We start from the raw sequence: 288,358 nt of genomic DNA on the forward strand, positions 1-288,358 counted from the left end.
CATTTTTCTGGAAAAGATACAGATTTACTTGTCATGCAGAGCAGCCATTTTAGTAATAATGTCTGAGGTGCTGGATGCAAAAATTCACACACCTTTGTGCAGGAAACACTTGTCTGCAAGCAAGGGTTAACCGCTGTTTACCAAAGGCACATGGGTCACTGGTGAACAGAATTTAAACAAGAGGTGGAGAATAGATTGCTATACAATGCGCGCACACACACACACACACACACACACACTCATAGATAAACACATTTGCAGCACAGGCATAGACATGCACTGACCCACACATGGTAATGGAGTTGAATGACAAGGTGACTGAATTTCTGTCTGAGCAGAAGTTTAGAGTTTAAACTGCGCTTCAGTCTTTCTCTGGATCACACGCACACTCTCTCTCTCTCTCTTATTCATACTCGTTCGCTCACTCGGACGTATAATAGAAGGAGTATGTCAGTGGGAGGCATGTTTTAGCAACACCAAAGCCTGCGGTCTGAAAAGCTAACCCAATCTTAGTTTTTGCGCGGCTTTCCCAGGACACACCCTGCACACATTAACACACAGATGCACACACATATAGGCCATAATGACACAGCTGAACTCACCACTGACCATCCAGTAAAAAAAAAAAACTCACGTTGTGCACCGAGATCTCGTGGGAAAAAAAAAAAATCCCTCTCAAACTGATAATGTTTGAGATGACAATCATACAATCGCTAGTTGCTTTTTTTACATCGTGTGCCGATATATTTGCAGCCCGTTGGACATTTATGACAAAAGATTAAATGAGGACGAGCTTAAATACTGACACGTGATTGCTTTTCTCACAAATCTCAGATAAATGTTCTCCTTTCTTCTTTCTTTAGTTTTAAGGTAACTGTCACAACCCTGCAATTACCAGTCGACAGGTAAATCATGGATCTCAGCTCAGGACAGGGACACATGACACACACGCAGGCGCACTTACACACCATCAAGCTGTCACTCAGATGTTTTCCAACATCTCTGGAGGTTTGGAGGTATTAAGTTCTTTTTCCATGACTGATCGGTGTGTGTGTGTGTGTGTGTGTGTGTGTGTGTGTGTGTGTGTGTGTGTGTGTGTGTGTGTGTGTGTGTGTGTGTGTGTGTGTGTGTGTGTGTGTGTGTGTGTGTGTGTGTGTGTGGCAGAGAGAGAGTAACTGTCACCCCACTCATTCCTTGTGTCCCTCCAGTCGTACGACCTCTGTAACCTGTCTCTCTCACCCCTCTCGCTCCGTGTCCTGCGTCTTTCCACTGAAACTGAACCCACCCTGGTCCCCTGGAAGCTGTCAAGTGGTGAGAGCAGTCACATGGTAATATCATTCGTCTGAGCTCTCAGTCACGGTTTGCGAAAATGTGTTATTTCAAGCGCTAGAGAACAGGTAGATGCACTTGTCTGTGAGTAATCTAACTGAGCTGTTGGGTGGCATTTTTCTACTGTTACAATCATTTTTTTTTTAATCCAAAACATGTTATGCTTTCGAATATGAATGAACACAGCATTTCTTACTCTATTTTTTTTTTTCCAGTGGTCATAATGACCAATTTTCATATTTTTCAATCCACAGATAGACTGTTAGTCCTTCAATTGAAGTTAAATACTGGAAATAGAGTGAAATTGTGGTTAATGTTTTTGTCTCTTGGTAGCAGAACATGCTGCATGCAGAAAGTGTTTAAAATCTTAGTATTTACAAGTTGGCAGGACGAATTTTGGACTGGAAAAGTAAGAAACGGCCTCTGAAAATCACTCTGAATCCACACCACCGCACCACATGGACCCAAACCTTCTGGGCTTTCCCTTCACACATTCTTCTGTATTACTTACAACAGTGTTGTAAAACTAAGCTATGCTAATCCATGACACCTTTTCTGCTTGCCAAGCAGTGGGCTAGGTTTCCCTGAAGTTACTACCGACATCACCAAGAATCCATACTATGGCAATGGACAGAAATGTTGCTCGTTGCTCGCAGCACAAACTGAAAATTAGCTGCATATAAAATAGATTGTCACTATTGTTAAAAAAAAAAAAACATAACCAAGAATCCTGAGGAAAATGACATCTATGACGTACAGAAAGTATCCACAATTAATTTAAAGCATTTTCCAGTTCAGAGTAAAACTTACCCTGCAGCCAGTTAAGACTTCACAGATTTTCTTGTAGGTGTAGGTAGTAAATATTTTCTCACACTTGTTTGGATTCTATTTTGGCCACCTTCTAAAAGCAGTAAAAAAACAAACAAATAATGCAATCATTCCTTTTTTTTTATAAGCATTGCAACTTTTATGGAGCTTTCATTGGTTGATTCCTAAAAGAGCAAATACAAATTCAGTTGGGAATCTTAACATTAATAGGTATAGAGGATGCTTTGTTTACTGTAGCATAATATTAAGTTTTAGTATAAAGTTACCATGTTTGGTTGTTGCACTGGTTTAACAGCTGCTTTGCTGTTGCTACTGCTCTTGCAGCAGTGAAACAAGGATCACATGAGGTAATATTTGTTATCTCTCGATTGAGAGTCATACTGCCTCAAGTAACTACAAGGAGATTTTTCTCGCACGCACACCACATAAACCGAACTCCATTTAACATTCAAGCGTTTGTTTGTTTTTTTGTTGATTCTAAAAAGTCAGTGATGTTGAGTTTATGACTGTCCTCTTCAGTAAGATGGGCCCACAGGTCTTTGTGTGCAAGCAGCTTATTAAAAGACTCTCAGTTACACTTTAAATGTAAGCAACCTCTAGTGTTCGTAAAAATAATGTGAATCTGGTGTCTCAGGTGTTTAGTTATCAAATGACCTTTGACCTTAATGCATTACATGGCAGTGGGACATAATGTGTTAAATTATGCAACGGTACAACCGAAAAAAAATATCAATGGAAATTTAACGAGGATCTTTTGTCGTGGTGGCCAATCAAATGTGTGCTGCAGATGTGATGCAGTTTAGATGATAATGTGAAGAGGTGTGTTGGTTGGATGGTTCAATACAACACAAACTGCTCCTTACTCCCTGTGTCTAACCACAAGTGGGTGTAGTTTTTAAAATCACATTTACTGTTGCCATGACAATAAAAGTTGCACAACTTTAAGGAAGTAGTAACTTTAACAAAAAAACAAGTTTTTTAGGAATCAATTTCAACCAAACCATCATCTTTCTCCAACCCTACTTAAGCAGTTTTTGGACCTAAACCTAACTAGGGGTGCTAATTTTGGAAACAATTCTGTGGGTCGTATTTGAGGGAATGAATGAAAGACCTACATGGTCAATTTGGTGGACATCAGAGTTTCACCCAAAGAGTCATCTTAACAGTACAGCCAATAATTAAACATCTTTATCCTTCACTGTTACTCACTACTAACAATTACATTAATGGCAAGTTGCGTGATCTTATTTATCTGACCTACTGTGTTCAGTCATGAAATGGAGAGAAGTAAAACGGTATCGCATTTATTTGAAATAATTTTGTGTGTGTTTCAACAGAGCTATGAAAGCAGTAGAGAGTAAGGTGATCCTCGCTCTGCGTCAAGGGAAGAACTTGTTGGCTGGCTTGTCGACAAGTAATACTGGCCCTGTCCACACCTTGCCAACACACTGCACCTCAGCCATTTTTTCTTGCTCTGTTGAGTCGATGAATGATTTTATGAATTCATTTCTTTCATTTCATTGCTTTCTCAATTTGTCTCAAATTTTTGCCACCTATTAATTATTTTGCCTGGGTGTTAAACGATGTCGACCAGTTGCCTTGGGAACCCCACATGTAAACTTTTTTTTTTTAAGCAGCAATATGAGTGGTTTTCAAAAGGTCCCCCAAAGAAAACCTCCACTAGAATTAGACCCTTGGAATTGAGGTCAGCTCTGGCTACTGCAAACAAATGACACACTAACAAAAGTATTTTTTTTTATCCAGATTTTAAAGAGCATCTTAACATTTAATTGAAAACCAACTTTACAACATTGTTGGTAAAAAAATACTTGAAATACAGGACCAACTTCGATATCATGAGGGAAGCGATCTCAAATAAAATCTTGGTAAACAAAAATGTTGCTATAAATCCTTACAGTAAGTCACTGTTCACCTCCATCAGGTCTATTGCAATATCAGTTTCTTTTGTAATGAGATGTGGAACAACGGCTTATCAACTACATAGTGATCAACTGAAAATGAATGAAAATCTTTTGTGGAAATGTGATATAACTGTGTATTTGTAACCTGTACTACCCCCTTCATACTTAGTTCACTATTTTTAACACCCGAAGACTCGGGCTGAATTTCATCTGAACTACTTTAGAGACATCAGGTCAGGTAAGGACTGTGCCACTTTGGAAAAACAGCCCATCAATTCTCTTCCTGCAGAGTGCACGCCTTTGTGTTCAACCTGTTCCCATCTCAAGTCAGCAAATGCTACCGTTTTATCAAAGCCTGCTGGCGCTTCAGAGATACTCACAAGGTGCCCTTCAGTTTCAGCACCAAAAGGTTGTAATTAGGTTAGTTTACGGTACCAAAACTACTTGGTTGGGTTTCGGAGAAAATCACGATTTGGGTTAAAATAATGTTATGTTTGGGAGTAAAATTCCAAATGTGACGCACGTTACTTTACGCACATAGTTAAGTTAAAAATGTTAAGAAAATGTACTTTTGTTACTTAAAATAAGTCCACACTGCCTTTTGCTTTTTCACAAACTCAAACATTGGCACCCAGTGGCTTTGACACTCTGGGAATGAGAACAGGCGGGTGTGCCTTTGTGCACACATGCTGTGGCTTCAGTCTCGGTAATGTTTGTACATCAAAAGTAATCACCCCAAAAATGTTACCGGTCACTGAGATTTCTTTCGATACCCCTGATTACCACTCAGTCACTGCTTCTCTCCCTCCATCCGTCTCTGAGGTTAATGATACAGGAAGATTGTGGTCTTCTCAGAGGGACCAGCAGCTCCGTGTCAGTCAACCTCTCCTCATTTGTGCATACGTATGTGCCTCTGAATAAATGTTTATGCATGTGCCGCATTGTCAAAGAGTTAAAAGATGTCTGAGTGCATAGTTGGAAGCAGTTAGTGTACTACATATTTTTCATCTGGGTGTGAGTGTGTATAGTGTCAACGTGTTGACACCTTTGGGCTCCAGAGACTTAGTGGGGCTGTGTTTTGTCCCAGGCTGTCCAAAATGAAATTTCCTGTTTGAGATCTCTCCCACATTGGGTCATGTTACCTCTCTTCTCTTCTTTTCTTTTCTCCAAAAAACGGCGTAAAAAGTCCAGAAGCAGCAACAGAAAATCGAATCACTGGGAAAATGCCCTCTATATAATCCCATACATCCTGTAAGATTTAAAAAAAAAAAAAAAAAAATCCCTTAGCTCACTCTTCATCTGACACACGGTTGATAATGTGTTTTACAAACAGACACGTTCATATACAAAGACGAAGCATTTATTTGTGCATTTGTTTTTGTTTTTTTACCTCCCTTAAGGACACGTGAGCACTGAAAACACTAAGAAATGCAAAAAAACACACACACACACACACACACACACACACACACACACACACACACACACACACACACACACACACACACACACACACACACACACACACACACACACATCCCACGCGACCTCATCAATAAGCCATATTACTGAGCAGATCTTACGGGAAGCTGCTGTAAATTAGTGTGTCAACAGTTAACATGGGCCACGCTGACATACTCATTTGGCACCACAGCCATGTCCCATGCAATCGAGTGTGTTTCTATGTGGGTCCGCAACAAAGTAGCGATAATCACAGTACAGCCTGTGGAGACTGCAGGGAGTCCACTCAGCTATTAGCAAGGACACAGAGGTGCTAGAGAGAGGCGGGCGTAAACACAACCCCACACACACATTCATGGATACACACTGTGGATTCATACGCACGATCACAGTTAGAACTGTGCAGAGTTTGTGAAAAATGTCTTGTCTCTTTCTAATAACTTCAGTGTCTTCATAAGCTTCCCACATCTTCTGTCTTTCTATCACTGAACTAACTAGCTTTCACCCTCGTTATTTCCCACTCTTTTACACTTTCCCTTCCAGATCGCTATCTCCCCGCATGCCTCTTTCATCCTATACAAGTTTCTTGCCTCTCCTATGTCTGACTTTCTTATGTACTACTCTCCCATACGAAAGAAATGTTTCCCTTCCCGCTGCACCCCCGTGTTTCTTTTCTTGCTCTCTCTGTGTAGTTGCTAAGGATGTCCTCCCTGAATGTTTGACTCAGCTGGTAGCACAGCAGCGGTTAGCAGCTTAGTGTTCCTCAGTGGGGAAATGACAGGTGCTGCAAAGATGTCAAACTGACTTTGTTTAGTTGTGAGTCTTGTAATTAAAATGTTACAGCGCACGTGGAGTATCAAATTGATGTGCAGGTCTTTTTTTGTTTTTCAAATGGACCGCAATTAAATGTCACATGAATGGATTGCAAGAATTCTGGGTTTGTAACGTGAAAGTTAATTACTATATCTTTAAAATAGAGGTTGAACTAATGTATGCTCTCACACCTGTCATTTGATACACCTAGAAGTACAATGTGCCCTTTATACACTGTATGAACAGTGATTATAAGTGTACAAGATGATGCATGTTCAAAGGGATATAAGGTTTATTTTAATGCAAAGTTCAGTTTATGTGTCAGCTATGTTGGGTCTTTTTCTATTGAATTTTTGATGATAACATATATATATATATATATATATATATATACTGAATAAAGGCACTGAACTGCGCAGAAAACAACAAGCAAGCAAAAGCTTTCATGAACTGGGTACAGATTAATTATTAATTCAGGTTTTTAGGATCCTAGTAGAACAAGAATCTGTGTCCACTTTGAAAACGTGCATGCACTCAGCCAGGACACGAGTCTGATTTGTTTTCCCCAATTCCTCTTTAAGTTGAAGTTTTACAGTTACGTGGTTTTGGTGTGACAGCTGAGGTATTGTGTTCAGCACCATCAGTCACCACCTGACAAGACAGCTTATAGTGAGGACAAAAAAAAAACCTTACAATCTACTCCTCACTTCTCAGTCATCCAGCTCTCTCCCCTCTTCCATCGCCCTCTATTGTTTTCCGACGTCTTTTATTATTCTAACTTCAAATCAGTTCATTGGTCACCCCATTCTTCTCCGTTTTAGCCACATCCAAGAGAATTTCAGTAATTGGAACTAACTGTACTTTAAGTATGGGAAACGCACACACACAGTTTTTACAATCCACTACCTTTCAATTGCAGACAGTACAGTCATATGTATGGTGGTATTGTTAAAGACAAACAAAAGACAGACCTATTTGTGGGCAAGTCGCTCAACTGTAACACTAGAATTACAGAGAAGCACGGGTCACTGCTCACCAGTATGTTGAACACACATACTTTCAATGACAGGATGCAGAACATCTTCACAGCTCTCCCTGTCTAATGACGTTATCAATAACAAAAGCCTCGGGTCGAAGTCTGAGTACTTGCGTCTGTTTTGGAGGAGTGGATCCGTTTGGCTGCGGAAAGCACAATAACAGAGGTTTTTCTTGGCAGGGAGAAACCCTTGTTTGTCTTAGATGACACAAACTGATAGAATTATCACTAATGGCTTAATCATGAACATCCACAACACCGGGAGGCACGCACGCGCACACACACACACACACACACACACACACACACACACACACACACACACACACACACACACACACACACACACACACACAAATGCAGAAACAGAAAGGCCTGTGATCATGATAAAATGATGGGTCAGGAAACCTAACACTGATTAAGTGGTCTCTAACCCCTCAGAGACCTGATTACGCAAACTGTATCAGTGTGTTTGTGTGTCATGTTACAGTATTTGTGGTTTCTGTCTAACTCTCTCATGCTTTACTTCCTCCACTCCATTCACATCCCGCCATCATCCTTTTAAACCCATCCTGAGTTTAAATACTTCAGAAACGTCTTATTTTCGCTCCTTACTTTCTTCACCTTTCTTTTGCTTCTTCCTTCTTTCCTTCCTTTATTTATATTTACATAATGATAGTGACATCCTTCCTCAATACCCTCTGTATGCTAATCTGGACTGTAAACACCTTGATGTGATCTGGCTGTTGTCTTATCTTGTAATTAAGGTCGAAAACTATTCAATAACACACAAGCAAACACACACAGAATCAGTTTTACTGGGCTAAAAACTGATGATTCAGTACATTTTTAAGCTTGTTTTTATTTACCCGGAGAGTACTAGTTGCAAAGATCATACTTGGATTTGGGCTGACAACAACCTATGAAAAGGAAACACACACTGCGGACTCCCGTAGTGCCCGCACTGTTCACACAGCTCGATTAACCAAAGCTCATATGCAGCACAGGTGACATTTCCATCTCCTATAGGTGACTGAAATGAAAAAAAGATTTTGACCTTTATGCAACCATAAAGAATTGAGGGGAAATGGAGCAACGGCAGGAGGAGTGAGACAGGGGGCAGGGTGGCCATTGTATCGCAACAGAAATGTATGATGCCAAAAGTAGGCAGAGCAGGGTGAAGGAGATTGAGAGGGATATTGGATAAGTCAGTGTTAGGACTGGAAATAACACTGCAAAAAAAAAAAGCAAAGCGCTGAGTTGGTGTTGGGATGTTGCAACACAAGAAGTCTAGTTTAGTTGTACATACTTAAGCTTTTATCAAGTGCAAAAAAAAAAAAAAACGCACAGCAGTTAAAATACTATGACTTATATCTCAGGCAAGTTATTTAATCCTTCAGCTCATTTTTTTGCCAGGTAAACAGGAACATTATTCACTTTACTTTTTTTCTAACTCGAAATATGTACTTGCACTCCATATTAAGATTTAAATTTGTTTTCACCAGAGTCTCTCTGTGCTAAATTCAATGTTTGCAGAGTGCTTATATGCATTTAAGTAAGCAGGTTATTCAGGACAAACACGATTATGAAGTTTGATATTCTCTAGTGATTTACCCAAAATCCAGAAACCAGGTTTCTCATTTACATAACATTTAAGAAATCAGCTTAATAGAGAAAGTCAATTGTGACGTGCATATAAAAGCACTTAAGTAACTGCGATAAAAGGTTTTAATACAGTGGTACTGTTGGTCTGAGCCTAAACGGAGCAAAAGAATGATAATTATTAAAAGGGAATAGCCTGGGTGAAGGAGGAATTGTTGGATGTAGTCCAATGTTCCCCTAACCAGTGAAACACCTAGAAGTGAAGAATGGAAGTCCATATTTCTTTATGCATTGTGGTATAATACAGGGATGATTCACCCTGTGGCAGATAGGAAGTCATGTGTTTATTTGGAATGAATACAAGTAGATGTGGGAAGTTAGCAAGTGCCGCATTTGCAGACACCAAAAATAACTTCACCTACAGAAACACAAAATTTCAAAATGACAAACTTGAGGATTAGCTCTTTGATGATGTGAATTAAGAAGGGAGTTACCCGTGAACAAATGTACAGTTGTAGTTAAGAGTCTATTTATAGGATAGAGGGAAGGAGAGGGAGCGAGGACCAGAAGGGGGGTGGTGATATAATAATTGGAGTTACTTCCAGGGAAAATCCTATTTTCGCAGTCTGGCAGAGATAGAGGGACATGTGAATGGAGGGAGGATTGGGGGAAATGGAGGAATACACAGTTGCTTTCTGGAGAAAATCCTATTTTTTTCAGTCTGGTTTAGAGGAAGAGATAGATAGCCAGCTATCTGGCTGGCTGGATGGATAGATGTATAGATGGATGGATGGATGGATGGATGGATGGATGGATGGATGGATGGATGGATGGATGGATGGATGGATGGATGGATGGATGGATGGATGGATGGATGGAGTGAAATGCTTCCAGTAAAATCCTATTTTCTGTAGCTGCTAGACTTGGCGCACATGGAGTCGTCAGATTACTATAATAATCTACCATGAAGAAATCACCAGATTTGGATTTAGCTTGTGTGTGTGTGTGTGTGTGTGTGTGTGTGTGTGTGTGTGTGTGTGTGTGTGTGTGTGTGTGTGTGTGTGTGTGTGTGTGTGTGTGTGTGTGTGTGTGTGTGTGTGTGTGTGTGTTGCATGTATGTCACATTAACGTAGGTTGAGGTTTAGGTAATGGTTAGGTTTGGGCAAGTATTGCATATGGTCTTGGATGAGGTAAACCTCCAGGAAATGAATGTAAGTCAATGTAAGGTCATGTGAAGTGGTAAAAACATGTGTGTGTGTGTGTGTGCGTGTGCGTGTGTGCGTGCGTGCGTGCGTGCGTGCGTGCGTGCGTGCGTGCGTGCGTGCGTGCGTGCGTGTGTGAGAGAGTGTGTGTGTGTGTGTGACGAGCTGAGCTGAGATGAGGAGGGGAAATGAAGGCCTGCAAATTTGATTTGGAGCTGCCGCTTCAATGAGATGGTTGAGTGCATTCCCCACCACCTCCTCCCCAGCACAGCAAAGCAAAATACAACACACACACACACACACACACACACACACACACACACACACACACACACACACACACACACACACACACACACACACACACACACACACACACACACACACACACACAAATATTAGTGGACATTAATTGATTGAGGAGCGTTGGCTGATGGGCAGCGTCTGAGGTGGGGTGGACGAGATGGGGCGGGGTGGGGGTCAACAGCTGTTTCATTTCCCAGACCTACACAAGTGTGTTAACAGACACACACACACACACACACACACACACACACACACACACACACACACACACACACACACACACACAAATACAAAAGTGTGTAATGTTGTCATGTCACAGAAAGAAGACAGATACAAGCGCCACGTGCACTCGCACACACGCGCACACACACACACACACACACACACACACACACACACACACTCGACCATGGGAGTGTAAAATGCTGGTGTCAGGTCATCTTTAGATCATTACGAGACAACATGAGTGATCATGTGCGATCATTAAACCATCAAGCTGAAATCTGGGTCACAGACTCAAAGATCATCAAATTCTGCTGATGGGCTGCGGGGCCTGTGGCATAACAATAGAAACATGTATGAACAATAACTCTTTTGTTGTCTCCAAGTCATATTTGCTTTGAAGATTTACGAGCAGTCTGAGGTTGAATAATCTCACTGTAAATACCTGTCTGTCTGAATAACTGATTGTCTTTCATTAAGCGTGACACAATAAAACTATAAAATATTTGTTCGAGATTTTGCCCCCAAAAGTGGGAAAAAACAAAACAGGATCGCTGTTTATTGAACTGCAAGGTTGTTTATTTGTCGCTGATGGCTGTAAGAGATGTGATAATTGAGTTTCAGATGAAGCAGATATTGTTTTGTTCATGTTGTGGAAATGAAGAATATACAGGCTACTTTAAGGCATTTTGCTAAATGGTCGATAAGCCCTATTTACACATGAACCTCTATCTCTTTTTCATCATCGCTGTCACACACACAAACCTGTACACACACCTGAATACATACTGTACACACACTCTACCACAGTGACTCCCTTGGTCCAACTCGTCATTCTTATTTTACTTTTACCTATTCACCAGTCTCCCCTCTAACAGCACCTCCGGTTCACCATGTATTTCCATATGTTGCCTCTTACCACTAATATCTGTCTCCCCCCCTTCACCCTCTGTCCCTCTCAAAGTTTTAAAGACATGGTCCTAAGCATAAAACATCCTTTATCCGCTTGTACTCAATTTTTTTCTGTTATGAAAAGCTCATGAGAGTTGTTGATCAGGAAAGTCTTAAGTGTGTATGAGACCACTGATTCTTGTTTCTATATGATCAAATTATGTGTATATATGTGTACTTTGAAAGGTTTTGAAAACTTGGCATACTGAAAACTTAATAAATGTGAGTCATATGTTGCATTTTAACTAATAATATGAATTATCCTCTAGTCGTGTTTGGGACGGTCCTGTCCTGTCCACTCTGTGAGGCATTCCTAAAGGCATCTTTAGAGATGTGGCCACATGCTGTTTATTACTGGAGGAAGGGAAGTTAACCAAATGTAAATTTCTGAACCGAATGAGCCCTGTTTTTTTCTCTCTTTCTTCAGATATGTTTTTTTTTGGTTGTTTTTTATTAGTGAGTTCTTAATTCTCTCCCTCACCCTAAATCTTTTGAAGCAACGCTGTTTTTCCTGAGATAAGGTTCAATTTTGCAGATTTATCGATAAGAGAAAGGAGTATAGATGGCGAGGCAAAGATGCCTCCCTTTCTTCTTTATAGCTCTTGCTGGCCTTAGAACAAGGCACAGGATGAAATACAAAGGATTTAATGAAGCATCTCTCACCGGCACACACACACACACACACACACACACACACACACACACACACACACACACACACACACACACACACACACACACACACACACACACACACACACACACACACACACACACACACACACACACAAAGCTTCTCTATTTACAGCCCCATCTTTTTAGGGTTCTTCTCTCACTCTACAGTTTTATGGTGGCGTAATAAAACAGGAAAAAGACAAATGGTCGGTGAAGAATTGCCTCTGCAAGGGATGTTCAGTAGTCATTTAGTCATTCAGCTGGTCCGTCAGCCAGTCAATAAGTCCACCTTAAAGTCAAACAGACAGTGGCCAAACCAGGTGGCCAGGTAGTCACTTTCTGTCCAGTGAAGGTGTCATTAAAATAACAGGTCCAGTTTGTTAGTCAGCAGCCAGACAGTCAGTCAGAAACAGATAAAAAATTAAATAAAAAAAAAGACCAAATTAAAACAACAGATCACTGTGTATTTTTTTTTATTTATTAATTTTTTCATTGAAAATTAAAACACGCTGCTTAACACACTGAAAATGTTATCTTTTTGTAACCTTTAAAACCTTGATGAAAAATACCACAAGCACACACAAGCATAAAGCATCTCCTGCTAAAACAAAAGATAACTCCTAATAACAGTTGGCCTCTTGGTGCGACTCCCCACTGCTGCCCCACTCTATCAACACTAATTGGTAGTGACTCTTAAAACACACACACAAACAAGCAGGCCATTGCAGTAAGAAAGCAACACAAGGCCCATATATCTGTCTCAACAATCTCTGTGACCCCCATTACCTTCATATTACGGTGGGTAAACACTTGCAGAGTCAAAGCGATGGAACCCACAGCCAGGACATTAATTTATCCAACTATTTTTCCATTTGTCCAAGTCAGGTTTCCAGTGGTAAAAGAAGAAGCAAAACATCCTCACAACTTCCTCACAAACACAATGTGGATCCTACTGAACCCTAAAGGCATATTGGGAGATTTAGTACCTTTGTTGGGCCATTGGTTTATTCCCTATCTGTGCTACTTAGCACCCACCTCTGAGTTCTTCTTTCTCCAGTGAACAACCTTTATTCTCGTTCGTGTGTAACTACAATCCCATTTTAATGCACACTTGGTGCAGATGTGTTTTAGTGATTAGAAAAACACTTATCCTCCTTTTCATCATTTTGTAACTATTTCACAGATAGGACCCATAGCAGGAGATCAAATTTCCTTTCCCACTTGAAAGACAGCAGGGATACAGTAGATGCTGATTTAGTGCTGTGATATAGGATCTGGAGTTGGCACAGGGTGTTTCAATTCGAATATTTACAGGATGCTCTGTGCTTTCGTCAGTGTGACTTCCTGCCCAGTTGATCTCTGTTCAGATCGACGCAATCTCCGTCACCCTTCCGTCAAAATATACACAACACATGTCTTTAGCACAGTGGAGTGCCTAGCCACCTCTTGGATGCTGCTCACGAGTATTCAATTGTATTGCAACGATCAGCTGCGGTGGGTGTATCAAAGCCGCAACGTGACCTGGAAGGAACCGCTGTAACATAGCCTTAACATCGGGGAGAGGGCTGCTGGAGTCTGTGAGAAAGCAAAATCAAAGATGTAACGTAAGTAAACTTAAGTAACATATTAAACTTACATAACATACGTAACGCAACTCAACTTACATATGTAACATTACCTATGTAATTAACAAACTTATTTGAATCCAAACTATGATCTTTTCCGATGAAACACTAGCGGGTTACAAACAAGCCTGATTGGATTGTTGAGATTTTGCTGGGGCGTGAAAGGGTCTGCCACTGTAGGGCCTCCATTTGTAGTAAAGGCGAGCCTCTTCTACATGCTGACAACCTGCCAAACACAGCTACCCAGGTCCCAAGACCATTCAAGAATATTTCCCGGCAACTCTAATCTTCCGCTAGCAGCCCTGTAATGTACACCAAGGGTCTCAAGTAGGTTCAGGCCCTCAGCGCTGCTCCTTTCAACACTTTCCCAAAGAAAAGTCTTTCTGTTACAGTAGGTTTTGGAAATTAGTCAGCAGTTGTGTGAAGTGTATGTGATGAAATGCATGATTCAAATTAAAAAAAAAAAAAAAAAATCATACTTTGACCTCAACCTTAGTTTAACAACTTGCCTACTAGTGTGTTCATCAGATGAGATGTGTGAGCCTGTTAAGTGTGTGTTTTTAACAACAGTGGACTCTACAGCCAATTTCAAAGAACACGTAAGAAGAGAGGAGTTTATAGCCCCTTTCAGCCGTGCACCCATTTCCATTAATCTGTCTAACTCATGTCTGAATAAGTACCCTGATCACTTTTACAAATAAATCACTTTTACTTTCAACTTTCAGTCCTAATGACTGCGGTCACATTAACGAATAGGCATCTACAAGATTACATCGTGTTCACTTACGACATTGTTACACACAATGTTCCTGCCAAACACAACAACCTCAGTGATGCCTATAAAGCTGCTCCCTAATTCGGGAACAGACCGAAGTTGAGGGGGAATTGTTTTGGTGTTGTTTCACTGATGATGAAATAACCATGCAGCTTCACGGGACCATTAGAGTCTCATATGTACTTTTCTGTGGTGTCTGGCCTTGTGTGTTTGATGCTAAATATTGTGTGTTTGCTGTGGGTTTTTTTGTGTAACAGTCTTGGCATGTCTGAATAAAGCCATATATAACAGAACACGAATGCCTGAATGACACAAAGCAGACACTTCAAGAGCTTAATTAAACAGTGACAATTTCCATCACTGAAAAAAGCTTTAGTCTGATGAGACAGACTATTGTTGCTTTAAGTTTAGGTTACAATCCTGTAGCGAAAACCCCAAACACACACTGATTAACTAAATCTAAAATGTAATTTTTTTTTTTTTTTTTTTTTACCTTGATGTTTTATCAACATTATCTACTGACTCAGTAGAATTTACCACAAGCGCAGCACACTTAACGGAGGTGAAATGAAAAGTATTTAACGTAATTGAACTGATTTGAAAGGAAGTGAATTTAAATTAATTTGAATGAAATGACTGAATTGGGAGTAGGAGGGAAACAAGTCCTCCACAGGTGATGAAGAGCGTGTGACTGTATGTGTGTGTGTCAGTTAATGTATTGTTAGGCTAATTTCCCAGCAGCCTCCTGCAGAGACACATTGTTTCATTTCAATATCAAACGGCTGTGTAGGGACGCTTTTAAAGGCCACACTAATTGTTGTAATGGTCTGTTCTTTTGCACCTCTGCTGCACTCTCTCTCTGCTCTCCGTTTACAACCTCTCTGCTTCTTCCACACTGTTATAATGGCCCGCTCCCATCTTTCTTCCTCTCTCTTGTTCCACGTACACACGAACACAAATTTGTGAGTGACAGTTTAATGAGAAGTGCTTTTCCATTAAACAGACAAAAGGAGAGAATGCATCAATTAACACCCACTTACAAACAACACGCACTTCGAGATGCGCAAGATTTTATGTTTTGATTCATACAAACACACACACACACACACACACACACACACACACACACACACACACACACACACACACACACACACACACACACACACACACACACACACACACACACACACACACACACACACACACACACACACACACACACACACACTAAAGACTGATGTAAATACATCAATTAATTCAGTCACAAGTAACTAATGCATTCATCTCACTTATACTTTATGGGGATGAATGAATCTTGAACTCTTTTTCAGACACGTTCAGTTGGTATAGAAATAAATGCCAGCAATTATTTTGTGTTTTTGTCTTGTCGCTTCACAAACAAAACACACACAAGTACGCACACTACGCATGGACTTTGTAAGGATATTAAAAGCTGAAAGTAAGTCACATGCGCACATATAAGGCAATCAAAAGGGGGCAGAGAAAAAAGTCAAGAAAGCTTTGCAAATATTAAAAGGAAAAAAGTATTTCTCTCTTAATATCTGGTTGACTTAATTTCCCATGTTCACCTTTAATTTATGAACCATATTTCTCTTCCTCTAAAGATATATCAAGAAAACCATAAATAGATATGTATCTATATTATATTCTGTGATGTCTGTGTTTATTTCTGGAACATTTAGCTCTGTACATTGCCAGGCAACTACAGGCAATCAAAAAGTTCAGAAACTCTTCCTTTTGCACACGAATGGAAAATCGGCAACCGAGACCCTTGAAATGCGTCCATAAGAATATGGCAATGAAGCAGCGAGCTGGAAGAGGTGTTCTGAGTGACATTCAAGAGTGGCAGAATGTCAATGTACAACACCAGAGAAGGCATGTCAGGTCAGGAGCGCAACCGGGTGGGTTGTTTTTGACATTCGCAGGTTGTGCACCATGAATTCGTCCCCCAGTATCAGACTACCAACACTGACTTTAACTGTGGTGTTCTGAGACGTCTGAAGGAAAATATTCGGCGTAAACAACCTGAACTGGGGCCTGATGGCACTTCACACTCCAACATGACAACGCGCTCGAAAACACATGGGTTCCCCTCCCCCCCCATAAAAGTTTGCCATTTTGACAGAGAAGGAGTTCCAAAAAAAAAAAAAAAAAAAAAAAAAAAAAAAAAAAAAAAAAAAAAAAAAAAAAAAAAAAAAAAAAAAAAAAAAAAAAAAAAAAAAAAAAAAAAAAAAAAAAAAAAAAAAAAAAAAAAAAAAAAAAAAAAAAAAAAAAAAAAAAAAAAAAAAAAAAAAAAAAAAAAAAAAAAAAAAAAAAAAAAAAAAAAAAAAAAAAAAAAAAAAAAAAAAAAAAAAAAAAAAAAAAAAAAAAAAAAAAAAAAAAAAAAAAAAAAAAAAAAAAAAAGTGTAAATCGCAGATGGTGGTTGATGCGGTCTGTTACTGTGAAACGGGACTACTTTGAAAGGGGAGAGCCGCCAGGGTTATATCAGGTACAGTTTCTGTTAGGTATATCCGCATTCTTGGACCTTTTTGATTTGCATCTTATAGTCAAGATTGTAACAAAGATAATGGACAATATAACATCCAGGGGTTGAGTACAAAACTGCAAACAGTTATGCTAACTTTAATAATCTTAAAACAAGTTGATGATATACAGTACGTGCCAAACTTTTGCTTACCGTTAATGTACTGTCAATTTGACATTATGAAGGGCCCAATAGTTGAACATGTCATGTTTTCTGACACATTCCTAATTACTTTGAGGGTCACTCTGCCTTTTCAGTAGGTGTGACCTACGAGAGACATACTAAACCACTCGTGCACCAGGACACCGTAAATGCTGCAGTCACAAAAGGTTTTTGTTATAAGTTTGCATGTGCATTTGTTCATTCATAAGACAGAGTGTGTGTGCATATGTGTAAGAAAAAAAGTGTGTGTGAAGAAAGCTAAAGCAGATTGAACAAAGTTTTAAAAGAAAGCAGGAGTAATCAGAGGCAGTGTCAAAGAGCACAAGACCGAAAAAAAGGTTTTAGCTCAGTTTCAAAGTTAATTTCCTTTTTCCCCCGAGAAACTGAGCTCACACACATGCTCATGCACACACAGATAGAGGCACCAAGAGAGGGACGATTGGACTGCACCAGCAGTTTATATCTCAATAAATGAATACAAACAAACAAATAAGAAGTGGAGGTCTTTGCTCATGGACTATGTTGTGTCTGGTCTTTCTCCTAAGGAAACGTCTCAATCTGTCAAAGCTCTCACTCAAAGCCAAAATGAACATATTAGTTGCAGCTAATACAATATATCAGCTGTCTGACTGTGACAGCTAAAGCTTCCAAAGTTGTGTCTTACATTGCAGTTCAGCAGGGAACACAACTTTCCAAATACAACTTTTTCCTCTGCAACTGCATTGAGGCGATACGTCAGATTATATCCTATCTTGTAATGTGTAATTCACTAGACTGGAAAACAATAAGTGATCACAAAGAAAAGTGCGATATCTTCCAAACTGAGGGAATTGTATATAGCAAACGAGTCAGGCACACTGACCTTGTTTGGACAAAATAGATTTTTTTTACTGCTAATGACAACACAAACTGTACCAACATTTTTTTTCAAATGGCGTTGTAGTTTTTCTGCGGCTGTTTCCTTGCTACTATGGTCTTGCTAAATATTGAGATAAGCAAGCTATAATGTAAAATAAAAGCTTAACCAATCAGCATTTTTTTTTTTTTGTCCATTGACTACTGAGTTGTTACAATCTAACTTAACAATTGTCAGTTATACAAGAAAAAGCCAACCACTAATTAATGGCAGGGCAAGAATACAAAACAATTAGACCAACTGAAAGCTAGACTGGACGCAACAGTAACTCACTATCACCTCTTAATGTACAAAGTGGTATGAAGAGACACAACTTAAATTTTAAATATTGTACCTTTAACCAAAAAAAGGCTCAAAATGTACGTAATAAAAATTGTGACTGTCCTATTAATGATTTCAAACCACTAATCTGGAGAAGTCTGTCACAATATTGATGTGCTTTTTAATCTTATTCACATCTGAGTAGCACTGCTACAATCAAGCAGCAGAAAATAACCTTTTTTCTCCCTTTTTGCCTTTTTGTTTTTGCGTTTTTAAAACGTTTTCTCATATCTTCTTTCTGGTTGGGTTTTAATCTTTAATTTTTTTCCTCCCAGTCGTTATGTCTGCATCAAAAACTAATTCACCTATAATCAGCTTAATGAACAAATGCAAACACAACCAGGAGTCAGAGGAAAATCTCCATGACAACACATCAAAGTGAAGAACAAAAGGGCATGTTCCAACAATTGCCTACGTACAGCTGAATCTGTGAACAAATGTAAACACATACACAACTATTCACCTACACACAGCTCCATTAGAAGCAATGATTTTCTGAATGTTGCTTTTATTTAAACACAACTTTCATCCACATTAGTTTTCATGGAGACCGCTGCCCTCGGTAAAAATACTTGAACTACAGGAGATTAGCTGAATGTCTCATTGTCGCTCTCTGCATGTTTGCTGAGTCTTCATCCTCTTTTCAGATGGCAAAATTTAAAACTGGGCATCGAGGCAACATCTGGTAAGAAGTGAGAGACACAGCCTGGATACTGTTATCATACAGAAAAATACACAGTTTAATTGTTCTCATTTCCATTCTGTTTATGTTGTCAAAAAGAAATATAAAGCAATTCTGGTATTTGCATTGATTTAATTATATATTTTTCCAAATTCAAATTAAGTAGCAGCTCATTACATGCTGCTGCACTGTTATGATGAAATCACTGTTTTATGATTGTGTTGATTATCACAGAAAACATCAGGAGGCAGAAAGTTAAGACACGTAACTGGCATTTTTAGACAGATCCATGCTGGATAGCAATTTGGAAAACACTTCTCTCCTGTGTTAATTATGACGTAAATAATCAGAGCTGATAAAAGGCAGATCCAAACACACAGTAGGAGAAAAGGATCTTAATCAGACTCAACTTATCTGAATACGAGGTGCAATCTAAGAGTTCAGAGACTTTCCCTGTGGCCCCTGAACACAGCGCAGTGCAGCGATGCACATGAAGCAGGAGGAAGCAATACATTTTGTGAGTAAGTATTCCAAGTTGCGTTGCTTTATCAACATCAGCCCCTGTGTTGCGTGCGTTTTTGTGACCACTAGTATGCACGCATTTGTGTTTTCACTATGGGCCTGAAACTTCAGGAGATACCAAATTTTGATTCGAACTCAGAAAATGTACAACTGAGACCTTGAATATTCCTCAACGCACGCGTTTTGAGTAGCATTCATGTTTCAAGAGGGGTAGATCATCACTGTCGAAGGCCGAAGAAGGGACATCGGGTCAGGAGCGCAACCAAGAGCATGCTGGTGGTTTTCTTTGACATTCGCAGGGTCGTGCACCATGAATTCAACCCCCAGGTTCGAAATGTTAACACCCAATTTAACCATTCAGCGCAAACAACCTAAACTGTGGTGCGATGACAAATCAAGAAAAGCGGATTTGGCCCCCTGTCACTTCTTTCTGTTCCCCAAAATTGCAGTTCAAGCTGAAGGGTTGGCGTTTTGACTCGGTGGAGGAGCTCCAGTGGGAGTCGCAGATGGTGTTTGACGCACTTACAGAATGGGACACTCCAAGTTTGGCAGGGGGACCGGGAGCGGGGACCACTTCCTTTGCAATGACGATTTAAATTATGCACAGCTTTTGGTTGTTATCTGCGCCGTCTCGTAACTTTTTGATCGCACCTTTTATAATTTGGATGTGGTCCTACCACTCATGTCAGCCTCTAAGTCATTCAGTTCTTAGAAAACCTTTTTTTCTTCATTTATGAACCTAAAGTATTTTTCTTACCTCGAATTCACCTTGATACATGGACAGTGTGTGTGAACGTCCGCACATATGTTTCTGGGGATCCGACGCTACTGTGAGGGTTCTTTCATTAAGCCACTTCACACAACAGCCGGTCCATGGTGGTGGACGGAGTGTGTCTCTGACAGGGAGAGAATAAGCCTGTGAGTGTGTGTGTGTGTGTGTGTGTGTGTGTGTGTGTGTGTGTGTGTGTGTGTGTGTGTTAGGAGGGTGAATGACTCTGAAAGACGACATTCAGACTTTGAGGCAGCTCACTGTTCTTTCTTTTCTGTGTGTTGAGAGGAAGTAAGATAAGAGGCGCCACTAAAAGCTCCCTTACTCTCACACATGTTGCTTGTTTATTAAACAGGGTCAGCATTTTGTGTGTGTGTGTGTGTGTGTGTGTGTGTTTGTGAATTTTGTGGCGTCAGACTCGTGTGTCGGTCAAACAGAGCGCAGGGAGAAACAGAGAGCGAGGACAGTGATGGAGAGAGGAGAACTGTAGAAGTCATTGGGGTGTCAGTATTACAAAAGGGAGGAAGAAGAAAAGAACAGAGAGAGAGAGACAGAAAGAGCAGCAAATGGAACGAAGGTCAAGTGTTTGAAAGAAGAAGGAAGTATGTGTGACAAACAATCCCTGATCCCTCTCTTTATTTCACAACTTTTCTAAGAAACCGTTTTGTTTTCCTTCCCTGTCATGTTGACTGGTGGAACAGCCCCAGCTCGTCCGGCCCTCTGATCCAACCTTTCTATTTGACTTGGAAAGACACAGACAGCGATAGTTGCACGCAAACACAAAGGGCCAAATTACATCACTTCAGAGGACATTGTATTCACTTAAATTCATTTCCTGGAGACTTGTCCTGACCCTAACCATGCCTAAACCTAACCCGTACCCTGACCTAGTAATCTAAACCTAGCCTTACAAAAAACTTAAAACAAGACTTCCACTTACAATTTAATGATTTACATTATGACAACTTATTACGATAACAGATTTATATAACCACAACGTGAGCAGTACAGGTAAATACATACACATTAGTGCAACTAGTTTGGACAAGGTTTCGTCAAGAAATAGCTACACCCAAACACTTATCTAACACTTATTTAGCTAACAGTTCTCTACTGTTCTCTACTGTGGAGCTTTACTTTTGAGAATAAATTGCAATGGAGGGTAAGCGTTACAAGGGAAGTCAGACAAGCGTGGCACAAAAGGAAAGGGGAAAAAGTACAATCGAGCAGAATGTAAATTAACTTTATTACACTTAATTTGTATATAAAAAAAAATTCAAGTTAAGATCTAGAATCAGCCATTATAAACATTAAATAATAACAGTTTTCCACAGATCCGGCTTTAATACTATTTATTCTGGCAGCAACAAATTCTGGCTGAACTTTACAACTGCAGCTGCTGCTTTAACTTCTGAAAAAAAACGGAATATTTTAATGTTTTGGCTTCTTTCATAACGTGTTTACAGACTTTGGCAGCAAACCAAACAGATAGGCAGCGGGGTCAGTAAAAGAACATTTCTCATTCAACTACAATTTTCTTTCCAATATACACACACTCTTAAGAGCTCGGTTAAAGTAGCTATTTTCAGCAGTGTTAGACCAATTCAAACACTGTAAACAGTGTGAGTGCTGCTTCACTGGCTTTTGTCAGTACCGTCCCACCGCCTTTTATTGACTTCCATTTTATCACTGTTGAAGAAGATCATGAATTTCTGAGTCCATTTAGTTGTTTTTACGGACTAAATGATCAGTGACGTTTTGAGCCCGTATCAGTGTTTTGTATAGCGACAAAACATGTTGCAGTAAAAGGAGTGTAACTCGTGCATCGTCTTAATCAGGAAACACAATCAAAATCTGTCTAATCTCCTTTACTGTGATTTTATTGGGATTATTTTCTCTGACTTGAAAAAGCTCCCCCAGATCTGCTAAAGACACGAGGGCACTTATTTTCATAGTATTTTACCTAATAAAGTCTTCTTTTTGTGTGAAATTGGCGGGGCTACCTCAGTGGTTAGTTGAAATCTTAATTCTTAATAATACAAATACATTTGCAAGCAAAGTCAACACTGCATTTAGATAAATAATCAATAATACTTACTAGATTGATCAGTTAGAGAACAGGTGGATGGAACAAAATTAATGTATTGTCATATATTAAAGAACTAGCACTGGGGGAGAAAAAAATATATCAGACTGGGTTGTTTTTTTTTTGTTGCTTTTTGTTTTTGTGTTTTTTGTGTTGTTTTTTTTACCCCGGCCAAAATGTCGAAATCATTTAAATTCTAAATCATCATTTGGATTTCGCAAAAGTAAATGAATGCTTAGTATAAACTGGATCTCAGTAAAGAGTAGAAACAGCTGAGAGACATTAACCAGAGTAGCTGGAGAAGAATGGCTCATTACTGTGTTTGTGTGTGTGAGTGTTTATGATTATTATTCATGTGTAGTTGCTATGATACAAACCAGCCAGCTGGGGAGCAAGCGCTGCGCTCAACCTTTGTTGCCCTTCCTCATTTATTAGACACACACGGAAATGCGTGCAAGTAAGACCCTAAACACACACACACACACACACACACACACACACACACACACACACACACACACACACACACACACACACACACACACACACACACACACACACACACACACACACACACACACACACACACACACAAATCAGAGCAATCAGTAATCTAACCAGGCAATGCAAACACAAACACACAACCCCTTGTACCCTCACTCATGTTAACATTCATTTTATAGTAGCAGGCTTTGTCTCCACCTACACAGAGCTCACAAGCCTCTGAAACACAAATAAACCACATAAAGCAAAGCCAACTACAAAACAATGTGATCATTTCTTTTCCTGTAGGATCTTCTTTTACTGTATGCTAATGTAGGTGCATACAAAATCACCCATCCATCTATCCATCCATCCATCTAAAAACATCGATGTATCGCGGCACGACAAACTCAATTAGCTCGTCATCCAACTGTCGACCAAACTGAGGTATTTTTTTTTAATCTGCCATACAAACCAGGTGAACCGTTTGTAAATTGAAAATGTATCTTTAATTTAGCTAATGATAAAACAAACCGTAAAAAAAAAAAAAAAAGACAAATACATGGTTTTATTGAGCCAGTTTTATTGTTAGTTTTTATTTATGCGTCTAGTGAATTTATATACCTCATTACATCTAGGATTTAGAGGAAAGAAGTCTCCCCGTACCGAAATAGATTGTTTGTCGGTGCTGAAGGAAGTATCTCTAGAGATCACAAAATATGGGAAATCTTATAGTCTAGATATGTTGAGTGAACTATAATATACTTGGTTGAAGTTAGGGGAGCATCACCTTTATAGGCGAGGTCAAAGATGGGAAGGAACTAGAAACAGGGATATGACCGCATGCAAACAAAAAATATTTGTATTTGTGTGTATGTGTTTAAATGTTTTTCCTGTTGCAAAGTTAAAGTGGTGTGAAGCACATGGATTAATTCGATAGGTGCATGTGTGGAGAAGATAACAAGGTTATTCTGGTCGATATGGTGATCAGTGCAATATGAAGTAATCAATACTACGGCGAGTGTTTGTGTACTTGTGTGTCTTCTGTAATGTATTTATTCAGTTCAGTACAGTACATCGTATTACTCAACCTTTATGTAATTGTATGTTGTAGATGTATGCATTCGGTATGTTACTGAAGTATGTATTTGTCTTACATGCGTGTTCAGAGTCGGATGATTAAACAGCGGGCTGCACACATGAAGTAGGTCAGTGTTGTGCTGCAGTATATTTAAAAACATACAACTGAATGTCACTTTGGGTCAGTGACTTGATTGTTATTGGATTACCCATCAAACTGTTGTTTGTCCTGCTGTCTACAGATTTTAATGTGCCTGTTATTTCTGTCTCATATCAACTATTTTACACCTAAATCAGACCAAATGGGTTTTGTGAAACAGATGGACAAATAAGGTTTACATTAAAGGTCCCGTATTTTACACTTAATGATAAACATGAGGAAATCATTTTGGGATATTAGGCACCAAAAATAATCTGAATGTAGTTTTAATGTTCCTCTGTATAGCCTCTCTCTGGATATCTACCAAGAACAGGCTGTTTTGTGTCTGTGTCTTTAAGGTCTGATGGATGTTTTATTTTCTGAGTCACGCATGTCCAGGCCAACTACAGGTTTTCTGTGGTGCTTGTAGCTAGCGAGCTCGACGACAGTGACTGCTCTGTGTTTTCTGATGCACAAAACATTGGACATTGGGTTCTGCTGACGACAGATGAGACATGAGAGTGAGTATGTGACATCACAAATTTCCATAAGTAAAAACGGCTCATCCAAACAGCACAGTTGCTGAAGGCTGGCTGTATGTGCATTTCTCTGTTCTCAGTGTTTTGACACCTTCACAGTGTTGCTACAGCACCTAGACCTGCTTTATAATCCAAAAAGAAGTAAAGATCTGAAGTCATACGATAGGGAACCTTTAAAACTATAAAACACACCAAAAAAAAAATCATGAATTTGAAATCGTGAAAACTTTATTGTTACATGTGGTTTGGTTTTTTTTATTAGTCTTTGAAAGCGTACATATATTCCCTAAGTCATGAATTCAGTTTTTGACCCACATCAGCCAAAACCTGCTCTATATTTGATTCTACTTCATTACCTTTAGAAGTTACAAATACAATTAAGCATATAAATGCATGTTCAGACACGGGACCACTGAGCTGAGGGAGAGCAAAAACAACAGCAGGAGACAGACCTTCCACAGGTGATGACGACTGTCTGGGGAGCAGTGCGGGGTTCAGTAAAGAGCAACAGTCCATGATCTGTCTGGACAAACATGCACACACGTATAAAACCCTGCAGTGACACGTCAGTGCAGTCAACTAGGACTTCATTATCACCTGGCTCTGAAATGCACTGTTGGCCATCCAGTAACACACACACACACACACACACACACACACACACACACACACACACACACACACACACACACACACACACACACACACACACACACACACACACACACACACACACACACCTAGCCAGGGACTGGTATCCGTTAAGGGTTACTGGGCAGGATTTGTACCGCAGCTCCAGCGCCCAAAGGAGCGTGAGTGTGTGGGCTTGTGAGCATATTTGCAAGTGAGCCTGTGCACTGTGCGTGTGTGTGTGTGTGTGTGTGTGTGCCTGACATGGCCAGCCAAACTTGCCGCTGCCATCGATACTCTCAGTGCATCACACACACCTGACTGACCAGCTACAATGAGAGGATGAGAGAAATGAGAGGATTTAGAGTGACATTTGCGCCTGCATTTAAAAGAGTGCATGTCTCTGTGTTTCTGTGTGTGTGTGTGTGTGTGTGTGTGTGTGTGTGTGTGTGTGTGTGTGTGTGTGTGTGTGTGTGTGTGTGTGTGTGTGTGTGTGTGTGTGTGTGTGTGCGGGTGCCATATTTCCTTGTCAGTCTGCGAGGTCGCATGGGTCAATGAGCTGGTCTGTATGTAGTATGAACGAGCGATCAAGCATTCACTTTTGTTTCCTTGCTTCACTGCAACTGTTGTGTCAGACAGAGAAGGTTCAGTGTGTGTCAGAGCGGCAGCTTGTAACTGTAGCAGGTGAAATAAACCGAGTGGAAGTAGAGAGGGTGGGTTAAAGGGAGTGAAGACAAGGGACAGCATTCAGATCCAACATATCTCTTTGCTTGATTTTTGTCAGTCTGGAACAACCAACAGTGATGTCACCCATTGGTTTGTAAACCACTGTTATCAAGCCTCAAGTTCGGATACTGGCAAGCGCCATCTTGCTAGTTTGGAGCAGTTTGAAGTCAGAAGTCGTCATATTTGGATGAGCCGGGGAGGAGTGAGCGGTGGACCTGACTAAATCTGATTGGAAACCCGGCGACACTACGTCACGCCCACCGATAGCTGTCAATCAAACAGAAATGCCTCCAAAAACATGGCTTTTTGAGGCTTATTTTCTCACTAATGACAAGATTATTTTCAGATGGACCGCCAGAAAACTAATAAGAAGGAGGGATTTTAGCGAGCTGCCACTCGTTGGTATTGTACTTTAAGGCACTTTCCACATCTGCATCATGTTTCAGGCCTGGAGGCTACGTCTACTTTTATGCTTATGGTCTGGAAATATCTCTAAAACACCAACAAGTGTTGAGGAATATCTCTCTACACTTTTGAATTTTGCCTAACGACCTATATTTGTTATATATCAGCCTGAGAAGTTACAAAATGTTCTGAAAAAACAGTATGAGAGGCACAAACTGGGGCTTACGCAACAGTTTCCTGCTAAAATAAAGTGCTGAAATGATCAGAAAGAATCGATGCCAGAGTGAAGTATGAAGTCTGCTATAAGGAGTAGTGAGTGGGTGCTTTTACAGCTATTTCAAGCACTTTAGGGAAGATAATCTTTAAAATTTTGACTATGTACTACCTCTTTCCAAAAAGTTAGTCATCTACTATTTTCAGCACATTTAGTTTTTTTGTCAAGAGAAAAGCTAAAAGTCAGTTGAGCTGTGATATCCAGATTTTTGTCCTCTGTGAAAGGGCAAGGGAAAAGAAAGACATTGCAAATTGACAGTGACCAGAAAAAAAGGTGAAAATGAAAGGAAGGACTGACGGCAAAAGATGGGAATAAAGAGACAAATAAAGAAATGAAGAGAGCGAGTGAAGGGTTCTTTGATGAATTGCTTCGGAATGAGAGCAGAGTGCTGGAGAGACCAGTGAAAACAAACTGGACTGAAGCATTTATTTACACTCTGCTTCTCAATTAAGTCAAATAGGCCACTTTAACAAGGCTGACATTTCAACAGTGTAATGAGATCCGGAAAGCTGACGGTCCTTCTGCAGGATGTACCGTGAACGTGGGTAAGTGTGTGTAGTGTGTGTGTGTGTGTGTGTGTGTGTGTGTGTGTGTGTGTGTGTGTACGTGCGTGTTTGGATATACATCCACGTAAAGGTGTATGAGGATGCACTCTTTCCATGTCAGCTCGTTTGCTTACACACGTGTGTGTTCACAGTTCGCCGTGCAGCCGCCATCGTCCGTCCCTCGCCTCCTCTGTCTCCGCCGCTTCTCTGCGGCGGCGTTTGTCTAAACAGAACAATCTGGAAATCTTCAGCGGCCCGGCCCGGGAATGTTAACAGGCTGCATCGTAACATTACACCTACAGGAGTGTGTGGGTGTCTGCAAGTGTGAGTGAGGGAGTGAGAGAGGCTGAAAAAAAAAAAGTGAGGGAGGGAGCGATGGGAAGGTGGAGTGTGCATGCTGGTGTAATAAAAGAAAAGCAAGAGATTGGTTTGATGGAGACGGAGATGGAAAATGCAGGTTTGGTTTCCAGTGTATGTGTTGCCTGCTGAGAGGAATGCAGCACTTTGGAGTCTATAGGGAAAGTCCCTCTCTGGCGATGTTTTTAAGCAGCAAATAAACTCCTGGCTGAAGGGATGAAACTCTATCCACGCCAGGTGAAAACCATTTCTCACGCTTTTTTTGTGTGTTTAGATGTGAGGGAACACGGATTCTTCTGCGTGTATACGTGCCTGTTCATTCACACGCGTTTGTGTCTGTGTATAAATATATGCACGCCTGTTCTGTTTGTGTCTTCGAGTGTAAAATGCCTGTATGGAGGTGTCTGGATAAAAGTAGGATTCTCAGCAGGGGGATGTTTGTGAGTGTGTAGGTTGTACTGTATGTTTCATGTTGTGATGCAGCAGAACTTGTGTTAAGAAGATCCATTTAGTGTACATCAAGCTTCCATACATCGAATACTTGCTCTCATCCATGCACTAAACAAGTTTTGATGTGTGTAAAGGGAATTGTCTTATTGGTTTCTGATTTTAAAACACTATGTACTAAAGTTTTGTGCCTGTCTTGCTTAGAAATGGGAACATAAAAATAAAATATGATGACTTTTTCCTTCTCCTACCACAAAAATCCATTATTTTGAACATTTAAAAGACAAATTTATTTTAAAACATAATCGTCACCCACCAGCAGGATACAACGATTATAGCAAATCAATTGAAGGGGCATTTTTGTCTGCAATTTACAGTCAAAATGCCTTTTTTTTTTTTTTTTTTTTCCTTTCAAACATAAGTACTTTAGAAATCTGTTTGTTGTGTTTATTCCAGCAATTGTGAATGTTTCCACTTCCACAAGCCACAAGCTGACAACGTCTGCACGACTTTTCCAAAGAGGGGGAAACAGAATGCAGGAGCTATGGATAAAAACAAAAATCAAGTGTTAGAGGAGTGACTAGGGACACATGTAAGAGAAAAGACATTACGTTTTAACTGGAGAAGTTGGTGTTATCATACCTGTCAGAACTGTTTATGTTCGCCCTGTGGTCTCTTGCTCTCTGGACTCTATCTTTGCAGTGTGTGCGTCTAAATGCATGTCAAGTCTTTGTGATGAGAGTGTTTGAGAAGCCTTACAAACTCGCATAGCCACGAACTCGCACACTCAAGTACAAGTGAGTGCGTGTCCTACAGAAGACGGATGACTCTCCATTCAGGCCACAAACCGCTTCAGCTCGTCCCGCCTCAACACAGACATTTAGGAAAAGCCATCAGCAGCAACATTAGTCCATCACCAAACACACGTACACGCAGGACTTTCTAAATACACCCTGAAAAAAAAAACAATTAAGAACAATTTCTCTGTCAACTTTGGCATATTTTATTGTACTGCAAAGAAAAAAATGTCGTAAAGTTCAGGGCTCATCCTTCAGGCTCAACATTGTGTCTCCGTCTCTATAATTTGGCCAGTCATACGTTTATCACATTACAAAATTCAATGAAGTGAGTCATGAACAAATCACAATTGCTGCAGAGCTTAAAATGAAATGACAAGGAGAATAATGTCACACTTTGCTTGTTAGCTTATTTGCATTTCAGACTCGGCTCACAAAGCAGAGCTGCAATGGACGCCACACTCTGGAAAATTAATTAAGTCCCCCGTTGAATATAAAAAAAAATGTTCCTCAGTATAATCAGTCTCTTTAAATGCTTGTTGCAAATCCAGTGCCCTTAATTCTCTTGTGACCGTAGTGTGTAAAATGTCTCTTCATGGAAACGATATTCTGTAAGAGTGTATATATATATATGTGTGTGTGTGTGTGTGTAGGTGTGTGTGTGCGTGTGTGTGTTTGTGTGTGTGTGCGTTTGACGAACATTATTGAGAAACTTTCTGCAGCTCGGTTTCAAATGCTTTTGGGCACCATGGATTAGTGCCATATCAGTTTCCATGAGAAAAGGTTATGTTCACTGCCAGCGGTCTTTCATCGTAGCACGAACCACAACGTGGTCTGGCAGAGATTCAGAGGCTTTGTCACCGGTTTTACCCAAATTCACCAAAAACCCCCTTGTCACAAAGTCCTATCATACCAAAGAATTCACTCAGAGCTTACAGCTGATCCACACAGAGGCTGTCAACAAAAACAATATCGCAACCTCAAACAACACTCTGATCTCATCTCTGCAACTTGAGTGCTCTTCATCTTCAAATGTGTATTCCTCTCTTAATTACTGATCACTCTTCAAACAGAGAAACAGTTTCTCCTGATCTCTTTTCATACAAATGGATACAATAAACATGCCAAAATCTCTCTCATACAGTCCAACACTAAAACCAATAATTTGCCATTTCCCAGGAGGATTTGACCATTTCTGTGTTCTTTATCTTTTGCAGAGGATTTCAAAATTTTGAAATCACGTACCACTATGATCCAAACCAAATTTCCCAATTACTACATCGCACTGCAGATACCAACTATTTTTTTTCATACGGTAAAATTCACTGATGTAACAATGTGACTAGCCTTGTTTTGCCTTACAGCTTCAATCTTTGCTATGATTATAGTCTGGAAAAAGTCTATGAAGGTTTGTTCAGCCACTCGGAGGGGCGGACCAATCAGCAACCAGCAGTGCTAAGTGTGATGACGTTGAAGTCAAGTGTAGTAACGTCGTTCCAAAAATAGCATCAGTGGTTGAGCTGATTGAAGCGATAAAAACAATGCCAGCAAATATCAAGAAATTGAGGCCGGAGGAAGAACAATGCTCCTTGTTGACACCATTTCAGTTTCAGTTTCTTTTAATGCGAAAATCTAAAGTTGACAGGAGTTGACATTTTGATTTCTTAAGGCATGAGTGCACACTTCGCATGCTGCAAGCCTTAAAACAACACGATTCTTTAAGGTGTTTGGATCCATGAATTTGATGAGTAGCAACGACGCAAAGCTGCAAACACAGACGGAACTGAAGCTGCTAGGACGGCAGAGTTTGTGTTATTGTGTGTTTATGTTAACATCTGGTTAATTTGATCACAGTCTGTTAGAAATCAAAGTTCAATGTGGAACAAAATTGAAACAAATTCCACGAAAATCATCTTGTTGAAAATTTGGTACCGGACCATGAAATACTGTAACTATTAGACATACTCACATGGATCAATCATTTTATGGCTTTTGAGGAAACAACTACATCCTCTCAAACACCAACAAACGCACACAGAGTGGGATCAAATCAAATCAGCCAAAAATCTTAATCTTCATTCTGTTACACACTTTATCCTTTTTAACTCCTTTATCAATATTTAACTTTTCCTTTCATCCCTCACTCCCTCTCCAAATCACTTCCTGGACAACAGTTTGAGGCATTCATCATGTGACCTTAATTCAGGCTGGATGTCTAAACCACATCAGCAGCTCCTCATTTTCTGAGATGTACGCTTCAGAAAAAAAAATGAAATCTGAATGGGAGACAGATGGAGAGAAGACAGTGGGTGACATTTGGAGGGTCTTGACCTGATAAACCCCTCCCTCAGTCTCTTCCACTCTGCTGTTCCTGCTCCATCATAGCCTTCCAGGGGATAAAATGGGCTTTAGGAGAGAATCTGTCCAACACTTGTTCATGCCAGCACATGGCACTCATCGTCGTCGTGAGAAGATCAACTCATGGCACTACCGACAAACTAGTATCAAATGAACACAGCAAGAAGAGCTGGTCCGGCCATCTGGAGTATTACGAGCATTAGTGGAAGCCTGTTTCACCAAGCAGGTTTTACAAACTCTGAACCTAAACCTGAACTCTGAGAAGATGAACCTCAAGATGGCAACATCTGAGGTTATTTTGTTTCACAGCTGGTGAAACCAGCGATTTAGATCAACTTAAGAGTGCATGCTGAGTAGGTAAAACCATCTTCAACCGCAAAGCTGCCATTTTATTCTGGTGGAACTCAAAATATTATCGCGAATATAAGCACACAATGCACAGTTACCTTATTTTTTTTTTAAAGAAGTGCTGACTATGTTTGCAACTATGTGTATGTTTCAGCTATGTTCACATTATTTGAATATCATGAAGCTTGATGTGTTTTCATATGAGAAAACAGCTGAAGTCACCATTCATCAGCCGAATACCAAGACTTCCTGCATCCATTTCAAATTAAAAACGTTCCTTTAAAATGATAAACCCTCTAGTGTTTGATTTTGACCATGACTTGTTACTTTAATAGTTGAAATGGTTGCTCCCTTGTTTAAATTAAACTATGTTGTGAACATCAGCAATATATCCTGGTATCTTGTATTCACTGTATAAATCTGAAATGCAACACTTGATTTTCTGATACCAACCAATACACACTAGCCTGGTGCTTCAGACCCGAATTCCCTTTGTGAACCTATGGGTCTGGCTATGCTCCATAGGGAATCGCTTCCAGTTGTTGACTCCATATTACATTGACTTTGATTTAATTTTGAAACTAAAGAAACACTTGACTTCAACATGATCACACTCAATCACCTCGCTGATGGGTCCGCCCTTCAGAGTGGCTGTGCAAACAGTAATACCAACAGGGTTTCCAGACTACAACCTAAACAAGGAAAACTGAAGCTGTGAGCAAGACTCTGGCGGAGTCAGGCAAGATACGCACGCCAACATTCGATTTGACAAAAATCATTCTTTTGTCAGTTGCCAAACAAAAGCACAAAATGTGATCTGCTTTTACAGTGCCTACAACAATTATTCAGTTTCCTGAAATTTTTGATTTTAATGTTTATAACATTTACATCATATTGAGATTTATTGATTTAATGTGGCTTTTTTGACAATGACATTTTTTTTAAGAGAAAATAAATACATTTTTCATAAGTATTCACCCACTTTATCAGAAATCATGCAAGCAGTTTTAAAAGTCAGTCAGTCACTCCACATCAACAACCAACTTGACGCAAAGGTGATTGAAAAGCAAAAGTCAGGTGAAACTTACCACAAATAAAACCTTCAACATATTTATGATATTTGTTGCTTTCAGAATTGACATCAAATTAAATCCACGCTGATTTATTATTGCTTGTTGCATGAATTCTTCATAAAACTAATAAAAGCAGAAGAGATAAAAGATCGGTGCGTCCCATCTGCATGCAATATCCTTTTCTTGCCACTTCTCTTCATCTCTCATTCTGCTTTGAGCTTGCTGTCCTTGTGTGCCTCTCTTTTGGAAATTAGAAAAACTCCTCATCTCTTTCTCCTCTTCCCCTCAGTCTCCCTTTATTTCTCTTATAACTGTGTTTTGTTGTGATATGTTTGGGCAAAATCATTCCTCCTCATTACACACATTACATTTTTTTAAGTATTCCATCTCACAACAAAACATGACATGCATGTTAGTCTGAAATTAACTCGACAATCTGTATTCTGCTGTCAAAGAAACACGGAGTGTTTTGTATTGACTGCAAATCACTAGTTCAAAATTAGAATAGGCATACAGTATTTGTGCATGTATGTTTATAGCCCCTCTCTCTCCCCCTTTCCTCTCTCTGATTCCTTCCCTCAAGTGATTTGAACACAAATCCTCAACTACAGAGTCTATTAGGTCGGACAGGGATTGAATAAAGAGGGAGATGTATTTTGGGAAGATTATAATTGCTCATGTCATGCTGGTCCCATCCTTGTAACTGACTGTAAGATTTGGGTGTCTGTATATAGGCTGAAAGCTCCCCACGGCTGCAGGACAAAATGTGTGTGTGTGTGTGTGTGTGTGTGTGTGTGTGTGTGTGTGTGTGTGTGTGTGTGTGTGTGTGTGTGTGTGTGTGTGTGTGTGTGTGTGTGTGTTTTAAGAGACAGAGACAGAGTGGTGACCCTACCAGAAAAGCTTTAAAACCTGATTAATAATACTAATAATACTAATAATAATAATGTGAAGTACTTTTCCCCTTTCCACAGTTTTTTTCTAATCAGCTTTATAGTATGTATAATATAATACAGTCTTTAGGCTCTAGTGCTCAACACGCCACCTTTGGTCATGAAAAGCCAAACGCAGACATAGACTATCTTCTAACTGCAACACAGCTATTTGATCGGTGGAGGTTGTTGGGGTCAGTGCTCAGAGTGTAACTAAGAAGCTCAACACAAGGCCACCAAGTCCGCAAACCTCATGTGGTGTGACACAAAGGGCCATAAATTTACTTTTAAAAGGGCCATCACTAACTTCTCTTTTCAAACACACAGTTATGACTGATCTACCACACTTTGTTTAAGGAACAAGCCTACAGCAGCCTAACATTGTTTATTTCAGAAGTGTTTATGTAATACAAACATCACATTTAGTTCTAGACTCTCGGAAAAATACCACCCAAGGAGGCGTTTGTTTAATTTGGAGCTTTGGTCAGTGTTGCAACGTAAAAAAAAAAAAACGTAAAAGAAGGCCATAAAAAAAAAAAAAAAAAAAAAAAAGAAAGACATGAGATGGAGCACAATCATATTGTTTTACCTTGCAGACTTTGTTATAAGAAGAAAAAGATGAATAACATAACTTCTACTGACAGTTCTGCATCTAACAGTTTTTGGAGGGAGCACTTACGAGCAAGCTTGGCTGCCTTTTTAAAATATGAATCTCTTGTGTTTACATTTAAATAGGTGTCTGTTTAAATTACTATCCATTGCCAAACAAGGTAACACAATGTTGACTGAGGTGGTGGTCCACTGACGCATTTACAGTATCATAAAGTGATCAAGCTGGGCGTCAGTCACAAGTGGTGCACTCAGCAGTGGGTTGTTCCAAAAAGTCCTCCAACTCATACAAGCACATAGGTTGTTTGTTCCTAACTTCAAACACGACCTCGGGAGTGTTTCCTAAATTAAGTGCCGCTGGTTAGGTTTAGGAACAGAATCGTTGGTTAGGGAAATAATGTTTTTTTTGTTTGTTAAAAAGATCACTTGAAACGTGCATTACTACGTCTTTAAAGTTACGCACACCAACGGTAAATGCAGTTTTAAAAGACTCGTAGTTGGAGCAGGGATCCGAACACTGGTCTCCAACACCAAAATACGCTGTTGTATCGAATCATCCAGCCAATCTGGCTCCTCCTAACGAGGAAAAACTCACATTAAATAGGCGTTCTGGACTTTGCCACTTCTTTTTAGCACCAGATTGTTGTTATTCACACGACGACTTGAGGTCAAAAACGTAACTGTGGGTCTTAAAAAGCTGCTTCCACACAACCCACATTTCATTAGGGGAAGACAAGTTGTTCCTTCACATACTGAGAAGACGAAGATGCCGTCATACGGGGAACAATTGTTTGAATTTAGGGCAAGTGAAGTCCAAAAACACAGCTGCAATTAGCGTTTATCGGCATAGGTGTCACCGAAGAGAACAAAATAGAAATCTTTAAATCTGAAGCTACTATCACTAAAATAAGAAAACTGAGTTCATGCAGGTATTTCCTTGCACTTTGACTGATGATAGGGCAGGCGTTATTCGTTTTATCAGAGACAAGTTCTGGGGTCTTTCAAATTGTTCTTTCACAATATATTTTTGCGTACTTAATACTTTTATTATAAATTACACTATAGCCATGACACGAAACAAGCAGTCCTGTTCAGACTTGAGCCTGTTAACCGCGACCAGTTGCCTATAATCGGAAATTCAGAAGAGGAAACAAGAATGTGTGAAATAACAAAATAGATAATCACGGTTTCTAATGAATCAAATTTTATACTTTTTGTTTTAAACTGTCCATCAAGAGTCCAACAATATTGTAGGAGGGCAGTTATAATTGGGAGAACAATTTCCAGGGTAATTGTCTTCTCTCTGTCAAACATTGTAGTTAACTGGAATAACTTGACCAATCACTTTGGGAAGTTGGACATTTCTCAGTTATTTGTTTTCTGTCTGTCTATTTGAATAGTAATTATTTTAGAAAACTAAATATTGTTCACAAAAAATGAATTGATTATTAAAATAATGCCAATGCTGTCACAGCGGCTGAGTGACAGCTTCACAATTCCACACTTTCTTTCTCTAATTGAAAGTTCACATTGGATTGTGTGCTGAATTTGTTGTGTCCACAGAGTCAGACTTCACTGGAAGCTCGCAGTAAAACGTACGTTAAAGGCAAATTAAGCCAGTTTTGTATACTTAAAACAACAGGTAACGTAACACTACATTTTTAATTTAAACTTTTTTTACACTGTATAATCAGGACAGAAAGGATTAGAAGATCCACGAGTGACTAAAAAAAGGGGATGGAGGATGAAAATAGACAAGTATCATAGTGAAAACATGAGTAGTCCCTATTCGCCCAATTTTATGTGAAAAAAAGGAAACCGAGAGAAAAGCGGAGGAGTGAGGTGAGCAAAGCAATGCAATTTCCTTTTCAGAGAAAAACAACAAAACAACACCACCAACAACAACAACAACAACAACAACAACAGAGATCTCCTTTTCTCTCACCTTTCCTATTCTCTCTGCCTGTCTCGAAAGGGATGATGTATGTCATTTCCCCTTTTATCAACTTCTGACCAACTTAAGGCTGTTGCAGTGAAGGATTAGGTGTGTGCATGAAAATGTGCACAGGTGTTGGGAAATGTGTGACGATATTATGCATCGGTGTTGAGTACAAATTTTAGTTGTCACACTTCGTAGGAGTTGGAATTGAGAAATTTGGATAAAGCCACCATGCAGCTGTAGTATAAGTCATTTTCAGTGGAGACAGGTGTGTCAGAAAATAAAATTGCCAAAAGTATTTTTGTGTGTCCAGGATACTACAGTCTCCTATACTTTAGTAATTATCTAATTAACCTGCTACAAGTACAGATAACTGGAAAGATTGAACAGGTCTTGCACCTTTGGAGAAACCTTTCACTAATTTTCAAATTTAACTTAATTTGGATGCACTAAAAATAGTTTCTGGAATCCAAAACTGAGGTTTTGCTTATAATATAAGTGAGAAGAAATCTGTGTTTCATTTCAAACATTTGATCGCCCAAACTTACAATAATTGCTGCTGGACCATAATAAATCAAAACGGTAGAGGCCAGGCAGAAGCTGTTTGTTTTCCTTTGTTCTTGCAGTGTTGTCTCTGGGTTTGCATTAGCACTTAGACGCCATATGGAGCTGTGGCATACTGCTCCAGGTTATAGAGGTTAAATGGTGTTTTACTATTCTCTGAATGTGCACGCCTGAATTTTGTTTGTTTATAACTCCTGACTGCTCTTATCTGTCCTGCAAGTCGCAAGTTGAAATCACATCATGAGACAGTGCTAGCAGGCAACCGAGCACAGCAGCGCACGCACACGCACACGCACACGCACACACACACACACACACACACACACACACACACACACACACACACACACACACACACACACACACACACACACACACAGAGAGAGAAGGTCCACCCTGTGTGGCCTGTCAATGTGGATCGAGCCTGGAACACAAAGACAGGCCTGTCATCCTGGTTCTCTCAGCGGCCTAAAGGATCCAGCAAAAGAGACCGAGTGAATATGAGGACTAGCAAGATGCCTCAAGGTTACCACTGGTTGGGAGTGTGTGTTGGAGGAAAAGGGGGACGGGGGAAAGGGGAAACAGCTGCCAGTGAGTTTACCACAAGTCATTACAGTGCACAGGGGACAGAGGAAATGTAATTTTTACACACAGACACTTTAAAGGACACACTCAGGGTTCTTAATACACTGACCATGACCCCATCAGGATGTGATACACACACACACACACACACACACACACACACACACACACACACACACACACACACACACACACACACACACACACACACACACACACACACACACACACACACACACACAAAAACCAACACATTCCCCTGTTTTTCAGAAGTGGTCACTGACTTGTTCACACATTCCCACAGCTAAGGTGGTATTGAATCTACACTGTGAACAACAGCTCCTATCCTGGGTTCCATGATGAAAAAGCTGTGCGATGTCTAAGATATCTGCACAATGCTAAATACATAGTTTTATTTTATGTTGTCATCTTCATTGCGAATTACAAGAAAAACTGTCGAACAAAGAACAATCTGTTTTTTGTTTGAACTGGTCATGACCTGTTGACATATTGTACAAACTCACTTTAGCTTTTTTTTTCTTTTCAGTGTTGCAAGTAAAAAAGATTGTGGACACCTGCACAAGAATGTAACACGTATGCTAAAATATCCAGACAAGCCTGAATTATAACATCCATAGTTATTTGAACGTAACCAAAAAACAAAGTTGAAACAACCTTTAAAAAAAAAAAAAAAACTGCACTGACCTGTGTTTTAAAGCACTATTTTTCCAACAGACTCGATGTTCCAGTCTGTTGTTTCGATGGCAAATCATAATTTCCAAACAACTCCACCCAAACTTCAATATTTCCTGTATTTCCCTTAACTGCACCCAAAGTGCTGAATAGGATTATGAAATCTGATGATTTAATGGAAACTGACATTTGGCCTTGTGAATCACTTCTGCATATCAATGGTGATTTATACAGAATTGAATTGCACCACCTCTTTAAGTCAGTGATGATCTGCAGTAAACTTTAAATCCAATAAAGTTCAAGAGGGGACAAACATGAAGAGACTGCAGAATGGGTGTGTGTAAAAACGAAACAATCCCGATGTGATCTATGCTTGTCACATTTAACTCATGAGTCCACTGTTGTGGAGAAAACAAGATTGCATGTTGGGAATAATTAATGAGGATTTCTGGAGGTCTGGCAGTTCCATGGACGGCCGTCAAACACAGTGTGTACATAGGAACAATCAGAAGTCAAGGGAACAAAAAGCAGCTGCTGGGCCGCCAATAATAGCTATGACTGAACAATACCTTGCCAAGTAAACACACACACATTCACACGTCCACGAGCTGGCAATCACTCATAATAGGAAATCCTAATTACAATGGCTTACAATGCTTATTAAAACTACTAATAATAACTGCTAATAATTACAGCATGCCAAACCTCCCTGGGAAGGAAGTTGGAGCAATTACACACCCAGTCAGTCAATGACTATTTCATACAGTCACTCAACCAGTCATCCAGGCTGTTTGACAGTCTGTCAAACACACCATCAGTCAAAAGATTTTTTTTTACCAGTGCAAGGTCACCGCAAACTGCCTCCGTGCCTCAGTAGAAAACTAATTTCATCCGACCAGGCTACATTTTTCCAACTTCAACTGTCCAGTTTTGGTGATTCTGAGCTTCAGATTTCTGTTGTTGGCTGACAGGAGTGGAATCCAACGTGGTCTTCAGCTGTTGTAGCCCGTCCGCCTCAAGGTTCGACATGTTGTGATTTCTGAGAGGCTATTCAGCTCACCGCAAATGAAAAGAGTGGTTATTTGAGTTGTTGTAGCCACACTGTCAGCTTGAATGAGTAGGACTATTCTTCAGTGGGCGCTATCGTTAACAAAGCATTTCCATTCAGTCAATAGATGGTTGTTGTTTTTCACACTATTCTGAATAAACTCTAGATTCTAATGTTGAACGTAAACTTCCCCTGCTTGTAGCTAATTAAAAAAAAAACACATTTACCAAGCTCCCAGAAACAGTGGCCCCCAGGTAAATTTGCACTTCATACAGCCTGTGCAGCCGGCTCATCAAGAGAAGCAGAAACGTTTTATTTAAATATTTCAATACAATGCTAAAATCCAAACCTATCATGGAACAGACAATTAAGTGAGCCCATTTTCACTCTTTCAATCAGCTCAAAGTCAGAAGAGTTAAAAGTGTACGAGTTGTCGTTCAGTCCTGCCGTTCTTTTCGTTTTCTGCATTTCAGTGACATGTTTGATCCTGACGGTGAGAAGAGTCCGGAGGTACGCTGCAATTAATCCTTTTGACTGATTTAAGTTCTGGCACGCATTAACAAACACACCAGGATCTAAATACACATTACAATCAGAACACTGAATGTTGAAAAGACATATACACATTCACACGCACAAAAAAATACACACTTTGTAGAATCACATTGAGCCTTGGCAGTGACTCAGGAGAATTTAATTACTTCCTCTCCCTCTCCCCATTGGCCAAGAGGTCTGGGATATGCTAATTAAGCCTTGACTGATAAAACATTTCCTTGGCCTGTGTGTCTCATTACTGCTAACTTCTCTGATTGCTGCCCGAGTCCAGCGCTCACAGTGTCTAACAAATAAGAAAGCACCTTAAGGCACACAGTGTGACTAAATGCTTATTAATCCGAGGGATATGACCCAGCAGCACGATGGCATTTCGCTGGAGAAACTGGGAAAAGTTTGTGCTGCAATCAGAGTTCCTTATCTTCTTTTTCTAATTGATAATTAGTCTTACATTAATTTGGGGCCAACATCTATCTCTTATCACAAAGGTACAATTTATCAGCTGCTTAAATGATGGACTAAATTGGGTTGGCAATGTTAATGATTCACCTTGTAGGGTACAGGGGACATGAGGGAAATAATTTCTCCTGACTCATATTTAATTAACCTTAGCAGATGTGCTAGGCATGCAGTGTAACTTTAAGAGAAGCAATTCTTTTTTTTTTTTTAAACATTTTTTATTACATTTAAAGTAGGACATCATTGGCCAAACTTTTTTTTAAATGAATATTTTAATGCAAAAAAAGAGGTTATATACATAAATATAAAATGTTGGAAAACAGTAATAGAATTGTTACAACATTATAAAATGAGATTCGATTTGAATTTTTAGATGCAAGCAGTGTAATAAAAAATGCTATACTTCGAAGACAGTGAGGTTATTTAGTTGGTTCCTTCATACACTCTCTGTTAAAGGAGAACCAAGCAGACCGGAACCCTTCATTTACAAGGTTCTAGTGAGTACCTTCAACTTGTGCAACTCGTATTGTACTGCTGAAAACCATGAGTCATACAAGATGTTTGATTTGTTACCATGCTACACACAAGGTGTTGTTGTTTTTTTCTGTAAATTTTCTCACCAATTAAAAATAAAAGCTTGCTTCCACAGTTAATTAGTTTAATGTAAATTGCATATAGAAAACCAGGAAATGAATTGAAGTGTGATCCATAAGTATGCAGTGTACCTCACAGCAGCACGGCAACAATGACCAAACAAACACGATACAAAATAAATGCTTTTGAGACGTTAAATACAAGTTAACTGTCCATCAGAGGAGTAACAGAAATACATCTTCATGTAATGTCTCTCATATCAACACACCGTAGCTTAAAAAAAAAAAGCTGCGCCAGACACTGACCCAGCATTCACAGCTGAGGAGACGTCCGTCTTTGATTTTTGCTTATTTTGTCTTAAAGGAGTGCGATAGATTTTTTTTTTAGAATGACGATATAAAAATCATTCATGTGATCCCCGGGGATAATTTTCTCTGCTGCTCGATGCACACTCGTTAGTATGCTGTAATACATATGTAACTATGATTATCCAAAGCAATGAAAATGACCTTTTGGAGCTCAGTGGGCCTTTTTGTTACCATATTGAATACAACAGTTTGTTTTACCATTTCAAAAACTGTAACATTTCAATGCAAAGCTAACTTGAGCACCATTTACTAACCAACTTAACCACTGAGCATTTCCCCTGCAGCAAAAGCTTATTTGATAAGATTTGAAATAATTCGAGGTAACCACAAAGTCACTCACTGTTGTGTTATTGTAACGTTAAATGCTAGCAAACAAAGTGAGCCCCGAGCAAAGGAGTAAAATGATCTAAAGGGACTTGCATTATTTTGGTGTCTAAATCTGACCATTTAACCATCAGGTAAAACTGTACTTCATTATGGTACTTTCTGTAATATGGGGAAAGCTTGATTTGGAAGTTTGATTTCGATAGTGGTGCTGAAAATTGATAAAAGCATAAAAAGACAAATATTCATAAATTCACTACATTCAGTCAATACAAGCCCACTCCTGTAACCCTCCTCCTACTGCAGAAGAACTGCTGCAACAATTTGTATGAACTTTCATTCTTTCTCTTTCTTTTAATATCCCTCTTTCTTTCCACGTCCTGTCATCCTGTTCTTTTTTCCTTTCTTTCCTCATTTTCTTCATTTGTTTAAATTCTCATACCCCATCCTTATCCTTCCTTTATTTCCTGCCTTCCTGTCAACCTTCCTTCTCCCTTTCTTGTTCATATAAAAGTCCAGATTTGTACACGAAAACCAAGAAAAAAAATATTTTAGACCTACATCTATTTTACATTCTCCTGCATGTGTTTCAGTCTAATTATTCTGGACATTCACTTTAGTGGGATTTCACCCTCTGAAATGCAAACCACCTAATCCTGAAATGTCATTTGAAACATTTAATCGCCATTGAAATTAATACTGCTGAGCTTTGTGGAGTGAAACACAGAACTGTTATGCTAGACTCTAACTCTTAGTCACACTCAACTGATGGTTTAGTAAGTGGCTAAATGGATCCACACTGTGGTGCGGCTCTGACAACACTCTGAAGCTCTCTTCATGTTCGAGCAGGACGCAGTGATGCCTACACCATCAGGCCACAGAGAAGTCCTTCACATCCAGCAGAAGTAACACAGAGTGGGAAATGACCTCTATCACTGCTCAGTTAAATACTGAAAAAAACAAAAATACTTTTCTCTGGTTTACCTAACAGTATGGACATCTGTGAGGCTAGCAGCCTTCAGTCTGGAAATTAAACAAGACTAGTACAGACATTAGTACAAGATAGCACATTTTAGTGGGTTTGATATATTATGAAATAAACTCTTCCACCTTTATGTAGTGTTGCTTTAAAAAAAAAAAAACAACTGTCAAGTTCCCATGGCCAATATTTAAATTGTTATATCAGTTTTAAATTGAAGTTCTTTTGTGGTGTAAGTTACTCCCAGTAAAGGAGAAGGCAGTATTAAAAAGTTGTACTGGTGCAAAATTTAAATATTGTTATAATCTTGCTCACTTGTCTGTTTTTTTTTCATTTTTTTCAGGAGGTCTCAGCATCATTCATAAAATGGTTGTCTTGTTCTCAACGGACCTTCTTCCAGAATGTCAACGTTTGTTGGTTGACATGAACGTGAGACAAAATGGGGATCTCTCATAAACTGAAAAGTGGTCAAAAACTCTCCTTAGTTCTGATACGATTCCCTAAAACACAGGTTTGACAACACACATTAAGTAAAGATAAAAGTTCAATTCATGCAAATTTAGCATTCATTCAAGTTGAGGTAATTTCAAATAAGGTATCAATCCAAAGATAAATGTAATTCCAGTTCTGTTAATATGACCTGTCAATTTGAGGTCTAGTATTTCTACAACTGGTTTTAGATATTGTTATCACAATGTAATTTTAAAGCAGGGTCATTCATAAGTGCTACAAACCAACAGCCAGTTTCTGACTTGATTATATCAAGTCCTGGACTAAAAATGTGATTGAATTGGACTCTACCGAGAGAAATATTTTTTGGGATAAAAATGAAAGGTAGCATTATTAGTAGTATTACACAGAAAAATAATCAATACAGTGCTCTACTCTGCCACTTGAAAGTTTCCATAATTCACTGACAAAACTATATATGATACATCGGACTAGTCTTGAGGACAAAATCTGCACTTTCATAAAGATTGGTATAGTGGCGTTCTCCCTGTTTGGCAGATTGAGACATTGGGTCTCAAAATGAGCACTTTGTTTCACCTACTGTAAATATCACCCGAACTTCACTTGCCTTGTTGAGTTTTATTCATATCATAGTTATTTAATCATGGATGGTTATACCATTTCATAGCGCTAACAGTAAAGTTATGATGAGCTTAATAGTCATAGCAAAGAACAATATCTTTGCCACGACTAATTTGCTGCCATCCATACAGTTCTGGAACACATGATCATTTAGACTTTTTCCGTTTGCCTCTACATCTCAACACTTAAGAGGAGACTCAAAGCCCTACAGTCACCTTTTTGCAAATATAAACGGCTTCAATCCGGAGAATACTTTTGGTTATTTCATGTTGCATTAGTGGATATTTTACTTTTTGTCCTGTCGGAGCAGCAGAAGTGGAACCACCGGGAACAACATGAGAGTGTGCAGAGCTGCATGTATGCCTGTAGTGGCTTAATTTAAATGAATCCAATTACCTTTGCGGCTCAGCCTGATTCTTGAAAGAGGCGACTTAATCAGAGCAAAGTGAAAAGTTAAAAACCCTGCTAATTTTATACTCTGGGAAGACTCAAAGCAATTTAAATGACTTCAAACAACAGACATTATGCATCATTGCGGCGACCCTATAATTAACCTTCTATACCTTGCTTGTCTTTATATTGCCAAAGACTTCAAACGACGCAGACAGTGTCTGATAATGATGAGGAAATCAAATCGCCATTTTGAGGTTTCGACTCTATTTCACTGGTGTACTAAAAGTAGAAGAGCTGCACAATACGTAGCGGTTAATATTGGACCTGATTTGACTACACAGCTGCAGTCATGGCATTCTTCTGTCTTGGGTTGGTTTGGTGTTGCTGTTGCTGTCTTCCTCCCTCCCCCGTATAGCTATACCGGCCTGTACTGGGCTCCACCTGGTACCTGTAACCAATTAAACATGTGCTCAGATTTACTCAGAACAATACTGGCGTATTGAATTATTTTGAGTACTAATGTAGACTTTCATTATAAAAGGCTTTAATCAAAGAGAGGCATGCACTTGGAACTTGATTTTACATATGGGAAAATACATTATTCGGTCTAATTTTAATACTCTGTTTGTACATGATTTGTTTGTCGTATTTGGTAAATTTCAGATTTCAGAACACTCGTCTTGTGTTAAAATGGATAAACCGAGTGATTTGTAAAAAAAAAGAGTAGTATTTTAGAGCTAAAAATTTACCTGTAATTGTCGCCATTGGCCCCTACCTGTAACCTCCACCCCCAGTTCCACGTGTCATAGTGTCGTACCGCAGTCCACGAAGTGGAGGGGTAGGAGATGGGGGCACGTCCTGCCGCAAGGGCCCTCTCTGCTGGGAGCTATAGGAGCAGAAAACAGTGGGAAAACACTAGGAGATGAAAACAAGGAAAAGTCAAACATGATCAAATTATGAGAAGGAGGAAGTACAAACAGGTAGATATAGCATCACAAAACCAAGACGGGAGTTACTTTCCAACTGCTCTCTGAACTATAACATTATGCTTTATTATATGAAGCAACTTGCTCGCATTTATCTACCTTGGGTGGGGGTAGTAGCCAGGGTCGACGCCTCGAGGGTCTCCCGGCCGTGGGTAGGGTTGGCCAGGTAGGTAGCTGGAGTAAGACGGGCCCGACTGGGAGTTGGGGATGGGGTAGGACGGGGACTGGGGGTATCCCTGTTGGGCCTGGGGAGGTCCGGGGTAATGACCTGACCACGGCTGCATGGGGTAGTCAGCTGGATCCATCGGACCTCGTCTGGAAAAGAGATTGATACAATCTTGAACAAATGCATTTAACAATGGCGTTTTTCAGTTGTTAAACCAAAAAACAACAAAAAAACTGTTTTATTTAGTGTAACATGGAACATAAACAGTTATGTGTCAGTATTGGTAAAGTCACCCTTAACTAGTCAATAATAGGGCAGATGCAGCCAATGGTCAAAAAGCTTGTTGTGTGATGTTGTGTGAAGGTTGCCCGTGGCTGAACTCTTAAATTCAGCTCAGTTTATCGTACAAATATTCTGTGTGATGTCATCCAATAAATGACATCATGGCTAAGTGCAAATAAGTTCATGCATTAATCCAAAGTTCAATCTTCTGTACAACTTTGATTTGACAAACTTTGGCAACTTCTATACTGTTGTTAGTGGAAAAAAAGCGATTATCATTTGTCATCATTTGTATTCAATACTACCACGTTTTTGCCATCAAAATAAATATGATCCAGTAAAAATGTCAGTGTTTTGAAACATAATTGGCCTGCATGAAACCAGAACATAGTTGCAGCTTTAACCTACTGCTCCGCCTGAAATCACTCAACAAAACAAATAAGCAACCCTCTCCTGGCTCTTCGAACCCTTTGTTGTTTTTGTTTGACTTGTGATGTTCCTTTCGCGTATTTTAAAAAGAAACTACGAGCAAATTTGAATAGGACACCTGTTGCGAGCTTTTCTGGTGAAGCTCTCCGCTGAGGTTGAAATATTCATGAAATCCTGCTCAAAACTATCTGTGGTGGACCGAAGAGAAGACAGACGCAGCGAGAGGGACAAGCAAGACACACGGCCAACAGCTCATCCCAGCCAAAGATCACATAGCAACAGAATATAAGTGACATGTGACAGTTTTAAGTAGGCTAGGGCTCAGTTAACGCAAGCAAAGACACACACACAGCTGTGGTAATCCAGTCTAGTCCTGTTCATAGGTATCGATGTCTTGCCCAGTGGAAAGCAAGTACACATACATGTGTCGTCCGCATAGCAAACATTACAAGGTATTAGATTTTATCTCGCCGTCTTTCTGTCTCTTTCATTTGTCTACGTTTGTGTCTCATCCTCTCTTGATTCAACCCGCCTGTCTCACTTTTATTCTCCTTTCGTTTTAAAATCTGCGTTTTAACAGTGTGTCTGTGCTTGCTTGTATGTGTGCATAAATGTGACACTAAATGTGTTAAAAATAAAATAGTCCAGTACAATTTTGATATCCATATAATTTCTCAAATGTGGTTTAATATGCTTCAAAATTATGCAAACTGAAGCAGGCACTTGTGATCGGAGCAGAATCACGTTACTCTCAATAAGTGCCATAATGACACTTATCATTGATATGCATAGCTGAGTGGGAGGGGCTCCACAACCTCCAACCAATCACACAGTTGACCTGTTAGCTATTGCCTGGAAATAATGTTAATGTGCCTACAAGTATGGAGACAAACCGACTAAATCAAACAAAGATTTGTAGATAAATACTTGAACAGAGCACTCAGACGCACGCAGAGTGCTGGTGGTCTCCATGATGACGCCTGCGACTGTCAATTTGGGTGGTCAGCAGTGGAAAGTCTCTAACTAACTACATGCCCATCATATTTGGGATGTCTGCTTCTGCCCCTCCTGGCTCCATTTCCACTGGTAGCGTGTTCGTGTGTGTGTGTGTGTGTGTGTGTGTGTGTGTGTGTGTGTGTGTGTGTGCGCACACACATTACATTTCTTGATACTCTGTCAATTCATCTGTCAAGCTATCTGTCACCTGTCTCCTGGTTTCTGGTTTATTCTGCTACACTTATTGTAAGTCACTCTGTGGTATCAGCTAGATATCTCACGTGTCTCTGCTCTCCACAGCTACAGCTGTTTTGTCTGCTGGAAAAACCAACCAACATGTCAGTCTGCCAGCTGCCCTGTCTGTCCATGTGTCCGCCTGATTCCGTCTCTCTCTTTTTAGATGCTTTACGACTCCGGGTCTGCCTGCCAGCCAATCTGCAGGGCTCGCCTATCCACCCAGGAGCCAGTATACCTGTGCCCATATCAGTCAGTCAATCTGTCACTTAGCATTTGGCCCCTGGACACGATAATGTCACTGAGGCAGAGATAAGAGCAGTGGAGAGGTGATGGGGAGGTGAAGAGAGAGAGAGAGAGAGAGAGATAAGAGGGAGAGGAAGAAGGGACGAACAGCAAAGTGAAGGGGGAGGTATGAGGGAGATGAAAAACAGGGATAAGAAGAAAAGTAAAGAAGGTGCGGAAAATCAAAACAGCAAGAGTATGCAGCAGGAAAAATACATCATTGGTAGGATTTAAAGATAGTCTAGAGCAGTGGTTCTTAACCTGGGTTCGATCGAACCCCAGGGTTTCGATGAGTCACTCTCAGGGGTTCGGCAGACACACACTGCGGTCAAGCGAGCTGCCGCTTTAAAATTCAATTTTCCATATCCAGCATGGGTGAGACAGCCGTTCACGCTTAGTGTTGCGACAGCAGATGTCAATGATGAATGCCTCGACGAAATCATTGAACTTCAGCAGAGCCAGCTTCAACAGCAACTCTTCGGAACAACAATGCTCTCAACGTTTTGGTGTCACCAAATCGTACCATACCCTCGTATTGCCAAGAAAGCCCTTGAGATACTCACACCGTTTGTTACAACGTACCTTTGTGAGCAATCCTTTTCGAGGATGGTGGACATGAAAACTAAGAAAAGGAACAGACGTTGCTGCGAAAATGATATGAGAGTGGCACTTGCCAAGGTGAAGCCGCGCTATTCACTGAGTTATGTTTTTGTGTGAAATTCATGCTTTGTTTGTCGACAAACCGATCCTCACAGCATCCTACGAAGTTGCGTACCTGATCGCAAATCATTCACTGAGTTATGTTTTTGTGTGAAATTCATGTTTTGTTGGATTTGTTCTTTGCACACAGTGATTTTGCATGCAACTGATGCATGGTTCATTTTGTGCACTAATAAAATATATACCTATGTTTTGAAGAAATCATTTTATTTTTCCAATTACGAAGGGTTCGGTGAATGCACTGATGAAGCTCGCAGGGTTCAGTACCTCCAATAAGGTTAAGAACCACTGCTCTAGTCATAAGCAGCTATTGTGAAGTAAGGCCTTACATTACCTCTGAACTGTTTACATGACATTAACTATTAACTCTTTACTTGCACCATTATTTATTGTGATATTGTCACACACTGTTATACTGCTATCGTCAAATGAGAATACCCAGTGCCACTTTTTATCAAAATGTTTCAACAGTTATTTGCACAAAAACGGCAGACAGTAAGAAAGTTGGATTGTAGAAAGTAGAAAAGGGCCAGTCGTGATAACACAAGTTAGAAATGACAAAGAGTAGAAATGTGGAGAGAGATGGGGGGATTTTTGGATATTACGGAAATGTGGAGTAGGAAAAAAGAAAACAGATGATGAATGGTGAACAAGGAGCAGTGAAATGTTGGTTTTCTGGTCTTTTTTTGGTCTACTACTACTTAGTTTTTATTTGATCTCTGTGGTTTTTAATTGCTTGCAGTTATAAAGTTCTGTACTGGTTTGTAGAGCTGTGACCAATAAACTTGGTCTTGTTGAGTGTTTGTGGCATGCTTTAGATTTGTCTGTGATGCTTTTTCTCCAAACCTCTGTCACAGCCAGCTGGCAATTTTACATTGATTGGCTGGAAATCTGGAAAATAAGGATATTTTATTGGATCTCAGGGATGATTGGGGTTTATACGTTGGAAGACTGAAATTAAATTGTAAACAAATGTAGAATATACACACTCCTCATAATAGGAGTAATAAAGAGGGTACATTTGTCACTTGGGCAATAAAGGCTCATTTGGCCATTCTACTCTGTTTTCTGGCAGACTAAAACATAAGGTATTAATCTAAAGACTCCCTCCATTGAAAATCAAGCTTGTAACCTATTTGACATGTTTATGTGGTGTTTTTATATGCTAGAAGACATGGGTGGGTGGGGCGGAGGGGACTTTTTGCATAATTATAGATCTGTGATTACCAACCCAGAGACTGTATGTTGATGTACAGTCTCTGGGTTGGCAAACACAGATCTGAAAAGTGAAGCAATGCGGAAGTACCTTAAAGTGCAGAACTACTGAGGGGTCCAAAACATTTTCTGGCTCCAATGGACTCCAATTCAAAAACTTTTCTTAGAAATATAAAGTCAATCATTTTTTCCCCCACAAGTCATTATGGTGTCATTTGCTAAACTCCCTCGTTCTGATTAGTGTTCTGGTGGTCTTTCTGAAAATAATTCCAATCTTCTTTTGATATTAGGCTTCAAAAAGCTCTATGCTTTTTGATTCCAGTATAGGTTGGCAGGCACAGTGTGCTCAGGCAGATAAAATCAGATCCACCAATAACTCCTACTCAGCTCATCCAAATATGGTCAAAAAACAAGATGGCAACAGCCAAAATGCCAGACTGGAGGATTTAAAACAGCGGTTCACAGACCATTGGGTGACGTCACAGTGGCTCACGGCTTCATTCTGACAAAGGTGTCAAGTGACTTCTAAGAACCTTTGAGGAAGTAGGGGATTTATTTCTGGGAAAAAAAACAACAACTTCTAATATACAATTTTGATAGCCGCGGATGGGTTTTTAGGGGGTTTAATAAATAACTGAAGGGAACTTTAATAAAAGAATTGACAGCCTAATCAATATTGAAAATAATCATTGTAGCACGAGTGAATAATGAGAGTTTCCAAATCGGGAATGGTGTAGAAATCCATTGGTAATCTTTAGAGAATCCGGTGTAAATCCGGTGGCAAGTTTGGAATTCTCCCTTCATGAACCCAGTCAGCACTGCACAGCAGCTGGGGATTACAGAGTAATGTGGATGAAACCCATTACTGGCACACACACACACACACACACACACACACACACACACACACACACACACACACACACACACACACACACACACACACACACACACACACACACACACACACACACACACACACACACACACACACAAGCATACAGTACTAGAACTAAAACACTCATGTAGACATACACACAAAGAGAGGACATTTTGCATAAGCACACATGCACACACACACTGCTTAAACACAGTGCTCGCTCCTCATCACCCCCCCCCCCCCCTTTCCAAAAATCCCCCACGTACTCTGGAGGAGGCAAATTGGCACACAGCTGGAGAGGAGTTAAGACCAAATGAGGAGACTGGTGGTCTGTGTGTGTATGTGTGCACGTATGTGCCTATGTGAAAGAGACAGAGAGGAAGACAGAACGAGAGAAACAGATGTAATGAATGAGAACAGCTTGCTGGCACATGCAACAACTAGTTTAACATAATTGAGAGAGTCATCAAACCAAAACGTAAAATTGAAAACATTCCAAGCAGAACAGAAAAGCCATTCAGGGCTCAGTTTGAAGTGAAATTCAACTATGTAATACCTGTTTAGGGATGACTTCCTAATGCCGTTAGTTATGTCGATGCACTCAGAGAACATAGGTCAGATATTCAAAAGGATAATTGGAGGGATTTCTCTCCAGGTCTGACAGTAATTGAGAGTAATGTGAGCCGTTGTAATTCCCTGGTATTTAAGAGATTTCTGATGGATTTCAGCGGAAACAAGGACTTGTTATATCGCCTCTGCACCTGCCCCTTTCTCTCATAAACACACACACTCACTTACGCTTTCTAAAAGGGCTGCATACAGCTGTTAAACTAGTGGAAACACACACACACACACACACACACACACACACACACACACACACACACACACACACACACACACACACACACACACACACACACACACACACACACACACACACACACACACACACACACACAGCCATCTATCACCCGAGTCTGCCTCAAAGCAACAGGGGGAAAAAGACAAAACAAGAGACAAGACGTAACGTTGTGACACAACCGTTTAAAAAACTCCTGAGAGCCAAAGACAGCCATGTCGCCGATGGATTGACTCAATATAACCAAGCATTAAAACACAAACAGAGCGGCTTCAACATGAGCAGAGAGGAAAAGTTTTAGACAGGGAACGGGGGGGGGGGGGGGTTCGTTATGAGTTGAGGAAGAGCGAGAGAGGGGGAGGTAAAGAGGGATATTTAAAGTGAGGGAAAGGAAAGACAAGGAAATGAACTAGTGTGGCTTTAATTCAGTTATTCCTTTATGAGTCTTTATAGAGTTGAATCCTCACCTTGTGTTGATACCCACTTAAAAATGGTTTTAGATTTAAAATCGAGAAAGTCCCTCATATATTCATATTGCATTCAACAGTGTCAGATTCTTTGTCAATGAGAGTCACGATATTTTGACAGTGTGGTAATAAAACAGATTAATAACTCAAATTGTTCCACAACTGCTGTCGTAATGTCATTTTGGGAGCCACAGTGAAAATGGAGCTGCTGTGATATAACGTCCCTGGAGTTAAACTAACTTTAACTTAGTTTTATCTTCCTAATCTGATACTTCATTATGAAGCTTTAATCAGAGACGCACAGTCCAAACAATGACGCAATAAACGCTTAAGTGGAAAATAATGAAGGGTGGAGAAATATCTTTTCATCTATCTAAGGAAGAATAGGAGAAGACAGCAAAGTCTATTTGTTGGAAGACTGCACTGTAATGAAAAAAAATAACATGAAAATCCTGCATCACATTGTCAGGTTTTTGCAAATTACTATAAATGAATATTGCTTTAAACTGCTTAGGGAACTCTATTAAATTCAGTTCATTAATATACCTTAAATTATAGCATCAGGTTGGTAGCCAATGGGAAGAGAGCCAGGATTCCTGGTTTTGAGGTACGTCACCTTTGATAATCGTGTTTCTTTTTTTTAACCTGACTAAAAACATTTTTTTTGACAGGCAAAACTCCTGTTAAATAAAGTGTGAACGAAATATTCTTCTGAAGAACAACCTGGTTGATGTTGCATAGAGTGCAAGTAGATAGAAATAACCTCACATTAATTTAACCCTGCTATTGCCAACATTTGTGTTCGAGTGAATATGTACTTCTCAAACTGTATATATAAAATATATAAATAAATAAAAAATTTGCTTGAAAATTTGATTTCATTCATATATTTCTTTAACATATAGAACAGTGATACCCTCTCATTCTGATTCAAAAAGAGTAAAAGTAATCGTAGACGTAAGTTCACAACAGCTTTTATACTTTAGTGGCTAAAGTGTCTGGAGATTACTCTCAGGGTTCCTTGACGATGAGGACATGTCCAATAACCTACCAAAAGTCAGAGTGTTTGCGAGTACATTTTGGATGATAAAAAAAAGTAAAATAAATATGTATTTATGAATAGAAAATGGCACTTAACCTGCTCACTTTCCTTTCATAATAATATGACTTGTTAATTGAGGAATTGTGACATCACTATGTCACCAACATTACTAACTGTAAAGCTAGAGCTTTAAAACATTAAATTAGTTATAGGAAATCTATTATTGCTCATTAACATGCACATTTGTGCTGCCAAGTGCTTCCAAATCCAATTATTTCACTTGAGGGGGGGTCCTGAGATGCAATTATGAATTTCTGTCATGTATTGTTCATTAGTACATGGACAGAAACACAGGTGCTAACATGTAGTGCCATGTGCCAAGAAAAGTGCATTTGTGAATATGTGAAAAATACAATTACAAGCCATTTTCAGGCAAATGTATATGGAGTAGAGAAGGAAAGCTTTCAGAGTGATTGGCAGTTGTCTTTGTTTGACTAAGTAAGACCACAAGAAGCTGCTGTGGCGCACACAGTGCAGGTACAGTATACGGCATCTGGAACAGTATTACCTGAGAGTAGTGGGGGAAAAAAAAAACTTTTAACACAACAGAGCCAAGTCATTAAGAGCGACGCCTGAAGCAGCGGAGAGAGGTCTTTCTGTTTTATTAGGAGAAGCCCAATAAGACACTAAGCTGTTTTCCTACTTACGGTTAAGTGGTTACATACTGTGTGTCACGTGTGTGTGTGTGTGTGTGTGTGTGTGTGTGTGTGTGTGTGTGTGTGTGTGTGTGTGTGTGTGTGTGTGTGTGTGTGTGTGTGTGTGTGTGTGTGTGTGTGTGAGGGATGGTATTCTGTTGGTTCAGCTGTCAGTGTGGTTTGTGTTGGCGAATGTCTGTGTGTGTGTGTTTGTGTGTGTGCGACTCCTAAACCTCCCTTGACTTCTGACCTCTTGAAGTCACATGACACTCCATCAGTTCCCACCAAACACTTAGAAGATGGGGTCAGAGGCTAAGCAAGGGTATTATCAACCAGGATTGGGGAGGCATACCAAATACATAGACATAACATTCAAACGTTCAACACCATTTGCTAAAGCTAACAACCATTTGGTCGAGGACTGAGTTACTGACAATCAAGAAACTTTGGTGGAAGCTCAGTTTTACTTTCATGGATGTCACTTATATGGGTTAAACAGCACGTGCAGGTTCTTATTATAGATTTGTGAAGGAGGGCAGTAAAGTAAAATTTTTTAACCTGAAACTAGATTTGTATTACTTTTTATAAAAAAACTAAACAAAATATTGTCAAGCCCAGTTCACCTAATAATTTCCTAGATTAGAATAATAACAATTAGCAAAGCATTCAAAATTCCCCATACTTTTTGAAATGGTGGATATTTAATTTTACCAAGTAAAAAAAACAAACAATCTCTAGCTACCTAAGGTAGGCAAATGATTGGCTAATAATCATTTGAGTGTTTGCAGATTATTTATTTTTTTATAAACAAAATTGCTGTAAATTAGTCTTGCACATGATAGCTAAATACATATTTTACATTAAAAGTTAAAAGTCAAAAAGTCATCAAAATCCCTACCTAATGATCCATAGATGTTATAGGAGTGTTGTTTATGTATAGTGGGACAGTGCTACTTTGTTATCACAATAGGCCCAACGTATTATGAAGAAACATATAATTACAATGTTATTTGTTAGAACAAAATGCTTGTTACCAAAAAATAGCGCAAACAAGATTCATGTTTAAAGGTTTCCGTTTCCAAAACAAAAACTTCCCAAAACCAAATTGAATATCAGGAACGAGCTGCTTTTAATCCTAATTCGAACTGCTGTAAAAGCACCTTGGCTTCCATGCCGTTGAGTCTCCAGTAATAAATATCAAAGTATTTTTCAAGCAAAACTTGTAATCCCACATACCTCAGCATATACAAGTTAGCTAATTACATTAATGACGGTCCCTGCCTTTGGAAATAAAGCGATGTTTTTACTGTATTTTACTGAGCAATTTTTCATTTTTATTTTTAGCTGGCATGCAAATTTTAGCAGTTGCTGTCAATTGTAGACCAGTGTACTGCAGTGTGATGTGGACAAAACAACAGAGTAGAAGTTTCTACGTTTCACTTTGTCGAAATTTAAACAATCTCCTTTTGAATCATGTATTACTTAGTTAAGTCAATTCTTAATACAAAAACAACAGTCAGTATTTGTATAAAAATTATGTACAGTTTAAATGCAAAAAGATGATTTTGTTTTCATATTATTTGTTCCTATAACTATTTATACTCTAAATTGTATTCTGGTTTTATTGATTGACTTATGTTATTGCTCTTGATGCTGCTGTAGCCAAGGAATTTCCCCCTGGAAATGAATAAAGATCTACCTCCCTATGAGAAGAAATTCACTTCTCACTTTGAAAGGGTTGATGTGGTTTAGTGACCAAAGACATCAAGTGGGCAGTTAAATGTAAAAACAAACCTGAATATGGAGAAAAATTAGTTCGAGCTCTTTATGCAGGAGATGTTGACTGGAGAGTTAGAGCGTGAGAAATGATATTTACTTCACTGAGGACTGTTTCTTGACCTGTCCACTAATTGTATGTTTTGTGCAATGAGAACTTCACAGCAGGGGGAAATTTGTGTTAAGATGACCTGCCAACAAGCAATTTAGAGGCAAAGAGCAGACCACTAAAGAGTCAAATGTTCATCTCCTTTCTGTGGAAACAACCAAAGAGCAAAGGGCAGAGAGAAAGTAGATGAATGGAAAGAGGATAAGAAGTCGGGATAAACAGGAGACAAAGAGATGTAGCTACAGAGGGCTGAGTCAGACAGGAGAGGAAAACGAGAACAACGAGGAGGACGAAGACAAGGATGGGGACAAAAACTAGAGATAAAGAGACGCTGGTTATCACGCAATGAGGTATGAAGGAGAAACAGAAGGTTTTCCAAAAACCTGCTTTAGCTAGGGAAGGCAGAAAGCGTAAAAGATGTAAAAACGTAGGGAAACAAGGTGAAACACTGAAGAAAAGGCGACGATGGCTACAAGACAGAGAGACCGAGCCTCTCAGATAGATGGTCTTATGAAGCTGAGAAGAAAAACATGAAAGGACAAAGAGGAAGAAAGGGGCAGAAAATGAGAAGGGGGAAGAAGAAAAGTAACTGAAAGGAGGGGGGAGGGGCTGATTGAGAAGAAAAGAAAAAAGGAAGAGAAACAAGTGCTGCCCTCCAGAGAGGGAGCATGCTGAAGGTCAGCATCTGCTGAGAATAATGGGCACTCCTTTAGAGGAACACACACACACACACACACACACACACACACACACACACACACACACACACACACACACACACACACACACACACACACACACACACACACACACACACACACACACACACACACACACACACACACACACGGCAACGTACTTCCTTGTTCACGTTTCAATGAAACTAAACACCTTTCAGGGGCTCCTATCTGTCTTTGTCTATAAAGCTCTGTCAAGTGTGATTAACCCACCAGTATATCATGCATGCGTTACATACTAGTGTAGGAAACTAACATGATTACGTTCCCTTGTGTATGTAAGTGTTTTTCCGCGCAGATTTGGAAATCTGCCATGTGTGTGTGACTATGAACGTGTGATGGTGCATAATTCAAAGTACTCATATTAAAGAACACAGCTGAATGAGAAGAAATGACCACAGGAGGATAAAAAAGCAAAGAGGAGAGAAAATGAAAGAGTATGGTAATACAGTAAGCACTTAAAAGTGAAAGGTATGAAGAAAAAAACGAAAGCACAAAGAAAGAAAAAAAGGGAAATGGGAGAGGATCAAATTAGAGCACAAAAAAACATTAAAAAAGATGTCGGTGAGAATAAAAAAAGAAACAGTAGTGAAAGAAAAAAGAAAATGAGATGGGAAAAGGACAGAGGAGAAACCCATTAGAGGAAAATGAGAGAAACTGAGGGATGAGGGCCTTCCAGATGGTAGGAGACTGTTGCCTCGGAAACACAGAGAGGGCAGAACAATGGGGATTTGGAGTGGTGTTTCGCATCCCATCATAATATGGCCATGCCATTTGGAAATGGAGCGACAAGGCTGCAGCCAAAAATGACAGAGGCTGATGATTTACTGCAGGCAGATCCTCCAAAAAAAGTAAGTAAATTCTGATCAACAAGTCGAATGTAAGACAAGCTGATGAATCAACAAACTGAAAAACCTGCTTTGTTTTAAGGGGGTGAATTTCTTTGAGACCTTTCGTTCATGTCATTGCAACAAAATTTTAAATCGTCCTGACATGTGATCACCAATTCTATTTATTATGCAGATTGTAGGAAATAGAAACCTCTACAAACTATATACATTTACATGCTGTAAGATCAGATGAAATGATAACCTTTGTTGAGAACAATAACATCCAATTCAGCCATACTTCATGTTCAATGGTGCAAACTGAGCTTCTATCCATATCAACTTAAAGAAATCCACCTGTGTAACAGCCATAAAGACAGATTGATCCCATTGGTAGTGAGCTGGCACATTGTAAGTACCTGTAAAGGCCATGCCCGTCTATACTAGCCGCAATCGTTCAAACTAAAGATGACATTTATTTGTGGAAGTATCATGCCATAACCAGTTATAGGCAGTATGGTGGGTGACTTTCAGAAACATAATGAAATCCATTACTGATAACACCATATCCCATTTGAACAACCTTCATTATTTCACATCTTGAGCCAATAAGGTTCCCCTCAGCAAGATGTAATAGTTTCAAGCTGGGCACATTTTGCCCTGTGCAGGACCACAAGATACAAATTGCTGACAAAATTACGATCCCTCAAAAGCCACTAATTTGTTATATGAGGAGGCGTTTTGAAATAGTCGCTGTAACAGGGAGATTGGAGAGCATAGAAAGCTCAATACAGACATGAGTATGGTGTTGGATTCACAGGAAAGGACTTCTACGGGGGAACACAAGGACACGGACCGACTTAGGCCAAACCATGTTCTCAGTGTTTGTATATTAAAAGTTATGGTTTGCACCATACCTGCGCACAAGCCACTGTGCAACCTATTACTGCTCTAAAGTGTAACGGCAGCATTTAGACCGAATGTTGCACACTGAAATTGAGGGTAAATATGCACATCTATTCACCAGCTTGACCTCTTCGCTCTCACTGCTTTACTTTAATGTCAAACTCCAGCTTGTTGCGGTAATTTGAGCTGCTTCCTGTTTCAACTGATTCATAACTCACCACAACAACTTAAAGTGCCTTTCATTTTTGTTTTTTCTTGATCAAAGACATTGATACGAGCTCAAATTGTGCACAAACTCCTAACGTTGCATGTCATAGTCAATGTAATGGAGAAAAAGAACATTATATGTATGCACAAACACATTTAATTGTCACTTAACTATCCAATATAAGTTTGAAAGTGGAGAATTTCTCTCTAGCAGCACAGGGACGACAGATGGTCATTAGACTGTTGCCAGATGTTAACATTTCACAGCTGCAACTGTTGAGAAGTATGAAGCGCAGTCCATCCTCTGGTTCTTTAGATAGAAGTAGGTAACAATGTATTATAATGCCTTCATGAATTTTCCACATATTGATAATTAATAAACTGCTGTAAAGTACAAATAAACTGCTGTCTCACTTTGGGGAAAAAAAAATCACAATAAAATGGAAAATGTGATTCAATTAAATTCAAGAAGAGGTGAATTCTGACTTTGTATATTATTTTCATATTATTTCCATGACTAATTATTTGAGATAAGCCACTTTATTCAGGTGTAATTATGCTGCGATGCAAAATGTGAGTGAAAATTTAACAACTTGTCACAAACTTTGATTCCACAGGAGCACAGTATTGCTTTACATCAGTTTAACTCCAGGATACCCCAAAAACCTGTTAAACATCTACCGGACCTGAAAGACACATTTCCTCTCTCACCCTTGGGTCCATACAGAGTCAATTAAGCTTTGACCAAAAAAAAAAAAAAAAAAAAACCTCTTTAAAGCAGCAACGAGCGAACACATCAGAAACGCTACAAGTCAGGAACAAGATAGGGTCACGAGAGGAAAAAGGAGGATGGAGGAGGAGGAGGGGAAGGCAGTGTATGAGGGGCAGGGTCTTTTCTTCAGATCCCCTACGTGGCTTACAAACAAGCAGAGTCTCAATGAGTCCAGAGAAACACGGAAAAACAACTGGACAATGGGGTGGATTGTGCAGCAGTTGTAAAGTGGTCTGGGAAACTCTCAGGCCTGGTTGGGAGGTCTTCTCAAGAGAGATGGCGGCAGAGACAGACAGAGAGAGAAGTGAGAGACATTCCCGTTTCATTTCCCTCCCTCGGCAGACTGAAATGATATTCAACAATGTCCTTTTCACCCCAAGTTCAGAGAAAAGGAAAATGAGAAGCCGAGGGGCAGAAAGAGAGAAAGAAGGCAAAGCTGAATGGTAGAAAGTGGAATGAGGAAAGATGTGCGCAGAGACAGAGCACAAGACACAGTAAAACATCTGCTTTCTAATTACTAATCATCTAATTATCATTATAATGAGGAAGTGACAGCCTCCTCAGAAACCTGAGCAACAATTCTGATTGGCTCTTTTAATCTAATAAGTGCAATAACAAGGACAAATCGGGAAGGGTGTTCTGCTAATCCAATTGGGTCAAGGCTGTGTCTTGAACAACTGAACGCTGTTATCAACAGGGATCCTTGGAGACCTCAATAATGTCTTCAATCAATGTCCAGTTTTATGTGCCCTGAAAATCACCTGCGCAAGAATAAAGTCTTCAAAAGCAGTCAGGAGCAGAGATTCCAGCTAATGAAGGAAAATGATACAACAGAAACTCTACAAGGGTGTCCCTTTATGAATGTGAGTAGATAATAATACCATGTGAACTAATTCTGTGATTTGGCACAAATGTTCAATTTTTTTTTTTAATTTTCAAAAGAATCAGGATGAGCTTGGTGTGAAAACGGTCAACTTCTGACCTTGTTCTTTTTTTTGTACATGTTTTTTTTTTTTTTTTTCCATAAAGAATAATATGGGAGAAATTAGCTTGCATCTTTCTCTGTATACATCTGACACACACAGCAAAAGAATGTGTAAATGGGTCAGTAATAGTGCACACATGGTAGGGGCGCAACCTGCTAATGTTGACCATACACACTCTGATAGCCATCTACTGACCTCAGAATGACCGCAATACACACACACACACACACACACACACACACACACACACACACACACACACACACACACACACACACACACACACACACACACACACACACACACACACACACACACACACACACACACACACGCCAAATCACTGAAGTTGTTACAAGCAGATGTACATTCACTCTCAGGCATCAACTGCAAATTAGAGAGTGGTTACATATTGATGCAACTTTCTTGATCTATTCCAGCCAGGAACGGTTTCTGAATGTCGTAAACCTCTTTCTCCTTCCTTTAGGCGTACCTGCCCTCGTAATTAGAAATAAAAGTGTCCACCTTCATCCCATGTTTGACACAAAATCAAATTTTAGTCCTAAACAAGCCAGTTTAATATCTTTGAATGCTTAACATCCAATCTGGGCGTCACATGATGCGCTGAGGTGGAGAGGCTCTCTCACTCTCAAACGGCTCCTTTGTTTCAGTATAATAACAGCACTATGAGAAAGATGGAAGAGGAGAAGTACAGACAAAAAGGTGAAATGCAGGGAGAAGATGAGATGGGGGTGAAGAGGATAGAGAGGTAATTCAAAGAAAATGACAGTGAGAGGAGACCTCAGGCCCTTTCATTAGGAAAAAAGACTTTAACAGAGTAAAGGAGTTAAGGTTGCTATATTCTAAATATGGACTACAGATTATTAAGTAAGGGATGCATAAGCGAGTGAAGTGCTGCATATTTGAACAGAGAAAAATCCTGCAATACATAACATGCATTCATATATTGATATCTTTTTTGTCTATAAGATTATTTGACAAAGAAACCAATTTTGTTTCAGCAAACATAACAGCGAAAAGAGTGTTCTGTTGATGTAAAATTATTTTTAATCACTCTGGAATGACTTTTATAGTTTGTGTAACTTTTTCTTATATAGTCATTAACTGAGAAATGTTTTATGAAGTAGCAAAATATACCACATACCCCGAACAGTCTTCTCTCTATTTCAAGCAGTGACATTTGCTGACAGTTTGTTTGGTAAAGTGTTTGTGCTTTAGGCAGGGAAACATCATCCACGGCTAGGTCATGTTTTAATTTTAGAGCCATCAAAATCTTGTCTCACAGCATGCAGACACAGACACACACACACACACACACACACACACACGCACGCACGCACGCACGCACGCACGCACGCACGCACGCACGCACGCAGGCAGGCAGGCAGGCTGACAGACAAAGTCATACACTCAGTCACCGAATGTACTCCGTGCTCCAGTTAACTGATGTCGAGTCAAACATACAGTACCTGATTAAGCAGCCCAGCAGCTATTTCCGGACTTGCTTGGAAATAATGTAAACACACATTCGCAAATACACACATGCACTTTCACAAATGTGGAACCGCCCACATGCACGCATACAGGTATACCGGCAGTGCCGACACTAGATACACACAGCCTGCCAGCTATTTCTGGGCCGGTGGCAAAATAATATGTTTTCATAAGGTCAACAGCCTGGATGTGGTTTCCAAACATGATCTGTTTCGCTGCCTCTCATGATGCTGAAATATCAGTTGAGTTAATTGATAGCAGGGAACCGAGTGTGGACAGAAACGCTTAGGCAGGAAGGAAGATAAATAAAGACAGAATGAGAGAGAAATTCGGCTCTTTCTGACATAAAACCTTTTAAAAATTGAAACATTTCTGCGTTAACGTATCTATTTAGTAATGGCTTTTTTACTTTCAAACTGGCGGTTCATTGTGGAAAACTTTCCTGTTAACTCAAATACAAGAAGCTGGTTATGGATAGAAGTGTAATGCTTGGATAATATTTGGCATCTGCCATGTGAGACTTGGCTGCACGAGGCATTACGTACATGTATGTATAAGGCTATTTACTGTTATATAATCTGCAGGGGGAAAGAAGTCTTCGAATTTCAAGGTCAGACAAATTTCCAGGTTATTTTTGGTTGTTTTTTTTTACATAAACAATTTAGTTCATGTAACACAAAAAAACCTCCTCACAATCAGATCTGCAACTTAAAAGCGACAGAATTTAAATCATCAATTACTGGTCTTAATTAGTATGCTATATACAGAGGTAGCATGTGGTGTCTCAACTGTCACAGGCTGTAAGTAGGCAGAATGTCAGTGACTTCAATGGAAAAACATCTTTTCAAACATAATGTGTACATGTAGAATTGGTACATCATTTACGGATTACAGTGCAACGTCTGAAAGTGGAAACAGAGACATGGTGTACTGTATGTGAGTGTGTGTGTGAGAGTGAGTGAGTGTGTGTGTGTGTCCAATTTCCCAAGGCTTTTCAGATACCACGGCCAGACCTCAAAACTATCATCACTGTTCTCGCTCCCATCTGCCAAAATCATCACCCACACAGACACTCTCCCTCTCTTTTACTAAAACACACACACACACACACACACACACACACACACACACACACACACACACACACACACACACACACACACACACACACACACACACACACACACACACACACACACACACACACACACACACACAGAGAGGAGGTGTGAAATAGCCATCCCTCAACATTTTAACAGGGGTGGGAACCTGGCTATAAACTTCCTAACGTTCTAAACTTCTGTCTGTCATTCCACTTAACCTGCCTCCTCCCTCTATTTCCTCACCACTGACATACACACACAAACATTTGTTAGTCTGCTGAGGTGTCGGTAGTTACAGGCAAAAATAAAACGAGGTGAGAAGAAGCTAGTAACAACTACTCTGTGTTCTTACTGTTAACATTTACACTTCTATTTTCACTGGAAAAAGTTTTATTTTTAGATACGAGTTAATGCTACACTGATATTTGGCCTGTCAGGGGACTGTTTAAATACATTACTGCAGGATTGTTCAAGAAATGGAAAAATAACTGACCGTAAAAACAATAAATGTAGAGGAGAGTGAGACATCACACAGGGGTGAGAAACAAAGAGAAGAACTCAAGAGAGGGGAGTCAGCAGGGAAAAAGAAAATGTAGAGATGTAAAGATTGTAAAAACAAAGTGACGAAAGAGGGGAGAACTCAGGTTGAGGCCTTTCAGGAAGAGAAAGTGGAGAATGAAAAACGAGATGCTGAAAGAGCAGGAGTGACTGATGATGGTTGGAGAATATAGTATGTCTGCAACTGTGTTTCACGTTGAGGTTAACATGTTTAAATGGTCAGTGAACACCTGTGGCTTCACGTTCATGTTCCAAAGCCAATTTTTTTTTAACTTTTACACGACTATGGTCATTCAGGGATGCAATATTTATCTGACTCCATCAGAAAACACATAATGAGAAATAAATGGAATGATCCTTTCAAGAATTGATTAATATACTCAGGAATCTGTTATTGTTCTGGTGTTGGCTAATGTTCGCAATATTTCATGCTGTCGAGGGAGGAAAACAACATAATGCACCAGGCAGTAGGCTAAGCTTGGTGCACAGAAATAGTTGAGTGGTTATGTTTCCCTGCTTGATGATCAAATGGGACCACAGCTAATTCTTTAGTGCGCTGATTGGTGACTTTTCAATTGTCTAGGAATGCTCAGTTCTAACTACAAAGAAAATGAAAAACCACATTTGAATGGACCAAAAATGTAAATAAAATGAAAAAGTTAAACATTTTAAAAGAGGAAATTAAAAGAAAATTAAAATGATGATAAAATACCACACATGGTCACTGATAGCATACACTGGGTAATGATTACCTTAACATCAAATTCATTTTCTGACAATTTAGATCAGTGACGCTTTAAGAGAAACTCCATGAAAAGTTTAATATTCCCATAAATAAGTAAATATAAGTTTGTTAAGTTTCCAAATGTAACCGTGGTACAGCAGCTAGTTCACTTAAGACCAAAAACAAATTGGCATCTTAATGACATTGCCTCACTCAGAGTAGACACTCATGGAGACTTTGAAAAGTTCTGATGGAGCATGAGCTAAAGTTTTAGTGGGGCAGCAGGAATCAGGGATCAGTTTTCATCGTGTGTGTGTGTGTGTGTGTGTGTGTGTGTGTGTGTGTGTGTGTGTGTGTGTGTGTGTGTGTGTGTGTGTGTGTTCCCCGGGGAGAGTGTAAGGCGAGTTCCTGGCTGAGACAGAGGCCTCCAGAGACACTCAGGAAGAAAGACTAACTTTTAATTAAAGGCAGAGAAGAAAAGAGAAGAGAACAGTGATATGTGCATCAGAAGCTTTTCTTTCTTGGACTCTGTCACCCAACGGAAGGAGAAGATGCAGTACCTTGGTAAGGAGGCATACTGACGTTCCACCTCTTCGTATCGTGGAGTCATCCGATGATCTGTCCCTCTGCCTGGAATCTGTTGAATAAAAACTAACTGTTAGTTTGTGGCGGTACTTAAATCACAAAATGTTGATATCCTTCAAATAAAAACCTACATTATACAGGGTATTACTCTGCCTTGAGCAGAAGTAAACTGCGAAAATGTGAGTCTAAGCATGTGCAATGCACACCCCTAAGCCCCTCGCTCTCTGTTTGTGTGTGTGTTTGTGATACATGAGTAATTTAGCACTGACAAAGGCCAGTTATTAAGGATTTGGAGTCAGAGTTTCGGTCTTCTGAGGTTTTTTGGGGGGGAGTAGTGGGGGTCTCCATCCTAGATTAGGTTACTTCAAAACAGGATGGAGTTGTCCTGCTCAGTCAGACACACACACACACACACGCACGCACGCACGCACGCACGCACACAGCACACACACACACACACACACACAACACACACGCACAGACACACACACACGGGCACGCGCACACACACACACACACACACAGAGAGAGAGAGAGAGAGAGAGAGAGAGAGAGAGAGAGAGAGAGAGAGAGAGAGAGAGAGAGAGAGAGAGAGAGAGAGAGAGAGAGAGAGAGAGAGAGAGTCACAAATATACACAGCGTTGTCTCATCTCCATATTGGAAAAAAAAAAAAGATTAAGTCGAGCTGCTGACAGTTCAATCTCTCCTACTTCCTCGTCTCACTGCTTCTCTCTTTAACCCTCACATCTAGTGATTCCTCCTCCATTCCTCTCTCTTTGCCTCTCTCTCTCACACACACACACACACACACACACACACACACACACACACACACACACACACACACACACACACACACACACACACACACACACACACACACACACACACACACACACACACACACACAGAGATTATCCCAGTCTATTCAGTGGGGAGATTCCAGCTGCCGTGGCACTCCTAAAAGAAGCCGACTAAACCCCAAACATTAACACGCTCCATTAACACACACACACTCGTGCACACACACACACACACACACACACACACACACACACACACACACACACACACACACACACACACACACACACACACACACACACACACACACACACACACCATTTTTTTCCCTTGTAAAATGCACTGAATACTTTAAATGCGAGTCATTTTAATATAAAGTAGGGTGAGAAAGTGAGATATGATTCAGGTGACTGATTGACTCTCCATACATGCTGAAGTTTAACAATGAAAAAAAGAATGCAGCATTATACAATCCCTTCAGGGTGTGTGTAATGCTGAGTCTTTGAAAACAGCCCATTACATTTAGTCTACTGCACCTTTGCCACTGTAAAATGCTTCGTTATGGTGCTATCAGATAAAATTGCATAACACACAAGTATTTCTTCAAGTACACTGTTGTACCGACAGGACATTACTATATGTCATTTGCACAGTACAGAGCTACTGTAAAAGCAGGGCGTGCACCATGTTCCAACAAAGTGAAAGAAAGAATAAAATAGTTGTTAAATCCAGAAGAGGATAATAGAATAAGGTTGAAGTGCATGTGCATGTCCCAAGTGGTGGAGACAAAAGGCTGAAGGTTTTATAGGAAACTAGGTTTTTCTTCTCTCCTCGCTGTGCTCCGAATTAGATATTACAGACCACATCATTTTGCTTTTCTTTCCCTGCCTCTTCTCTCCTCTCTGCATTCTAGGGAATGATGCCAGAAGGCATTTAAAACAGATTTGCTGGCCCTGCTTTCTTTTGAACACCTGTCTTTATAGCTTCAATATCTCAGGTAGAGAGACAGCGGGATATTAAGAGAGAATAGAGAGGTGGGACGAAAGAATGAAAAGGCATTAGATGGAGAAGAAAGGAGGAAGGAGAGCGGGAGCGAATGAGAAGTAGATGAGTTAGAGAGAGCAGGTGAGGGAGATATAGAGCGGAGGAGAGGTATTATGAAGCCATTGAGAGGGGGCAAAGGCAGAGAAGAGAGATGAGAGGTGAATTATAAAACAAGGGAGCGAATGGGGTGAAGACCGGGGCGACAGAAAGGGGAGGTGAAAGACACATTAATGACACGATTTAAACAAGATGTTAAAGAGGAAACCAGAGATAGCGAGAGGGGTGAGAGAGTGAATGACTACATCATCCGGTGGAGACTAAGAGGTGAGAGAGACTAAGGGGGTGTAGAAAAGCCTTGAGTCACGAGAGGAGGAGTCAAGAAAAATAGATAAAAGAGAGAGGCCAGTGCCAGGGAGATGGAAGAAAAAAGGAAAGCAGCGGAAAGATACACTTTAGTAACTTTCTGAAGGGATAACACTGGTCTTATTCTGTTTATTTTAACAAATCCAACAAAAAGACCCAAACTGTGCATCCCTCAGTACCAGAGTAGATATATGCTTTGGTGCTCTTCTGCTTAAGTGTGTGTGTGTCTTAGTGTATTTCTAGAAACATGGATCAGAGACAGAATAATGCGTGATGCCACAAACTGAGTCAACACAAACTGGTGAGTGTATAATTTGTGTGCATGTGAATATGAAGTGAGGAAGCATTTACAGAGCAAGCAAACACACTTATCCACCAATAACCACAGATACGCTAAATCCCAACGATGTGACATGAGGGAGCTGAAAGCACAGTAAATATTACTTGATATATGTTGACAAAAAAATGAGCTTCTTCATGAAGAACACTTTCTCGTAATAAAGTAATATTCACTATCAGCTGTGTCTTTGCAGTTTAGAATGAATATAAGACCTGGGTAGCGTTTGATTGAATCAAAGAAAACAAATAGTACTGAATGTACCGCAGTAAACAAGTAAAAAAAAACTAGTAGATTGGTTCAAAACTTTACAAAAACTGTTTTGTTGGTGTAAAACACACAACAAAATGAGTCCCTCTGTAATTTTAATTTTACAATATTTATTGCAAATTCAACTAATCTCTGCAATACTTGCATGCAATTTCCCAAAGTTCACACAACAGTTCAGCAATACATGTTTATTAATAGGCCTTCCAATGAAGACCACACACAAAGTAAGCCTTTCTAGACAAACCTTGCTTTTAACCAACAACAATTACTCCCCATTTATGGTCAGTAAGGCTCTTCAACCTTTCCACAACCATTAACCAAATTTCCAAAGTTTTACTGCCAAAGAAGAATATCACCTTCCTTCAAGTTTTAGTCTGTCAAACTTCCATCAGAACATATTGAAAGCCAATCAGATCAAAAGCTTAAATAAAGTGAGACTTTGCATGGATCTGATTGAAGGGGTATTTGCTTTCATTGATGTTTACAGCACCTGAGCACAACATTGCAAAATATTTAACTGTGTGAGGCAGTAGTATATTCTCCTGTCAGCTGCAAAAAAGAATAACTGCAAAATCAAAAACCTGGGGGTGACTGATAGATGTATTTAGATACAGTGATAAAGAAAATCAAGTTTGTGTGTTGTTGTGAGCAAGCTTTACTTTTCTTTGCAGTGTTTATAGTCTGGAAACCCTGTTCACATTCAGGTTTGTTTAGTCACTCTTAAGGGCGGATCAATCGGCGACCAATGTTGGTGGCTAAGCGCAATGACATTGAAGTCAAGGGTTTTTTGTTTTTTTCCTAAATGTAGTTTCAGCAGTGATAAAGTTTCAGTACATATAGTGGTCAGAGCTAATTAGATTAAAGGCTGCTCCAATAGTTTCAAAATTAACTTCAGTTCTGCTTCCTGTTGGATGCAGCGACATTTGCACTCTACGGAGTGTAGCCAGACCCGTATATTCACACAGTGAATTTGGGTGTGCTAAAACCAGGCTAACTAAGACATTTTGTTAATCCCAAAAAAGATTCAGCCAGAATTAGAAGATTGAATGTCTCGCTGGCTACAACTACAACTGCCTATATTAGTCTGTCTGTAGGTCTGTGTGTCAGAGAGAAATGTTAGACGTTACTCGACAACTGTGACAGATGTACAGGGCAGGGCAGACACTGACAGCTAAGTTTTAATCGGACACACTGTACACACTCGCTCTATTTTCCCTCAAACGCACGTACGCACTCACACGCACGCGCGCGCACACACACACACACACACACACACACACACACACACACACACACACACACACTGTTGAGCTACAGTTCACATAGCCCCTCTCATGACCGCAGCCTAACACACACCCTTATTTCTCTCCAGGCGCGCACTCACCCACACACACTTGAACACCCTCCCTCTCACTCACAGAGGGCTGTGGCAGTAGTGTAGCGCACTGGTTGGGGTAATGGTCTAGTGAAAAACCATTTCACGGCATAGCGAGCAGAGGAGAGGCAGAGAGGAGAGCGCGGAAATCAAGCAGAAGAGACTGATACTGAGGGGAGAGGGAGCAGAGACACACACACACACACACACACACACACACACACACACACACACACACACACACACACACACACACACACACACACACACACACACACACACAATGGAGTCAACCAACTTCAAAACACACACACACACACACACACACACACACACACACACACACACACACACACACACACACACACACACACACACACACACACACACACACACACAATGGAGTCAACCAACTTCAAAACACACACACACACACACACACACACACACACACACACACACACACACACACACACACACACACACACACACTGTAAGAGGGGCTCATCTTTCTCCTTTTTAACAGACCCTTCAATTTAGTCATAAAACACACCACCCCATCACTTTCAGCCCTGACACACACTCAGGCTTTCTCCCTCTATCTTAGTTTTTTTTTTTTTTTTCTATCTCGGCCTATCTGACAAGCACACACACACACACACACACACACACACACACACACACACACACACACACACACACACACACACACACACACACACACACACACACACACAATAGCGCCGATGTCCCATCCTTTTCACTCGAACTGTTTCAAGGATTTCAAAGGGATTTACATCGACATGGAGTATTTGGTAGGTGCATGCGGCATAAATGAGACCACTTAGTCCAAATGTGAAGAGTCTCTTTCTTCGTTTTGGGTTATCATCTTCTGCACTCCTTCATCATCTCCCTCTTCATCCACCCATCGAACGCTCCCCCCCAACACCCATTCTCTCTTCCTAATTCTCTCCCCGTCCACACACCTTATCTTTTCCCTTCATTAGCCAACTCTCCTTAAGTGAAATGAAGGGTTCCTACGAGCGCCGTTAAATCCCCTTCCTTAACTCTTGCTTAACATCTCTTTGCTTCCTCCTGTCCTTCATCTTCCTCTCTCTCCCTTTCTTCTTTCAATCTATCACTTATTCATGAAATCTCTCCTACTCGCTTCCATTTACTTCCATCCCTCTTTTTTCTTCTTCCCTAATTGTCTTTCACGAACAGAAGACACGTGACATGTGGATTCATCTGTATTTAGAAAACCAGAAATATGGGAAAAGGCATGTGGGTTAGCACAAGACGATGGCCTTTCTTTCACTCCCAATGTCATTTTCTCCTTCTGTAAATCAATAGACAAAGATTTTGCTCCCTCTTTGTCCTCCCTCCGTCCTGTCCCCCCGCCCTGCCTCCCACCCTTGCAGAAATCGATGAATAAGGGAAGGCTGGTTCTAATCTGTATCAGTCATATAGTTCTGCTCCGGCAGCACTTTGGGCTGACTCAATTAAAACGCAGCTCTTTGCGGTTCCTCTGTGTGTGTGTGTGTGTGTGTGTGTGTGTGTGTGTGTGTGTGTGTGTGTGTGTGTGTGTGTGTGTGTGTGTGTGTGTGTGTGTGTGTGTGTGTGTGTGTGTGTGTGTGTGTGTCACATCCACTGCCCGTGATATAACTGATGCCTATATGTGCACACATACTGTATGTATGTTAGTGTGTAGTCAGTTGTAGATGTGTGTGTGTGTGTGTGTGTGTGTGTGTGTGTGTGTGTGTGTGTGTGTGTGTGTGTGTGTGTGTGTGTGTGTGTGTGTGTGTGTGTGTGTGTTTGAGTAAGAGCAACCTGGAGAAGGTTGTCTGCAAACAGCAACAGAAAATAAGTAATCATTCTAATTTTAATACTAATCATTATACACTGTCTGAACTTAAACTCCTGCTTTGGGCACTAATTTACATCTGAAGTTTGTTGTCCACCGGGACAATGTTCCATCATTAGAAACTTTCTTGCCTGAACTCTCTTACATAAGACCAGGAAACAAGCCTACAGCACGCTTCTTGGCCGTTAACCAGTAAATGTGCAAACCTGTGTCTGAACTCTGTTGATTTTAAAAACATTAGTGAGGTTTATGTCTCTTTTAATAATTCAGAAATCCCAACAGAGTGATGAGTCAGTAAATTACTGAACGTACACATCAGATTTCCACCTGATATGTTTTAGCTAGATAGCAGTTTACTATCTGCCAGCTTTAAATTATAGATGCTATACTTCCAGAGGTTGTACTTTTAAGATGATCACAGCGATATTACTTTTATCAGGCTGAATTCTTGAGGTAAAAATATGCACACACAAAAAAATGGCACAATCTCATTGCTTGATGTAATGACATCTTCTGCTATGAGATTCCCCCTCTTCAAACCTACTATATCTGCAAACCCATTATCACTCAGAGTTCAAAAACAAAACAGCACTCTTATTATTTAACACCCATTAAAAATATCAGCGACCATCTTTCTAATTGTCCCTTTTTAAAAGAAACAGTCAGGCATTCGCTCAGGTGTGTCATAGTGTAAAAATTGCCTGAGGTCCCTAGAAAATTACAAGAATTTCCTGTGTCCTATTAGTTGGATTTTGTTACTGGTTTACATTGAAAGCTCTTCTTTGTGATTACTTTACCCCAAGCATGCTCTTAATATTTCACAGGGATGGAGGACAATTTCAATACACACATACACACACAATGTAAAAAAGGAAATCTATGAAGATACAACCACGTTTAATCACACTCATGCAAAGCCACTTTCCTTGTTTGATAGATTAATGCATTTTGTTAATCTCAGAAGATATTAGTAATATGTCACCTTAGCTTCTAGTGAGAAAAACATTACATCTGCCTCCTCTAAGTGAAGTCAGTAATGCTTCTGACACACATCAGAGAGAAATCATCGAAACACAGCCTTTTAAAATTTCATTTCATTAAAAAAAAAAAAAATGTATTTCCAAACTCGCAGCACAGTGATCTTATTCCCATCATAAACTATATATATATATTCTATATATAGCACCTGTGATGCTAACCACTGTCCCTCAAGTAGTAAAGAAAAAAAAACAGGTCATTCACCCAATTCTTCCACACACACCCCGACCATCTAACCATCCAAGGATACTTCCTCCCCTTCATTCATCGCTAACCTCCTTCACAGTATCCCAGTCTTTCTTTATTCTTTATTCTCCATGTTCCTCTCCATCCATTCATTAAATACAGTATACAATCCGTCCCTCCATCCATTTAGTCATTCTAGAGAAAGCAGTAATTGCAGCCACTGGCAAAAAGGCCATCCATTTTATCAGGCTAATTACTACAGCCGCTTAGCAAAGTAGCACTAAAGGAAGGAGAGTCTACAAGCACAATCACAAGAACATGCTTTTTCACATTCACACAGAGGTTCACCTCTGCACACACAAACAGCTATTCAAATGGGGCCTTTCTGCAGTTTATCATCCTTCTAATGAGTCTATGTTACACACACAGGAAACAGTCCCTCTACCAGAGCCAACTGCAGTCAGTAAATCCTATCCTAACCCATACTATCCCATCCCATCCCATCTAGGTATGCTGTTGTGGATTTTGCGACCTTTGGTCAGAGCAAAGCCGTTTCCCTGTTTCCAGTCTTTATGTAAAGTTAAACTAACCATCTCCTACATATAGTTCCATATTTAACGGAGAAAAAGTGTGGAAGTATTCCTTTAAGTGGGGAAAAATAAAACAATATATGGGGCCGCATCTGTATAATATGAGTACGGTAGCTCAGAATTAATAAAGGAAGTTAAATGATGTAAAAATTATGTTATGATAAAAATGTTAAGTCTTTACATTGCTTCTCTTTACAACAAACCTGACTGTAGCATTATCCTCCATTCCTGAGAATATAAAATTGTATATATAAGGAATGTGTGTGTTTAGAAACCACATTAAAAGCTGTGGCTTTGAGAGTGAAGTTTCACACCCAGAATGTGCACCTGGCAAAGTCATTGCTATTGATCTCCAACCCCATGTAACCTCTTGCAGACGTACACCATTTTGGTCACTATGTGCTATGGGGCTGTAAAATCTCCCTTGGCTTCGCTCAGAGAGTGGCAGCCTCTTCTGGCTGAAGGTGATAGACAACAAAACTCAAAGCGAGGCAGAGAAAGATAGCGAAAGAATAAATAATCATGTTTACAACACCAAAGAAGCCCCAAGCATCTCTATTCTCAAACCTCTTCCTACTGAAATGTCAGCAAAGCATTAGAATAAAGGGCTAAGAATTAAGACCGGAGGGAAGTTAAATGTCACAGCGCCGTTGAGCCTCTGGTACAATTAAGACCACGGGAGGTCAATTTTCCCTAAAGCACACAGCTTAGAGTGTCTCTGACGAATACAACTATTAATACTGCTTAAAGCAAAGCATATACCAATTATTTAGTGAAAGTGTGTGAGGTAGTGGAAGAGACTGCATTATATTTGTGTGTGTGTTTGTATGCATATCAGTACGTAGAGCCATCAATCAAACTAAAATTTCTTTTTGTTAAATGGCATTTAAAAGTTATCAAGCTGGTGGCATCCTAACAACAGCTTATAAGGAGGACATTACACTGACTTATGATATTAGACTTACCTTAACCTTATGGATAAATGTAGCATGCATAACTCCAACCCTACATCCGACACTAACCAAGACTTAACCCTAATCAGCTTTTTACAATCCAGGAGGCGTAAACATGGAGTCATTTGAACTGTAATTAATGACAACTGTCATCCTGCATCATCAGCGCTACATGGTCCCGTATGGGGAAATCTAATTTCAGTGACTGACAGCAGGTCAAGATGTCTTTGACTGCACCTCATTTATCGTCTCTGGTGTCACAGTTTTCTCACAAATTTACTGATTATGAGCATTATTAGCAGAGATTGCTGCTGGACCTCATAGTTTTAAATTGTGACAATTTAAATTGCTTTGTACAGGCTATTTTCAAAGGACATAAGAATAACACACCTCTGGTTTTATAATGATGTAATGATATAACTCGGAATCACGTCAAAGAGATTCATACACGAGGGGATAATGTGTCAGTGTCACGTTTTGCCTCGGCTAGCCATGAAAGGAGGTTTACGCCACAAAACTACTTGGTTAGGAAACGGTCATGGTTTGGGTTAAATTAAGACATTTTAAGTAAGTATCATTACGTGGTCATGTAAATTACTTGATGTACATTACGGAACATGCCTACACTTTTTACGCTTGGGCGAGGCAAAGCGTGACACTGACACGGTATCCCCTACTGGACTGACGGGGTATCTTACACACCCCAGTGTGGTACCGGGCTGGATGATGCTCACCATGGTTACCACTTGATCTTGTGTCAAAGGGGGCTACCAATGCTTATAAAGATTGGGATATTTCTCTTTTTGCCATTGAATGGTAGTTTAGCTTATACATGCTAAAATCACATATGCTTCGCTTTTATACCACAAAGCAACATCACTAAAGTCCATGATTGTCTCAGGTTGTTTACTCCAACCCAGAGTTCAACAAACAGCTTTGACACAGATTTTTCCCACTTTTCCCAAACTTACAGAAATAGGAAGGGAGATACCGTGGTGTTGGTTTGAACCAAACCAAACAGGTTAGCTGGGAAAGCACTTATCCGAAGAATGGCTTTGTTTTTTTGTTTTTTGGGGGGGGGGGGAAACAAACATTTGTCCTGAAATAGGAACTGAGTGCACATTATGTGAAAGTATCAACACATTTCTGTGACCAAGATTAATAAAACACACATGCAGAGCTACCCACAAACACAACAGTGACAACAAAAAGGTCTGATCCTGAATAGTGAAATAGGAGCTAGAATTTTTTTTCAATTCAAAACGCACCTATTTTTTTTTTATTTTTTTTTTTATAAATGTGGGTATATTTTATAAATAATTATATATTTTGGGAAGAGAAGGTGAGGAAAGTGAACATGGATATGAAAGAGAGAGAAAAGGGAAATAGTGTGGCGAGAGAGAGAGAGAGATGGGGATAAATAAATGATAGTACGAGGGAAGGTAAGGCGATAGCAGAGAGGATAGGATTAGTCTCTGCTGCAAAGCCTTTGGAGAAATACACACAAGACACACACACGTACAGAATGTTCATGTGGGCACACACCATAGAGTACACATCCTTGCAATGACACATATTATACATGCAGTAAAAAAATAATGGCTAGAAAAGACACAAAATCACCCATATATTTTAAAACCAGCTCTGTCTCTCTCTCTCTCTCTCTCTCTCACACTAGCACACACACACACACACACACACACACACACACACACACACACACACACACACACACACACACACACACACACACACACACACACACACACACACACACATACAGGTTTATCCAAACCTTAGTGTTCTTAACAGTTAAGCTCGTCCTTGAAAGTGCAAGGTGGGGAGTTGATAAGAGGACAGAAAGGGAGCGGAAAAGAGAGTCAGGGGTGATGGCATATACAGAGGGACAGAGAGAAGGATGAGGAGATGGGGAGCCGAAAAAAAGTGAAGGAAGATAATTTGGCTTCCCCTAAGCCCCCCTCCTTGCCACCCAGATAGTATATCCCTCTACCTCTACCCCCCCACACACACTCCCCATCTTTGTCTCCTTCTCTCTTCCCCAAACTTCCCGACTTAAAAAAAGTTCCCCTTTGAGGATTAAGGGGGAACAAAGAAAGGTGAATTCCAAGGAAGACTGAGAGAGTGGGAGAGAGCGGAAAAAGCATGGGAGAGGAAAAAAAAGCTAAGGGTTAAAGGGGAGACAATTTACCTGACAGGAACGAGCACATGATGGAGGAGAGACGACAGAGACAGCAAAGATGAGAGCTGGGTAAATTTTTACCTGCTCTGCCATTTTTATAAAGTCATTGCCTTAGGTTGGAAAATCTCTGCTGGGCTTGTGCTTGTGGATTTTCATATTATTTATTTATTTCTCTGTGATATCTCAGGAGCAAGACTTAGCATAAGAGCATAAGCACATAAGAACAGCACAGCCACATTTCTACAGTGTGCATGATAGAACGTATGCATGTGCAAGTACAGAATACAGGACTGAAATAATAAGATGTGTGTGTGTGTGTGTGTGTGTGTGTGTGTGTGTGTGTGTGTGTGTGTGTGTGTGTGTGTGTGTGTGTGTGTGTGTGTGTGTGTGTGTGTGTGTGTGTGTGTGTGTGTGTGTGTGTGTGTGTGTGTGTGTGTGTGTTTGCATGAGTGTGTGATTATGGCTGTGTAACAGTGGGAGCAGGTGGCTACAGTGGCAGGTTAGATGGAGCCGTAATAGGATGAAAGCAGTACTTTTTCCCTTTACCTCTCGCACACACTCAGTTTCTCTCAGATGATTGCCTCCACTCAGGGGGTGGCGATGGCCACAGAGTCTTTTGGGTCTTACCTATACTTTTTCTATTTTTTTTTTTATTCCTTCAAATTTCATGAAATTCTTGACCCTTACCCCCCCTGTTGTCTCCTCTGTCACAGTGTTCAAGTCTCAACATGTTTCATATCTTGTTCTTTCCTCTTTTTTTTTTTACACTATTCTCTTTCTTTTCCATCTCCTTAGTTACCCTTTCATTTGACACACCCTCCTCCTATTCCCATCCAATCTAAAATTTCAGTGTTACCAGTGCAAGTGGATGATCGATTGTATCCTCAAATTTAAAGTTAAAGGCTTAATCTAAACTGGAACCTGGTATTACATTATTATAATCACTAAAACTACAAAACAACTAATTAGAAGATGTGTTTTGATCAAGATGTTTTTATGTTAATAATGTGAAATGAAGCCCATCTTTGGGATTAAGATTAAAAAAAACAACAACAACAACAACAACAAAAAACACAAAATGCAGAATTCCTGTCTCTAATTTACCATCTTCAAAATATCGTGGTCCAACTAAACTCATAAAATGAGAAAAGTAAAAAAAACAGCATGGACTTTAAGTACGAGACATTTTGATGTCAGTTAAAAATTAAGAACACCTGTGTATTTATCGGTTCTGGATATGCTATTGAGTTACAAGGAATACATTTTAAAGATTTTTTACAAGACATTTCTGTTGGGAAAGTGTATTTTATATACATCTTAAAAGATGTCTGTAATGTATCTTCAAATAATAATGTCTAAATACAGTGAACCCTCGCTCTAACGCGGTTCACCTTTCACGGTCTCGTTGCTTCACGGATTTGCATCGTGCATTGAAATCACATTACGACTATATGTAACGTAGATATATTTAATGTCCAGTTCTATCTATTTCAATTGTAAAATAAAGGTTACTACTTCACGGATTTCGCCTATCACGGTTTCTATTTGGAACGTAACCCCCGCGAAAAACGAGGGTTCACTGTAATACGATCTTCATAAAATGTAATAAGTGTAGCAGTCCAATACCTAATATTTGTTTATGGGCTGTATATATCTATAGTGTATTTGTGTGTATATGTGATATGTGTGACCGGGTACAGATGATACAGACAGACGCAAAAAAAAAAGAAGCAAAAAACGGACAAAGAAGTGTGGAAAATGGAGGCAATATTTCCTTTTGTGCTCGATGACATGCTCAGGAAGGAGGCGGCAATCCACTTGCTACGCTGCGCTTTTGTTCACTATGTGGACCTGAATACATGAACAGATACGTACACATCTACAGGCGTACAAACACACAGAGCCAGTAGGGAGTAGTTCTTTCTGTGGGTCTTACTTTTAAAAGACATGCACACAAATACACACAACTATGAATTCCTTAAACCTTAAGTCCTTTCTGACCTATATTATATGACCCCTGTGAAACCCTTTCTTTTCTAATACTCAACTTTTTCCACAAATTTAGCAAAAACCCAACTGAAATGACTGCTTTACCTATTTCAGAATGTATTTGGAGGAGTTGGATTATAAAATGAGATGATGATCCCATATTATCCGGGCAGAGGATTGCACATTATTCGCTCAAAATTCTTAAAATCCTGATCAAGAGATAGGAAAGAGTTTTCAATTTGTCTGAAAGCTCTGACTTGGCTGAAGGGTCAGATATTACTTTCAGTACAAGAAAAGATAGTGTCATCCATCAAATACCATGCTAGAAACGGAGATGGAGGTTTTCGTGCAGACACAAGCAATCTGCTGCAGACTTACTGGGACAAGGAGTCAGCTCAGGTCCAGGTGGGGTCGGAGGGGGAGGAACAGGGGAGGAGAACAGACTTAGAGAAAGCAGAACGGGTGGGAAAGAAAGAGAAATGTAAGAAGAGAGCAAGACAGGGATTAGAGACCCTCAGAAAGGCACTCACTTAATTTCCTGGCTAACGTGGCTATAATTATCTTCTGGGTGGGAATGGAATGTTTGATGTCCTGGGACCAGCCTAATCCTTGGTGACTAACCTCCACCTCTCATTTCCTCTGGATAAGCTTACTCTGCTACTTAATAAAAAAAAAGTTGGAGATGGATCAATATTAACCTGCAGTGAAGGAGCTCAAAGAGGCAGAAAGATTTTGTTTCTCCCTTACTCCAACTGCGGAGACTGTCCTTGCCAAAAAATTGACAGTGTTTGTCATTTGTTAAAATCACCTACTTTGTTTTCTAACAAAGACCTCTTGTGGCTTTGTGTTGTCTCTGATGAGCAGAAATGGAAGTAGTGTGTTGTTGTTGTTATAGTGCCAGAAAACCGTGGAAGCGGGAGATTGAGGCAGACAAAGGGTATTAATGACTTTAACACATGGAAACCAATGTTTGCAACGATCTGACCAACTGTTTGTCCTTTTACTCTGTCAGTAAACGAGGTTGATGTTGTCCTCTTATTCATGAAAAATGGAGGAAACTAGCAAGTCATGCTAGTAGTCATGAGGTAATGCTAAAAGGCATTTTACATTTGACATCACATATAAAAACAATCATGGATAAAGGTGAGGCTGTTTGCGACTTGTAAAATGCAACTGCAATACAGTAATGTAAACTGTCATGCCGTGAATCAGCACATTGTCCTAAACGAACAGATAACAAACTTTGAGTTAAATGTTTGGGAAAAAGAAAGAGGTCGCAGGGAGCCAAATCCAGCAAATACGCAGAGGGGCAAGTAATGATTGTAAGGTTGCGGGTAAGAAATTAAGACGTTTTCAACGCAATGTGAGAGGGTGCATTCTCATGTTGAAGAACCCAAATAACATTGTGACAGAGTTGTTTGCACCAAATTATTCCCTCGGATGCCTCAGAACGTCACAGTGGAACTCTGTATTGACAGTCTGACTCTGGGGGGTGAATTCACAAAGCTCACATACGCTCCTGACCTGACGTCCCACCTTTGGTTTTGGACAGTGACGTCCTGCCCCTCTTGAAACACTAATGCCAATCAAAACCCCTCACATGACTCATTGTTTTATTGCTGTAGACTATTTAAAGCATTTTAAGGGTCAATTTCTAAAGTTTGACACAACATTTGATGTGCTCTCTCTGCTCAAGTCCATGGTGAACTCGTAAATTCACATGTACCAGCAGCCACAAAACGCAGGTGCTGGTTTGAACAAGTGACGTAACTTGGAATACTCACTCATGAAAGGTCTTGCTTCCCCCTGCTCCATGTTCATTACTGTGCTGCACTCTGTTCGTGTGCAAAAAAATCGTGAAACTTCTTGATCCCATCTCGTAGTTTTTGTTGCATTTAAATGAATGAAACATGACCATAGAGGTGACAGATCTGAGAACACGTATAAATAATGTCTGACATGCTTTGGAGGGCACAGACAAACTTCTAAAAGGAGTGTCAGATCATAACACATTCTTAAAGCTCATTGAGGACGGAACTGAAACACCTATTTTGATGTTAGTGTTGGAAGACTTGTTGTCTTTGTTTTTAGAAGACAAATAGGTGTAAGGTTTAGAAAAGAAGATGAAAAACCATAAAGACAGAAAGTACAGAGCAAAGGACAGTGGATGGAGAAAAGCTAAGCTAATAACAGTTCTTGGATATGTATCCAATACATGCTGATTGACAACCAAAGAGAGCAAATAATGCTAACTTTACTCAGTACTTGTCTCAATTTGGCATAAGACTAACAGATAAAATATTAAAAATGACATTCAGAAGCAGCAGAACACAATTACGCTTGTCATGGTAACCAGTTGGCTGTGACTTCCGGCCAGTTTGGATTCATAAATTGGTAAAGCTGAAGGTGACACAGTACTTCCAACAATTTAGGAACTCATGATTGAGGATTATTTGTAAATTTGCACAAGAACTGGAAGGACTTGCGACTTGCACACACTCTTACGTCACAAAAGAGCTGCAAATGAACTGACACATTTTTTTTTTTAGAAAGCTGCTGCCAAATTATGATCAACAGTCTTTTGCAAAAAAAATTTTTCTTACCAGACTTTTCTCAAGAGGGAAAGCCTGAAGTATTGCCAGGTTACCAGGCAGTCTGACCAATGACATGTCACTTGACCCTTCTCTCGGCCAATGCCCTGTCTCCAACAACCGGCTGGGCCCCAGCTGGCCAATTAGCTCGCCTCTTAGGGTGGAGCTCGGCCAATGGAAAGCCCCGGGAGACTTCTGTTCATCTGAACTCGCAGATGGGAGGACAGAGAGGGAGAGTGAGTGAGTGAGTGAGTGTGTGTGTGTGTGTGTGTGTGTGTGTGTGTGTGTGTGTGTGTGTGTGTGTGTGTGTGTGTGTGTGTGTGTGTGTGTGTGTGTGTGTGCGCGCGCGCGTAAGAGGGTGTGAGGGACTTGGCCGGAATTCCCAAACACTATTGAGACATCTTCACTGAAGAGGCTGGATAGTTTTGAGTTAGCAGTTGGAAACAAATCTCTCCATTTAAAAAAGGACCAATTGGAGATGTTTATTGCAAGTAGAGGACACCAAACTGCCTGCCACATACCATATTTAAGAAGAAGACCCCATATACTTAACTTTCTTGAACACTGGAAGTTTCCTGCAAAACATTATGTGGTTTAAATGTTGACAATTTACAAAACAAATCCCATTTTAAGCTTACAAAGAGTGTTGGTCTATCAATAACTAGGTTTTAGTTAGCAGTTTCTGTGCAGCTGGTATTATGGATGTGTAACAAACAGTAGAGATTCAGCTCCAATTCATATTATTTTCTTTTCTGTCGATCTCGACTTTACTTTAAAACTAATAAGAACAAACTGTAAGGCAGTTTTACCCTTTCACTGTCGATTAATCCTAATTTAATGAAAAGCTTTTTAAAATGAAGGCAACCGTGAAAGTTTGACTATTAACTAAAAACACCTTAATGCTACTGAGTTGGAAAAAAACAACAACATTAAGAGCGCTGGTTGGAAAATGCAGCACAAAATGTGGAGCAGAGTGAGGCTTGAAAAGCTTTCTCTGCTTCACTTGTCGCACTGATTTGGAGTGAAAATGATCTCAGCATTTTAACACTATCTCTATATTTTGATCACAGAAACATTAAGTGAATCTGACTTTCTTTCAGTCAGCATTTTGGACAGCTGCATTGAAATGACCCCCACTCCCTCCCCCACTCCCCTTCAAAAAGCATGTGACTTGAATTTCCTCTGTTTATGTACAACCTTCTCTGAAGCATTCCCTGAAGTCTTTCAGTGGCAATTTCAGTTTGCTTTATTGGAATGACGGGGAATCTCCTCTGTGCTAAAAACAGAAAAGTAATAAATAAAACAAATACAAACTGCAACCAATGGGTTCACAAAATGGTTCCTACTACACACAAATGGAGCTCAGCACAGGGATGTGCATGGAGCAGGGGGAAACAATAACCTCCAAGGTACAACGCTTGATCAACATCAGCTCCTGTTTTACACCGGTAACAAGTTCAGGTCGATTGCTATGAATGTTTTCTCTCAAATGCTGCAGAACATCACAGTAGAATTCAGTGCTGAGAGTAAATGGATGAATTCATGTTGCACAACACCTCAAATGTCAAAGAAAACTCACCTGGTTGCACTTATGACATGATGGACCTTCTTCGGTCTTGGAAAGTCACTATCTGCCCCCACTGAAACACCAATGCCACTCAAAACACCTCGGCCGGCTCGTTTCTTCATTGCCGTAGACTTTCTGAAGCATGTCAAGGCTTAGCTTTGCCAATTTACAAGAGTTTGATACAAATGAGATGTGCATCTTCTTCTAAAGTCCATGGTAAAATCACATATGTGGTCACAAAACTTTACGCCACTGTGGTGGCGTCGGCCATCTCTTATGCAGCGGTCTGCTGGGACTGTGCAGGTACAGAGAGGGACAGGAGGAGAATAAACAGGCTGGTAAAAAAGGGCCAGCTCTGTCCTGGACAATCCCCTGGACTCCATAGAGGAGGTGGGTGAGAGGGGGATGTTAGTCAAGCTGACACTGATCATGTACAACACCTCTCACCCCCTCCACAAGACTGTGGGAGCTTTAAGCAGCTCCTTCAGTGGCAGACTGCTGCACCCTCAGTGCAGGAAAGAGTGCTACCGCAGGTCGTTTGTTTTCCGACCGCTGTTAAGACTTTTCAACACCACCATAAAATAATGTGGCACTATTCATATTAATTTCATTTCATTGCACTGGTCACTTTTTCCATTCATCCCAAACTGTTTTATTTGGTTTTTTTTGTGTGTGTATATAGTCTGTGTGTGTGTGTATTTATTCATTGCTCTTTTTCATATTGTGTGCACCTTTTTGTTCTTTCTATGCTGCTGTGATGACCGAATTTCCCCACTGTGGGATCAGTCAAGTAAAATAAATCTAAATCTAAATCTAAAAGCGTGTGTAATACAGGTGCCGACGCTGATAAAGCAACGTAACTTGGAAAACCAAAAAAAGTTATTGCTTCGCCCTGCTTCATTACTGCGCTTTGCTCCATTTGTGCACAACAACAATCTCTGAACTTTTTGATCGCGCCACGTACGCACAGAAATCTATAATAGCTACAAAACACACGTGAAAAGTATACAAATAAAAGTGTGTTTCATGCAAATGGTAAATGGACTGCTCTTACAGACAGCACTTACATACAGTTTACAATGTGCTTTCACAGACACTGACTCACATACTGAAAAAATACTGTTGAGTATAATCTAATTACACACACTGGTGTAAACAATCTATTATAATAACCAATGCCATGTTTTAGGTAGCTGATGTAGGTCATAAAACATGGCACAGATACTGCAGCTTAAACCTATTCAGCAGAGGGTTAAAAGGCATGTTTGTGTTCCTGATATTCCTTTACATCTTCCTCTCCCTGGGTTCCCAGCACACTCTTAAGTTTCTCAGTGTGACTTCAATTTGACACCCCTTCTCTCACTCCCCCACTCGGTCTCTTTTGACATCGCTTGAGTTTCTGAAATCTGTTCATAACCTACTCACTGACTACTATTACAGTATTCCCTTCTCTCTGTCCCTCCTCTCAGTATTTCTTATCTATCAGATGACTCACCATATTTCAGCATCAGATATTGTTCTCTCGAAGCTCAAGAGCTGCATGCTGCTTCAAGAATCGCAGACCATCTCCAAATACACACACACTTTATCTTTGCTTGCTCACACACTGACAAAACTGTGTATACAGCATGCACACAGGTACACATATGTGATGCCTGGAGGTGTGTATGTCCTCGACAACACAGCTGAGCCAACAACCTAGACAAACACACACTGGTGCACACACAAGCACGCCATTTGGCTATCTGTCCTGTCCACAGTGCAGTGGCCAGTGGTGATAACACTCTTCACTGGACCAAAACCCCATCACTCTTTACACACATACCTGGTCAAGGCTCTCTCTCTCTGTGTGTGTGTGTGTGTGTGTGTGTGTGTGTGTGTGTGTGTGTGTGTGTGTGTGTGTGTGTGTGTGTGTGTGTGTGTGTGTGTGTGTGTGTGTGTGTGTGTGCTTGAACATTTGCCTGTTGGCATCTTTCTCAAAGCCTAAATGGAAGTCATGAGAGCTAAATAGAAATCAAAATTTGATAACAGGTAACGACATCAACGGCCCATAAGCAATACCAGGAAAGGCACACAAGCACACACACACACACACACACACACACACACACACACACACACACACACACACACACACACACACACACACACAGTTAAACACACAACCAAGGCCATGACCGCAGATAGGTTTTCCAAGAATGTAACCTCTACACAGAACAGGTAAACTGTATTATTCTCACTTTAACTGCCAACAGAGAGCTGCAACAAAAGGAGCTTTCACACTAGATTAAAGGATCATTTATATTTCTGCATGTGATATTGATATGGCCAACTGCAAGAACCTGCAGGACTTAAATCTTTGGAAGAATTGAGTTAAACACAGAAACCAAAATTCATCAAAGGTGTGGAGTCATTTACTGGGTTTGTTTCTTGGGTAAAAGTCCGGTTTAATATCCTGTGTTCATGTAGGTTTATGTTTAAAAAGACAAAGCTAAAAAAAAAAAAAACAAAAAAAACCATAGTCACGTCTTTTGTTTCTGTTTGAATAAGAAACCACCAAGTCTGGACCTCCTACATACAGTATTATTAATTTTCTACAAAGCTGGATTTAAATTGAATTGGACATATTTTCTATTGCTACCAACCCACATTCATTATATACTTATTTTATGTGCGGGATCATATTTAAGCTAAAATCTTAACTAGTTCATGTTACTGTAGACACAAGCCGGGGCACACCCCAAACAGAATGGCAGTCTATCACGAGGCAAACACATAAATCTCAGGCAGCTATTCACACTTCCAGTCACACCGACTGGCAATTTATAGCTGAGATTGTACCTACTGTGCATGTCTTTGGACTGCTATAAGAAACCTTAGCACCTGACACACTTACGCTCTCATCGTATACATTTCCACTGTGCTCTCACAGCACACCACAACTTCTTATATGACTTCTTATGTGATGTCACTGAGACCATAACAGAGGGTTCTCACTCAAAGTCAAATGTCAATCTCCCTAACTTTCACTGACACAAAAGCTGAAATTCCATGACCTATAATGAACAGAATAACAGGCTGCCGGTGTGCTGAGCAGACAAGAAACCAAATACAAATTAAATACATGTCTAAATATTGGTTGCAGAGGCAAACAATTTATCAAAAAATAACAGTAATTAGCTTTTAAATATGCAAAAAAAACAAAAATTCCCTGACATTTAATGACTCAGACAAAGAAATGATCAAATTCCCTGACTTTCAATGTCTGGAAAAGTTTTTAAAAGTCCCTGATATTCCCTGAAATTCCCTGAACTGTGGGAACCTTGATGACATGATGCCTGATCCTGCAACTGAGCTGAGTCATCCTGGCGAACTGATTGCATCGAACCAATGTGGTCATCATGACCGCTTTATTTGCCTTTTTCTTAAATCAGGGGATCAGGTGGAATCATGCAAGAGTGGAATTGTCACAGAAGCATGGAAATTTGGCAGATGCTCTCGATACTTACAAGAGCTAAAAAAAAAAAAAAAAAAAAAAGAGGGCCATCACTTCCTTTTGTGGTGTAACTTTGCAACTGTACCTCTGTGTTTCCATAGCTAGCAGTGGCAGCACAGTAAACTTCACAGAGGTTAGTGAGTCCTTTACAGAGACCTAAATCATGGCATTAAGGCTTCTTTGTTTTTCTTTATGTCGATGACCTACATCATTAAATTTGTGTCTGACTCTGGGACCTGGGCACAAACAAATTAACCTAAACTTTATGAGGGCAGACTGCAGGGAATCATGGATGTTGAAAACAGATAACAAGTCATGACGTGTTGACTCATTCTGTCCTGCTGGCAGACACAGATCACACATGCCCAGTAAGGGAGTCTGTGTTTCAGAGAAAATGTGTGTATTGAGACATGCTTCCCTACTTTTCAGTTAATGTGAGAGCGTGCATTCATTCTTGCGTGTCTCTTCTACCATATGTGTCTGATGTATGGTTTCATTCTTGTGTTTCATTGTGTGTGTGTGTGTGTGTGTGTGTGTGTGTGTGTGTGTGTGTGTGTGTGTGTGTGTGTGTGTGTGTGTGTGTGTGTGTGTGTGCGTGCGTGCGTGTGTGTTTTTAACAGACGTTCAGCAGTTATCGGACCAGCCAGGCACCAGTCCCAGACAGCGAGGTCAGTCATTCACTAATCATATTAACATTCCTCCATAATGACCGAATGCGTAACTCTCCCTTTTTAGTCATTTTCTCTCTCCCTCCTTCCATCTGCCTCACTTACACTTTCCATTTCACCCTTTTCTTGCCATGTCTATATTTTTTCTTGATTTTATCTACATCGTCGTGTCACTCTTTCCGCCTCTTTTTTTTTTTTTTTTTTTAACTATTCTTGCTTCATTTGAGCCTCAACATTCCTCACATTTGATCAAGTTTACCCTCTTTATTTTCTCTATGTTCCCCCCTTCTGATTTTCTTTTTAATGAGTTCCAACTCTCTCTTTCTCTCTAATTGTTCTTCCATTTCCTCATCTTAAACCTCACACCAACTTTCATTGCAACCCCTCTTTCCTCTAAAAATGACTCTGACATCATCTGAAACACCAGAGTCAGATTCCATCTTTTTTTTTAAACTAATACTATCACATAAACAGATTGAAAAATGTGTTTATTTCATCAGTTAGAGAAACTGAAAATAACAAAACAAAATTTAAATTTGTTATTGATCTGGCACAGGAAGTAACTACAAAGACTCAAGACCATAACCCCTCTAAAAAAAAAAAAAAAACCTGCTTGGTCAATCGATAAGCTGATCAGTTGAAAACTAGTTGGTAAATATTTTTGACTGATTTATTACACAGCACAAGGGCTCCCCAAAGATGTGTACTCAGCCCTCTGCTCTTCACCCTGCTAACTCATGACTGTGCACCACTCTACAGCACCAATCACATCATTAAGTTTGCGGATGACACGACTGTGGTGGCTCTCATTCGCAACAAAGGAGATTGTTGTCGACTTCAAATAATAACTTATTTATAGACTTCAAATAATAACCTTCACCCAACACCCGCCTCTGACCAGCAACGGTTCTGCTGTGGAGTGGGCGAGCAGCACCACATTTCAGGGTGTGAACGTCACAGAGGATCTCTCCTGGACAAACAACACTGCATCGCTGGCCAAGAAAGCCCAGAAGCACCTCTACTTCCTCGGCAAATCAAAGAGATCACTCCTGCCCTGGCAGCCATCATGTGCTCCTTCTACAGAGGCCCCATGGAGAGCATCCTGACCAGCTGATCACTGCGTGGTCTGGGAACTGCATCGCCTCCAACCGCAGGACCCTGCAGCGCGTTGTGAACGCAGCTGGTAGGATCATTGGTTCTGCACTCCTCCTCCCTCCTGGACATCTACAACACCTGCCTTACCCGCAAAGCATTCAGCATGGTGGGAAACGTAACCATCCCTCACGCAGATCATGCAACTCCTACAGGCTGAGGAACATCTTCGCCCATGAGGCTGTCAGGATGCTTAACTCTCTCCCCTCTTACCCCATGACGTCTGAACTTTTGCACTATGGACCTGTGTTTGCACTACATTGTACACGTACACACACACACACACACACACACACACACACACACACACACACACACACACACACACACACACACACACACACACACACACACACACACACACACACACACACACACACACACACACACACACACACTCTTAGAACAAATCCTAAAGATTCTCAGTTCTGTTTTGGTGTAAGATAGTAAACTAAATGTATTTGGGTTTTGGACTGTTGGTCAAAACAACTAGATTTTTAAAAATGTCATATTGAGCTCTTGGAAGTTGTTTTAGATGCCTTTTCAGTTTTTTATCACATTTTGACAAAATGATAAATTCATTAATTGCACAAAAAAAAAATTGCCACCTACAGACTGCAACTGTGTTCGCTGAACTTAATTTGAACTCAACATGTTGAATTTTAAATTTGCACAGCAATTACATTTACAAAAGAATGCAAACAGGGCCATGAAAGTGCCATGCAATGAAAACTATCCCTGTTTTTTCCAGGAAATTAATTTTTATTGAGCGATTTATACAAACAAACATTTTCCTTGTTAAAGTGTAACATAAGTGTGCTTACTGTAGGTCAGTTTTAGACATTTTTACTTGCTTAGATAATGTATGTGTGTTTGTATGTGTGTGTGTGTGTGTGTGTGTGTGTGTGTGTGTGTGTGTGTGTGTGTGTGTGTGTGTGTGTGTGTGTGTGTGTGTGTGTGTGTGTGTGTGTGTGTGTGTGTGTTGTGTGTATGAGGGGATCTCTATCAACACCAGGTTAGCTCCTACTGTTTTCCTGCCAACTCAAATAGAGCCTGTGTGACTTGGCTCGGACTAGTCGGACTCAAGATGGTTTTGCATTTGGCTCGATGTACTGAAGTGGTTTTTATTATAAGTCATCAGTTAACTCCTCACTGTGCAAGCTTGCACGCACACACACACACGCACGCACGCACAGTTGTTTCCATTACTTCAGAGGACATTACATCGTCTTAAAGTAATTTCCTGAAGACTAACCAAAAGCCTAACCACTACTTACCTAACCCTAGTCATTAGCCTAACGTAAAACCAAGCCTTCTCTGTAAAATATAATGAGTCATGTTTGTTTATTTTCCCCAAAAGGGAGGTTAGTCCCCACAAGGTGACTGTTTGAACAGATTCATGTCCTCAAAATATGAGTTATATAAGCACATACACAGTATACAACTATAGTCTTCTCTTCCCCCTTTGCATGGTTCTGAGTATTCTTTAAACATCTCACAGGTTTCAGGTTTCTTTAACTTTTCACACACACACGCACACACTTATCTTATTCGGTCAGCTGGCGTGAATGACTGTTAATGGCTCCAAATGTCTGATAATAAATCAGTCGTTAATTCATCGATTCAGTCATAACCACCAAACCTTACTAGAGATTACCTCACGACATGTGTGTGTGTGTGTGTGTGTGTGTGTGTGTGTGTGTGTGTGTGTGTGTGTGTGTGTGTGTGAGAGAGAGAGAGAGAGAGAGAGAGAGAGAGAGAGAGAGAGAGAGAGAGAGAGAGAGCTTTAGCTCAACATCACAGTGGTCCATAGGGACTGAGAAGAAATAGAAAGGGAGTGTAAGAGAAACAGGGGAACAAACATTTTCTGGACATGTCTCTATTATTGACTGAGACAGTGAGAAGATGTATATATCATACCTGTCTATGTTTGTGTGTGTGTGCATGAGCATAGCTATGCTAGTTCCAACTAGTCTCCACCCAATGATGTGACACTGATCCCATCTTTGACTTGTAACCTCCTGACCTGGTATCAGGTTTGGCCATATTAATCAACATACACACACAGAGAAAGCAGCGAGATACTGGTGAGAAAGCGAGGAAGTAAATTAAAGAAAATTGGTTTGGTTTGTATATTCTTACCCGGTACACAACAAAGCCTGTAATACACCTGCCAGTCCAGTAGAGGACAGCGTGTCATATTCATATTTTTCGCCTAGGTGTGATAAACTATCAGGTTAGGTTTAGAACAAAAAAAAAAAAAAAAAAAAGTATTTAGGGTCAGACATCAAAACTAAGTGGTTAGATGAACATTTTCTTAAATAATTCCATAATTGCTTTCTTGCAGACACAAATCCTGGTCTCGTGGGTAAAAGTCCGGTGATCTACACCCACAACTCCACATCTGCTCCTCTACACGGACTTTAGCACTTTCCTACTTTGTCGCATAACTTTTGTCACATGACCTCTATCACATGACATGCAATTGCTTTTCATGTTGAAGCTAGGCTAACCGTCACACTAACACGGTGTCCTCTAGTGGACTCCCCGGTGTATTACACGCTTTACTGTGATACTGAGTTGTAAATGCCATGGATGAATGCTTAAATAGTTATAGTGAATGGGTTTGTCAACATGCCTGAGCGGCCATGGAGGCAAATGAGTAGATCAGTAGTCCAGGCGGGGTTTCAGATGAAGCTTCATTTATTTTTACATTCTAACACCACACCAAAGGTTCCCCATCACCTCCCAGTTCCCACCAGTCTCTACCATACACATTTGCTCACTCTAATTAGCCCAGACCTACCATCTACAGGTAAGTGTATGTATCAACAATCAAAATGTACAATACATATCTATATTATTTCACCAACCCAAAGATATCCATAATAATTTACAACTATTTACAGTCCTATAAATAAAGGAAATTATCAATACATAATTTATCTAAATAACCAGAGCAACACATATCTTGACTTCCCCCCCTATCTGCTTCCTGTGGTTGGTACTTCCCGGAACTATAAATGGGTGCTCAAGCCCCCGGGGAACTATTTTGCCCAAACACCCTGGGAAGAGGAAACAGGCAGAGGTGAGTTGTTGCCATGTTTAAATTAACATGTGTCCTTAGTTTGGCAATATATATAACTATTGTTCTGCCACGTAACTAATTAGACATTATCACACTCAGGTCTGTTCAATCAGTCACTCACTGCACTTGTCTATTTGTTTGTTCCCAGGGAGAACAAAAGGAACAACCCAGTGTCCCAGCCGTGCACATGGCTCCCAGCATCCATAGTCCAATAATAAATATATCCAATGAAATTATGTACGTGTTCTCCTCGGCACCTTCATCACACCGCATCTCAAATACTGTCTGCAGCATAGGTAACGGCGGTGCGTCGCTACAAGGTTCCTTCCTGACTTTTCAGGGTTAAAATGGAGAATGTCTGCTCTTTAATTTCTTTTAATTTGCCTTCCTCCTGTCCCCTCTTATTATTTCTGTCTTACTCCTTCCCTCCCTCCGTCTAACAGTTGTTCTGGACCATCAGTCTGAGCCCAGTTTCCTTTCTGTTCCATTAGATTCAGCACATTTGTACCATGCCAACGCTCTACTTGTCCTTATAAGGCCAGCATGAGTAACTGCATAGAGCTCAATCCCATGATCGCACAGGAAAAACCAATGTCTGACTGCAAAGTATGTATTTGCCTGCAGATGGGTGACTGTGTACATGTGTGCGCATGTGCGTGATCATGTGTTCACATTCGTGAGTGATGGTGTGTTTCTCGGGGAGATGCTGTCTGTGTCACTCCTGCATTTCCACATGACCTTTCTAAACCATCTTATCTTAATCATGCAGATCTCTGTTAAAAACTGTCTGACATATATGCTTTATTAGCATTCATTTCTTCATCCAGTCAGTTGTTCTCGTATCAACTGAAGCCAACAAAGCACTGCAAGCCTTACCCTGCTGTTGTTGAAATAATGCTGATGTGTCAGATGATAAATTTATACCGGTTCTCCCCAGAGACGCCAAACTCTAACCTTTATCCACTTTAGGCAATGGCTTGAATTTATAAATTGATTTAATTATTGGTTTAATTAGTCAGCGAAGTAAATAAAAGGTATTTTCTGCAAAAAATGCAGAGCACAGGGAAAGTACTCTCAGCTGAAAAAGTTATGAAAGTGAGCTGCAGTTAATTATACAGTAAATTCATTACATTGAGGGCTGCATTCAGACAGAGAGAGAAAGTGACAGAATATAATCTGGGTGATAGGTTTTAACAGTCAGTATGTATTTTTTCATGAGAAAACCACATGTGGTTTAGTCTAACCACATTGCATTGTATGCGTGTTCATGTGTTAGCATGGTGGCTGGGTGAGACTGCTTGCATGTATTAATCAGTGTCTTTTTCCATGTTCCACGTGTATTTTGTTATCCGGATTTTTGCAGTTTTGGTTTTTTTTATTGTTGGCGTCTGTGGGTTTATTCATGCAAAGGGAGGAAAAAAAAAAGCAACAGCCCTCTTTGAAATGCATCCCATTTAATTCATGAGATTAGAAAAGCTTCTGTGAGTGTGCTGTTTGTGTGCGTACGCTGCCAGCAGTGCAGTCTTTGCTGTTTGGGTGAAGTCGTACAGTGTATCCCAGTGGCTTTAAAGTAACACCAAGCTGGTATTAGCATTGGAGTATGGAGAAACATGTCCTCACTTGGTAGTCGACATGCTAAAGAACCCAACTCTTCTTCTCTCTCTTTATTTCTCACATTCTGGTTTTCTCTCTGCAATTGTTCTGACACTATATTGCATTTACATGTCCATCTTTCCACCCGCCTCTCTATCCAAGTACTTAGAGACTGGAGTACGTATAAATGAATGGACCTATCAATCATCTCAACCAACCAACAACGCCATTCTAGTCCCCAATGTCATACTTAATAGAAAATTATGTACAAATAATGATGAGCCTCCTCCTGAAGAGGGAGACAAGGTAAACAGAGAGGGTTTAGGGAGGCAAATAAAGCTGGAAGACCATGAGCCAAACTGAATATGATGGAAAACTACACTGAGAGCGAGAGAGAGAAAGAAAATGGATTGAGAGCGAGCTGAAAAACTGTTTTTTTTTTTAATAATTTTTTTTATGTACAGCACAAACAACTCTCTTAACCCTGCCTGTTATAACAAAGAGCCACATTCAGCTACAAGGTTTACTGCAGTCCCTTTCTACTAATAGCGAGTTGGGGTTTAATCCCCTGCCCTTCCACCTATAAAACACCCAAGGTAGCCTGGCTATTTCTATTTTATAATGGCTGAAATCACATGAGCAGTTTCGAGGTCGTGAAGGAAATGTGTGTGTGTGTGTGTGTGTGTGTGTGTGTGTGTGTGTGTGTGTGTGTGTGTGTGTGTGTGTGTGTGTGTGTGTAAAAAGGGAGGACAAAGAGGTTTTGTCTGCCCCTGCATGACTGTAAAATCACAAATGCAATGGTCTGCAGGTACAACTTTATAGTATGGACAAAATATCTGATTTTAAAAGTTTGAGGCAAATTTATAACGACCTAACTTTATGGCATTATTCTGACAGAAGATTTTGTATTCAAGCAGAACCTGTACATTGAATTATTGCCTATTAAAGGCAGATATATACGCACAACCAACTACAACCAGCAAGGTCAGAAAGTAGAGACACATTTTCTGTTTTGTTGCCTCAATACTCCCAACATGTGGATTTAATCCCTGAACCCTCCTCATATGTGCAACTTGAATATTTTGAGAGACTTCAATTTACTGAAATCAGCAACACAAATCTTTGGTGATGTTCTATTAGACCTGTAATTGGTGAGTGAAACATGTGCTGAGTTGGATTGAGGGTGAGTGATTAGTTTTGGCCAATGATGAATGTTTGACTGTAGAAAGATTTTTGGTTGCATTGTGTGGATGTTTAGGATTATTATCCTGCTACATTGACAGCAAATTACAGGACAATGTATAAAAAAGTTCCACTGATTCTACACTGTTTGTAGATATACTGTAAACACAAAACCCAATGATATCAGAAAAGTAGCATTTTTTCCCTCAAAATTAAGTTTGCTTTAACTAAATAAATGAAAGTGATATGTTTCAATGTGTGTTCACTGCTCTAATATCTGTACAGTGTGTGTACAGCAAATGTAAGCCTTCATACGCGTTGTTATTAATTGTACATCGAGTGAAGGCCGTGCTTTCATTCTCAAGCAAACACATCCTACATCTGCACAAATCACCAACATGTAAAGTAAAATGATCAAGTGTCCGAATTCACTTGGCATCCAGTCATAATAGTGATTTAACTTGTGATGTCTGTTTTTTTTTGGCCACATCATCATGTCTTAAGATGGCAAACATGTTTGCAAACGGTTGCCTACTTACACACAGCACATTATTATTTATTTAAAGTTGTGTCTTTGACCTCCTGATGAATCCAAGTCCACCATCAACTCTTTTAGCTCTTTTCTGGCCTTACTGAGGCAACGATAATATTACTAATAATAATAACAGCTGCTAAATATGGCACGATGTTCACCAGCTACTTTGTCTAGTGCCCAGTGGATTTTTATAAAATGTTTCTCTGAAAACAGCTGCTATAAAACACTATAAAGTTGAAGTGAGCTACAGATTGTGGCGATAATTCCCTGCGGGTTCATGACCAAGAGACAAACAATCAAAGTGGCACAATGTTTTCAAATGGTCAATGATATTTTAAAATAAAAATAAAATAGGAAAAGGTAAAAAAAAAAAAAAACCCACCTAAAAAACAAGTAAGAACCTGCAATGAAGGTCTTTATCAGTGAGACTACAACAGTGAGCATGTCATACTCACAATTGTATAACTAAAAACCTGGTTTATGAATCTTTCCTTACCTGAGAACTACTACATGCTTAAGTTACTGATACATAGAGGTGTTACGATATTTTTCAAGCCCACTTGGCAATTGATTATTCATGAAACAAGGACTTCACTGATTTGTGTACCACAAAATGTCACTACAAAAAATATTTCATCTAAACACCACCCCACAATGTGATGTGTTACAAGATACAAGATCGTGTCGGAAGGTAGTGCGAGAAATGTTGGAAGAAAGTACACCCTGGGAAACCAGAGATCTCACCCTAATTATCTGTGCACTACAAAAATAGAAAGCAATACAGTATTCCTTACGCTGCTTCTACAGGATGGAAAAACTGTGTTTACTGTTAGTCATGGGTGTTACTAATGGACCCACATACAGGCAAATCATGGCACTAAAGTGTTATCACTGTGAAAAGGTTCTCTTGTCTGTACCTAGGTCAATACTTTATGTCAGTGTCCCAGCATTTCTGACCTATTTAAAGCTTCTCCATGGATGGTTTTCTCAAAGATGGTGTCAAGATAAAGAGGAAGTTAAGAAAATTATGTTTTCTGCTTTATGGGGAATTACACACAACTTTTACAATTTCTTTGAAATGCAAGGTCGGCTAAATTACCACCAAATGCTACATATTTGCTCAATGTGTGCATAACTGTACACATACTGAAGGTATCGGACAAATGGATTAAAGTTAGAAATGCAGAGATTTTAGAGTTGTGAATCTATAATGGGCAAAAAAAAAGTACAAAAAAAATAAAACTGGTTCTGGGAACTGTGTGCTGGGAATTTCCCAAATTCTATTGTGGAACTCACAATGGTGTGCTTTTCTCTGGATGTTAACAGTGACAAGGTTAGATAGAATACTGGACACACTTCAGAGGACTGTAACCTTGAACCAAAAGACAAAGAGAAACAATCCCAGAGACACACACACACACACACACACACACACACACACACACACACACACACACACACACACACACACACACACACACACACACCAAAAACTTGTAAAAACACAGAAGCAGACACAAAAGTGCATGCATATTAGACTGTCTACATAGAGGGCAGGACCGGACATAGTTCTGACAGTACAGGGAATTCAGCCTTGATCAACAGGATATGATACAAGATCCTCTTATAACTGTGTCAGGCCAACATTTGGAGGTGGCACAGTTTTTCCATTTTTGATCTTCACTGCCATTAACAACCGAAGTAAAACAGTTTCATATGTGTTTCTGACTCCCTTTTAAAAGTTGCCCGCACCTGATTATCTTCACAGGAATGCAAAGACAAAAGGAGGCTACTCCATGCCAACGTTTTTGGGTCCTAACCATCGAGCAGCCCTCTGGCCTGTGAAAGGTGATGGTACTAAGAATCACCTTTGTATCAATAACAGGTAACAAGCAGATGATGTTCAGTGCTCAAAAGTAAAATTAAGCCAGTTTCATGCATATGTATGTTAATAAGAATGCGTCTATGCTGACAAAGCAGGCAACATTTTTTCAAAGATAAAAAAAAAAAGCTGCCTTATTTTTCACCAATCTGCTGCTCTTCCAAAAAGCAGAACTCGAACAACGTCACAGTACAAACTACCCAAACTTCAAAGCAAACTAACAACTTCGCAAGTTTGTAAGCTGAAGTCGAAATTGAAGTTCAAACGGTTAGTCTTTACCAAACTCACAAGCAAGAATGCAGCTGCAACACAGGCCAGCTACAATATCAACACATTCACCAGTGGAGAGCTTGTCAAGACGGCACCACAAACATGGCATGAAAAAGGCAAATGCAAGCAAACCACTTGGCCTAGCAACTGTGACGAAGAGGATAGAGTCATCATCAGAGAGCGGAATGAGCTCAGCGGCTGCAGAATTTGACAGGCGTTTTCAGGGAGCGGAGGAAATAGAGAACTGCATCTGTCAAGCTTCAGAAAGATTTTTTGGGTTGTTTTTTTTAGCTAAATGGTACGAACATGGAAGAAAACTGCAAAGTGAGACTGAATTGCGAACTGGGAGAAAGAAGTTTGAGGGTTTCCAGAGGAAAAATTCATCCTGGGCGCTGACGGTCAAAGACCCCTTTGGCTGCACATACCTTTGTGAGATAACATAAATCAAAGTAAAATAACCAGATCAAAGCAGGGGACTGACAAGCTGACTGACGGGCACTTTACTGAGTAGTAAGACGTGTTTGAACCATGAACCAAACTACGAACTGCTGCCTCATAGGTTACAGTCCCAGCCCACTCAGTGACATTGTGAAGTTTTTCTATTATTCAGGATGAATAAAAAAAATTCCAGCGGCTCTCTGTGAACTTTTATTCCACGTTTTTCAAGGATGTTGACCATTGGGTCTTATTTCTTTCGTTTTGTTTTTAGGGAATTCATAAATTATTCTGAATTTTTTTAAATAAAAAAATTCAAAAATTTTAGACAGTTTTAAATATGTATACTTTTTTTTTTTTTTACATTATCATTGACGGATCATGTATTTGTTAGGTGTAAGTGTGTAATACAGCAGGTGAGAAAGGCAAGAGGTCAGGCTGACATGAATGGAAGGTGAAGGGATGGAATCAGAGTAAAACAATAATCAATATATGTACTACAATATGGGTGGGATGGTAAATTGCAGGTATAATGTTTCCACCTAATAATGCGCCCTAGTATCACACGTGGTGTGTCTTGTCTCTTTAAAATACTATTGTGGCTGACTTTAACAGAATAACCCACCTTTACATTCTTCTCAGTTTAACCTCTTCATACAAGCAGTGCGACATAGTTATAGCATTGCTCAGATTGTTTTAGGAGATTGTCCCTTCTTGCTCATGATCTTAAAAACATATCAATGCACATATACCTAGAAGAGTTCAGACATGACAAATACTGTTTTGCTGAGTATGATTCTTTCAAACAACACACACTTCAATATATAGAATCAACACAGTATAAATAAAATGGTAGAAAGTGCTTGATAAGAAAAAAAAAAAATCACAATGTTCAATGTAAAGCAGCTGTGGCCTCATGCCAAACCGACAACTAAACGGCAGAATTACACACTCTCCAAAAGCTGCAGTAACTGTAACAGCTATGCAGTCATACTGTGGCCACATTGAAAAGCTTCAGGTGTGAACTTTTCTAACATAAAAAAGGTGCAAAAAAAGGGAGCGTAGGCCCAGGAAACCCCTTCAGAGGATAACCACAAGGTTTGAAGGTGTAGGGAATTAAAACAGCACAATGAGTCAGGCAGTGGAACTACCTTTGAAATGTTCCACGCTGTTTCATTTTGCATCGCACAACAAAATGGAATTAGTAATTAAATGACTAACTGTAATTGAACACACACATTTAAGCCTAAAGTACAGAAAGTAGGTGAAAGTTGTTCATTAAATCCTATAATAAGGGCTGTGTCACACCGCCCACTGGAACAATTGGCGTCCATACAGTACCCTCTGTGTAGGACTGTTTGTAACTGTGTGTATGTGACAACAGCGCAGCGTCCTGTTGATGTAGTTCCCCTCTCCTTAGGGAGAAAGTCTGCTGTTGTCTTCCAAAAGACACACACACACACACACACACACACACACACACACACACACACACACACACACACACACACACACACACACACACACACACACACACACACACACACACACACACACACACACCAGCAGACAATGCACTCACTTGGAAAGTTGTGGTGTGGCATTTGTTGCTTGATAATTGTTTTTAGGCAAACATAATTTTGCTAGCGGAGACAGCTAACCCATAACCATGAATCAATGAAATGATAATGGAGCCATAGGGGAAAAAAACACATTCAGCATACTGTGGCAACATTGCATGAGGAGTTCCCTCCTGTTTTTCTCTGGCTGCCTTTATCTCTATTTCTGTCCCACTCTCTCTCTCTGTCCCTCTACACTTAAGTTTTCATCGCTTTTACTTTTCATAGTCATTCCACAAAAATAAAAACGTCTAAAGGAGAAACAAACAAAGCCATAAATGTGAAATTGAATTAGTTCGCCATCGGCTCACTTCCACAGCCATTACTTCTCCCACTACACTTCCCACAGAAAGCCATTCAGGTAAATAATCGCTTTTGCTTTAATTAATAAATGCATCATCCTTAATGAGAGGGGCCTGTTAGGTGCGGCGCTAACTGCTACTGCTCTGTTTTTCTTTTGATCCCCCCTCCCCCTTCTTTTAACTCTAAAACTTTAAACCTAATTTCCATCTCTGAAGCATGCTAATTGCTCTCACTCCCCGCTTTATAAACAACAAAGTTTTATTATTTTGAGGCAGAGAACATTGTAATGTGAGGCTATCGACCTGAGTGGGACAGACACTTCCCCCCTGGCTGGTCACAAACCAAATGACTTTCAGGTGTGAATTAAAGATTCAATTTATTAGCTGATATTTTCTTCATCATTTATTTGGTCTAAAATAGTGAATAATAAATATCACAATATTATGGAAACCTAAGACTGGATCTTGAAATTATTATTATTTTTTTCCAAAAATGAATCCAAAACCCTTACATATTTGTATTAATCATATGTGAAATACACGAGTCACTATTTGTCCTACTGTACTTTGTATTTGTTTTCATAATCATTTTTCATTTCCTCCCGTTCTAATCCAATGACTCGGGTCGCAGTGGGGCGGTGCCGATCTCAGCAATTTGAAGCCTTCAGTTCGTATTGATGATTCAAATTATTATTTTACAGTACAGTAGTTATTTGTAAAAAAAAAACATTTATACAGTACTTTTATTTGTTAAACAAATGCTTGGGCCTGTAAAAAGGTTTTGTTCTTTGGTTTCAATGTATTATGGAGTATTTCATTGTATAATAATTGTAAAAAAAAAAAAAGGTTACTACTTCACGGATTTCATCTATATTCATATACGCAGTTCAGATTGCGTTTATAAAATGTGAGGTTTTTTTCTTGTTAGGAGGAGGCAGGTTGGGTGGAGGGTTCGCAGGTGGGTGCAGGAGGCTACAGTTCACTTCCTGTTTCCAACCACGATTCGGGGCATTTTTTTTTTAATACTGCGTTTATTGACGCTGCAGGTTCATAACTTCAAAGAGTATTAATCCTAATGCACATCACGGTTTAACTCTAACCATTACCTTTGTCTAACTCTGACCAAGCAGCATTTGTGGCTAAACCTAAGAGCACTAATTCTCCTGTGAGTCGTAGAAACAAAGGACATATATGGTCATATGGGTTGGAGGAGTAATTCAGGAAACACTTGATTCTATAGGATAGAAGTTGGTTTTGATGTCAGACTGTATCTGTAAACTGTTAAACACCGGCCTGATAATACTTGAGGTTTAAAGGACAGACAGTATTAACATATTCAGTTATATACTGTACGAACAACTGAAACAAAATTATAACTGACCGCGGGAGGGGAGTAGGAAGATATTACTAAACAATGACGTTTTCAGAATAAAATATGATACCTGGCAGCATACCGTGTTTACATGTTTTTGCAACTCATTAGCAACGTAGCAAACCAGTCACTGGATGGTGACACCTGGCACTAATGTGGGCGGTGTTTTCTTGTTAGCACATTAATAATTGAACAATCTGACAGCGTCTCCGATTTTTGTTTTTTCCGCTCCCTCCAGCATGACTCAGCCAGTCTCAGCTCAGAATTGGACCCGTGCGGATGGGATTGTGACTGTGATTTGAAAAACAGTACCTGCAGGACGACAAGTGAGTACAACCTCTACTTATCTCATCCGTGTCTCATCCGCAGTGAAAAGTGGATCATATCAGTACTATCATCTCAATGCTTACAGGAGCCGTTCACGTGAAAGAGCACCTTGCGACTGACAGCAAAAGGGCCTTGATCACTCGACAGACGCAATAAAAGCAGTGATCACTCTGATAGCTGATAAAGAATAAGAATAAACTTCACAAATACACAGCCTACACACACACACACACACACCATACAAACTGTACGGATATGACGGTGTTGGCACGCAAGCACAGCATCTGCATGTTTATGGAAAGACAACATATTGATGGAACAAACTGGTGAAAAGGTTTTAGAAATGTGAGGACAGAATATGTTTCTGACTGACAGAATATGAGGCTGTTTTCCCTGACCTGCATGTCTGTGGAAGTTTCGATTTTCATTTGGGCTTCTTCGTATGTCTGTGCTGTGTATGGGATCGTGCTCCTTACCCTGTGTGGGTCGTTTTCATGCCCTCTGCGTCGAGGGTCCAGTTCTTCATAAGGCGGCACTATTCCTTCTCTCCTCGCTTGCAGGTACTCTCTTCTTAGCAGCTGGATCCTGTCCATACTATCACACACACACACACACACACACACACACACACACACACACACACACACACACACACACACACACACACACACACACACACACACACACACACACACACACACACACACACACACACACACACACACAGAGGCAGATGTAGGTGGGCACAGACAAGCACACACACACACACACATACACACAGAGAAACCAAAGCAAAATAAAATAACTTTTAGATAATTCTGGAAAACAGATATGCAAATGTAAAAAAAACAACAACAAAAAACACACCGATGTTTGAATTTTAAACTAAAAAGCAACAATTTTGAATGACTTTGAGATTTGAGACGTTAAGAGCAAGACAGTGGCCAGTTTTAGGTTGCTATATGTTTTAACCAAAGTCTAGCTCACCACAGATTGCACGTTCAGGCAGCTCGGAATTGGGAAAGTTTCCATTTGAGAGAGACTAGCTTCTTAGTTGAGAGCATTCACAAACACTCAACATAGCAGCCCTCAAAAATGTGCTCTATAATAACTGAAAAAACAACTTTGTCATCATCCATATAAACCAGCAAAGGGACAAACTGGAGCTCAGACGGTCGATATAATTTGTACACTACTTTCTACAAGTTTTGATGTACTGCCGTTTTCAACATTTAACACAGTCAGAAAACTCGATAGGATACGCTAACCAAGTCTGGCTCTTTCACCTTATTTTCAGAGCAAGTACAGTTCTTCCTTTTCCACAAATGCTGCCACATGAAATGACACCAAATTTACTTCTTGGAGCTCCCAAAATGTTAGTTTAACTGGTGATTCTCCAACTCGTAGGTTGGAACTTACAAACTTCCCATTCGCTCATGAACGCACCAAGAATCCAATCAGTGTCAGCGTGTCATGTAAAACACTTCTGAGACATCACCAACCATCTGTTTATTCAAACAGATACTTTCATGACATCTGTCTACAGAAGTTTTACTGCAGAGATAAAGACTGGACAGATGACGCTGCATACATGCGCACACAGCATGCATGTGAGCACATGCCACACACACACACACACACACACACACACACACACACACACACACACACACACACACACACACACACACACACACACACACACACACACACACACACACACACACACACACAGAACGATCTCTTAATCATTCGGACTGCCTACATCTACAGTATGCCTGTTTCTCCATCTTTTTATTTTTCTCTTGCAACAGGAAAGAAAACAAAAACATCAATCATGTTATGAATATGTTCTTTCTGTGTGTGTCAACACTGCAAATATACAGAATATCAACGCTGAACCCTGAGCACCTCTGTGAGTCATGCACACATACATATATCCACTCACCCACACGTAATGGAAATGCAGGGAGTTATATCATACACATATGTACCCATATGCACCATTGGAACTGCACTTTGCAATTTCATGAATCGAGCTGATGCAAGGAGGAAAAACACATTGATGCAACATCAGGTGATTTATGAAAAGTCATAAGCAATGGCAACGAAGTCACATTAACTTCAAGGAATTCAACGACGAAAACTGCCATCAGAGAGATTGTGCATGCATATTGATCTGTTTTAGATTTGTGAGTATTTGTTTCTTTTATAGAGAAAATCTGCAGTCAAACTTGTTGGGCTAGAATAACTGTTTCACACACTGCTGAATCAAATCAAAGATAACTCTTCTCTAGAGTGGGATTTAGTGAACTCTGGGATATTGCTTGGGATGTTCTGTATCTATGTACATGTCCAAAATCCTAATACCTTTCAGTAATGCACAAATAATATAAGTGAACACGCCTGAAAGTATATGTGAAATACTTCATCAGTAAAAATATGTATTTGTCAGGACAAATCTACCTGATTAAGCACTACTTATAAGTGTGACCTGTCAGTGGCATTTTCTCTCAGACCGCTCATTTAATGCATCAGTGTCGTCTCACACAGCCAACTAAACACGGCTTAACTAAGGAGGACAAGAAAAAAAAAAAAGGCCTTATGCCCATATATGTCCGGCCAATGAGAGACAGAGGAATTCCACAGTGTTGATGGTGAAGTTGGGAAAAACAGAATTGCAACATCCCACATACCAGAGGCATTGAACTAAAGGCATGCCAGATCAAGCCTTATGAGATTTATTTTAGTCCAACACATAAATGTTTCTACAACTAATACCACCACTGCTACTGCATTAGATTTTAATGTATTTGTTGATGAAATACAAATTAAGGTATTTTAATATGGAATAAAGCAACAACAACAAAAAAGTGTGTCTAACAGCTTTAAAACAAATGCATTTATTTATTTGTCATTTTGAAAATATTTAACATTAAAAACTGTTTATGCGGCATGAAATGAAAAGAATGTGCATGCATGGCTTCTGTGCTCTATCCAGTATATTTTTCCATCGTAACATTTCACTGGAGGCACAGAAGTGACTCTGGAGAAACTGTATTCATGTAGAGTATACATAGAGGACGACATTATAGTGACACACAATCTGTGTGCATGTGGGACCTTGTCTGTGCACCACTGAAAGTGAAAGAGAGCTGTGTCAGCAGTAACAACTTCTGCAGTGAAGAGATTCAGAGCAGAGTGAAATCAGATGCCAATGGCACTTGATGACTGAGCAAAATTCTTCTTTTTTTTTTTTTAATCTTCTTGGCCCTTTCACCCTGTTTTGTTTTTTTTTACATTTATTTTGTATTTATTTATTTATGTAATTTTATCAAGTGAGTAAGCCAGAAAAAAAAAAAAAAAAAAAAAAAGCCCCAATTTTATTGTTTAACCACGTTATTCAGCATCCCGGGGACGAGCTCATCCCAGACTGAAAAAGGCAGTGAAACACCTCAGGCAGGCTGGCTGCTCATCACATAGACAGAAATAAACATGTATTGGCAATCGATGCTACGGTATATCTCACATCTTCTCCGTCCTCCTGCTTTCACTCCCTCACCCAACTACTCTGTTTGCACGTGCTACTGGAAAGACAGAAATAGTGTGAGTGCATATAAAGTGAGTGGAAAAGACGAAGGAAAGATTCAGGAAACATACGGACACATTTTCAGCTACGAAGTTGGCCTTATTCCAAAGTTCTAGTTCATGAATGTTCAAACAAATGTGGGAAAAGGAGAAGAGTTGAAAGGCCAAACTCTGCACATATGTTTGGTTTGGCTACCCAGCAACAGCTAATGTCAGTCAGATGAGTTCTCATATCTAAGTACGACCTCACCCTCTGGTTTATTTTATTGACAAAAGGGAGAACAGGATTATAAAACAACAAACAAAGTATTCCTTTTCTATCCACAGACACACATTAAAAAAAAACACTAAGAAATAAATACACACACACACACAAAGAATACTTTATATGATTTATTACGCCACATAAAAGCAAGAGGGTAGGCTAAAGAAGAAACATGTGTGATAAACACAAACATAACGCAACAACACTTTCATGCACACACACACACGCGCGCACACACACACGCGCGCGCGCACACACACACACACACACACACACACACACACACACACACACACACACACACACACACACACACACACACACACACACACACACACACACACACACACATATATATGAAAACATTTTCGTGACCACAGACTGAGAAAGCGACAAAGCTATTGATTAGCTTTGGAGAAACAAGTGAGCCATAAAAGCTGCATACTGGAATGACCTCACTTTTTAATTGCCATGTGGTCATTAAATAGGAATGGTTCAAGTGATATCAGCTCTATAGCATAGCATTGTTCTGTGTTTGTGCATGACGGCGTAGATGATCAAATACTTAAAACATGTTTGCAACTAAAATATATTAATTTCATTACTATCGATTTCACATCAGGAATATATTATTATTTAAAGCATACGCAACTTTATATTTAAAGCCTTAGTGTTTAAAAAATATAGCAGGCCCTTTTCTTGTTTCTCTTCTTCTACCTCTTTTTTTTTTAACACGCACGCACAAGCACAGGGAGATCAATCTTTTGCTCTGGCTCTGTCACACCAATAATAATTCCATAAATGTTTAAAATCAGAATCGGAAACTCGGCACAGCTGTTAATAATTCTGCTATTAATAATTAAGACTTCTGTTCCATTAATAACATGGTGAGATACAAGCTCAAATATATCAGTATCCACAGTAGAGGAATATGTCTTTGTCATTAATATCTATAAATATTTACAAGACTGGTAACAAAACCCGCCTTTTCTTTTTCTTCCTTTACACCTTTGACGCTGTTTTTTTTGGGGGGCTTGCGGTAAATCAGTTTTGGGATCTGACAAGAGATCATGGGTCATGTATATTTAACATTAATCTTTAATGCTATAATGCAGTGTGTCTAGGTTTAAATTCTCTGAGATGCTTTATTTATTTAATCTTTAATGGCGACAGTAAGTGTAAATACCTAGAGAAGGCATTATCGGCCTGCTTCACCTCAAGCTAGACTTAATAACATCATCAATAATTAAAAAAAAAAAAAAAAAAAAAATCGTGAGTGATGTGGTGAATCCATTACCAACACCAGCACTGTTATCGAAAGGAGTCATAGCCACCTGATGTGCTATTGGTATTTTTGCTCTGTTTGGTAATGAATATATTTAGTTCTCTTTAACAGATGAATTTGAACTGAAAAGTTTAATACATTTGACAGAAAATTACTGTGGTGTCATCTGTCAAACAAACAGCAACACATGCAGTGTATGTAAGGACACATGCACACACAGGACGTGGTCTCCTATTAGATGTGACACAGGGGAAATATGCAACCCAGTATCAAGACAAAGGGTGTAATTTACCCATTAGTCCACTAAAGAATACCTTGTCAGTGTCACATCACCTAGCCTAGGCCTGAAAAGTAAGGGCCTTAGATTTACCCACAAAAAAAACACAGTTTAGGAAAAAAAAAAAGTACTTAGTTAGGCACCAAAACGAATTGATTAGGGCTCAGAAAAGATCATAGTTTAGGTTGAAATTAGTGATTTTACACACAGTCATGTTATGTATGTCAAGTAAGTTGCACACGATGTAAGCAGAAGAAATCCTCGTCGCGTTCTCGGACTCAAACCCTGGTCTCCTGGGTGAAAGTCCCGGGTTTGATCCCACTTTGACTTTATCACTCTTTTTACTTTGTCACATGCCCTCCCTCTTCAACCCTGGTTATACGTGTGGACTTTTCAGGGTTAGGGGAGTCTAAATGTGACACTGACATGGTATGCTATCGTGGACTGAAGGGTTGGGCATGATGCCAGGCGTGAAATACATCACTCCGATTTTTGTGTTCGTCAGATTCATGCACGACTGTGTAAATGAGAGTGTTTGTGTATACTTGTGTGAAAATGAAAAGCTTAGCAATACATAAACATGGAAGGAACCAGCTAGAAACTTTTATGGATGCATAGTGGTACAAGTCTTCCAGGAGAGTGTGCGTGTGTGTGTGTGTGTGTGCCTGTGTGTGTGCGTGTGTGTGTGTGTGTGTGTGTGTGTCAGGCCAAACTTGCATTCTTGGAGGAAATCAAGACAAGAAAGGGATAACAACCCTCCTAATACACACCTGCAGTGCTGCTGACCTTCTAAGAAAGAGTGAAGTGTAATTTTCTTTCATGAAGACAAAGTCGTGATAGCCATTTGGAAAAATCAATGAAGCTTGAAAACATCAACTCTGATTGATTAAAAAACTTATGAGATGGTACATACTGTATATAAATGACTTCCCCTTTTGAAGGAAAGCGGGAAATTTGTGTCAATCAATGCAGCAACCAAATGTCACAGTTACAGATGACCATCTTACCCTTTTCAATGCAGCAGTAAATGATCATTGACTTTCTATTCAAATGAGATGGACAGTAAGAGGGTGGGAACCTTAACATCGTTTTAGCTTATGTTACAAACTGTATAACGTAATTTAATCATATCACTATGTTCAAGTTTGATTAAATTGGATTAAGTTTCCTCATGTTGTTATTTAGTATTACATTCAAACTCATTGACGAACAGTCTAAATATAACCATGCTATTATATTTATGCTGGGATCATCTTTTGGCAACAACAGGGCACGAAACCACAGTCAATAACAGTGGAGGAGAACAACTGAGGAAATATAGCTTCATTTTGAGTGATGAGGAACGATGGAGTTGTAGATTTCTTCTGTCCACACGTCCACAAATGTGTGTGAGTCTGTGCATCTTCCCCCCCACCCTCCCCCCGGTGTTTAGTTGTAGAGTAGAGGATCGTTATCAGCTGTGTCTTACAAGGATCAGCCAGACCACAACAACAAACACAGGTCAATGCATCAACTCTATCCCTGTATCTTGTATCTTGGTTTCACTCTGCTTCCTCTTCTCACTTCTAGCACACACACACACACACACACACACACACACACACACACACACACACACACACACACTTATAGGGAAACCAACTCAATCGGCGTGTCTTATCGTCCATCATCTGTTTACAACTATTGTTAGATATTTTAACATTATTTCATCTGTTCTGCCATTTTGACATTTTTGTGATGTATTCAATTTTCCTTTCCACATTTTCCTTCACTGTGACTCATTTCGTACAGTAAACATTCTGCCACTTTCTCTTCCTCCACGGTGTATTTTCAATTTCTCCCTCCTCCATCCGTCCTTCTCTCTCAGCCTCTCGCCTCGTTCTGCCCTCCCAGGTTTATGCAGGTAATCATCTCTGCCGTCGTTTCCGTCTCCACCTCGATACCATCCATCTCTCCTTCCCTCCCACTCCATCTTATTCTCTTCATCATCTGCTCATCTCCATAGCCTCTGCCCCCGCCTCCGCTCACCCTCCCGCATCTCGCCCTTCATCATCCTCTTCCTCCTAATCTCCCAAGCTTGTGCTTGGCTTTAATTAGCTGACATCTCCACTAATGAAGTTTGACAACAAAAGATCACCGACGCTGGCAGGTGGGTCACGGGGAGAAAAAAAAGAGAGGGGGCATGAATAGAGGGAGAGAGGGTGTGAAAGAAAGGCTCGGTGCGACAGTGCGGTTGTGTGTGTGGCACGGGTGCGTGTACGGGCTGTCAGGTAGCTAACTTTCTTTCTTTTTTCTCTACAGGCTAACAGGAAGTGACACCTGTTTATAAAATGCAGCTGACAGGATATGACACTGCTTCTTATACGGCGCCGTCTACGCACGGGGAGTAATTAGCGCTCCATCGACTGCCATGACATCAATCAGACTAGCTGTCTAAATGCCTGTGTGCACTCACAGTGGCAGAGGAAGCTGGCATGCTATCGCGATGACAATCGTTGTGCGTGTGTGAGTGTAGTAGAGATTGAATGTTGTCTGGCAAGACATTATTTAGACAGGCCTTCTGTATGTGCAGACGCGCGCGTGTGTGTGTGTGTGTGTGTGTGTGTGTGTGTGTGTGTGTGTGTGTGTGTGTGTGTGTGTGCGTGTGTGTGCGTGTGTGTGTGTGTGTGTGTGTGTGTGTCAGACAGACAGATAGGAAGCACTACAGGTGGTAAACTGGCTGGCATGAAATCATGTAGGCAGGCTGTCTGGCCCAACATTCCCCCTTTGACTTTAACAGGCATGTGTGTGTGTGTGTGTGTGTGTGTGTGTGTGTGTGTGTGTGTGTGTGTGTGTGTGTGTGTGTGTGTGTGTGTGTGTGTGGCAGAAGGCCTATTTGCCTAATGTCCAAGCCAATCACAATAGCTGTGGATGGCGCCTCTCTAAAGTTGGATTCATCCTTGATGAAAGGGATTACCGGTCGGCCCGTCAAAGAAACCTACAGCGTAGATTTTGATTCACAGTCCAGTGTTATATTTCACTGGTTAACAGCACTACGACAAAACCTACGACAAACCCAGATATATTCACTGTGCTGTCTATGTCCGGATTGTGTTGTGCTTAAATTATGTTTCCCATAGCAATTCTATTAAATGTGTTACTCACTTCATGATAAAGAACGCGGTCAGGAGGTTCATCTTGTCTAATCATTGCACGGAGACGGCTGAGGGGGCACTTGCCTTTTCCGTTTAGTTCATTTACTGTGAAATAGAGCGACAACTGCAGCCAACTGAAGATATGCCGTGGAGTTGACTTGGCCAGATGGTATGCATGTTAATACAAAGAAGACAATGACTCACCCTTTGTGCTTAATGTTGTCTTCACCATCAAGAATCTTAAGTGGCATTGGAAACCTGTGGTTGGGTCCTCAGTGCGAGATATGAACCATTAGACCATCTCTCTCTCTTCCTCTTACTGTCCTGCTTAGTGCGTCTTATGTTTAGTTACTCCTCTGCCTCGTTTAGGGATAATGGTCATGTAATAAATGTAATTTATTTGCCGTCATGGAGACGAGGCTCAGTGAATTGAAAACACGAATCCACACCATGGAAACCTAATCTTTGGCTGCTATGCTCATCCCGCCTAGAGTAGCGGGTGCAAGCCGAGCCAGCGCAGTTCCTACTCTTCCCTGGCAGCTCGGGACCAGCCGGAAAGCCACAGAGTGACTGTCCAAAAGGAAATATGGCCCTCGGCAGAAGTGTAACATAATTGTGATTTGACCCCGATGAAAATATTTTTCTTGGGCACCTTCCCTCACCCTGGAGTAAGGTCATTAGACAAACAAATGAACATTTCCCAGCATGCCTACTGCCTTCAAAACCTAATAATAAAACATCCAAATTAAAAAGGTCTAAGTGATGGGTTGAAATTATATCTATTTGATAAAACATGCAGTTTAGAACATTTTGATAAAGAAAAATGATGCTGCACCAATTGGCTATGATTTAAAACCAGTAGTGCACAAGGTGAGAAGGTGGTATATAGTTTAATATTGGGTAATCACACAATTATTACTAAATAGCTTTACAGAGTTGCACGTATGCAAACACCGGCTCTCCATTGAAAATATATCGATATACATAATTATATAATACCCATCACTAGCTTGACTAGAATCTCTATAATCACCCCCAGTTCGAAAACATGTGATTGATGTATTATTATGTTCAGGCCATCAAGATACAATCATGGTCAATGTGGTAAAATGCAAGCTTTGGAGTGCACATCTTGCATGATGACAGAAACATAGTTATATTTTGCAAAAAAAAAAAGCATCTGCTGGTAATGCACGTTGTTTCATGAATGTTTTGATCTAATAAAATCTGAAATGTACAATATGCACACCAAAACTGCAGGTTTCTACGACTAAAATTTTGATATAATTCACCTTATCAACTGAATGAAAAATACATAAGGTAGAATACTCCAGCAATAAGCATCTGCATAGAAAATAACAGGAGAGATGTACACAGCTATACTTGCGTCCCTTAAAATACTTTTGTGTATTGAAACTTTTAGTGCGTGTCCTTTTAAGAGGCTGTGTATGTGCCCATGTGTCCTTTCACCATGTACGTGCTCCATCGTGGGCGGATGTCCTTTGCATGGAATTTATTTTTCATTGAGAACTACTTGTGCAAATACGAGAGGCGGAAATCATAAATGAGAGGAAGAGAATGCAACAGGGGGACGAGAGACCTAGAAAGGGTCTATTGAGGGAAAGAGAGCAAAGGGGGAGGAAGGGATGGAGCACACGAGTGCCTCTTGAGAGCTTTTCCTTATTAGCCAGGCTGAATCACCCGCTTTGAGTCCGGAAAACACACACTCTGGCCCTTTTTCTTGTCTGCTCCCCATCAACCCCCCCCCCCAACCTCTTCTCATTCCTCTCTTTTAGTCCTCTCCACATTCACCACTTTATACTCCCAGCATCTCACTTCAGTTTATCCTTTTACGTTTCCCATCTACTTTTCTCAGTCTAATTTTACCCTTTTAGCCCCGGACACTCACTGACCCCCTCCTCATTCTCATTGCATATCCTCACTCCGTCCACCTCGTTCCCCATTTCATCCGTTGAAATATCCCACAACATCCACTTAGCCTCTCTTCCCCCTGAATCCCTCGCTCCCTCTTCTTTTCTCCTTTTCTCTTCAATGGTTGATCCACTTTTCTCATTCCTGCAATTATTTGGGTCCACTCATGTCCTCTCTCAGCCTACAGAATTTGGACCACCTATTCTCTCTTCTATATCACCATCCTCTTTTTTTTTTATTATTTATTTTTTAGCTCTAAACGTGCACTGACCCCCAATTATTTTTCTACAAATGTGCACTCTTCTTTCTGTTCTGTTCATTTGTCAATTTTACACTTTTATCCTCCACCTTTTTTACTCTGTATTTTTCTCTTCCTGCTTTTCTTTTGGCTAATTTGTTCCTTTAGCTCCTGGCAGTCATTCCATCTTTTCCTCTCTATACGTCCCCTTGCCCCCTTTTTTCTTTCTTTAACTTCCCCTTCTTTGTTCCTAATCCCATTTCACCTTTACCCCCTTTTAGTCCTAAAACACTCCAAACGTCTCTCTCATATCCGCCATGGTCCATCATTCTGCTTGCTTGGCTAGCTGAAAGTTCCACATTTCTTTCCAAAGAGTTTCTATAATCAATCGATAGTTTATTTTTCAAGTATAACGTCTTCACACCTAACTAACAAAAGAGTTCCTTTAAACTAAACGAATGAGCCTGCATAGAACCGCCCCCCTCGTTTGTTGAAATTTTCAGAACTGTTTTAAAGTTTAGATAAGTAAACTTGTCAGTTAAGATTTGTGAAAAAAGCTCTTTTTACATTAATAAAAGTACACCAGGTCACTTTCTGTCACCGTTTAAAGTTACATGAAGAAAAAAGCCACAGCTGTTGTTTTTTGTGGAGAGTCATTAATGGCTGAAAAATGCAAATTCCGTCCACAGAATTTTCTGAAGATGAGACAGAATTCTTTACAAATCAGAACATAAGTTTCTGCTTCTGCTGCAGATATTTTTCAGTGATCTATGTTGCCTTGGTTGTTCATTCGGTGATAAGCTTTTGAGTCACAATCATGCAATTACCCGCATAAATACAACCCTTGACACACACACACACACACACACACACACACACACACACACACACACACACACACACACACACACACACACACACACACACACACACACACACACACACCCAAAGCCCATGCCCTGCACAGGCTAATTACCTACAAGGAGAGATTGGTTTGGAAAACAGTACTCTTACTGACCAACCTGGCACCCCTTAAAAGCCCCCTCCACAGGGTGTGTGTGTGTGAGAGAGAAAAGTGTGCAAGATAATGACAGTGAGTATTACTGTAGGTAATAAAAAGAGGCGTGCGTGTGTGTGTGTGTGTGTGTGTGTGTGTGTGTGTGTGTGTGTGTGTGTGTGTGTGTGTGTGTGTGTGTGTGTGTGTGTGTGTGTGTGTGTGTGTGTGTGTGTGTGTGTGTGTGTGTGTGTGTGTGTGTGTGTGTGTGTGTGTGTGTGTGTGTGTGTGACACTCAATGAGCTCAGAGAACTTCTGATTAATTAACATTGGAGGAAAGAAAGCCTCTCCAGTGACCAGCCAAGCAATGCTAAAAGCTCATCTCTTTTTCCTGTACGAGCTCCCTCGATGTCTCTTTCGGTCTCTGTTTCACAATCCCAACATTGTATTACTCTACACGTGTCAGGAGTGTATGTTGATTCCATTTACTGTATATAATGTATAAAACTAGACTTAAACTATGTACGTAATCGTCCATGTCTGGGAAAATACTGTATATTTTCCTTTATGTAGCATGTTAGCAGTTTGTAATAAAACCTCTACACTTTATCTTCCATTGTGTCCCGTCACAGGACATCTGGAGGACTGCTTTACAAAGACTCTCACTGTACAACGTAAAGCTAAATAAGAACGACATCCAGCACAAACCAGCACAAACTAAGGAGGACCTATGCTTTCTCCTTCTACAATGGCACAGATGCACTCTGGACCTTCTTTTCCCCTCCTTTCTGTTTCTTCGGCTGTTATTGCCCTCTACTTATCTTTTACTTCTGTGCAGTACAGTACCCGTCTCTCTCTCAAGCTCACTCCACTCTGGACTCTCAAGGCTGATTGTTTTCTAATTGGTGTAGTGCCAGAGGTCGTGGTTGTTATGGTAACCTGCAAAGGGGCACTTGGAAGGGTTAGGTGGTGGTGGTGGTGGTGGTTGGTTGGGCGAGGGTGGGAGCGGGCGCCCACTCAAGAAAACTGAGGGGCAGCTCTCGTCTAAGGCTGAGGTGGTCACTTCAGAAAATGGACTGTGAGCGTGTGTGTGTGTGTGTGTGTGTGTGTGTGTGTGTGTGTGTGTGTGTGTGTGTGTGTGTGTGTGTGTGTGTGTGTGTGTGTGTGTGTGTTTGAAACCATCATCGGAAGGACATTTCTGCGACTTCACAACTACAAAGGGATGTTTGAGAGTCAGAACTAAGACTGCTGTTAGTTAGGTTTAGATAAAGGTAAAGGTTGGGATTAGGCCTTTAGTTGTAATATGGGGGGATAGGGTAAACGGCTAAGGAATACATAATGTAAATATACAAAGATAGAAATACATGCATGAGGTGCATGATAATTTAAAAAAAAATACACAATAGCTTATGAAGTGGTGGATATTTAAGCAAAATTAAAAAAAAAAAAAAAAGTCAATTGTTTTAATTCTAGAGCACATTTACAGTTTTGTGTGTACAGTCTTTACCAAATTTCTTGTGTCTATATGTCTTACTATACATGTCTGTGTCCACTGGGATAATTACATGAGTCTGCATTGTGCTGTGCCCTTTGGATTTAAAGGTGTTGGACTCGTTGAAAAGCAGACAGGGTGGTATGTCGCTGCTGTGTGGTTAATTAACTGTCCTCCCATAATGCAACCATTTAAAGCAAATCACTGACAATAAACTCATATCACACACAAAATGCACACGCGGAGCGAGGGACACGCATGTATGTATGCAAAGGAATATAACACATCCATCCACATTATAACACTGCTGCTTTTACCAGCAGTCTGAAGAAACTGATAAAAAAATAAAAAAAAAAATGGAAATGTCGAGGTATGTTACATATATGATGTTAAATCTTTATCATTGTTATTTCAGAAGTCTTACAATCTGCTGCTCCTCTGCTCCTCACAGCTTGTAAAAGATTAAAGCACAACGTCAATTATGAACAGCTACTGAGAGCCTTCTGACTGGTGATGTGTTGTTTTTTGCACATGTATCATAGAGACACCTGTAGATACGAAAGAGCAGTCATATAAGCAGACTTGTTAACTGTCTATGTGGCACAGCTTGTTTCACCACCAGTAAACAATACAGGAAATACAAGGGATATAAAATGATGCATAGTGTTATTTAATTATTGTTATTTAATTATTGTTCCCTCCATTCACATAGGTGAATGAAGTATGCAACTGAAAAATGTACAGCAACTGTTACAAAGTTTCATGTCATGTTCATCAAATGAACAGCTTCTCTTCGATTTTGAATCGAGATGAAAATTATTATAATTCCCTTCTGACTGGTTTGTTAAGTCACATCTGTGTGGGTCTTAACAAAAAAAACGGGGGAGTCAGACGGGGCGATTCAATTCCCGCAGACTTTTTGTTATCACTTTAATTATCATCATTGTGCAGAATTATCACAGACTAGGCAGTGCTTGTTTTGTAGTTTGGCTTCTTGGAGCCGTTTTTGACATCCATCCCTTTCTTTTAGCTAGCCAGCAGTCTATCTACATCTAATATTCAGTCTACATACCACACACAGCGGTAAATGCACACACAAAATTGTACATTGGAGAGCTGTACTGTAAGTCGTTGGTGTTTCTGTCACTGCACCGTTCTCTGCTTCGCTACTTTGCTGATGGAATGGCGTTCTTAGCGATTTTGTTTATCTCCGTCTCCCAAATGCATACAGCGGCTCTGGCCTCCCGTGACGCACAGTAACACGCACACGCACAGACACCGCTGACACACTGCCTTCTTTTTCTGGCACCATCGATTATCGTCAGCCAATACCTGGACTTCCTTCTGTCTGCATCATCAGGTTTCAGTAAGTCATGATAAATGAACAGCACTATCTGCCAGGACTCCTGGCCACAGATGTATGTTTCCAAAATCAAGACATTTTAGGACTCGTGGTACTTCTTTAAAGAAAAGAGAGACATGGGAAAACCTCAGTAAATACATAATACATATATAGAACTAGAGTAAAAAAAATTAAAAAAAAAAAAAGCCACAAATCATCACTGAAATCAAGTAAAATCGGATGTAAAAGCCCACTCTGGATCAATGTGACTTATTTGACCATGTAATTAATTATGTTGAATAAAAACATTTATTTAACTGTCAACGGTCATTAACTCCTTTAGCTGCAGCGCTCAAGCCCAAGTAAGTATTCATATTTAATTAATTTGAATTATACTGTGTGCAGAGAAGAACAGGAATTACAGGATATGTGTGGCAAAACCTGCATTTGAGGTGAGCTGTTTGAAGAAGTTTTAAAAACATATTTTTTTTGGTGTGGATTATGCAGCTTTTACATATACATATTCTCACAGACACTCGTGTCTAGCTATTGATCTTAGTTTGAAAAAGAATCAGGTACTGTGGTAACATCCCTGTCCTGTACGGGCTAAAAGTAAACCAAGCGTTCTGGATCTACCCCCAAAACCATGAATATATTTAACAAAAGAAATATGTGATTTTAGAGAAGCCTATACTAAAAGTCAAGGTCAAAGGAGTTTTGACTTTGCATAATTAAACACTATTATGCATGAAGGAAGCAACATAAGAAAGGCAGCCTTAAAAAAAAAAACATCCCGATGAAGCCTGGAGCTGTCCATCAAACACGTTCACTTCCTCGACAGGTACAGAAATAAGGTGGATGCACGTGTGTGTGTGTGTGTGTGTATGAGTATGTGTGTGGCTGTGTCTGTGAGGATATCTGTGCTGGCACATATATACAGAAATACTGTAAGTCAGCTGTGACTGACATTATAAAGGGTAAGGCGTCAGTATTTTGAAGCTGCGAGGAACACACTGAGCCCTGTGAAGACTTTCTTTCTTTGTTTTGTTTAAATATACACACATATACACACACACACACACAAATATGTATGTCAGTGGACACTTCAGTACACAAGCACTCATACTGAAGCTTAAAGCAAGCCAAAACAATTCAATCTTTCCTTTTTGTGTCTCCATCCCTCTATTGTTCTAAAACACACACACACACACACACACACACACACACACACACACACACACACACACACACACACACACACACACACACACACACACACACACACACACACACACACACACACACACACACACACACACACACACACAAGCCTGTTGCAGATAAATGCGATTTAAACAGGAAAGGGGCAAAGAGTGGAAAAAATATGAAGCATCAGCGAGATAGTACAGCATTGTAAAACTGGAGAGACAGAGGAGGAGAAAGAAGGTGGATTTAAAGTGCAAAACAGTCAGAGGATATTTATCCGTTTGTTGGGCATGACTCTACTTGCTTTTGACACCATTTACTTTTGTGGATTTTCTTTTCCCACTGCAGATACTAACCCCTCAAATAGGTGTTGTTACTATAGCGATACCAGAAAAAAAAAACTACCATGACGTCATCCTCAGCGTGACGCAAACACCCAACACGCAAGCACAACACACGCATGCAGTGACGCACTGATTGCGACGATTCTTTTCGGCTTAGCTCAATCAGGAACCTCAAGAGAGCCGACAGCAAAAACAGATTCAGGTACCACGATACTATTCACAACTTCTGCCTGACAGAAAACTAAGAAAACAAAGTAGGTCGAATTGAGCTGACCTGAGCTGGCACCGGCAGAGGAAACAGGGCTTCTGTGACCACAAGCCATTTCTGACACTTGAGCGACAATTACTATTCCACTATTCCTGCCTTCGTGGGGATCACTCTGTTGGTGCTGAACCTGACATCAGGATGGGACTCGGGTTTAAAAAACAAAAAAAACAAAAAAAAACCACTTGTACTTTATGAGATGTTTTATATGTTCAATCTATGTTTGAGAACAAACTGATTTATCTAAAGCTTTTTTCCATACTTTTGTAACTATATCCTGATAAGGTCTTACCTTTCATTAGCAGGAGCAGGAAGAGGAGCAGGAGAAGTTGTAGTTCCACCTCCCCTTGGTTTGTTGACTTTGGCATACAGCCTATCAAGGTGGTCATCGTCAGGGATGACTCCAGGATCATTAGCATGATTTTGATGTCCTGGATATCCAGAGGGGCCTTGTGGGGACGGTGTGCGGGCATGGGCGGGCTGAACTGTACTGTAGGGAGGTGACTGAGACAGCGGCTGTGGCACTGAGCCAACCTCTCGGTCCCTGAAGGATTGTATTCGAGCATAGTTGGGATCCGTGTCGTCATCCTCAAACTCTGGATATGCTGACCCGCCAACGCCTCCCTGCTGGTCTCTGGACCGTTGTTCATGCAGTTCAGGATGCCCTGCTTCAATTCTGAAAGAGAAATTAAGTAGCAGTTAATGCATGTAAAAGACAATGGCTACCACACAGACACTTCTTTAAACAAACCAAAACCCAAAAGCATACCATGAGCATAAAGCTCAAATATGACAGGCATGGAGCAACAATATAGAGAACAGTGAGGATAACAAGCGGTATAAGAAAGGAATGGCAGCGATACTAATTAGGGGTTTCAATGTGTTCTTTGAAAATGATAAGTGAGCAATTACCTGTGATCCACAAAGAGAGGAAAATATGTTTACAGACAGACACACACCTTCTATCAATGTACACAATATTTGAGTTTTTATGTCACAACAAAAAATCCTGAATCACATCTCTGTAGACTGTCCCCACCTCTCTCTTTCTTCTTTCATCCTCTCAAACTCATGGTCAGTCAGGATGTCTGACTTTTGTCGCTGCAGAGCCGCCTTTGCCTCCTTCTTCTCCTCTTTTTTCTTTCCGAATCTAAAAAGGGAGAAAAAGTGACATGGACAGAAAGATGGCTTAAAAACAAAATGAAAAACGAAAAAGTAATATACCAACTCTGTATGAGGATTACAACAAGTTTGACACACATGTAAACAGTTACATGAAAACAGATTCACACACTGTGTCAATCAGTCCAAGAGCTTCTGTAACTTATTATCAAGACACATTTTTGTGGTATGAATCTTCTCTCGGCTTCTCTCCGACTTCTCACTCAGTAACATACAAATAAATACAAGCGATAAAGATAAATAACACTGAAGCAACTCACAGTGGAGCCAATATTTAAAGTAATTTCACTCACAGTCGTTGAGTAAACACATACAACTTCTCATATGCTGCAGGTATAGGAGGCAAAAATAAAATTTAAATGTGTATTTGAAAATATAATGAACAAGCTACTCGACAAACAAACACATAGTGGCAATGTTCAGCTCTACATGTATAGGTTAATGGCTATTAACTGTATGTCAAAGTAGTACATGTGAATGCAAAAAAAATGCTGGAATAAATTGAGTATGGGCAATGCAATAAATTCAACAGACAGAGGATGTATGTAGAGCTATTCTTCAATAAAAATGTACTCTATTCAACCTAATCTAAATTCAAAGACAGAATAGACTCAGGCCTGTTTTAAGTGGCCACATATCAATACTCAAACCACAGTGTTCAGCGTCAACAGCGTACTCAGCACTACTGGACCCTGCACAACTCATTAACTGGATGGATTCATGGATTCACGCAAACACACACCTGGCTGAAAATCACGTACTACTACGGTACTGCTTTTGTAATGTTCATATCATTTTTTGTGTTGCGAGGTATTCAGATGGGAATTGGCTGAGTTGATATTGATGTGTGACCGTGCTGACGGAGGCCGAACGCATGTCAAAACAAAGGCTTGTCAAAACAGGCTGTAAATATGACACACGTCTAACACCTGAACAAATGACTGATGGAATCAATATTTCGCTGACGTCAGCAACTGATGTTCGCTTGTGGTGTCATATTTGAGGCAAGTCACTCTGAAGGTCCTTCAGAGAACAACCTTCAAGGGCTCTTCTCTCCGCGCTGTATGAATATTCAAATCGATCGGATACATCAGTAGTCACAAAGAATTAGAAACTGTCAGTCAAACAGGGATATTTTTGTCTCCGAGGTCATTAAGGAAATGTCCATTTATATATCAGATTAAGTGTATGGAGATACATGGTGTGTGAAAAACAATTGCAGTAAATGATGAATGGAACTGTATTGTTTTTTCCATTCTTTCCCCCCCTGAAACAAACAAAATACGAAAAGAACAAAATACTCATGGTATCATAGTAAATACTATAAGCATATACAGCCTGCTCAGATGCACATGCAAGAAAAAAAAATTAAAAGAATAACTCACAGAATCTGATTATACTCCAGCAGCTCTGCAGTGAGTAGGACATACTGTAGTTAACTGAGCCAGTCATGCTAAATAGTTAATATCTCCAACAAAGGAACTGAGACCTCATAATACACCTTATATTTTATACATCTATTCAATTTATTGACGTACTGTCTTATCTTTTTGTCTAGACTTCCGCTGAGCACTGATCACAGTACCTCCGAGTGTATTATTTAAAACAACATAAATGACTACTTTAAAGTGACTGTTTTGTTGCTTTAGCTTGTGCATATCTCTGCATGCTGTAATATAAAAAAAAAAAAATAAAAAAAAAAGTAATGTGAACGCTGGGGTTTCTTTGACATGTATAATGTGAAATAGCGGGTGAAGCCTATTTACCACCCATAGAGGGGGACTCAATGGACAATGAAGGGCTACAAGCATCTGTGCGCATTAACAGCATGCGTGTGTATTCGCCTCACAGGGGGCAAGCCTTGCTCTAATTACTGCTACCTACAGAGGATTACCCTTTCATTCAACTCTCTCTCCTACCCTGACTTACCCATATTTCACCTCTGGTCCTTTTTTTCCCCTTTTCCTCATTTCTTGCCTTCTTCTCTCTCATTACCCTCATTTCTGTTTCTGTCTATCGGTATCTTACCTCGCCTTCACCCTTTCATGTCACTGTCTCGTTTGACGTTCCCCTCGCTATCAAACACTACGCTCACTTAACTAAATCTCTATCATGCCCTCCTCTTCTTTCTGCTCCATTTCGTCCCGGTTTCCTCTCCACTGTCAGTTTATAATAAATGAAAAGACAAGTGGCTGAAAAGTGTTTGAGTTTTTTAAGTCGCTGACAGATAAACATGTAGATTGAGGGTAGACAAAAACGTGTATTTTAACCATGGACCCGTTGATCCCTAAATACATATTAGCCCCAAGATGATGAAGAAATTATTGAAAAAAATTGTGCAATTAGTGAAATCAATGCAAATTGTAACCCATATTTTTGTCCTTTCAAGATACGGTTAAAATTCCTGGTTATCCGAGCAAAACACTCAGAGATATTGGATAAAATTCAAATTGACTCCCTTGTCGAGCACTTTATCAGGAACAGCTGTACACCTGCTTGTGACCAGCATGATTATTTGTGTCAGATGAGCTGGCTTTGAATATTTTGGAGACTACTGATCCTCTGAGATTTGTATGCAGTGCAGTCTCTATAATCTACCCAGAATGGAGCGAAAAGCAAAAGAAATCAAGTGAGCGACAGCAACAGCAACAACTTCTTCATGAGAGAAGTCTGAGGACAAAGGCCGGACCAGTTTGAGATGACTGAAATAACTTATCACAACAGTGGAGAGCAGATAAACAGAATACATAGCAGTGGATGGGCTCCGACAGCAGATGACCACATCAGGTTCCACTCATGTCAGTCAGGAACATAAATATGAGTTGGCAGTGGGCACAAAACTAGGCAATTAAAGACTGGAAAAACATAGCTTGGTCAGATTGAGGATCAATATCTGCTGAGGCAGGCAGATGGCATTCACAGTTTAGTATCAATACCGTTAATCCATGGACCCAGCCTGAGTTGTGTCAACAGTCCAGGTTTCTGATGGTGGTGTAAAGGTGGTGTGGGGGGTGTTTTCTTGGCACACTTTGGGCCCATTAATACCAATCAATTGTAATTTAAATGCTATAACCAATCTGACAATTGTTGTTGACGATGTTGATCACTATATCGCCTCAGTTTACCAACCTCTAATGGCTACTTGATAATGATAATACACATAATGCAAAAGTCATGAACATGGACTCCAGTGGCCTGTCCAGTCTATTGATCTGAGTCCAATATAATACCAGTAGGATATTGAGAACCAGGATATTTCTAGCTTTAATGTTCAGTTGACAAATCTGCAGAATGTATGGGATTTTAAGTGCTAAGAGAGGCTCAACCGAGTATGGTTATACTGCTGGTGAAGCTTTGGAGCCATCTACAGCTATATACCTACAACATGCATTATATGCCTACTGAACACAATATGCTACTTCACTTTGTCACTGTCTTTCCTTCCTTTCCTTCTCTCCTTCCCAGAAGCCGCGGTGTTTACCACATTTTCTCCACGCGGTCAAAGCCAGATTGAAAACTAATTACAACAAAGAAGCAACCAGCTATGGAAGATTTACCTACACTGTGCAACAAAATTAAAGGGTAAAGAATAGTGAAATATAGAGGAGAAAGATATACACAAATAACAGACACCTGCAGCTTAATTAGAGCTACTCTCTCTCTTTCTCCAAATCCTTTTTGATAAGGCGATTATTCGACTATCCTGGGAACCAACATACATGAATTTGTATACCCACACACACACACACACACACACACACACACACACACACACACACACACACACACACACACACACACACACACACACACACACACACACACACACACACACAAAACCTGGACGTCCACAACACATTTCAAAATTTACAAGTTCGACATTATCACTTGAGCATCGTTTCACAAGGAATATCAGAGTAAGATTAGCAGCTGATTAGCAGCCAGTTAGGATGAATACATTATTTCTTGTTGTGTCATTAGTGGGAACAGAATAATGACTCGTGAATATTCATGAGCTAACACCACTGTCTGTATGGAAAGTATATGGCTACTCATTTGCATGTGCGAAGGATTTAATTAGAAATATATACACCCAGGTTTCTTAAAGCCTCCATCTGTGTAGGGAGAGGTAGGATGAAAAGGAAACAAACAACAACATTCAACCTTTCTAAATTTAATGTCTGACCAAGATATATTTGAGAATCTTTTTTTTTTTTTTTTACTGGTTACTGATTAAAACAAAAGGCAAAAATCAACATGAGAAGATGATTAAACTTTCACTGCCACTCTCTGAACATATTTTAAAAATTCAGTTTCATTAGGGAGAGCAGCCACAAGCAGGTACAGTATACCAACAGTAAAATACACTCCATATTTCAAAAACTTTGCTCCACAAATCATCAACACAGATGGTGAGAAAGACTGCTTACTTGTTTAGCTTCAGCTTAGTTTGACAAAGAGAGGTGCTGGTTATCATAATTGACATGCACGTTTATGTCAGACATGAATTTTCAACTTGTGCTTTCCCTTACATGCTCAGGACACAAACATGGTGTGGTTTCTTTATTTTTACTAAAAGTTTTATATTTTCTGCAAACAGAATGTACTAGTGAAGTCTCTCTGGACAATCACTGATGGCAGCATCATTATGCCAGTAGTCCAAACATGAATATATTTGGATGTTTTGTTGTTGACCGTATACTTCACATCTAAAATCGAACCTACACCAACAATAATCAGATTGAAATTCAAACAAACTTTATGGGCATGAATGTTATTGAATAATCATGTTTTACACGAGAAAACACAATAGATAATCATATGATAACAAACACAAAATACAGTACAGTCCAAATTATTGACCTTGCAGCAAACACCATGTAGAACAAAGAAAGTTTTACATTACTGTGTTAAACCGGTCTTAACAGTAAACTACGTTCACATGTACAACGATACAGACTACTGAGCAGAGCATTCAGAGGACTGACACTTGTGCATCTGGATAGTCCGTGTGTGGAAAACCCACTGACAAAGAATACATAAATTAGAGCAAACATCTGTGACTCACTTCACCTATTGTTTCTATTCTGCTGCTCTTCTCTCACTCCCTCTTTCTGCCGCTCTTTGGACACGCCTCCCTTTGCTATCATTGGCAAATGGATCCCTGAGGGAGCAGGTGATTGACAAGATTGCTATGGTGACAGAGCACATGCATGCACACGCAAACACACACACACACACACACACACACACACACACACACACACACACACACACACACACACACACACACACACACACACACACACACACACAAACACAAACACTGATGACTGGCAGGCATGACATCAGTCAGTGACACTCCAATGACTTCCTGTCATGATGTTTGATTGGCAGAGTCCTTCCCCTGTTTCAAGCATGTGCTCTCTAATTATGAAACAATGACAGGCGATGTCTGGTCAGAAGACCGCGTTTTTGAAGTCATCTTCCATGCACAAGTTTCGCACTTTCTTTACTAAAACCTGACCAGGTCATTTAGCGCTACGTTGCTAAAAAGACAACAGAGAGAAATATGCTTACTAATTAAATTTGCTATAAAATTCATGAGAAGCTTCACTTTTTCGATACGTAGTTAGAATCATCTCCCAAACTGTATCAGAATAAACCTCTGACTGTTCATTTTTTATCTATTTTTTTCAGTTATTTTTTGCATATTTTATATATAATAACTAATTTACTTAATTTACTCTTTTCATCACAGACAGCAGGAAGGAAGGAAGGAAGGAAACAAAAGGAAACAATTAATCATTTAAGTCAGACCAGTGTTATGGATCATCTAGTTTATCTGTTAACTGTTGACTTGTGTCTGAATGCGTAGCTCAAGTATGGTAAGTAGGAATTGGCAAATGAACATAATAATATGGACATAAAATGTAGCCGTCTTTCTGAAGGCAAAAAAAATACTGAAGGATTTGATTGTTTCATGAAATGTAGTTGGTCTAATTCTGCTGGCGAGAAGTCAGATATCATGCCCTGGTTGAATGCTAACTACATCAAAATACAGTGCATCTGGAAAGTATTCACAGCGCTTCACTTTTTCCACATTTTGTTATATTACAGCCTTATTCCAAAATGGATTAAATTAATTTTTTCCCTCAAAATTCTACACATAATATCCCATAATGACAAAGTGAAATACATTTTTTTGAAATTTTTGCAAATCTATTAAAAATCTAAAATGAAAAAAATCACATGTACATAAGTATTCACAGCCTTTGCCATGACACTCAAAATTGAGCTCAGGTGCATCCTGTTTCCACTGATCATCCTTGAGATGTTACTACAACTTAATTGGAGGTCCACCTGGTAAATTCAGTTGATTGGACATGATTTGGAAAGACACACACCGTCTATATAAGGTCCCACAGTTGACAGTGCATGTCAGAGCACAAACCAAGCCATGAAGTCCAAAGAATTGTCTGTATACCTCCGAGACAGGATTGTATCGAGGCACAGATCTGGGGAAGGGTACAGAAACATTTCTGCAGCATTGAAGGTCTTAATGAGCACAGTGGCCTCCATCATCCATAAATGGAAGAAGTTTGGAACCACCAGGACTCTTCCTACAGTTGGCCGCCCGGCCAAACTGAGTGATCGGGGGAGAAGAGCCTTAGTCAGGGAGGTGACCAAGAACCCGATGGTCACTCTGACAGAGCTCCAACGTTGCTCTGTGAAGAGAGGAGAACCTTCCAGAAGGACAACCATCTCTGCAGCACTCCACCAAGCAGGCCTGTATGGTAGAGTGGCCAGACGGAAGCCACTCCTCAGTAAAAGGCACATGACAGCCCGCCTGGAGTTTGACAAAAGGCACCTGAAGGACTCTCAGACCATGAGAAACTAAATTCTCTGCTCTGATGAAAGAAAGATTGAACTCTTTGGCCTGAATGCCAAGCTTCATGTCCGGAGGGAACCAGGCACCGCTCATCACCTGACCAATACCATCCCTACAGTGAAGCATGGTGGTGGCAGCATCATGCTGTAGGGATGTTTTTCAGCAGCAGGAACTGGGAGACTAGTCAGGATGGAGGGAAAGATGAATGCAGCAATGTACAGAGACATCCTTGATGAAAACCTGCTCCAGAGCGCTCTGGACCTCAGACTGGGGCGAAGGTTCATCTTCCAACAGGACAACGACCCTAAGAACACAGCCAAGATAACAAAAGAATGGCTTCGGGACAACTCTGTGAATGTCTTTGAGAGGCCCAGCCAGAGCCCAGACTTGAACCAGATTGAACATCTCTGCAGAGATCTGAAAATGGCTGTGCACCGACGCTCCCCATCCAACCTGATGGAGCTTGAGAGGTCCTGCAAAGAAGAATGGGAGAAACTGCCCAAGAATAGGTGCCAAGCTTATAGCATCATACTCAAAAATACTTGAGGCTGTAATTTCTGCCAAAGCTGCTTCAACAAAGTATTGAGCAATTGGGATATTGCGTGTAGAAATTTGAGGGGGAAAAAAAGGAATTTAATCCATTTTGGATAAGGCTGTAACATAAAATGTGTAAAAAGTGAAGCGCTGTGAATACTTTCCGGATGCACTGTATGTCAGTGTGCTGCCGGCTATTTAAGTGCTGCGGCTGTGACAGTACAAACTCTCACAGGCACAAGTCATAAGGCAACTTTTACAACCCCAAAGATATGCAGATTTATTTGGATTTAATGCAGAGCTCCCAACAATCAGAAAAAAACCTTCTGAAAATAATAGAGACGGCAACATCAAAGTAGGTCCATTTTCTACCATCAGCCTTTTCATCTACACACCAAACTTCCACACTCAAACACACACAAGCATACGGTATGTAGACTGGAGCTAATAGGCCTGGCATGAATCTCTGCCATTACAAGGCCCACAATGGAGCTAGTCAGTCCTAATGGGCCCCACCGTGGTGATGGACTAATGGTGCCAATGATGGAGCACTTTAAGTTTTACAGAGGTGTAGCATTATAACATGCTGGAGAGAGCACAGAGAGAGAGAGAGGAGAGTAAGAAGGGGAAAAATGGGACAAAATGGGGGAAAGTGTCATTACATGTATTAATTACAATAGAGCTTTCGCACCATTCGGTGCTCGGGCCCTAATAAGAAGTACAAATTAGAAGAAGAAAAAAAGAGCACACTCGAGGCTCAAAGACTGCATCCTTAATTATGTGGCTTTTTGAGTTGTATGATTCGCTGCGGTTGATGCCTTCTGGACAACAATTTTGGTTTGAATACAGTAGAGTAACACACAGATATGCACACACACACACACACACACACACACACACACACACACACACACACACACACACACACACACACACACACACACACACACACACACAGAGCATGAGAGCTGGATGTAAGTACAGCAGTGCATGATTACAAGCCAGCAGGCAACCAAGCATTCATTATCATAGATTCTCATAAATTCACACTGCTATCAAATTGAAAATGAACAGCGTGCGCACACACTTTGTGCAACACACATCAACAATCACGTAAACATGATGCACTGGCGGCAGCAGCAGTGCCCGTCCCCTTCTGGTAGACCTTGTCCTTTCTCAGTTACAGCTAATAGATTGCCATATTTTCATTTGCACTGACAGTCGCTCTCCCTCCCTCACTGACACGCGCGCACGCACGCACACACACGCACGCACACACACACACACGATAGAACAGATCGAGAACCATACTCTAAACCCGTGTTAAATATGTGCGTAGAGCACTAATATATGGTGGTGTGAACAGTATGTGTACATTTTACGTGATCTGAGGGGTTTTGGGAATTGTTTGAATGTGGGCCTTAACAGTCGGATCGAAAACAGAGGAACGATACACGCTTCAGAGAAAAAGAAAGGGTCACACAACTGCAGACGGTGCACACAAACACACACGCTCTCTGGCGGATTCACAGTAACCCCATGCCAACTATATGACAACCATCTGACTGTGTGACCAATCATGTTTTATCACCGCATGAATATTCATGATGGTAGGACGGTTACGGTGCACTGACACACACACACACACACACACACACACACACACACACACACACACACACACACACACACACGCACACACACACACACACACGCGCGCGCACACACACACACACACACGCACAAACAGATGACTGGCATATCTGATTGGCAGGTGGCAGCAGTTCGGATGACGGAGCCAGCTGTCCACTTTAAAGGGCTTTTTCAACAAACATTTAGAGTTACTGACGTTAATGCCTGTGTCAACAATGAAAACGGAACAGGTCAATAATTACAACAACTCTCTACATGCCATTGTAATATGACCCTTTTGGAAAATGGAAGTTTACAAGTGTGAAAACCAGCGAGGAGAGTAATTTAGTACAGGAAAAATAGAGCAGTAATAATGTGCCTTTGCAATTGGTGCATGAATGAAAAAAACAATGTAGCAGTTGGTAACTTCTGTTTCAAATGTAAAGAACCAGCCAATGATAAGAGCAGAGACCTTGGAGTAAGGCTAAGTATCCTATACTGTCTCTCCTGCAGACCATTAGGCCAATGAAAGGTGCCCTTAGATGAATATGACAAATCAGCAGTTCGGCCTGGATTGAACTGTACTGAATAGCACCAATTTGCCTTCTCAGTCTACCACCATTACATGCAATCAAATGCAGATAGAGAGCAGGAGCTGGAGGGAGCAGACGGGGAAGAAAAATTGGAATGATGCAAAGATTAGGGGGGTAGAGATGGAGGGAGACAGACAGCGAGAGAGAGGGGAGAGAGATGTTACAGGAATAGAGGAGAAAAGGTAGAGATTATCACTGGGCTCTAATCAAGACCCTCTTATGGTGATGAGCAACGAGGTGCGGAGGAAAGGTCTAAAAATATCTTTGGGTGTATTATATGGACTCTTAAAGCACTCATGGCAAGATGTGATGGGGGACCTGGTAGTTAGATGAAAGGATGAATGGAGAGACGGGTGCATAGAGGGAAGGCTTAGATTAAACTAGATAAACTGGTTCTCTGCAGTGCTCCGTAGAGGCTGTCCAACCCGTAATCAAGCAGAGTGGTGGCTGGGCGGGAGGGGAGATGGATGAACACACAAAGAAGGTATTGTCGTAACCTTCCCTGAACTCTGAAGCACTTAAAACATTGCTAAGACTGTAAGACAAAAGTAATGGAGTGGAGGAGGTGAATATAAAGAGATCTTTAGGTGTATCATGAAGTAGATATGTAACATAAAAAGAGCAGTAAAGGACTGTGAGACAGACAAGAGCATGAGTTATGGACATTTTGAGGTGTGAATATATATGTAGTCATAAGTATGTAATAGGTATTTATTGCATTGTGCCACCAATTTGTTATACAAATCACATAACAAGATTTAGACCTGATCGTATTTACCGCTCACAGAGTCTCAATCTGTATGCCATTTTGTCAAAATTGTGACAAGAACTTAATTGTTGCTATAGAGGAGGAATTTAATCAAATTAAATTCAAATTTATATTTGCAAATTAAGAGAATGAGCGGAATATTTGATTATTTTACAGAATCATGAAGAGAAAGAAAAGAAATTGGTTTCATGATCATTATGAATGAATGACGGTCACTACAGACTGGCAATTATTTTGGTAACTTCAACAGATTTGCTTACAACAGCATCAGTAAAATATCAGCTGTATCGACACCATCTCCACCACCCAAATGCTCCACTCAATGCAACAGGTAATATTGGCTTACAGAGATTGACATACTATATTTTTTTTGTTCAGCCTATTCTATCATCCCATCTCAAGGTTAGACACTCCTTTTAAATACACATAAATGGGCTTATAAATTGGCTGAATCATACTTAAAAGTATCATTGTACAAGTAATGGACTCAACTCAGGTCAAGTTAAACTGCAGCCAAAGCAAATGTTTTGAAATTGAGTTAAATCACGATCTTGGAATCCAATTCAGTTCAATTTCATCTTATTATATTCAAATAGCAACACATCACAACATAAATCTCAGGGCACTTAACACAGTGAAGTCCTGACAGCATTACGAGGATGAACCCAACAATTCAACAATCCCCACATGAGCCACAGCCTGAAGGAAAAACTCCCCTTTAACAGGAACAAAACCAGACGCAGAGGTAGGGCGTCATCTGCCTCGACTGGTTGGGGTGAGGGGAGAGCGGAGAAAGGAAATAACAGAATAGATATGCAAGAGACAACAGTGGGTATGGTGATGTGGCCAGTAACTGCAATGGTATTTTATTTGTGGAGATTGAAGCATCAATAGATTGAAATTGAAATCTCAACATCAAAGTCTCTTTTGTGAAAAGTAAAATACCGAGAATAAATCAAAGTTCTTGCTATGGAAACATTCCACTATGTTTACCACTTATGGAACACAGCTGTCAATGAAAAATATTGCTAGCAAGGTATTTGAAGGCCTTTTAAAATGCAGGTGAAGCAACCCTTGATCCAGTCTTCTGAATTAACTGTAATGCTTTTCCATGTTGCAAGGACGCTGTCATTTAAGGATTGGAGAATTGCAATAAAAAGCTAAATTTAAAAAGGAAAAGAAAAGACTTCAACGGTCAGAAAAGGTCACTGACGCTCAACTAAATTGTTTTCAAGCAACCCAAAGTTGAATTTTGAGCAGTGATGGATTGAAGTGGTTAAACACGGAGACAGGTGGGTAAACATTTACTGTAGGCAGAACTACAGCTGGCTGTAAAGAAAGAACACACTGTACGGTACACACTGCATACCTGCATTCAATAATCCTCACATCTGTTCATCTGCTTCTCTTTTTGTGAACAAAACTGATTTGAAGTAATTATGAACAGACTTTGGGTATAAAGCGCCATTTAATCAGTAAACCGCATAACGAAGACATCATTTCAACATCATAAAGGAGAATGTATCCACTCATGACTAAATACTGCAGGTATGAGAGAGTGAAAGCATTCTGTAATGAGACTGAGGAAAACAAGGTGAAAAAGAGATGAAAAAAAGGTGGTGACTTTCAAAGAAAGAGCATTAAACCAATTAAATTAGGGAAAATGAGTGCATATTAGTCTAATTGCCTAATATTTCACATTTAATAACAGGCACTTTTGAGATATAATTATTGTGATAAAAAGGGACTTCGAAATCTGGAAGTGTTTTTCTCTATTCTGGTTCACAGACTGCTTTTTGTAAGTGTATGTTTGAAAGGCAGCGGCTGTATTTTGTAGATCAAATTGCATTGCAAGTGTTTTTCTTAAGATCTCTATCTATGTAATGATCGCGTGAAATACCACTTCACATACAACCATGGTGAAAAAAAAAAAAACAAAAAAATTATATTAGGTAGCAATTAAGGTAGAAAGTACAAATTCCTCATTGAAACACTTTGCCCCATTCATGCAGGCAGCTTTTGCATTCACACCGGACAATATAGTGTTAAAGTTAATCACATGAAACAGTTCTGACAGATAATTCTAAAGGAAATTGGGGCACCGATCTTTGAGTAGTCGTCGTGTGCCTGGGAGCATGAAACGGAGTTTTAAAGGACATCAAAAAAGAGCTCAGTGTTAGTAGTATGAATGCATGAGGTGAGCAGAGATTGTGCTGAACTAGGTACCGCTACAGACAGAAAAATGCAAATTTACGTGTGGAAGACAAACTCCATAGACGTGAATTTCAGACATTAAGCAGACAGGATTGGAGTCAAATGGACTCTGTGTTGCAGTGACCCAAAGTGACCTGATGTTACGTTGTAAACAGAGTAAGGCTTTTGGACAGTGACATCTTTCCAGGCTTCCAATGACCCACATTCAAATAGCCTCAACCTTTCGCAAGTGTCTATGATTTCACTTGCTAAATTTAGTCCTTCTAATAAGTGTCCTGGTGGTCATTGCAGAAAACTGTTGATACGATTTGAAGGCTTATAAAAGGCTTGATACCCGCAATGGGATGCAATAGTTGGTGTTCTCCCCACCACTTGGACCCTGCACTCCTTATTTCTAAAGATACTGACTCCAGACTGAAAAGATGGTGCCAAGCTCAAGATGCAACACGGACTCAACCAGCTTCACTGCAAACCGGTGGTTGCAGTCCCACCACAGCTGTACGGCTCAGTACAGCTCTGCCCAGCTCTAAGGCTGGAGTGGAAATTCATCACATCCTGACTTGACTCGGTACAGTGTGACTAAAGCAAACCAAACCCCGGCAAATGGAAGAACCCCTTCACTCACCTCAGCAGGCCAAAGCCGATTTTCTTGCTCTTCTTTTCCGTCTCCTCAGGCTCCTCCGTTTTCTTTTTCTCTTTCTCTTTTCCTTTCCACTTGTTCTTTTCCTTCTTCTTTGTTTTTGGTTTCTTTTTCTTGTCTTTTTTGCCTTTCTCCTCCGTATGATCACCAACTCCTTGGCGGGATGAACTACTTGCAGGGGTGTCCCGGCCTGAACTTGGCTCAGAACCATCATCTAGAGGGAATGAAAGAAGAAGACAAATGTGGGGATTAGAGTGAGTGGGGGAGGAACAATTTTTTTTATAGCGGAGTAAAAGTAGTCAAATAAATAAACTACATTGGGTTACTTTTAAGTTCATGAGTTTGTTAGATTTAAATCAATAAAACTAGGGAATCAACATAAGATGACTGATGGAAACCCTGACGTTATGTCAAAGGAATAAACTCGTTGGAATGCTGAACCTGTTGATGAAAAATCAAACACTATTAACAAAACCTCACTGCATTACATACCAATGTACATTTTCACAATAACAGCCCAAATACAAACTGGCATACATTGTTCAGATTTCTCTACACATCCACAGCATATTTCTCAACCTTACAATGAATTAATTAACTCTAAGAAATGAAAAAACACGAAAATGTTCAAAGAGTAAACCGTCATGCCTCGTTACTTCTTTGACAGACTGGAGGCCTGGCCTTGAATAACAATGATCACACACACACACACACACACACACACACACACACACACACACACACACACACACACACACACACACACACACACACACACACACACACACACACACACACACACACACACACACAGAAGTACAGACAACCTGACAGATTTTTATAAGATAACCAAACCAAATTACTTTGATTGAAATTAATTTTCACATCAACCTTAATTATGAAGACTTTTTTATGAAGACAAGCAAGATGTGTGTGTGTGTGTGTGTGTGTGTGTGTGCGTGCGTGCGTGCGTTAGACTTTCCGCAGATCCAAGGCATCATGCTTGTACTGATCCTTGTTCGCCCTCCCATTAAAAGTAAAAACCTCAAAAAGTCAGGAAAACCCTGACATTGTCATTTCATAAAAGCACAATGGATTGAACCGACATTAATAATGCTTGCTAGAAAGCATGTCAGTTTGGTGTGCTTATTCTAGAGACGTATTACTTTTAAGACACATGACATACTGTGAAGCCAATCAATGGACTATTTCCGTTATAATACCAAACAAAAAGAAAAGAAAGAGATAAAAATGAAATAGAAGTGAAGGAAGAACTATTCGCTGTAATGCATCCCAGATGAAATAAGCCCTCGAACGCGGTGACTCAAAGCCCGTGTTGCACAGTCATCTTGACAAATGAATTCACTGGAAACTGTGAAGCACTGTGGTATTAGCTGGATTCAGCTCATGATCCCACACAAGGCGTCAGCTCCACGCGAAAAAAGGCACTTCTTGCATTTAGAGCGTCAGAATATGACCCATGTTTTTCTTTCTAACAGTCTGTAGGTTAAACTGCTAATCCACCGTAAAAAAAACGGACATGCAGCCGTTGATAAGCAGTTATATTTGACACTGGCATGATTTAAGTCCAAGCTAAAGTGTAAAACACAGACTAATAGAGGCCCAGTGAAGACGAATGAGAGACAGATATTTAGTGCACTTCAGAGAACTGTTCTCTGTCAATTAACAGCAGCTCTGAAAGTGTTGAGCATTTCGAAATATGGTGACAGATGCGGCCACTGCGTGTGTGTGTGTGGCGTTGACATGCCCTATTAGTCCTATCCTGTGTGAGTGTAGTGATCTGAAACAGCCTGACTCATTACTCTGGTGGTGACTGATAAGAGTTTGCTGCTAATAACACAGCTGGGAATTGAATATGTGTTGATATTTTGAGGCATGAGGTACTTGTTGCAAAGCCCTTGTCTCACTTTGGAGAAGAAATGGTGATTGGGGGACACCTTGCACAAGGAAGTAAGCCGAGTACGCATCAATCAGTGTGTTAAAAAAAAATCCATTTAAAGGCGACGAAGATATATGTCAGTGATTAAATATGAGATTCACTGATAGAAATCTTTGTCATTTTGGAAATAGTAACATATGGAGCTTAGATGGAAGGAAAACCGTGAGTGAGATGCATCGATATCTTGTTGGGATAGTCCTGTCATAATAAACTCTTCTCTATCAGTCATGTCAGAGCAGCTTTTTGTATTGACTGCAAAGTGAAAAACAGCTGCTGTGACATCAATTATTTGAGTGCAACTAAAGAAGAAACATACTTACAAGGTTAGGCTTGATTTGCTGCTGACTTATGGTACAATTAGCCTGATTCCACCCAAATACTGCTCACAACTCCTGTTTTTTTTTTTTTTTTTGCAGTGATTGTACTCTGAATGAAGGTTCACTTAGCCACTCTGAAGGCCGGACCAATCAGTGACCAGTGGGGGTTTCCATGGGCAAATGACACTGAAGTCGTGCATCTGTTTCAAAATCTAGTTCAACAATGGCAGCGGTGGCAGAGCAAGAACAATCTTTAAAATTGAAAACTATACATCTATATGTACATTTTATGGCGGACAAAGATGATTGGTTAAAAGCTGCTCCAATAGTTTAAAAATTAACCTGAGGTCTACGCCCACTAGGACGCTCTAATGGAGCATGCTCACACCCTATCTACTCACAACGGTAATTTAAGTCTGGTAATAACAGGATACTTTACAACCGCGGTCACAATAAATTAAACACAATACATTTTATTTTCTGGACTAAAGTTTTGTGTCTGTTCTCTGAAGCAAATACCACACATACCACAAAAACAGGACACCGAGTCCTTCTTCATCTCACTTACCATCATCATCTTCAACTGGCCCATCATAGGATTTATCGATAGCTGCTCGGAAGCTCTCGTTGCAGCCTCTTCCCCTGACCATATTTGGGCGAGGACGGTGGAATGGGAGAAGTTCGTTTTTTCTGTTCACCTCCGACATGGCCGTCTGGAGACTCTCCAACGAGCTGGACTTCTTCAGGCCGAGGGTCGGGCCGAGTTCCACAGGAGGTGATGAAACTGGGGGGGGGGAGCAGAAATGGGTCGTTATAAGGCCACTAAAGTAGATATGAATGAGTTCAAAAAAGAAATTCTGCTGCTATAAAAACAAATAACCTGAATACAGAGTGTACTGTACTAGGAAATGGTGGGTTTCATCCAGGTCTGATTTGGCAATCAAATAGGTTTATCCCTGCTCTGATTGGGTTAAAAAAAAAGCCTGCAGAGACATTGACTGGGAGCCAGAAAGACAGGACATGGCTGAACTCTGGACAGCAGAGAAAAAAACAACAACAGTGATGCGGTTAACTATGCAGTCGTTGAGTTTGTGATGGATGTGAAGTCTGCTTCACTGTTACTAGTCCTCCATCCATCATCACAAGTACACTATGAGAGATATTACAGAGGGGGAGAGGGATCTCGCAGAAAGACTGATGATGCGACAGAGCAATACCAGAAGTATTCATGGGAGGGTAAGACAAGGATCTGACATGTTGTGAGGCTTCACATTTTCCTATGTGTAGTTTACAAGTAGTGAAAAGAGCCAGCTTTGCGTGCTCTGCATTAAGCAGACTACCTAGCAATTGTTGCTATCCCGCATCACAAACCCGGCCCATTGCTTAATGGCATGCTGACTGCTGAAGTTGGATCAAATTCAAGCCCGGAGCCCCACAGTGATTTTTTTTCTTTTTTTTCCCACCACTTGGGAGGATTGCTGTTTGTAAAATAAAAGAGGGAGAGAAGGTAATGTGCTTGTCACTGTGCGCCACCTAAAACAGAGGAGACACTGATGGTGGGCAAGAAGGGGGAAAATACGGGCGGGAGGAACGACGACGGGGAGAGAGCAAATTAAGTTTCCTCCGGGGAATGTCACCAGGGAAAACCTTGGTGGCAGAGAGGAGGACGGAGAAAAATGAGGAGGAAAGGAGGAAGGCAGGGCTTCCTGCCAGCTCAAAATACTGGTAATCCTTACGCACATACACACACACACAGTTTGGATTCCTTGCTGGCTGTGGCTTGTCGATATGATGCCACTGTGATTCATGATAGCTAAACTTGCATCACTTTAGCTAATGATTCCCTGTACACACTGCCACTCTTTGCGTGTGTGTGTGTGTGTGTGCGCGCGCGCGCGTGTGTGTGTGTGTGTGTGTGTGTGTGTGTGTGTGTGTGTGTGTGTGTGTGTGTGTGCGTTTTCTCAGAGCAAAGGAGATGAGAGGGCTGATGTGACTTCCACATCTATTTAAACAACCATTAACCAAACACACACAAACACACAAAGAGCAATAAAGCAAAATGAATGTATGCACATGCATAATGGAAGTCGGCTGCTGGGAGAGGAGACAAAAGCCACAACATGCGAGACTCTCGTCTATAAACACAGTTCACATGAAATTCAGATGCATCTCTATTAAATATCAAAGTGCTGTGTGATTAATTCAAACCGAATCAACCCAGGAAGGAGACTGTAGCTTTTTGATACAGCTGCACAGATACAGACGATAACAAAAGGCTTCTTTGGAGAAGCAGGATGTACAAGAAGATGGAAGAGTTTTATTTGACGGTATGTTTTTATACACAGGATCTGGACTTCTGCAGTAAACCCATCCATGAGCAGTGAACACACACACATCCAGAGCAGTGAGCAGATACAGCGCTCAGGGAGCAGTTAGGGGTTAGGTACCTTGCTCAACGGCTCTGCAGCCACGGATGTTTTTCTTAGTCGGTCAAAGGAAAATCAGGCCAGTATGAAATAGTGGTTACCCCAGATACTGTAATACACTACTGTTCAGTGGGGGAGGGGGCCGGGGGGAGGGGGTGGGGTGCCATATTGCACTTAAATCACAAACATCAAACAGTCCAGTCCACCCCAACCTCCCACTGCAAGAAAAAAAAAAAAAAAAGATATTCAAGCAACATACTCACATTCAAGCCCGCTATCTAGCAAAGCCTCCATAGTTTTCAAACAGACTGGCAGTGTTACAGCTATACCACAGCAATGCATTGTGTACTATCACTTTTAAACCAAAAAAAAACAAAACGTTAGATTGTTTATGAATTTCAGCACGACTGACTATGTTTATAGTTCGCGTCATTGCTCGGCGTTTAAGCCATACTGAACTTTCAAATATTTTTGCAGTGAGTTACTCCGGCCCTTTTCTTCTTGCTCAGCCTTTACATGTGTCACAGGCCGCGATGTGCACAGTTGTACCATTTGAATGGAAGCGTCAAGATCTGTTATGAGCATTTATAATAAACTCCATTATTTCCAGAAGCTTTGACTGTGGACCTTTGGCTACGAGCCTGGGACAAACTAGTGAAAACATATTTTAGCTCCAAATTGAGTCTCCAATCCAAGAAAAAATACGAAACAATTTCTAAACAGACAAAACTGCAAGCAAAGGGAAGTCCGTAATTATCGGGCTGAGAGCTGGTGTGTGATGTTCAGAAAGGTCTCGTCCACCCATTTCAATAGATAATTCCCAGTTTAAAAACTCTTAAGTAGAGTGGATTAGAGCTGCCAGTAACATCTGAACCACGCCACTAATTCCATGAATAAACTGAACATGAATTGTGTAATCAGAGGCTCCTCAAGTCAATATGTTTTCAGTTGCTAACCATGTTCTTCAAACACAAGAGGCCTTCAAGTTAAACCAGCGTCGGACATTTTTACTGAAGTTACAATACATTTATAATCCAGCACACATGCACAGATTTGTACACATTGCTGTTTAGTCACATACTGCTTTAATACATTCTGTATGAAATATGCATGAGAAGCTGCTCATTTAAACTCAGTGATCAAAGTTCACTCTCCACTGACGATCTACAAAGTTTGAGGGCAAGGGCAGTCCGTTTAAGAAGTCAAAAACAGAAGAGCACACAGTACAGTGCGAGCGCTGCCTGTGACCTCCGAGTCCAAACTTGCCTGTTTGTAAAGCAGTTGGGTCGGAGTTTGAACTAAACAGCTTTATAAATAGCTTTGCGATGTTTGGGTAATCAGGGAATGCACAGCACATACACACAGTCCCATAGATAGATATATACAGCTACAAACACACACCCGGGGTGATGAGCATGATTCCGCATATTCAAACACAGGGTCTCTCCCTCACACGTTTTATTTTGCTGCGAGTAGCAGGATTTATGTCATAAATGTAATTACTGCTGTCCAACTATAACATGATAGAATTAAGCTGCTTTTAGAGAGAGAGAGAGAGAGAGAGAGAGAGAGAGAGAGAGAGAGAGAGAGAGAGAGAGAGAGAGAGAGAGAGAGAAGAGAGAGGGAGAGAGGGAGAGAGGGATGACAAGCAAGACAAGACTATCAAAATGGTTTGAGGGAGAGGAGGTGGCAGGTGGGGGGTTGGCAGAGTAAAACAGACACAGCGAGAGGATGTTGCAGAAAGAGAAGCAAAGAGGACGAGCCTGGGAATGAAAGAGAGAGGATGGGAGTGACAACAGGCAAAAGAGAATAGGAGAGAGGGGGAAAAAAATAAATTAAAAAAAATAAAAACAAAACACAAAGAGAGAGAATGCCAAGCTATCCCAAGGCTATTTTGTTGGCAGGAAGGCAATGGGCTACTTTCAAAGTCAAAATTACACCAAGGAGCAGCTTAGCGGCAGGCTGTGGCAACAAAGCCGGCAGACGTAACAACAGACCGAACTTGTGCTGAACCAAATCGCACTTTAGAAGCTCGAATAAGGAGATGCAGCTACATCTCTGTCGGCTACATTTGCATCAACATGCATCAATAAAACAGGATTTTCAGTAAAGACCATATTTAACTTCCCTCACTGTCCCATCATTGGAGCTTCCTCTGTGTTTTAACAGTTTAAGAAAATGATGACATCACAGCCCGCATACTACTCAACCAAGCATTTGCTGAAGACGTATACACCGAATTATTTTTACAATACATTATATATGATGTAAGTAATTCATCCTAATGCAATAATGTAGCTGTTAAGTTTTAAAAATTAGATATGTGTGCATACATGCCTGCATGAGAAGTAGCTGGCCGTGGCGGGAGGACCACTCATGTAATCAACAGTTTTTTATATATTATGTATGTGTGTGTGTGTGTGTGTGTGTGTGTGTGTGTGTGTGTGTGTGTGTGTGTGTGTGTGTGTGTGTGTGTGTGTGTGTGTGTGTGTGTGTGTGTGTGTGTGTGTGTAATGCGGTTTCCCTCTACTAGCAGAGGAAACGAGGCTTCGCCATCCCACAGGGCTTCATTCTAATTGAAAAGCCATCATAAAACAGTCATAAAAACATGGGATATCATTCACAGTCTCCTGTCTTAGTAGAGTATATATTTACTGGTTCCCACTGAGGTCAATACAGACGCGCCCGTACATAAAAGCAAAAGTGTAAAGAGAAACAGTGGGAAATTATAATGGAAATAATGGAAATATGCACCACGGTGGATTTTTGCAAATAACCAGACGGTCCCAGGCCTGATTGCCAACAAAAGCTAAAATGTGGTTTCTATGTTTTTGAGCAAGATAATAACTCTGAACACAACATTCAAGTTATGCGAAGAGATTTTGACAAAAGTTGAATGAAAATTCGCATGTTTCCAATTTTCAAACACCAGAACGTGAGACACATTTTCATTGTTCATGTTATATATTACAGTTTACCTGGGGTATTTAGTCTGTGTAAGATTTAGACGTGAGTGAGAAAAACATGTTCTTCAATGCACAAAAAGATGTATATCTTGAGCGACCTTTAAATGTCAGAAAATATCTGCCACTTTTCTGGTAGGCAGTGGCAGATATTTAGGTTTAGTTTCTGATAGCTATCGAACAGTAAGGACAGAGAAACAAATGCCCCCCCCCCTCCTCTCCCTCTCTCTCTTAAGCATTATACAATATACAGTAGAGCACATATCAGCGATCATTGTATAAAGCCTGATAGAGACAAATGGCTGGACCAGCAAGAAGCGACAGCACTGACCATCTCCTGATTACTGCTCACCTTTATTGGCTTACTGGGAGAGATGGAGAGGGGTCAAAGGTCACTCAATATACAGAGGAGCAGCCAAGAGTACACACAAAGACCATAAAACATCAGAGTGGGCAAAACATGCAACACAAAGGGCGGATACGTGTAAACATCCCGCCTAAGGAAAATGTATTCACGATCGGGCACAACACACACACACACACACACACACACACACACACACACACACACACACACACACACACACACACACACACACACACACACACACACACACACACACACACACACACACACACACACACACAAATTGTAAAGCGATTGTAAAAGCTTGTTTAAATTCTGTGTCTGGGAACAGTGTAAAGAGTTAATGTGTGGCCGCAATAGAGTCGCATCCGCACACTTGTACGCACACAAATTGAGCTGCACTCCCTGTGACAAATTAATCCATCAATCCACATCAGCCTAACAAGGTGGCTTTCAGGTTAAATCCAAGGCACAGTCTGCAAGAGCCAGAGAGACAGGGAAACAATGAGGAAAAAAAAGAGAGCGTGAGAGAGAGAGAGAGAGAGAGAGAGAGAGAGAGAGAGAGAGAGAGAGAGAGAGAGAGAGAGAGAGAGAGAGAGAGGAGATGAAGAGAGAAATGAGAAGACAATCACAGAGAGAAGAAGACAGACGGGGATATAGAGATGTGGCTCTCTGAAGACATAATGTTGGCAGAGTCTCGTCAGTGTGCGACTGTTGTCAAAGTCAAAGTTCCACCAGGGAGAGATTCAGACAATGGACCGCACCGGTGTCCCTCAGCATCACACGGGCCCCCTGACACACACACACACACACACACACACACACACACACACACACACACACACACACACACACACACACACACACACACACACACACACACACACACACACACACACACACACATTTTCAGAGACGTTGTCCGTTCTAAGCTCCTCTGCCTGTTTGCCAGCCTCTAAGCCTGAATGGCGTTGGCAAGAAAGAGGGTGAGTGAGTGAGTGAGTGAGAGAGAGACGGAGAGAGCTGGTGGTGGGGTGGAGGGAACAAAACTCGGCGATACAAAGACACACAACTACAAGAAAAGCAGACAAGCATTTTGGCAGTTTAATACCAGTTTATTGCACGAAAAGCTCTGCTCGGGTGCGTTTGCGCACGGGGGTGTGTCCTCATAAGTATACAAAGATGAGATGAGTTTTTACGCAGCTTCACTTCTGTGTTAGGGACCATTAAACACTCTCACATACATGTCAGAAATAACTGAGGGCGGTATACGAATACACATACACACACACGCGCACACATGCACAGATCACAAGCTTTTCATCAGTCCAGTGAGTAAGGCATTGCTTGCCATTTACTTCTACAGGGAGACATCTCTCATACACTGATTCTGAGAGGGAGGGACGGAGGGAGGGACGGACGGACACACACACACAAGCAGAGCTCCAGGCTCTCTTCATCATCCAAGGAAAACAGGACGAAAGTAACACAGCTGCAATCGTTTGTTTTATGTCCTGTCAGCAGTTTTTGCATGCTCGTGTTTGACTGTACTGTCCTATTTAAAGAGGTTCCAGGAGAGAATTAGGCTTCACCGCAGAGCGATGTGCGCTGATATTTTGTCACTTTCTTTTTGTTTTAAACCGGGACAGAGTTCATGTCTGTACAGCTACACTAGACAATTACTTGAATCATCTGTTGGGAATCTATTTTGAAGTATTGCTCTCACAATATTGCTTTCATGGCAGCCAAAAAATATATTGACAGAATATTTATAGTAAATTTAAACTAAATACTAAATAAATTATTTTCCTAACCTGAATCCCCAGCTGTGTCTCATTTTGTTGACGTTGCCTAACACTTAACATAGTGTCTCGCTCTCATCTATCACCTCCTCTGACATGTTTTCGAGCAGCAGTAGTGGCAACACAGAACACATTGTGTTCGTAGCTGCTAACTAGTTACGGAGGATGGCGACCAGCAGTAAGGAGCCGTGTTGCCACCAAGTGTGTTGGAGAGTGAAGCAGATGCTTACCGGCGCTGGACTGTTCATGATAATATCACGTGTATTATTAGCATGCTCTCAATATTTTATTGTTTGAATATCGCCGTTATCACTTAGAAGTATTTCTTCTGTCACTTTAAGTGTGCTGCATTATTTGACATGTTTCCACACAGCTGATTTGATTTATTACTGGAAAGACACAGCTCTTATTTCTCTGTGCCACCACAAAGACGTCAGGCATGTCTGACCACAAACCCAGAAACACACACAGACACGATTAGTTTGAATGCCAAATCAGTGACTTCTCTATGAAGCAGTGTTTATTTGCCTCTAGTAGTTTTAAAATCTTCAAAAGGCAGTTTCAAAACTTTACCCAGCTGCAACCTCCACACACGGGAAATGCATTGAGTCACAGAAACACACTCACATTGAGGGGAAGGTTTCCATGCATGCACACACACACGTTCTGTGATGTAGTCTCCAATTTCCATCATTTTGCATCTCAGATTCTGCTAAACTATAATATAATATTAAATCTCCCAAAGTTCACATTTTCCACAGGATGATGGGAGAGTTGCCATTACCATAACATTACCATAATGTAAAAGATTGTGCTCGCGCGTGTGTGTGTGTGTGTGTGTGTGTGTGTGTGTGTGTGTGTGTGTGTGTGTGTGTGTGTGTGTGTGTGTGTGTGTGTGTGTGTGTGTGCGCGCACTAGTAGTGTAGCTGCCCAGTGGTTTGTCGGGCTGTGGAGGGACAGACCGTTACTGGAAGCGAAAACAGCATTCCCAGAAGTCATTGTCTTTAAACTGCTCATTTCCCAGGCCCCCGCCCCAAACCCGCTTCTCACACCAAAGTCCATGCAGCTGTCTGACATCCCAGCGCAGGGATGTTGGAAGCATTTCAGTTATAAAAAATACATTAGAGCCAAGGAAAGTGGGTTGGAAAAAAACTGTCATGCTTGCCAGACGCACAGTCTCTCTTCGTTAACAGCGCTCTGGGCTATGTGGCCTCATAAAACAGGAGACACGTTAACAGGCAACAGGTACAGGGAATGTGTAAATGGGCTTTAGTTTAAAAAAAATGGTCAGGATGTAAACCAGGGAGGAAAAAAGATAGGGGCCCTTCGAGGTTTTACTGGACATTCAACAGGCATACGACCAGTAAAAACACAGCTAAAAGTGGAGATGTTGGAAACTGTGATCTGATATGACATTTCAGATATAACTGCACCCTAAAATACAAGTTTACACTCTCTCCAATCCCAAGATTTCAATCAATGGAAACCGAGTGACAGGATGGGGTAAACCTTACAGACCTTTTTTGTAATCTGGCCTTACAGACCTTCTGAATCTGAATAACTTCATGCTTTCTCTCCCCCATAGTTTTTGCTTATTGTTTGCTGCCTCTCCATATAGTTCCCCTCGCTCGGATGGTTTCTGTGCTTCCTTCTCCAGATGTTCCCGGAGCTGCATGTCTCTGGACTGCGATGGCCGGCCCCACCAACAGTTCATGTCATGGCTTTCGACGCTGTCCTATTCTCTCTCTGCTCACCCCAACCGGTCGAGGCATATGGCCGCCCACCTCTGAGCCTGGTTCTGTTGAAGGTTTCTTCCTGTTAAAAGGGAGTTTTTTTCCCCTCATAGTTTACGTGGGAACTATTGAACTATCTGTTGTAATCTGGCGCTACAAAAAATTGAACACAAAATTGAACTAAATGCAGTTGAAGTATATATTCCAGATAGGCCTTTAAAAAGACAATCTGTATTCTACGGTGCAGCAAAGTTAAACAAACCAAAGTAAATAAAATATAGGTTGTCTAGGAATGAATACGTAAATTCAGTCACGCTCCATTATTTTGTCACACTATTCAACTTGAAATCATGAGCAATAATTGAGATCTAATATATTCCCTCGGTACTGGAATATAAACAAAAGTCATAAATTGTATTTAACGATTCATAATTGTCTTAAAATCTGACAACAAAAGAAATGCTGATGAACTGACACTTAGTTGTGGAAATGTACAGGCATGTGAAAGCAGTCCATCACACCTGAGCTGTGCAGCATTTCTGTTTTATTTGTTACTTGTCCCTCCGTGTTTGACATTTCAATCCCTCCGAGGTCCACCCCTCTTCTCCCGTACAACATGTTCCCTCGTTTGCCGTTTTACATCAGTCCAGAACTCATTTTACCGCTGTCCCGAGTTCTGGCTCAAGCTGTACAGCCTGCTTTCTGGACTACAGCTACATTTAAGCTCCAAACCTAAGATGGAGAAGCTGAAAAGGAAAAAAAAAAATGTTTTCTCCAGCTGTTAGAGGAAAAATAAAGTAATTTTTTGTTTTATGACAGTTTCACCCTAATAAAATAAAAGTTAGAACTCCGCATCGCCTTATTTCCATTTCTTATATTTCAATGCCTCTTATATCACCTTACTTGCGCCAGAGCTAGTAAATGAAAGTCTGTGCCACATGTATAAAACTGTAGCACAGCTGAATGTGGAATAAAAGGCTGGACTGATTGACAAGAATAAAGTGGCCACGAAGAGTGCTCTTAACACTGAAGTAGCGACAAATGAAATGGGAGAGGACTTCAAGGAGAAGGCGAAAGAGAAAAGTTTGAGAACAAACTTTTCAAAAGACGTGTTTGTGGGCTGCTAACCTGAGAGCTTTTGAAGCATCAGCCATCTCTGTTTCCCTGCGCTTGAGCTTTCCTTTAAGATGAGTGTGTCCTCTCTTTTCTTTTTTTTTTTTATCTCTTCCTCTCTGTTACTATTAAGAACAATCTTTCCTTGTCTTTATGAAGTGGTCATAGTCTTGCCTTTCTCTTCTGTCTCACAATTTGTACAATTTTCAATTCCATCTGTACGTGGTCCCTCTGTAGAAATACCGCCTTGGTTTATCAAAAGGACGAAGGTGTATCAGGGGGATGCAAGAGCAAAAGTTAAGTGGTATGTATATGCAACGGGAGAGAGGGAATAGAAAATGAACTTACACCATATTGTAAATACTCGATTTATACTTGTCTATACTTTATTTTTTCTTTATTGTAAGTCAGTAGGGCCCCTCACCATTATGCAATTAGAAACGTGGTTAACTTGACCACATAAAACGCAAACATATAATTCAGGAACATCAAGAAATGGCGATGTGTGACAGCGGAAGATTTTCCTTCATTTTTCTTATTTGTTTACTCTGATTTCTTTGATCCTGTTTCTAAGGCTTTGGTCAGACAGCAGGGAAATCAGAATTTTTTTCCCCCCCAAAACAGATCGAGTTTCGTGTGGCCCGAGATCACCAACTTATCTACATGGGTTGCTGTGGTAACGACAGAGGCGCAGCTACAATCGTGACACAGCTTTCCAACACAGAAGTTGCAGCAGAGAGTTTATTTCTGTCCGTGGAGTGTTGTTATCGTTGTCCTCCGCAGGATATCTACACTTTGTGATAGCGCCCTGCTAGCGGTAACATAGATTGTGCTCACGCTGTCTGTCTGAAAATGACGTTGTCACCGCGTCTTGTGTTGCCAGTGATGCAAGAAATCCGATCTGAGCCAGGAGAACGTCCTGACTGAGACACATCTGTAGAGATCCGATTGGAATCGTATTTCAAAACAACCTCCAACTGCATTCCATGTGTTTTTGTTTTTTTTTGTCATTCAGACTTTAAAAAAAAAAAAAATCTATCTGGATATGACAAAAATGGGATTTGGGCTGGCAGTCTGAACATAGCCGAAATCTTTTATAAATCTCTTTCCTTCCTTTGCTCTTGTCCATTCGGTCCTCTGTTTCCTGACATATTATGGCAACACCATGATAACACAGAGGTGTGTTTCAGTAACTATGTTTCTGTGATCCTGATTGTGTGAAAGTGTGTTTGGCTCACCCGCAGTGTTTCCGTCCAGGGATCCAACGTTGCTCTCATCTGCCACTGAAACACGACAAACATATGTTAATGTACAAACATACACTGAAACATGTTTTATTGCGACATCATTTTATTCTATCTGACTTGCCACATGTACAACAATTGAACTGCTATTCCTGAAAAACTTAAAACTCTGTAACTGCATTTCTGCTTCTTCGTCTCGTCCTCTCCTGCTCTCATCATCACTCTACCCCACTATTATTCTTTCTGTCTCACTTTACAAGATGGCGACGCAGCTGCTCCTTTTTTCCTGTGATGTTTAAAAGTCGGCTTCACTGCTACTGAAGTCACTTCTCTTCCTCCCTTCTCTCTCACTTCATTTTTCATTCACACTCCCTCCTCTCCTTCAGTCTCTCATCCAGTCGCTGTCTTTTCGCCACTGCCCCTCATCTATCCCTTTCACCTCATGCCCTTTACCCTCCCGTCTCTCCTTCGGTGTTTTCATTTTTGCTTGAGTTACACTCATTCCACCGATCTCCGCTCTCCTCCCTCGCTGCCTCCTTTGATCACCATTCTCATTGTTAATTCTCCTTTCACTTTCTGCCTCTCCCCCTCACTCTTTCTTTTGCTTTTCCTCCCTCCTTTTCCAGAGTCAACGAGGAACACATTGACTGGTAGCACTGCGCCAAACACACACACACACACACACACACACACACACACACACACACACACACACACACACACACACACACACACACACACACACACACACACACACACACACACACACACACACACACATGACCACAAAACCCGAGCAGTAACATGGCTTCCCCAAGCAAATACTTTTCTAATGAAAACCAAGTGAAACTGCATGTGTGTGAATGTGACAGCTTCTGTCTGCGGTGAATTAACACGACTGCTTCAGCAGCCCAGTAGTTTGTGGATCACATGTGTGATGCACACAGGGTTTTGGATTGAGTCTCAGAAAGATACAAACATACACACACTAAGGCTGTGACTATATACGTTATTTGAAACTAACATAATTACCAACATGTACTTCATTTTGATTCAAATGAAACCTACATTGACTCATCCTGAACTTGATAGAAATAAAGTATAGACCTTAAAGACAAGGAGGAGGCATGAACACACTAGGAACCACGGGAGCGAGTTCATTATTTGGAACCAGTCTTAAATATTCTTACATTTTGAACTGTGCTGGGGTGGAAAATGAAATCAGGACAAATTAAATAAAGGATGAAATTATGCAACTGACCCATGGAAGAAAAAGCTGATTATTGTGTTTCTGTCGCTCTTACTAATTATTTTTCTTGAGACAAACACAACAGCCAGAACATAGCATGACCTCTGGCTGCCCCCTGAAAGTCGACAAGTCGAATCATGTATGGAAGAGAGCCCTCTTCCATACAGTTGTTTTTTTAATTTATTCATTTCTTTTAATTATTATGTTTCAGGGTTATTTGACACACAGAACCCCTCACCTCCAAGGGTCCCAGGGAGTCCCCCTCCAGTGACAGCGTGTCCTCGGCTGCCACTCAGAAACACGAAACTCACTTTTAATAAATTCCTCCAAGAAGTTAGAGATATCGATTTAAAGGGAATTTAGGACAGACAAACTACCAAAATAATGCCTCAGACCACAGCTATCACTGACATGGAGGTATAGAACACATCAATCAAAACTTAACCACTGAAACTATAATGATCAAAACTGTTTGCTGGCCTGTTAGAAATATGTTTGTACTGACCATGTCTCCAACAACATCATTTGTTGAACAATGATGGCCACTATGAACAGTGGCTATAATCATAGAAGTTGGAGTCTTACTGCTCTTTTTTTTTCTGTAAGTGTCCCTGATACACAGCTTTATTAATTATTGGCAGTTAATTAATACTTAAATCTAGCTCAGCCATTGTTGTTTTCCTTAGACAGTGAAGTGGCCCCAAACTATGCAAAATTGTCTGATCTGATTTTTGAATTATCACTCAATTAAAATGTGCCAACTTAAATAGGCTGCTAATAAATAAAGTGTATTAAGTCTGCCAATTATTTGTCATGTCCCATTGATCGCATGAAATGAATGATATTTTACCATTATGATGACATCTGTGTGTGTCTGTGTGAGTAATACATATTCTTTTAAACCCTGTTAGTCAAAACTACACATGACAGAAATTCATTTTTACACCACATGTCTCATTATAGAGTTGATATGATTCTGAAAGACTTAAGTGAGCTTTTACATACAGTACTAATGACCACGATCTGATTTGCATATGGTAACGCAAAGGCATGTGTGCTGACAAAGAGATATTTACTAATTGATACTAAAGTTAGCTGACTTCAATAAATTCATTTGGAAATGTGGTTATGGATAATGTATTGTGGTGGTTAAAGCAGGACTTTGGAAAGTTTGTAGGTTATTGATGTACCATATATTTGTTGCTACAAAAAACGCTCCATGTTCTGTAATGGTATCATTCACGAAAGATTTGTTTTTTTAGTGACCTTTTTTTTTTTTAATCAGGTCTGAATTAATTAATCAATCTGAATTAATTAAACCGTCTGTGATTCAGGTTTCTTGTCTTGTTTGTGATGTGTTAGTAATCTGTTCTAAACTTTACAGAGACACGGGGAATACCGGGAATACGAAAAACAATAGAGGGATCGAGCAGGATTTCAGGCCAGTCTAGCAGGATTACATTTATCCCCAAAGATGTAGGGTCCTCCGTCTTTTATTTGACATAAAAAAGTACTGTAATCCTGATATATCTTGTTCCCTAAACGACAGTAAAGAAAATAAGTCAGTGATCTTTGTTAATAAAATTTTATCATTACTGTCTGACAATTTCACAATGAAAACCAGCTTGCCATTCAAGCAATCACGTGCTAAATCCTGATTTGTTTATCACACATTTAGTGAAGATTAAGTGTGTAAAAAAAAACTACATTCCATTAGTCTTTGTTCATGTAGAAATAGAAATCTGTGCTGTTCAATTAACCTCATTCTCTTTTGTTTTATTTACTCTATCTCTCTGTCTGTCTGTCTCTCTGTCTGTCTCTCACACACACACACACACACACACACACACACACACACACACACACACACACACACACACACACACACACACACACACACACACACAAATCTGTCAGCGGAGCCGGCTCGAGGAGGAGGACTGAGGCAAGTGACATTTGAAACAATACGCTTTTGTGGTGCTGCTGCATCCAGAGCATCATATTGCACTGATGTATGCACAAGCACAACCATACATATGCACAAATACAAAATATTTCTAAAGCTGACTTTTTACCAGCTGCTGAAATGTCACTAAACTTTCGTATTAGAATATCAGTAATCACAAAGCAACAGGTGAAGGAGGTTTCAGGCAAAGCGTGACCACACTCGCCCCAAAAGTTGCCTTTCTGACATTTGTCTGCACATCTAAAAGATCATTATTTATATCCTGAATTTAAATCCTGAACCACAGAATATGAGTCATTGCTCCTTTTCCTTTCCCCGAGTTGAATGACTAAATGAGAGCCGAGAGAAAAGTCGAGAGAAGAAGCACCACAGTTCATCATTTATAGATCAAGATTAGACTGTTCTCAAGCCACTGAGAAAAGTCTGATCCATACGCTCCCCAGGTTAGACAAGAGATTTGCAAAGACGATATTAAACTTGCAGCTACACAAAATTCGCCAGACTGCAACCTTCTTAAATCTGACAGTTTACATCAGAGCAACGAACCAGGACGGTGTAACATCTTTAATGCAACAACTCTCTGTACTGCTGGATATAATTTGTAGCATCTTAAAACATGAATGAGGATAGTGATAGTGAGCTCCTTGCAACAGTTGCATTTCTAGCAATGAAAACATTAAAAAATGTCAAAAGGAAATCTACAGGTAATGAACCTAATTCAATCTTTAGCGTATTACCCATATGTACTTTCATTAAAACAGAAGCAAACACAGAAACCTGTATGTTACTGTGCTAAACACACAACACCGTGTCCGAATGACTAATCAGAAGACATTTTTTCCCATCCAAACTGTTTTCAGTCACAGAAACTATGCAACAGGCCCCACCTGCAACTGCAGCTGTGTGAACATGTGTCATTACACATTACACAGTACAAGTCGGCCCCGGTGTCAGTCTGCATGTGGCGTTAAGGAGCATGCCGGTGGTGCAGCAGCCGTGCAGCAGCAGCAGCAGAAACATTTATGCGAGGGTAAGATGCATGCAGCCACCATGCCGAGCAGATAAACAACAAAAGTCTCCCCACCACTGTGATGCTGGTTCTGAGTCGTACCCAGGTCCATGCTCTTGGAGGCCTTAACGTGCTGGAACTGCCGCTGGTTCTGGTTCTGGTTGTGGGTTGGAGTCTGAGGCTGAGCCGGGTGAGAGATGTGAAAGTTCTCCCTGAAACAAATTGATCAGACAGTCACTACTGACAAAAATGTTGGTAGAGCCTTGACAAAAACAGCACTCAGCTTTCTTGTGGAAATGACATTCTTAGCATTTGTTTTTCAGGTTGATATCTCTTCTGAAAACATGTTTTTTTTTTCTGAATGGAGTTATTTTGTGTGATCCCTATGTAGACAGCCTATCTAACATCCATCCTTGATATATTTGAAATAGGCTCTGTGCATTAAAGGAGTAGCCACAATGTTCCATTTGGTGATAAAATACACTCTTTTGGAGCGCAAGTCATGATAATAAGTTGTTTCATTCATTTTTAGTAATAAATTACAAATTAGACTAATTATATTTTCACAAATTTTCACTACAGCTGACAACATACAGTATTCATACATTATCGACCATTTAGGAATGAAGGTAGTCACTGTTTTGATGCAGCTTTAATTTCTCAAGTATTTGTATAACAACTGTGAGAAAATATATATAGTATACTTTACCACACACCTTTCCTGTAGATAGGAGTGTTGGTTGGAGCTGCTGAACTCAGTGTCATGTCCGTACAGCAACGCGTCCTCTTCCTCATCCATGTGACAATAACTCCCATTGGTCACTGAAAAAAATAAACAAATAAAACAATCTGCATTGAGAAAATACGTGGTGGTGATATGAGGCAGCCAATAAAAACAATATGTAATAACTGTGGTCAATTTTTCTGGATTGCAGCCACTGGAGTCAGGCTTGCATTCATTTTGGTTATGATAAATAGTTTATCGTAAGTAATAATGGCAAGGCACACACAGTGTCTACAGACAAAACAGACCTCAGTAGAAACACAGCTGAGTGGAAGTTTTATATCAGTTTACTGGTTCACATTTCGGTAAGATAAAGTGTCTCTGGTGTTTCATTTATAACCAAAGTAAATGTGTGATGTGACTTGATGTGAGGGGAGTCAAGGGCAAGAGTATTCAACAGGCCAGTCACTGAGTGAGGGGATAGAGCTGTTGTGCTAAAAAAAACTTAGACTAGCACTGGAGGTGAGGTTAGAGTGACTTTGTACTTTGACCATCAAACTCGAATCAGCTCATTCTTGAGGCCAAGTGAAAATTGGTGCCAATTTAAAAAATGTTTTCAAATGTCATCGTGAGATATTATGTTTACCAAAATGGGTCAAATTGTGGTCATAGTGACCTCGACCTTTGACCCCCAAAATCTAACCAGTTTATCTTTGAGACCAAGTGAACGATTGTGCCTAGTTTCAGATATTGCATTCACAAGAACGGGACGGACAATCTGGAAATCGAATGCCGCCAGCTACAAAAAAATTGGTGGAGGACCGCTTTAACTAAACACATGCTACTCTGTTCTAGATTGGCTCCGCCCAACTATTGCTCACAGCTTCAGTCTTTGCTGTGATTGTAGTCTGGAATCCCCTTTTCGCATGGAGGCTCGATCCAATAATGACGGCGGTAGAGTTTCGGTGGGTGCACAACATACATCATATGGTGGTCGATGCCAATTGATTAAAGTCTGCTCCAATAGTTTCAAAATTAGCCCCAAGATCTACGCCCAGTAGGACGCAACACATGGAAACAATCGCCAATGGGACTAGTAATACCAGGCAATCTGTGTTCTTCGGTTAAAATAAACCTATTCCATTAATATTAGGAATTCCAGCCATTAGCAGTGGCGAGAACACTGGAAGTGGGTTAAAGTCCATTTAAGATCGCCACTGACAAAAAAAAAAGAAAAGCAGATGGATGAGGAAAACTATAAAAGACAAAGAAAGAGGATGAGAAGCACACAGCAGAAGTTGATGCAGATGTATGGCAGTGATATGGCTGTGCCTGCTTGATAAACGAGTTTATGACAACGTGATACACAGACACACAATCCACTCGAGCATAATTTGCATACAGTCATCACTTCTCAGAGTGCATAGCTGCCACCGAGCGCATGCTGGAATCACTGCACAATCCTCACTGAGTGTGCTTTATGTGCTTGCATCTGCACATGTGTGACTGAAAGCAGAGACATTTGGAACTGGAGAGGAAAACGTCAGCGTCTGAAGATATCACATCCTCTCATCTCCATCCCTCCCTCTCACTCTCTTTCTACACTAATCACCTGCTTTATTTTTCTGCTGCTCCCATTCTTGCAATCTGATATTTTGGCTGTCATTTATCTCTCCTTTCAGATCTTCCATAAATCATTTTATCTCCCACTCAGTTTGCAGCCTTCTTTTCTTTTCTTTTTTTTTTCTTTTCTAAACTTCCTCCCTCGTCCTCACTGCCAGCACCTTAATCAGCTGAACTGTCAAAAACACATTCTTGTTTCACCTCACACACACAAATCTGTTCCCACCGACTCCTGCGATTTGAAGTGAAAATGGCATTTGCTGCGTGGATGATAGATCAATAGCAGTTTACACCAATAGCAGATAGATTAATTCTCTTCTTCTGCACTCAACTTTTCCTTCCTGTCATCTGTATTTGCCGACAGCTTGGCTCTCTAACCATCCCTGCCTTTTTCCCTTACTCGCCGTGGAAACCAATATGTTCATGTTATGCATGCAGTACCAGTGAAAAGTAAGGAGAAGTGTATAGAGAGAGAGAGAGACACACACACAGATTTTCTGCAGTGTAGAACAAAATTGAAGACATCAACACGAACAAACTGTATTAAGAAATTGTATTTTAGATTTCCTCAAAGTCGCCACTGTTTACCTTGATGGGAGCTTTGCATGCTGTTGGCAATATCATAACAAGCTTCACGAGGTCACCTGGAATGAACAGGTGTGCTTTGTCAGAAGTTAGTTGGTGGAATGTCGTGTCTTCTAAATGCATTCGAGACCACCTCTTGTGTTATGCCGAGGTTTTGTTGGTATGCAGCCAATAGCCACAACATTCTGCAGCGACATCTGGTTTGCACTTAGTGGGACCTTCATTGCAGTGACCCAAAACACTCCTCCAGGTTGTGGAAGTACAATCTGATCAAGAATGCTCGAGATGACCTGACCTCCACAATCACCTGACTTAAACCCATTATAGATGGTTTAGGATGATATGCAGCCAACAAGTGCTGAACATTTGTGCGAACTTGTTCAATACTGGTTGAAAAGTATTTCAGGTGACGACCTTATTTGAGGGAATACTGATTATTTTTTTTGTCTTGATTCATATATATTTAAAAAAAAAATGTACTGCCTTTTTTATATGCTGTAAAAAATAGGTTACCTGAGATTAACAATGACATTGATCTGTGATTTAAAGGTGCCACACTGTATAAAATTGTTTTCGTTTTATTATAAAGTTGGTCTAGGTGCTGTATAAATACTGTGAAAGTCTTAAGACACTCAGTCCACTGGGAAATGCACACAGCCCATATTCAGCAACTGTGCCATTTGGAGACATTTAGACTTCTGTAAGTTTGTAATGTCACAAACTCACATTCATGTCACGTCCGCCATTAGCACAGCTAACTGTCACATCCATTGATTGATAAGAGCGATGTAATTAAACTCTATTAAGATGATTTTTAGTGCTTAAAAACACAAAAATATCTTGTTATGGACATCAAGACTGCAAACACCCCCCAAAAAAAGTGTCAAATATGGGACCTTTAAAGATCATATCACTGCTGTATTCAGATTTGGTTTCAGTATTTCAGCCTTTTGATACTGAACTTCAAACGGCTTGATAAAATACAGATTTAAGTAAAGTAAAGCAATGTACCATAAGTAAAGATATTTGATATACAGAACCTTATATGGGTCAAACACTTGAACCATGTCTCATTATGCAACTCGACTGCATGAGTCCCATGTTTTTTAAACTGTTCACTTCCAGCTTGTAACACGGGTTATTAAAAGAAAGAAATATTGTCGCGTCAAAGCTCAAGGCCATATCACTCATATCACATCATCAAGATTGTTTTCTCAGACTTGACAGAGTTCCTCCAGATCCAGAAGACGTTTACAACTTTATTCACAAGCTGAATAGGACTAGCCATAACAAGTCAACAAGTCTTCATGTGTAAATCAGTGAAAACACACTAACTGTCAGATCATTACTACATTAGGACATTTCAATGTTCCATCACAAACTCAATTTAAATATGCTTTGATGAGAAAATTGGGAAAGATTTAATAATATCTGAAATTGTATATATATATTTTTTTAGCTCAAGTAGATTAACTCTCCAGAGAGACAGAATACAAAGAGACAAAGTGCATCGAAAGGGGAAAAAGTAAAGCAATGATGATTTTTGGTAGCAGGCAAAATAAGATACAGTAATGGATAAGAGATAAATAGAAATATCTATAAATGCAAAAGTAAACCATCTGCATAAATACATATGTAGGGAATCATTATCCTCAATTTATTCTTCTGCAAAAGCCCACATCAGTGCAGAAAAAAAAATATCGTAATTTTAATTTGGACCTCAGTGCCAAATGAAATGGATTCAGTGTGTGAAATAGTTCATTAGGAGTAAAACACTGGCAAGCACACACATATATACACGCTAATACACACCAACCGATAACAGAAAGCGAAACATCTCGCAGAGCCTGAGAAATGTGCCCACTGTAAGCAAACACACACTTCGACACGCAAACACACACACTAATGTGTGTATGTAAATGACACTATAACGGAGGTGAATTTGAACAGCAAAGTGTATTCAAGGTCAGAGCTGTTTGCCAGATTCAGTGTAAACACACAAAAAACAACAGTGCTTGATACTGGGCAAAAATCCCTGAACCAACACACCCACATGTGTGTATACACCCAGGCATGCGCACACACACACACACACACACACACACACACACACACACACACACACACACACACACACACACACACACACACACACACACACACACACACACACACAGCAGCTATTAACACATTTCTAAACAAGCAGAGATATCATTCAGGAATAAACAGAAATGCTTTTTAACAAACAAACGCACATACAGATAGATACCAACACTGGGGATAACACAAGCATGTATGCAGTCAGAAAAGGCAACACAACAGGACAGAGGACAAAACATTAGATTTATTTCCTGGAGACTAACCCCAACAGTACCCACTACTTGCCTAATCCTAATTTTAACCTAATCCAAACCCTACTCTAACTTCAAACCAAATCTTCACCATGAAACTGTATCATTTACACTCATGGGGAGTTTTGGTTCGTCCCCAACACTGAGATGAATCCCCATAACGTGACTGTATAAAAATATGTAGGTCCCCACAACATTAGTAGTCCAAGTACACAATTCTCACACACACACACACACACACACACACACACACACACACACACACACACACACACACACACACACACACACACACACACACACACACACACACACACACACACACACACACACACACACAAACAAACACAAACAAACACACACACAGCACATGTATAAGGGTGGTGGCAGAGTTCGGTGTGAAAGAGCAATATGAAACGCACAGAACTGAAATAACTCGCACACTGAACCCTGCAATAACAAACAAACCGATCAACCTTGAGAAACAGCAGAGAACATAACAGCAGGGAGAGAGAGCGAGGGAAAGAAATGAAAGAGAAATAGGGGCACAATACTCTTTAATTAAGTCTGTACTATAGATGGCAATATGTTTGTTTGTTTTTGTTTATGTTTGTTTTTCATTTGTTTTATCTTCGAGACGTTGTTTATTTTTTCACTATTATTAAATTTGTTCTGTGTTTTAGTGAACTTACAACAAATGATATTCCCACCTTTGATGCTGCTTAAATGAAAGAAAAGGGCATCAAGGTCAGCTAAAACGAGGGATGGGACAAGTTCAGGAGGAACTGGGAAAGTACTTTAATCAGGAAATCTTGGGACAGAAATAAATCTGTTGAATTAGGTGGAACTGCCTCTGTTCTAGGGAAATAAAGTAAATCCACATAAATCTTTATATCTATAGTAAAGACTTAGTTTACGGTTAGGGCAAGGCAAGTAATAGTTATAGTTAGTCAGCGTAGAGTCCTCTGAAGGGATGTAAAAAAGACCGGGTGTCACTGAGTGTGTGTACAGTGTGATAACGTGTCCAAAACAAACCAGTCAGTGAAGAGTGATTTCATAAACTCATGCAGGGTTTCCCCCAGTGGCCTCAAACGGAAAGAGAGCTCAAAATAGATGTAAAAGCATTTGGGGAAAATACAGCTTTATTTAGAGCAAACCGTCTAAATGGTCTTTCTCCAAAAGACAGTGAAGACAGGGTCTGCACTCACCATTAGATGCGTGGAAAGAGTCGGTCATCAGTGGAGAGTGAACGGGGTCAGAGACCTGACTGACCGATCCAGTCTGACCGTTCACTGGGCTCATCAGTCCCGAGAGGCCGGAAGAGCCGTCAAATGAGCGATTGGGTGACAACCCGTGTTGATCCTGAAACAGGGAGAAGAAAAAAAAAAACAGATGCTGAACACTTGCAAAAACACAGACAAGATAATAATTGTCACCTTTTAAAAGCAAGCAAAAAGTGGTTGATATTTTGTCAAAATTCATGTTGTTTTTTTTCATATTTACATATAAAAACAATTTTGTGTGTGTTTTTTTTTAAAGTACTCAGAGTGGTTTGCATTTAAAGTGAGTGTTAACCAGAGGAGTAAGTGAGAGCTTTTTTACTCAACTATTCAAACATGACTAGATGTCAAGGAGACTAGAATATGAAGTGGATGCACAAAAGACAGCGAAGGATCAAAGTGAAAAGAGGGGAACCCATTTCCCATGCCCCATCGGGTTATTAGCATCTTTATCACCGCTTCACTTCTCAATGTGTGTGCGACACTAGCAGCCATACTGACACCTTTCCCATCGAGGGAGAGCCCTGTAAGGCGTCCTGTAATAGTCCAAACAAAGCATTGATTGCAGCGTTGATGTGTCTACTCTGCGCTTCTATTATTTCTTCAGGAATTCAATTTGCATTTATTTGTCATTTGTGTGTGTGTGTGTGTGTGTGTGTGTGTGTGTGTGTGTGTGTGTGTGTGTGTGTGTGTGTGTGTGTGTGTGTGTGTGTGTGTGTGTGTGTGTGTGTGTGTGTGTGTGTGTGTGTGTGTGTGTGTGTGTGTGTGTGTGTGTGTGTGTGTGTGTGTGTGTGTGTAAGAAACTGTATCATTAACAGGCATGCATATGTATGCTGTTCTGGCTTTGTGTACTTTTGTGTTTCTTTGTGTATTTGCTTCTATGTATTGGATTATCCCTCCGCACATACGACAAAGAAGACATACCAGGGTTGTGTGCGTGTGTGTGTGTGTGTGTGTGTGTGTGTGTGTGTGTGTGTGTGTGTGTGTGTGTGTGTGTGTGTGTGTGTGTGTGTGTGTGTGTGTGTGTGTGTGTGTGTGTGTGTGTGTGATAAATCCTCCTTGTCATCCTACTTTTGACCGAGCACCTAGCAGCAGCCCCTCGCTCAACCTCTCCCCAATTCCAACCCAAACAGGACACGTCATTCTTCAGCGTGTTGGGGATCCTGTGGGCCCCCTCCCAGCATGCATCCCATTACCCCGTGTCATAGTGCAATTAGATTCAAACGATAAATGTTTTTCCGCACACCAAAAAGTGGTTGTTGAGGTAGAAAACATTGGTTTTAGATATTAGGAACATTTCTGAATTGCATTACCTCGAATCTGTTTTGCTCCGTTTAGTTATTGATATTTTCCTGAATTCACAAGTACAACGAGACGAGGAAGCAAACTACCTTAATAGTCTTATATACAATGCATGTGATGTGTTTTTTCTATGTAATCAAAAAATGTCCCCTTGGGGATTAATAAACTACCTACCTACCTACCTACCTACCTACCTACCTACCTACCTACCTACCTATCTACCTACCTATCTAGCTATCTAGCTATCTATCTATTATTTTTACCAAACAAACTTAATAAAAAATGATATAAAAAAAATAGAGTGACTAAGATGAGTTAAATATAAAACAGCCTGTACTGTGAAATAAAATATTGGGCAAACAAAGTACGAAAATATAAATCAGACAGGAAAAGACGATATTCTGTAGAAGTTTATGTTCAGAAATGTACACAGTGCAATGTTAATGAGAATTAGCATCCTTTGTTTTGTTTTTGTATTCTATTAATATTTTTATAGACTTTAGAAATGTTCAGCTTCAGTTCCCCCACTGATAAATGAAACCATCAGTAACCAGCTGTTCCACCTTGGTCAAGGGGACAAGAAAATCAAGAAATAACTTGCACTTATTTTGCTTTAGCAGCAACAAACATGCTTCACGCAACACACTAAGCATTTCTGTGTTACCTACAAAGGTGTTTTTTTCAGCCATTAAAACTTAAATGTTCTACTTGAGAACAGTTTGTGGTTCTTCTCAGGGTGTATGCAGGCTAAAGAACTTAAACTTTTCATTTATAAAAGGAGTAGCGCTCGTAAATACTACATTTCAGTCAAATGATTAAGTAAATGGCTAGAAAGGCCATAAGAGGGCCATACTTCAGAGCAAAACACGCTCTACCGAGTTCTAATGAGTGTGTGTTTATCTCAAATTCATGTTTTTGCGAGCTTTTCGCCAAATGATTACAGTCAAGGTTCTCCAGTTACCTCAAAACAAGCACAGTATTGAGAGTTTTATCACAATTTTCTCTCTCTCTCTCTCTCTCTCTCTCTCTCTCTCTCTCTCTCTCTCTGACAGCAGCAGTGTTTATGGTCAACAACAATAACATCCAAATATTGCCAAGGAACCTCTGCAGAGCTGTACTTAAATATCCTGGACATGGAGGGTGTTTAGACAGTTCCTGAATGAAAGGAGCAGCTGGATAAAGTGAGAGATTACAGAGAGCTGGCCCGAGTAAACACAGTGAGAAGAACTGAGAGAGGGAGAGAGAGGGAGAGAGAGGGAGCATGGGACACATACAAGAAAAGAAGAAAAAGGGATCAGAGGGTAAAACAAAAAAAAAACTAGAGTGGTCCACTTCTGTATGGCTGAAAAGCATCAATACCTGAAAAAGGCTTTTAAGGTGCAGTCTCTTATCTATCAGCCTTTATCTTCCTCTCTTTTTTCCCCTTCCTTTTCCACTCAAGACAAAGAGCGAAACATGGATGCACCTCTTTGATGTCGTTAACAGCTTTCACCATCAAGCTATTGATGGGGAATGCCCTGAGCCCTGCACGCCCACAGATATACATACCTCGAACTTACAGTTTATTCTGGACACTTCGCTTAAACTAGAAGTCCCCAAATAATAACATCCATATATCCTAGCACTGTGTCAATATTAAAAGGTGTTTCTCGTATTGCGTCTACCACATTTTTTTTATGTATCATTGGTTGTGTACTACTTCAAATACAACCCCTTATTATCAGTATGGTCTCTCTTTGTTAATTCACATATCTGTCTGAGTCTTTGGTGTGCTTCTTTGTGAGCATATTCGGCAGGCTGTACTCTACATGTAGCTTTTTATCCAACTACAAGCGGGTCATGCAAAGGGCCATTCACACTTGAGCCAACAACCTGCCTTTGTGTGTCCGAGGGGTTGTACAAACAGACTGCAGAGCCGTGTAAAAGGCATCAGCTGAAAAGCAGACCAGATGAAATGCATCTTTTTTTTTCTTTTTTTTTTTTACTTATACAGAAAAGAGATACAGCTGAGTGAAGAACACTGTGTCACAAACACACACAAAGAAGCATGCAGACACACACAAACTCTGAATAGCCGGAGTGCAAATGCTCTTTTGCTGCTGCTGCTGGTGAGAGCGGGGAAGAGAGCAGGGAGTGTCAAGAATGCAAGAATAGATGGGACGGCTAAAAAGACGTGTCGAGAGAGAGAGCAGAGGCAACAGACCGCGGAAAAAAATAGACTCATTTGTAGAGAACCAAAAGAAGCGATGGGAGACACAGAGCGAGGATAAGAGAAGCACTTTCTGTGACAATAAAGAGAGACATATGAATAGATTTAATGTTGTATGTGCTTCAACTTATTTTTCCATTAAATTATTCTTTATACTCATCTGCATTAAGCCTCACGCCAGGAAGTGTCCCTTTATCCCGCTTAATCTTCAAATAATTGTCTTGATCTCTTAATACTCTTTTTTGTCTTTGAAATACCGTAAAATACTGATAAACATCCATCACAAGCTTCTAGAGGTCAGTGGGACTTCTTCACGTGCCTTGTGTCCGATTCAACTTCATAAAACCCAAATACTTTCAATTATTCATCATAGAAGACTGAGAACACCAGAAAATATTACCCCCCCCTCCCCCCATGTCTGCTTAAACATGTCATTAAAAGATTAATGGATTACAAAAGTTGATGGCAATTATTTTTCTGTGGATCTAAAAATTTACAATAATTTATACTCATGATTATAAAGAAAATGAACATAAAAACCTCACATTTTCCTGAGTAGGCAACAACTTTGAGACGCATAAGACGGAGACAGTAAGCGTACCTTGGAGGCCCTCAGCACCACCAGCTGGATTGTCCCTCTGACGTTTCCCTCCTGTGACATGGAGCGGCGGAGAGTCTCCATGGCCGTATGATTGGAGCATCCCAGCAGCGACTCTCCGTTCACGGCCACCATCTGGTCGTTGACATGCAGACGCCCATCCTGTAAAAAACACCCCAGTTTTAGTCAAATATTGTGTGCATTTTCAGTATGGTGGATTGCAGGTGTACTGTATGTCGGGCTTCCAGGTCTAATGCATTATCGAAGATGGATAATAATAAAAAATAAAAAAACATCCATATGTCACTAAGTAATTCATAGCTGGAGGCTGAATGTTACACATATCAAACTGCTTTATAAATTTACATATTCTGGGAGTTTTGATAATTCCCTATTTGAAGAATCACTGAGCTAAAGACAGAGCAACTGTATGAACACACACTCAACACACCTGTGGTCTTCCCTGATGTCGAACCAGCAAAAATCAACGATACCGTAAACTTAAACGACCCACAAAAAAAATCACACGCACACATTCCCATGACGACCATCAGCTCCGTCTGTCTCGCTTCCCTAGGGTGCGTATGTTTCACCAGCAGAACTGTTTCTATCTATTTCTGTCGGTTCATGTCTGTGCATAGACACTGACAGCTGCACCTGGTGTGTGTGTGTGTGTGTGTGTGTGTGTGTGTGTGTGTGTGTGTGTGTGTGTGTGTGTGTGTGTGTGTGTGCGTGCGTGCGTGCGTGTGTGTGTGTGTGTGTGCGTGCGTATGTGTGTGTGCGTGCGTGCGTGCATATTTTTGCCCGTGTGTCTCTGTCTGTCTGTGACATGTCAAGTGTGTCCTGGTGAATTAGAGGTCAAAGGTTAACAGAAGAAGAGCACACGGCAGCAGAGAAAGTTGAGGTTGTCCTGACACGACCGTCTCATGTACAAAGATTTGTTCTGATCTTAATTATTTTCCCTAAGTGTTACGCTTTAATCCTGTAATTGACAAGATGAACTCCCTTTTGTGTGATGCTCTAATTGAGTGCGATTGAACTAAACATTTCATCATCATCATCATCATCATCATCATCACTGTGAAGTCAGGACACCAGAGGAACATGCATTAAACAAATACAAAATGCTTTAAATGAGTACTTTTGTAGAACTTTGTGCAGGACATTTTTGCTTATTTGGGTATGGATGAGAATATCATGTCACCTTATATGCAGCTCCCCCATGTATGATGGACTTGATGAAGATTCCCAGGTCCTCTCCGGTCTCCCGGGACTTGTTCCCCTTGAGGCTGATGCCGAGCCCCGCTGAGCCGGTGTCGTTGAGAGGTACTTCAAACATAAGTTGTTCCTTCCCATTCTCCGAAACGACGCCCGTCACACGAGACACCTCGTCTTTCTGGGAACGAGACAGAGTAATGGAGGGAGAAAGGGTTAGAGATCGATGACGAAGGGAGAAGGGGCGGGAAACAGGGTGAGGATGAGGAGACAGAGGTCAGCGTCATTGGGCTTCAATAGTCTCCAAAAGCTAAACTAAAAGCTTTTCCATTTGAGAGAAACCATCACAAGGTGCTTTTCAGCTAAATTTCTCCACGACTGAAAAACTGTGATCAGAGTCTAAAAAACAAAAAGGAAAATAGAAAAAAATAAAAATAAAAAGCCATTTAGACTGGGTGCTTTTATATGCCCATCTTTTTCCCCCTCTCAGCTCTGTAATATCAATAAAATGACCTGTGCATTTTCAAGAGGTAATTGGAGAATACAGCAAACACAGAGAGCCAGAGATACGAAAATAGGAAGAGCAGGGACGGCTATAGAGAGCCGATGGTAAGACGGGACAGAAACAAGAACCACAGACTGACTGTATAGATAAAAATGACTATCATAAAGATGGGAGAAAAACACATTATCAAGACAGAGCTGTGGCAGTAATGACTAAGTCTGGGACAGAGTTAGTGGGAGAAACCTTTTAAACAAAGAAAGCGGGTAGATCCTGCCAGATGAAAGTGTGTGTTTGAAGCCTGTGATGGCTCAGTGGGAGAGCCATTGCTGTTGCACCACATAAGGATTATACAGTAGCATCCACATTATCTGATACATGCTGGCAGGTAAACAGAATTTATTAAAGCATACTCTTCCGCTTCCAAACCCACAACAAACTTTGCATATTAGCGAAACTTGCGAAATAATAGCTCAGTCCGCATCTTTCAAAATAATATTTCGTCTTAATCGTAGATGAAGTAAAAAAAAAAAAATTTAAATGTCAGTTGATCAATAATAAAAGCCGACACGAGCAAACTTTACATGAGAAGTGTTATCGAAAATATGATTTAAAAAAAAAAAAAAACCTTGGTAAGGATTTGTTGTCATAAGCTCATGGGAAGTCCTGTACACGTATGCTCGGCATTCATGTGGTTCAATCACTCAAAACAGCTACATGGAGGCCTTAACATTATTTGCTTCTTTCCAAGAAAGGTTGATTTACTTTGTTGTTGTTTTTACGCAGTTTTTACAGTTTGTGGTCATTAATTATCGCTAAAGAGCCCATTAGTTACTTTTAACGTTGTTGTCAGCGTTGAGAAGCAACAGAGGCTAACGATTTTATCAAGCTCACAGGGAGGTCACGTAATGCAGGAAATGCAAAAGCATAATGAGGGAGGGAGGGAGGGAGGGGGGAAGATGTGGCTGTTGGTAACTTAAGGATTTTCTACCGACAAATTATTAAATTTAGAAGAAAAACTCTTTATGACTGTTTACTTAAGACAATTCAGAGGTCGTTAATACCACAACAGGGAGTGTTCATATTGACTCCTCTTGTGAACACAGTAAACACAACACTGTTTGAAAGCAGCGACAGTTTCAAGTGAATCGCGAGAAAATAACTGACTTTTCTCATATCAAGACAAAAACGTATACAAACAAATTCAGATATTATTCATTCTTACTTCATCCAAGTATTGCAAAAACAGTGGAATTTTAGTGAAGTCCATTCTGATCATAATAAACGAAACTACATAGGATGCAGGTGTGTTTATGATGAATAAAGCGGTGTATCTTGATTTTTGCATTTCAATTTCAGTGGTTGCATGTCTGTGTCATTCCACGGCCGTCTATATTTCCACATACATCGCTGTGTGTGTACACGACCATTAATAATACATATTTGTGGTAGAAAGTTCATGCCTGTGTGTATGTGTATGCACTTGGATGAATTCAGTCTGTTAATGTGAGTGTGTGTCTGTGCGCGCGCATTTGTTTGCATGGGTCAGCAGTGTCAGGTTTAGACACTGTTTGTCTGTGTGGATTGTAGGTTTAACAGCGTTAAGCCGACACAAAGTCCTCTACTCTGCAGAAAACTGTTTTCCCTGCTGGAAAAACTCCCCCCATCAGACTGACTGTCCAGACCTGATAGGAAGCTCCCCGACCTTGGAAAGAACTTCAAAACACCCAGAAGAGAAAATGTTAGCTACTTTCTGTGCATAATTACAATGTGAATGTATTAGCCTCTAAAATTCTGTCCGAAGTAATATTCATGATTTGGCAACTTTTTGGTTTTTTTCTGCTACCTCTACATTTTTTATTCATCTGATCCAACTTCTTTTCTTTGTTATTTATGATTTCTTTTCTTACACGCAGCACGGGACAGATCTAATGCCAGAATGAATTTAGAGCCAAGGACGGGTATTGTTGCACTGCAGAAAATTGTGAACCAGCAGTTCTCAGCTTGGGGGTCAGGACCACCCACAGCGCTGGGAGATGTTTTATGGAATCTGACAGAAATATGCAAATGTATGTTAAAAAAAATGTTTTTTTTTTTTTCTAATGGGTGATGAATTTGATTTCTCTGTGAAACAATGGATAAACAGCCTCGGAGCATCGATAATTTACAACATAAACAAACAGCCGGAGAAGAAAGTAAAATAATCATGACTTGATGTCAAACCTGATTGTTCTGTAGGTTTTTACAACCACGTGGATAAACAAAGAACCTCCTTCTATCTAGCAGTTCAACTAAAAGACAAAACTAATTTAAAAAAAAGCCCTTTCTTTTGCATTACCTGAAATTGCTTTAAACACACAGAAGTAGATAAAGGTGAATAAAAAAAAACAATTGATAATTTCTTCTATTACATGTTCATTGCTTTTGTATGCGGTTATATCTGTGTGTAATACTAAATGAATAAACAGTGGTGTGCTTCTATGTGTGTGTTTGTGGCAACAAAAAGGTCTTTGAGTCTTTGCTACATAAACTTGATCAAATCCATTCGGTCACAGAAAAAGCTGTTAGCACAGATGAACCTCCTCATGCTGGTCGTTTAACATTTAAATGGGTTGCCACGATGATGGATCAACGAGAGGACAACGCCATTAAAAAGACAGCTTAGTTGGTGTGTGTGTGTGTGTGTGTGTGTGTGTGTGTGTGTGTGTGTGTGTGTGTGTGTGTGTGTGTGTGTGTGTGTGTGTGTGTGTGTGTGTGTGTGTGTGTGTGTGTGTGTGTGTGTGTTTTATTAAACGGAGCCAGAAAAACATGAGAGCAGGAGAGAATGATGGAAAGACACATTACATGGAAATGAGCGAGAACAGTCAACTACATCACCTATAAAGGACAGATAAACTGTGAGCCAGGGAGAGAGAAATGGATTTAAAAAAATATATATATCAGATAACAAGAGATAAGCATCATAATTTAAGTTATTAGTTTTGTGACGAATATTACATTCTACTCTTCCTCTCTTTTTTTGTGTGAGGACACCTGCTTTCAAGCAACATGGTCTTTTAATGAGAGTAGTTTGCAGATGCCCTTTCACCCAGCCATGCTGAATTTCTGGGCGGGCGGGCGTGTGTGTGTGTGTGTGTGTGTGTGTGTGTGTGTGTGTGTGTGTGTGTGTGTGTGTGTGTGTGTGTGTGTGTGTGTGTGTGTGTGTGTGTGTGTGTGTGTGTGTGTGTGTGTGTGTGTGTGTGTGTGTGTGTGTGTGTGTGTGTGTGTGTGTGGGGTGTAGAAAGCCCCATGCTGTGGGAATGACTGCCCAAGGATCCATTTTGCAAGGCCAAACAATAGTAGCCAACAGTAGCCGCTGTGTTTCGGCATGTGTGATCTTACACACACACACACACACACACACACACACACACACACACACACACACACACACACACACACACACACACACACACACACACACACACACACACACACACACACGGCTGAGGTAAGTACTCCCAGGGACCAAACCTGACATTATGGGCTATGCTTCTGACTTATGGAAATGACTGTCCCATCAGTAACCACTCAGGATGGGCCCCTGTTGTCCAATCCCCAACACCCTATTCTCCTCTAATGGTTGGAGTGAAAGCAGTAGTCAGAGACCCATTGTCCACAATCTTAGTGTGACTAAGGAGCATCTACAACCCTACCGAGACAGAAAGATGATAAAGAGACAACAAATACATAAATAGGAAGTTGTGGGGGTTAACGTGTCTGTGGGGAAAAGGGTGACCAGCATCTGTGTTTCGGGAATGGAAATCTTTGTTTGAGCAAAGGAAATGCCAGACTTCCATGACACATTTACCATAGAGAATAAATCGATAAAATGTCTGTGGGGGGAGATGTATAAGGGATATAGGAACAGTATTGTGTATTCAGACGTATCGATCTCTGCGGTGCTTTGTAGTTCAACGAGCACAGTGCTAATGCTGTCAGTGTGCACTCTCCCCAGGAGTTGTATCTTAAAGGTCTGTACATGCAGAGTAAGACAGCCTGCAGATCTAGGGAAACCACAGTATTGTATGGTGGAGGGTTGGTTTCCCAAGGTTACAAGCGGCCATGGGTCATCACATCGTAGTATGGGCCCATGGTGCTGGCTGGGCAGCCTTCTGTTCATTTGCTGGAGATTGCCATTTGAACACAGAATTTCTTCTTGGCAACAGTTTGTAAAATCAGAGCTGTTGTCTTCTACAATAAAGAGAATCTGTTACATCGAATGTCAGGACGGACTTTAATTATTTGATCGAATGTGACCACCTGGAGAATGGGTGTGGTAACACTGGATTGGTGGGAGCAAAAGCACAAATGTTCGAAGGGGCATCGGTTTAAGCGGCAGAGAGCAGGAGGAGCAAGCGGGTACCGTCTCAAAACAGACCTCCAAAACAAGACAGTATACAAATTGTCATGAAATATTGAAGTGTGATACTGTTTACCAACAGCCTGATTTCTTGACTCTACACCCTCAGCTTTATAAATGTTGCGACTCTAAACAATCTATTTCGCTGCTACTCCTCGAGATGTAGGTGTCTACAGTATTTCACTCACATTTGCCACTATAAATTGATATGTGCGAGCTGGAAAAATCATTTCCGAACACAGTTTACAAGTTAAAATAGCAACCTACAATTATCTTGTGTTAAAAACATAACACATCAGCCAAATAGGAGACACCTGAGATTATTGAACATGAGCGCAATGTAAAAATATCTTGTTAAAAACGACCTTTTATTACTTGCAGGCAAAGACAGCCTTTCCTGGCAAAAACAAAAGCCTCCCATTAATTCAATGATGGAAAGCTTTTTGGCTGGACCACAACAGCAGGCCGGTCCTATGATGGTCTTTTACTGACTGAGAGATGAAGTTACACCATTGGTCAACAGAAAGCTGCAACTTCCTGTATCCCGTGCTAAGCTAAGCAAGCCAACTTCAAAGTTCATTAGCAATACTCGTGTATCCTTCTTACAAGATCGTCCGGGCTGATCCCAGTTGATATAGGTAAAAAGGCACTAGTCAATCAGAGAGACAGACAACCAGTCGTGCTCACATGCACACATAGAGTCACAACTTTGAATTGGAACACTGTTAATAAACACACAGGGAAATTAAGCAAACTCAACCTAGAAATGTCCTCGCCTACCAGCAGGTTGGTTTCTAAGCCCCTTCATTGATGCGACGGGACCAACCGCAGCATCACTGTGCCTGGTTTTGTTGACCAGAGTGGAAGCACCGTCTTACAATACCCCTGTTGATCCCCAGTTGCTTCTACCTACAACTGACATGTATGAGCATGTGAGACACTCGTGTGCGGAGGGCTGTAAGACACAGCGCTGGCGTCAGATGACAGGATGATGAAGGCGCTGATAACCCTTCAATAAACCGCAGAGATGTGAAACAGAGAGTCAGAGAGGGAGAGAAGAGAGACGCGATACCCTTCTCAGCTGCTCTCCACTGGGATGATGGAAGCTCCTGCAGAGACACCAAGCTGCCAAGGAGTTTGTGCGTGTGTGCGTGTGCGTGTGTGTGTGTGTGTGTGTGTGTGTGTGTGCGTGTGTGTGTGTACACAGGTCTCTGAGGGTGTAACAGATGGGAGATCTACTGTAGTGACTCTGTGAGGTCACATTGGTGACGATATGAGTGAGATGTAACATGCGCAAGCGCGCACACACACACACACACACACACACACACACACACACACACACACACACACACACACACACACACACACACACACACACACACAGAAAGACAACAGACTGCAAAGGCGAGCGCCGACGCACACAGTGGCTGCAGTGGTGATGGATGGGGGATTATCTGAATGAAGAAACTGTTCAATAAAGTTGTTTTGTTTTGTTTTGAATGTGCCCTGTCACCAGCTGCTAACTGTTTACTAATTTGATAATGTCAGTGTGTGTGTGTGTGTGTCAGGAGCATCTGGCACAAAAAAAACAAAACAGGAAAAGGACAGGCAGAAGATCATCTCGCAGCTTAACAGATAGTGGATGCCAAAAGCAAAGTACACAAAAAGCCTGATGGAATCACATTCAAAGCTTTCATTCAGTTTTGCATATTAGGAGCCAAAGTGTGTTTGTGAATGGTTTAAATTTTTATTCTCTACAGTGTGGCTGTGACATTTTTTTGTTGTTGTTGTTTTAATGCTTTTGTGTTTAAGGCGAGCTAAATTAATTTAAATCGCATTACACCTGATTCTGCTTCCATCTATTCCAGTATTTACCAATTCACAAGTCAAGTTTTTTTTCACTAGAAATCGCACTTCACTAAAAAAAGACATCACTTTACTTGGATGTTTGATCATTGCTATGCTGACTGACTTACACTTGAAAGCTCTTTTAAAAAGAATGTGTTGAAATGGAAAAGTTTCTCTATACCTTGAATCTTAGTTTAATGTTTAATTTAATACGAGTATACTTTTAGGACATCACAACTAGTTGGGAAGCCAGTTGTAGTTCAGTATGCAACTTGAGTGAGTGGTAATCAGTGTGCAACCAATAAAGAAAAGACTTTTCATTGAAGTTTCCAGCAGTTAAAAGTCAGAAAAAAATGGCATATTCAGAGATTATAGGTTCTATTGATAGAAGAGAACAAGTGAGTGTGCCTCTGATAATCTATAAGTAGTTTAATGAACATTTTGGTGGAAAAGCCACATCAGACAAATTATTATTTAAAACGCACACACTGATATGTCTTAAAACATGTGTGCTTAAACATCAACTTTACTTCTCGAAAATAATTTGTCAGAACTCATAATTAGGTTGTAAAAGTCAGTTTGGGCTAATTTATTCTCACTGAAAAGTTTTTAGAGCCCCTTAGCAGACTGGCATATAAGAAAGGGTAAACAAGGAAGTTTTCGGTGACACGCAAGAAAAAATAAACTGTATGGAAGAACAAAAGGATGGGAGGAAGGGGGAGAAAAGGAGGTGTGAAATGTCTGGAAGTAGAAAAGAGCATCTTTGTCTCAAACATTAGTTTCAAGACACTCGCCAACACAGCAGGCGTATGCTTGTTCGTGTGCGAAGAAAATTAGTGAAAAAAATGTTGTTTTATGTTGCATGTGTGTGTGTGTGTGTGTGTGTGTGTGTGTGTGTGTGTGTGTGTGTGTGTGTGTGTGTGTGTGTGTGTGTGTGCGCGCACACAAAATGCCTTTAAGAGAGCCAACACAGCAGGATACATCTTTGCTACATTGTGGAATGTGTATGAATATGATTGTATGTCACAGAAAAGTGACTTTGAGTAAGAGTATGTGTGTGTAGAGGTGGTGTAATGTCTTTGTTCAACAGCGAGCACACACATAAGCAGACAACACCAGATGGTGGGCTAAAATGAGACAACGGAAGAGGGGGAGGAGGAGATAGACAAGATCCTTCCATCATTTCATCATCATCCTTCTTTCATTTCCTCTCCGTAAGCAAAACCAAACTGCCATAAACCATAAAAGAGCCATTTCAATCTTTCAAAAATTGTCGGAACTGTATCAAACAACAATAAATGCTGTTCGCCATCCGTATCAAACTTCTGCTTTTGGAGATGGTACAAAGTCGTTCATTAGCAGCTAATAAACATCTTTAATATTATTACCAAATGATGGGAGATGTAGGTGTTAAGTGTTGTCCTTGGTAAACAGTGATCAAAAGACAGACTTCACAAATACACTATAAATTATGAATGGGAAAAAGTAGGTTTTGTTTATGACAAGCAGTCAGGAGCCATCAGACATAAGTGAAATCTCTTGATAAGCATATAAGCATTCTGGTTTCAAAATTATAATTTTAAACCTTTATATTGCTCATTTTAATTATTTGAAACAGACCAAAGCCATCAAAAAGTTAAATCTGTCACAGACATTTCAAAACAAAACATATGCAATTGAGGCAAAGTCGCAGAAACAGAACTCCAAAGCTGCGATGTGGACCGGCACCAAATCTGAGGCTGAGTCTGCTCATGGCCGTCCTCCTCATTAGGGACACGTCGAACAAAACTGTGAAAGTTAAGTGGAAGTTCGTATGAAAACTGTTTGTATGAAACAACAATCCAGCAAAGCCCAGAAAACATGTTGCCGAGGTGTGATAATACTATTAGGCTTACGTTTGATTTTGATGTGTTAAAATACAAACGTGGTGTGAAATTCATTTCTTCAATGTGACACCAAAAAAACATTAAAAGCCAATCAATGCTTCGAAACAGAAGAGCACATCTTGTAAACATGGCTGCTGGTAAGTTGCCATTCTTTGTTACAAAAGTTGTTGATGTTCCCATGCTCTGATGCATTTCTTTAAATTAGTTTTTAACAATTTTGACTCAGTTTTAATAATAAACTGATTACATTTTTAATAAGCTTTCAGTTTCTTTTCTGCCGATGAGTTTCGGACCTCTTTTTGCTACTTTCGCCTCCAACTCCGCTCGAGTCTGGCTCCACCGTCCTGTTGCTCACAGCTTCAGTCTTTGCTGTGATTATTGCTAGCATGACGATTCGCTGAGTTACTCTGAAGGGAGGACCGATCAGCAAACGGTGGGCGTGGCAAAGTAAAATGACATTGAAGTCAAGCGCTTGTTTCAAAATGTAGTTCCAACAATGATGGTGGTGGTGGTAGAGCTAAAAGACAGGAGACAAACAGTTGTAGCAATCAAGCAGCAACTAACCGTGACGTCACCAATTGTTTTTTTTGAACTGCCAGTCGGAAGGCTCGACTTTGGTCGTCGCCATCTTTTTTGGGGGATTCCAGAGCTGAATATGTTTGGACGAGCTGGGGAGGAGAGGAGCGAGCAGTGCATGTGACACTATCTGATTAGGAAACGTAGGATACTATGCCCCGCCCACCTAGAGCAGAAACCTGACTGCACCATGCCCTCAAATGTACCAGTGATTGACGCTTGATCTCTTGATAGTTATAGTTATGGTACTATTTTAGGAGGGGTCACCAGAAAACTGATCAGAAGGAGCAACTTCAGAGAATGAAACCATATTGACTTGTAAAAAGATTTAATTGACTTTTTATTTCATGAGAGAAGTTAAATGAGAGTCTATGGAGCACGAAACTTTTTTGAGCAAACTCCTACTGGCCATCGGTGGTACTGCACTTTAGGGCACTTTTCAGACCTGTCAGTAAATGCAATGGGTATTTGAGATGCAATCTTGATGATGATGCTTTATGATGTTTTCATGAATTAACTTTCCATTAAGGCAATAGTTCTATGTTCTGTTTTGTTGATAAGTGTGTTACTATTACAGTACCTGCATATCTTAAATAATCAAAAGAACTAAAGGCCGATACTATCAATTTCAAATGTTTCTTTTTTTTTTTTTTTTTTTTTTTTGAACAAAAGGAATCTGCCTTTGAGGCTGATCTAAGCACTGAGCATTCAAACAAACAGATCATTCAATAACCACACAAAATACACTTTAGTGCTCACAAACCCACACACACTGCGTACATATCCATCAACACATGCAGTGACACACAAACACCAGCAGTGCCCTTGAATCCCAGGGTGGTTTAAGCAGCCCTACAAATAGACAGAGAGAACAATACTTTACCTATGGGAGACATTGTGGTGCGTAGTTTTTAATGCAGAAGGACATTACTCATATTTATTTTATAACTGAGCATGTGTTGGACCAATGGGGATTTTCTGAGTTTCCTGACCAGCTGAGTGATGTTTCGTGTTTAGTATCAATGTGGTTCAATTGAATGGGGAGAGGCTCAAAGTTAAAATCTTGTAGTTGGACAAAACAACTATGGACAAAAATTGAATTTTAAATTAATTCCATAAACTGGCCAACTAATATTTCCATCTTTTGATTGTAAACTGTCCAGAAAGACATGTTATAACATGATTACTTAATCTGCACAAGTGATATAACTGGCTATATGCAAATTATTTGGTAACCACGGCAACATATATGCATGTCAGCACAATCAGATCAATCAGCGACTCAAAGGCAGTTCACACTGCGTTCTCCTGTGCTTGTTTTCTACTCATTGGACTTTGGTAGTTCATCATGTCCATTACTAGTGTAGTAGAGAGATTTGTTTTCTTCAGTCTGGACAAAATGAAGCACAACACAAGGTTAAACGTGCTCTGAAAATACTTTGGTTACTTCAGTTGAATGATAGACTGTTTTTAAAAGATAGACTGTTTACATCAACAATCAGTGTGGGAGCTATACAACAGTGTGATTCTCTCTGTCTTGAATTGGCTACCAAGGATGCTTTCTGGCATAGCTTGCAGTGAAACAGCAGGGAGGCGGCTGCGGCTCAGACACTAGAGCGAGCGACTTATCGCGGGGTTGGCGGTTCACTCCCAAGTCTACATGCCAAACTGTCCTTGGACAAGACACTGAACCTCAAATTGCTCCCAATGGCAGATGAGCACCTCGCAAGACAGCTCTGTTGCCATTGGTGTGTGACTGCGTGTGAATAGGAGGTAAAAATCGCAAAGCGCTTTGAAGACTACAAAGGTAAAAAGGCGCTATGTAAGTGCAGGCCATTTACTATTTACGGTGTTATTGGGAGAACTGAGGTGGTGAAGAGATTTTGAGTGGACACATGATGACAAGTGCAATTATTCAGCAACACAAGTCCCTCACAAAGGAGACTGCCACGGAGTTCAGACATGCGTACATGGTCAAAGTCTGGTCTACATAAAACACTCAAAAATGATCTTGAACACACAACACACTTTAACACATTGCCCATGTTCCTGTCTGCAGAAGCAGAGTTTCCTATGGGGCTCAGGGTCGCATGCACATGTCTGGACATGGAACTTCTTGGCAAGCGTTGAGGAAACATCAGTCGATAGGAGCGGAAAGAGACACAGAGGGAAAAGGCCCACAAAAAGCAGCATCAAAGGAGATTAAGATAGAGTGAGAGATGGGAAAAAGACCCGAACGTGAATGATGGGTGGAGTGGAGACAAAAGCAAAGTACGCAAAATAAAAAATGGCTTAAAATATTTAAAGAATTAAAAACCTCTTATTTGTACTAGCTTGGATGTGTGTGCAGCAAAACAAGTGACACCTAAAGGTTGTAGAGAAAAGTGACAGTTATCACCAATTGAGGTAATAGACATGGTAGACATGATGAAAAATTACCTTCGAGAACAAAGAATGGCTTAAGAGATATGGGTGTACAACACAATTAATAAAGGAGCACATGAAAAGAAGCAATTATGAAAGTAAATTAGTCATTACGTTGAAGAGAAATCATCCAAAGAAACTGAGGAAATAATGAACAGTTTAGAAAAAACGAACGATAAAACGATAGTTATAATAATCATCCACGCATGCACAATAGTCGATCATGCAAAGTAAGTACGGAAAAATAGAACAAGGGTGAATTAAAGAGGTGTTTATTAATAAAAACAGAAGTGAAAATCAGCATTAACGGCGCGGAAGGCGAAGACTGGCACAAAACATAATTTTTATAGTATAAAGCTTCACAATGGGCTCGTTTGATTCAATCACAATGGCATTGTTCAGAACACTCTAATTACAAGATTGCTTTGTCAAGTTAAAAAAAAGAGAATATCATTGGACAGGGAAGTGTACCATCCTTTATGTCATTCAGAAAAGTGTAAATGTCTACAAAAAGAAGTTGCTGAGCTGCACATCATCTAGGCAAGTCTGATGATTGGACCAAAAACTTCAAAATTAGAGTTGAAATTTGAAAATAAAGCAAATGAATAAGATAACCAGGTGCCGAGCCTCCAAAAAAAACAAAAATGTAAACTCTTGTGACTAAGTTCTTACCATCTCTCTGGGCAGGAACATGTCTTCCTGCCGTAGGACCACAAGACAAACACTCTCCCCCTGCCGGGTGCTGCGTAGCATCGACACCAACTCTTCTTGGCCCACACCCGTGATATCCACACCATTTACCTACACACACAAAATCAAGTCAAAACACCATCATTATCAAATGTAATTATTTCATCTTTCCTATACAGTTAACCTTCAGAACAGCTGGGTTTGATTTGAAATGATTCTAATAACAGACAGCTGTCCTGTACCTCCAGTATGCGGTCTCCAGACTGCAGGCGTCCGTCTTTGACAGCAGCTCCACGTGGGAGAATGTTTTTGACCAGAATAGGACCGGGACCGTGGACTGAAGAATCTCTGGTTACAACAGTAAACCCAAGACCCTCTGAACCTAAGCACACACACACAGAAATACACACACACAAAAAAGAAGTGTGACTAGAGAGCTGAATTACAAGCAAAAACCTAGACACAAATATCTTGTATAGCTGTTTACTTCCTGCCTCTATATTTGTTTACCGCAGGCTTTGAGTGTAAAAAAAAAGCCGTATATCCATCCATCCTCCCACACACACACACACACACACACACACACACACACACACACACACACACACACACACACACACACACACACACACACACACACACACACACACACACACACACACCCCTTAAACTATTCTTGAGTACTTCAACACAGTGTTGTTGACTCAGCTCCTGACAACATACTATAAGTGTAAGAATTTTTAGCCTGAGGAGATTGTGAGTGTGTGTCACTTTTTAAACCCTTTAGCTGTAGCTGTGGCTACAGTATCTGCAGGTGTGAAGGTTTTTCAAAATGGGTTCAGGTGTGGGGCAGAGAGCAGGAAAAGAAAATGAGGCCGAGACAAGGAAAGGGTAAAAGAGGAACGAGAGTCACATGGTGGAAACAGAGGGGGAATGTACTGGAAAGGAAGGTGATGAAGATTAAAGCAGTAATCAGTGAGAAACACGCGCACACATGCACACAAACATGCACGAGGGCTCTCATAGACACACATGCGTGTACAAAAGTGGCCAGACGCAGACGGAGGGGCTGGTTGTGTGTTTTATAGACCTCATTAAGTCCGGTCTCTTTAGCAGAGCCAAGTCAGCAGTTTGGTCCAGTATGAATTCATATCAGCAGAAATGAACAGATCAATAAAGACCTAATAGACCCTGAAGAGAGGGAATCAGGAAGATGAAGAGAGGAAGGGTTAGAGGAAGGAGGCTCAGCTGGAGAATACAGAGGAAGCTTGACAGAAAAAAGCACAACTCTGGGCAAACAGCAAGAGAAATAACGCAGGCCATTTGTAAACATTAAGAAACACAGAGGGTTAATAATGCACATTCAGATAATGGAAGAATAAGGAAGAAACAAACTTTTTTTGTTTTTACCTGAATATATAAAACTGACAAAGAACAAACGCCATGACCATTTTCTGTATGATCATTAAGGGCAGGGTATTTTTTTTGCCATCCTGTGGGCAATCTGAATGGTCACTATTTTCACAAATAAACACATGAAGATAGGTGAACTTAAAATATACTTAATTCAAATAAAAAGTAATAAGAAAAATGTGAAACTGCATTAAAAGATCAAGTATGAATGAGGTGTAAGTGTGAATATTTAACCTTAACAGACAAATGCTGATCTGAGCGCACTCTAGAAAGAAGCTTGAGTCTGTGCAGTCTGAGTCAGCCTCCGTTCTGTTGCCCACCTTTCTTTAAGTCGATCCTCAGTCTTCGTCCCCCTCTCTTAATGGACACCAAATTGCTGAGGGCGGGGCTTTTCATCAGGAGGGGGCTTTCACTCCTCCCCTTGGTGGTCTATTTGGAGAACATACAGTATTCAAGTCATTTGTACAGAACTATAATGCATCAAAAAGTATAAGAAAAGATATCAACAGAAATGTTTGTATTTAAATACCACATTTACATATGTGAATTGCACTGATTTCTTATATTCTGCATGTATCACTCCACAAACCCTCGAATTACTCGCTGAGCTCTTTTGGTGATATGACATACAAACAATAGAAGTGATATTTATTATTTTAAGTGTTTGTGAAAACAAATTAACAAGTATATTACACATGTGTGGAGATTTAAGATAACATCAAAACCAATTGAAAAACTGAACTAACCAACTAATCACACACTTTTTTTTTTTTTTTTTTTTTAAATGAAAATAAAGCACCACATAAGATCCATGATGTGTACCATATCTTGGAAGTCATGTATTTATATGTGTACAACAACCACAAAGACAAATATGTGTAGCCCTGAAAAATTAAACATATGAAACATATCTGCATTACAGTGACAGAAAAACATATTTCTATTAAAATAAGATAATCAGCAGTTGCTAAGTAACTGTTGCCTCCATGCCAGCTGTTTTTGGAATGTCAGCCATGTCACCATGGTTATGTTGACAACACAGTTACATGTGTTTGTGTTTTATGAACCTTGATTGCTTCATGAAAAAGGTGGGAACCAGCAAAGAAAATGTGAGATTGAGCTTGTTTCTATAAACTGAGCGTAAACTCAATTATTCTGAAGTCATAAAACAAACACACAATTAAAATCAATTTGTGCAGAGTTTGGAAACACTTAAGGTAAAGGCCATGGGAAATATATTGGCTGCAAAAGCCAATACAGCGGTGGATATATTGTGTTTTAAGTGTTTTTATAGGAACATATTTTTTAGATCCATGTTGTCATTAAAACATTGACTTATAGTTCCTTCACCCCACTTTATACTGTATGCAAGTGAAATAAGAAAAACTGTTTTAAAAAGTTCATAAAAGTCAAGATGTCTCTGAGTCCAAAGCGAGCTTTAGACGTGGAGCGGACCAACTTACACTGACAGCGGCTTCATGAGTGGCAGTGTCCTCTGCCAGTCGTGTGGTTGGATTCTCGGAGGGCTTAAACACAGGTTTGGCTTTGACAGGTGGAGGTGGCTCTTTGGTTTTGGTGATTCGCGGGCTGTTGTTGGGACCGGTGCTGTTGCCAAACAGCTGACCAATCAGACTCTTCTCATAGCGTTCTCTGTTGGAGGAGGGCACGACTTCCAAACGGACGACCCGGGAACGCATTGCATGACGAAACACGTCCTGGGCTCTAGAGAGACAAGAGGAAGAGGGATGATGAGGAAGAGAGGCAAAGAAAGGTGAGTAATTGATGCAGAGAAAGAAAAAAAATAGAGAAAAGGTTAAGTTCAAAAAGTATAGAGTTATTTTATACATATTGTGTACTACATGCAGGCACACATTTACCATTAAAACTAATCATGTCATTAATCACACCTACATACAGTGTAGTAATCAATCTCTGACATAAAAAAAACGAATTATAAATGGATATATAACTCAATGAGAAAAATAAAAGGATATAGGGTTGAAATTCGATAGCTGATTTTGAAAAAGTGTAACACAGTGGCATATCTTCGGTTCATTTATCTTATACTGAACTGATTTTAAGCAACTGTCATTTCCAAGACTGACGAGTATCACTGATAACAATTGCTTTTTTTTAACCCTAAGGTGATGTCTTAAAATGTGACCGCAAACGAGTTGTCCACAGTTAAACCCGTATGAATCAACAAAAATACAAAGGAATTTATGTTTATGAAACAAATGTGTAAGACTGAGATGTATGTCGTGGTTATTTGTTAAATGTAGATTTATTTAAACTGAATTATACTGTACACCATTCTATCTGTTTCTATTTATTGATAGTCAGTGGATATTTCTGGTGGCCGTTTTAATTTCCCCTGAACTCAAGACGAGACAGGAAAGAACACACAGAACTGTGACACCTCTACAGAAGGCCATTATAATCTCATGCTCTGTAAAAAAAGATAATTTGGTGTAGGAATTAGTTCATATCAGATCACGCTAAGTTAGTTAGAGGGACCATTGTGTCAGGAGTGATTGGTAGACACCATTATTCACCTCCAATAATCGACAGAGCAAATCCAGTTTATTTAAATTATATTGGATTACACGCCTATTGTTTCCTGCCTAGATTATTATTACATGAATAATGATTGTAACTATTTGTAACTGGAGACGATGTTTAGAAAGCCATGTGTGAAATATCAACATATTTTAATGGATGAAATATGGAGTAATAATACTTTAAAATTGCACATTAATATAAGTGATATTCATGGCTTTAAAATGAGGTCACGGTGAAGTTTCCATTTCAAACAGTCAGTTTGACTGTGAATTTGGATTAATGTAAATGTACTGGCACTTTATAAGGAACACCTGTTTATTAATGCAAGTATCCATTCAGCGAATCTTTTCAATCCAGTCAATGATGTCAGGAGCTTCAGTTCATGTTCACATCAGTATGTGAACAACATGATCTCATTGATTTTGACCGTGATTGTTGCTGCCAGACAGGCTGGTCTGAATGTTTCTGAGACTAATGACCTCCTGGGATTTCTACGCACAACAGAATGAGCGAGAAAAACTAAAAAAACATCCAGTGAGCAAAAGCTATGTGGACAGAAATGTCTTGGTGATGGGCGAGGTCGGAGGAGAGTAGCCAGACTGCTTTGAGCTGTCAGAAAAGCTATGTTAACTCAGATGTCCAGGGCAGATAAGCATCTCAGGCTGCACAAAACATTGAACCTTGAGGTGGCTGGGCTACAACCGCATAAAACCTCATCAGGTTTCACTTATGTCAGCTAAGAGCAGAAATCCGAGGCTGTAATGGGCTCAGTCTCACCAGAACTGGACAGCTGAAGGCTGGAAATACGCGGCCTGGTCTGATGAATCTAAATTTCTGCTGAGGCGTGCAGATAGCAAGATCAAAACTTGGCACCAACAGCATGAATCCACAGACACAACCTGCCGACAGTTCAGTCTGGTGGTGGTGTTGGTGGTGTAGTCGTGTGGGGAATGTTTTCTTGGTACATTTTGGGCCCCCCCCAATGCCTTAATGCTAAACAGTCTAGATGCATATTGTTGCTGACCATGTGCATTTTTTACGGCCACAATCTAACGTCTAATTTGCACGATGTCACCAAGCTAAAGTCGTCTCAAACAGGTTTCGTAAAGATTTTGCAAAGTTCAGATGACTTCAGTGGTCTCCCCAGTCACCAGATCTGAATCCAATAGAACATTTTTGGGATGTGGTCAAACAGGGGAAACGCAGCATGAATGTGCAGCTGACTAAACTGTAGAAATGATGTGATGCAATCATGTCAACATCAGCCAGAATCTCAATGGAATGTTTCCAGAATCAGGTGGAATCCATGACACCAAGAACTGAGGCTCTTTTTGAGAAGAAAGAGCAGCAGGAGGCCATGCACTGTATTAGTAGGGTGTTCCTTATAAAGCACTGGATGAGAGTCTTACTTGCAGGTTCATTTGCAAACGTGATACTGTATGTTGTGTATGTTAGACGTGGAGGTAAGAGAAGCACTTTCATAATTTAAAACACCAAACTCCCGTGTGAGGCAAACAATTCAATCATGTGTAAGAATGACGAATGAGAGCACAAACGACCATTTTGTGCATGTAGAGTATAACAAATGTTACCCCTCATGCCTGTCAGCCTTCATAGAGTAGTGAAGGACCCATTAAAGTTATTCTGAATATAAATCCCAGGGCCAACATGTGTGAAGGATGCACTAAGCAGGAATAGTATCTGTGAATGTGTGTGGATGGGTGGTCAACTCTTCTTCATTCCTTTCAGACAGGATCTGCATAATGAAACCGGTCCACACAGTAGGCAGTCTGGGCAAGTGTTAGTGTCGCACCTTGCAGAATAATCGCACTTGGTGATTTTCATTGTATTAAGAACACAATACAGTACAATGAAACTAGATATGAAAGCTCTGTCTGTGTGTGTGTGTGTGTGTGTGCGTGCGTGCGTGCGTTTATTGGGACCATTGTGGACAGATGATATCATTATTGAACAACGTGTGCAGTCACATTTGTGTTAAAAACAATATTCTAATCGAGCGGGCTTCGTCAATGCAGCTGCCAAGCCGGGACAATGGCAGCGTGTAATGCCGTGTGTGTCTGTGTGTGGACATGGCATTCACGTAGATCAATGGACTTTCAGTGGCCTACTTACACATATTTCACTGGATCGAGCCTCATATCACACTACACCTGCCACGATGCAACAATACTGGCAGCAGTGTTTGTGTCCGTGTTAAGAAGTGGCCTGGATATACCGTATCTAATGTAAGATTAAAGAAAAGTTGTATTCCTATTCAAATGTGTCTTCTTTTGTATACTTGTATAAAGATATGTTTAAAACTGAATGTGTAAGTGTAAAAAAAAAACCAGCCTGTGTGTGTAAACTGGTGTGTGTGGGTGTGTGTGTGTGTGTGTGTGTGTGTGTGTGTGTGTGTGTGTGTGTGTGTGTGTGTGTGTGTGTGTGTGTGTGTGTGTGTGTGTAAGAGTGCACACGGGACTATACACCTGTCTTTGAACAATAGGTGGAAACCCCTCCGTTGATAATCCATTTACCTACAGTACAGCATAAAATACCTCACATATAATCGTATTACCACACTGACCGCTGGACAAGGACTGTTGTGTGGACGATATGGACACGGTGCTTTGTTGTAATCATTACAACATCCACATCAGTACTTGTAATCTGCAGGAATTGTTTTTTTACAGGTGTGTCTTTTGTCATTTTAATGCTCGCTAATCTAGTTACAAACTCACATTAATGGACTTCTATACAGGTGTTTCCTTGGGACAGTAATAAAACTCCACTGAGAAACATCTGGTCTCAAATAAGTCTTGAACAAATCTTCCCTTTGAGGAATGAGATGGAACAAGCGGACACACAAAGGCCAGCTCCAACAGACACGCGCACACACACATAGATTCATTCTGAAGCAACACTCTCTAAACATCTGCCAGATGTCTTTTCGGCTGGTTCCTTGTGACGGCGGTACAACAGTGATGTAAGTCCTCTGACAATGGAAAGGAAAACAAGACACACAGAAGGGAAGGCAGCAGGGAAAAGAGTGAGAGAAGAGAGACGATCTGGCCTAAAAAACAGGGTTTGAAACATGAAATCCAACTACTCATGGAGGGACTTTTGCGGACAGACTTGTTTTGCTGTCTATTCACTTTAATTGGTTTTGGGTAGTGTTCAAAATCTCCAAAATATACAAATCAAAACATGTGCAACAACGTCCTGGGGTGCTAGATTGTGCTTTTGTTTTTGTAATTTGGGTAAACTGACTGTTTGTATTAAATAGAAACTACAAGTGGGGTTGTCACAATACCAGAAGTTTCCACACAAAAAAGAAAAAAAAATGCATCGATGAAAAGTGTGTTTCAACTTGACCTTGCTTGCTTTGTTGTTGTTGTTTATTTTGTGTTTGTTTGTTTGTTTTTGTTTTTTGGGGGGGGTGCTCTGGCATGGACAGCTTTACATGATCAGCAGCAGAGCATCTGAGATGCATGTTTTGAGCTCCTGGGCCCAACACAGACAAACAGTGTTGTACTCACTGGCTAAATGTCTTGTCCATGAGGTCGGTGTTGTTGATTCTGACGATGCACTCGTCCTCTTGGAACAAGCCCTCCTTTCTTGAGCGACTCTCTTCCTCCACTCCACGAATAAACAGACCAAGAGACCTGACAGGAGAGCCACCAAGGAAAAAAGTGAGTTTCAGGGATGTAACCACAGTTTTTAAAACATTGTACGAATGCATAGACTACAAACACACACTACACTTTCTTAAAAATGACTTCTAGCATGTCCCAGAGGACCGAGGTGTATGATGGGGGAGCTTACAGAGACTATCACATGTATCACTTAGATACAGCTATCTAGGTTTCTATCACTACGTATATGATTTACCATTCATTAAAAGAAAAAACCTGGGAGCACGGTGGGCAATGGTTGACTAAGGGATAACAAGACAGAGATGGAACAACAAAGACAACCCTACAGACAAACACACAGATGCAAGATATAAAGGCGAGCAGAGATATGTTATATATAGAGAGAAATAAAGTATAAAGGCATTCAAATTTAAAGACAGCCATTTAAAATGTAGAATACACTGAGAAATAGAGGGGAGGTGGAAGAAAGTCACTTTCCCAGCCATGCAAGTGATGAACTACATGTTCAAAATAAATGAGAGTGATACAAATTTCCATCGGACATTTCCTGACCAAAGCAGAGATGATGACACTACAACACTGGACTTCAACTGCAAAACCAGGATGAAACTAGGTTAGGAGATAAAAGGGACAATGGCAAAGGAGGTGTTCAGGAAGGAGGAGATGGGGAAAAAGTAGGAAGAGAGGGAGAAGCAAACAGAGAGTTAGAGGGGAATTTGAGTAGGAGATTGGTGGGGTCAGGTGAGTCATGAGAACAGTCATAAAAAATGTCATCCTGCTTTCCTTTAGGAAATCCCCCTCCACCGTCTGACTGTCACACACCCAAAGAAAAGCCCTGCATAGCTGTGTGAGTTTTTCTTTCTTTTCTTCATTTTCCCAGTATGCGTGTGTGCGCGCATGTGTGTGTGTGTGTGTGTGTGTGTGTGTGTGTGTGTGTGTGTGTGTGTGTGTGTGTGTGTGTGTGTGTGTGTGTGTGTGTGTGTGTGTGTGTGTGTGTGTGTGTGTGTGTGTGTGCGTGCGTGTGACATGATTATGTACTGTACTGCAGGTACCACAATTCCTCACAAATGTACCACGGGATGATGGCAATATAACTTGAACATGTACCAAAACTTTTTGCTTTTTGGGGTTAAAGGCCTTATATAGATGCATTTGTTGTCTTTGTGTGCATGACACTCAGTGTGTGTGTGTGTGTGTGTGTGTGTGTGTGTGTGTGTGTGTGTGTGTGTGTGTGTGTGTGTGTGTGTGTGTGTGTGTGTGTGTGTGTGTGTGTGTGACAATGCATTTTTGAGCACATAACTCACCGTCCACTGAGGGATGAGCAGTAGGGAACCACATGGATTCCCAGGGGGCTGTCCTCACCCTGGATTTCCACCGTTCTGGTCAGGCTGCACACACAAACACAACCACGTTGAATAAGTGGGAGAAGCTTATTATTCTAAAATACATGTTCTGTTATGCTTAATTAAAGTAAATCTGACAGACACTGGAAAATAGAAATGCTGATAATGTTGGACAAGAAGATGGAGCCAAGTCAAATTCATACTAAAATGTTTTTTTTTTTCTGTCTGTTGTAATGATAGAGAAAACAAATCAAGACATGGATTTAAAGCATTTTAGCATATCCAATGTTTAAGTCTAACAAAGCTACCTGGTTAATCATTATCTGTCAAACAAGCTAGAATACATACTGCAAGTGTAAAATTATCTCATTAATCCATAATTGTTTGCACGCAAGATGTAAAACTAACAGACAAAGTGAGAAAGCAGGATAGGCCTCACGTGTGGGGTGGCACAAAAACACACAATGAGAGAAAGCAGAATAAAAACCGTCTTTAAAATGTGTCTCTCTTGAGGAAGAGTTTGGAAAGTACTATCCTAGAGTGACACATCATTTTCCATGGATGCATTCATTGTGCTAAAAAGACTTTTTTGTCGAGGACTTAATCCATGCTTGTGAACCCAGCCCTTGGAGAAGGGAATGCCGACACTCTGTTCAAAGTCAATGAAAGTGCAGATTGCTCTGTGTGTGGGTGTGCGCGTGTGTGTGTGTGTGTGTGTGTGTGTGTGTGTGTGTGTGTGTGTGTGTGTGTGTGTGTGTGTGTGTGTGTGTGTGTGTGTGCGCGTGCGCGCGCGAGTGTGTGTGTGCATGTTTGTCAAAACTTTTTTGTGCCATTCTTCTCTATGGATTTCTTGCTTGCTTTCAATCTCTCAATGTCTCCGTCTAGTTTGGATTATTTAAGTGTGTATCTGCTTTACATTCTGTCTGTGTTTTAATGTGCGTGCGTGCTGAAGTCTTTGTTTGTTTGATTAGTTTATCTATCAGAGCACAGCCATTAATCCTCTCCTGACCTTCTCCCTGCTCCCTATGTGTGTGTGTATTTTTCTAAGTGAGTTTGTCTGAACTTGGCTTTGTGCTCTTTCGTTCTACCCTCCCCTTTTTCTCTCTCTCCAACTCTGTCTGCTCATTTTGTCTCCCTCTCTCCCTCTCTCCCTCTCTCTCCGGCCCATCCATCCATCCCTAAACCCCCATCAACTGATAGCAGTACAGATGCTGATAAACTCCGGAGAGAGGGTTACTGATGATGGTGGGTGGTAACAGGGGAGAGATGCAAAGTGCACAAACAAGTTCTCCCTTTCTCTCTGCCTCTGTCTCTCTCTCCCGCACACACGGAAAGATACACAAAACACACACAAAGCTGATGCTGCCTCATCGCTACTCAGCAAATTTGAATTAATCCCAGACAATAGGAGACGAGGAACAGCAAGACAGGCGAAGAAAGAGGGAGGCAAAGACAGTGGGAAAGATGGACAAAGTAGAGTGAAAAGCACGATATATTTGAGTGGTGCAGAGTTGTATTTAGTGTTTAAACATCTCGTCTTTTTTAACCTGCAGTGACATTCGAAAGCAGTTTGACTGAAATCCAATAGCACAATAGTGCAGTCGCTGATCAATAGACCCTCACATATGGTCGTGTGCTTTTGAGTAATGACCACAAGAAAGCAGACACGTGTTCAGAAAAAAGCTGCTTACAAACAGCTTGAGTGGCTCAGACATGCAGAAAAGGCCTCATTATAGAACCTGCTGCTCCTTTATATTCAGAAGAGTCAGCGGAGGGCATCCGGGCCTCCTGCACACTCTCTTATAGAGGTTGTTCACAGCAAATCCAACTGGGAGGAAATCATGGGTCCACAGAGTATCAACAGAGAAGGACGTACGGGCTAACTTGCTCAGTTTACAGGCATTGCAACCCAGATTTGAGACGGTGGTGGAAAATAGGTAGAGCGATGCATTACTGCAAAAATACATAAGATAATAGTATAATGCATATACAGCTAGGGCGGCACAGTGGTGCAGTGGTTAGCATTGTCGCCTCACAGCGAAAAGGTTCTGGGTTCAAATCCAGGCCAGGGTCTTTCTGTGTGGAGTTTCCATGTTCTCCTTGTGCCTTCATGGGTACTCCGTCTTCCTCCCACCATCCAAAAACATGCACCTCAGGTTAATTGGTGGTTCTACAAATTGCCCTTAGGTGAATGGAGGAGCGTGAATGGTCTTTGTTTCTGTCTGTCTATAAGTGTTGCCCCTGTGATAGACTGGCGACCTGTCCAGGGTGAACCCTGCCTTCGCCCAATGTGAGCTGGGACAGGCTCCAGCCCCCCACCCCACTGTGACCCTGTTCAGGATAAAGCAGGTATAGATAATGGATGGATGGATGGATATGGGTAGACATGAGATATTTTACTGGATACCTGACTGCGAGACTCCACTACTGTAAAAGGTCATGGAATCAACAGTGAATTGGATTCATCCTCTGGAAACGTTGAACGGTTGTGCCACATTTCAGATCAATCCATTCAATAGGTACTTGATATATTTCCGTCTGAACTAGAGTCTGAACGAGCGACACTGCCATCCTCATATCACTGTGTCAATCTGAAGACGGGAAAGGAAGAAAGGAAAGAAATCAGAGAAGGACGGAAAGAGAAAAGTGAAGTAGAAAAGAAGAAAGCAGGGACCGGGGATAAAGGGAGGTGAAGAAGGTAGGAAGCAAGCAAGGTCTGAAAGTAGAATACAGTGAAAAGAAGGTGGAGGCACTGAATTAATTAGACAGCACTAATGAATAACATTAATATGAGAGGGAGAATAACATCCACCCCTCCCTCTATTCCTTCCTGCTGCTGTGCGTCTGATCTCTAACACGACAACACTACAAGCTACAGCGCGCACGCGCAAGCGCACACACACACACACACACACACACACACACACACACACACACACACACACACACACACACACACACACGCACACAAGCACTTGAGATCCATTTGCATTTCCGTTTTCATTTTTTTTTCCGTGAGATGTTTGACAGGCTGCATCAATGCAAAAAATGAAGTGGGGGTGAGAGAGACAAAATGGGCGAGACTTGAGAAAAGAGAGAGGGAGCGCAGTGAGGGAAAAAGAGAGAGAGAGAGAGAAAAAAGAAAGAGCCAAACGCACACAGAGGGAGAGCGAGAAAAAGAGAAGCAGAGCGAGATGAAGAGAGCAGGTGTTCTTTTTATCCACCTGCCACTCCACTGATCCTCACTATGAAAGACAGAGACACAGACGAGAAATAACAAAAAAAAAAGGATATGCATTACCAAACCACTCTCTTCCTCTCAATGCATTTCACCCTCACATCCCTCTCCTTATTTGTCATTCTCTTCCTCTCTCTCTTTTTTTTTCTTTTTTCTCTAAGCTAGTCTTTAAAGTGCAGAGGACCAGAGATGTCGAGTGTAAGGGGAGTAAAAACCAGTACAAATGCACGATACTGCTAAAGATTAATGTATGAAAAATATACTTAAAACCTTCTTTATCTTTATTTATATAAATTTATTTTTAATGTATCTTTAGTGAATAAATTAGATAATAAGTATTAAATGCAAATCTTGTATTTTGAGAGCTTGACCTAAATATGTTAAATTAATAATTTGTACTGTTCAGTACAAACATGTAACAGGAGGTTCACCGTGAGAATGGAGTTAAACAATTAAACATGATATTGTTGTTTTGTTTTTTTAAGTAATATCGCTCAGCTTTAGGGAGATTACTGCCATACTGTGAGACAGTGCAGCACAGTAATGTGAACGGAGCAGAAGAAAAGCAATTACCTCTGAGCAAGTATTCGCTGAATCAACATCAGCGCCTGTGTTACCTGTGTTTTTTGACCACTGGTACTTGGGCATTTGCAATTTTACCTGAAACCCAAACAGAGCGCATGCATCAACTTTTGCAGCATACTCCCGGAGAACACAAAAAAGTGACAGGAAACCAGATCTGGCGAATAGGGAGCGTGGGGAGAAAATTGTTTTCAACGTGCTGTGAGCAGGCATGTTGTCATGTCGGAGAACCCGAGTGCCAAAGCGCCACAGTTCAAGTCATTTACACCAAATGTTTTCCCTCAGATGCTTCATAATGTCACAGTGGAATTCAGTGTTTACAGTCTAATTGTCCTTTTCTCTCTCTGCTCTCCTCTCACCCCAACCGGTCGAGGCAGATGGTCGCCCACCTCTGAGCCTGGTTCTGTTGGAGGTTTCTTCCTTTTAGAGGGAGTTTTTCCTTCCCCTCTGTTGGAGGTTTTTCTCCCTTAAAGAGGAGTTGTTTTTTTTCCCTCCTAGCTTACGTGGGAATTGTTGAATTGTTGGGTTTCTCTGTATAATATTGTAAAGTTCAACTGTAAGGTCTTTAATATGTTGAGTGCCATGAAATAACCTCTGTTGTGATTTGGCGCTATATAAATAAAATTGAATTGAATTAACTCTGGGGGACATATTCATGGTGCACCACGGCACGAATGTCAAAGAAAGCCCACCTTGTTGCACTTCTGACCGGACCTGCCTTCTTTGATCTTGGACAGTTGATGTTCTGCCCCTCTGAAAACATGAATGGCACTCAAAACACCTCATCCGGCTCTTTGATTCTTTGACGTAGGCTTTTTGAAGCATTTTAAAGGGTCTTTGATGTCAATTTCCCAAATTTTGCACAAAATGTGATGTGCACACTCTACTCAAATACATGGTGATATCGCAAATGTGCTCATGCCAGTGATCACAAAGATGCTAGTGAGACACATGCTTATGTTGAATCAAGCGACGTAACTTTGAAAGCTTACCGATGAAAGTTATTGCTTCGCCCTGCTGCATGCACATAACTCTGCCGCAGTTATGTGTGCAACAGAAACCGTCTAGGACCTTTTTGACCCTCCTATAAGCAGGTGAGTAGGAACAAAGGCAGAAAAAGCAAATGGTAAAAGAAAGAAGAAAAAAAAAATAAAGGTAGGACATGAAGAAATGAGGGCAAAGGGTCGTAGATCCACAGACTGACTAAGAAACATAGTAGGCGAGAGAAATAAACAAGACTAATAGACAGATCAATGTCACAATACTATCACGAGAGGACTCTTCACTGGTGATGAATGGAAGTGTTAGGTCATAAAACAACATGAATGTATAGGCACTGATAAAGTAAGCAAACCCCTTTCATATCAGCTTGTTTTGTGCATCCACTGAAACCTATTTACCTTTTCACCTCCGAGCTTCTAAAAGACCTCCAATACAGTGCCTGATTCACAAAGATATATAATATACTCAAAATGCTATTTCAATAAACCAATTTACAGTAAATCTGTTTCCCTGTATAAAAAGGACATTTTGATTCAAGCGTAATGACTTTTCTGGTGTGCATGCCGTGCAGTTAAAATTACGATGAGCCATTACTGTATTTATAGGTGTAGCTTCACATTTTAAAGGCGCGCAAATATTCACTCAGGCTACTCGGAGCACCACAATGTGTGTGGACACATACACAGCACCCGAAAGTTATATACACCCACTCAAACACATACGTTTATTTAACGTATGCTTCACTGTTCCAGTATTTACAGCTGCATTCCTCTTCTCATTTGGACTTTTTTGCAATTTCAAGGATCGTTTCCCCGGCGACCACAAAAAAAAAAAAAACATTACATCACTTTTACATTACTCACAGTTGAGATGGTTTGTGTGTGACTGAGTGTGTGGGCATTGGAGGATATGTGCTGTAAAAGAGTTGCTGAGAAAATGAAATAAATGTTAGTGGGTGTCTAAAATATAAACTTATACCCTTACTGCATATAACTGTACAAATGAGAGGTGATCAAACTCTGTTCTGTTCGCTCGTCAAATAATTCAGGTGGCAGAATTGTGACACACAGAAACTCATAATTTGTTAATAATGCAACACAAAAAGGGGGGAAACTGTGATCATGTGATCCCATTTCTGTCTGCGCTCTGTTGTTGCAGTTGGTTAGTTATGGAGAGAGGTCGCACATTATTCTCACCACGTATCCTCTTCACAGGTTAACTGCATATTATTTTCTTTCACTACTTATGCATTAACTGTGAATTAATTGCATGCCCATACTGACCTGGTGATGTCAAAAACACACAGCAATAAACCATCCATTAACAGAGGTCAGTGTTGTCAGACAGAAAGGCACATTGATCACTGATGTAACAGCCACTTTCTCAAATTTACAACTTCCAGTCTTGTATTAGTCATGCTGTTACAAAGACTAGGCTTGGTTTTATTCTGTCCGAGTAGGACCTTTGGGTTAAATAAAGTGAATGAGAAAAATGAAAACTAAATTTTGTAATTGTGGAAGAGTGGGGACACTGTTAGACAACATAACAAACAGCAACAAGGCCATGAAACACAACACCTCACACAATTAGGAATATTATGAACAAGTCAACATTTTATCCATATTCTCTTAATTACATAAAGCTAAATAAAAAAAGTAAACATTGAAATGATTATAAATGATGCCGATAATTTCTGGTTAAAGGCTATTTTTAGGTCGGGGATTTTTAATGAACATTTTGTAGGTGTTTTAATTTGATCTTTATGTGAAAACTTTTGAACTTCAGTCATTGTTTCCCAAACGGACTCTATTGTTAAGTTGTGTCTTATGTTTAGGAGTACAGAGGTTGTAATTACAGTGAACCCTCGCTATAACGCGGTTCACCTTTCACGGTCTCGCTGCTTCACGGATTTGCATCGTGCATTGAAATCACATTACGACTATATGTAACGTAGATATATTTAATGTCCAGTTCTATCTATTTCAATTGTAAAATAAAGGTTACTACTTCACGGATTTCGCCTATCACGGTTTCTATTTGGAACGTAACCCCCGCGAAAAACGAGGGTTCACTGTATATCCAAAACTACAACAATGAGACTGTGATCGTCAAACAGGGAAAAAAAAAAAAAACTAATCCCAAAGAGTTCTAAATGCTTCGCATTCGCAGAAACAGAGATCATCCAAAAATACGTACACGTCTTAAAGGGTTTTAGGATAAATTCTGATACTGCCTGGTCGATTGGGCACCTTAATCTGTGCTCTGACTATGCTAACATCGAAATAGATCTATTGATGGACTGACACTACACAGAGCACATGGAAATGTTGTTACATGAGTAAAACCTTACTCAGTCTACTTCAAAACTGATTCACGGCAGGATGCTGTTGGTAAATACTGTCCATACACTGGATACTGGTAACTGTAAATTCTTCCTCTGAGAGAATATAGGAGCTGCCTGCCCCACACATGACAAAATCAGCACACACACACACACATGCCTAAAAGGCCCACAAGAGACAGAGGGCATTCTGCACCCCTAACAATTAATTAAGCAGCACTCATTAGTGTATGCATGTGTCTTATGTGTTCAGTTGCATCGCTGTGTGAAATCTTTAAAAAAAAAAAAAGCTTGTGTGTGTGTGTGTGTGTGTGTGTGTGTGTGTGTGTGTGTGTGTGTGTGTGTGTGTGTGTGTGTGTGTGTGTGTGTGTGTGTGTGTGCGTGCGTGTGCGTGTGCGTGACCCTGACCCTGTTTTGGCAGTCTTTTGTAGTGAGCTAATGATGAAGTTTCTTTACACTAACTATATTTGTGAGAGGCCTTGATCTGGATTAGAATGCAGCTTTAATGAAGGGAAAGTAGGACAGAAACACATACATAAACATCAATAAACATGAATGTAGACAAACATGCGCATAAGAATTTTTTTTTTTTTAAATGCCTATCCTCAACTCACTGCATAACACACACACACAGTCCTAAAGACAAAAAAAAAAAGATAGACTCATTTATCAGAACATTTCATCAGACTTAATATCATTAGTAAAATAAGTGAAAAGAGAAATGAAGAGGGACTCCAAACCCAGAGTTGCAATCCCACACAGACAAACACACTGACCTGCCGTTGAAGGTGAGTTTGCCTTGGGCGCGCTCCACTCCTGCTGGCCTCTCCACAGCACAACTGGCTGCCTGCAGAGAACAGACAGAGCACGCCCGTCCTGTGAGTCAGTGATTGGCATTAAAAAAAAAAAAAAAAAAAACAATAATAGTAAGAAAACAACAAGCTCCAATCTGTCACAGGGAGGAGTACTTAACAGAAGCACTACAGGAAGAAGAGAGGGGGAAAAAAAAGAGAGAGATAATGTGAATATGGGGGGATATGTGGATGAATTAACTAATAAACAGTGTAAACAAACAATAAGCTGTTACTAAGTGAAGGAATCAGGCGGAGCTCCCGTGCTTTGATTTTAGCATTTAATGCACCACATTCAGTCTGAAACCCGGAGCTCAACAACTTGGTCTTTGCAATTCGAAAGACAAAGGAATACAAAGGGGATGAATGAATAAATGAGTGAAGTGATGAGTGAAGCGGCTGCTAATTTGATGGATGGGTGACGTACAAATAGTAATTAATATTTGAAGGCATGAACACAGTGTTGACAAGCAGTGATAAATAACACTGTCAACGGGCAAGGCAACCAAGAGTAAGAGAGAGATGTTCAAAAAAGTGTGTAGTTTTGAGCCAAAGGAGATGTATTAATTACTTTACGCATTAGCATTGTGTTTGCATGCAGTGTGTACATTTGTCTTCGAGATAAGTGAGCTCCACAGAGACGAGGTTTCGTACTCCGTGCGTACACATTTAAGTGCTTCTGCCACAACCGAAAACTGCTAACATCCAGTATGTTTGTGACTCCACAGAATGAATATCTGTACCGTTTATTACAATCAGACACCACAGCTCTGCAACAAATCCTTTTTTAGGATTTTTTTTTTTTATTATTTTTTTTTTTTAGGAAAAGCATAATTGGTCTCTAGAAAGAGAAGTCCTTATGTGCCAAGTGCTTTTCTACAAGCCAGAGTAACCTACATTTGAGCGGCGGTCTTACCTTTTTGAAAATGTAAAACAATTTGCTTTGAGTTCACAATTAATACTAATATTAATCTCCATTAGAATTTAAACCCTTCATAATTTTTCAAAAAATTAAACACCAATTACTTGCTAGCATAAGACAAAAACTATAAATCTAGTTTTTCCACCATGGCATCATGAGTGCTGTTTCATGGTTCCTCTGATATTCATATTTGTAAACGCTCTCCACTATCATCTATATTTTCAGCAGTTTTTAATTGTAATAAATATTGTCTTTAAAAAAAAGTAGGTGATATTTAGTCCTCCTAATTTATCAAGCTTAACACATGGTCTTTGGCATAAGGAAAACGATGTTCCTTAAAGGGGGCTAAGCAGAAAATATTTACAACATTGTACCATTTTAAAACTGTTACTGTACATATATAAATGTACGCAGTGAGCCGCACATCCCCGTCTTGAATAAGAAGTTTTAGGGATTGATTTTCTATATTATTTCAAAAGTCAAATGTGATTTCTCTCATTATTTCAATGAATTCATATCATACCATGGTCTTCCTCAACTATTACAATTCAAGACCACAAACTACAGCTTCATCAACTGAAGCCCCACCTCAACATTGGCGTAAGCACGAAAGTATTTTCAAATCAAAGCAACTTACTTTGTATTTACAATTACAGACACACACACATGTCAATGTTGCAAGTGGATATCTGAGCTTAGGCGTGCACTCTGAGCAGACGTTTGTGAGGTCATATGGCCACAAACACATGCAGGTCAATATGGCTCGGTGTTAGTAGTGGGCACTAATGGCCTCTTAACATGACCTTCCACCTTTGACCCCTACCACCTCCCCATACTGCCATCTGATCTGACCAACTCCACCGGTCAGAGAAGGACAGAGGGAAAGACAGAAAGAAAAGAAACGGAGAGCCAGAGAAGTGAGAACAACGAGTGAAATGACTTCAGAGGGTGATTCAAGACCTGGATATCTAAAACCAGAGACAACAGATGATGTGAAGAGGACAGAGGAAGACGAGATCAGACTCGACTGTGACTGACAGGCTGCCGATACAGTAAACATATGCTCGGGGTTTTGACGGGTAAGAATTCAATTAGTCTGGCCGAGTTGTTGATGCCGTCATGTGAGATTAATTAGGAACATGATGACAGGTAACATTAATTATACTAACCTCTTTGTCATAACAGCCACTCATACATTAATTGCAAAACCTTTAGTGCCTAATTGTATGTCTCATTTAATAACTGCATGTAAAATAGTCTCTCTTTCCTTGTCTCTTCAGAAGAGCAACATATTAATTACAGCGGCCGGTGACGTATGTTACTTATCAAAGGCTAATTTCAAACAAGTAAATGAATCTGAACGAATAAATGAGTCTCATTATTCATATTAGCATTTGAGCGATCCTTTAAACACTGAGACTAATTACACAATGAACTCCCTGTAGTTTTCAAACTGCAGCAGTCAATGGCCCAACTCTTAATTTAAGAAAATCAAAACAATTCAGTAATAACTCTTTTTTTTGCAACATTAGCAAGGTCTTTCACTAATATAGGTGCATATTAAGTGTTAAGCATATTACAAAAGCTGCAAATTTACTAGAAAAGAAAAATTAGCAACCCCAAAATGATTTAAGGCGGGATGGTATATTGACTTTTTAAGGATATCAGTATATTATTTTAAACAAAATATAGAATGAGACGATAACATTTATATCAATATAGTTTTATGGGTGGTGAATTGTTGGTTCTGGCTTCGTGCGACCCTCTGAATTGTCCCCCTGACTTGAGAGTAAGAGCTACGCTGGCTCAACTCGCACTGGCTACTGGGTGCTGGTTAACTATAGCAGCTATCGAGAAGGTTTTTAGCGCAAGCAGCCACATATCCAGTGCATTTAGCCTCCCCTTAATCATGGCGCATTAAGGTGAGGTGAGGTGAGGTAAGGTGACGTGTATAATTTTAACTAAAGGAGGTGGAGGACTAACTAAAGTTAGTCCTTTAAAAAAAAAAAAAAAAAAAAATTAAAAAAAATAAAGAGAGAGAGAGAGAGAGGGAGAAGGCAGTGCTATGTAAAATAACTAGCACATCTGAATAACGTGTAAACAACTCGGGGATTAGTCGGTAAAAGGGCCGCGCTGCGAGTACCGGAGCAGAACTAGTGGAAGTTTTCAATAATTTGAATTAATAAGGGTTGCAAGAGATCAGCAAAATCACTACAAGTAACAGAAATGAGACGATACGCTTACTGCAGTACATCAGTCTGTTATTGATGTTGAAAACAACTGAAGACACAACCTCAGAATTACACTTATTCTTATTTAATATTGACTACGCATTTTATATAATTTGTCATTTCCATGTTTTGCACATACATACATTTTCAAACGAGGAAAGAAAGCCTCTCTTTGCATTTTATTTTGACCACACTCTGTTTTAATGAAAGTGCTCGTGACAGCGTACTTGTGGCTTTGACTTACAAATCAGCATTTAGTCTACTTTGTAGAAAACAATGAGATTTAAGTCACGTATCACCAGACAACCGGAAAATATTAGATATGGTTTTTGGTCCATATTGCCGAGCATACTATGAATATGGTTGTCAGCAAATCAGGGCTTTCAGTAATGAATGTTTCCTGTATATCAAAATGTTCCATAGACAGCCACATAAAATACGACAATATATTTACACAAGAAGCAAAATGTTATTTTAAAAAACTGATTCCATGAGAAAAATATGAAAAATATACTTATTAAATGACAAACATTTATTAGAAATATATTGAGGAAAACTGCAGGGGGAAAAATAATACATTAGTCTGTCGACCTTGGACAGATTAATCAATACTTGTGAGCATTAGAGGCCCTCCAAAAACTGGAGAAGAGAGAGGCAGGATTTCCATTTCAACTCGGTGATGGATAATCTTACCTTGAATAACTATGCTTATAATAAATGGACTGCAAGCGTTCAGTCTTTTCAGTCTAATCTAATAATTGCTGAAAGTGGATAAAAAAGAGTGAACGATTAGTGATATTACTAATTACTGAATAACCAATCAGGCTAAGTGTTTCCTGAAAACTGTCCCAGAGTGAATATGATATATTAGTAGCAATGCATTCCTAGGCATTTGGTGTATGTGTATGTGTGTTGATTTGAATTAAAGTTATAAACCTAAGGTCATTTATCTTCAGCTATCACTTTGGGAATGTGTACAATGAGTAGAAATGAAAGTGTTTTAATACATGTCAAAGGGTCAGAGGGTTGAAATGGGAGGAAACTGTTTCAACTATTTAAAACATAACAAAATAACCTTTCTATAAAACAAAAGGCAGTTACTTTGATTTGAATAACAATGGACAAAGCTTGAATTTGTTTGCAGGACATTGCAAACAAAAGAATAACAAAATATGTCTCTTTAAATATTTATATTTAGATATTTCATATTAATTAATCAGGAAATAAACAAAACCATATCATAGAGAAATTTATTTCCCTCAAGCATCAGCAGTCCTTCACTCAGTTCAAACCAGTGAGCTCTAGTTGCACTGTTTAATGTATTTCATATGAATTTAGCATATTTAATTTTTCTAGGTTCAGTCCTTTAATTTTATGTATATATATATGCATTAGGAAGGGAAAAACAAGTTAAAATAATAAATATAAAAATGTAAACCTATATATGTACATAAAACGGGCAGATAAAATAATTTCACTGACAAACATGCATGCAGGGTGGAACAAAAGCCATGACTCACATGCAGGCGAACGCACACAAGATCTCTCACACACACACACACACACACACACACACACACACACACACACACACACACACACACACACACACACACACACACACACACACACACACAGGTGAAGCATGATGAATAAGTGCTATACTGCATTATTAGCCCCAGCAGCATTCTAGGGCAAAAATAAGTACTCCCAGCTTGATTACCACATTGTCCCTAACCAGCAGCACCGCATGCTTGTGTGTGTGTGTGTGTGTGTGTGTGTGTGTGTGTGTGTGTGTGTGTGTGTGTGTGTGTGTGTGTGTGTGTGTGTGTGTGTGTGTGTGTGTGTGTGTGTGTGTGTGTGTGTGTGTGTGTGTGTGTGTGTGTGTGTGTGCGTGTTAAACAGAACATAAAGTGAAAAAGTGATTTTGTGGCTTACTGTACTCATTTTTTGCCTGGCATTTAGAAAAGAAGGAAAGAGCTGCACCAGTAAATCTTTCTAGGTTGAAATTAGATAAATAGTAGGGGACAGAGAGTGGGAGAAAAGACAGAGACAGAGGAAGGACGGAGAATTACTGCAAGAAGAGTACTTTCTTCCCCTCATCGCTCTCACCAAAAGGCCAAGTGACAATTTGAACAATTACCCAGAGCCATTACCTCCATCTGAACCTGGCTGGTTGAGAAGAGACAGATGAGCGAGTGACTAAGCGTCTGAGTGTGTATGTGAGAGTATGTCTGTGTGCGTCTATGAATGAGTGAAGGAGACAGAGAGGGACAGCGGAGGAGACTAGGAAAGACGGTGACTGAGGAGACAGACCAGCAGAGAGTAGGGAAAACATGTGGCACTCAAGATTGTCAAGCAGACAGAAAGAATCATGGGTAAAAAAAAATAAAAAAAAAAACACAAAAAATACAATTACCTTATCATAATTTGACTAAACAATGCAATTTTTTTTTACAATAAATAGGTAAAATAGGTGCATTTAGGGATGTTAAACTTCAAACCACTTTAGCGAATTGTTACATTGCAATGAAAGCCACGTGACCTGAGAACTATTGTTCTGAGCAAAGTGGGGATGTTGTGTTTGAAATCTGAGGACCAAGCATGAACTCTTAAAAAAAAAAAAAAAAAGAGATCACATCCATATACAAAATGTATGATATTGTGCAGTTGCACCAACACATTAACACCCGGAGGCTCTGAGTCTGGACAGGCCTACTGTATAACTGACAGCCAGTAGTATTTCATTTTCGACAGCTACAGAGGCGACATGTTGTGAAAACACAGCTCAGATGTAAGGAGTCGAAGGTGAGTTCAGAACAACACAGTCTACATTCCTAAGGTTCAGCTTACATTTCAACAGGAAATGGATTTGTGTTTATTATAGATTAGTGTATATTATTGTTCTTATAATGTTTATTATTAGTGACAAGTGCATCCAGGTTTTAAGTCTGATGAAGTTTGCTTCATGTAGCTGTGGGTTTCAAATCAAAACAGACTGCAGGTCTGTTACTGGTGCATCGTCATGGGAAATGGCCTGAGTGGAGTCAGTATGACGGCTCTCGATCATGACCACGATAATAAATAAATCTCTTTGTTATGAAAGTGTTCGGTACATATACATGTAGTCACAAACATGTTAGGTGACCCTGAGCAACACTAAGCTGGGAGGACTGACCACCTCTGAGAACCAATCACATTCCCCAAAAGAACTGAACCTTCCAAACAGGTTGCTCTAAGGGGAATACAGTGTGATTAAAAAAAGGATATTTGTCCAGTGAGAAGTCTCATGGGTCGAAGGCTCACTACTCAAGAGTCCAATCAAGCAAGGAGTTCCTTTTGCCAGTGAACTTGAGGGATTTTCTGTGTCCAACCCCCCAACAGGGAACATAAAACCGTAACAACACTCCAACTAATCAAAACTCCATCTCTAAGCTACTGGCAAAGGGTATAATGATTATTTGTACGACTATGTTCTATTGAGTAAACGTGTGTCTATGCATGATTAGTAAAAAGGAGTGTATTACATATAACTACGTACATTAATTACAGATGGGAAAAGTAAGAGTAAATACAAATATGTAAGTATTTAAAGTTGTATTTTAACAGAGTGGGAAAGGATATTATGGTAGATCATGCAAGATTAACATGTTTGCTGTATACATTGAGAATGTAAATGCATTACTGCTTTGTTCAGAGTTCCTTTATGTGGATGTGAAACAGGCAGAAAACTTAAAAGATGGAAAGCGGGATATTGCAGCAACAGAGAGGATTGTAAAAATAGCAGCTGTTGAGGATATGGAGCGGCAGGTTAAACGTCAGGCTCTGAGCTCAAATTGACAGAACAGACATGGGGGGACCCAGGGAACAGAAGAGGACAGTTTAATAAGAGACTGAAGAGTTTTAATAAAAGGATCTAAGAAAAAAGAAGAATTGTAGTCTTAACAGAGAAGAAAGAAAATACATTTTAATAAATATATTTTGTAGTTCTAAATTGGCTAATTGATGGTTGTTTTACATTCAGCACGACCTTAAATTGTGTATTTTGACACTAATCAGACCAATATGTTCACAATGTTGAAAAGGGGACAGATGTCAAAGGAAGGAGGAAAGAAACAGGGGGCGCAAGGAGCAGATGAGGTAAAAGAAGAAAGGAGCAGGTGTTTGCCCTATGACCTTTTGAGAAAGGGAGTTAGAATGTAAAAAGAAAGGAGGAAAACCCAGAGGCATCTATCTTTGTTAATGGAGTCTGATGTGACAAAGTGTGTCTGGATTAGAGAGAACAAGAAGACACGAAGGGCCCCATTCACCCCAAACACGTGTACCTACCACACACAATCTATAATAAGAGATTAGGCCTTTAAAAAATAAATTTGACACACAATATTTCCAAGGCTGGACATTTATACGGTATACTTCTTTTGTATATGTTTCACACTGAAAACAAAATGAAATTTAAAAGATCCTTAAGCCAAAATGTAATTGTTTTAGCATCAGTATGCGTAGTATTTAACATTATTAAAAAAGATTGATTTTTTTTTGTCTTTTTACGATGAGTGGTGCAAACACTGCATTTGTCCCAGGAATGCTGTTTGATGAAAGGTCATGGGGTCATTCAAATCAAAGTGTTTATCCTCTTGGGAGTCTTAATGTACTTATTAGCATACTTAATGTCAATCTGCCTATTAGATTACGACAAAGTTTATGGTGCCCATGATGATTCATCAAAGTAAATCAATATCTTTAAAAAAAAAACTGATGAATCCATACAAACACATTAAAAAAAAAAAAAAAAAGCTGGCATAAGATCATTTCTAATAATCAATTTTCCTTTTTGTATCCTTGAAAAAATATTATCTGAATAATGTTGGTAAAAATGCTGTGATATGATGGGTCAAACAAGAGTGAACCAACGGCTTTTTAAAAAATAATACAGGAGGGTTTTCTTTCCACTGCTAAACAATTGAAAGCCGTATATAGTGAGCCAGTTATCAACAACCACCTACACGCAACTATAAAAATACATCCTTCACACCTCTCTAGAGAACTGTGAAAGAAGGAAATTTGTACTAATTAGACTCAACATTTTGAAGATACTAACTAGATTCAGCTTAGTCGAAGTGCTACACCGTCGTATGAACCGAAGCCAAACGTTGGAGAGCATTAACACATGAAACATGGGCTGTGCATCTTGTCGCTCATTGAATACCACATAGTTGTTTTCCAGCAGGCAACATTTCAGGGCCAAGACAGACGGTAGGAATAGGTAAAGCAACCACAATCCCCTAACTTAAAGGACTTCTCACTTTTATAAAGCATAAGAGTATTTGTGAGTTCATTAGACTATACATCATGTTCCTACATGCTATGTGTCTCTTTTTTCTTTTTTTTTTTATCTAACTGCCTGAGAGTCTTACCATCCCAGTGGTGTCCTCGTTGAAGGAGGGATCAGTCTCTGTTGGCTGGGGGCTGAGGGCTGAGTCACTGCTGCTTCTTACAAGCAGGGGTGTGCCTGTAGAAAGCACACAGAAGGACACGCACACACGCGCACACGCACACACACACACACACACACACACAAATGAATGATATGTGGAGGTTGCTTTGCATTTCTCTTAAACATTTGGGTTTAAACATCAATTAGAGGAAGATGATATGTACTTGTCAGATCTTCTCTAGCAATGAAGAAGCAAATATGTGGGTGCACGTTGTGTGCGTGTGTGTGTGTGTGTGTGTGTGTGTGTGTGTGCGTGTGTGCGTGTGTGTGTGTGTGTGTAAGGTTCATAAAGTTTGCTTATATACATTGAATAATTATTGAACATGTTTGAAAAGCGATGTTCAACAGCCCACAAATCCACCCCTTCTTGTCATTTCTATGTTTGAATAAGGTGTCAGCAGAATAAATTTAACAAGATACAACCAAACACCAACTACACAGCAGTTTGAAAAAAAAAAAAAAAAAAAAATGGAGAAATGTAACTTTGTGACACACAACTGCATGAATAAGTCACATTATTTCGTGGCTTTTTTCTGTTTCAAGCCACATTAATTCAGCTGTATTTTTGTCAAGCTTTCCTCCAGTTTCCTCTGGTCACCTGTCCAATGTAACACAGTCTGATTACCTCCCATCAGACTGTCAATGGAACAAGAGACATGACAGAGGGAAAATGGTGAGGGTAGAGAATGGCAGCATCTACACAGATTCAGAATCTTCAGCAAGTAAAGAAATAAAATTTGCACAACATGTGCACACACACACACCAATATGACTGTCTTAAAACTGCTAATGCTATTTTGATGGAGTCACAGTTCAGCAAGATTCATGTCTAATAATAAATTTTTTTGTTGACAAGATAAAGACCAAAAGATAGTTATGCCACACAAGACAAAGGGCTGTGAGTGTTTCTTTACGAGTGTCAAAGCAGGATGCGAAAGAAACAGAGGAGAGCTGAATTTTTTATGTTGTTAGGTTGACAAAATGTATCTCCTCCCAGTCACTGCAATTTTCCTGTGCAATCCAACCTACACAAATCAAAGTGGTATTTCAGGTAGAAAAAAAGAAAAGGAAAAAAAATAACCTAACATCCCACCATTGATTTGAGTACACTGAAGGGCTGTTTTTACAAGAACACAGCTGCAGGTTTTACATAGACAAGCTTTCTGGAGCAGCAACAGTCAATCAATTAATTAACAGAAAATTAAATGCCAACTATTTTGACAATTAAAAAATAGTTTTGAGTTATTGTTTGTAAAAATATGTAATAATACTCTGATTCCCGCTTCTTAAATATTAATATTGTCTTGTTTTCTTTTTGGTCTCCATGATTGTAAACTATCTATTTGTTGGAAAACGCTGTTTGACATTTTTCACCATTTTCTGAGATTTTAATGACCAAACAGCTAATTGATTAATCAAGAAAATAATCAACAGATTCATCTTTAATCAAAATGATCATTAGTTGCAGCACATGGCAACAGCATCTAAAACTTATTGTCAAACAAGGGTTGGGTTTTTTTTTTCTTCTATTTGTCAGATTTTTCTAAAACGTGAATCCAAACTTTGTACATTTTCAAAGAGTTTTGTCTAACAAGCAAGACACACATTTACCAAGGCAGAATGTGCTTGTGGAGCAGATGCCATAATTGGCACATTGCCAAGCTTGTTAAAAGAAAAGAAAGAGATAGTGACACAGTTTTGTGACTGCTGGTCAGTGAACATTTAGCAGAAGTTAAAAGCCCCCCCCCCCAAAAAAAAAAAAAGAAAAGAAAGACTCATTAGAAAAAGAAATCACCAACCTAAAATATTCCCAATCTGAATGAAACCTAAGGGTTTTCCTCACGCTTGCTGGAGTCATCCAATCTCAACAGCCAGCATAGCCAGAGACATTTATGTATGCATGTCTATATCTGTTGACTACATACTAAGCTCATTCTTGAATGATGTGTTTGGAGATGTGAGGTCTGAAAGCCGCAGAATGTTAAGTTAACGTATGATCCCCTGGCTTCATATCCCATCGGTGAACACAGCGGTGTTCATGCATCCAAATGGCCAATAAGTGGCCGATTTGCAGGTTTGTGTGTGCAAGTAGGTAACATATGACAGTGTCTCCCTTCTTCGCATCTCATCAGCCTTCTGCATAAAATCCTCATTTAACAGGAACTGATAGATGAACCACACCACAGCGTTGCCTGTTTTGCTGCGGGAGCTTCGGGGGAAATAGTGCAATTGAGAGGAGAGTCAACACTGCAAAAAGCCAGGCAAATAAATAAGATTTACAAGAGGTGGTATTATCATGATCTGTGTTGTGCACTCCTGATCCTCGACTCTACCATCCCCACTCATAGAGACCATCAATCCATATGTACATTAAGAACACTGTCATGATAGCGTCTATAGTTCTATTGGGAATAGAATGGTAAAGGTGGTGGTGGTGGTGGTGTGGGTGTAGGGAGCTCTATATGGTGGGACTACTCAGAAGGCATGTCAAATAATATTTGTAAGGTCATATATTGATTGTCACAAAATGGACCCTTGGTGCTCTTAAGACATGCTGGGGTATATGGATTACATCAAACCTCTCATCAATTAATCTCTTCAAAAGAAGGCAGTGAAAGAGGGATGAATGGATGAGAGATGGATAGAAATAGAAATAAAGGGACTAGTGGGAGAGGACAATGTACAACGTACAAAATAAATGTACATGACAAAGCGCACTAAAAATTAAACAAGGAGATAGAAGAGAAAAAACAAAAACGGGTTAAGATAAAAATATGTATTCTAATAGTTACATGGGGACTAATAGTACCACTATTCGATAGCCATATGCCTTTGAGATGCCTAGTTATCGCCACTACCCCACATAGCGCTGCGCTGCACACTATTAATACAATTATTTGAGACAGGATGTTGCCTTGTAGTTGTGTTAATTGCATATCAACAATGTTCTTTAATGTTGTCTTTATGTTGTTTGAAAACGTGAATTTCAGTACCCTTACGCACACAATAAACAAGGGTAAAGAAAATGGAGGCGAAAGAAAGACACAAGAAAGAAAGTGGAGATACAAAGATGAAGAGAAACAAAGGGCGGTGAAGAGAGAACGGGGCGGTCAGAACCAGAAACAACGAGATATGAAGAACGAGCTGTTAAAGACGGCGAGAGAGAGACAAGTGGTCGGACTAAGAGCCAAAACATGAAACAGTGATAAAGGCCTAACTCTGACCTTCTCACGCTGACAGTGATAGTCTCCAGAGCTCTGTTACCTCTAATCTTCCATGACAGTCACACATTACCACTAATCTCTGCTGACAGGCGACCATACTGAAACAGACTAAACTTCCTGTCTTAACAGTGTCTGGATCATTCAGCGAAGGCCCCTTTACGACTTAGGAAAGTCTTATTCTGTTACTGTTAGAAGTAGTACTTTTTTTGTTGTTGAAGTAAATACAGTGTGTGAAATGAGATTTAATCCAAAACGAAAGAGAAAAAGTAATAGTACAATACTCTCCTTTAAAAACAACATGCTTTGCGACGAGTCCTTGCACTAAATAAAGCGCCTGACGAACTTGATACTGACTACGAAGTTTTATTCGTGCCATCGAAATCAACAAGAATGAAAAATAACGAACCTCGCTGACAGAACACAGCTTACAAAAAAATAGATGAGTCACATTTTGAAAACTGCACTGACAAAATATGTTGAAATGTCAACATCTGTTTTGACTAACTGGGAGCACGCACACACACACACACACACACACACTGTCCATCACCCACATGGTTTGTTTTGTTAAAGCAAAATTAAATTTAGACAAGTTCCTGTGACAGTTCTAAGTCCTCTCCCACTCGCATGTACAGTACTTTGAACACTTGACTTGAAATAACACAGAGAGGGAGGATGGAAGGAAGAGAAAGAAAGAGCGGGGAGAAAGGAAACAATGCCAAAGGAGGGGAATAGAGAGAATAAAGGTCATGCGGATAGGTCTGGACCAGGTAACAGTAACCAGACACAGACAGCAGTTTTTGCTCTGCAGCTTGACAGAACACACACACTTCCTGTCTACCTCTTTCTCCTCATCTGACTCTCTTTCATCCCCATCTCATTGTGCATCACAGAGACGGGGCTGCCAACATTTCAGCTCTTGTCATCTTGCTTTCGTTACTGTCCTGTCCATCACATCCTGACCTTTGTCTGTACTGGAATTCAAAGTTAACATGATTCCTACTGTTGTACAAAAACGCGACTCTGAAACTAAGAATATAGTGTACCTAATGAGCCATTATGACACTAACCATGTACATAATCATTTCTTCTTCTTTTTTTTTTTAAATGTTATTTAAGTACAGATTTTTCATTTAAGCCATAAGCAACCCTCCAAAATTCTATCTAAACTGAACCTGTTTCTTGTTTAACATGAGATGTGACATTGACCCACAGGTTACAACCAAAGGGAATGGAGTTCCCCGAGGAATTTAGTTTTTTTTCTTTCCTTCGTAAGGAGAGTCCTTTGAAATAGCATTTAGAGCGTGTGACATTAAACCTTGGTATGGCAAAGTTCTGGCCTGGTAAACAGTTAAACACAGAGCTAAAATCTGTCTAAGTTGCCAATGCCAAAGTCTATTCATATTTTAAAAGAATATCTATATACTGTATGTCCCAATGAAAAAAGCAGCCGAATGTCAACATTTAAAACCAAACAAATATCAAAATGTTAGTGAACCTCGTTTAGAACATATGTGGGCTGGTCTACAAAGGTTGGGAAATGTTCTGCCATGTGATGGATGGAGCAGTGAGGTACATTAATGTAAAACCAAAAAAATGACTCACTGGACTTGAGGGCTGAGGAATTGACTTCAATCTCTCCTCCTGTGATTGGCTGGAAAACGGAGAGCTCAGTTTGATAGAGGTCAGGGCTGGGGGATAGGCTGGTGTTAGCCACACCCCTCTGCTGGGCTTCCTGCTCCTCATACACCGCCATCAGCTGGAAAAGAAAAAAAAACAGCACACACATATTGTAGCTTGTTATTTATTTTTTTGCTTTAATTTCTTCTTCTCCTTTCATCCGTTGTGAACAAAGTATTGGATCAGAGTGAAGTCGCAGGACTTCTGTTCAAAGATTTGTGGACAACATGGACTCAGTCACTCCAGGTTTTCTATTTGCGACTCTCAGCTCACACTCGCAGCACCGAGAGAAAAGCCGTTTCAGTTCGCTCTACAGCCCCTAGGCTCATTGCTGTGATTCACCTGAATTATACAACACAAAGCAAAATTTAGCGGGAGCGTGAATCCATTTAAAGTCAAAGAGAAAATGCTAACAGGAAGACACCAGATTCCTACGAGGCACAACCACAAAGCGACGTGTCTTTTCCATTTTTAAACGGAAGAGTTGGCAGCTATCAACAGGTGTAAGATTATACTTGATAAATGTACAACACCCCCGCTGGTCACATTTCTTCAGCCAATGAAAAGTGTGTGTGGTTTAGCGCCTGTGAGTGCGCACAAGTCGTGCGTTACCTTGTGGATGAGGACGCCATAGAGGACATCCAAGGAGCCCAGCATTCCTGCGACAGATTGTGCGTCTAGTGATTAACAGCGAACTCCATTCGTGTCCCCTTTGCGTGTGTGCGACACTCCGCTAGCTCCCAACTGCGTTATATAGTGGAATCCCTGTCTATTGAGTATTGCACTGAGTCTGCGTTTAGCCTGCCATAACACGGCGCTCGTCAACACACTGTTCCAGGGGACTCCATGCAAAAGCTGAATAGACCTGTGTGTGTACAGGCGGGTGTGCCTATAGTGGCTAAGAGTAAAGAAAGGGGACTTTGCCAGCAAAGCCAGAGGCTTCCTGCTACACTGGAACCCACAAGTGTGCAACATGCTCTCTCTCTCACACACTCCCGTGCGTCACGAGTGACCGCACTATGATTTGTTGGCTTTCTCTTCTGCAGAAGAACAATTAAACTAACCCATAAAAAAATAAAATATAGCAAATTAAAGACAAAGTAGCCGTACAATTTGAGCAAAATGTTTGGCTAAAAACATATGCAGGTACAAAGAAGTGCAGCAATGTAATGATTTCCTCAACACAAGCGGCAACCAACAGTGACGTCACCCATTGGTTTTTTTTAGCTGCCGTTATGAGGCTTCGAGTTTGGTTTTGGCCGTTGCCATCTTGGTAGTTCGGAGCGGTTTGCAGCCAAAAGTGACCATATTTGGACAAGCTGAGAAGGAGCGAGGGGTGGATCTGACTCGATCTGATTGGAAACCCGAGGACACCATGCCACGCCCACCCATACTGGAAACTTCACTGCGCCACAGGCCTGTCAATCAAACAGACACGCCCCCACAAAAACACAGCTTTTTGATGCTTATTTTCTAATTAATGACGAGACTATTTTCAGATGGACCGACAGAAAACTAATAAGGAGGGACTTTAGCTGACAACACCGAGATAACTTCCATCCATCCATCATCTTCCGCTTATCCGGGGTCGGGTCGCTGTGGCAGCAGGCCAAGCAAGCCGAGCCAGACTTCCCTCTCCCCCGCAACATTTTCCAGCTCATCCTGGGGGATCCCGAGGCGTTCCCAGGCCAGCTGGGAGATATAATCCCTCCAGAGTGTTCTGGGTCTTCCCCGGGGTCTCCTGCTAGTTGGGCGTGCCCGGAAAACCTCCAGAGGGAGGCGCCCAGGAGGCATCCTGATCAGATGCCCGGACCGCCTCAGCTGACTCCTTTCGACGCGAAGGAGTAGCGGCTCAGGTCCGAGTTCCCTCCTGATGTCCGAGCTCCTTACCCGATCTCTAAGGCTGAGCCCGGCCACCCTACGGAGGAAACTCATTTCAGCCGCAACCTCGTTCTTTCGGTCACGACCCAGAGCTCGTAACCGTCGGTGAGGGTCGGAAAGTAGATCGACCGGTAAATGGAAAGCTTCGTCTTCCGGCTCAGCTCCCTTTTCACCAACACGGTCCGGTGGAGCGCCTGTTGTACCGGTTTCTGGCAGAGAACCGTGGCCGAGATAACTTTTTGGCAAAAATGTATTGACCTTGTATATCATAAGAGAATTTGAAAGGGAATCTAGGAATCTTTTGGAGCCAACCTCTAGCGGCCCACGGTGGTATTGTTGTTTAAGGCGCTTCCAAAATCGACATCCACTTGTATCTATTATTTTTAAGTCTTTGGGTGAACCTGATCATTAAAGGAAGTTTCCTTGAGGGTTTTTTTTTTTTACTCCATTTAGTTTTAGGAACAAGAAAATATGTAAGATAAAAATCCAATACCTACTAATCCCATGAAACCCATCCAAGTACCGTTTTTAACTTATTGCCAAATTATGTATTTATTTATTTTTTTGCATTGATATACTTTACCTCTGCCTGCTGAGGTTGTGCTGTAAAGAAAGTGCAGAGAGCAGAACAGTATCGAGTAACACAATATCGCACCTTTCTTGTCATCTTCCCAGCCGTATCTCACCAGCTATTCAGCACAAACAAGGCCTCTCAGTCTCTCACACATTCATGTTCTGTCACACTCCCCACTTCCATCTGTCTAACACACATTTCTCTCATTGTCTTGCTCCATGTTCCCTCCTATAACAACCCTCATTTGATGTTTTTTTGTGGTTTCTTTCCATCATGCTTGTTTATCATCTATCATCGCCTGTCCTTTTCTCTACACTTTCTTCATCTCCTACCCGCTCTTATGTCATTTTTTTATTTTTTTTTTATTAACATACCTCTCTGCCATGTTTATTCTTGGATTACGGAACCTTGGTTTAGTTATGTAACTATAGAGCGTTTCATTTGATGATCATTAGTTCACCTTTCAAGCTAATTCAGCGCAATTTTCTTTCATGTCTTGTCCAGCAGCTACTAGCAGAGATGGCAATTGTAGATTCAAGGAAAAAACAGGAATGTAGAGGTACAGATAATACTTTTTTTTTTTTTTTTTTTAAACCTGCACGTATCTATTTAACAAAAGAGCTCACATTCTTAACTCGTTTTAAGTACATCTGTCTGTCAGAGAGCAAAAGAGCAATAGCTTCCAGATAATAAAAAAACACACACACACAGAGGAGTGGCAGAGATTCTCAAAAAAGATCATCTGAGAGAATAACTGGAGGAAAAATGTGTAGAAAAATTCTGCGGCGCTTTGCCAAGACTCTTACAAAGCAGAGGTGAAAAGAAAGGAGAGACAACGAGATGAGACAGGGGAGGACTTTTCCTCTGTTCTGTTCAACAGGGGACTCAAAGACCTGCCAAACAAAATGACACCGCAGCCTCGGCATGCAAGGGAGAGAGGGGTGAGAGAGACAGAAAGGTGAGACTGCACAGAGTGAAAGCACAGAGAAAAGAGGGAGAAATGGGCATGGAGAATGAGCGAGACAAAAGCCGAGCGAGAACTATAATGATAATAATGAGGGAGATCGACAGATGTGCCGTAGCGTAAAAACCTTTCAGATGTCAGAGACTCAGAGCAAAAAGCAAACCAGAAACTTGAGATTGGCAGAGTGTCACTGTGTCAAGTGTCCGTGCAGTGATGTGTTCATTTTCAGAAAAATGAAAAGCCGCGTGCTGCCAACTGTCTCTGCTCCTTTTATACCAGCCAGTTAGTTACCTGAGACTTAGGACACACAATTTCTTTAGCTGTTTTCGTTTCAGTGAGTTCAAAAAAAAATATGCATATCCTAGATAGATGTCTAGACCAGGTGTCTCCAACCTTTTTTTTCCCTCTGAGGAGCTAAGCTCAGTGTCCAAGAGCTACTCATGTTTAGGAACATTTATTCGGCCCAATTTGTTCACAAATCTGTTTGACTCAAAACTAGAAGTCTAGTGCTTTACTGAAACCGCATGATATATTTCCAGATATAGCAGACAGATCATGTTTTTAGCCTTGAAGTAATTAGTTGTTACTTTTCACAATCACTGCTACCACTGTGTCTCCATCATGCTATTATATATAACATTTAACCTTTTCCATCAGCTATTCTGTCAACAACCTCGACAGACTCAAAGATGAAGATGCTGGTGAGATTTTCTTTTTTTTTCAGTTTCAGCATTCTGTCAAAACACACATTTTACTTTGATTGTGTTGCTGACAAGCTCATGTAGAAATGTCTTTATTCATCTGTGAGCTGGAAATCTTGAGCTAAAAAAATGCCATCCGAGCAAGAAATAAGGCTTCATTTTATTTTATTTGGGCCAACAAATCATTTAATTGTGTGGTTTCTTCCAGTAAAAATATTCTGTTTCCTGAGGAATGCTTTAGTTTGTAGGACCAAACTAAAGCATTCCTCAGGAAACAGAATATTCAATATTCAATTGCTCATTTACTAGTATATGTTGCCAAATGTCCGCGATTCATTTTGGTTCTAAACTACAGAACAATTCAGTTCAGCTTCATATTTTTACCCATAATGTTACCTCTAAGCTCTTTCTCCATCTCTCTTACTCTGTTTATTGATACTGTGTGGTCAAGACAAGGTTTACACAGGTTACCTTGGTTCAGTGGATGATTGTGTGAGGTATTGGGTAGTTAACCTCAAAAGTTGCAAGGTTTTCTTAAGTCTTCTCTTCAAATGGCAATTAGAAATGGGCAATTCAAGCAAAAATACTATTTGATAATAATTCTGAATCAACTATGAATGCCCCCCTCCCCTGGACTAGAAAATGAGTTGCTCAGTCATTTGTTTATGCACAAACTGAATCATCCCTTTTTCTGTCTTTTTGAGTGGCAAAAAAAAAAAAAAGACATAATTATCCACCTATTTGTAGCCAACACAGTTTACAAGAGAATGACCCACTGTGTTATTCTTATTATTAAGTTCAGTAAACGTGTCTAATTAACATTAATTGCCGACAGCTGATGAATTCTAACAGCAAAACAAATCTTTTTGGAATGTCTTGGCTCACTCATAACAGTGATTTTTCAACGAGCTGCAAATTGTATGCACCACACACACACAATGTGCGGGCTATTGTGTGTGCTCAGCATCTTCTGACGTGTGTGAGTGTTTGAGACGGAATGAAGAAGTGCACAGTTGGTTCCTATTCCTTTATGAAAATTAAAAGAGCACATCAAATTGATATAGGTAGATTAATAGCGGTTCAGAATTTAAGTGCATAACATGGCATCAGTGCACTCACATTACCATCTTTTTCCACACGATACGCTTTTTAATCGGGTCGATTAGGGCCTGATTGATTAGCTTGGTGTGGATCAATAAAACGGTACAATCAGCTAAATGCATGAGCATATACACAGCTCACAGACAGAGCATGAACACTCTCTCTGTCAAACGCACGCACACACACACGCGCGCGCGCGCACACACACACACACACACACACACGCACAGCAATCTTTAAATATGCTTAAGCTATGTGTACATCACTGAGCTTTGATTTCCACTCAGAAACACTTACATCAAAAAATCTATGATGCTCAAGAGAGAGAGTGTGTGTGTGTGTGTGTGTGTGTGTGTGTGTGTGTGTGTGTGTGTGTGTGTGTGTGTGTGTGTGTGTGTGTGTGTGTGTGTGTGTGTGTGTGTGTGTGTGTGTGTGTGTGTGTGTGTGTGTGTGTGTGTGTGTGTACTCTGGCATCTTGTGGAGTCGGCAGTATCCTTAGTAATGACCACTCCATCAGGACATTTATCAACAGAGCCATACATGACTGAGCCTGTATTGTCAATACATGGCGTCTTATAAAGATGATTATAAAGGTTGGTTACAACTTTGGCAGTTGGTTTTGGGTGTGATACAGAGGCATAAGGGAGACTAAGAGCAAATATGCTAATTTACTACCAAGTGTTTTATTTCAGCTTTTCATGCAGCTTTTTCAGTTTTTATTCTTTTTTTTATATAAATAAAACCAGTAATCTGAATATAACAATGAATGGAGGATAATAAATGTGTCTTCCTGATCCTAAATCACAGCGCTCTTACTCTGACGCAATACTCTGTTCCTCATAAGAAAGAAAACAAGTCTGATCCCTCAGTCACACACACACACACACGCGCACGCACATACACACACACACACTCACAGAGGATAGACTGACAGCACCACCTAGCGCCGCACAACAGAAACTGCATCTAAAGTGTACCAGAAAGCCATGACACTGCAACCCCCCCCCCCCCCCGCCCCCAACACACACACCTCTGGCCCTTATGGTGTGTTACTTACTGATACACATGTTTCTTACCTCAACAAAGGAACTGTGGTTATGCCTGAGGGAGCAAAGAAAAAGGGAAGGCAAACTGGTGTATCATCTGTCTGCATCTGCCTCTCTCAAGCTCAAAGAAAGAAAAGCTGTATGGAAAAGCAATGACTCCATGCTTCATGGTGTATGCAGGAAGGATCTGGTGCTACACTTTACATAACCAGTGAGCCTTTTCCTATCAGCGTATACTTATTCACTGGGCAAAAGTTAAAAAGTTCTGTCTCATGACATAACTCTGATGCAGCCACCGCAAATAGCTGGGCTGCTATTGTGACAAGGTGAGGTCGCCCAGGCAGGCAAATAGGCACTCATTAAAGCCAGCATGAAAAATCTTTTTTTTTTTCTTTTTTTCTTTTTAAGCCCAGCATTCCTGTGTGATGACCATAAAAATAATTGTGCCGATCACAAAGAGAATTTGAATGAACCCTGAGGCAGGTCAGCTCTTCTATACCCGGCTATGTACAAGTTGGCGCTTTCGTCTTTCATCAGCAGATATTCCTGCTTAGCCCTGTTTTCGCCTCTGGCTTCACATCGCCTCATCTCTTTTTTTTTTGCTTTCTATCATTTCCCCCTCCCCATTTCTTGCCTTCCCTCTTCTCCGGTTGCCTCCTTTCTTTATTATTTTTGCTTCCTCTCATTTACCCTGCCTCCTTATGCTGCTCCGTCTTCCCCGTTCTTCCTCTGCATGCTGGCACAGCCTTCTGTCTTCAGCTGAGCCCCTCTCCCCTCTGAGTTGTAGTGGTTCCTTACAAATCAGCTGATGTAAATCATCATGTTCCAGCACTTTGCTCTATTGGATACACCCACACGGCAACAAAGAGCTTATTGATTAACACATGAATCTGATACACCCGTGCTCAGTCTCTCAATCATGATACTCCGTTTGACCTGACTGGTTTATTCCTCCGTGTTTTCTGTCCCTCCCGTCTCGCTTGTTCTATTTAAATATATTAGATAGAGTGGGTGAGAGACAACAATCCCAACATTAACAATTGATTCATGCACAGATTATAAAACACACTTCACACAAAGGGATGTACATTATAAAAGCATTTGGATATATGCCACACAAAAAAAAAAATACAGGGACAAAAGTATCTTCGCACTCACAAACGCACACATCTCTGGCTATGACAACCGATTCATCTCCGTGGTAATCGATAATTAGGGTGGTGTTATCTCTGTATGGACGATATGAATGAATGAAATTCACCTGCTCAGCAGTTTCAAGTCAATGTGGGTGCGTGCTGGTGTAGGTTTGTGTACGTGTGTGCATGCGTGTTCTCAGCCTCTATTGATCTCCAGTCACCTTACCTCGCAGTGGAGCATGAGAAATCCAGACAAAACAGACAGGAAGGAAAAGATGAATGAGGGACAGACACACAGTGAAGGATGGGACACAGAGAAATTAAGACAAAGAGAGAGACAGTGAGAGCGGGTCACAGGCATGCGGCACAAACTGCAGCGAGCCAGACAAAAACACACAAAGATATTCTGAAGAATTATTATTTAAAGATACCGAAAACAGAGAAATGTAAACTGTCACAAGTAGAGCAGCCTCCATCAGTACTGGCAGCCCAAATGCCTAACCCAAGTGCCTTTGTGAACTTTAGACAGTCAGAACTTTAGTGGCTGTCACGCAGCCAAAATATAATGACAACTTCTGTTTCCTCAGTATTGCAGATGGTGTGTGTACTTGCCTGCATCCATATTTGCATGAGTGTGTATGGCTGTTTGTGTGCCGACATGTATGTATTTATGCTTGTGCATGAAGAAAAATGTCCACGTACGAGCATGATCGTGCGCGTGTTAACCATTTACCACCATCTCCCTGAGGCTGTGTGTAGACCACACTTGGCCATATGGAACGGCATTATGGAGACACATAATGGCACAGATGGTCACATTCTGTGCAGCCCATATTCTCAATGATCTACCAGTAGCGGTCTAAAGGACAGCACTCACAAAGCCTGCGTAGGAGTAGTTGTGAATCAAATCTGTGACACTGTTTGATAAAGATTACCTTGATTTAAAAAGTTGCTCTGATGTTAAAGGGTGTTTGTAAAAGGTGGCAAAGTCTCTGCATCAGCCAACTTACAGCTCAAACCTGATGTGGAGCACAACTGCGTCTTTCAAATCTCTTCCATATCAGCAGGTGGTTTTAATCTTTCCTCTTTATATAAATGGGGTGCTATAACATAACTGGGGAGGTACCGGTCAACTTCTTTGGCCCAATCCGAATCGGAGTCCCAACATTGGGTTACGTTTCCGCATGGAGCACACAAACTTTGAAACGTTCTTCTTTTTTTTTCCTACCATCAAGTTCTGGTGATTGCGATCTTGTAATTGCAATAATTCATGGAAATTTAACCCATCGCTGCAATTTATTTTTCCAACTTTCATTTTGGCAAAATTCCCATGATTTATCCACAAAAAAGGTTTTCAAAAAAAAGCTAAGATGAAGGTATCACAGCACAAAGTGGGCTTTTGAAACAAAACCCAGTCAAAAATAACTCATCTTATATTGTTAGCGAGGCCCTAAGACTTCTCCTCCTCATCATCGAAGCAAAGCAAACTACATGCTAGTTGACCACAAAAAAAAACTGGTGAAAGTGAAAAGATTTATGGGAAATGTGGGCTTATCACAAATTAGGCTACCGATCGCCAAGGTTTCCTGGATCAATCTAATCCTTCAGTTTGTCAAAGTTTTCCTTCTAGGTTTCTGGAGAGTTTAAGTGCTGGGGTTGCTGGGGGGTGAAGGGGTGTGTGTTGTGGGGCAGTTATTTGACTAAAAACTATGCCTTTTCTATCCATAAATGCTCCAACTACATGTTATAATGGGGACGAAAACCCTGTTTTAAAAAAAAAAAAAGTGTTTTGGTCACGCCACTCCCAATGTGAGATTTCACCTAGTTTTTGTGCATTCGGTATGTGTTTAATTATTATTATCTAAAAAGCGTTTAAATAATTTTGTTTTTGGTGAAGAAGTAGTTTATTATCTGTCTGTCTGTTTGGTTAAGCTACATCACTCTGAGGAGTTTTTTTTGAGCCCATGGTCCTTTCAGTTTAGAAAGATAAAATAGTAACTAATTTTGTACGCAATTGTGTTGATGTTTACAATGTTCATGTTGAAACTCTATGCGTAGACCCTTTAGGAGGTTGTCGATGTCCAAACCAACGTCAAGGTTTCGTCCACAGCGCTCACATCCCCCCAACAGCTCAGTCATCCAGCCTTCTTTCCTTTCATCCTCTCCTCCTTCCAACATCTTATCTTCTTCAAATCGGCTCTCCACATAACAATGAGTGCCTGAGTGGCTTCTGAAGAAGGATTTGCTGTCTGTCAGATGTGACTGATTAGACTACACCCCCCCACACCCCACCCCATCCCGTGCACATCATGCTCTCACATACATGCAAACACAGTTTCACACTCGTATACACATGCACAGTGTTTTGAAGGTTGTTATCTGAGGATTAACATGTCAAAACAGCACTAAGCAGTTACAACTGTCAGCTGGCAGTTCTAAACCTGGATCAACGCGGTACACGCATATAACCATGCAAATACAGATATATATATATTACATTAACCCTGCTACTAGCACACGTATTATTAGCCTTCTCAAGACAGACTGATGAAATGAGTGAAAAACATAATTTCGTGATTTTGTTAATGAGCCTCAATTATCTTTTCTTTGTTTGAACAGAAAGTCTTTTAATAAAATAATAATTCCTTTATTGCCTTATCCTTTGAAATTTTTAAACATAAACCGATAAAACTTGTTTGGTGGAGGGCCAAAAGCTGAATTGTATAATCTATACAATGGAGAAGTGCAGTTTTATCCATTCACATGTCTATAATCTGTAAACATTTTGGGGATTGAGCGGTTAATTGTTGAAAGGTTGTCTCCTGACCCATAGACAGCCTGTCTGCTTTAGAGCTGAAGGAGAACAATCAATCTCACCATGCCACTTCAAATAACGCAAGAAAAAAAAAGCATCTTCTGCATCCTTAACTATCACAGAAGCCGGCATCTCGTTCAGCATCTAAAATCAACAATTTAACCTAAATAACAATAAAAGGAAAACCTTCATTTGGCCTAAAGCAGCCAACACTGGACCATCAAATTAATATAAAATCTTATATTGTCTTTGACATTGAATCTTTTTGACTATTGAGAGTGGACACAAAAATAATCCTTTTTAGAAATGATGTAACATCACTGTGCTGCGCTCCATCTTTTTGATGTGGTGATTTTTATGTCGTCATATTAGCGAAATGTTCGATTCGGAAAAATTCCGATATTCACTAGTACATTTGATACTACAGGGACAGACAACTAAAACATGCCCCAAAAAAGTTTCTATTCCAAAGGGAAACAACCAATTTGTTTCAACATCTTTAACGTAATCATTTCACAGAATATGTGAAGTGCATGTCGAAGAAAAGGCTGACAGCGGTAAATTGCACACCTAAACCAGGGACCAGAGTCTAAGAAACGTTCCTATCCGAGCAACATTAATAGCATTAAATGGAAGTTACTCCAACTGTCTTTAATACCATGAATCCCATTTTACAAGATATCATCCAGTCCAATCTATATTTTCTTCCAGTGAGGAGCTGTGTAATTTCACTCAGAAAGAGGAAGATAATTAATACAGCATGTGTAAGGGTTTAATTGTGTTTGCTTAGAAGTACCTGAGTGTATGCATCCAGAGTTTTAACAAGCTAAAATTTTCATGAAACACACATGCATACTAACAGACTGAAAAAAAAAAAAAAGATCTTGATGCGGTTTCAGTGCGTTGTCATGGAGATACATTTTCTATAAATTAAACTCTTCTCATCAATTAGCACATACTGAAGACCAGTATACACAAACCCAGTTAAACCAGGAGAACTGAGGTGTAGGTATGAAATTGAAATTGCTGTGAACATGTAAGCAAAGCATTTTGCTTCCTTGAAACTACATCTTTAGCTGTGCAGTTGGGAGCCCAAATTTCTTCAATCAACGTGAACTGGACTTTAACTCACCTACTGAAAATGACTTTACAAACCAATAAGCATGCACGCAGGCGCCCAGTGTAGAACCTCATACCCTTTGAAAAAAAAAAAAAATTTTTTTTTTTTTTTTTTAGTATATCTGGCCAGTGCGTCTTCATAAAAGCCTAAATGACAGTGGTGGTCATATTCACAATAGACAACCACTTCTTATAATTCTCATTATTTTCCATTAAATAATGTTATTGGATATATCTGCAAACAGCGAGTGCCAGGTTGTAAAAAATATGTGTCCATTCTCAAAGCAGCTGCATGAAAGGAGAGGTCAAAAACAAACCCATGTCTTTAAAATAGTACGGTAGCGTCGCGAAGCTTACCTTCAAGCAACAACAAGCTACTCGATCATTGGACTGGATTTGTTAAATGAGTGGGGGGAGGGGGGGAACTCGGCACATTACATGTTCTTGAAACTAAGATGAACACAAACTGCCAAGATGCAACATGACAAACGAGGTTTAACTTGTGAAAGCTCAGAAAAAGTCAACGCAACCACTTCTGACCTCTCGTTACCTTCGGTTGCATTTCTCTCGCTGACTCTTAATCCTTTATTTCCTTTCTCCCACCCCTCCACTGTCTTACCTCCACCTACTCAAGGTGAACGACAGAAATTACGTGACGCCTACTCAGGGAGCTGATGATCTGTGCGTGTGCGTGTGTGTGTGTATTTGTGTGTAGGGGTTAGGCAATTAAATGAGCCTGTTATCATCGCTCACACATTCAGGGACAGGTTCACTCTTTGTAAAGCTCCCTCCGCCCAGCACATTACTCTGTCAATGTATTTAAATCTTTCTGCTAACTGCTAGCAGCTTGGCGTGTGAGATGACAACACGTATACGTGCACAATAAATCTCTCCTCAACACAGCACCTACACACACACACACACACACACACACACACACACACACACACACACACACACACACACACACACACACACACTGCTTTTCATCCTAAAAGGGTTGACATGAAAGGTGGCCCTTCTAACATCTTCATGATTGAGGTGAAGAGTAACGCTCATAGCCAACACAATGATTACATTAGTCTTCCAAACAGATCATATCGTCTATTCACAGGACCACAAATCAAATCCATCTACACACTAAACAACGTGTACTTAAAGGGACAATCCACCCTGATACAGGTTACAAACCCCCAAAAGCACAGCGGGACAAGTCTCCAGATGAAGTTTCAGATTAGCCCAAAAATCCCTCGGATTGACTTCAACACTTTTTTTTTTTTAACGTCTCGAGGCTTCCTGCAGCAAAAAACATAAAACCTTCAAAGACTTAGACGACTATGACTTGAGGCTTTTAAGTCATTAAGATCAAGCAGCAAATTATGCCGTCTCCGCTGTTATGCTGTATCCATAATGAACTACAGAATGAGACTGGCAGGTCTTCACAGGTTCCATGTAAAGGATTTTAAAGCTGTATTCCCACCCATATAAATCTCAGTGTGCTGTCATAATATCAGTTGATTTGACTGTTCTCGTATGCAAACAAATAATTATTTTGAAGGAAATGACTTTGCATGAACTGACATTTCAACAGCAACCTGGGTTATTTTAAAAGGCTACATCTTGTAATATATCTTGCGATTTATTAATGCCTGAGGGTGAAAAGAAGTTCATGTTTATGAGGAAGTTTGGTTTCTGTTGAGTTTCTCTTTTTGAACTTCAAATGTTTAAGTTGCAACAAAACAACAAAGATCAAGTTTTGGACAATTAACCTGAGTTATGCTGCCTTTGAAAGAAACTAATGAGCTCATGGTTATGACAAGGGAAGTCGTGTGTGGAGTATGCTTTCGTTAATCTGTGAGAATACTGCTGCTAGGCAACAGTAACATGGACAGCATCTAGAAACCATGAAAGCTAACAATGCAGCAAGTTAGCAGGTGGCATACTGGCAGAGAGAAAAGATGAAGCCGGAGTGGAGATCAACATTTCCCTCAGATGTATTATCAACTCAGGAAGAAAAACTCTAAATAACAATTTATTATCCAATAAAAAAATGTCCACGGCTGCTGCTATTTCTCAAAACGACACCAAGTGCGCCACAACTCGTGAACTCGGGAGTTTAAAAAATTAAAAAATTAAAAAATCAGAGGTCCGAGGTTGTGAACACCACGAGAATACGACTCTTCAGGTGAAAATGGTAAACACAACCCGAAATTTAAAAGGCAGCATTTACAACCGAGGGCGGATGTATTGCATTGACTCGTTAAATTGAAATGCTCGTGAATTGTTGTGAGCAGAGAAAAGAGGAAGAGAAAAGAGAACAGAGGCGGCAACTGCGTGTCTGTTCGCACAGTTTGACCAGCAGACAATCTGATAGATCAGTTCTGCACGCTTTGGTCATTTAGCCGGGCCATTCCCAACAAAAACCCCCTACCCCGGCACTTCATTAAGATAATTCATCACCACGATGAATCCACGATGAAGTGGACTTTATAGCACTAACAATTAGTAACACACACACACACACACACACACACACACACACACACACACACACACACACACACACACACACACACACACACACACACACACACACACACACACACACAATTTCATGCAGTGCCATGTAGCCATCTATTCTAGGTGGGTCCCAGGTGCTGCTGTGTTTTCTTAATTAAGAGTCGAGCTCCATGTAGACTACACGCTTCGCTGTTATTACGCTCGCAATTAACCCTTTCGCTTTCACCCTCTCTGTTTCATTTGGATCCCTCTGTTAACCCTTTCTCTATCACTTAAGATCAATTTTTCATATTGTGCTGGTAAGCGGCGTCATGCTGTCACCTCGTGCCCATCTCACACACTGTTACCATTAACCCCACATTTGTCTTTATTCTACTGTCTCTTCCACGTTTCTTTAATTACCACCGCCTCCCTCCCTCCCTCCCCCCTGTCTTACATTTTATTCACTCTGGCAATTAACCCCTTTCTCTCCTGAAACCCCCTGCTTCCCCTTTCATATGCTCTCACAAATTGCACCTATCTGTCTCATTCTGACTCTCTTAATGCTCTCATTCCCTTTCCTCGCTTTCTGGCTTTCCGTCTCATCATCCACTCCTTGTGTCCTCTCCCTCTTCTCATAAATGCCATTACTCAATTAACCCCCCTGGTTCCTGGCTAAGGGTCAACATATGTATCAGGTCTGGATCACATCTGTATGGGCCTTTGACAAATGAAGGGTCCACACTCACATACCTGCTAGCACACTCAAGGTGTGACTCAAAAATGATTGGATTCATTAGAGGAGAGGGTGAAAGAAAGAGGTATGTGGTGAAGGGGAAAGAAGGGGGTGAGAGGAGAGGGCGGGGTGAGGCCAAAGCTTCACTAAATACTGGTGGAGAACTCAGGACACGTTAAGGGAAGAGCTGTGTTCAAGGAAAAGACAGAGCGAGATGAGCCAAGGAAAGACAGTAAAGAAAACAAGTATTGGAGAAAGGTAAGAGACAAACATTGGCTTCAACTGAGTCGTTAAATAAATTGACAGGTAATATTAATTCTGCCAGAGAAAGAGGGGGAAAGCGCAGACAAATTGTGGATAGACCGAAAGGCAGCACGAAGAGACATGTGAGAGGGAGCATTGAGGTTCATTATGGGGAGATCCCACTGTTGCCTCCTCTTTATCCAGTCATTATGAGCAACATCAGTGTAGCAGAGATAATGATACAGAAGCCAAGTCTGGACGAGCTTTTGGAAACATTTACGTTAATTGGAAAAAAAAATTGAGGCCAAGCCACATTTATCTTAAAACATCAGTTTATTGTAATGTTTAAAGCTTTCGTCGTAGACACTGAAGCTTTTTTATAATCACTATTTGTTTTATATTTTAAATATTTTTCCGCGCAATTAATTTGTATCACTAACTTATGCAATCAACAAATTTGAACTAAAATAAAGAGGAAAAAGTATTGAGTCATCTTACAAACTATTAGTCCCTTTTGCAATCACAATAATTAACACAAATTCAAGCAATGTCCACAATGTACAAGGTTCCTGTGGTTTTTTCCCCCCAAAAAATTCCTCAGCAGAAGCTCTGCTGAAAGTATTATAGCATAAAGTAGTCTTTCCAAAGAAAACTCACTTCATATAAAAAAAATTAAAAAAAACTCCTCTTTTACAATCAGTGCGACTCCGCTCCTTCTTTTATCAGCAAAACAAACTCCGATCACCCGGGGAAACTGGAACAAGCGGAAAAAAACAGAACTGATAGGGTTTGTGGGAAATGTCGTCTTCTCGTTAAAATGAGGATTATTGCCTGTTAAATTAGCTTCATACACACTTCAAGCTGCAAGAGACAGTAGGCCTATGTGTTGAATTAATATGAAGTAAACAGCATCTAAAGCTCATATTCTTCCTATATTAACGACACAGATTGTCCGTTTTGTGTCGCTACATCACTTTTATGAATTGGATTGTAACTGTGAGTCCCATGGTTCTCAAAGTTCAATAAATACAAAAAAAAAAAAAAAAGGTTAGAACAAACATATTTTGCATGCTTATTACGAAAGGAACTGATTACATATATAAATCACAAAAAAACGTCAAAATCCTGGCTGGACTGAACCATACAGCCAAAGCTTGTTGTATACACATATCAGCATGATATGATTGCATCCCTGTGTATTTGAGTAACTACTTCAAACACCACAAACATGACATTATATAACACCTCAGTAAGGTGTATACCCTTTGTTATTCTATTGATCAATAACCGAGCAAGCAATACACGCAGTTCAGTTTGAAGGAGGCGGCACCAATGAATTAAGTGTATGATCCATCCATTCATGTGTATGTGTGTGCAATCATACACCCACAGACAGAGACAAGAATGCGTGCATTAAGCAGATGGCTGGTGGTTAAGAGAGTGTGAATGATAAAATCTGCCCACTATTCTGTTGGCTTGTCCATTATTCCACTCCACTGCCTCTGAAGGGTGCGTGCGCATGCGTGTGTGCGTGTGTGCGTGTGTGTGTGTGTGTGTGTGTGTGTGTGTGTGTGTGTGTGTGTGTGTGTGTGTGTGTGTGTGTGTGTGTGTGTGTGTGCGCGCGCGTGTAAGCAGAAGTATATCTGCGTGTGGAGCTTTCGGCATGCGCCATGCATCTGTGTCGACGTGAAACAATGTAATCACTTCACTCGTGTCGTAAAATGAACAATATAAAAATTAAACCATTAAATTAAAGCATTAAAAACAGCCATTTCATTTTTGGTCTATTCTGTTTTTATTGTTTCTGCCCGTCATGTGTGACGGGTTGTAAGCAATCAAACTAATGGAACATTACGGACCTATTCAACATGTGCCATACGAGCGATACTGTGTTGCCCATCTGGGTACGTGATGAAGTGAAACATGACGCGTCTGTGTGACATTAAAGGTTGTGTTTGAAGTCATTGTGTTCGATAGGTTGTGCAGTGGGTGTGTTTAAAAAATAAAATAAAAAAAGACACAAATGGGAGGTTGTAAGTGTTAGCTGCTTTTCAAAAGATGATTCATTGAAATCACACACGCATAAAAAATTAATTGTAAATTGCACTTCAAATATACACACTTATACCGCTTCTACACACACGCACACAAACACATGTATATTTTTCCTCCCGTCTTCATGAGGACCCTCTTTAATACTTGACCTTCCCTAACCTTAACCATCACAGCAAAACGGGGTTAAACCCCAATCTTTATCCTAACCTAAACCCAGCGTTAATCCTACAATCAAATCTGAAGCCTCGCAGAGCTCTTTGGATGTCTGGCCCAAAAGGGGAACCGGTCAAAACTGGGGACGGACATGTCAAGCAAAAATACTTGGACAGACCTGATGAAAAGCATGTCTTCAGTTTCATCTCAGAGATGAGGGCCGTTGTTTGCGATGCGCACTTACTTTTTGATTGTCCCTAGTATTTGCGGTCTGAAGATAGGCAGCACATTTCATATTCAGTGCCTTAGAATTGCTGGTATCATTTCCCTGAATAACCTGGTCACAGATATATTAGCTCAGAAACCTGGCATGAACATTAGATGAAAGAAGTGCTTCTTTTTATCTTTGGTATTCTTCCGGTTTTCCAATGGGCATCTCTTCAAAGAGACCGAGTTCAATACTGCATAAAATGTGGTTAAAACTGTGTATAAACAGCCACATAAATCCTGTTAAAATACACCTTTTTGAATCGAATGTCTGGTGATTCCATTTCTGTCTGGCTGATGAGATGAAACCTTAAAACAGTCTGACTGGTAGACGTCAAGATGGACAGTTGGTGGAATCACGCCAACTCTGTGGGGAGTACATAGTGTGTGTGTGTGTGTGTGTGTGTGTGTGTGTGTGTGTGTGTGTGTGTGTGTGTGTGTGTGTGTGTGTGTGTGTGTGTGTGTGTGTGTGTGTGTGTGTGTGTGTGTGTGTGTGTGTGTGTGTGTGTCACACCCCATCCTCCCCCATGTGTGTTACTTTTCCAGTAAACAGAAGCCATTTTCTCAAGTGAATAATAAGGCCAACAGTTCAAATTTCAGTTTCTTTAATATTTAAATAATGATCTTTTTCTCTAACTTTCTCTGTTGTGTGTCTTTTTTAGTTTCTGTTATTTGGTCCCCGTTGCCATCACATGGTGCAGTGGGTGGAAAAAGCAGAGAAAGATTAGCTTTATACATTTTAAAACAGAATTTATTTTCTCCACTTTTGTAAAGAGTAAATATGCATCAGGCCAAAGTGTAACACGGCTCCATCACTGTCGAAACAAATGAAATCAGCAAACGCTGAGGAAGTGTCTCAGTCGAGGCTTTGCTTGGTTTGAAGTAGAGTTTACTTCAGTTTGATTGAACATTTTGCTTTTGTAACCCGCCCCCCCATTAAAATGTCTTACTAGCCTACCCTACCATTCCAGGTCAGCTGTGGGCCAAAAATTAGCAATGGTCCAAGTATGAATATCGTTGTTATTCTTCCTCTTACAATTCTAATCTTATTGGCTAGTTAAAGCTAAATGAGCAAAAATAATTACAGCTCACTACAGCACCATGACTCTTAACAAAGTAGTTAAATCTCTGATAATGAGGAAATTATTCAGATCGGGGTCCCTGTTATTAGCGGGCCGCTCCTTCCCTTCTGTGCTCCCTACTTCCTCTGCACAGTTTACCGTAGCCATGAAGATCAGTGGGAAATAACACCAGCTGCTGCTGCTAACAGATGCAACTTTGCAAAACTCGATCATTTATTTCTGTGTTTCAGTCGAAGCGATGCCTTTGTAACTCATAGTATGCGCACACAGTAATCCTATATTTGCTAGACATTATGCTTATTGATACAAATGAATCAATTAAGGCCTTACAGGAAGTTTCATTGAGCAATGGTGAGTGAGAAATGATAATGTAAAGGCTGCTGTACAGTTTATTTAGACAAGCACAGACAGACATAAATACACGTGCAAAACTAATTTGTGCTAATGTGTGTGCTGCATCATTCACAGATCGATTGCCGTCATCACTGATTGGGTGAACTCATTATAGCATTTACAATAGAGCTGGTATATAATTATTTTGACATTCATAATTAGAGATCATTTTAGTTTTGCTTTTGATAAGCCAATTATCTGTGGCGCTTATAACTCCGTGTGGCTAACAACACATCTTTAATTTCAAATACAGTTGCTGTATTGCTCGCGCTAAAACGAGCTAATTTAATGTATTGTGCGCTTATATCTTTTCACATGTCTATGTGTTTGTATGATATATATATATATATATATATATATATATATATATGTGGCCTGTAGCAATGAGTTGACAGAACCTTCATGGAGATTGACCCAATGGAAATTGGATAAAGATAGAAAACCCAAGTAAAGGGTAAACAGTTAAAGGCAGGCGGAATATTTTTGGTACTAAAAGCACCAAAAGTGAGTTATACAAAAAGCTTTTACCATAATAAATAAACACTTTCCACCTGTATACCCGTCATGAGACTTTTCTTGAATGTGTACCGAATCTCCAGTTATTGTAATAGACAAACTGTAAAGTCATTGGCTATTTACAGTTCGGCCTTACAGACTATCTAAAATCTCTCTTTGCCGTAGCGTCCCCGACCCGTTTCAGGTTCTCTTTCTCTTGCTTTCCTCCGATACCCTTCATCCAGCTCTCCCTTTTCTCTACATGTCTCCCATCAGCCTCTTTCTCACCTCTCTCTCCTTCCATTTATTTTCCCCTGCTCCCTTCCCACCAGCTTAGCTCTGTCATTTTGAGGGAAAAAAAAAAAAAAGCACAAGCCAGTCAGAATGAGGCAATTATGACACTGTTGGAAGGGTTATTATGCAAAATGCCCCATAATCCTCCTCTACACTTTCCATCACAAATGACATGAACATTAACTCTGTGCATTGTATACACGCAGAGAGAAAGTTCCTAACCGTTCACGAAGAGTACCGGCTTCAGCCACAGTTTCTAAACACGCACACGCGCACACGCACAATGCCATGGTTGAAGCATTGATAAGTAAAGATGATGCAATTGCAATGTGATTATTCATAGCTGCTTTTTCTGGTGTGACAAGATAATGAAGACAATAGATACCAGACAGACAAACAGGCCGTGTTTGAATGGATTCTTGTGATTTAATGTAGTTGATGATTCGGTTCTTACCACAATTTTTGGTGTGGATGTATGTCAATATTAATTAAACCATGACCAATATCAATACAATGAGCCTTGAAAGGGATTAGAGAAACGGGACATATAGGGAAGCAATAATTTGTGTGCGTGTCCTCTGACACAGTCCACATTTAGTTGCAACATCTTAATCTACTGCAATTTAACAAAAACCTGATACTCCAGCCGAGCAGACAGACAACCCACAAATCACATTTTTCACGTTGGACCTCTTAGTTCAGCTTGATAATCATATTATGATGGCATTAAATATCAATACATGATTATTTTTCTTTTAGTAGCTGTGCCAGTATCATTAAGTCTTGCTGGCATTGTTTTCCTGCACTGTAGTGGCTGACCAACATTTAATTAAAGTTGCATTAAAGGATGAATTCCCTATTTCCATTTCCTTGTCCTGTAATGATTGTATTTGTTCATTTTACTTGGCTTTAACAGAAATCTGTTTTAGTTTGATAATTACTTGCGAGCTCTAGCAGCGTTCATTCTATACTGAAGTAGAACATTTAGTTTTTGTTTTTTTGTTTTTTTTAAATGAATAAACCAAATAGTTGACATTTAGCATCTAACTTTAACCCTCTGTCTGTTGTGTGCTCTTCTTGCCCTTCTCTATGAATGCATTCATATACCACAGAGGGTTAGCCCTCACCTGATGTTGTCTCTGAGTGGCTGCTCTGTTATCTCTAGTTCCCAGGGTTGACTGGGCTTGACCTCAGACTCAGGGTGCCTAATGAAAAGCTGTTCTATTGAAGAAGTGTGTTTTCTGTTGATAGTCTATTGGGCCTGCATCTCTACTTCTCTATGATTATAAGTTATCTTAATATTTATCTAAACAAAAACACACAAAAAAAACATGTCAATCACTTCCAATATGTCTGGTAAGGGTGTTGGGATTTCTATCAGAACTTGCATCTGACTAAAAAAAAAAAACAATACTTTCATTTAGACACGTCAATTTTCTTTAACATGTATAGGCCATATTGCCCCAAAGTTTATTTGTCGATGCATTTAGTTTTTTCTTTTGTTTAACTTTTAGGGATATATGGAATTTAATTGGACCTGCTGAATAAATATGTAAAGTACTGTCAAAATATTAGCTTTTTGTTCCACTGGTCTTATTGCTTTTTTACAATCCGTCCTAATCATTATCAATAGATCTGTGAGGGCAACTGAGTTCAGATATATTTTCCTTTCCAAGTGTGATGTCAGCTTGCACAGGTTAAGTGAATGAACAGGAAGGACAAACACACTCTCTCTCGCTCTCTCTCTCTCTCTCGCTCTCTCACACACACACACACACACACACACACACACGCAGTCAAAGAAATAAACTGTGCAGAATGATACCCAACAATACACATTTCTGAGCAGCAGAGATTGCATATGAAATGAAAGTGTGAAATATTCATTGGATTCTGAAGCGAGGCGCTCAGTATTACGGAGCCGAGATGAAAAAATGTCTCTTAATCCCAGATGAGTGTTTTACTGTAGGCAGACTCAGACTGCGGCGCTTTAGCTTCATAACCACAAAGAAAACAGAAGATATGAGGTCTGCTGAAGACAAAGGTCAAAAACACCGTTTCAAAAAAAAAAAAAAACCACAGCTCGAATATACTCAAGTAATACCCAAGAAAGACGGCGCTCTTGATTTTTGGAGTGTTTGAGGTGATATTTTTGTAGCAGCTGTGAATACACGTGGTCCCAGTGTTTGCTCTTTAGGCCTCATTTACATCTGGTGTTAAACAAGTGATCTGTATCTGGATACATTATCTGGATGCTGACGTCTGATCCATCAGCAGCTGCATTTACACCTGGCATTAAAATGCATTCTTGTCATCTAGATTCTGCCTGCCCTGTAATCAGATCTCAGTATGCTAATTAGTTGGGCTGAGTGGGCTGCCTTGTCAACAAACACAATGAGTCCCAGGTCAAAGGAAGCACTGCTGCTGGATGGGCTCTATCTATCCCTCCCCCCCCACTGCCCAAGTTAATGCTAACAGCTACTGCCTGTAACTGTTGCTGGGGTCGGTTGAGTTCGACTGAAGGTGATGGTGTTTCTTCTGAACGTGGTCGCACTTTACTGGCCGGATCCAACGTTCTCATTCCAACGCACGCTGCATACATTTACCGTGGATCGGCATGCGATTTCCTTACAGATCGCAAAATAACAACATGCGCAAATCAAATCGAAGATGCACTGTGCAGGACTAGGCCTTCTCTGTATTTTAGGGGTGTAAGGGTACATGTACTACCCCCCAAACTGTTCGGTACGTGACATTCAGTTACAAGCTGTGTTGACTGTCAGAGGTCTGTTACTGTCTGTGTACTTGCACTCCCACAATAGAAATTCTGGAGCTTCAGTTTCACCAGGGAAGTTTTGACAAAGCCCCAATTTGCTTATTGGCTGTAGATTTGTTTTAAAAACGATGTGTTGTATGTTCGTCTTAATCAAGAGCATACAGGTCTTAAGACCTAGAGGGGTACAACATTAGTGTTCATGATTTTTTTTTCTTATCGGAGATATGCCAGCATTTGGGTGCCTTAACTCGTACTGTAAGACTTATGGCCAACAAAAGTTATTAAAAAATGTAAATAAATTTTTTTTTAAATGTTATCTCATCAAAAACCCACTGAATCGTGACCCTGTAACCCAAAGTACATATTGAATCATAAATGTTCCGCTCCTGCACACAGCTGCTATATATGTCTATCTTTGCCCTGCCATACAAAAGCCTGGCAACACAGCATGTGTGAAGACATTTTGGGAAGCACATTTACAATATATTACCTCTTCTTTGACGAGAGGACAAATATTAATTTAAACTCTGTATTACAACCTTTGTATATGTAGGACAGATAACTCGTCTGGGACGTGTTTAACGTAACTTAACTTGGCTGAAAGGATGGAAGAAAATCTAGTTTAGCAGCTGGCCCTTTAATATTCCTCACACCCCAAGGAAAATCATACATATATACCAGGTAACAGTAGGTGAGCATTAATGTGAGGTAACTTTCTGTGTAATGTTTACAGGTTTACTTTGAGACCACCAGCCAACACCCTCCCACTTCCACCCTTTTTCTCCATTAGTCTAATGTCTCCCTCACACGTTGTTTTTCAAGCCCACTCGCAGCTTTATGCCAAAGAAAATGAACAGTAAGCAGAAAATATGGGTTCCCATCAGCATTTTCTACGTTGCTGCAAGTGTAATTCCTAATGTATTTTCTTCATCTAGTAGGTGTTGCCGAAACCGACTTACAGGGAGCAGGGTTTGTTTAAAAGGTTAGGTAGTGAGGGAGAGACGGGGGGGAGAAACACTGTTGCTTTGTATGATGTTAATGTTTGTTGTGGGACGTTAATGTTACAAACACTTGATCACGCACACACGCACACAGTCTACATTGAGCTTTACTGACAAATACAATTTGAGATCAGAGAAAGCCTTCCCCTGTTCTGACCGCAACCCAAACCCTCAAACACACACATACATTAATGGTTATTATTTTATATTTTATAATGGATCACAATTCAACCCCCCCAATCATGAACATACACTCTTTTACCCTATCAAAAACAGAAAGGAGAATATTTATTACATCGACCAGCTGGAATAGTAAAACTGCAAAAGCTATAACATAAGTCATTTATCACTGCAAGCTGATAATTCAGCTCCACGCGTACATACAGTATAGTAAGCGTAGTAAAGGGTGCTCTGTTAATATATGTTGACTGTCAGTGTAGACTGATATACGTGTCGGTGTACTGCAATTTACCAATGAGGCCATAGCCTCATCAAATTTAATTCACAATTGGGCTAATGGTTGATATACCAGGTCTCAAAGAAAGAGAAGTTTTATGGTCCCTCTACCCTTCTCAAGGACTATCAGATCCACACACACACACACACACACACACACACACACACACACACACACACACACACACACACACACACACACACACACACACACACACACACACACACACACAGCTACAAACACTGTAGCTTTTTTTTTTTTTTTTTTTTTTTTTAAGATTCACACGCCGATGCAACTGAAGATAAAATGACAAAGAAATAACATCTGCTATTGACGGGCAGAAGATTTAATGACTTTTATACCCCTTTGAAGTACTAAGAGCAAGTATTTACATTTATATGTGCATGCAGGGTCCGACATAACCAATGGTACCGATGGCTCGGGCCAGTAAAAGTCTAGGGCCAGTTGGCCCTCTAATATTCCTCAAACCCACCCCCAAAGAAAATTATACATCTGCACACACCCCACCACCACACTTCATTGTGTTGAAATGGCAGCAGCCGGCTGCTGAGCTGTCTGAGGGAACTAAGACAGACGAAACTAACTTGTGTAGGTGACTGTGAGTTAAGGGCAAAACGTTTTGTTGGCACAGTTACTTTGAAGAGAAAACTCTGACCTACTGACCAAGCGGACAAGTGGGAAAAAATGTTTACGTTGAACCCTGACATGCATGTTAAACAACTGGGGATAATAAAAACATATATATAGAAAGATATAGATTTAATGTATTTTTTCGGGTTTCAGGCATAGTCTGACATTATAGCACAAATGTCAGACCATGCCTGAAACCTGAAATTAACTTGTGTCCACACTGGCACTTTAAGATCATTTAGTATCAGTGTTTGGTTGTGAAAAAGAGAAACAGACACAGGACAGGTCTTCCACTTAGTCTCATAAAGTGAATATGCAATTCTGTTGATTTGCATTCTCTGCCATGACTTTATTCCTACTTTATTTAATGATATTGTAGCCAATAAGATAATTTAGTTACCTTTAATGACTTGTATTACTCCCTGAAAGCAAAATTCCCAATTTGGTTGCCTCAAATGACTTCTACTCAGAATAAAACAGGCCTGACACACACGTAACTCAGCATTTTACAACAGGCCGACCTATTCTGTGGCCCCTAAAGCTATATCCCAAGAAACATAATAGCTGAAAATAATGTAAACCAGACGTCTTCTTATGCACACCTACACTCAAGGATAAACAGTGAATGAAACCGATGTGTGAAAGCAATAAGAAGTAATGCTTTCTTTAGTGGAAGGTCAATATTATTCTCACTGGTTGGCCTCTTCATACGTAGCGCTGAAAGGGTAAAGGTGACTAGCTTATTTTTGTGTGCGTGTGCGTGTGTGTGCGCGCGTGCGCGTCTATTTTACTATGCGTCTTGTGGGTGAATTAATATGAGGCACTATATAATCTCTAATAAAATGTCTATTTTGTAGGAAGCAGCTTTTATTTTTGGTATCATTGCGCCATTTAACGTTTCAACACACATTTTGTGCAGTTTCAACGCATTCAAAGGGTGCTAAAAAAACAAACAATCGCTCTGCTTTGCTTGTAAACGTGAGGAAAGTCAGCGTTCAGGACAAAGATGAAACAAAATTGCAAAACAGCTGCCAAAGACATTGATTTACAGTCATTAAAACTCCAAAATTGATAAAAGAAACCAGCTTCAACTGCTAACTTACTCATTTTACTTCGAAGAGACAGACATCTCTACTTTTTTTTTTTTTTTTTGCATCAACCATTAACTCAGTGCTTTCTCTGTCCTGCTCACAACGAAAAGGCAGCAGAACATTTCAGTCGCAGGCGGCTGTTCCCCTCAGCTCTTTGAAATGTCTTTCAGACAGATCTTAACCGTACAAATTGACACAGACCGAACCTGAACTGAAAGCAAATTGAAGTTGGACTTGTGCGATGTGTCAACAGGCAACTATTCCTCATTACAACTTTATAAAGTGATATGTTGTATTTTCAGCTTGGTCCACTGTTCCCAGCAGGGAAAAAAAACAACGTATTAATGTACACTGCCTCCTGAGAGCCACAACTCCAAGGATGTAATAGACTTGTGATTTGACATCTATAAAATATGCAGCTTTGCATTGTAGGATTGTAGATAGCAGAAATTAATGTACATTGCCAACTCAAATACTCAAATAAAACAGTGAGTTTTGCAAATAGGCACGGGGACTCTGACACAGCAAAAACATTTAATATATTTTTTTTTCATACAATTTTTTGGGCTGTAAAACCAGCACAATACACACCCAACGCTAGACTGAGTGATCTCAGGTGGAACTCCAGACTGTGACACCTCCACATAAATAAACCGTTACAAACAAGATCACAGAGGCACAGAGCAAGTGACGACCAGCCAAGAGCAGGACCACGGCGAGCTGCTCTCTGACTCTCTCCAAAACCATGGCAACAGGCTCTCACAACAGTAATCCCTTAGGTCAGTTGCTGGTCTCCTGACGCTTTTATGGCTCCTGTCACTGAGTCATATGGCTCCTGGGCTACGGCTTAGTGTGTCGAGTAACCAGCCCATTTTGACACGAGGGCTCATCTGGAAAATTCATTGAGCATAAAGAACAATCTAGGCTAAAAAATGTCTATAAAAAACGGGTGCGGAAATATTTCTTTACACCAGAGACAATTCTCAATCGTCATATTTCCACAGGAGGTCTCTGTTAAACTTGTCATTCAAAAAAACAACTCTCCAAATGTTTATTAATAAAGATAAACATTTCTTTTTTTTAGCTGCAGCTGGACTCACAATAATAGAAACATCTTGCTCACAACATCTTAAAAAGAAAAAATTGGACATAGCAGAGGAACAGCGGCGCGAGTGCCGGTTAAAGAGAGAGAGCAGTTCTTCCCAAAGGTTCTGGCAGCCTCGAGAGGAATTGCATACTACAGCAACTTTGTTCTTAATTAGTTCAGAGAATTTCCAACAAATCCTGCAGTATTTAAAACATCCTTAAAGGCATACAGTACAAGCCGAGGACAGGGAAACACATTGTACATAACGTTTCCTAGCCAGCAGTTTCTTCAACTTTTTCTAGCGGTGACCTAAATAAAAAAAAAAAAAATCACTTCACCACAGGACAGAAGCTCATTAAAACATGTTGACACTGTTTTAATGTGTAGAGCCACTAAGAGGAAGCTCAAGATTAATTTAAGGTCCTAAGATATGGTTCAAAAAGTCCTTAATCTAGGCCATTTATCACATTCTAATAATGCCAGATTCTAGAGGAGAGGAAGAAAAAAAAACTAAACTTTCCCGAGGGGTTAAATAAAAAAAATGACATTCCTCGGGGGGAAAGTGAGAAAAAGTGGGAATATATGGATTGGGTTTGCCTCGGGTCTCCAGAAGTGAATTACTAATGACACTGTTTAATGCTAAAGGCAAGTTAAAACCTTTACCTCTGAATTTTGCTCGAGAAGCAATATTCTATCAAAGGGAGTGGCTTACAGGCCACTGCAGCGCGCACGCACACGCACACACGCACACACACACACACACACACACACACACACACACACACACACACACACACCCAAAATACAAGATACAGATATCCACTCATACTTTTCTGCACACCCACAATGATACGTGACTACTAAAAAGGTACAAAACAAAAAGATTATACGTTTTATATAAGAAGTATTAAATGATTTTAAAGATAGAGATGTCTGACTTTAATAGCCTGGATACTGTATTTGGATGGTTACATGAATATCTGTGTAATCTGCTTACTGCTGGTCATTCAAGAAAAAGGACCTTTTATTTTAAAGTTACTAAAAACGAACCTCCCGTGTTGGTTATACTTCACAGGGAATGATTTACAAGGTAATGTTACATGACTGTTTGTGGTGGCATGACCGAACCCGTGGCTGCGTTTTATGTCGAAGGATGTAAAGCCGTCACGCCAACCTCTTTAACTACAGAGAGCCGAAACAAAACAATAAGTTCTGCCCCGCAGGTTCTTACCTTGTCCTTGTCTTCTACCAGGTCACTGAGTATATCGTCGGGGTCGAGAATCCCTCCGTCACAGTATTCAACGTGGTGAGTTCGAACCTGGAAATCTCCTTCCTGCAACACAGGACACAACCACTGCAAGTCAGCAGTTTGTGGGTAGACTGTTGAACAGCTGATAACTGGATCCAATTTTCTTACAGCGTATGTTCAGCTGTTTTTCCAACAACTGAACACATTTCTGTTTTCCCCATCAGGATTTCAAATGACATCGGTAAAAACAGAGAGTTAAGAAGTCTCTGTTTTATTATTACTGGACCTTTGTGCTGCATTTGACAGTCCACCACAAAACATTACAGAACTGGGTGGTGCTTTCTGGCACAGTGCTGAAATGGTTTCACACCTATTTTAAGAACAGGGACTGCTTTGTGTCGACCGGAAATTACACATCAGAGAATTTAAAAATAACATGTGGAGCTGCTCAGGGCTTTATTCGTGGGTCTCTTCTGTTCAATATCTACATTTTCTCTCTATCTCCGGTTGTAGAAAACAACAATAACATCTTACAAAAAATACGCAGAGGACACAGATTTATATAGAGATATCACAGGTTACAATGGTCCCATACAAGAGATGGTGCACTGAACAAATATCAGATATGATTATATGCCAAATGTTTATTAAATAAATAAATAAAATAAAAAAAAAAATCATAAATAAGTATTTATGGACACACAAGAATAATTATTTTATGTTGAATTTAATATCAAAGACCACTAACCAAGTGAGGTAGCTTGGTGTCGTCATACTCTCAGGCCCAATTCATAACATTCACATTAAGAAACCTTAAAAATGAGCCCACTACTTCCTTAAGGATATATCAAGAATTAAGTATCAAGAGGATTAAGAGAAACTTGTCACAGGTCCCTCAAGAACAAAGCTCACAGCAGCCATAAAGGCCTTTTCTTCTGCTCTTCGGCTCCTCCTCCCTGCTCCTCATTTATATAGCCTTCTCTTTGTGGCTCACCTTCTCTCTCATCTCTTGCCCTCTCCTTTGTTTCTCTCCCCCCCCCCCACATCTTCCACATCTTTCCCCAGGTGCCTTGTACAGATTGCAAGTCCAGCCCGGCCCATTCCCTCTCAATCCTCCCTCTCTCTCTCTCTCTCTCTCTGCTGCGTTGGGTCTGTGATTAATGACATCGACACTGTACTGGACAGCTGACTACATAGAGCTGGTTGTTGAACAACATATTAAGACAACGCACGCACACACACACACACACACGCTCATACAAAAACCACACACAGCCTAAGGAAAGGTATGACTCAAAACATTTCAGGGTGGTGCTCCATTAAATCACTCTTTCAGGGTCAGGTGCCTTGACAGTGCTCTTGAAAAACTCCCATTAAGAAGAGTGTAAGACGGGACAGGGCAGTGTGTCCCCGGACATCACTGTAAAGGCCAATGCACATAGAAAGCGCTCTGGACTTTCGTCACTTGTCCGTCTTGTGGATATTATTCCATTCTATCAAATATATCAATCGACTCTGACTTGGAGACACGCAAACGAGACTGTATTCCAGTTACCGGCTTACTTTGTATGTTGGTCATGTCTGTGTCAGTTATTCCTCCAATCTTTCTGAATGAGTTGGAAATAACACAGGAAGCAGTATGACCGTTATAAGCAAAGAAAGTGTTGCCGTTGCTATACTTTGTGTCATCATCCTTAATTAATAAGTCAACAAATATTGTTGTATGTTGAGATATGTTTTCTCAAGCATCGCATTAACAATTTTTGATCTTGAGTTTCATTACAGTTCATATCCATGTGGTGCCAGCAAATAACATACATGTGTTTAAATACAGCCTAGGTCTATTAAAGAAAAAAAGTTTTTTCTATTATGCCAGTTTATGGGCGGCACGGTGGTGCAGTGGTTAGCACTGTTGCCTCACAGCAAAAAGGTTCTGGGTTCGAATCCGGTCCTGGGCCTTTCTGTGCGGAGTTTGCATGTTCTCCCTGTGCTTGCGTGGGTTCTCTCCGGGTTCTCCGGCTTCCTCCCATCATCCAAAAACATGCACTTCAGGTCAGGTTACCTGGCGCCGCGGTCGTGGCAGCCTGCTGCAGCATCTCCCCCCTGAGAGCCCCCCTGCTGTAGTGAAGAAATTTCCCCTAGGGGATTAATAAAGTGTATAAAATCTAAAAATCTAAATCTAAAACAAGCAATTTAAATGGCTTTTCGGCAATAATGGTGAAACAATACTCCTATATTGCCCCTCGATTTGTCCTGCCTTGCAATTCATATAATTGTATTGTAACACTGACATTGCTGACACCCACGCCAGAGAAAGATTCTCAAACATAACATTTGCATTGTTTTTCTTCTTCTTGCACAGTGTTTCTCTCCCTTGAGCACTATCAGTCAAGGTTTTGGGACATATTAACTCTGGGACAACTTTTGAGAAATGTTTCTAAACTTGTTAGGGAAAGATTTCAGCGCCACAAAGATGTTGCATGTGTTATGCCCTTGGCTTTGTACAAAACATTTCACTGAGTACAGTGTTTGTGTAACTGTGTACTAGAGAATGAGTTTCCAATAGGGTTCAATTTTTTTTTTTCCATCCTAGTTTCATGTCAAGTCCTGGAACCCTCCTCCCCACCACAGTGAGCTGGTGTACATGTAAACTGGCTGAGAATGCCTCAACAAAGACACAATCAACTCTACCATGTTTTACATTCTTAATAGACAACAAGGCAACAGAGAGACATTAAGAGAAACATTTGTACCAGCTTGCTTGAAGTCAGCTATTTAATTTCAACTAACACTCTGCTTAACTCCCACATAAGAAAAAAAAAAAAAAAAATCCAGGCTGGCTCTGGATTCCATGTCCAGATTAAAGTCTGCAAAGTTATTGGGACAAACATGAGCTGTAGAACGGATGCACAGTACCTGCGCAATTCACAGAGTAGACGGGACATTGTACTTTTCGTTTCAAGTAATACTCGACTTTAGAAGTGCATACTCCAAAATGAATAGGCTATACATCTAATTACAACAAACCAACTGAAGGAAGCTTTCTGAGACCCTGGGAATCTGCTCTTTTCAGTTTATAAACCAACTGATTAATCAACAAAATAATCAACAGACTAATCAATAATTTTGATGATAAACATTTTTTTTTTTTTTTTTAATCTTGAGATGCAGAACTGCACTAATCAGCAATAAATACTTGCATTAGCTGCAACAGTGAATTATTCTACCATTGAAATATGTGGTGTACAACACAACTATCCCTTCAACTAGTAGCAACCGGCAGTACATTTCCCTGAAAGTTTCTGGAAACACAAGGGAAAACTACATTTTCACTCTGTATTTAAAACTGATGTTTGCAGACGCACACTGAATTATGCGTTTCAATTGCAGCAGGAATCAACACAAACAATGTGGTGAAAGAAGGTATCTGTAGAACATCCAGCAGCCACATTCCTTTGGTGACCCACTGCTGTTTTTTAGGTCATCAACAACCCCCTTTGACTTGTTGTTATAGTTGGAAGGACAAAAGATTTAAGGAGATAAGAGATGCGAGCACAATCTGATAACGTGTTAGTCAGAAATCCTGTCCCTCCAAGTCTGGCAGTTTATAACCTAGAGGTACACCCAGATATTATAAGATTAAAGATAAGAAATGTAAACACACTGATCTGATCCAAAAATCAGGGGGGGGGATTAGCTCTTAATACAGTGTTTTGCCTGATACAATTTCAGATAATCTTGGGTAATTTGGGCTATTTGAGTCTCATGACACGATCTAGAAATGATTAAGAAGTTGGAGTAAAGCCCCCACCGAAGTGAAAACACTTGTGTCGAATATTCAGTGTTGTTAGGAATGTGGTGAACTCCCCACGTCTCCCTCGTCCGTTATCTCCGAACAGTCAGCCTTTTCTAGGCTGCCAGTTGACACAAGAGTTTGGTATGCACGTTGCTGACAAACTGGAGGTCGTGCAAAGAAGTGGACTTTGGTACACACCACGAACCAGCGGTCCGAGGCTCACTGTGAGCAAACTCATGCTCTGCACATAACTGTATACACAAAATGTAAAAGGCAGCCGCTCCGCACGCTCCCGGCCGAACACTACATTAACGACCCAAAGCAAATCCAAATTACTGGACATATTTAGATCCTGATCCAGAACTGAGAGGTCTAGGAGAGTACAAACCCATTTCTGAAAAAGCTGGGATGCTGTGTAAAATGTAAAAAAAAAAATGTAAAAAAAAAAATTATATCTGCTGAACCACTATTTAATAGAAAATAGACCAAAGACAACATCAATAAACTGAGAAATATTATTGTTTAATGAAAAATATATGCTCATTTTGAATTTGAAGTCAGCAACACGTCTCAAAAAAGTTGGTACAGGAGCAACGAAGGACTGGAAAAGTTGTGTAAAGCTAGAAAAAAAAAAAACCACTAGTGGAACATCTCACAGCTAACTAGATTAACAAGTTAACTGCTTACTTCATTCTTCATGAGTGCTATTGCAAAACTTAATTCTGAGGGAAAAAAATAAAAAATAACAAAATCTCACTGATCCCTGGACCTGTCTCGTGACCCTGAAGTAACAAAGCTCATCTTCAGATGCCATGGTAACCATTTGTATCCTTAACAACAGCATCCTACATTTAAGATGGGCACAAGTTGTTTCATCAACCATCTAATTCGGCAAAGGTAAAAGTGTATTCTGACGGATCATGGAAATGGGCCGGATTTATGATCGATTTATGTTCGGATGGTCACACGGTGTCAGAAGCCCCCCCGTCCCCTCTACACCTTTTTAACATCCTATGCTTGTGAAATCTGGAAAAGGTCTGACTTCCAGTGCGGTCATTTGAATGAACAGTAAAAACATTTGATTTCCGACACGGTCTGACTGAACACCTTATGAACTACAAGAATGGAATAGAATAGAATAGAATAGAATAGAATAGAATAGAATAGAATAGAATAGAATAGCATGGATGTAAGGCTCAATCAACACATTCTTCGGAGGAAGGGGGCACGTGTCTCCTCCCTCGCTCTCAGGAATATCTGCCTGCGCTCTGGCACGGGGCCAGAATGTTTTACGATTTTATCAGCTCGTTCGGCCACGCCTCATCAGCATTCCTCTCCCGGCTAATGAAACTACACTCTACGCCCACATGGGCAGGAATTATTTTACACGCATCCACCTTATAATCAATAAGTGTAAGTATACGCATGAATACTGTAGATACACCAGCAGCCCACAAAAGCAGCTGGTTTCAATCCTTGGCCACATTCGGACCAGAGGTAAGAACTATCGAATACAGATGAAGCCAAATAAACATATAAAATAATAATATATGCGTTCGGAAAGGCAAACATTTGATACTCGTTGAAACGGTGTTAACAGAAAGAAAAAGAAAAAAAAAGTGGTGTATTCAAACAACAACAAAAGGAAAATTTGCTTTTTCAATAAAAAAATTTTTTTTTTTTTTTTTTTAAATCAATACATGTAATATTCTTGTGTGGAAGAAGTAAGTACACCCGTTGCCCCCCTTTAGTAGAAATAACTTCTTGTAGGCCTTTTGCATAACTGTCCACCAGTCTCTAACATTGGCTTGCTGACATTTTTCATCATTCTTTCATGTAAAAGTCCTCCAGTTTGTAAATGTTTGAGGGTTTTCCTGCATGCACCGCCTGTTTCAAATCCCCCACGACATTTCAATGGGACTCAAATCTCGGCTTTGACTCGGCCTCCCCATAATCTTCCATTTCACCCTCTTACTTGTCTGCTCAGGGTCACCATCCTGTTGAAAGGTCCACTAACAGTTCAGCTTTGACTTCCAGACAGACGGCTTCTCATTATCTCTAAGCACCTCTTTCACATGATGCAGAAGTCATTGTTGACTCAACGACTGCAAGCTGTCAAGACACCCTAAAACCACAACATTTCCACCACCATGCCGTGAGCTTTTTCTCCTGAAAAGCTGCCTTCGGTCAAACATACAGCGTCTACCATTACAATGACCAATCAACTCTTATCTTTCATTTGTCTGTCGAGAGCAAATTTACCAAAAAGCCTGCTATTTGTCTGTATGCTCACTTTTTTTTTGGACTGCAAAAACTTTTTCCTTGGAAATGATTTTCCTCACAGTGGAATGATTTATTTCAAATAATTTGGAGAACTTCCAAATCCCTTGTTCAAAGGCATCTACAACCTCTTTTATGAAGGCCTTAGAGAGCTCCACACACTTCAGCAGCAAAGGCAACACCAGACCCGACAAGTCAGAGGTTCAAATGAGACACATTACACCGGTCACTCAGTAAGAAGCTTCTAATCTTTGGCACCTAATCTTGATCCATGATTCTACTTTCATGAATTTGAAGGTGTGATAAATGTAGGGATGCACTTACTTACAATTTTTTTTATTCATTTCAATCATTTAAAAATGACTACAAAATGTTAATTCATTTGTTGAGTATATATAACTTTTCTCAGGCACTATTTCAAGCGTTTGAAAGTGTTTGCTTGTTCAGATATCTTTAAAAAGTGAACAATTTCCGTGGGATGTACTTTTTTTTTTTTCACATGACTATTTATAAATATACTTTGTGCATATAAATGAGAAATGAAACAGTAACCGCACTTCACTTCAACCACACGATGAGGCAGTTATATTATATGTACACACGCTTGTCTGTTTGGCCAAAGGTAATTAAGAAGTCTGTCAACAAGCTGATAACTTCCTGGCAACTCCCCATGAAAACAACCTCCGCTTTCTTCACTCCCTCCTCTTCCTCTGGCTGCTCTTCATCCTCCCCTGCTACCTAACCTATCTTCCTTTTTATATTCTTTGTTCTGATTTCTTAAAAAGGTATAAAAAAAAAAAATTATAAAAGCACCTTGCATAGTGCTGTTTTTTTTTTTTTTGTTTGTTTTTTTTTAATTGTTTCTTGATACAGCCGTTCTCTGTTCCTCATTTAACTTGTGCTTTGCCTCTAGAGTGACAGCTCTACATCGTACTCCAGCTGTCAGCACGCAGCTTTTGCTTCTAGGTTCTAATAGCAAATAACAACAGATCACGGAGCACTTCATTTCCTAATGTACTGAGTGAGGAGGAGGACAATTAACACACAGGTTACTGACTGACTGATTTGGACTTCTCACTTCACCTGTAAATCTCCAACCATCAGCTTGACATGCAGCTTATCTACATGGGTTGCACTGGATTTCAGGCATACGTCAGTAAACAAGTATTGGCTATATTAGGTCCAATCAAATTCTTTGTAAGCGATTGTGTAACTGATCTATGCACACTGTTTTACAAAAAGGACTCAATATTAAAAGATAATAAATTACTTCGATCAAGACAGATGCAAAAAAACAACAAAAAAACTACCAACCAAAAAGAACACAATCGGGGTGTATTCCCACTGTTTCAATCTATATTGTGGCCTTCATTTTGAGCTGTACCTAAAAAAACATAAACATATTAACCAAGCTCAAAGTTATATGAGGTATTAAGTATATCTAACATTTTCTCTTAAAATAACTCTAAATGAGGTAAAAGCCTGCAAAATACTTGGAGAAGCCTCCGATGGCTTAGTAGTCGATCATAACGAAAGCCTCGTGTATCTTTCTTACGCACACCAGCACTCTCTTATTGCCTTTCACTTTGTAATCCCATTTGTTTCTCCTCTGGATTCATACTGCATTGGACAAAGAGGTTTGCAAATTTTAATTATTAGGCTGTGATCAATATGAAACTTAAAAAAAAAAAAAACACACACAACATAAATCCTCTCCGACACTCAACTTAAGAGTAAATCTCAAACATTCTCAACTCTTTTCAAGACCCCTTAAACACAGCTTTAATGCTTGTACTGAGCGTTAGCTCCTCCTAAGCACCGCTGTGGGAACTCCTCACAAAGCGGCTGATAAAGAAGAATGCCAGTGCCAGCTAGCTACAGAGGATGCATGCAGGAATACACAAGATAATAAAATGTGTTTAATACAAGCGGCATACTCTCTAAGTAGGATGAAGACGATATGGAGGAAGAGGAGAGGGCGAGAGAGACCGACAGAAAGCAAGCCGTCTCTGTGACCATTTCAAAAAAATATATGATTTGCCAAGCACGGGGAGGAAGGATTAGGGACTGGACTGCTCTACAACACAAACATCCTGGCTTTCTAATCCTCAGACACATTAACGACCACCATTATACAGCTACAACAGTTCGTGTTACCGAAAAATGACTGAGTGACAAGAAGAAAGTGAGAAAAACACACGGAATAAATACAAAAGCAAGGAGAGAGAATGAGATGAAGCAATTAGGGAGACAGCAAGTTCACCATCTCCGAGGAGGAACAGGAGGGGGAGGAGAAAGAAATGCAGGAGTTGGCAGTCAGAGGTTGTGAAAGGGCAGTATGAAAAAAAAAAAACTGCACACAAACAAAAGCAGAAATTCTAAAATGCCATATAACAAAGAAGAAAAGAAAAAGGCCAAAACCATCAAAAAGTAGGAATAGCAATGTCAAAGTAGGGAAAGGGGAGCTGGGAAAAGTCCAGACAAACGTGGGGAAAGAGAGAGAAAACAGAAGAAGACAAGAGCAGGCCAAAAAACACACCGTGTGCATTTTCTTGACGAAGAATTCCATTGACACATGCAGGAAACAAAGTATTTAAATAGTCGCAGACCGAATCAATAGAGCGGGGAGGTGCATAACTACACACATCCAAGCTGCAGGAAAACACACACGGAGCTCTCACTTTGTCTCTCGGTCAACACGACCACCTCAAATGCTGCAGTGCAGCACAGTGAACGTTAACCTTTTGTTTTTCATTTTCTAAATCCAATTGGCATTCATTATTTGCAGGGAAATCAGGAAATATATCCTTATTGTCCGTTTTGACTTTGATAGATTTGCACACTTTTCTTTCCTGCAGGGACAGAGTCCCCTACAATAGTGTTATCTGAGAAGCATGAGTCTTTAGCCCGCACCTATGAAATCAAGCAAAAGTAACCTTAATACTAGCGGGGGGGCGGGTTTTTTGCGCGGTGAACAAACTAAACAGAACAACGGTTCCTTCGAAATGTTCACTGTTGTTAACGCACCACTTAAATCAATAACGTTAGGCAGTATTGTTGAGGGTTTGCGGGAAAAAAAATAATTTTTTAAACACATTGCTCCCGCCGTCCATTATGCATCGAGCCATCCTTTTAGCGGAGAGACTCGGAAAAAAAAAAAAAATGATAACGCAATCCTATGTGTCGCTACTTCTGGGTGGAACAGAGCTCATAAAGAAGAACTGGAGGGGAAGGAGGAAGTGTTCAAAGAGGAAGAGCAGTTCAGATGAAAGGGAAGCGGGTGTTTTGTCTATGCACGCAGCATTGAGGAAGGTGAAGAGGAGGTGTACTAGTGTAAAAGATAAGAGTGATAAATAAGATGAAGGGGGGCGAAACACACGGCAGCGCTGTGGGTGGAGGGGCGATGTGTGGATAGGTGAAAACAGATTAAAAGGGAGAAAGTGTGCAGGGAGCAAGAAAGAAAAAAAAAAAAAAAAGAGTAGGATGGGGGGGGGGAAATGAGTGCATCTGCAAGTGGTGTCTCGCATAAACCAAAACACACACACGCACACGCACACGCACACACACACACACACGCACGCACGCACGCACACCTTCGACATCTCTCTCAATCCCTGCCGAGGCGATCTATCCATACGACTGCTGTGCTTTTTGAATAATGGACCCAATATGAAGCAAGTCACTGAGAAGATTTGGTTGTGTGATGGGGGTCATGGGGCTCCTGCCCCCGGAGCAGCGCAGGGAATCAACAGCAGTCATGAAGGAATCACAAGACGGGAGTCATTTGCATTTTACACTCACAACTAAATTGGAAATGACTCGTGCCTGCTCCTGTCTGAACCATCACAATTCATATCAGATCTGCTTTTAATTTTTCATAGAGCCATTACGGAGAACCGGACCTCCACGGCTTTAACTTCCAAAGACTTCGGATGTGAAACTCACACTGTCCTTTTCATGATATAAAAATGACAGAGCTTTTCGATTATTCTTTTACGAGTTCAGGGAGAACCTCAAATGTTATGAAAGTGCCGTTTCATAAAAAAAAAAAAAAAAAAAAACTTATCTCACCTCTCTTTCTGTTTTTCTGGAGTTCATGAAAATCTTAAACACATTATTACAAAACTGCTTCCCGGTGAATAATGTAGCCAACTGATGGCTCAAAAGGTCAGAGAGACTCAAAGGGTGATCAAATTGCATTTGTTTGAATACTTTTTGTTCATTTTCTGAAGCACACTAGTCTTTCTGGTATGACTGAAAACCGACAGCCGCAACTATTACCACTCAGACTTTATAATAAAGTGAGCAGCATTTATATGGGAGGAAAAAAAAAAAAAACTCATTGTGAGGTGATGTTCAAGGTGAGTTCATTGTGTGATGTACCAGCCACAGTGTCGGTAGTTGCTTCCGCACCGAAGAGGAATAACTTAGTACAACAAGTACTCATAATAATAATAATAATAATAATAAATACACCTTTCGGCTGCATCTAAAACATACAGTTTCATTTCTCACCCCGGGAATATAAGCTCACCTGCTCCAAGAGTTTCCTGTATCTCTGCGTGGCCTGCTGGATGAGGTCCCTCACCGTCCACCCCTCCTTGCAAGGCACAACCACACCCGTCTGCCCAAATGTCACAGTCACCTTCATCGTGAAGGGGGCTCTCCACTTCATCCGAGGCGACGAGGGCCCTCTGGACGGAGGTGATGAACGGGGCTCATAACAACGCAGGAAGGCTCCAAAAGCGTAGGATGATGGGGGGGGGCACCCCGGGGGGGGGCAGGAAGACTTGAGGAGAGTACTGTACTGGGATGTGATCAAAAAAGAAAAAGAAAGAAAGAAGAAAGAAAGAAAACCAGCAACCAAAGTTACATCATCAGTCGGAGTTGTCCAGAAGTCAGCGGAGCTCCTTCACGTGTTCATCGCGTTACTTCGTGGATGTAGTCGGTACTTTTCTCACGCAGTGGTCATCGTGCCCCCCCCCCCCCCCCCCCCTCCCCCCTCGTCGAGACTATTCAGACCTTAACGGAGACGTTGAAGCAGCTCTCGGTGTCTCCGTCGTGTCATTGTTTTGTTTGTTTTTGTTTTCCTCTCTCCCCCCGTCGGGCTGAAACACCACTTTGTCACGAGCTAGGCTAGCTCAAAGTGATTAGCTTGATACCGTAACCTGCCCCCCCCCCTCCTCCTCCTCCCCCCACCGGAGGGGATGATCGCTGTCTTTTTTTTCTCTTTTTTTTAAGTTTGCCGCAAAACCGTTTTAGTCTCCGCACGCCTTCCTCCCGCAACCGGTTTGTTTTTTTTACTCCTCGGGATATAAAAAAAATAAATAAATAAAAAAGTTGATCCAAAACTTTTCACGTCGCAGTTTAGCAATCCGGCGCTAGCTGAACGTTAGCCACCTTAGCTGAACTTTGGAGGGAGGGCATCAAAGTCCAGAAGTTTTCCCCTTCTTCTTCTTCTTCTTCTTCTTCTTCTTCTTCTTCTTCTTTGTTTTTTCTTTGTTTTTGTTTGTTTTCTTCCAAAGCGCTCACTTTGCATCCACTTCGGCGCGCGCACACACGCGCGCGCGTAAAGGACGCGCGAGGAGTTTAACTTTCGCGTTTGTTTTGCAAACTGGAGGTGAAGAGAGAGAGAGAGAGAGAGAGAGAGAGAGAGAGAGAGAGAGAGAGAGAGAGAGCAAACACTTCGGTGTTGGAAAAGTTTGGGAGATTCCTTCAGCGCCGTCCGCTCCTGACCGGTTCCTGACCAGCTCCTCCACCGCTGCCTGCTGTCACGTCCTTAAAGGGGAAGAGCTCCGATTAATTCCGCAATAAAAAAAAATTTAATTAAAAAGACAAAAAGCTCAAGTTAAGAGCTCAAACAGAAAACACGTGGTGATGTCAGAGGGATGGAAATCCATCTACAGTTTTAAAATAAATAAATAAAAAACATCCACTGCTGCTGCAAAATAAATAACAACAACAACCTCTCAAAACTGGCCTTCAAAACGTGACACTTAAGTGTTATTAAAGCTGCATTAACTGGCTAGTTTTTTTTTTTTGGGGGGGGGGCACTTCAGGTAAAATGGCACAAGCTGCAAAACAAAACAAAAAAAACCTTAAATGGATTTCACCTTAAAAAAAAAAAAAAAAAGTTGTCACTGGAGAATGTGTTAACGTACAGCTTTTCACAACAGGGAAGGCAAAGCACAGGTGTAACCGAACACGTTTAAAAAAACAAAACACTGCATGGCTTTGAGGTGAGCTGGTTTCAGAGACCTGGCGTCGCCATTTTTAGTTTACTGGGAGGTGTAATGGATTTATTTTAATATCGCCAGTAACTAAACGAGTAATATGCCTGCCTTTAAAAAGGTCCGTCGCCAGTTTAGGCAGCCGCCATGACATGAAGCAACATCGGCGTTCATCGACAGCTCGGTCTGTGGCCGCCTGATTCATTTAAGTCCAATTCATCCTCCTTTTCTTTTTCTTTTTCTTTTTTTTTAATCTCTGTTTTTGGACTCCAAAACAATGAGCTGAAAGATACTAAAACAGTGGTGAGAACTTTAGAGAGTCGGGAGGTAATTCTCGACGGGCTTCGCCACTATGAGTCGCAATAAAACTGAAAGATCCTGAATAAAATTAAAACAATTTGTTTAAATGGTGGCACCAACAGGCTTTTCTTTTTTCATGGAATATATTTTGTACACCTTGCAGTGGGAGAAGCACGGAAGTAAATCATAAAATGAAGCTGCTTTAGTTTCACGTTCCTAGAATTTGCATGCTGACTCATTGTAACTCTGTCATAACTCACCGGGTCAGTTAACTAGAATAGAACCATCGTTTATTGTTATCAGTGACGTCTACGCTTCTTTTTTTTTTCTACCATGTCAAAAAGAGCAGAAAGCAAAGGATTCTCCTCACTAGACTTCATGGTTGTTTACGCTCTCTCAGTGGTTTGTGTTTAATTTTGTGTCTTTTATTCAGTGTGGTTTTGACTGGATTCTGTTTACCGTGAAATATTTGTATATGTTTGCCGCCTGAAGTCATACCAGGAAATAAGACATTTATAAACACTCTCTCTGTTTTTCCATGTTGAATATGGTTAGTGGCATTACTGTTAAGTGAATTTTCTTTTAAGAACGAGCAGAAAACATAAGCAGCTGCCAGCATGACTAAATTTACCATGTAATGTTATATTAGGGTGTTATTAATAGCAAGAGATTATGTTTTACCTTTACAATATATGAAGGAATCCACATTAATACAGTCGACTTCAAATTTGCATTTTCACAGACCTTGAAATCGAATCAAGCCCTCGAACATCTTCTAGCGGCAGACACCGGTATGATGTTGAAGCCAACAAAAATACTGTATTTACAAAACATTTTGGCTTCTCCCAATTTGGTTGATCTTCAAAGGGGAAACCCCTCCCTGTGAGGAGGAGTTTGGCTTTGTAATTAGCAGCTCAAATGTATGCATGTGTATGTCTGCTAATTGATTTGGGCTAGGTTTAGTTTCTGGGTCACTGAATTCCATTGCTGCTAATGAACCCCGAGGGAGAAGAAGGAGCATTGTGCATGCATGCATTTTTTATTATTTTTTTTTTCTCTCTCTCTGATCCAAGTTTGAAAGTTAGAAATACACTTGAATAATCATTTAGCATATGAATTTTGAAATGTTTAAATCAACTGAGAAGTAAGGGATAAAAGGCAAAAAAAATATATATATTTTTCATGACATATATCTTAATCCTTTACAAACAGATATAGAATTAATAAAAAAAAATGTTTTTATTCATGGTTACACACGATAAGAAATACACTGTAAAAGACATAACATACAAATAAATAAAAACAATTTTTTAAATTTAACTAAATAATAAAGAAATAGTGAGATTTAGTTGGTTCAGTTGCAGTCTGTTTAATTCCAGGGAATTAAATTGGACTCATTTTCATCATGTCACATGTGATTTGTCAGCATTAATTAAACTGGATTTGTACAGTCTGTGCAACATATAATTTTTCTGAAACTTTTTCATAGATGACATTTTAAAATGTCACATCAAAGCACAGGTGTAGCTATAATTAATGATGGTTTTATTCAGTTTCAGGGTCCTGATGCCGTGTCAGCTGGCTCACGGTCACACTGTCATGACTCACTGGGAAACCTGAAGTGAACGGAACCATTGTTACTGCTATCAGTAACTTCTCTGTTTTTCCTGCTGTGATAAGTCGGTTGTAACAAAAACATTTGACTGAAACTACGGCTGCGTTCCAAACGGTGTTCTTCCCTTTAGCACACTCGCATATAGTACTCTTACATGCAAGTACTTTTACTTGTGTTGTCCTTGAATTTTGACAGGTTAGTGTTTGCCTCAAATTGCACAGCGCTGTTTGGCACTCAGCGCATCTGCCGGCTTTTATTATTTTTCCTAAAAATGTACGTGGTTCCGTGCCCTCTATTCAACACGCACAATAAACGTAGGAATGTCTTCTATCTGACAGCAGTAGTGAAAAATAAACACTGTAGCTTCCGGGACCTCTGCTGTTTGGAAAATACTTTAGGTGGGTGGTTCCCTCCCTTTCTGCTATGTGGCCATTATGGTGACCGTTGATTGCGAAAAGCGTCAATCCTTTCGCACTCAATTAGTGGACTGTTTTTTCCAGCTACTTATTGTGCACAGCATGTTTCCACACTCATCACTGTGAATGCACTTATACACTCGAAATAGCAAGTGGTAGTATGTAAGAACGCGATTTGTAACACAGCATATAGCTTTAGAGGATACATGTGTGACTCATCCTGGGGTGGCCGAAACACAAGATGAAATAGATCCACACTTTCTCAGTCCCAAGCAGCCATGAAGACAGATTAGGTCAACATAATAATAGATGTGTTTATTTACGGTTTAAGGTCAACTAAGATTGACTTACAAATACCAACATGACAAAACAAATCTAACTTTCAGAGTAGCAAAAAAAAAAAAAATCCAATGAGCTCACACACATTAATTTACAAGAAAGTCCCCTCTTGAGCAAATAAACAAGAGAAAACATGATCAACAAAACCAGCAGCCCACTCCTACAAAGTCATGGAAGACAAATCCATCAGCGTGACACAGACTGCATCCCACAATTATAATGCAAAACAATGCAAAACAAGAGTGTCTCAGTAAAATCAAATACATGATCACACACACGCAGATGCATTCATTCCGGCTAACAGGGACAACAGCAGAATACAACTACAGTTGTGTTACACAAGAGAAGAACATTATTGACAGATATTGGCTCCACAAAGAGGAAACAACAACATCTGAAACAAAATAAAAGATTTAGAAATAAACACATGTAGCTTGAAATGAAAAAAAAAAAAAGAAGAAGTAGTTGTTGACCATTATATCTTAGCCCATCCTTATATCTTACATCTCATCCTGGCTGCTAAACAAGGTTCCTACTTTGTTGTAATTTTTTTTATTCACAGACAGACACACAAGCACACACACTTGCATTCAAACCTCGCCCAGTTGATCCACATGGTTGTTCATTCCCCCTCCTCACCCCGAATGGCAAAAGCCTAACCTCTGCAGTGTTCTGGTTCGTGCCTCCTCCATTATGAAGTGATAGGGAACCATGGTGAACATGCTAGGAAGTGAATGCTCCCCCGCTGTTGGGCCAGGTGAACCCAGTACCCGGCAAACAAATCAATGTTCTGCTTTAAAAAAAAAAAAAAAAAAAAAGAAGGAGAAGAACAAAATGAAATGGCACAGTGGGAGAGAGGAGAGCATTATAAGATGCTGGTGTCATGCATGCAGGATGGAAACACACACACACACACACACACACACACACACACACACACACACACACACACACACACACACACACACACACACACACACACACACACACACACAGAGTACTATAAAATAAATAAATAAATAAATATATATCTATACAAGGCCCAGTGCATAAAGGACATGAAAGCGCTTCATTATATGAACACATTATTTTTGGTCCCTCATTCAATTATTCCATCACCCCCTACCACCAACATACCACAGAATATTAACGTACAATGTCCATTATCCTTCATTTTACTGAATCATATCAAGCAGCTTCAGATCAAATGTGTCACCAGAAGGCTTTCAGGGGTAAGGAAGGAAGAGCGGCACATCTGGCACAAGACAACACGGCCACCTACAGAGAATGTTTCCTCCTTTTTAAAAGACACGAGGAGATGCAAACCATTATACAGCTCTATTTAAAACATACAGTATATTCGCAGTAGTGTACACATTGAACACGTGCTTTAAGCTGCTGCTCGTACTCGAGACAACTAGGAAAGTAACTTGACTTTATGCTTCCACCTGATATATCGAAAAACAGCACAAACATACGATTTTCCTTTGTTTTAGGTACAAACAGGATGAATGCAGAAGCATATGTTCAGTGATGTTATAAATTTGGTTAATTTGATTACCATTATTGTGATCTTCACCTCTCCCTTGTCTGTTGAAGGTATTTTACTAAAAACAGAGGAATAATCTCTCTATAAATTTAATTTCTTTAAACGGACAGGTCATCTAACCTCCTAAAGCTCCGAAAAAATACTTTTAAAACCTATTTCTAGGTGCTTCTTGAATATTATAGATAACATACGGTATGATGTGATACTGATAAACTGCATTAACAGCTGGTTTCGGTGTTCCTTTGTTGAGGTCTGGTAGTAAACACACAGCCTCCACTATATTGGCTTAAATTACTACATACAATGTGAAAGGAGCTGCTTTTAGTGACAACCCAATATCTAATCAGCATCCATCGCTTCAATTTTACTCAGTTCTATGAACCATTTTAGTATTTTTTTAGCTCATTGTTTTGGTTTTATGGCCTTCAATTTCACAGCGTTGGTTCACTCTCGTCATTGTTTTGTGCCTTGTTTCCAGATAAACCAGTTTTTGAGCTACTAAGGCTCTGATTAAGCAAAAGGATCATATATTTTCATATATTTACTGAAGCATTAATAGGGGAGACTTACATTAGTCCGGTGGCTAGACTATGACTCCAAATTAATGTTAATTTTGTTTGCTGAATGTGCAAATAAGCCACGTTTTGCTTACATATTCATAATGCATAATGCATCAACAACTTTATAAGGTGATATTAGTCTGCATTTCAGTAGTCTCGCCTCAAGTGGCTGAAATTAATGCTGCTGTAGGTCACATTATTGCAACAAGCTGAAAAACAGAAAAGGCAGTTTGAGGCACAAAATATAATGTTTTCATATGGAACCAGTTACTTTGCCTTATTTGCATTTGCAAAGTGGAGAATGATGGATTTGGGTTGCATATGTGAACAACAAGGTTAGCAAATGGCCTAACAGCACCACATGGATATTGTATTATATTCTAGGTGTTATCAGATCTCATTCATAAAGTTCTTCCTCAATTCAACTGTGAGCATATAACCCGCAGACAGTCTTCATGCCCCTGAAATCTGTTATGGAAGTAGGATACAATAAGTAATGGACTGACAAAAATAAACTGCGGTTTTTTTTTTTGGTGTTTTTTTTTGGGGGGGGAGTCAAATGGTCCGATATCAGTGTCTTCAATAATGTCTTCTTATATGTGTGAAACATTAGTGTTGCAGATTTCATCTGTAAATTGTATTTAAAAAAGTAAATGCCCTTCCTTTGTGCCCAACATGTTTCTGAAATCTTTTTCCAACATCCTGCAGTCAGGTCTTGTGTGTGTGTGTGTGTGTGTGTGTGTGTGTGTGTGTGTGTGTGTGTGTGTGTGTGTGTGTGTGTGTGTGTGTGTGTGTGTGTGTGTGTGTGTGTGTGTGTGTGTGTGTGTGTGTGTGTGTGTGTGTGTGTGTGTGTGTGTGTGTGTGTTCGGTGGTGGGGGCACAGATACAGACGGATCAATACCAGAACTTGTCTGTGGGGAGGTTTCGATCAGCCACACTCTGTCCACACCCCTAAACCCCCATCCCCCATAGACACGCACAAATGGTCAAACCTCATATCCCACTTCACAGTGGGAAGACTAGCATGCTGTCAATAGAACCTTCCACTACATGCTCTGACACACACACACACACACACACACACACACACACACACACACACACACACACACACACACACACACACACACACACACACACACACACACACACACACACACACACACACACAACAGTAACCCCATCGATCACCTCTTGTCACTGCAGAGATCGTCAGTGTGTCACATACAGTTTGTACAACCCTTCAAATTGTTCATGGACACCAATGACGGTTTGAAAAAAACAAAACAGTGACAAAAGGCTTCACAAGTAAGGGATATAAAATAAGTACTTCACCACAGATGACTTAAAAGACTCAAACCAAAACAGTCTTCAAATAAGTAAGATTTTCCATGAAAAATCAGTTTCTGAATTCATCAATCTGCGATGTTAGCAGGTGTTAATAAGACTGAAAATATGAGGAAAAACACCGGCGGAGATGCAAACACACATACATGAGCTGAACGTTGAGTTTGCATCTCTCTTCCTCTCTTTCACACGAACAGACAGACACCTCTGGCTAATAGCTCAATTAACACACTGTCACATCCGAAAATGTGAGGCAGCTAAATCCACCTGTCTCCAAGGAGGATAACGAAGCAAGAGGAAGTAATTGATACTATATTCATGGAAAACTACTTTAAAAACTAATTATGTGTGTATAACAAGCAGAGAATTATTCCGACAGCTTCTATTAGTCGTGGGGACGTGTTTGTGTGAGTTTGCATGTGTGTATTTTGTCATGCGACTGTGCTGTGATCTCTCCAAGCACCACTGATGTCACAGAACAAAGTTGCAACATGTCAGGGCCAACTGTGACTTCAGTGGGAACAACGTAATTGGAACGAAGTCTTTACTTCACTTGCGTGTGATTTCCGCCAAGAAATATACATTTTACTTTGCAATCACGTAGAAACGTGAATTGGGACTGACTGGCTTCTTAGGGTTTGTTTGGGGAGAAGTTGGCTGAATTGAAGTGAGTGTGTGACTCCAAAGAGCTGTGGGTTGATCAAGCATGTCAAAACAGACACGAAGTTACAGCTGTGGGAAAAGAAAAGCACAAAATCAAAAGAAGACTGTGATGGCAGAAGGTTCTGTCATCGCAGGCAGATTGGCTACATCCAGAGTATAGTGTTTTCATGCAAAGAAAAATCAGATGCACTGTATGTTCTTGAAGCTTTCTGCAACTAAATATCAGCAAATATACCTATGAGATGGTGATTTATCTAAAAAGCATCAGGAATTAATTTTTTTTTTTTTTCCATCAGATCCAACAACATCAGAACAGTGTGTTAGTCCGTCTCGTAATACTTTAGGAACCTACCTCTGGTACTTAGCTTTAAGCGCAGTTATGTAAATCTTAACTGTATCTTTTAACAAACATTACTCAAACAAGAGACACATTTATTGCATTATTGAGTACGATACAAAGGTCGGTCCAAAAATTCCGAGACCGCTCCTGTTGCACGCGAAAGAAGCGCAGCACCATGATGTGCACGGAGCAGCCGGAAGCTATAGACTTCGTGATTCCACATTCCGTATTCCAAATTACCCCAGGTACAAGAGCATTTGAGATTTCAGCATTGACCCGAAACTTATGCAGAGAACACACATCACATTTTTTGTAAACCTTTTGGGCAACAGAAAGTCGCAGTGACCCAAATCGGTAGAGACAGTGGGGAGCTATAGTTGTGTTGTGGCTGGTGAGAAACTTGTGCATTTTCAATGCAGTTCAGGTCAATTGCACCAAGTGTTGTTTAACCAGATTGCTCAGAACATCACAGCTCAGCAGTGACAGTCTGACCTTGTGGGACATATTCACAGTGCACAGCTTTGCAAATGTCAAAGAAAACCTACCTGGTTGTACTGCCAACCTGATGCTCCTTTTCAGTCTTAGACATTGACGTTCTTCCCCTCTTGGATTGCCCTCAAAACACCTTGCCTGGCTCAGTTTGACACAAAATGTGATGTGCTCTCTCTGCTAAAACCCATGGTGAAATTGCAAATGTGCACGTACTTGTATTCACAAAAACAAACACAAGACGCTAATGTTGATTAAGTGATTTAGAATACTTTCTCACAAAGGTTATAGCTTTCCCTGCGCGCGACAGAAGCGGTTTAGGAACTTTTTGATCCACCCTCATTTGGACTTTTCCAAATCACAATTAATATTGCTGAAATTAGGATGAACTCAAAACACTGAGATTTGATAACTCTGCTTATTGACAATGTGTTTTCATATCGAGATAGCCCAAGAAAACAAACAAATCGAACAAGGAAGGTGCAGCAGAGAAAACTAAAGCGCCATGATTGAAAAAAAAAAAAAGACAAAAGAAAAAGCAGCACACCTCCAAAAACTCCTACAGGAAACAAAGAAGCCATCAGCATGGCAAACCTGCACGCGCACAAAGAAAAATGTACATGAAGGGATGTAAGTGTTGCCCTGCCGAGGGGTGATGATCATTATGCCGTGAGCAGTTTTCTGATGGAAGCCAGTCATCTGAAGTAGCCAGTAACTAGTCAACCAATTACCTCATCTCAGCACGCTCCCACATCCACACATCCACACCTGCCACATGCATACCTCTACACTGAAGGATAAAAACATACACGCTGAATATGATTGCAGTCACAACAGCAGAATCGACTTATTGTTGTTTTTGGTGTTTCCATGGCATTTGTTAACGATAAGAAAAATTTGATATCACCAGTCTGGTTCTTAAAATCAATGCACTTGGTTATATGATCCTTTTCAGGGCAATAGGAATTAGATGTGAGCTGATGAATAGTGTAATGGAATGGGAAGCAGTCTAACTCTGAATTGGATTCAGAGGTATTGCGGACCAAAAGACCAGCCGGTTCACGCCCTCCATCTCCCTCCTCACTCTTTTACAAAAAATATGACATTTTCAATGCATGAAGCAATTTAATCTCTCTCTCCTCTACGAAAAACGCCTGTAAATGAGAGTCTGTGAAATTAAGGAGATTGCCCAGAGATTGGTCAGTCTGTCGCTCTCTCTCCCTCTCTCCTTCTTTAGCTCCAGCCTGTCTCCATCTAATACAAAATATAAGATATTATCAATGCATGAAGCAATTTAATCTCTTTCCCTTTGCGCTCTCTCTTATGAAAACGTCTGTAAATGAGTGTCTGCGAAATTAAGTGGGAGAACTGCCTGTTTTCTCCGAGGTCAGCCTCTCTCTCTCGCTCTCTTTCGGTTTCTGTGATCAGTCCATTTGTCAGAGGTCAGACTTTTTCCCATCTGGGAGCAGCATTTTGCCTGCCAAACATTCCCTATTACCGTATGTAAATTCATTAATTGCAAACCCATAACCACATCATCCTTATACTTTGACCTCTGTTATCCAGCCATCCCACCCCACTTCCTCCCAGTGCACACACACACACCCTCTGCCCTCATGCAAATAAGAAACAAATAAATAAATTATTGAAAATGCTAAACATTTATGCATTTATGTCCAGGGCAAAGAAATAGAGAAACAAAGAGAAAATGAAACAGAAAGTGAGCAGGAAATATAACGCTAAAGGAAGGAAGGAAGGAAGGAAGGAAAAGAGAGAGAGAGAGAGAGAGAGAGAGAGAGAGAGAGAGAGAGAGAGAGAGAGAGAGAGAGAGAGAGAGAGAGAGAGAGAGAGAGAGAGAGAGAGAGAGAGAGAGAAAAAGAAAGAAAGAAAGTGAAATGTGAAGGGTGAGAAGAAGAAGTGGGCTTACAGTGGCTTAAACAACAAGGTAGGGGAAAGGAGAGATGATAGCAAACTGACTGACTGCCTGAATGAAATCAAGGTTTTTCAGAAAACAGAATAAGATGCCGGGGAAAAACATCCTTTTGTTATGTTAAACACACCATCTCACTGGAAATGTCTCGGGCTGCTTTATTCATCCTAACATTGTCATTGCGAATAATAGTGGAGATTGACACAGACTCTTGCTTTGAATTAATCCCCAAGCAGTTCAAAGAATTTTACACAGAATGCAATGTGTTTGTGCCCTTAAGCTGCACAATAATACTGTATGGATGTGCACTTCTAGATATCCACCTACTGTAAGTGTGTAAACTCTTAAGCTGTCTCCGAAATGGCTGCAAATGCAAAGATTCATTGTGTGCTGCCGGTATGCAAATAGTACACTCTCCTTTTCAAGTGTGTTTCTGTAGATCAGTACCATAAAAAATAAAAAAGCAAGTCATGTATCTTTGTGTTCAGGTCAACCCTGGGTGCTAGAAATTCTGCCTTTAAACCAGTCAATTTTAACAGCAAATATGTTTTATACTTTAATATAAGGAAATGCCATCAATTAATGTATTTGTCAAGTAACAAGAGACGTAACACTGAAGGGATACATTCATCATTTTTTTCTGCGTTTGACTATTTGATTAATATTTTCAATATGTAAAAGAAAGAAAACAAACAGACAGATAAAAGCATGTCAAAAGAAGAGGGCTTAAAATAGATCCCTGTGGAATCCCATATTCTTCCGTGAATACTGCTTACTTTGTCTCGTGGAACACTTTAATGTGTGAGTGAAGTAAGTTCACACATTTGAGATGTGCAGCGTGTGACTGTTTATCGCGGTTTCGGTGAGTGATTCAAATGATTGATCTCATGGGTGACTAGCTGCTCTTTGTTGTTAATGTAAACAGGGAAGATCTCACATGTTCTGTGTTTTACACAGCAGTGTCGGTGCTGCTGTGAATTCAGAAGAATGAGGCATGCTTTGTTTGTTGCCAGAAATAAGTAATGTAGTAATGACACTGTCGTATAATTTTATGATATAAGCAAAATGCTAAACATGCTATTACCATTGGGACCTCCAGTATTTTTAGGTTAATGATTCACTTCTGAAAAATTCTGAAACAAAGACTTTTTTTTCTCGTGATTTTAAAATCAACCACAGCATTCAAATAAAACATCATACTTTCAGGCTTACTGATCCTTACCTCGTCCTCTTCATCCTTGACAGGGAGGTAAAACATACATTTCAGAGCATTAAACTTAACTTGGTTTCTCAAAATTGAGAACAACCGTCCAGTGGAAATCTGTGCATTATGGTAAGTGCTCCCCCTAGAGTTCCCTGCGAAGATTTCACTTTTCATTACAGAGCAGTATTCCTTAGAGAAAAAGATGAAGTCCTTTTAGATTTTGCAGATCAGTCCGTTTCCTTCTATTTCACTTCCTCTCACATGCTGTTCTCTTTGACTTTCCTTCTCTTCCTCCATCTCAAAAAAATGTTTTCAAGAAGAAAAAAAACAGGCAGAACAAGATATAAGGTCTGCATGTGGATGTGCACACCAAATTACACCATCATTAACTGTGTAAATGAATCCAGAGTCTGCCCGTGCAGAGTTCAGATGATGTTGTTATTTCTCTATCCAACAGTGTGAGAGGAAGTCTGACCTGCCCTGAAGGAGGATCGAGGGGAACGAGAGATGGGAGGAAAAAAAAAATAGAAATGCTGGAAAATAGAGGGGCGACAAAAAAAGTCGAAAAGGAGAGATAGGATTCAAGATAAGATCAGAGAGTAAAAATATTCAGTGATGACTGTGAGAAGTGAATTTATTTTGGATTAATGATGTATATTTAAGTTCATACACTGAAAATACCAAAGGAGTATTCATTTAACACAATATTTTCATAGTCCCCTTATAAAAAATTCTATTCCTCTGTTCACTTTGATGAAATAGAACTCTCCTGTCCATAGTGTGTGAGATATAACTGTGTGCCTGGTGAAAATGAATAATATATGATTGGCTGGAGACTCCACGGGAAACCATATCCTTCTTTTTCACACTTTGTGTAAATTTTCTGCCTTTTCTGCTGCAGTTTGTGCGTTTGTGTGGACTTGGAGGTTGACCAATCAACTTCTTAGCCCAGGGGGAGTTTGGAGTTGGTGTCTTGAAGGCATGGGAACGCTTAAACTGAATTTTCAACAGGTCATGGTTTGAGCAGGTCACAAGGCTGAAAGAGAAGAAGGGAAAGAAGAAGGAAGCAGAAACATGTTGTATTGACTGGTTGTAGTGGCACTGTGCACAGAATGGAAGCATGAGAAAAGAGAAAAGTCTATTTCATTTGGCATTCAAGTGCAATTGTTGCCTGAACACACACACACACACACACACACACACACACACACACACACACACACACACACACACACACACACACACACACACACACACACACACACACACACACACACACACACACACACACACACACACACACACACACACACTGACCTTTGAGAATTTTTGGTCTTTCCCTCTCCTTTCTTTTCCATTACAGCTGGGGGCCGTTTTTCAAAAATTGCACCCGAAAGTACAGTAATGAAAAAAAGCATGCAAGAAGAAAGAAAGAAAGAAAGAAAGAAAGAAAGAAAGAAAGAAAGAAAGAAAGAAAGAAAGAAAGAAAGAAAGAAAGAAAGAAACAAACAAACAAACAAACAAACAAACAAACAAACAAAGACTGGCTTTGTAGCACACGGTATACTTCACTGTGACAGGCACTGCATTTTAAAGATGTCAGCATGAATGTTAATGCTTCCCTGAATCAATAACGTTTGTGGGATTGTGACCCTCTAACCTTCAGAAGAAATAGAGGTACTATGTTTTCTGTAAAGGAAATCAAATTGACATTTTCCCTTCAGGTTTTAATAGATGGTGGTACACATTATTTTAACATCCATCTGTGGGCATCGGCACACTGCAAGAGTCCTGTATCTCTGCATATTTCCTGTTTAAGTGTTTGAGTTTCTTAATTTAAAACATGTCTGATTTAGATGTATTTTTACACCTAAAGCGCATTAACAAAAAAAAAAAAAAAAAAATAACGTGGCAGAAAGTTATCTGAAAATATTGATTCTTGATATTATCTGTACGCTAAAGATATCCTTGGAGTCAGTAGCTGGTTAGCGTAGCATAGCATTGAGTAAAAAAAAAAAAGAAGCTCGTTGCCATGATATTGTCCTAAACATAACCCCTACGTAAAATGGAAAATGGACATTTTTATTTAATTTTGCTTCCAGAAGTTCTGCTAAACTATGCTAAACAGTTTCTGGTAACTTCATATTCACCATGTCGATTTAGGTTTTCCCTTGTACACACGTTAAACCAGTCCAAACAAAGATTTTCACCCAGGAGACTGGTGTTTGAGTCCATGAGAAAGTCAACGTGGATTTATTTTACAAAACGTAACTAAGTTATTTCCATAACATACTTTACTTAACTTACATAATGTACATTTGGGGACTAACATGATGTATGTTACCTATGTAAAACTACATAATCTTTTCCTCACTCTAATCAAACCTAACTAAACCTAAGGCGAGGCAAAATGTGATACAGTATCCTCTAGGACTGAGGGGTGTATTACATGCCAGACTTCTGCCGTGTTTCGGCATAAACTCCCTGAGATTTAAGTAATAATGGTTTTAAAGTGAGAAAACCCACGTTTGACCCCCAAATAAGCGTTAAAGATGCTGTAAAGTAGAAATGAAAATGAGTTTTAAGTTCATCACACCACAGAAGTGTGGGTTGTTAACTACCCATCCAAATTTGAATGAAAAAAAACCACCGACAAGTTTGTTAAATTAGGCTTTGAAATCGTGAGGAAATCATCAGTCTTCTCTGCTCTGAGACTGGGGGGGCGTGTCCTGAAGGAGCTGAAGCTCCGCCCACTCGCTGGAAGGTGTCCAGTGTCCTGTATGACAGTCCTGTGGCTGCAGTTCTTTTCCCCACTAAGCGGTCCGTCTGACATCCAACCTCTCTGTGACTTCATGCGTGATGTCCCACTGGTCCTCTGTCTCTCTGGAGGACGGAGCAGCCTGCTTTGGGAAAACACAATAGAATCAGAATTTATTTGTCCAATGAGTGAAACATACAGATGCATATAAATGAAGCTTGTCCCCCTGATCTGTAACACAGGAGTAAAACTGGACACCAGAGACAGCGGACAGTGAGTCTCCAACTACTTCTAATGACCTGCATTACAACAGTGGAGATAATAAGAGCGGAGGAGTTGATTTAGTTCTGTAACGACTGCAACATGAACGCTGCATTACATCACATGTCAATTCATTACATCACATCAAATCATTACATCACATGTCAATTCATTACATCACGTCAATTCAAACTTTGAACCTGCTCAGGTCGAGCAGACAGTCTTTCTCTTTCACTGATGTCCCTCCACCTCCTCCTCCACCTCCACCTGCTCCCTGCAGCCTCCTGCACATGTAGTCGGGCTCGTTTATCCGGACCGGTACCGGTACATGAAACCGAGAGGCTCGGTGATCGTAACGTTACACCGGAGTACAAAAACAACAACCCTCATTAATCGTGAGGACTAGATCTCCTCTGGTCCATGTTCACCATCACCCCGGCATGTAAAATACAGAGTTACATATATTATAGTTTCTGATCGTAGCTATATTGAGACGCATAAAAAAAAAAAATCCGCGGTTATCGGAGCATTTTCCTCTGAACTCTGCTACGAGCTCAATAGAAGCTAATTAGCACGTCAGCTCCCATTTCAGCAAAATGAAGTTATTCTACACCGAGTAAAATCACGTTAGCGGTTTGCACCGCGGACTAAATGCAGCAGACTTACTGTGGAAAAGTTATCTCGTCTAATTATAACAAGCACACAGAACTTACGCTGAGTGGTGGACTGCCGACGGTAGCGGCGGAAACTGCCGGTAAATAGCGATGCAGCGCTGCTTCGGAGGTTCTTGCTTCCAGGAAAGATGCACTTGCGGGTGGAGGGAGACGTCCTGTAGCAGCCAGCTGATGTACAATAACAATCTGGCTACGGCAAGGAGTCGAACTGAAGTGGAGTGGGATGACCTCTTGTGCAAATGAGCGCCAGGCTTTTATAGCGTTTCACCGTGTGAGAGGAGGAGCCGTGCAGAAGGTTATACAAAACCGGCTGTGATCTGACGTAGATAGGTCGTTGTGACGTAGATAGGTTGGGTTTTAGCCCCGCCTAAAAAAAAAAACCTGAGCTGAAGACGGGTGAGAAACTGTTCAACGGTCTAACGCCACATTTCAGTGCGACAAAGTTTAAAAGCTTTGCACACGCTTTCAGCGACTCATTTCACACGTATATAATGTATCGAGAAGCAAATCTTGGAATTTGCTTTACAGCATCTTTAAGCGCTGCCGACGCACCCCTGAACGTTTTGTGTTTGCTTCTGTATCAGGGCGTTCCAGTGTTTATGCAAGATTAACGCGCACACATGCGCACACAAGGATGATCACATGACCTGTGCATGCCTCAACAGAGAACAAAATAAGTTTTGTGAATAGAAACGAGTGATCCATTTTATCTCTGTTACCCCCCTCGTCTTTGCTCTTGTCAGTACTACAGCTCCTTTACTTTATTCAACTCCCACTTTCTCTTCCCTTTTATCTCCATGCTAAACTCTCTCTGCCCAGTTAATCTGAGTTCATAAGTTTTTAAACATTATGCTTTCGCTTCCCCCTTTCAAAAGTGAAACTCCTCTCAGTGTGTGTCATGCTTATATGACAATCTGTTCAGTCCTGGTAAAATAAATCCCTACTTTTTATGAAAAGTGGGATAGTAAAAAGCCGATAAATAAAAGAGAAGTGAAGATAAGAGATAAACAACATGTTCATTAGTTCCCTTGAACAGAAGAATGATAACACGCGTAAAGCCTGATGGAAACCTGAGCTTTGACGCAGCAGAAGAAAAGACTATGTGTTATTTTAGCATCAGATCTTTTCCTTTGAAGAGGTTTTGTTCCCATTTGTCTTTGGAGAGAACAGGCCTCACTATGACCTTTAAACGGTTTTCATCTTCTCTTCCACCTCCTGCCTCTTCACTCTCGATCATTATCTAACCCACTTTTTTCCCCACCCATCCATCCATCCATCCATCCATCCATTTTGTCCTCTCTATCCCCCCATCACTTTGAGCTTGTCCTCTTGAAATAATAGCACCTTGTCCTTTGTTATTCTCTTAGCCCTCACTTTTTAAACAACTTCTCCATTAAATTCTCCCTTCAAATGCTACACGCTCCTCAACCTTTGTCCTGCCTCTCAGTCCAGGGAAGGTGCACAGGAGTGCAACACTCGGTGAGGAAGATGAGTAAGCTTGTGAGCCAAGCTGAGTAAATTGCAGAGACAAAGAGAAAGGCTTGCATAATGAAACAGTTCTGTAATGTAGACGTAGACTGTAATGTGGACGTAGTTGGGTCTGACAAAATTAGGCCAATGCAGAAGTGGATTAAGCTGCAATACCATATAGTGCCCCTAGAGGTTGGATCCAAAAAGCCTCTGGCTCCATAAACTCCCATTTAACTTGTCTCATGAAACACAAAGTCAATAGATTTATTTCCACTAGTCATTTTGATGTTGTTAGCTGATGTCAATCCTTCTCATCGGTTTTCTGGCAGTCCATCTGGAAACATTCCTGTTCTTAATTAGAAAATAAGACTCAAAAAGCTTCTTTTTTTTTTGGGGGGGGGGGGGTTGTCGGTTTGACTGACAGGTCTGTGGTGCAGTCAGGTTTCCACTATCCATGGACGGGACATAATGGCATTGAGTTTCCTTTCAGATCAAGTCAGATCCACTGCTTGCCAAACATGGTCACTTCTGGCTCCAAACTGCTCCAACTAATGTGATGGCTGATATCTGAACTGCATTCACAAACCAATGGGTGACGTCACTGTTGGTTGCCTCTTGTTTATACCACATACAGCACATTGTTGTGGATTTCTCATTGCATTCAGAAGTCTATGTGAAGCAATATGCTACTAGATGGCTACAACAAAAGAGTCTGTTGTGTTCTTCTGTGATTCATGTTAAAAAAAAATTAAAAAAAATAATACAAAATTGGCCACAACTGTGCTTTATGTCCATCAGAGAACAAAGAGAGGCTCCAACCATGTCAGGAAGACATGAGTCTCAGTTTATGGCTCGTTACCGTGGCAACGTACTGTAATGACATCCACTATATATGTGGCTGAAGTGCTAACAGGGAACAGGCTCACACAAACTCAGTGTCTGTACGTGTTTGTGAGTGTGTGTGTGTGTGTCTGTGTGCATGCATATGTGTGTGTGTGTGTGTGTGTGTGTGTGTGTGTGTGTGTGTGTGTGTGTGTGTGTGTGTGTGTGTGTGTGTGTGTGTGTGTGTGTGCGTGTGTGCGTGTGTGTGTGTGTGTGTGTGTGCACGGCAATGTACGAAGGGGCAGCAATGTTAGCATAATGGAAAGGATGACATTTATACCACAAATTGCCTTGAAGTCAGCAAAATAAAATCCACTCCTGGCAAGAAGGCTGTCTGGTGAAAGAGAAAAGGATCCTGGAATAAGAGAGGAGAGGAGAGGAGAGGAGAGGAGAGGAGAGGAGAGGAGAGGAGAGGAGAGGAGAGGAGAGGAGAGGAGAGGAGAGGAGAGGAGAGGAGAAAATACTCTAAAACATCACTTGAAAGCAAAATGGGAAAATAAAATACCTTCAAGTAAATCAAACAAATAAAATAACCAAAATAAAACACCAAAGAACAAAAGAACAATCAGTCGCAATGATCAATATGTTCAGAAGTTCACAACCAGCTCTCCACCAGCACCCACTGAGCATAAAATGCTCCCAATAGTCCATCTGTCCCTGAAGGCCTGTATATTGTCCACCGTCTGGTAGTAGGCGTGTTCCACCCTGAGTTGGGCCTGCAACAGTCCCTCCAGAACTTTCACCGGATCCTCACTACCGGCACCCCGAGCCCGATTCTTCCGCGTCAGCCAGATGGCCAGCTTGGCAGAACCGGATAAAAAAATTCACCAGTGTGTGGACAGCCTTCTTTTTTGTGCAGTATTTCGGACCAAAGATGAATAAAATGAAAGAAAAGTCCTCTCCAAGACCCTGAAACCATCTTTTTAAAAGTTCAAAGAGTGCTGAGAGCCGAGGACACCGAACAAACAAGTGTTCCAGGGTCTCAGTCCGACAGCAGAAAGAACACTCCTCCCCCAGGTGTGGATCCAGGTGTGCTCTGTATCTGTTTGTAGCTATTGCCCCATGTACAACCCTCCACTGGAGGTCTGCCATCCGCTTTTCAACGGGCAGTTTGTACAGGCACCTCCAGCTGCCTTTCATCTGGGAAACATCTGGGCCAAAGAACTCGGTCCACCTCGACTCCTTCAACCCCGCCAGAGAGCGGAAGTTCACGGCCTTGACGCAGATTTCAGAAATTGCTTTTTTTCCCTGCTGCCTGAAATTTGTCCAGGTGAGGGGTTGTGAACGTCAGCAGCTTATTTCCTCCCCCCCTGCCAGTCCCCCACAGCTGGGGCAATGAGCAGTGTGTGTGTGTGTGTGTGTGTGTGTGTGTGTGTGTGTGTGTGTGGAGGGGGTGTACTCACTCTCTTCATCCCACTGGTCAGTTTCCTGCAACTGCTCTCAGGCGTTGTGGCAGGGCGGCACAGACCTCCTCCACTATTCTGTTGGTCAACCTGACAGGCGTGATGACGTGATGTTGGCGTTCTGCCTGAAGGTGACCATGGATGACGCTGTTGATGACATCTTCACCAAATGTCCCAGTTTAGTGCAGCCGGCCTCCTGGTGGCGTCAGAGCGATGAGTCTGTGCCACAGACAGGCAACGAGAACTCTTCCCCTATACGGCAGATGGGGCAGCAACCATTTCCATTTAGACAACCGAGCACACATAACTCCCTCCAAGTTATTTTTCTGAAAGTCCTCAGAGCCTAAAAACACACCCGACACCTTTAAACCTCCTTTTCCCCACTGAAGACCTCCAGGCAGGTGAGGCACCGTCTGATATCTCCACTGTCCCACCAATAAGGCTTCAGATTTTGCCCAGTTCACCCGTCCAGATGAAGCCCTCTCATGAAGAGACAAGGTATCCGGCAGACAAAGAACATCTCCCCGGCCCCTGATGAAGATGTTTACATCATCAGCATACGCAGACACAGCGGGGAGGGGGGGGGGGACAAAAGACCGGAGGACCCAGGTAGTGACAAACCACTGGGCCGACTTCTCAGCCGGCACAACAGAGGCTCAAAAGCAAGGCTGTGTGGTTTGCCCCGAGATAGGACAACCCCGTCTTATCCCTCGTTGTACAGGGATCGGTCGACTCAGCCCAGCTCCCATTTTTACCATGCATTCAGCACCACTGTACAACAGACCCACCCAAGTAAAAAAAAAAAACAAACATCACCAGGCCCAACAGCCCCGAGTGCAGAAAACAGATCGTGGAATTTACATACGTCAAGCACATCACAAAGTAGACAAATGTTATCCATAACTGTTCAATCCAGGATACAGTAAGTTTGGTCACTATTTACAATTACTTCCAAGTAGTCTCTTAGTCTGGTGGATAAGGCTCTGGAAAGCACCTTATAGTCAGTACAAAGCAGGCCCACTGGTCTCCAGTTCTTAAGAAGGGCCAGGTCGCCCTTCTTGGGCGGCAGGGAGAGTACTGCCCGCTGACATGAAACAGGAAGTGATCCTGTTTTAAAACATTCCAACAAAACGCAATGCAAGTCAGAACCGATGATGTTCCAGAACTGAAGGAGTCCGTGGAGAGGCCGTGGATTCCCGCAGCCCTTCCTGAGTCCATCTGGTTCACTGCAGCCGTCAGCTCCTCCAGCGTCAGCTCTGCGTCCAGCGTAGCCCTCTCTGCTGGACTGAGCTGGGGAACACCGTTCCAGGAGCTCCTCACGGCTCACTGTACAGCATTGCTCTTCCCCAAAGAGAGCAGCGTAGAGCTCCACGGCGTGACTCCTCATCTCCCTCTGGTCAGTGGTTATCCCGCCTCCCGGGAGCTTCAGACAAGTCATCTGATTCCTCTGCGCCACCGATCGTTCCAGGTTGAAGAAAAATGAGCTTGTGAATGTCCTTCAACTGGAGAAAGCGAGACCTGACCAGAGCTCCCTTCACTCTCTCTTGCAGGAAGGAGCGCAACTCCAACCTCCTCTCCTGCAGCATTTGGCCCACACCAGGATCCGGGTCTCTCTGGAAGCCCTCCTCAATACTTTTTTATGTTGGCTTCTAGGTCTTTGACAGCAGACTTGATTTTAGTGGTGCAGACTTGATTTTAGTGGTGCCGTTTGAGGTGTACTGCTGGCAGAAAACGCGGATCTGTGCCTTTCCGACCTCCCACCACTGTTTTTCCTGGGATCACAAATGTCTGTTCAAAACTTCATTGCAATCCATCCGGCAGTTTTTGAGCTCTTTCAGTCTGGACTGGTGGCGGACCGGCCGACATTAACACCCCTAAAGAAATTTGGCTAAAGGTGTTCAAAACGAATCAAATTCATTTGATTTGTCTGCTGATTATGAAACACATTCCTCCCATTGTGTTGTAGTTTCTCTATTCTGCTGTTATTGATAGACTCGAGTCATTAAGTCGCGGCCGACTGATTCCTGTGTGCATGTGCACATGACTGTCAGAGAAGACAAATTAAGCCTCGAGTTCCTGCTCTGAGAAGTGTCGCATGAATTCCTTTTCATGCAGTAGAAAAACAAGGGTTGGTGTACTAATGACAGAAGAGAGAAACAAAGAGGTACTGTCCACCTTTGTGTGTGTGCTTACAAGTTGTGGAATAAGTCAATGACAAAAGTATATTTTTTTCTAGTTTTCATGATTCGTTAACCCGTTAAATACCAAATTTGCAGTTTAAGTACATGAATTTTACTCCCTAGGCCTTCCTAATACACAAACTTAATATGAAAGTACGCACCAATAGTGACGGTTAATATATTTACACCTCTGTAAATATATATATTTTTATAGATAAATATAAAACTGTATATATACCACGGTGTAATTCTTAAAATATAGCAGTAGTCGACTCTTTTAAGAATAAATGTACAAAATGTGATAGTTCTATTTGTTAAATAGGGTGTTTTACTGATACTGTCTTGTGGAAGAGAAGGATATCTTCCTTCACAGATGCGAATTCAACAGATCTAGTTTTGTGACTTTCACACTGGTCACGATATATTGCTAAATTTTCATCAAAACAATCCGCTTTTTAATTTCAAAGTTGAATTTCTGGCCCAAAGCCAACAAAAAAAACAACAACGTTCCACACGGTAACAGGTTGATCTTTAGCTACAGGTGTGCTCACACGAACTTTTATGCGAAGCCACCTTTTGTTTCCTGGTCTGCGTCACGGTCACCAAACTAAAACGAGTTTAAAAAGCAACACCAAGCAACTAAGGGCGAAATAAAAATCTGAAAGTATTGTTAATTTGTGCACACTGCATCTACAGCAGTGACAGGTGCAATGAGCTGCATTATGCAGGAGTTAGATGGATGCAAAGAGAACCTGATTTGCCACCAAGCTCTAATTGGTGCAAAGACACAACTAATGATCATTAAGTGGGGAATGATAGCCCCAAGCTAACTCTTCTCACTCCATAAGGATATAATCCATAATTCATAGCCAACAGCTGAGCAAATGAGGACAGAAAGAAAGAAGAAAGAGAGAGAGAGAGAGAATAAGGGGAGACGACAAAGACAGAGAGGAAGAAGGCCAAGGAGATAAAACGTTGACTTTGGGTCGTTTGTGTGTGTGCGTGGTGAGTGATGGATGCAAGTGTCACGTGCATTCATGTGTGGATCTGCACATATATGTGACTCTTGATGCCAAACTTTGCCTGTGCACACGTACGTGCTGTATTTGTTGTGTGTGTGTGTGTGTGTGTGTGTGTGTGCGTGCGTGTGTGTGTGTGTGTGTGCGTGCGCATGTGTATGCTGTTAGGCAGGCTGCTTGGTGTGTGAAACTGTGATTGAGGTGACAGTGAGCCTGTGAGAATAGTTAGCATCCACCCAGACACACACACACACAAAGTCACTCACACAAACACACTCATGAACACACAAGAACAGCAGCTGTTGCTAATTAAAGATTCATGCTCAAATTCCTGTGAAAACTCAATGTGGCAATGAACGCTGGGGACAGGACGAGAGGGAGGGGAAGGGGAACGAGAGGAATGATAGACGGAGTGGAAGAGAAAGAGACGGGGAGAGGAGAAAAGGCGACGATGGAGACAGAAGGTTGTCTTAAAAAATCCCACTTTCCACCTGATGAACTATTAACATGAACTGAAACACAGGTACAACACTCACCTCCGTCAGTCTGAAAGGGCGTCGGATGTTACGCCCTCCTGGGATCGTAGAGGCACAGGAACAGAGAAACAAGCATGCGGAACAAAATGGTTGACATCTGTGATCACACCGACTCAGAGGACGGGGTGAAAACGTTTTGACTGAACGTCATCGGATGTTCGAACAGTTAAAGAGCGGCTCAGATGTGATTCAGGCTGGATTTTGAATTCAATTTGATAAGGAGAGACGATTTGGAAGTGTGATAACATCCTATTCATGTGAAGAATCTTGATTAGTCACGTACCCATATAACATTGTAGATGGGCACGATCACAGACGCAGGTGCTGGTTGAAGAAATTCAGCTGGACAATTTAACATCTAAAGCCAAGTTCAGACCAAAGATTTGGGACAAGAAAGTGTTTCAGAACGTCGCAGTGAAATGTTGCAGGTCTTGTTGAGAAATCTAATTCATGGTGGATTTATTTTCAGATGGAGCACCTGAAAGCTGATAAGGAATGACTTTAGCCAATGATACCAAAATGACCAGTTCGTATTTCATGAGTGACGTTGAATGGCACCCCATTGAGCCAGAGCCTTTGTGGAGCCGACCCCTAGCGGCCCTGGGGGATATTGCAGTTTAAGGCACTTCCGTATCGGCCTCATTTTTCAGACCCAGAAGCTACTTCCACTTTTATGCGTCTATAGCCTGAACTGATCCTAAAATAAACCTCTTTGATCGGATGGAAAAGTAGATTGGATAAAGAAAGAGGCGCACCAAGACATCATTTATCTGAAAAGGAATAAAGGCCGTTATGTTTCCACAGTAGCCCTGAAGGGACAAAGCAAACACTGACTGTAGAGAAGACCTTTCGTGGTTTTACGGGTTTTTGCGGCCACCGTAGATTCCCTTACATGTTTGGAAGGGGAGGGTGACGCGAAGGGTTGCCATCTGCAACCTAACCTCCAGATGCCACTTAATCCTAATCACTGTTCCTTTAATGTGAGGGTACTGAACTAATGATTCATTAACAGTCAAATGCGTAGGTCTATTTTAATATTTAGGGTCCGAGCATTGATGGTGCGAAAGCCTTATTGTTCTTCAAGGAATTATTATTCCGCGTTATTATTATTCCTCCTATTATTATTTAGTGGAGTTGCGAGTGGGCGTGGCCAAAATGGCTCACTAGCGCCCCCCGAAACAGATGGCCCCGGCGATACATTTACCTACATGCACAAGATTCGGTGGAAGTCCGCCATTTTTTTATTTAGTCGCCATTTTTGGCGATTCACACACGTTGTACTTTAACGAACTCCCCCTACAGATTTTGTCGGACCAACTTGAAATTGAGTCTGTGCACTCTTAACATGTTTAGAATTAGAAGTTATCAAAATAGTACGTTTTCGTCGATCGGTGTGCCCGTGGCGTGGCGGCTGAAGATAGTCCGGCGGAAATCAACTTCAGCTGAAGATAGTCCAGCGGTCTACGACGTCGATGCCGAGCTGGAAACGACCGGCGGCCCAAGGCTAAATGCATCAACACAAACAGCAGCACGTGCTCTCTGAAGGTCTGACTTTTCATTTATGTTTCAAATGTGTCTGCGTTCAGCCTTTAAAACTCACAAACCTGTGACTCAGCCTGTAGTGAGTTAAACATTTTTAAAAGAGCTGAAAAACGTTGTCTTCTTTGGCTAATTGATCCCACTCAACCCCTTACTGGATATACTTCCACCTGGACAGTCATCCAACCAGAAACAAGAGTATTTATGTTATGGACCTCACCACTGGAAACTTCTTCTTACAACAGTGACGATGTTTGAACTTTCTCTTGAACAGTTTCACTCAAAAGTCCAGAGAAACAACAATAAGCCGCCTGAAAATCTCTCCCGGGCGACAGGCTCTTTGCATTTTGCTGAAGCATCGGATGTAATCGTAATAACCTTTTCTTGGCATTTCCAGGCAATCAATAATTCCGTGTGCTTGGAATTTTGTGAACTGCCCGAAGTACAACACTTTTCATAAAGACAAGGAACCGCTCAGTGATCAGCTGCTGAAAGCACTCAGGCTGTTTAGCCTGATTCGAACGCAGGACAATACTAATACAAATATCCGGTGACATTTGAGAAGGCAGTCAAAGATATTTTTCTACAATTACATTTCACGGTTACATTTTTACCGCAGTGGAATGGCAGCGTATTGATTGTCTTGACAAAAATGTCACTATATATTTAGATTAGCTCTGATAACTATAGATAAAACACACACACACACACACACACACACACACACACACACACACACACACACACACACACACACACACACACACACACACACACACACACACACACACACACACACATTACAGAACATTACAGCACGTTGTCTGCACATCTACTAATTAACTCATAGCTGCAACTCCGTCGATGTTTTTCCAGTGTCGAGCTCTAACTGTGAACCAGCGGTGAAAAGTGCTGAGGTTGATTTAACAGTAAATTAACACTTTGCTTTAAAAATGGTTTCTACTTCTTTGTCACCTGCACGAACAAACAGGTTCAACTAATCAGTTCAGCTTGAAGGCTGGGAGTTTTATGTTCATCAAAAACTTTACAATATTGTTACACTACATTTTGGGCTTCAAAGTGTTTAAAACTACTAATTTTGCTTATAAATATAAATCTACATTCAAGAATGAACAAAAAGGAGCTGATGGTGAAACCAATTTGTGTAACTCTACAATTGCACTGTATAATTAACCATGGGAGCATGGTTTTCAAAGACAAGCAGAACAAAGACTGACAGAAATTCATAATTAATAAATGTTTCATTATAATTAACCAGCAGTTTATATCCAACATGACCTTGACTTGCCTATAGCATCCAAACTAATTGCTTGATTATTGTTTTTACATAATTGAGGAAGAGTTCATGTTTTTTTTTCCCCTTTGCGTATTCCTGAGGAGATGACAGGTTTGCACTGACCTGAATGTGGGGTTCAACATTAAGGGGAGAGACAGAAACAACAACAAGCGACAATAAATTAAGGGTAGAAAAAAAGAGAGAATAAAATTGAAACAGATGAGAAAGCAATAAAGACACAAATGAAATGAAAAGACTATAGGATTATCAGGTAGTATACGGTCTCATAAGTCTGCTAAACGAGTGACAGCAGTATTAATGAACCGCTAATGAGCTATAATGAAATGTAAAATGTGTGTGCGGGCTTGATGCATTCCTGTTTGCTGACTTTTGCTCAGACGTGTGCTTATTAGGTCTGCGAATGTACAACCTGCGCAAATTACCGCTGGATCTCCGGCGGCAACATTAAAGCCATTTTCAAGCCCCTTATAGTTATTTTTTAAATGCCATGTTGATGGTTCCCTCACCAATTTCATCGAGACATTACTAAACCCTGTTTGGAGACTCGGAAGCTGTAATCTGGAGTCCTTTCTGCTCCAGCGCTGCACTTTTGTTTGATTTGTGATTTGGTTTATGAACCTGCACGGGCTTTAATGGAAGAGACACACACTCTCTGATCCCCATTATCTACCTTCTGCTGCAAAGAGAGGCAGATAAGAGGAGGAGGTGGAGGAGGTGGAGGAGGAGGAGGGGGAGGAGGAGGAAGAGAGGAAAGAGGCTAAAAATGATGACCAAGTCATGGCCCTCATTATTGAATCCCATCAATGGGGGAAGGGGGGATGGGAGGGGGGGGCACAGAATGGGGAGAGGGGTTGTATTTGTACATTGATCAAGAGAGAAAATTGTGGGATGTTAATGATAAAGTGAAAGAACAGGGAGTGAGTGATTTCCCCAACAAAAGGGAAAAAAAAAAAAAAAAAAAAAGGGAAGGTAACCCACGGAGCAAGAGATAATAGGAAGAACAGACCAAGCCTCTGATGTGCATGTGTGAGGGGATGAAGGAGCCCGGTCAGCCTTCATAAGCCATTGATTTACACAATCCCAGTCACCACCTAATATTTCATCTGTGCCACATTTGCAATCTCCCATCCACTGAGGCCATGAGCCATTACCGATGGCCGAGGATCACAGCATGGTGGCCTCCTTGGAGTAATGAGATAGAGAGAGGTGGGAAGTGAGAGACGGGGCAGGCAGTAAGGAGAAAGAGGAGGAGGAGGAGGAGGAGGAAGAAGGAGTAGAGGACAAAATAGGGGATAATAGAAGAGAAGAGGAGGATGGGGATGAGGTTTGGATGGAGGTTTCTCTGTGTGCCATTATGGAGCATGAAAAGGAGAAAATCAAATGGACAAAAACATTTCAGAGATGGGCAGAGGGAGAGATAGAGTGAGTGAGATGGGGGGGGGGGGCTGAGGGAGCGTACAGGTGGAGTAGGACAGAGACAGATGTGAAAGAAAGATTGCTTTTCTCTAATTACGTCCCTTTTCACTGTCAGAGAAACGGATATAAAGCTAATTCCATCTGCCCTCCTTCTTATCCCCCCCCCCCTTTTTTTTTTCTTCTAAAAGCTCAAACTCGTTTTCTTTACCCCCCTTTCACACGCAGCGTGTTAGAGGCTGTTTTCATGACACCGAAATGAACAGATGGCAATATCGGTCCAAACAAAAGAGACATTTTGCGATGGCTATCACCGTGACAACAACCCCTCGGCCACCTGTGCAACGTCCTCTGCTTCTGTTCTGTCAAAGGCAGAGCTCCATCTTCTTCTGTTTGGCTTGGTCTACCTCTACCTGTCCATTCAGCTGACTCTTGTCTCCATCCCTCTCTTTAGATAACCGTGTTTTTCTACCCACAGATAATCAGCGCTGGCTAGAAACCCCAGCGTAACGAAATTTACGTTAAGAATTACACTTTTACATTGGTAATATTTTTCATATAAGAGTTTTCTGTAATTGAGTATTTTTAGTAAAAGATGTGAATCCTTCTTCCACAACTTGAAGCCCATCATCTTGCATCTACAGTGTGCTGCCTGCAGTTGGTCAGAAAGATCTTAAAAATTGAATCGACCTACGTGAAAAGGTGATTAACGGGCAGCATAAAGACAAGATAGATATCGCGAGTATAAATGCGCTCGTAGCCATTTCATTTAAATGCTTGAAAAAAGTACGATGCATAATCGTATCACCATGCATCAGTGGTCCCGTAATTGGGCCATTTCTTATTCAAAAGCGCATTATATTGTAACTTTGTGCGAGATAAAAGTCCTAATTACTCCATTGTGATTATATTTGATTAAGTCTTTCCCCCCACACCCTCAGAAATCACACAATCTCATTGAAGGGGTAATTTCCTACTTCAAAAGCTAATTAAGCCAATCAGAGCACAAAGGACTGGCTGTAGCCATGACCCAGCATGCACTGCATTTAACAACCCAAAATAGCAAGCAAAGTTAAATTGTCAGTTTCTTTTGTCGCAAGGTGATTAACGCATACTTTGTCTATCTAGTATATGGAAGGTGATGGTGGCCGTCGGCTGCAGCAAAAAAAACTCACGCAAAATTGGAGATGCGTGATCTTGAACGGACACCAGTAATGTGCACTCGTAACAGCCGCCCAGTGCACTGCAGAGAACTCTACAAAGAACTGGTAAGGGAAAGCCCCTCCGAACAGTCCAGAATGAGTGGCAGGACGCTGTGAACACGACTCTGTCTTGCCATCGCTACAGGAACTTTGGAACCTGAATGAAGGGCTCTGATAGGCCCAGTGGGGAGGAGATTGCTCTGTCCCTGATTGGATGATTAGGGGCTGCGGGGGCTCAAATCAGCCGTTTTCAGGAAGAGAGTGGTTTGGTTAAGTGGATTGGCACTGTGTGTGCTCTGTGTGTGCTCTTTATGAGTGCTCTTCTTGTGTCTTGTGCCCATGTCTGTGTTTAAACGTGTGTGTGCGTGTGTGTGTGTGTGTGTGTGTGTGTGTGTGTGTGTGTGTGTGTGTGTGTGTGTGTGTGTGTGTGTGTGTGTGTGTGTGTGTGTGTGTGTGTGTGTGTGTGTGTGTGTGTGTGTGTGTGTGTGTGTCTGGATGCATGTTTAGAAATAGGGGAAGTCCAGTTCAAAAACTCGGGCAAATTAGCAAGGGAAAAGAACGGGGATAGGTAGCACTGCGAGGAGGAGAAAGGTGGAAACAACGGTTTGTGTGTTTGTGAGTCCACCTAATGATAGATGGATCGATGTAACATGAGATCAAGGGAGAGGGGAAATAAGCATAAAAATGAGGAAAGTAGGATAAAAAGAATAAACTACAGCCAAAGAAAAAAAAGGAGAGGAGTACGGGAAGAGTAGCACAGGTGGTTGAACAAAGAACCGTGGTTATTTTAGTCAGCTGGGTACCCATGACAACTGAGGCACTGAGGTGTGTGTGTGTGTGTGTGTGTGTGTGTGTGTGTGTGTGTGTGTGTGTGTGGCTGGTTCAATCTGCTCATAGACTCTTCCACTACAGCTGCTGTCATTACCAGATGCGAAATAGGTTTTTGGAGACTTGCATGTATTTTGCCGCTGCCATTGTCGCCAAGTTGCCGTTGCCATTGCCGACAGGCTGCGTGTGTGGACTCGGCATGTTTATTCAGTTGGAGCTCTTGGTTGTGCCTCTTGTCATGTGAGAGCTGCTGTCAATCGACTCAAGACCGTTTCTGTCATGGTCCAATTTTGAATATAAGACGAATCTTGTCACATGAGACGGATGAAAACACACAAAAGAAATCTGTGCTCAATGTAAAGACGTTTCTGTACACTTCATCAAGAACAAAGGGTTATTATATTATGCCTTAGATCTATCCGCAGCCCAATAAGCTGGCATTTCTCCTTGTAAAGAATATTCCATTGGATCGTTATGCTGTAGATAAATCCTAATTATTCCATTCTGATTATATTTGATTAAGCCATTCTCCTCACACTCTAAGAAATTACACAATTTCACTGAAGGAGTAATTTCCTACTTCAAAAGATGATTAAGCCAATCAGAGCACAAAGGACTGGCTCTTGCCATGACCCAGCATTCGTGATGTTTAATTATCTAAAAGTGATAACAAAGTTTTCATTTTCTTGTCTTCTCTTTGTGATGTGCTTTATACTTATGTGGCCAGATAATGCATAAAATTAAGTCCAGCGTGAGTTTTCTAGTAAACCTTAAAACCTTGATCACAGTGCGGTGAAGTAGTTCTTACAAAAAAAAACAGCTTACAAAAAACAAAGTTGGCTGTACAATAAGTGACGGAAATCAACAAGGAACAATTACAGCCAAACAGACAAGACAAAGTGAGATTCCATTATTCAATTCAATTCAATTCAATTCAATTTCATTTATATAGTGCCAAATCACAACACAGGTTATTTCATGGCACTTAATATATTAAAGTCCTTACAGCAAGACTTTACAACATTATACAGAGAAACCCAACAATTCAACAATTCCCACATAAGCTAGGAGGGGGAAAAAAACCAACCTCCAAAACCTCCTACAGAGGGGAAGGAAAAACTCCCTCTTAATAGGAAGAAACCTCCGACAGAACCAGGCTCAGGGGTGGGCGGCCATCTGCCTCGACCGGTTGGGGTGAGAGGAGAGCATTATCATATTACCTGTTTGGTTCTTTTCCTTCTGTCTGTGTTGTCCCACTGTCGTCATGTCAGCCAATCTGTCTCTGTTGATTTCTACATTATGGAAAAGTTGGTATTTCTAAAAAAAAATATAAAGAATAAACATTCCATAATTGTAATCTCATGGTTTCAGTTGACATCCATGTCTGTCCAGACTCATACAATACATGCAGTGAAATCTGAAAATTTTGCCAATAATGCTGATCCTAATAGAACATTTTGTTTTAGCCATCACAGTGGACAACGCTTCAAATATGAATGTTGTTTCAAAGAAGCTACGAACTCTATAACACGGATGCTTCAAAGACATCGTAACCCCAACAGCACTGAAGATCTATACAATCACCACAGTTTCAGGGTGGACACCCAAGATTGGTGTCACCACTTCAGTATCTAACCCAATGTGAAATATGGTCATATGTATGCTTCCCCCTTATATTCCTACTTATTGTACTCACAAGAATGGAATAGACATGAGGTTACAGTGACCTTTGACCATGCACCACCAAAGGATGATGAGTGCACCCTTGAGTCCAAGTGAAGGTTTGTGCCACATTTAAACTTCACCAAAACCTAATCAGTTCATCCTTGAGTAAAGTTTTTTTGTTTTTTTACCAAATTACCAAAGACATTCCTTTAAGGCGTTCCTGAGACATCAGATACGTGGGAATGGGATGGATGGATGGATCGGACAGAGGTGAGGTCAACGTGAGGCTGCCCTTCGACCTTTGGGCACCAAAATTCAATCAGTTCATCCTTGAGACCGAGAGGTTTCTGCCAAATTTGAAAAAAATGATCTCGTTTTCCTGAGATATCATGTTCAAAAGGTTAGGATGGACTTGAGGTCACAGTGATCTTTGACTAACAAAATCTAATCAGTTCATCCTCGAATCCACTTGAATGTTCCTCAAACTCTGCTGCCACTGCTTTCTATGACTTCCACCATCTTTTTTTCATCAACTGATCCATTAGGCTGCCTCCATTCCCAGCTTCTTTTTTTTTTTTTTAATTTATTTATTTATTTTACTTGTTTCTGGAGATTCGTAATTCTAATTTCTGGACATTGAGGTCCTGACTATTCTTTTATTTACATTACTCCAAAAATATGGAATACGTTTAGAACTTGTTGGCCTTGAGAAATGTTTTGGAAATAAAGTAAATGATCATAACCTGCTATGGAAACTTTGCCTCATTGTTTTGATCAGGGAATTTGTCACGAGAGTTCCCCATTTCAAATAGCATGGAAACCTTATCGAAAGACAAGAAGTCTATAATCAATACTATATGTTTTCATATTCTTGTAAGATGTGAATGTTAACCCAAGTATTCAAATGTGGACGTTAAAATTGGTTCATTGTGTCTGTGTTTGAGAGAGAGAGAGAGAGAGAGAGAGAGAGAATACCACTCTGCATAATGGCTTCCTCTCCGTTTTATTTGTCAGTATGCGCGTTTGTGACCGATTCTGTGCTGATGTTTTTCAGCTCTGAGCTTCTTTGCGCGCAGGGCTGTTCATGTGTGCGATGTATGTGTGTGTGTGTGTGTGTGTGTGTGTGTGTGTGTGTGTGTGTGTGTGTGTGTGTGTGTGTGTGTGTGTGTGTGTGTGTGTGTGTGTGTGTGTCAAAGTGTGTAATGCTCAGTTGTGTGTCCTGTCCTGTTTTCTTGTACAGTTTCTTCACAGTTAACATCTGTTCAGTCTTATTCTCCAGAGGGATGGTGGACCCTATCTCTGTACCTACCGCTGTGATTCCACCAGCTAATGAGCTTTTCCGACAGACACACACAAACTCGAGTATAATCTCACACAGGCGCACACACACACACACACACACACACACACACACACACACACACACACACACACACACACACACACACACACACACACACACACACACACACACACACACACACACACATAAATGATTACTGTATGCATGTCTAATCCCCTTAAGGATTTAGTAAAAACACACTTTATGGGGGACGAAATGACATGTATCAGTTAGTACAGTATGTCTTTCTGCATCATCAGCACAGCCAAACTAAGACTTGAGTACATTATGTGTCTTATTAATCATATGTTCAGCAAAGCGGTCGACACCCTGGAGGGAAGAATGTGTCACTTTATCTGTTCAGCTGAGACAAGTACAGACAGAACAACAACTATTGCCCTTGACATTGTTTTGTTCTCATTAAGGCATGTGATGAGTTGAATTTAATAGGCACTAGCCATATATTGTCACTTGCGTAGCTTTATTATGATACCTTTAATTTATTCCAGTGAAAGTATATATGTGCAATGTGAAATTTAGAAGCAGTTTTAATGTAATTTTAAAATGAACGCTCGTGTATATACAGCAGCTCAGTATGTTTGTAGTAAAACTATTGTTCGCATGAGTTTTCTGACTGTCTTGTTCGCATTATAAATGATGTCAGCACTGTGACATGGAGGCCTGAGGTGGGGTGAAACTGTAATTCAGGCCAGAGATTTTACTTCATTCCAGGCCACTCTGTTCATGCAAACTGCCTAACCACTAATTTTGTAATATAACCACATTCGTTGATGTAACAAGTACTGGACTAATTATATATTTGGCTATGTTAATCTGACAGGAAAATGATCTCGATTACAAAACACAAAAATGTGTGACTGACCAACAAGTGGGCTGTCTGACTATTAAGTTTTAAAGGTTCGCAAAGGCTTTGAGTGCACCCTTAGAAAATGCCTAGGAACATACCAATCATTGCTCACACAATTTGAAAGCCGAGACACAACTCAATTATCCCAGACTCACACACAAAGAGAGTTAGTCACTGAGGTAGCTTAAATGTTAAAACAATTATATTAACGTGTCAAGCATATCAGTTCTCTTGACTGACCTGGTCCTTCATTGGCCAACATGTCACTTATTGGCAGAATTCAGCTGCATCTGTGGCAAAGGACCTTTCTCTTTTTTATTCTGTACCTCTCTGCTTCTTTTATTATCTGACCTTCCATTTCACCGGGCAACTCATTCATTCTCCCATTTTCTACTGCTGATCTGTGGTCGGGTCAAAGTGGCAACAGGCTGAGCAAGTTAGCCCAGACCTCCCTCTCTTCCCGGCACATCCGGTGGAAATCTCAAGGTGTTCTCAGGCCAGATTAGCTATATAATCCTTTCAGCATGTCCCGGGTCTACCCTGGTGTCTCCTACTTGCGGAACATGTCCGGGAAACCTCCAATGAAAGGTACCAGAAGGCATCCCAATTACATGGACAAACCACCTTAACGGGCTCCTTTAGATGCAAAGGAGCGGCAGCTCTACTCTGAGCTCCCTCCTGATGTCGGAACTCTTCACCCTATCTGAGTCTGAGCCCGCACACCCCGCAGAAAAAAACTGATTTCAGCCGCCTGCATCCACAATCTCTTTCTTTTGGTCATTACCTGAAGTCCATGACCATAGTTGATCGTGGGAACGATCGACGGGTAAATCGAAAGCTTTGCCTCCCGGCTCAGCTCCCTCTTCATGAAAATGCTCCGGTACAACTCCTGCTTCACCGCTCACGTCGCACCAACCCGCCGGTCAATCTCCCGCTCCATCCTGCCCTCACTCGTGAACAAGACCCTGAGATACTTAGACTCCTTCAGCTGAAAGGAGTTTGTGTCAAATGTCATCGGTAGAGTCGCAGGTAGAGAGTTGTTGCTGTGTTACCAAGAGATGCGAGCATGTCACTTATGGCATGCGCACAGTCACACTGGGGACAACGAGGCGGATTCCAGGAGATCTTTTAAATCATTCCTGCTTGCTATATAATCGCTGTTCAAGTTGCATGTTCATGGCAGGCCAAAGCAACTCAGAGGACACGGGGAAATGTCCCGTTGCTCCCAAGATGCTGTCTACCAGTGATCGAAACAGCATAGAGAGTAATCAGAACAGCAGACTACAAGGCATCTTTGGATTACAACAAGCAAATTAGTAGGTCTGGGCATCTGATTCGATGCCTCCCAGACACCCGCCTGTGGAGGTATGCCCAACGGAGAGGAGATACCAGAACAGACCCAGAACACAGTCGAGGGATTTCAAGTCTCATTTGGCCTAAAACATTCATCAAGATGTCCAGAAGGGGAGCTAGAAGATGTAGTGACAAATTTACTCTGCTTGATTCGCTGCAATTGAGATCCAGACGAGAAGAAAATAGTCTGATAAGATAAAGGTAACTGAGGTAAATGCACACCACTGCTACTGCTCCATGAACCGATGTGGTACAAGATGCCAAATCAAGCTGACCACAACTAGTGAGCTGCGTGGGCAATGAAACCACTAACTTTCTACTGTCATTTTTTCAAATCTATGCGTTGGACTAAATAAGTTTAAGGTCAGAGAAATGTGCTTCTGGTGGAAAACTTACAGATTTATAACCCTGGTTGGACAACTGCAAGAAAAATAGTAAAACAAAAGTTAGCAGGTATATTTATAGTCTGTATTGCACTGTAAAAAAAAAAAACACTTTGGATAACCACATGCCACTAAAGTCACATGGAAGCTTACTGAGTACCACATGCCGTATGAGAGCAGTGGTCCTGTGTAGTGGAGCATGGTACAATTCCTGTTCATACTAAAAATATCAGCACTCAGGCTATTGTGATGCACTCCTGCGTGTAGTCATGAATCTGGGTTGAAAAATGGGAAAAAAATAAAATAACATAAGATCTTTATCCCAGCCACCTCAGTGGCAAAAAAAAAAAAAAAAAAAAAAAAAAAAAGCACTGACCCTATGATATTTTTTGTTACTAAAGGGAAGGAAATGTTTCAAAGTGCAATTTGACACAGTCTTTCTGCAAACCTGAAAATCTGAAATAAACAGAATTAATTTGGTTACCGAGACAGACACACTGTAGCAGGTACTCATCCTCAAAATTAACGTTGCTGACCCTAAATATAGAAACTAAGTGGGTATACAGTTTGTAGTTAGTTTTGTTATAAATATTCTACTTTGTGACCTCTGTTTTCTGAGATCACATGATATTGTTCACCAGTAGCAGTGGTGCAAAGATCATGAAGGTAGTTTCCGGGTGTAAAAAGTGAATTCAAAAGTGCCTTGAAGTGCAAAACCACTAAGGGACCCTAGGGGCTGGCTCCAAGGAACGTCTGCCTCCAATAGACTCTTTTCTCCTCTCTACTTTCTGTAATCTGATTACTTTAAAATGTCTTTGGTGCTAGTACAATATAAACTGAAAGGGTTAAAGCTCCTGGCCAGCCTTGGACACTCCTGACTCTTCTTCTTTCACTCTCCCACTAATTTTCTCACTTATTTTCACTTGTCTCCTCCCCTGAAGCTCTACTTCAAACTGCAGGCTGCCAGCTTAGCTATAGGTGACAATGTTCCTCCTCTCTTTTTTCTTTCCCTCTGTCTAATTTATTCTATACGTTTAGATTCTTCCAACATCAAACTACGTTTAGTAGATTTAATGAGATGCAGTTCAAGGTGTGAAATTTGGGTAGACTTCTCCGCAAGCATCGGAAAAGTCCCATCGTCATGATATTAACCAAAAGATTAGCGCTGCATTATATAGACAGATATTAAATATGGGAAATGGAAATGTCCTCGTTTTTTTTTTCCAACTTTATTTTTTTTCCCTTTCACGTGTGTTTTGTTTTTCTTTTCATCAGGTTAGAAGTGTGTGTGCGTAGAACTGTTATTTTTACTTTTTTACCTTTTCTGTTATTTGTCTAAAATATAAATAACCAGAAATGAACCCGTAAACCAATCAGAATCAGTCATTTCTCACTGGCCACGTACAAAAATACATTTTATTTCACTTTATTAATCCCCGAGGGGAAATTTCTTCGCTACAGCAGGGGGGCGATACTGCAACAGGCTGCCACTAGCGCGGCGCCAGGTAACCTGACCTGAGGTGCATGTTTTTGGATGATGGGAGGAAGCCGGAGAACCCAGAGAGAACCCACGCAAGCACAGGGAGAACATGCAAACTCCACACAGAAAGACCAAGGACCGGATTCGAACCCGGAACCTTTTTGCTGTGAGGCGACAATGCTAACCACTGCACCACCGTGCCGCCCAAATAATTGCCCACCCACCAACAACTGTAGACACAAATGCGGAATAACATTTGAATTTGACAAGACTGAGTTTGTTTCCCATTGATGGAGGTGCATAAAAGGGCTTTGCATCTTGAAGTGTTACCACTAAATTTAAGGTCATAACGTCTTCTCTTCATCATTAACACCTAAACATGGAGTGGAGAGCCTTTTTTTTTTTGCGCAATCATAAGGATTTTTCCACCGTGCAAATGATTTTCCACTCATCCAAAAGACGTGTGCCGGGGTGTTTTCCTTTTTCCAAGTTCGTCTGCACTCGCATGCCTCTGTACCACACAGTTGATTTTGACAATCCAAATACCTTGTGATATCTCCACGTAGATGTTTCCTCTTTTGAGCCTCATTATATTCTTCTTCATTTGTATGGTCACCTTCTTTACTTTTCATATTAACAGACAGTGAAGCTCACTCAGCTCTGAGTTATGCGTGAACCCTTGCGATTTGAGCACTATGTGCTAAAAGAGTAATATCTCCCACACAGTTCTCTCAAAATTGAACTAAACCTCTTGGCACTTGAATATAGTATTCATTATCCACATTTCAAATTGAATGTGGTGAAGCACAGAGCCTGAAAAAACAACAAATATGTAACTGTCCAAATACTTAAAGTCTGAACTGTACGTATTATTATAATCTGATTACCTGTATACTAAAATTGAGGAAACAATTATGGCCAGAATAGTTCATATGTACAGGTTAATGGTTTTAACAGTTAGCTGTGGGGGAACAGACAGAGCTCTGCCCTCATCTCCATCCGGCACCTTTGGGATGAACTGGAGTGCTGACTGTATGTCAGCCCTTCTCAGCCTGCATTCAGTGGTCAGCCTAATTGTCAGCTTGTGTCCCTGCAGTAAGAATACAAATTTCATGTGGGAAGCTTTACCAGAAGGGTTCAGGCTGTTTATAACATTAGATCGAGATACTCATCGATCATATCAGAAAGTTTAGGTGTCCACAAACTTTTTGGGACGTTATGTGAACTAATCAGGATACCTTCAGGCGGTGAAGGGATTTAACTGCATGCAAATCGATCTAACGTCTCTCTTTCAATATTTGGAGCTTCTTTAAGCACTAAGATGTCAAAAGAATGGACAAACACCAACATGTGGTGCTGGTTGCGCTCGTTCTGTGTAGCCATGAAAACAGATCCCACAGGAAAAAAAAGCATATGCGGTTCAGCTGTTACCAGTCCAATAAATACTAATCCTTTCACGCACACACGTTTCTTCATTATTATCTTTGCCTTTGCACACATTCGCTCTAGCATAGGCTATACACACCTCTCAAAAGAATGCACGCAAAATCCGAAAGAGTGGCTTACACACTCGGGCAGTACTTCAACCTTAGCAAGTCAAATGAACCAAACAATGCCACAATGTGCCTATCTCCCCCCCGAGCTGTCGGCTGTAATGAACCGCTGGATGACACAGACGGTTGCACACACACACACACACACACACACACACTGGAACTCAAAAGACAGAGAACTGACTGCTGTCCTAAATCCTTCTGCTAAAAAAAAAAAAAAAAAAAAAAAATCCTCTTACTGTGATTTTCCGTCACACAAAAACTCCACTTTTGTTTTTGCAGAAACACACACACTGACCCGTCACCATTAATGTCTTGATTGTATTCCTGTGTTCATCTGACGTAACTGAAAGGGCCGGTGAGATGTTGCACTACTGAACTCGGGCTATTCAAACAGGAAATGTGAGATAAAAATCAAGCTGACCAGCAGTGGTGTTGATGATTAAGTACATTAAGATGCAGGTGGGTGAAACTAAATAAGTAGAAAGGAATGATGAACGAAAATAATAATGGATTTAGAAGGGAAAGGAAGGAAAAGAAACATCTGGGGAAGTTGTAAAGTAGTTTGTAGGAGACTGTTCAAGAGTGCCATCTAGTGTTGGCAGTTGGAAATACTGAATAAATTCCATCTCGGCCTGGCGGGTCCATTAAAATGTTCTGGGGCTGAACAGGGATGTGCCTGAAAGAAAGAAAGAAAAAAAGGAAAAAAAAAAGCATATGACAAACATTTTCGGTCCCTTAATAATAGTTGAAGAGACATTGATGGAAATGTACTTTGTAATATAAAGTAATACTGAAAATTTTCTTTGCTGTTTTTTTTTTGTTTTTTTTCCTTCCCCTCCAGTGTTATTCCATTAGCTGAAATGTGCTCTCCCTACATCCATCACTGATCATTATGGCATCTTAGCGTAATTGCCCTCCCCCTGTTGTGTGTGCACACTCGCCGGTCCCGAATGCCAGCAGTAATATCTCCGGGAGAGAGCGTGAGAGAGAGAGACACATATGCATACCCAGCTGATTTCCACCGCCAATCAAATTACCTGACCCAGCCGCAATACATCACTGCCAAACTGTTTATTAAACAAAAAGCCATGATTAAATTATTAATGACAGAGATTAATTAAGACCCCGTGCAGCGCGCGCGCACGCGCGCACTCAAGAAAATACACGCTCAATGGCGGGCGGTAAGGCTTGCACGCGTAAATCCATAAACCAGAACGCCCGAGCGGCAAGTTAACACGCGCGCACACGCGCACACCGACAGAAATGCCATTACTCCATTTCACACTTTTCAAGCACGCAGTCGCACGCGCAAACACACGCCAACGTCGCCAGCCGTGTGCAGAAGGGAAGGTGGCGGGCAAGGGGAGTAATTTGACGTGTAACTTTTACACGTGCGGCAGATACGGCGCGCGGCAGAGGAGTTTGCCGGCCGCGCGAACAGCAAAGCGGCGTCAACGAGAAGTTGGCAAACAACATTAACGAGCTCGTTGTCAGCAAACTTTTCTTGATGCTACCACGAGGGTTTGTTTATGGCGGTGCTTATGCGGCTCTAATGGTTTGTTAGAGGTAGCATCTGTTGCTGTTCGGGGGCCCGGTGTGCTTGTGTGTGTGTGTGTGTGTGTGTGTGCGCGTGTGTGAAGGCAAGTTTTATTTGAGGGTAATAATACTTCTCACCCCACACGAAACTCAATTTCAAAATCAAAATGGCAAACTTTTATTTACACGCGCGTGCGCAAAGGAAAGTTGCGACGTTGACCTCAGTGAGTCCTTGACCCTTCTCCAAAATATCTTTGTTTTTATTGTTCTTTATCAACAAGTGCAGTAACTTTCAGATGAGGGGAAGGTGCATAATGGCACTAAGTCCGCAGACTCAGCTGGCATCAGCAGTTCGATATGCTCCATATACGGTATCGTAATCAATTCAGAATTCTTATCAATGCGGTGAAAATGAATCAAATGCTTTTGAACACGTAGGCGAAGCAAAGCCGTGACGTTGACACGCCGTCCTCCAATGGACTAGCGAGTGTTGAATTTTACTACAAATTCTTTGAATGTTATCTTTTAAAGCATCTAGTTCTGAAACTTATCTTGGTTTTTTTGTACCTATTAGAAACCTTGTACGCTGTTACCAAGGCAACAGCAATTCTTCCTGATTCAGCTGGATTTACAAACGTGATTAATAAGAATTAAACTATCATGAAATGTCCATATTTAAGAAGCACTTGCAGCAAAAGTCAGTACATCCTTCACGGTGAAAGTCTGTTTTTTTTTAATTTTTCTTTTATGTCTCGTGTGCCAGCTTTTATTTTTGATGGCGGATCCGAACCCTCCGGGCGCGTATGATACGACTTGCTCATGTCTGCGGAGAGCTGTTCTGCCATTCTTCACAGATGATTCTTTTCGGCTGCACTTCGCTGGAGGGGTTTTGTTGCTCTACCTTCCACTTTAAAGTACAAAGGACAGAAGTGTTCTGTTGGATTCAAGTCTGGGAACATTCTTTGCCAGGTCTTCGCGGTCTTCACGTCTTTCTTCTTCAAAAAAAAAACTAACTCTTTGGTGGTTGTTGGGATCATGGCCCATTGGAAAATTCATCTCCTGCCAAGCTTCTTGAGACTCGGTGTCATCTGTTCATTCAGTGTTCGGCTTTGCAAAGTCTCACATCGTAGTGCCTGTCCATCTGTAAATCTATAAAAGTCATCTCCCCGACACCTTTGTGCACTCATGTGGCCCCATACCGACACACTCCCACCTCCGGGTTTCACGGTCGGCGCCATGTAGTCGTCACAAGCTGGAACCTCTGACCCAAACCAGTTTATTGTGGTTTCATCTAAACCAAAGAATGAGATGCCAGAACTCATCACTCTTCTCTTCATATTCTTTGACAAACTTAATCTTGAAGTTTTGTGAGCGATGGCTTCCTTCTTGGACACCGTTTGCAAAGGAGGACGATGTTTTTCAAAGTGTCTGAAGCTCCGGTTTCCACAGATCATTTCTGTGCCAGGTCAGAAGAAGGTATTGTGTTGCAGAAATAGCATTTACAGATTTTTTATTTTTTTTATTTTTTTTTTTTTAAATCTTGAGTAACCACAAGGAATGATTTGGAGAACTTGTTCGATAGAGCCAAGGAGCAAACAAAAGTGACGTCACGATGTAGTTTGTGATCTGTCATTATGAGGCCTCGAGTTCGGATTTTGTCCGTCACCGTCGCGGCTGCTCGGAGCAGTTTGGAGCCGGAAGTGACCATATTTGGACGACCCTGGAGAGGAGCGAGCGATAGATTTGGCTCAATCTGATTGGAAACCCGAGGACACACCCCAAAAACACAACTTTTTGAGGCTTCATTTCTCACTGATGACGAAATTATTTTCAGATCGGCCGCCAAAATTCTATTAAGAAGGAAGGACTTTAGCTAACGACGCCATGATGACTTGTGGCCATTTGTTTTATTGACTTTGTATTTCACGAGTCAAGTTGAACGGCAGTCTATGGACCCGGGTGATTTTTGGAGCCAACCTCTAGCGGCCTTCGGCGATATTGCATTTCACGGCGCGTCCACATTTGCCTCAGTTTTCAGACCAGGAAAGCTTCGTCCACTTTCACATACAGTCCATGGAAACAGCTCCAATTTAGTCCCTTTTATGTTCCCCCTGCCAACATCTGAATGAATGAGCTGCAGTGGTTAATGGAGGCCATGTGCGGTGGGGATGGAGGATTTCAGGCCGTTGCTTCCACAGTTTTACTCCACACCACACTCATTTTATGATAAGGGAGATCTACGGCTTGAGATCGGTCCCAGGGCAAGCCAGTAGACACCAGCCATAAAAAATACACGAGCCATAAAAGAATGGTAATGTGTGACAGAGAGAATGGATTTGCATTGTGTGTTTGTGTGTGTGTATGTATGTACAACCCCCCCCCCCCCCAAAAAAAAAAAAAAAACAAGCCTTGAGAGGCCAAAACAATCACCCAGTATCAGCACTTTATGGCTGGGAATAATATATCACCGTGACAACAAAGGCAGTAAAGTGCTGTATGGCGCTGTAAAACATTGTGTGATTCTGCAGTGAGATGATCGTTAGCACAGCTGGTTAATTGTCTGACCACACCTCTCCTGACACACACACACACACACACACACACACACACACACACACACACACACACACACATGCACACACACACACACACACACACACACACACACACACTGCCCTGCACATATGTGAGTATGTAACAATCTGCGTGCAGATGAAGACACTCATGGATACACACAAACATACAGTACAAATACTGCGCGCACACACAAACTATTCCCCAAAGAAGCCATAAAGATGTATGATGGATGAAGCGGGAGACTGTTCGGTATCATCAGTCAGGGAGACAAGGCAGCATTCAGATGCTGCTTGTTGTTCCAAGACAAATTCATCACAATGTAATTAGTTTGCAAGACTTCGAGCCCGCAGTCTCTTTATTATTTTACTGGTGCAACCCCACAAGCACTGTACCTGCGGTGTTTGTCAATGGCCTCTGTCCCATTAAAGAAAGATCAGGATGTTGGTTAGCAGTTTTGTCACATAAAAGTCAGGGCGGAGATCTTAATATTAAAATGATGAAAATGCGTTGTTTGCGCCCTACCCAAAAGGTGCATGAATTCCCATTTTGAATGGATCAACTTCCATTAATTAATATTATTTATGGCTAACGTGACCACATATAATGTGAAAGTAGTCGATTTTATCGACAAAGTCACAGAAAATGATCACCTGACTCTGCAGTTCTGCAGTAAAGCATCCTTGAACTCGTTTTGACATCCTAGTCAGCAGATTTGCTTTTTTGGATCACTCTCATTGCTTCCCTATTTTCAGCATGAAACAAGCTGTGCTAAACCCACTGTTCAGAACATGGAACATTTAGCTGCTAAAAAAAGAGCCAAGTATTTTCCTGGAGTTAGTGGAGATAAAAAAAAATAATAAAAAAAAAAAAAAAATTAAAAGGAGACTGGAATGTGGATTTTCATCAGATGGTCAGAAACAAAATAATTGCCAAGTTGCTCTTATGTGTGGAAGAAATAATAAAAAAAAGCAACCAACATTTTATAACAGCTTTATTGTGCCTGGCAGTCATGGTTCACCACCAGAAAGAGGCAGTGAAGCCCCTAAAAGTCTTTGCCAACTGCCACTTACAGTAACATCATAAGGAGAAGAAGAACACATAAAACCTGTCTCCGGTAAAATGTGTGTGGCGTTAAGGTTATTAAATTAATCTTTTGCTGCTGGTGTGTGTATGTAAAATAAACCGTAAATAAAATCAAAAGTGCCATAAAAAAGAAATTAAAAAATAAATAAAAAATCCATAACTTGTGTTGTATTGTCATCTGGTGGTTGAATGATGATCTTTCAAAAGACAAGCTTAATTCACTTTTGCATACAGTAGTTCAAATTCATTTCAACATAAGCTCTCCTTATCCGTCATCACTGCAGTCACGTGAGCTGAGAGGACATCCAACATGGCTTCCTATGGGATGTAACCAAACACTAAAACAGCACGGACAAGCACACGCACATACAAGGGGAAGTACTTCCATGTGCCTCTGTGTGCATGTGTGTGTGTGTGTGTGTGAGGTCTGATAAAAACCAACATATTCGCAAACAGGAGACCGAGTGTTAAACTCATAAAAGGCATCTGTCCGATAACTTTCTACACCGCGCATGGTTTTCTCATACGAGGGGAACGGAGGCATCTGCAGTATAAACAGCAGCAGGATCCTGGGGCCTATAAATCAGACAGAGTCTTGTGTTAACAGTAACGGCTGAGCGAAGGGTGTGTGTGAAGGATCATTAGGATAATAATAATAATAATACCAAAAAAAAGAAATCACACTACAACCCAGGCTTTCATTCGTGAAATTCCTGAACACCACGTTCCACCCCCCCCCCCAAAAAAAAAACAGCCCAAAACCTCGGAGACGTCCTATCACAGTATGTCCACGCCATGTTAAACAGAAACCTCCTGCATCTTTCTCCTGTCCCTGTTTATTGGGAAAGGTTGCTATGCACAACTTCCATTTGTGTGTGCAACAGCTTGTGTACAGTATATACCTGCATGCGTGTGTGTGTGTGTGTGTGTGTGTGTGTGTGTGTGCGTGTGTGTGTGTGTCAGGCAGTTTATGGCCAGTCAGCACTAATACAGGCACTCAACGATAATGAGTAATGAAGGGGCATCAATAACAGCCGTGAGCGACACATCCGACAGGACAGCTTTTGATAATGGCCACCGTCAGCAGAGAGAGGACGGACGAGAGTGACGCAAAGTAAGAGACGGAGCAGTAAAGAGGGAAGGAGCTGACGAAAGGAGAGAGGCGAGCGAGATGGCTGGAGGAGGGCGAGGAAGGGAACGGGGAACGGAGAAGGTGGAGCGAAGAGGAGGCGGAGAGGTCGAGGGTTGAGACGCGCCCATCCGTCTGTTCATTAGCACACCCACTTTATCGTTAACGGGTTATCGTTATACCCCCGCGGTTGAGGCGAAATGTGGAAGCTGCGTGCTTAATTTGAGTTTGATATTCACGTGTAGGTATTTGGGAGAAACCCAAAAACTAAAAACTTCAAAGCCCCGAACTCCATTCCGGTTTCCTGGGTTTCGTTTCACGGATTCTAAGTGCAGACGAACTGCTCAACAATACGACTGCGGTACACCTGGAGCGCGTACGCGAGTGAACAGCGGAGACTGACCGTTCGCCCGACGTCACCAGTGAGCTCGTTTCGCCCTGCTGGCAAAAAAGTGAAATAAAGTCAGGTTTTCTACCAAATCATAGATGACTATACAGTTTGATTGCAGTTTCATATCTTTTATCTTTTAGGCGTAGGCTACACAGACATAATGGGGAAAGCTCTCTCCTCTGTTTTGTTTTTTTTCTCCAAAAGCACGGTCACATACATTTTCAGAGCACACACAACTTAAACTTGTAATTATGTTGTGAGAATGGCATTCATCTAGTAAAAAGAACTTGTGACACGTTGATAATTACACTGTAAATATGAAAGGTAGGAAAAATGTTCCAATTTCCTTCATGGTCTGTGGAATATGACTCGGCTTTATAGAAAGCAAAAGCAATTAAGACCTTTTTTGCAGTTCATCACTGAAATTGAATTGTATGAAATACAACCCAGTCATTATTAGCTGGCTGCTTGGCCATGGCCAGATATATATATATATATATATATATATAAATGTATATAGAATATATTAAAAAATAATTGAGAAAAGCAGACAAAAACAGACAGCAGAATTTTAATTAGACTTGAGCTGTGTATTATGTTATCATGTATGCCATAATAATAAAGAATACCAATGGCTAAGCAGGGATAAAGTGACTCATGAATGGTGTGTTTATTATTACCTTAATAAAACCGATTTCACACAATTCTGGTTTCGTGGAAAGATAATACACAGGCTTGGGAGGGTATCTCTCAGTGTCTACTTTTATACTTTTAATTAGAGTTTCTCAAGTTTCTCAGCATCGCTTTCTTCTTATTGGCAGCACCGCAGACTGTCTTTGTACATTCATATGCATTTCATACATTCTGTGTTTTGTGTGCATGTGATTGTCTAATTGTGAAAGATGGCCGGAGAAAGAATCAGATACAGAAAGACAGACAGACAAACAGTCAGGAACACAGGCAGATAAAAGCTCCGTCTTCCATCTTACTTAAAATGTAAATGGTTGTGTTGGGATTGGTCGGCGCTTCACTGCTAACGAGGCACGTTGGGGTGATAGATGGGGCTTTAATTCCGAGAAGGAATTGAACTACAGGCCTGGCCAACATTAGTTAAGTAGGATGACACTCTTCCCATCCATCTGTGCCTCCCCATCATCCCTTTCAGCTCTTTCTGTCCATCCTGCCACCTCGGTTTGCCATTACTCAGACACCATGTCCCGCCTCGGCCATCTATCAATCCACTGTTTCCTCCCTCCATCCTTCCATTCGTCCTCTTTCCACTCAGCTGCTCGTTTTAAAACCCTTCTTTCATCAGCCCATGTATTCCTTCCTTTTCCTTCTTCCTTTCTAACTTTCAACAACTTGTCACAACTATTGTATCCTTCTATTTGGATTAAATTCAGACTATAGTAGTCCAATGTCCATCTAAATACCCTTAGCGGCTGTTTTGTAATTGATTGGAATCAACTGCAGCGCAATAATCTCTAAGATTTCCACGAACGTTGACATTAACAGCACAACAGTTTTAAACTTCGCAAGGAGTAATGGAAGAAAGAGCAGCCACAATGAGTTGAAACATGAAGAGCATTTCAACTCCAACACCCCATCAAGGTACATATTTGCCA

The 288,358-nt window shown here is 40.6% G+C and overlaps 1 protein-coding gene across 3 annotated transcripts; it reads right to left on the reverse strand.

Annotated features, from left to right (window-relative positions):
* Window positions 1-42,915: 42,915 nt before the first annotated feature.
* On the reverse strand, window positions 42,916-241,680 carry pard3bb (par-3 family cell polarity regulator beta b). 3 transcript variants are annotated; one of them, XM_069698895.1, is made up of 26 exons: window positions 241,440-241,680; window positions 230,812-230,913; window positions 202,889-203,042; window positions 197,980-198,074; window positions 189,335-189,405; window positions 181,357-181,440; window positions 179,936-180,061; window positions 175,301-175,559; window positions 174,158-174,266; window positions 172,667-172,806; window positions 172,407-172,535; window positions 160,083-160,274; window positions 158,882-159,040; window positions 154,698-154,851; window positions 148,923-149,028; window positions 148,282-148,418; window positions 143,977-144,021; window positions 132,903-133,118; window positions 130,043-130,271; window positions 116,641-116,751; window positions 115,894-116,277; window positions 99,716-99,833; window positions 64,123-64,199; window positions 45,169-45,384; window positions 44,859-44,969; window positions 42,916-44,531 (listed from the first exon to the last, which is right to left on the reverse strand). In XM_069698895.1, exons 1-26 carry the CDS (start codon window positions 241,578-241,580, stop codon window positions 44,417-44,419), a joined length of 3,780 nt encoding a protein of 1,259 aa, XP_069554996.1. In that variant the 5' UTR covers window positions 241,581-241,680; the 3' UTR covers window positions 42,916-44,416. The 3 variants fall into 3 exon arrangements, with proteins under 3 accessions (XP_069554996.1, XP_069554997.1, XP_069554998.1); XM_069698896.1 differs by having other exon boundaries at window positions 44,446-44,531; window positions 44,833-44,969; XM_069698897.1 differs by having other exon boundaries at window positions 44,448-44,531; window positions 44,859-44,998.
* Window positions 241,681-288,358: the final 46,678 nt, after the last annotated feature.

Source organism: Brachyistius frenatus, unplaced genomic scaffold, assembly GCF_029030835.1.
Source record: "Brachyistius frenatus isolate BFR_SWC_R1_liver_20210118 unplaced genomic scaffold, ASM2903083v1 Contig_28, whole genome shotgun sequence".
In the NCBI taxonomy this organism is placed as follows: Eukaryota; Metazoa; Chordata; class Actinopteri; family Embiotocidae; genus Brachyistius; species Brachyistius frenatus.

What these genes read in the sequence shown, in the direction of transcription:
- pard3bb (XM_069698895.1), bottom strand. Translation starts at nt 241,580, where the DNA reads ATGAAGTGGAGAGCCCCCTTCACGATGAAGGTGACTGTGACATTTGGG. An exon ending in TTCCTCAGCCCTCAAGTCCA is followed by an intron (nt 198,075 to 202,888) that starts GTGAGTCATTTT and finishes TGCTTTCTACAG; the next exon opens with GCACACCCCTGCTTGTAAGA. An exon ending in CTCTTTCCACGCATCTAATG is followed by an intron (nt 149,029 to 154,697) that starts GTGAGTGCAGAC and finishes TATTTTTTTCAG; the next exon opens with TGACCAATGGGAGTTATTGT.